The sequence below is a fragment of the Haemorhous mexicanus genome, chromosome Z (assembly GCF_027477595.1).
Source record: "Haemorhous mexicanus isolate bHaeMex1 chromosome Z, bHaeMex1.pri, whole genome shotgun sequence".
NCBI classification, from domain to species: Eukaryota; Metazoa; Chordata; class Aves; order Passeriformes; family Fringillidae; genus Haemorhous; species Haemorhous mexicanus.
Genome location: NC_082381.1, coordinates 20569204 through 20830383, shown reverse-complemented (window position 1 = coordinate 20830383; position 261180 = coordinate 20569204). Strand labels below are relative to the sequence as shown.

Here is a 261180-nt window from a genome sequence, read left to right as displayed (position 1 = left end):
TTCTCCTGGACCGGTTGGGGGAGGGGTGGTAGAATCCGATTTCCTGGGGGGGTTCTCTCCCAAATTTGCCCTGAACCAGGACACCTGTCCAGTTTTTGTTAGGATGTTGCTCCTCACTGAGGGGTGAGGAAGGAACTCCAAAGGCTCAAGACATGGACTGTCAGGAGGAGGCACAACAATGGCTTGATCTCCTCAGAAATTCCCCGTTGTCCCAGTCTTTGTGAAGCTGACATACGCCTGCCCCTTGGGCTCCACTACAGTGTCTCCCCCATCTCCTCTAAGGATTTCTGGCAGAGAGAGGGATGCATCCAGACAGGTTCTTGTCTTTTGGTCCTTGTCTGCTTGGCCTGCAGGTACACTTGGCTTTTCCAAACACAGGTCAAGAAAGCAAAAGCATGTGCAGCCACGCGGCTTCTTGGAATGCAAGAACTCATAAAGCAAAACTCACCCAAGCCCTTCCCCAGTTGTCTTCTTGAAGTTGAAATTTCCGGTATCCCAGCTCCAAGGCTATGACAACTGTCCACCCCTCCTCATATCAGTGGATGTGTCTGGGGGTACTGGTGGTTCCTCCAGATCGCCCTTCTCCTCCCTGATTATCCAATTTTCCCATCATAAACTCCACCAGTACCTTCACCTGTGCAGAGAAAAGCCTTGCTCTCAGCCCAGGCACTGACAGTGTGCCAAGCAGCCTTTGCCATCTCTCCCGAGCCTTGTCCTCTGCACAGAAGGCTTTGGGTGTGGGCAGTTCTTGCACACTTTTGCTGGAGAGAGGGGGCTGCCAGGCACAGGCACCTCTAGGCAGCCAAGTTGGCCAGCAAGGCTACAGCTGGCTGCCAAAGATGCATTACCTCGTCCTTCAGCATGGCCTGGAGCTCCAACTGCTCCTCCTGGGGTGGGCTCAGCAGGTTTGGCCCAGACAGATGGCCGGGTTGCTGCAGGTCATTCTGCTGGTGGCCCTGTGCTGGCTGATGTGCTGCCACAGTGTGAGCAGCTGCTTGAGGAGGTACAGGTTTGCTGTGGACAACTTCTAGGCTGTCCTGAGGGAACAGGAAGGCAATGTCCATCAGGCAGATGTTGCCCACAGCTGCCCCCAAAGCTGGCATGAGGCAGGGGGCAGCCAGCGGCCATGTTGCGCAGGTCTGCAGGTGCTCTCAGCCAGCATCCAGGCCCTGCACTCGAGGAAGGAAGCACATCCTGGCCATGGCACCACTGAGCTGCACACCCTGTCCTCAGAGCTGATCCTGTGTCCAGCACGGGTTGTGGTCATGATCCTGCCCTTGGGCCCAAGCCTAGTCCTGGGCTGATCCCAGTCAGGTCCCAGTCCAAATCCCAGCACAGAGCTCCTGCTCTTGTTCCTTTCCCCAAGGGTGGATACCCTGTGAGCCTGGAGGTAACTGATGGAGCTGGCAGGATGCTGTGGGGCCGGTGGCATCCAGTGGAGACAAAAGAGACCCTGTGGAGCTCAGGGTGGCCTTTATGGAGCTTGAGCTCATTTGAGATTGAGGAGGGAGGAAACATCAGGGGATCCAGGGCTGCGTGATGGGAGCATGGAGAATTCAGAGCTGGTGCATGTGTCAGGATGCTATGGAGCGCAGCAAAGTACGTGTGGAAACCCCACAGAGACACACTGGACCCTATGGGGCTAGGGGTGGCCATATGAGGCTTGAGAGTGCACATGGGAAGTGGGGGAGCTACATAGAGTAGGGGGTGCCATCTTGGGCTGGGGGGCTAGAGGGCACCAGAGTAGTCATTTAGAGCTAAGGTGAACCAGAGAGACAGCAGCAGTGACTTCTGGAACAGTTGTGTCCCAGTTGGAACAGCAACAGGCAGGACGTGTATCCTGAGCTGGCAGCACCTGCACAAGATATATTGCACTGCTTGACATCTCACTGTGACATCATGTGTCAGAGCAGCAGCCCAAGAAGTCCCTGCCTCAGCATCTGCTGAACTGAAAGTCTGTGCTCAACCCGAAAAATCTCCTTAGGAACAACCTAAACTGCAGTGGGCTTCCTCCTGCAAGAGTGTTTAGTTTTTTTCCCAATTCCATATTGTCTTCATAGCGTTCTAAATAAGTAAGTACTCTGAGCAATACACTTTCCCGGTGAGCACCCACTGCACAGTCTGCTTCAAGTAGATCCCATCCTGCCTGGAGTCATAAACCAGCTGTGATGCCTCCTGAAGTGGAATGTGCATCTGTGCAGAAGATGCTTTTGGTCTTTTTTTGGTAAGGAAAGAAAAAAAAAATTTTTTTGCCTTTTTTTTAAAAACCTTCAAACCCTGGATTTTTTCTTATTTCCGCCCATTTCAATTGACTTGAGGTTAAAGCACTGCCACCCGAGGTTACACACTGGCTGGTGTTTGTGTGCACAGAACAAAGGTGCTGCCGCCCCGTGTCCGTGTCCCGGCTGCCTGGTAATGTCCATTCAGACCGAGGGCGGAGAGGGGCGGCCCTGCCGGCTCCGCGCTGCTCCGGCCGGGGCTGGGCTGGCAGGGGCCACACGGCGCGCCCAGGAACTGCCTCAGGCCCGGCCGCCAGCTTGGGCGTGGGGGCAGCACAGGGCGCTGGGGCAGGACGCGCTTCCCCGGCAGCTGTTCCCGTCTCTTTCTTTCCCGGGCTGGGCTTTGGAAATGTCTCCTTGGTTACACTGCTTCATCTTTGTTATAAACGACTCAGACCCCGAGTGGGAATTAGTGGTAAAAGTTTTATTGAAACCAAATAAAAATACCCAACGCAGAAGGGGCGGCGGCGGGAGCGTGGTTGGGTTAGGGTTAGGGTTTGGGTTAGGGTTAGGGCAGAGGTTCAGAAGCAGAAAAAATCTTGGTTTAACGTAAGAATGACCACAAACACTGCTGACAGTGATCACACCCGTTTATACCAGACTTACAGTACAGTATGTTAAGGACTAAGAAAAAGCCAAATAAACCAAGACAGCTGTGGTGTGGAAGAAAAAGAAACAAGTTGAAAGAAAGCATGAAGACAATGTTAAATGATCAAGGAAATTGTACTGGTAATGATTTTTATTGTTTTTTAAAGAAATACAAATCTTCTAACTCTGCCTAAATTAGTGAACTACTGAAGTACCACTTGGCCACAGGCCTCTGAAAGACTGTTTCAGCTTCTCAAGGGTGTGAGTCACATCTTATAGGTGAAAAATAACTGAAACTTTAAGAAGTATCAGTGGGCACACCCAATCTCAAGTCTCATGCTCCTTCTTTTCTATTTAAATTAAATTAATTTAAAATAATTAAATTCAGTAATAAAAACAAATAAATACAAAGAAAACCAAAATAATATAAATTTAAACAATTTTTTTTTAAATTGCCTGTAAATAAATTAAAAATTAACATTTCCAGCTGCTTAGTTATTTGTATGAATATATTCTGCTCTCTTGCACTGTGGATGTGGAAGTACACTTAAGGAGCCTTTCAACATATTTGGAGTTTTTTTTTTTTTTACTGAACTGCAAGACTGATTAATTAACATTTACATTCTCATACCTTTTACTGGGTTGAGAAAGCTTCAACTGTAAACTGCATACTTAAACTGTCTGTTATGCTATTTTAAACCCACAGACAACTTACATGAGGTCCATTGTTTCAAACTTTGTTTTCAACTTATCTGTATTTATAAGTACCAACTGCACACTACTGTCAAAAAACCAACTCAGTCAAAAAACAGGCTGGCAAGTAAACACTGAAAACAACACAATTCCCTCTTATTTTTCCACTTCTAGCTGTCCAGCATGAGGAGGAATGTCAGGAGGCTACTGCGTCACCTTCTTCCTCATCTTTGTTGTAGATATGCTGCTGGTTCTTGTGGCTGATGTTTCAACAACCTAAACCAGCTGAAAAAAAAAAATCAAAATGAATAGAATATTTAGTACCAAGTGTACTTGTTCTTCCACAAGCTATAAAGGAAAGATAGGACTGTGATGATACACTCTATGTGCATGGGTTTTCCTCTACCGCAAAACCAGCAAGCAATGCATGGAGAACTACCTCTGTAACATTACTTGGCATGCTCAGTCAGTTTTTTTCCTGCCAAAGGAATACGGTCCCAAAGCTGCAGCAACTGCTCTCCAACTTGTGGCTCCAGCTCCTAGAAATGATCAGGAAATCAGGAAATCAGGGAAGCTGCCTGCCTGCTACTACTGAGCACACAGAAACTATTTATTACTGAATTGTTAGATGAGGTTGCTGGTTATTGCTTTCAACCTTTCTAGAAGAGCTCATCTCTTTTGCTATTGGGACAAACATTAGAACTCCTAGCAAAGCAAGGTTTTCTTACTAGGGCTCAGCAGGAGATAAAAAACTTTCCTGGCCTACAGGCTGTTTGAGGTGTTTTCATGGACAGTGCAGTGTTTTCATGTCAGTTCTCACAAAGACAATTCCCACTGAACACCCTACCACCATACACAAGAAGAGATGCACCAGACACTTTGTACCTCCCACAGATCAGTCACTTACTAACTAGACATCTTTATTTTCCACATCTTTTAAGCTTAATTTCATCAAGTGGAATATACTTGGTGGAGAATATGGAAAGCGAGGTCACAGGAAATACAGTGGCCATCCTTTCCTTGTACTTCTCCTTTCCTCCAGTTTCTTACAGCTGGAGAGAGGATTTGAAGAAGAGAAAGTGATACAAAAACTTTAGCTCTTGAATCTTCAAGGAGATGTTCATGGAGGGGATGGGGAGAGGGCAGAAACTGCCACACAGAAATTTTGTACCAATTCTTTGGCTTTTTGTAGTTGTGTTTTTAGAGCTGTAAAAAGTACAACTGTCCTAAGCTTCACTCTGCCTTAAACCTCAGGATTCTCTTCAGGCTCTACAGAAAAAAACTACTAATTTTGACCAGTTATTTGGGTGTAACAGACTATCTAAGAGAACACATCTCAACCAAATAGGGAACAAACCTCCAGAACCAAATTACAAACTAAAAACCAAACCAAACAATTTCTTTTTGGAAACATCCACCTTTAAATAATTTTTTTCACATATAAGCAAAAAACTTTTGATTTTTTCAAAATAGCTCCATTACTTCAGCAGTAATTCTGCATTAGCTGAAGGTACAATACACTAATGAACTATGAATTCAGATTAGCAGATACACACACAAGTGGAGATAAATGTCAAGGCTGAACAAGTTAATAAAAAATACACCAAATACATTCTACTAAATAAAGAAAACTTCAGAAAAGAGTAGTATTACCTGGCCATCTCTACTTATCTGTACTTTCTTACTGTCATTCCACGGGTTGAGCAAATGGTGTGCAAACTGAAAAGGAATGCTTTCTTTTCGGATCCAGTCCACCTTAAATACACCTCCAAAACCAGCAGATCCCCAGTCTTGACTTTTCTCACACCCAATCGCTGAACCCATTCTAGCAAAACCCTGGGACAAAAATTGAAATATGAAAGAACAGACATAATGAGACCTTATCTGTCTATGGTGGAATGAGATAAATAACCAAACTTCCTATGAAACTTTCAAAGTCATTTCAAAGTGATTCACATGCTCTCCACCACGAAGCTTGAGCTTCCACAATGTTTACATCTATAAAGTCAGAAGAATCACTTATTTTTCCACTTCAAATATGTCTTGTAGGGTTTGACCATAAGGAATATCTCTCAATGACAAAATTGCACTAAAGGTTTTTTGAGCTTTGTAACAGATTAAAAAGCTGTTGCATAACCACCTGAAGAAGAAGGAAGTTGAGGTGAATATTCTACTACAGTATAGTCTATTAGATATTCATCTTCCTTGTCACTTTTAGGTAATTTTGGCAGAAATCTGTGGTAGGATAGGGACAGGCAGTCGGAAGATTACGTGCTGTACGGAAAGATAGGATCCCCCTTTCTACAGTTTGTTACTCAAGCAGACAGAAATTATGTAACTTGAGGCTATATATTGCTGTGCAACTCAAAAATAAACGCCATTTTACCATCCACCACATTGATGTCTGCGAGTAATTGGCCCGAGCAGCCTGAGGTGGCTGCTGTGCCATTCCCAAACCAGGTCGTCACGCCTCAGCAGGGGCAACAAGTGGTGCCGAAACCCGGGAACTCCGGAGATGGGACTCGCCTGGACGGGTGAATGGCAGCTGGAGCGGTGGGACCAGCCTGGCAGGGAGTATGCTCCTGGACCAGCGAGAAGAATGGAAGCCCTCGCGAAGGTCGCTATCACAACTACATAAGCAATGGGGAATTAACTGTAGGCCTAAAGAATTTGTTTCTGCTGTTAGTAGACTTTTGCAAATAGGCGTTATTGACCGCCTGGTGGATATACTCCACTCGGACGTGTGGGACAGGTGCACTAAAGCCTTGGCAGAGGACACCATGTCCTCTGGTAGTGGGAAATATCTCAAATCAGGGGCAAGGTCGTGCAGGCTTTGCGAACTTCTTTACAAGAGCAGGAAACTTGGAAGGCCACCCAGGACTGCTTGCTAGCCACCCCCAAACTGGGGGTCGGCGTAACGATGCAGACCTCGGTTGCGGACCTTCTATCCGAGCCTAGCAGCTCACAAGGGTGGGGCGACCTCCTATCACCTCCATGCCCGTCCAGTCTTATCCCCGAGTCCTCACCCGTGGAGCAGCAAAAATCTTTGTGGGATGACTTGCTTGATGAGGTCAGGACAGTTGCTGATAACCTGGAACTGGGGGAGACGTGGGACAGACCCCCACGGTATGTCCCACAAAATGGCACCAGGCAGTGGGCCAAAGGGCAGGGCCCAGATGCTACGGATGGGCAGAAAAGGGGGGCAACGGGAGTGGTCACGAAGGGGTGGAGATTGTGAATAAAGGCGATAAGCCCAATCAGGACACGCACAGTAAGGCGTGCCTTTATATGGCCAAGCGTTCCGAAAGTAGGGGGCGGAGTGGTCGTAGGGAGAGGGAACGGCCTACTCTTCGTAAGAAGGAGCGAGGGCGGAGCTCCACAAAAAGGTACCGAAACCAGGAACTATCTAGTCAGTCGCTTTCCACCTCTGAGTCAGACACCAGCTGGGATGAGTGGTCGGACAGCCGGTCCGCCACCGATTCAGAGTCAGAATACAAGAGAGTTACTGCAAGTAAAACCAGAAGTGATAAACTCTCCTGCACCAACAAGAAGGGGGCAAGCGAGGGACATTCCACTCATGGACTGGAAAAAGATACAAACCGCTTGTGCCGATTGGGCCTTGCCTGCCACCTTGGCTTTCTGGGTTCGTGTCACAGATGGAGGGCAAAGGGCCTATACCCCCGTGAATCCCAAAGATGTGCAGGTGATCGTCAAAGCGATTGCAGATAAAGGAATCAACTCCGCCATGGTCTCCACTCTTGTGGACAGTGTGTTTGGAAATGACAATGTGCTCCCGTTTGATATAAAACAAACGTGCAGAATGATTTTCGATGGAGCGGGAATGATCATCTTCAAACAGGAGTGGGAGGACGGCTGTACGAAGCAGCTAGCCCAGGTAACCGGCACAGACCACCCATTACATGGCTCCAGTCTGTAGCGACTAATGGGTACCAACCCAGCGATGATTACACTTCAGGCGCAAGCTCAGCACCTACGGGCCCCTGAAGTTGCGGTGACCACCCGCGCAGCCAAAGAAGCCATCCGCATAGCCTGCAGAATAGTCGCCAAACCAGCACCGTGGTCTACCATAAATCAAGCCGAAAGCGAAAGTTTCACCCAATTCGTGGATCACCTTCAGGCAGTGATTGACTCCTCGGCTCTACCCGCAGAAGCGAAAGGTCCAGTCGTACAGGAGTGCCTGCATCAACAATGCAATTCAGCTACCAAAGAAATTTTGCACTCTCTGCCGGTCGGAGCAAGCTTTGCGACCATGATCAAACACGTTGCGAAAGAGGAACACCTGATCCCAATTCAGGCAGCTGTCTGTACAGTGATAGCCAATGTGATGGCATGCTTTAAATGCGGCCAGCCGGGCCACGTTGCATCGAACTGCCCCCAGGCAGGTGACCTGCAATTTTCGATCCCCTCATTACTCTCGAGTCAAAATCGATCCAGGGGACTGTGTTGGGCCTGCGGGAAAAAGGGGCACTTTGCAAAGGATTGCAGATCTAAGGTGCAGGGAAATGGGGGGGGAAGGGGGGGGGGAGGCGGGTAGGCTGTATGCAGCCCCCTCCCACTTGGAATGTGAAGCGGCCCAGCTATGTCTACCCCGGATGGAATGGAGGGCTACCGAATCTGCCACCCTCCCAAATAACAACTGGTTCTGCCACCTACCCGACGACTCAGTCAAATTCAGGAACAACTCCGAATCAACAAGTACCAACCCCAGGGAACTAAACCCCTGGGTGGCCCTGGCCGTAGAATGCAATAATCCTCCCATAGTGTGGGGAAGCTGCTGCCTTTACGATGCTCCCCTCTACATGTTCCCCCAGAATTCCCTTTCAGACAACATCATCATCCAATATCCCTTTCCTGATCGACACTGGAGCAGACATTACGGTTATCCCAGAAACAAAACTGGCCTTCACGTTGGAAGCTGGAAGAAGCTCCCCCGGTAGGCGGAGTCAGAGGATCGTCCCGAGCCTGAAAGAGTGCCCAACTAATAGCCATAACGCTCCATTCGGGAAGGGACCTGAAAAAACCATCACTCTCTTTCCATATGTCATGTCAGGAGTTCCACCTTTGCTGGGAAGAAATGCTCTAGCTCAAATAAAAGTCAGGGTGACAAATTTAGCCTGAGGGCCACTGCCGCACACCCACCCTTTCCTATTAAGCTGACGTGGAAGTCTCATGACCCAGTGTGGGTTGAGCAGTGGCCCTTGCCAGAGCCTCGAATGACTGCCCTCCTTGAGTTACTTGACTGCCAGTTACGACAAGGCCACATAGAGCCCTCCACTTGTTCCTGGAACACCCCAGTTTTCGTGATTCCCAAAAGAAGCGGAGAAGGCTATTGGCTCCTCTGATATGATCTGCGCGAAGTAAACAAGAAAATTCAACCAATGGGCCCTGTCCAAACGCTGCTACCCGCAAACTCCATGATACCAGAAGGACAGCCTTGTGCAGTGCTTGACATTAAAGACTGTTTTTTCTCAATACCGCTGCACGAGGACGACAAAGAGTGGTTTGCCTTATCCATCATGTTCCCGAATGGCCAGCGTCCCAACCTGCGCTTTCAGTGGACAGTGTTACCCCAAGGCATGGTCAACTCCCCTACTATCTGCCAAATCACAGTAGATCGAGCATTGACATCAGTCCGAGGTGAAGACCCCACCACTACCATCATCCAGTATATGGATGACATCTTGATCGCCGCGCCATCAGCAGGTCAAGTAAACCGATTAGTGTCCTCGGTTTCGCAAACCTTGCAAGCAAATGGGTTTGAAATTGCAGACGCCAAAATAAAAAAGGGGCCCTGCGTGACCTTTAAAGGAGTGCAAATCATGGGCTCCTATGTGACTCCTCCGCAAATAAAAATCCGTAGGAACATAAAGACGCTCCATGATGCACAACAGCTGGTGGGATCTCTACAATGGCTCCGCAACATTGTCTTAATTCCTCCCGAAATTATGTCCCCGCTATATCTTCTTTTGCAAGGGAAGCAGCCATGGGAATAAAAGCCTCTAACCCCAGAGGCAATGAGCTCGCTTGATTTCATCGAACGCCAAATATCCTCGAGCTCGCTCTCGGGATGGAATCCTGGCATACCACTCGACCTGTACGTCCACTTCATGGAAGGAGGGGGGGTAGGAGCGCTGGCTCAAGGAACTCCCAATGAGGCTAGGCCCATACAGTGGGTAGTCTTGGGAAAGCCGCTACGCACATTCTCCCCGGGGGTCGAGTGTCTTGGCAACCTCATCATGAAAGGTAGAAAACTCGCCCTGAGTCACTTAGGTGTTGAGCCTGCCACAGTACATCTACCCTTTCGCAAGCAGATTCTCACTCTATCAACAGCAATGTCAGAGCACCTGGCCTTAGCTCTCTTTGGGTTTGCTGGTGAGCTCCGATACGCTGCGAAACCTCCGTGGACCAAGCTGCTGTAAGTCATAGACATCGACCTCCCACAATAAGTGATGGACTGACCTTTGCCGGGACCGACCGTTTTCATTGACGCATCCTCAGCGACTTTGACAGCAGCAGTGGTATGGCAAGCTGAGGAACAGTGGCGCTGCATTAAAATGACCGACCATGCACTCTCAGCCCAGCAGCTAGGGGTGGTGGCCCTAGTACTGGCGTGCGGGCCGTTCACAAGAGAGCATCTTAACGTGGTGACTGACTCGATGTTCATTGCCAAGCTCAGCCTATACCACGTCTAGGCCCAGCGTGTCAACATCTGCCATAGCGGCGAAAACTGAAGAGGCGCTCTACTCCCGAGAAGGCACCATATCAGTTATCCATATCAACAGCCATGACCCGATTAAGGGGTTTTTTCAAATCGGCAATGATAAAGCGGACGCTGCGGCAAAGGGGCTATGGACACAGTTACACAAAACACTTCACATCGGGGCCAAAGCGCTGGCAAAGAAGTGCGGAATCCCTATCGCTGACACGAAACATGTTGTAGCCACATGTCCACATTGTCAGAAGACCCCACTATGGTCCTGTGGAGTCAATCCTAGGGGCCTTAAAGCCTCCGAGGTGTGGCAGACAGATTTCACCCTTTGTCAACTGTTGAAGCCTCGAGCCTGGTTGGCAGTAACTGTAGATACATACAGTGGAGTGATCATAGCCACACAACACTATAAAACCAATTCCAAGGCAACTATTCAGCATTGATTAACTGCTATGGCACGGCTCGGTGTCCCAAACCAAATTAAAACAGACAATGGCCCAAACTTTGTTTCTAAACCCGTCCAAGCATTTGCTTCCAAGTGGAACATCACTTTGGTACATGGCATTCCGTACAACAGCACAGGGCAGACCATAGTTGAGCGAGCGAATCAGACCTTTAAAAATGAGTTAGAGGTACTAGCTAAAGCGGAGGGCTTTACCAATGCTATTCCCCCAGGAGACCAGGCGCGCCTGCTAGCCACAGCAATGCTAGCATTGAACCAGTTCTCTAGAGATGATGAGACAAAAAGCCCAATCCAGAAACATTGGGCCACTCAAGCTTTGGAAGAAGGTCCACCAGTTGTTATTAGGAACGAGCTCGGAGAGTGGGAACAAGGGTGGAAGATAGTCCTAATGGGGCAGGGGTATGCCGCAGTTAAAAAAGACAATAGAATTAAGTGGTGTCTGCTTAAGTCCATTAAGCCAGAGCTGTGGAATCGAGCTAATGAAAGCTTGGAGTTTCTTTTTGCAGGACTGGATCTTGGGTCGTCCTCGTAATTCATATGTTCACGCGCCGGACGAAGATGAGATGCCCCGGCAGCACCCAGGACCCCTAGAGCCAAGGAACAACGACCAGGCTCTGGACGGCCCAACCGCACCCGAGGGCCCCGTGTGGGCAAAGGGGAAATGGCAACGGTATCTTTGTATTATTCTGTCGTTAGGGTTCGTTGGCACAGCTGAGTCTGAGCATTACCCTCATCAGCCATTCAGGTGGGTTCTGCGTCACCTTTCAGGCGATGAAGCAATCAAAGAAATTGTAGTGCCAGGAAGCCCATCCTTTGAATTCAAGCTAAGGGACATATTCCCTTCTCAGGTGGGATTTCCCAATTTTGGGGAAAAATCATTATATCAGACCTATTGGTGCCCTGCCTCTAATCCAGGCAAAAGCTATTGTAACTACACAGGGTACGGCTACTGTGGATACTAGGGGTGCAAAACCATTGTAACAAGCGACAGGTGGCAGCCACAGGATGCCGACGACTTTCTGCGAGTTAACTATGCTCCTAGCGGCTGCAGTGAACCTAATTTCGCAAGAGACGGGCTAATATACGCACCCCGAGATGGGAGAAAACACACCTGCAAAAGCTATACCATGACCATCCAGCAACCAGCGCACAAAAGTTGGGCTACTGGTAAAGTTTGAGCAGTGTTCGTCCGCGTCTTTCAGGACCATTGGGTGAACATCCAAATCATTAGACTCCCACAGGTGACGCCCATCTCTTTGGGACCTAACCCTATCCTTGCAGAAAACAGAGCCAGAAAAAGAGCCACAGTTACCATTAAACCCACAAATGGGACACACGCACCTGATTCCACCTCTACACCACTCATCCTTTCAATGCCCGAATCAGCTTTTTATGATCCATTTTTTAACATGCTTAATGCTACCTTTTTATCCCTGAACCAATCAAATCCGGATCTCACAGAGTCATGCTGGCTGTGTTACGATTCAAAACCTCCCTTTTATGAGGGCATTGCCTTGAATGTCTCCTTCAAGTACTCAACATTACAGAACCCACCCCAGTGTAGATGGGATACCCCCCAAAGAGGGATCACTTTGAGTCAGATTACAGGTCGAGGCAAGTGTTTAGGTAACGCGACCATACCTAGACAAAAGGGTATCGTTTGTGATGAGTTTACACAGCCCCAAAGTTCGGACAAATGGGCGATCCCATCTCGGCCAGGGATGTGGGTATGCCAGCAATCTGGAGTTAGTCCCTGTGTGTACCTTATTCATTTTGATTCTTCTGCTGACTTTTGTGTCCAAGTTCTTATTGTTCCTAGGGTCCTATATCATTGAGAGGAAGAAATGTACCTCCTGTCTGATGAGCCTTGCCGGCTCCACAAAAGGGAAGTGATAACAGGTATCACCTTTGCAGTGCTCCTCGGTTTGGGAGCTGCCGGCACAGGTGCAGGCGTGTCGGCCCTTATAACCCAACGTCAAGGGCTTTCCCAGCTGCAGGCAACCGTTGACGAGGACTTGCAAAGAACTGAGGAATCCATCTCCCTTTTAGAAAAATCCCTCTCTTCTCTTTCAGAGGTCGTCTTGCAGAATAGACGAGGCTTGGATCTCTTACTTATGCAACAGGGAGGCTTGTGTGTGGCCCTGAGAGAGGAATGATGCTTTTACGCAGATCATACAGGAGTCGTATGGGACTCAATGGCTGAACTAAGAGAAAGATGGCCTCAAGGAAGAAAGAGAGGGAAAGCCAGCAGGGATGGTTTGAGTCATGGTTCAACCAATCCCTGTGGCTAACCACCCTTATCTCTACTCTCATAGGCCCTTGTATTATGATACTTTTGGTGTTAATCTTTGGACCCTGTATTTTAAACAAGTTAGTGTCGTTTGTTAGAAATCACTTGGACTTAATTAACATTATGCTAGTTGAACGCTGACAACTCTTTAAGCAAGGCTTTTTGAACAGTAATATTAACGTTTGATGGGTTAAGTTTTGGTACTAACTTATAGTTTAATAACGCTGAATTAACAGTGGTTGTTTTATAGAGGTTGTTTGATTAAGCATTAGGAAAGGGGGTAAGTGTGGTAGGATAGGGACAGGCGGTTGGAAGATTACGTGCTGTACGGAAAGATAGGATCCCCCTTTCTACAGTTTGTTACACAAGCAGACAGAAATTATGTAACTTGAGGCTATATATTGCTGTGCAACTCAAAAATAAACGCCATTTTACCATCCACCACATTAGTGTCTGCGAGTAATTGGCCTGAGCAGCCTGAGGTGGCTGCCGTGCCGTTCCCGAACCAAGTCATCACGCCTCAGCGGAGGCAACAGAAATCCATTTGTTCCCTTTCATATTCCCTCTATGTTAACAAACTTTTACACAGAATTAGGAGAGTGTAGCTGTTCTTCAAAAGAAGAAGTTAAAGTTGCTTTTATTTCCTGCTTCAGTGAAGCTGGACAAAATTCCAATACAAGTATTCAAAAAGAAAATGAATGAAATCCCCAACCTGAGACAGCATCTAACTTACTTAAGGACACCCTGGTTAACCCACACACCAAACAAACTCAAAGTAAACCCAACCCCATATATAACACATCAATACACCATTCAGGTGTATTTATGCCATTTAGGACTTTGCAGTCCAAAAGATGCAGTTCAGTAAATTACCAGCACACACCACTGTTTTAAGACAAGCAGTCCTAGATAGCTCAAGCCAGACTTAAATGAAAATTAATAAAAGGAACAGAAGAAAAATTAAACGTAGAATAGAAAGAGACGGTTGGGACAAGATAAGATTAATAGGGAAGTTAATCTCACATTCCCATAAGGGTGCAGTGCAATGTCAAAACTGGAAGGGTAGGACAAGGTCAACCACCTACACTCCGGGCTTGAGGGTGTCTTCCCTTCCCCGCTTTCTAGTCTGAGAGGACCAGTGCAACAGCTCATTTTCAGTGTCTACTGACTTGCTGAAAATTACTTTCCAGTATCTGCATTTGCCAAACCATCATATGTAATATGTCACTGCAGTCCTTCAGTGGTATTGCTGAGACAGCTGTGTTTTGGTTCACTAGATTTTAAGTTCAGCTGACTTTTATAACTAACTTATCTATGAAGAAGTAAGTTGAAATTTCTTTACCTGGAACAACTGAATTTAGCTGGCTCACAGCTAACCTGCAACTTTGCGTTACCAGGTCAAGTTTTTACTTCAAACCCACCACAGATTTGACCAACAAACTGTTGAAAAATATCTCACTGAATATGAAGTCAAGACAGAGCTTGAATCATGGCCAGCTTCATAACTGGAAGCAAACAAAACCAGTTTTAATCAAAATTGTAATAAATAAATGTATGAGTTTCTTGGCTTTAGAAAGCTGTGTCTTGACTGTGTCTTGCTCACAATACACATTTTGGCATGCAAACAGGAGCAATCCCCTACTTTGTTAGGATTTTTTTTTCTGGTGGTTGTTTTAGAGGATTGATGTAGGGTACAAACATTTTTCTTACTCATGATGTTTGGAGAAAATTCCATCTCAGCTTTTGAGGGACAAGCATATGTCAGAGAATGAAATACTCTTTCTTCAGCAAGCACAGACATTTGCACATTGCTCTGCTTCTCAGAAAATCAGAAGCCTTAAGCAAAGCTGTCTACATTACACACAGTCATTTGCTGCATCCTCCTAAACCATCAAGCACTGCTAATAGTTAGCTTAAGATTAAGACTCACCTGAAAGCATCCAGACCCTTGAACAGAAAATATTAAGTAAACCATGCTGCTCTCCCAAAAGGCTCCATTCAGTTTCCGTTCATTACTTGGTGTAGTGGACCATATTCCCTTTTGTTGAGAAATATCAATGTTTTGCAAGTTGCTACTTTTCATTATAAAGTACCGAACTGGCATATTTTGTCTTGGTGAAGGAGATTTGCAACCCTGGAAGAAATAAATTAAATTTATAAATACAAAACACCAGGCTCTATTTCTGAAGTTTCACACACATGAGGACAGAAATCCCTCGACTGTGCTCCTCCCTTCCTCCTCCAAGTTTTAGAAGAAACATAAAATCTATCAGCTGGTCCTGTCTGAAATGGCTTTGAAATGTATTTCACATCTATTTTACATTTTTAAAGCCCTTTTCAAAATAGTAATTCATCCATGAGGGGCGGAAAACAAGTAGAGCAGAATAGGATTAAAAAGTCTAGTGATTATTTATAATTGGTTTAAGTCTGACACACCTTGAGATGACACCAAAATTAATCATCCAAGAGTGCAGCCTACAGCACACCACTCACATTTCTACATTCAGGAAACATGTTTTCTTCCTTTTACACTGTCTTAATTTAAAAGCTGATTCAAGAGGAATTACTAAATCCTCTGATGAGTCCATGAAGTTTCCTCTCAATGATCTCTTTAGTGTTATTGCAGTCTACTATTCAAATACATAGGGACAAATATGACAATAATCTCATTACAAATGTGTGCTTTGTTAAAATAACCATCACAAAAACCCCAAGCAGTCATAGTAAGGCAGATAACACAGAATCAGTATCAATGTATGCTATTACAGAAACAGAGAAAGGCAGAATCCAAAAACTTCAGAAGTGTGTGTATAATATACTAATTTACTTGGAAAAAAAAAATACACATTTAATAGAACAAGGTGTTTTTTTAAAATATCATTTTTTCTGCTTTGGATAGCTTTACCTCAGCAGTCCACAAATAATTTTTACTGTATTAAACTACTGAAACAGGATATTTAGTCTAGATTTTAAGTTCCAGAAGGAAGTATTATGCAGCTGTTATAAATGAAAAGTTAAGTTACGTTCCTAATTTATCAGTAAAATAACTGCAGAATGATATCAGCAAGAAATTTTATTACTTTTGAAGAGCAGGGTGAAATGTTAGAGAACTCTACCTTTCCAGACACTGGAGAAGAAGGACTAGCACAGGGGCTGGAATAGCTACTGCTGTCAGCAGTCTTCACTGAGGACTGAGCTGATCTGTCATCTGAGGATCGTTTGGAGAGCAAAATGTCTTTTTCTTTGTACTTCTTTGGCTGTTGGAGTGCAGGAGATGTAGATTTCACTGAAGCCCTAAAAAGACATACCTTGAGTTTTACAAGCAGTCACTGAACAATTTACATCAATCTGTCAGCCTACTGCATGACCACATGTATTACAGCAACTACAAAATCTATTAAACCCTAACTAAAAAATCCATCATGCACTGCTTTTTAATGTTACTATTAAACCTCTTCTGCTACTTCTCAAAGAGCACAATACGTGGACAGTATTCCTGACTGCTCTCTCAAACAGCAGGCCCAGGTATGAAATACTTCTTTATGGGATTACAATGCAGCATACAACAATACAACAGTATAACCTTCCAACTGTATTTCCAGTGTTTCCACCTCCTTATTACTAGCAGAAATTTAAGTGACGAATGTATACATAATTTGCAACCTACAGTGAGCAGAAGACCTCAACATCTTACTTTTCAGCACTAGAGGAGTCAGACAATTCAGTTTCTGTTGAGCTTTTTCTGCTGTTGGTTGACTTCCATGTAGATGCCAAAGGAAGTTCTTCACACGTCACAGGTCTTGGTCTCTGGCCGATTCCTGAAGGCTGCTGCAGACCTGCAGACTGCTCTTCAGCACTCAGAACAGCTGTAATTGCTCTTACAGTTGTTTCATCAACCTGAGACCACGGTTTAGAAGGAGCTCGCATACGACGCAGGAACAAACTGTGCCACTTCTGCCTGAGTTGCAACAGCATACCAGCAGCCTGTAATGAATTCCATTTCTGTTAAATGCTGATGAAAATTACATTAGACAGGTAAGAGGACCCTATCTTTTTCCTATCAGGCAGCACCTGGCATTCTAATATAAACAGGGCCCAAAATGCAAGGCATGACCAAGGTCTTGGGGAAGGGAAATAATCCATATTTAAACTAAGACATTAATTTACTTTCTTTTTCTTGGGTGCAAGGTAATTGTTGAAACATTTTATTTAGCTCTGTACTAAACTTAGCTTTGTACTGTAAATCCACACTTTTTTTTCACATTTTATCTTTCAAGACAACTCAATCCTTTCATGCTTTATGCCCTTCCTCTCAAATCAATCTCTACTCACACACTCTTCAGTCATACTCAAGGGAAAAGAGCTCTAAGTGATATTTTTCTTACACAGACATCTGCTCAAATGTGATGACTAAATTCAGAAGACTATAGTCTAAATCCCAGGTTATGAGAAATGCTCCCATTAAAATAAATTTTAGAAAATCACTCTTTTGGACATGTCTAGGAGAAACAGCACTATTATTAGAGCTGGTAAAGTTGTGTGCTTCATGACCCATAAACTACCTCCTACCATAGCCACAGCCCCGCAATGACATAAAGACTTCAATTTCCAAGAGGTTTACATTTATCCTTCCAAAATCTGACAGCAACTTTCTTTCAGCAATTCCAGCTTCAAGTGCTCCTTTTTTGATCCGATTTTGGTTATGCTCACACAGAAAGAAGAACACAATATGCCAATGTGACTGTTCTCTCAGCTCCTGTTCAGATTCTGGCTATCCCAGCTCCTGCTAAGGCCTGATGGAGCACCATGCAGGCAGGACAGGAGGCCAGAAGGAGCAGAAGGGCCCTTATGCAGCCACTGTCACCTGCAGCTTGCAGTCTGGCAGTCTCTTCAGAATCTGCTGACTTGCGAAAAGGGACAAAACTGCCAAGCTCAGACATATTAAACATCATACTGCAGAGAAAGTTTTTGAAGGAGATCCAACAGCATCTGCACTACTGAGGCTTTCCTGCTCCCTCGTGTGATAGACAGGACACCCACATCAAGATGGAGGAAGAGGGATGAGCTCTCTCACTGTTGACTTAAGTGACTAATTATTTTCTTTCTTTTTGCTCACAGGTAAAAGAATTCAAAGGTATGGGTAATAGGTTAGGAAACACTGCAACTTGGATGTTGAATACACAAATTCACAGAACAGACAACTCTGTGCCAAAGGGGATTGAAGCCCTTTAATTCTTGATGAGCTCATGAAGTAAAAGTTTAATCACTGAGTACACAGTTTGAGAAACCCAAATGGACCATGACATTCTTAAGAGAAAATTCTTGGCTACTCAAAAACCTTTTCAAATCTTTTTATAATTCTTCTACATGAATCAAACGTAGGAGTGATTTCTTACTTACTTCAGGGTCCAGTTTGAGGTGGAGCCATTCGTCCAGCTTCAGTAGTGCCAGATTAGCAGTTGTTTTGTCCTCCATCTCACTGTCACTGCTATCATTAGATACCCCTCCCCCTGAATTAAAGACAAATGGTGGATTAGCATTTCTATATTATTTCTACTTATATACAAAAAAACAAACACTACCGTATTACCAGCAATAATATTTTTCCTTCTAAAATTGACTTTAAAATGTAAACATTTGTAAAACTACCTCTTCTTTTCTGCAAATACACTGAAAAGTCTTTGCTCCAGATAGCAGCAATCAAGTAGCCAGATCTGCTGAAGGTCCTACTATGTAAAAACCTGTACTGATACAATCTGACTCAACTTATGTACCTTCACCAGTATTCACAAGCCACTATCCAACTTTTGCCTAAAGCTGTTTGCAAAAGCACACATGGCTCTATTTCTTAGTAAAACAGCAGATTTAAAGACACAGTAAGAAAAATATACATATAATACATATGGCTATTGATTAGGAATCCTTATTTTTCTAAAGAACAATTAAATCAGCATGAACACTACTCTAAGGTTAACAGTTTAAAAGCAAGACAGGAAAGCTTCAGATATAAGCTGGACTTTTAGTTTGATTCCAACTATGAGAACTAGCAGCAGTTATTTTGGCTTCCAATCCAACAGGACTCAATTTAAATATGAAAAAAAAAAGGAAATTTCTATATATTCTCTATTACTTACAATTAATGGTACAGTTAATTGACATAAAAAATTATCAGTAGAACATATCTTGAAAATGAGTGTGCTTCAGCTAGAAGCAACATGACTTGTTTGTCATTTCGATTATTTCTAAATTATTCAGTTTGAATAATCGGGTTCAATGTGTCAAATAAAGTAGTCTGTAGAAAAAGAACATACATACTACACATCTCAATATCCTTATTATCATTGGACATTGTGGCTGCATTCTTTCCTTACAATCTATACTGTAATTTCTGAGACCCCCAGAACTGTGTAATTTATGGACTTGAATATGTAAGGAATTCCAAAACTGAGAGATTTGTTACAGAACTTACAAACTTTTCCTGAATAGCTACAGGAATTATACCACTGTTGTTTACAGAATCAGCCAATATACGTTTTAAATATTACTGAAAAATAAGCTTTCCATGTCACACACTAATGTATACCAGTGGAAACCCTCCAAATCCAGACTCCAGTGTACCTCGAAAGGATGAAGATGCCTGCAAGGTGTTACTTGGCAGCCTGGCTGGTCCACAGAAGAGGGACACGGTGACAGGTGTCACAACAGAGCAGCACCTGATGTTTGCTGTCTTGTGAGCTCTCGTCATTTCATCATATATCAGCCAGTCTGTAGGGAGGGCCTGGATGGCTGCAGCTTGTCCATTTGCTGGGGCAATCTGTGCAAGAGCAAATAAGACTAGGCTATTATACCCTCCACCTGTAATTAATGTAAATTTTAGCATATTTCTCATTTTATCCAGAGACATAGTGGATGCCTCAACCTGGCAGTGTTCAAGGCCAGGCTGGGTGGGGCTCTGAGCAACCTGGACTAGTGGAAGGCATCCCTGCCTGTGGCAGCGGGTTGGAGTGACCTAAGCTTTAAGGTCCCTTCCAACGCAAACCATTCCATCATTCTATCTTTTAAGAAATAAATACATGTATAATTATATACATTTAAAAATATACATGCAAATAAAAAAGCGTGAGAGAATTCAACCAGATTCACAAATTATCCTACCATGATAAAATAAAATATTTTGCTTTAAAAAGAAATGTTTAAAAAAAGTTTCAGAGAAGAACTTCTTGCTTTTAAGAGTAGGGATCATTCTTTCTTTAAAACAATCTTCTACCTGGGACAGGTTTTTTGCCAATTTGCCTTGTTCAATTTAGAGAAAGGACTAACTGAAACACTGGAAAAATGAATCAACTCCAATTCTATCAGTTGGGTAGAACAGAATTTTCCAAAGCTGTAGTGTTAAATGCCCATACTGCTTTTAAAGCACTGACAACTAGGAAAAGACAATTCTAAAACACATAATAGATTTTAGCGCTCTTTTTCTTAACTATGAATTCAAAGTGATTTTACCTTTTTATACTGAGATTGACCAAGAACAGAGGTAGGATGAAATCTAACTTTCTTCTCCTTTGGTTCAGTCAACACCAGGCTTTCTCTGTCTACATGCACAAGATTGGGATACATGCCAGCCACTAAGGCAGCTTTAATTACAGCCCAGTTCTCAGAGTTAGTATTAACATCTCTAATATCAGCTCCTCCTCTGGCTCTCACAAAACCTGACAAAAAAACAAGACAAAACAGTGCCATGTTAGCTTGTGTTTGGTTCGCAAAAGGAGTTAGAAACTAAAGGTGAAATAAACAACGTATTGGTTGCATTTTTCAACCTGTTGCACTGCCAACCTTAAGAGCACCAAGAAGAAACCACTACACTGAAATCCTTCCTGATAAGGGGTTTCATACTAACACAGAATATCACTGTTTTCTACAAGACAAAGACATTTCCTATGGGAATAATTTATTAAAACATGAAATGCAGTGGCATGTGGAGATGAAGGTTTTTCAGTTAGATGAGCACACTTCCTCATCTACACCATACCCTGCATGAATGTGTACATGAAGGTTTATTTCAAATTAAGTACGGAAAATTACACCAGTGAACATGATTTTTGTTACAATTTCTATATGCTTGACTTTAAAACAACATTTAAACTTTAAACAGTTAATTAAAAATTTTCCAAGTCCTTTACCTGAGGCTCTAAGCTGACCAAGCACCTGTGTTCTCATTCCTACAATGATTTCCATTGTAGCTTGGGACAGGAAGTTCTTATCACAGAAGGCTCTCTCCCAGCCATCACTGCGTGCCTTCTGCCATGCCTGAAAACATTTTTACATTTGCCTACTAATTTGATAGTCTAAAAGTAAAAACTGCATTTTTAAAAAAGATTACAATTATGTCAATAAAATAAACGCAAAACCCACTCTAAAAGTTAATGTATCAAACCAGATTATTTTTTCTGTTCAAGAATTAGGTTGTCTTTACGTGTTCACTGCAATGATGATTATGTCAAGTTAAATCAATAAAGATCATTACATTAAGATCATGATTTGAAGTTCAGTAGGATGCAAAGTTAGTAGGATGTAAAGAGGCACATTGTTGGAACATTCAGAGTTTTGTAAGGTTTGAAAATATCAACAAAACATACTACAAAAAGTGTTCCCTCACAAATTTATGAGTCCAATACACAGCAAAGGCACTAAGCAAAAATAAAGTCTTCTCCAAGGACTTAATCTCAGTCCATCACTCTACATCCAAGTAGACTGCTACAGTATTTGCCCTCATTAGGAGATCTACTGTGATTTGTACTCTCTGAAATGAAGTACTACCTGGAAAGCCCTGAGCAGGGCCATGTGGTCACTGAACGTCCCGGCAGCAAAACGCTTCCTGCACAGCATGGCTGCGCGCTTTTGGGAGGCCAGCGTGGGCAGCACAAAAGGGTCTTGGCAGGCAAGAGCACAGGCAATGGTCAGAACAGGATCCAGGCACTTCAGAACTACAGCATACAACACCATTTTACCAAGGTGTGGCTCTACAGGTAATTCAGTGAGGTGATAACCAAGCTCAGTGAGATCTTCCCAAGGGTCCATGGCATCTATGGTCTGTTTATAAACAAACAAACAAACAGAGAGGGGGACAGGTACAGTGAACAAAATCAATTTACAGTGAAAACAGAAAAGATGTGAATAGTGGACATTAACTAGACTTGTTTCCAACACTAAAAAAGCAAGTCAAACTATTAAGAGAGACAAGACTTTGAAGCACTTTTTTTCCTTGACATGGAAAACAACATCCCCACACACAAAATGAAAACAGACAATCAACAAAAATTCAAAACATCTTTAAGTAATTAAAAACAGCTTCAGTACAAACTGAAGTCAGTAAGATAGACTGCTACACCACAAATTTGGGATCAAACACAATTACTGTCTAAAACTATTCCTTTTCTGACCTTAAGCATGTGCACAGCATTTCTCACAGTTACAGCAGGCGGAGGATCAGGAGCTTTCATGAGAAAGTCTACAACTGGACAATTAATTGGAGCCAGAAGTTTTGTGTACAAACAAATCTCCTGCAAGTTAAAAGGCAGAACAAAAAAGATTACCAAGATTTGGAAACAACCTCAAACACATATTGCAATTAATAGTATGGTTTGATGACATTCTATTTTTTAAAGTTATAATTTCTAAATGAACATGCACCTGAAGTGGCATTCTTAGAAGTTCTGGAGACTGAAATTCCAACATATTCTGAAATCGAAGCCTGCTGAAGAGACGAAAACAGACTCCAGGCTGACAGCGCCCAGCCCTTGAAAATAAAATACAGGAAATTGTGAAAATTAGGATTTCTTTCTAAAAACAAAACCAAAAGCCAACAAACAGACACAGAAACTCAGAGTTTCTGGAAAAGTAGAAGCAGTTCTATAAGAAAGTGTTGTAAGTCACAAGCAAAGTGAGAGTTTTCCAATCATGGATTATTTTTGAGTGTGTAGCAATTTTTTACTGAAATTTTAACCCAACACTGAGAAATCTGGAGGAAGAAAAACAAGGTTTATCTAATGTAAAGTGCTGTGGGTTTTTTGCTAACGTAAGACTAGTCCAAATCTCAATCATCCTTCGTTGTAAGGAATCAGTTGCAAACTTCATTTCTTCTCCTCGCATCCCCCAAACAGAAGGGACCCTTGGAGTAAAAGGTAGACTAAAGATTAAATAACTTGTGAGTGAACGAGAGACAGCAAATTCTCTCATTCATATGCATATATGTGTATACGTGCAGCTTAATGCCAATGTGATTGACTGATTGATTAAACAGGCATTTGTTCCTACATAAACTTCTGGGCCCCCATCCACAGTGTTGGGAAGAATATAATGATGGCCTGTTAAGTCATGGATAGCTTGGAGAAAGTGATATAGGCAGTTCTCTGCCCACAGAGAAGACGTGGGCACTGTGACTGCTGGTGCTACATGGGAGAAAGAGGAAGGAGAACAAATTAATAGGGGGAAAACAACCTAGACCTTTGGGAAATGCCTGAGCATCACTTTTACAACTTGGGAAACAATTCCAAGTAAATACATACTGATCCCTACTCGTCTGCAGCGAATGAGTGTTGGCCATTATCCAACACTCGACACTGGACTAGGCTAGAAACAGTTACTATGTGGGGTGCTATATTCTAAACATAAAGGACTGTGGTATCTGCAAAATGGAAACCAGTATGAGGCTTTCATTACCTGCCTTTTCTCTGGATAGCACTGGCTTTTGAAATCCATCCCATTTTTAGCATTGTAACACGATTCAGTGCATCAAAAAACTTCTAGAAAAACAAAGAAAGGAATATAAACTGAAAACTCAATAGGGTACATGAAATAAAAGTTACGAGTTACTTAGATTACCAACAGAAGGTTTCCAAAAAATATGAAATAGTAATATACACAGCAGCTTCTGGCACAAAGATATCTTCTCAGTTTCAAATGAATTTATGATGGTATCACCTTTGTAGTATCTTAGTGCTACACAGTTTTTGAAATTAAACATTTTCTAGTCAATAGGTAATTGCAAGTCAGTAAAAGGAATGTCAGATCTGTGTTCTGAGATATCACAAAGCAAGCAAAAATATATTATTATACCAAATAAAGTTTTCCTTTTTATATCACTCGGAAATTACCTATTTTCTTAGATTGATGTAAAATTACAAAAGAAGTTTGTTTCATGAGAACTTCAGAAATTTGTTGTGCATGTTGTCTATGAAATCCAATTTAATTTTCAAAGCCATACACCAGGTCTTAAATTGCCTCATTATGCAATCTCACTTTTCTTGAACAAGTAATTAGGAATGGAAACTGAACACACCAAAAAACTGCTTAAAAATTTAAGGGATTATTTTTGGACTTGATACAATAGCAGGACAAAAAGAATTCCCAGTGCTCTCTAAGTCTCAGAAAGGTGGTGGTCTAAACTGAGGACTTGTTTTAAAAATCCAACAGAAATACTAAATGGCAAAAGAGAAAGATACATTAATACATCAACCTATATTAGCTTTTACAAAGTTTTTTAGACAGCTAGCTATTTATAGTATTTGTCTTAAAACAAATGATGTCGAAACTTTTCAGTGAGGACTGTTGCCTGACAGGCACTAGCTTTCAGCTAGTAAAAGCTTTTTTTCACTTTACTGCAAAGTAAAAAAAAAAAAAATTTCTCCAAAACTTATGCACTGTGTTTTATAATCGCACTAGGAAAACTTAAGGCAGTCATACCTCTTTCACCTTGCCTGAGTCAATGACAAACACCACATCATTGACTGTTATGCTGGTTTCTGCAATATTAGTAGAAAGAATCTGCAAAGAAAAAAAACCAAAACCACCAAAACTATAGTAACTGTAAAAGCAACAGCAAAACAGATCATTGTAGCATCTGACAAAGTCCTCTAATACTTACAATTTTGCGGATGCCAGAAGGTGGAGTTTCAAGCACTTTCTTCTGATCCAAAGTCTGTACACTTGAATGAAGCATGAAAACTTGGTATCTAATGCAAGTCAAAAGAACATTTTAAGGATCCGTAACAGAAGCAATGAAAAGCCATAGTGACTAAAGGTTTTACCTGTGAGCATTATCAGCAAATCTCTTGTCATCAAAAAGAATGCGGTCCCTCAGGCTCACTATCTCATCATACCCAGGAAGAAATATTAAAACTGCTCCTAAAAAAGGAAGTGGTTTTGCAAAGTTAAACAGAAAATTCAAATACATGTCAATGCCATGCAGACTAGCACTCAGAAGGTTTTAACTTTCGAGGATTGCTAAAAAAAGAGCATGATTCATCAGAAGCTGAATCCACAACAACTGGTTAGGTATTTACCTACCTGCATCACAACTATGACAGATGCTGTGAAGTAAGTGCATTATCAGATCCAGATCCACTTTTTCATCATCAAAACTATGATGATAAGTTGTCAGTAGTTCTCTGTCCTCTGCACTAAGGTCACTACCACTTTTCTGGACCAGGGAACTTTCATCCAGATTTCCAAATCCAAATGAAGCACTGCAATAGAAAAATACACCAGAGTCAAGGCTGTCCCTTTGGGTTTGCATTCAGCAATCAACTCAAACTTAGATCAAGACCAACACGACTATTGGTCTTGAATTTTAATTTTTAAGTGTAGCAGAAGAAAATCACCATACTGTCACCGTTCACTGATTTAAATGTCAACCCAACAAAGGATTCCACTTCATTTATTAGTGTTAACTTTCATTTTCTTAAACGTCATTGAAACATAACCATAAGCAAATGAAAGTATAAAGATACTTCCTGTTTATCTGTTCAAGGAAAAATATTTAAAAGATATATATTCACCAAAAATTTCCCACTAGCAGAAACAGTGCTAAGAGAAATTATAATAAATATAATCTTTACAAAACACTACCTCAACTATGATAAGTGTAAGTTAATAAAAAAATAATTCTTGAATGGCCTAGTGTACACATTACTTCTGTAAAGTTTAATTTTTCTATTGCGTATAAAAATATACAGATAAAAACACATGACAGATTTGTTTCCAAAGTAAGCATGTGAAAATAAAATGGTACATAGTACAGAATTAGCAAATTGTGCAAACATAGACAATATGATACTGAGTACAAACTTTTTTGTTGTTTGTTTTTGAAATATTCCTATTCTTAAAAAAATAAAGGTATTGCTATTCAGTCCAGATTTTACAGCATGAAAAGGTAATACCTGTTCTGATTAAAAGAACACAAACCTCAAATTTCCCTTCACTATGCTATGCAACTCCTTCTGCAAAACAGTTACAGCTTACCTGTAGGATTCCAACAGATCAACAACTTCTGTCTGTCCAAAGTGCCTAGCCCAGTCCACAGCCATCCTGAAAGAGTTGCACAAATATTTTTATTCAATTCTTCATTCAAAAAATTAATACGAATAGCACATCAGGCGAGGCAATTGCGTACTGTTATCAGTACTGTTATTGCTGGGTCTGCCACTTCCCACTTGAAAGTGCTTGAATAGGTGTAAACAGCTATCTGAGTTTTAGGTAACTACACTTCTTTACCACAAAGGAATGTCAGTTTTACACAGGAGTACCTGCAAACATGCATAAGGAAATGAGGAAGAAGAACGTGCCATTCCCTTAAAGAGCTCACAACAAAGTGCAGAGATCAGACCTGCCTGTTTGCAGTAGCCTTTAAGTCATCTCAAAAAGTCACACCCCAGGCATTTTGCATAAAAACGCGGGAAAACATTCGGTTATTTAATCTCTTTCAGAAGCTGTCCTCCTCACAGTGCATGCAGTCCACCATTTTACCTTTACACTGCATTCCTTCCCAAGTTTTTCAAATGTTAGCACCAATTATCAGACCCCTGGAATTCTAATTGTTGTCATTCCATACTACAATTATTTACTGTACTTCCATATTTACATGGCGACATATTTAATAACCACAAAACTTGAGTTTTTACAGATTCACAAATATTTTTACATGCTCCAACAGATTTAGAAACATCACAGAAAGATCTTCTGATATAGGTAACTCCATGAAAATAAGAATCGCCAAACATTTTGGTCCAATTCAGTAGACTACAGGTGTTCTGCTAACCAGTGTCTTCAACAGATCTACTAAAACAAAGTTTATAGTTCATAATCAAGACCACGTAATTAAGAATTCAATTTAGAATTTACAGAAAACATGTGATTAACAGGAGTTAGAAACTGTTTAGGCTGTCAAAATCTATAGTTCTTACAGCAGAGTGATAAGTTAGCAAATTAATTTAGATGTTAAAGAATTTTTTTCTCTGTCCTATATTGACAAATAAATCTATCTTTTGGTTTCTCTGTTTGTTTTTACCAGCCATTAGATGACTTGCAGTGGATACTTGCTCCCATACTGATCAACTGTTCTACTTGACTCAAAAAGCCTCTCCCTGAAGAAATCATCAGAGCAGTCGCACCAGTTTCACTGTGCCTATAATCAACTAAGAAGTAAAAAAAATTTAAAAAATCAGCAAACCCAACAGAAATGTTATTTCTTCATCTAAACATAGTATAAATATTGCTTTCAAATTCCAGCCCAAAGAGAATTTGTTTCCTCAGTTTATCTCTGCAGTCATTTCATGTGAATTCCACACTGTTTTAGAAACACACTTCTGCCCATTCTTCAAAACAACAACAACTAACTAAACAATTCATTAATTCTTTTAGCCCTGTCGATTTTTTCAGTAGGCATCAGAATGCAAAGGTAACAACATTTGAAACTGGAGATAAAAGTAGCCATAAAAATCTAAGTAAGTTTCAGGTTGCTTTTTTCTTATGCAGTAACACAAGAAACTTACCACTGACATTTTCAGTTAAAATAAGATTTAACACCTGAGCAAATGAATCAATGTCTTTATGCAACCAGATGTCAGAAAGACAGGAATCCATTTCTTTTACTATCCACGGTTCAAGGCAATTCACATCTTTTTCAGTCTGAAGATAAAAAACAGTATTAAATGATTAATCTCTTCCAAGAGTTGTCTTTATTCTCATACATGACTGACAAAGAATTTGAATGGTTCTTTTTCCCAGCAGCAACCAGAAATCCAGCACTCAGGTATCAGTTAATGCATTGATTGTGTCATATGCAAGTACAAACACAAAGGCAGTTGAGGCATTTGATCTGAGGAAAAGCTGTGTACAACCACCACAACTGAAGAGCACACAAGCGCTCAGCTAGAGCAGCTAATCCTAATAAGGTAATCTTTAACATACATTAATATCCAGAAAGACTCTACAGAACTATCTTTAGAAAACAGATTTTAAATGGCTAGTAATACAACACAAATATAAACATTTTTCAACAAAAGAAAAAAATTACCAGTTGATTAAACACTGTGTCACCACCCTCATCCAACCATTTGTACTCTTCATTTGTCCTTGGAACTGATTTTTGTCTCCGAGATGTCAGTCTGTTAGTGTTTTCTTGAGCTGAACACCACTCAGCAAGAGTGCTCTTCTGCTTCTCTTCTAGAATGCAAAGTATTCCCCAAGAAAGTTTTAGAGTCATCTTTATTATCCATTGTTTTCTACTAAAAAAAGATAGTTACAACAGTTCACAATTTTAGCTATTCAACCTCTTTTATTTAATCTAGAATTCTACTGCCAGTCCAACATAAATGACATGTTTAAGGGTACCCAAAGAGCACCCCTGCAAACAAGGGCTACAGGAACAAGGCAAAACCTACCATTTTGGTGTTTAACCCCCCAAGCCTCCATTATTCCAAACTACTGCATTCAACAATCTTCCTTAAGTAATCACATTCCACACAAAATCAGCCCAGATCTTTTTCCAGAAATTGAATGCTGAAGTGATACAGTCCCTGCATGTAACAACTTATTTTTCACACATGAAACAGTAGAAAACACCTGCGTCTTAATGGAACTTTTCTGTCCCCAGTGATCAGACCAGAGCACTTTGATAAACATCCAGTTAGGACTGTATATATACAGCTTTGGGGTTTGCATTTTTTTTTTTAATTTTTCTTTAAATAATCACTGGGATCATTACTTTCAGATGCCAGGAAAATTTCTGAAGCAGTATCTACTTAATAAACTGAAAACCAATTATGTTTAGCTCAAGAGTGTTAACACTTACAAAAAACACATCCCTGCCCAAAGAAAGCAGTGAAAAATGTTACTAAAGGGAACAACTTGTACAGTTTGTACAAGATGTACAAAATCTTGCTTGCTTTAATAGCTGCACTTTAATTTACACCCAAAGGTACAGAGCATCCTATGCTTCTTGAGTATTCATGTGGTCAGAGCCCTCAGTTACATGTAACTCTACACCATAATAAAAAATAGAAAAAATATGACACTTGTCAACTGAAAACAAACATAATGGAACCACTGAATCAGTGTGATTTCTTTTTTTCTTTCATTGCATAAACTATTTCAATAATCTAAATACTGAGAGCTTAAAGATATTTGCTGTCATCTAATCACATCTCATTTAATCTCCTGACTTTGGAATTTTAACAGAAAATAATCCTCTCAATTGTTTGTTCAATCAATGAATGATTCTCATTGCTAACCCTTACAATGAGGAAGTCCACCAACCTTGCTGCTTCTCTTTTTTGTATTTCACCATCTCTTTGTTTGTATACCCAGTACTTCGTAAAATATCCTCCAGAAACATCTCTTTAACTTCAAAAGGTCTCCCTTGGACTAAAAGTATAAAAAAATCCATAAAATATTATATATTCACTAGCTTCACTTACAGCATTTATTTTACTTAAGAATGATCTTCACTGGAGTTTATTTTTCTCACAATTATACAAAACAAAATGTTTCCAGTGTAAAATGCCACTTTGTTTCTCATCAACCTCTTCAATTTTATCAAGTGTTATAGCAAGAGATGTTCATAATATTGACAGTTATTACTGATAAATTTTTTTAAATGAGAAAAAGAAAACAGCCATTTTTGTTTAGGGTTACAAACAAGAACTCACCATGTAAGCCTGCCACCTGGATTAAAAATGCAATTAATTAATAAGCAATTAATACAGCTTTTTGCAAGGTTCCACATGGAGACAGTGCATCTTTGTACTCAACTACTTTCTCTTCATGAGAAATATTTGAGAAGATAGACTGATCTCCATGTCCTCAACTAAGCAAAGCTGAGCTTTCTTTACTGAGCACTTCTTGACAGATGAGACAACCCAGTGGCCTTTACCTTCTAATAATTTATCTTGATTTCTTTTTCAACATGACTATTTTCTAGACCTTATCTGTGGACATTAAAGGATGCTTTTTGCATGAAGAATTAAAATCTCTACATTTTGATTTCTTGTCCCTTAAGCTGACTTTAGATCCCTCAGGATTTTCCTTCAGAAAGAATAATCCACAATTCACATCCTTTTAGAAGCTGTCACAGAGGAAGTCTTCCAACACTGATCACAAACTCTGTGTACTACAGCAATCCACAACTACAAAATGCTGGTTTCTGTGGTCAGGATTTTGTCAGCCATATTTATGAAGGAGAATCAAACCTTTTTCACTACATTAACAGAAACAGACACCTCTTTTAATTCTTAAATTCTCAAAAAAAAAAAAAAAAAAGAAAAAAAAAATTTGTATTTTCAATTGCTATTGGCCTATTACATAACCAGCACAAGCACTGTGGTAAACTGGAGAGATTGCCATCAGAATTTCCAACACAAATATACCAATCTGAAAGGACAGGAAGCTGCAAAAAGATTAAACTGGAAAGCCACACAACAATCACAACTGAGGCAAAAAATATTCAGAGAACACGAAATCATGTGTAATTTCCAGATTCCTGTCTCCAACAAGTTGTAAGCCTTATTTTACTAGGCAGAAATTCAAAACTGGGAACTAGAAATAAACACTTTCATCTGCAAAAAAAAGGGAAAAAGAGGTTTCCTTCTCACAAACATTTGCTAAAATAAACCAGTAAGCAATCCCACAATTTCCTAAAACTGCTGAGATTTTTTTAAAAAAGGCTGACACACAGAGAGTCTACCTGACTGTCAAATAAAGTTTTTCTCTGAAAAATTCCTTTTCAAAATACATTAAACTTGGACATTATTGTTGAAAAATTAAGAGAAGTGCAAGGTGCCAGAGGAGGTTGTCCATGCAGAAAACCTGCAAGCAAGGAGGGTGGGGAAAAAAACCCCAAACCCACAAAAACCCTCCATCTCCTATGCATTTCTATTTTGCCTCTACTAAAGATCAGTCAAATGAAACTAAAACAGCAATAATGGTAACTTTTCTTTGCATCTGAATGTAATCTAAATGCAGGTAACTGAGTCAACACAAACTAAGAGAAACTGGATGAATGGCTACTAATTTTCTTTAAATCAAAGAATCATGTGATTCAAGCAGGGAAACCCAAGCTGCTTAAGCCTGTATTTCTGAACTGAACAAGTACAGTTATCTGTGTTTTATCCAGTAACCAGTAACAACCCTCATGAGGTCTGAAGAATAAGAATCTACAGGAGTGTATTAATATATGTCACACTCGTGTAGCTCCTAAGTCCTGTATCAGCATGAAGACAACACTTCAACAATCTTTTCCTACTTCTTCAACAGTGGAAGAGGGAAGGACACAAATGCATTTATAGAACTCCCAGTGATTAAAACACTTCATTCTGAATTAGGAAAACAGTTAAGAAACAAGAAACCTGACTACACAAAGAACAAGGATTCCTGTAACTCTCAATGTACTCACCACTGCCTTTACTCAAAACAGTTTGCTCCAGTTTAATAAGATCTCTGAGTCTCAGGGCAGGTATAGTCAGATTTAAGAATTAAGATAAATACTCACTATGTATTACTGGGCAGCTTCCAAAATACCTAATAAAGAGATTTGCATCTAGAGCAGCACTAGAAATAATTAGTTTTAAATTATTGTGGTTTTGCAGCACATCTCTCAGTTTTATTAGCAAAAAGTCGCTGAACCTATCCCTCTCATGTACTTCATCCTGTAACAAAAGAAAAAAGGAGAGATAAAAAAAACCTCACAGATTCAAGATCACAACTTCTGACAAAAGCAAACTTTAAAAAAAAATTATTTGATGGGATATTACAGAGGCCTTAAAATGTGTATGTCTAGTTTAAGTAATAGGATTTTTTTAAAAGAGATTTTTTAATGCTATCCATAAGCAAAAAAAAAAACTTCAAAAAGTTTTTATGAGAACTGAGTGCATTGCAATGCTGAAGCTCTACACACCTTAATTTCAGAGGCCAAAGTGAATATCTGAAACACCTCTAAAATTGTATTTTAAGCCAAATTTCAAGGAAACTTCACAAACCACAAATCTTAACCTTAATAAATTCTCACTTCACCACTAATGAGCACTTAAAGAAATGTATGACACCACAAAAAACAGAAAAATTGCTTCGACAAGTCATACACAAAGCCTATAAATTAAGGCACATAACTGATTAATCACCTTTGTCATTCTTCTGTTTTGTATTATGGATGAATGAAACAAGGGCTCAAATATAAGGTTTGTAGGCTGACATCAAAAATGTATAGATCATTCCCATGCTTTTTTTATGCTTTGATAAACAGGCAGGAACCTAAACTTGCCATGATTTCTTTTAATCTTCAGTACTTAAATCTTGTCATAAGCATTCTAGTTCCCCTTATTAAATTCCACAATAGGAATACTAACATAATCATAAATGAACACACTTGAATAATTTGCTAGCAATTGGCCTCCACATTATCTTGAAAACTCTGGGCAAACAAATGAACTAAAAAGCTGGTACTGCTAAAACAAATACATGATAATAGAAATTCTGACACAACCACATTGAACCACATCAATGTAAGCCTCCCTAAGGATTTTCTGAAGAACAGGAGAAGTTCAGAAAAATTTACACTTCTGTCCTCCTCAACTCCTCCTGATTCCACAACTAATCACTGGCATGAAAATAAAATATTTTTAGAGGACAAAACCACAAACACACAGGAAAGACACCAAAATCTACAAAACATGCACGCTACTCTAAGGACTCAGGAAGTCTTTAAAGTTTATTCAGATTCTACCAAACAAAAACACCTAAAGGGCTCAGCAAATTTAAATTTAAAAAAAATGAGGACCTCATTTTCTAAAGCAATACATATTGCTCCACCCCACATGAAAGACCACAGGATGCTCACCACAATAACATGGGTCACAGTGGAGAGGGTGCTGTCTCCTGCCATCAGTGTGCGAAGGAGCATGTCATTAGTGCAGAATGTTACCAGAGTCTTTGGAGAAACCCTATGGAACACATCACAGAGACAACTTAGGGGGTTTGCACCATTTGAAGGCAGCTAGCTTTCCATGGATCAAAAATTAAAGCAGCTGCTGACAGGAAGAGGAATTACAGTTCCCTCCCCAAAAGACTCATGCACACCACTTGTTTTTAAACTGTTTTTCCCAGACATTTCCAAACAATCTGTAGTGCTTGTGCCCCAAAACCCTGGACAACAAATTAACTGAAAAAATAAGATTCAAATTTTAATAAATAAGGAAGTAGAAGAGAACTATGAAGAAACTCTGCATGTCATTTAATTTACTAGAAAATTGCATGTGGAAAACCAGGTCTCAGTTCCTCAGCATATGCTTGGATATAGCCTTTGCATTTGACTACATGTGGTGGGATAAGCCCGGCTGGATGCCAAGTGCCTACCCAAGCTACTCCGTCTTCTCCATGGGTAGGGGAGAGGAAACAAAACAAAATACAGGGTCAAGGAGAACATGGGTCTCTCTCATGGACAGTCCTCCATGAGCTTCTCCAATATGAGTCCTTCCCATGGGCTGCAGTCCCTTTCCACAGAGCTCAATGCTTCAGAAACAGCTTGCTCCAGTGTGGGACTCCCCACAGGGTCAGAATCCTGATAGCAAACCTGCTTCTGTGTGGGCTTTCTCCACGGAGCCACAGGTTCTGCCAGGAGCCTGCTTCAGCACAGACTTCCCAGAGGATCACAGCCTCCTTCAAGCATCCACCTGCCCCAACACATGAGTTCTGCACAGGGGGATCCCTGCTGCACCATGGACCTCCATGGGCTGCAGGGGCACAGCTGCCTCACCATCGCTGCACCTGACACCTGGAGAACCTCCTCCCGTCCTGCACTGACCTTCCTGTCTGCAGAGCTGCTTGTCTCACATGATCTCACTGCTCTTCTTGAACTGCTGCCTCTGTTGTGTAGGTTTTCCTCCCCCCATTCCCCACTGTCCCAGAAGCACTACCACCATCACAGACAGGCTCAGCCTCAGCCAGAGGCAGGTCTATCTTGGCTGGCACTGATTCTGTCAGACACAGGAGAGGCTTCTGGAACCTTCTCACAGAAGCCACCCCACAGCTCCCAAAGCCTTGCCTTGAAGACACAATACATTACAGCTGACTAAATCACAAAGTAATCTGCTGATCCTCTCGTTTTTCAGGTGGTCAGAATACTGAAATGTTACAATCCTATACCTGGGGCAGAGTTAGCTGTCCCAATAAAACCAGCAATTGTCACTACTTCCTCTGGTACTGCCATCCTAAAGGAGCTGAAAAGTTCCTTTGTACTGTACTCTACAGCTCTTCTCAGGAAGGCAGTTAAGAAAACTTTAAAAATTATACTACTGTGCTACTATAAACCTCTAAACATTTCCACTCCAGATTTTTTTTTGTCCACAGCTCAAAATATTATCTCCCCCTTTTAATGTTCCTCTGGAGTAAATGTATTGATTCCTCTCAAGACAGATTTTCTGCACTGTTTCCAGTAATTCTTCCATTTTGATCTGACTTTGCTCTTCTTCTGCCAGCACAGTACTTCCATATACTAATCATCCAGCTTATTTGTGATACATCTTCACCAGCTCTTCTAATCTCTTAATAGCCTTGAGAGCTTTCATACACACATTTGAATTCTTACTGTGACTTTGTTGTTCAAGTGCATTCATCTTCATCAGCAATGTGTTATCTTTGTTCACTCAAGCAATACAACCTTTTGCCATCTTCTGGTCACTCATATCCCAACTGCTGGCCCTTCCCTGAAATGCACTGCCTATGCAGTACAAAGATATAAAAACCTCACACAATCCATTCATGCTCTGCTTTACAGACAAATTCATCAAGTGACATTGAAATCTCTACTTTTACATTACTTCATGTTTTAAACAAAAAAGCTGAAGCAGAGTAAATATAGCCCACACTAGACTGATAAATAATGCTCACCTTCATCAGTCACTTTTCCAAATTTGTTGTTTTCCCATTCATGACTCCTGTCAACTCACACAACATAACATCTGTCACAGCATGCTGGTCTTCACACCTACCTTAAAAGCTTGCAGAACTTTTGGATCCACACATGTTAAAAGTAGGGGGGGGGGGGAACAGAAAGAGTAGACTTGATCTGAAAATCAGGCAAGGATTTTACATGCATATACTCCGCAGAAAAAATCAATAGCACTTGAAATTCAGTTCTATAAGACAACCTACTGCATGAAACTGCAGAACACAGGAAGAAAGCCATCCTTTTCACTCTTAAAAGTGAAATTATTTACTCTTAATAATCTTAAAAGTATTCCTTACCTGCAATAACATATCCCACCTATAATTTGTGGGGCTGCATCCCAAACATACTGCAGTTTAAATGCACGCAAGATTCACAATACCAACACAAGATCAACTGACACTTAGAAATACCATTAGTACCTGCTTTCTAAACGGATCTGGTAACCAATTGTCTGGCCAATCTTCTCTCTTCGTTCTGCTGCCACTCTTTCAGCCACAGCAACAGCTGCTAAACGTCTTGGCTGAGTACAAAACACACGACAAGGAGTTCCATTCTTGTAGCAGTCATCAAGGATAAATTGAGGGATCTGTAAAGAAGTGGTTCAAATTTACTCTTTGAGAAAGCCACAGTTTTGTTATCACAGGGAAACAATTTAACTGCATCTCAGTATTACACATTGCAAAAGACTTTTCATTAGGATTATCACTGCAGGCATACCTGAATCTGTGGAAAATAAATTTCTAAGTATAATCAATTTAGGTTTTTTCTAAAGAAAAAACTTGCAGTGTCTCTCTCCTGCTTCAGAGAAATCTCCAAAAGAAGCCCTGTAGATAATCTCTCATTTTAACACAAAAAATATATTACTGTGAGTTCTAAGAACAGAACTAGCCTTAGAAGAAAGAGGGCTATACAAACATCACAGTTACTTTCCCTTCAATATTTTGCATTATTTTAATGAAAAAATTGTATCTACGAGAAAATTGTGAGGAAAAATTTATGCTTTTAGTACCTATCTACTGTCTTAGTGTTTCAAAAGCAAGAAAGTGAATTGGAACACAAGATTTTCAATCGTACAGGAAACAAAAAGCCTTAAAATAGCATAAAAATATCCCATATCACAAATGTTACACAATTGGCATTGTTTTAGTATAAATACTGTTATCTTTTTTATTTCATTGAAGAAACATACTTGCGTAGTTTTTCCTGATCCAGTCTCTCCTATAATCAAAACAATCTTATTGTCCTTTATTATTTGGACAATTTCTTCCTGTTTTTCAAGAACTGGTAGTGACTGCCTGAAGGAATCAAACTCTGATTCCCCTCTTTTCACTGGGACCTGGGGGATACCGTCATTAAGTCGACCACTTGTCTTATTTACTTCTTTGTTTTCTGTAAAGAGAAGTTAAAAATTTATTTATACAGATACGGAGGAAGGTCACTAAAACACTGCTCAAAAATTGTACTTCAAAATTAAGTTTCTGACTTTTTATGCACCCCTGTGGGTAAAGTGACAAACCCATCACAATTTAGAAGTCATATTCATAGCAACATGTCCCCCTGTGGTGCTTGAAATAGATATTTTTCAAAACAGTTATTACTTTTATAGGTATTTTGAACAAAACCAGACTCTTCCAGAGCATTGATCCAAGTCAAAAAAGCCTACAAAGAGCAAAAGGAGAAAGAGAAACTAAACCAGAGAAAACCAGCCTGGTGTATTTTGGTGGCCTTTGTATCTGCACCCACATTTCACACCTGCAGCTCTCCCTAGAAATACACACTTACAGAGTTAAATCTTTAAGGTATTCCATGAATTTGCCTGAAATCAGACTAATGCAAGCATGCTGCATCAAGAGTCCTGGACCCCACACAGCAGTGTGATGTGTAAGAAAGCAGTGCATAAGTAGCCAAAAATGTGCACACCTTCAGAGGGAGATGCTTCAAATCCATCACTGCAAGTGCTACTCTGTAATTCCCTGATAATTATTTTCCAGAAGAATGAAAATGTTTCTGTAGACTCAATTATACACATGATAACTGTGATTAATAGATTCACATACTAAATTTCAAGCCCTGCTGCCCTGCTGTACCAAGACAAACACAGACTAAGAGATCAGGAGAACTAAAAATACATTCTTGAGAAGCAGATAAAGACAAATATTAGACTGTTCATTAACTTATGCCTTACATTACTAAGACATTGCATTTCAGTACTTCTATTATAGCTCCCCTCTGTTCATTAACCAATCCAATCAAACAAATTAAACAATTGGAAAAAAAAAGCAAAGGAAGTACTAAAAGAACAGATATCATATATCAGAAACACGCAATTAAGCAAGTGTTTTCTGTTCACTACAACCATCTCTGCACACAGAAACACAGTGTAACTCTAAAGCAAGAATCTAGAAAAGCAAGAATCTAGAAGAAACTCTTGCTTTAAAAAAAAAAAAAAAAAAAAACAACCAATTTTATCAGAAGTTCGTCTTTCAGTGAACTCTTCTGTATTCAAGAAATCAAGAAGTCTGGAAAATAGTCTCTTAAGGACCAAATCTATTTTGTGGAGATGAAAAAATAAAAAGTAAACTTCTTGATATATCAAGGACATTAATTTCTATAGGCAGAACAGATAACCTCATTTTCTTATAAGGGTGTTCTTATGGCATTGTGGTAACTCTTCAATCCCACCTCAGAGTACTTGTATGAAGCCACATTTCACCAAGGTGCTGCCAAAAAGATTTGGCTGGAACTGGCTCAAAGATTCTAAATTAACACAGCACAAGGTAGATATCACAATGTGCATGATATGACTTCCCAAGTTCCTCACAACACCACTTATAAAACACCTTAGAAGGAAAATTCATGCATTCATTTAAAGGTGTCTGTTAGGACACGAGGGGACAGAACAGAAAGGTTTGTTTTGTCATTGGGTTGCAGGTGGGTTTTTCAGGTGGTGCTGATGGACAAGTCCAAATCAGAAGACACGCAGAACATACCAGATTCAACAGCACAGGCATGTCCTCTCCCTGTCCTTGGCAGGAGTTCTGTGCGTTCCTTATTTGTGACAGGAAAGCTCTGAATTAGACTCCGAATGGCGTGCTTTGTACGGAGAGCCAAGTCACAAGTCATGGCTGCATGTGCCTCTGATACATCCTTCTTCCTTACAGTCAGGTATCGATTGGCTCCTTTTCTGGGAGGGGGGAGAAGAAAACATATTTTAGGAATAAGGAACCTACTCTGGGTTAACTTTTATCTGTCAAGGTATGAGACTCTATGCAAAATCTTTGAAAAAAACCCTTTGAAAAAAACCAGACCTCAAGGTGAAGCTTTTTTAATGGAGCCATTAAACCCACAAAGTGGATTAAGTGGAAGTGAAAAAACAAGCTGTCCCAAGTTTTTCCAAGCATGCATACAGCAATGAACAAAGACACTTATTTTTGTGTCTACTTTTACACTTTTTTCTCTAATACTATTCCTTGCAACACAGTAGGGTATGTTGAAAACATCAATCAGGTTATCATTAGTCATGAAATTCCACTGGTCTGCACCTAAAAACCAAAAATTGTACCCCAACTCACCCTTTGCTTTTAGATACCAGTCCAAGAGACTGACACAGCCGGTGAACAAATGCTCTTTCACTACTAGTGAAACTAGAAGGAAATTCCATCTCTAGAATGATAAATAATGAAAAATTCAGTAACAATTCAACAGACAGTAATCTTGACGTATTATCTCAATGTTACAGAACCGCAGAATTGGTAGGACTGGAAGGGAGACCACCCAGTGCAAACCCCCTGCCAAGACAGTCACCTGGAGCAGGTGACAGAGAGGGAAACTCCCTGGGCAGCAGTTCCAGTGCTCTGCCACCCTCAACGGAAAGAAGTTCTCCCTCGTGTTGAGGTGGAACTTCTTGTGTTTTATGGCCATTGCTCCTTGTCAAAAAGTCTGCACTGCCTTCCTGGGACTCATCTTGAAGAGATTTATATGCATTAAATCAGTCTCCTCTAGGCCAAACACCTCTCCTGGTAAGAGATGGTCCAGCCATCTCATCTCATCTCATCTCATCTCATCTCATCTCATCTCATCTCATCTCATCTCATCTCATCTCATCTCATCTCATCTCATCTCATCTCATCTCATCTCATCTCATCTCATCTCATCTGTCTCTGCTGGACCCCCTCCAGTAGCTCCCTGTCTCTGTTCTGAGACGCCCAGAGCGGGACACAGCAGCCCAGCTGTGCCTCTCCAGGGCCAGGCAGAGGGGCAGGATCCCCGCCCTGACCCGCTGCCAGCGCCCTCACAACACCCGCAGGCTGCCCCCGAGCCGGGCTGTGCCGCGCACCCGTCTCGTCGCCGCTCCGGAACCGCTCCAGGGCGAGCTGCACCGCCATTTCCACCTCCTCGTCCACGGCGACCTCCCTGAGGGCCTCGGCCCGGGCGCGCACCGCGGCGGCGGCAACCGAGCCCCCCGTGGCCCCGCCGGGCTGCCGCCGCGGGACCCGCCTGTGTCGCGACATGGCCCCGTGTCACGGCCCCCACACGTCCCCGACACCGACAGGGCTCGGGGGCCGCAGCTCCTCGGCCCGGGGGGCGACGCTGGCGGCAGGGCGGGGCTTGCGTGGAGTCACCACAGGCGGAATGGCCCCGAGCGGAAGGACAGTGGCTCTTTTCCCGCCGTTGTGGGGAATCCTGCCTGTGTGCCGAGGTGTGTGCACGGCCGTGACCAAAAAGGGGCACTGGTACCCTGTCTGGTCATAAATGACGTGATTTAATTGCATGGTATTAAACGTGGTGAGGGTCATCTCGGCCCTCAGCTTCCTCACTCAGTAAAGTGTTACTTGCCCTTGATTTTGGGTCGTCTTTTCCTGCTGTCCTTTGACTGCACGCTGAGGACACGAGGTAGAAACTAGACCCAACATGACACAGGGCTCGGTATTGAAGGCTGCTGCTTTTGACCATCAATAGGTCAAAAGGAGAGTACTTGGAAGAAGAACAAAACTACTCCTCAGTTGTGAACTGAAGTGGGAAATTAAATAAATATAAAATAAATACTGTCTGATGTAGCTGAAAAAATAATGGCGGTGCAGCTCTTAAGCCACTTCTACCAAAGTATTTACAAGGCTCACTTCAGTATAATTTTGCATGGAGAGGTCACACTGGAGCAGAACAACTGATCTGTTCTAAGGTTTTAAAATTTTTTCAGTTCAGGTATCTGCCTATGTATCTTCAACCAAAGTATATAATGCTAGTTCCCCATTGCTGATCCTGTGACATTCAGTACTGCCACCTTAGAGCACATCACAGTTATGGAAAATCCAACACTTCAACTGAATAAAATGAGCATTCCTCTTATCACCCTTGGTATCAACAGTAAAAAATGAGAGCTTATAACTAATTTGAAAGAGTCACATCAGAAATCTTATTTATGAAAACAGATCTCTTAAGAGTTTCTGCCTCTTAACAGCAGCATCTTGCCTTCCAACAGACAAAAATCCCCAAGATTCCTAAAAACGATTCCTCAGGCTCAATTCTGCTCTCAGGTTGCAATCCTGTAAATAGAGCAGCACACAGAGATAACTAACTCTTGGGTTAGGTCTCATCTATATGGCTAAGAGTGGCGTGAAGCCTGAGTGCATCCTGCGTAACAAATTCCTTAAGACATGTCTTTCTTCTTTCATGGCTTTTTTGACTCTCCAATGCTATTAGAAGGGTGAAAAAATAGGAGAGTGTAGTCAGGCATGCACTGCCTGCTGCAGCCCTGCTAAATACTGAGATGCAGTCTGCACTCAGCATATGAATGAGAAAAGAATTGTGCTTACCCAAGCTCTTAGACATGGAGGTTTTATTCTTTATATGTAGTCTCTTAATAAAAATGACTAGCTGTGGACTTTCATATTAGAAATAACAACCTGTAGTATTTAAAAATTCTGTTTCATTATTGGCCTCAGAAATACCTTCTGGCTAATGTTTACTCAAAACAAATAACCCCTGGAATAAGAATTATTTCCTTCTATTAACATATGTCCAAACGCCCACATATTTTTTATAAGAATTAAGAGGCAGCACATTTTTATGCAAAAATACATCTGCATGTTTCAATACAATTAGGTATTCTTATTTAACACTCCCTAGAGGCACTTTTGCTGACTTCTTTTCAGTTTGCAGAACATTTTCTCTCTTGCAAACACTCTTATGTTCCACAAAAGATGCCAGTTCTAAGAGAAAAAGAACTGCAAAGGTATTTGGTGAAACAGTATTATCTATTGTGTACTGTGTTAGATTGTGTCAGATTTTGCTGCAAAATAGTTAGTTTTTCTAACTAGGGTTTTTTTTTTTTTTTTGTTTGGGATTTTTAAATGATTTTAAGTGTTATAAGACTTATTAGCTGTTGAAATATGATGCAAGGTCCACTGGTGAGCCAATTCTTCAAGACCAAGTTAATGAAAGAACACAAGATTTATTTCTTTTTCAGTTCCTTGATTACAAAAAAAAAGGGGTGGGAAAAAAAAAGGGGTGGGAAAAAAAAAGGGAATTCCAGTGTGTAGGGGTATTTTAGGCATCATAGTAAATTTGTAACCAGACAGCTGTTGGCTGCTGTGATCATTAATGATCCCATGAAGTAAGTTAGGGAAGTAAGTTTAGGGAAGTAAGACTAGCGTCAAATGCTATTGAGAGATACTAGTTTAATAAGATAACTGCAGTAAAAATGGGTATTTCTTGCTTTACTGCCCTCTACTGTATACACTGATACATTGACAGTTCCCCAGACCTTTGGCTGCTGATCCAGGTGATTGCCTCTGCCCCATTTCTGTAATCTCTCCTAGAATCTATTGACACATAATTTCTTATTTATCTGTCTTTTCCACTTCCCTTACCCACTTCAGGTTTTATTTATTTTTGAGTCATCAAGGAAAAAGCCTTTCGATCAGTTCTGTCCTTGTGAAACAACCTTTCTCAGGTCCTCATTTGCCACAGTCCAGAGCTTGGGCTTTGTCTCTACAAATCCATTTCCCACATCGCTGTTGAACTTCCAGGAGAAAACTGCAACCCTTCAGTGGACCTCAAGGCATCCGTAGAGCTTAGCAATGAATCCAGAATGAAGGCTGGGAAGAGCATGATTCCCTCAGGGTCAGATATTCCCCAGTTCTTCCCACAGCTTTCTCCACTACTCCTCACTCCTAAACTGAGAAACTCTAGTTTCCAGGGTGAGCAAATGACAGAGGACAGGAGGGAGAGTGGGGTGATCCTGTGCTAACAGATCTTTCCGTGTCTACAACGTGTTATAAAGGCAGCATGAAAACTGCAGGGATCCCATGTCTTGGGAGCTTAGGAGTAGACTGAAGGCAAAAGGATTTCATATCTGTGATTCATGTGCTTGTGTCTTTGCTGAAACCGGAACTGAGTGGAACTGATGTGCTCCCTATGGAGATTAATTTATCAATGAAATATTTTGATGAAAATAATACCCATGTTGCAGAAATTTTCTGGAGCACAGAACACATTTAACTATCGCAGTCATCACTACCCTGCAGAAAAAAGGTTTGAGGTTACCTCATAGTCACAGCCTACAAAAGGACCATTTATCTTTACGTGTGCCCTCACTTTTTTTGACCAAAGTAGTATTTTGTTAACAGAAATATAGCTTTAGATAACATACTTTGACAAAAAATAGTGTGAATATTCAGTATCTTTGTTTACATGTATATATACAAGAAATGAGGAAATGAACTTCTAACTTTCTGTATCCAAAATGTGGATCTTTATGTAAGATCCAGGAGTAGTAAACTGCTCTCCTGTTTGAGTAGGAGAGCAGTTTAGGACATTTTTGGGAAAAGGGGCAAACCTGTTCTAATTTCTATTCATCATCATCACAAAAAAGTACACTTTTCAGAACAGTTTTACAAGGTGATTGAGCATTTATAAAGGTAAAAAATGAGTAGGAAGCTTTTCAAAAGAGGCATGAATATTCTATCTAAAAATTAATATTCTTTCCAAAGTATTTTTAATCCTAGATGAAAGATCTCAGTTTTGCAGATCACTCTTGGGAGCAGGAGGAGAAAAATCAGAAAAATCAGACTCACCAAAAAAAAAAAAAAAAAAAAATTTTCTTTTGAATATACTGTTTTAAGAGCTTTCAAACAGCTCAGCTTGCTAAGAGTTCCACAGTAAAGGCTGCACAGGAGTTGTATTTCTAGATGGAGTTTGAAATCATAGGTTTGTGATGAGAAATGGATCTAAACAAAGTAATGTGAAGAAGGTAATGCAGTGACTTCAGACACAAGATTTTGATGAGAATTTAACTAGCAATTTCCTAGCTAAACCATTGTTCTGTTAGCAGCAGATGCAGTTTGCTGTACACAATGATGTTTTAAATAACATTAATTTGAACTCACATTATATGTCAGTTACGTGAAACAAAGATGGTCTTTATCTGAAGCCAACTGAAACACAGGATAATCTCTCCTTTGACACCAGGAGCAAGCAGGCATTGCTTTTGATCATAGTATACATCAAAACCTTCAGCCTGAATATCTAAGCAGAGGCAGCAATTAGAATAGCTAACTCTCCCATCTATTTTACAGCAACATCAAAAATATGCATTTTGTAAGTTACATCATAGAAAATAAAGTATTTTTTAAATTTCACTCTTCTAATTAAAAAAAAAAGTAAGTTTAGATAGGAAATAACTTCTACTTAGCCCTTTTACTACCTGGGCATAGGCTAGGTACAGATTTAGATCTAAGCATACCCACATTTAGTGGCTTAGTATACATGTGCAAAGTCTTGTTATGTGAGTGCCTGGTGCCCAAGCCAGCTCCACCCTGGTCCCATGTCCCAGCCTGGCCTTTGTTGTCCCCAGGGAGGTGTCTGATACCCTGGGCTGACCTGGCTGCAATGGCTGGGTGATCGTGGCTACCAGGCCCTGCTGTGCCTTCCCAGGCAGTCCCTGCAACCTCTGGCTCCCCAGCCCCTTGAGATTTTGACTGTAATATTGATACAACAAGCCATGGATTGGGATCTGACCTGAGCTGCAGAGGATCCAGGTGATTAGTAATTATAAGTTAAATTGTATTATAAATTCCCCACCATGCTAGTTTGAAATTGTACTATGTTGAGTCTGCTTTTAGAAACCCTGTGCCATTCTAATAATGAATTCTCTTCTATATCAATCATAACATCCTGTTAAGAAAACAATGTTTTAATTGTACCTGTGGTTCAGTGCCATCCTCACTCTGCCAATATCCCCAAGAGAACTCATCTGTATTGAGTGACAGTGTCACTCAGATAACACTGACATGTCTATTAACCAAGAACCTCATGGAGCAGCAGGGAGCTATTTAGGAAATTGAAAGGGATGGTATTCTGGGCAGTTGGACTCTGGATGCTGAGAAAGTTCTGCATTGCACACCCGGCCTACCTTGCTCAAAGGAATATTACAAAATTAAAACTTCCTGCTTGCAAATTAAGTTACTGTTTGTTTTGTTGGTGGGTTTTGAAAGAGGTTAATTGAAAAATGCTGTGGCTGAATGTTATCTAGAAGGAAGTTTTTCTCTTTTTTTTGGTCATTTGATTATGGTCATTTGGCAGCTTTTTATGCATTGGCATAAGCTGTTTTCTATTGCAAAACCATTTATAGTTAAATTTGGACAGGTTTACAGTGCTTTTCTTTTTCTATTGTTCAACATCTAATTTGAGGTAAACTTGACTTTCAGAGATCACATGAACCTAAGTGTTCTGTTGATTTGGTGAAAACTATGAAAACTCCAGCATGTCTGGAAATCAGGTGTCTCCTGCCCATCTTCCAGAGGTGTCAGATTTTGGGTATATAAATGTTGGAGTTTAAGTGCAGCTAGTAGTGCTACAGCATTGTTATTAACGTTTGCATTGACTGTCTGGTATATGTGCTTATTTGAATTACAAAATCAGGGCATTATGGTAAATTTATATTGTACAATATAAATTATATTGAAAAACTAAAGATTCATTTAACTTACATAAGAAGACAAACAAATACCCAGCGGATTGACAGTTAAAACCCACAGTCATAAACAGAAAACATACAAACTTTTAAAATACTTCTTTTGAGAAATATCAAGCCTATTTTGCTACTCACAGCAGTACAGATCTCTCACTCCTTGCCCTCCTTCCTTGTTCTCTCTTCAAAAATTTCTAGGCACCACATATACCTGACACCAGGGACACTTCAGGCAGAATTGTACTTTCTGCTGCACAGCATATTTGTGTTTTAAATGTTGGGGGTTTGCCATCTGAAGTTGGCTGTAGGACTCAACTGCCACATAATTCACAGCAGGCACAGGAATGTGGTGAACTGCAGCTTAGGGATTGCTTTCCAGATGATGTGATGCATCTTTTAAAAAAATTATATGGGCATCATGATACAAACCAGAAAGCACAGCTGGATTTACAGTCTTGCATGGCATACCACAGTTAGGATATCAGCTGATCCTATCAGGAAGGAGGAACTGGTATGGGTGATTTGTTATCAGGGAAAGTCAGAAACCACTGCAGCAGGTTTTTTTGGGACTGGTGCAAATGCAAAAAAAGTTAACTATAGATGATCCCCATAAGGAGAAGATAGATAGGAGGAAAAATTCAATTCAACCAACTCAAAAATTGTTCACAATGAGCAGGGAGAAGATAAGGAATGGGTGAATTTCTGATGCACAAAGAAAGCTATTGTGTGAAGTGTGCATCTAAGAGGAGAACAAATGATAAAGATTAGAAGTGGGAGATTAGTTTAAAAATGGTGAGAACTGCCAAAGTGTGAGGCTAGGCAGATAGCATCAGGATGGAAGAGATTGTTCTTGGAGATTCTCATTGCTGTATTTTGAATCCAGTCTTCCTCTATTGATACTGGTAGCGTTGTCAGGAAACAGTTTTAGGACTCTGCAAAGAATCACAGAATTGAAGAATATCACAAGAAGAAAGGGATGCATACAAATACATCGAGTCCAACTCCCTGTGGTTAAGAATTTTCATTCTTAGTAAGAAGCAGGGCATACTATATTTGCAGAATGTGTGCAAGGATCCTTGTGTGTGGTATTGAACAGCTTGTCTATGGGATCTGGCTGAAGAACATGGTTTTGTGACTTCACATCTCAGTCCTCAGTGTAAACAAACAGCTGCGGTAATCAGCTGGTATTAGACACGAACAACAAACATCCTGCTTTGGACTGAAAAAGTGTATGCTAAGACTAAGAGTCAGACCACCGTAGGTCAGGAGATGGAACATCTGAAAAAATAGCTCCAATATACTCTGGTTTAAGGGCTTTGAAAGGGTATGAAGTTTGTCCTGGTTTAAGGCAAATTTTGGAGAAAACCTCCAAAAGGGGCCCCTCCAGAAAGCAAACCCACACAGCCCCTCCCCCCAACCAGTTTGGGAAGGATTCCTCAGAGGGAAGTGGAAAGAACCTGTTTATTTAACAGGCCAAGCACGCCCCAGCACACAAAATTAGCAATACCGGATGACAAAACTCATTTGCTGCTCTGAAGAGATGACAAATTCAAAAGTCTCTCCGGTGGGTGGTCGCTCTGTTATCAGTCCTTCTGGCGTTGGGAAAGGCTGCAGAGTATGATGTTTCCTTGGTGTTTCCCAGGGTCCTGGTCTGGAGCAGGTTCGAACGTTTCCAAGAAAAGGGAAAGAAAAACAGTCCAGGGAAAACTTGGGCTGCCTCAGCTACCTAATCTAACTTACTAACTAAAAAGCAAAAGGAGTGTGGTGTTCTTCCCCATCCATGCCCAGACAACAACAGTGTTCCAGCAGACTGTGGAGGAGTGGGTCTAGTTCTGGACAACAAAACTCCGCCCTTCTTCTTCTCCCCACCTTCGCTCTTGAAGGCACAGAACATCCAGCATGAACAGAACAGACAACTGGGGATACAAGCATCATAACATCACCCTAGGACAGCTCCATACTACAGTGCCCTGGTTATCCAGCAAGAACTAATGTGACCAACGTAATTTGGAAATCTGCAGAGACTGAGACAATATGAGAGTGAGTGTATGCATGCTTACACTTGCAAGTAGTTTTAGTTAATAAAATGCCAGAGGAACTCTTTACCTTTTAATGACTTACGTAATCAAGATACGATAAATATTAACAATTAGAACTGTTGCCATCAGTTAATGTATTTTAAAGGCACTGTGCAACAACTGTGATAACTTTACTGGATTTATATATTCATTAATCCCTGTCAGCAACAAGGAAGATCAAGATGTTTTGCGGCATGAACTGGATATCTTCAGACTTAATTAATAGGAAAAGAATAATACCTGGTGCTATGAGGGCAACGTCTGTCCTTAATAACAAGGTCTTTTTTTTTTTTTAAACACAGAAATAGGTCAGGAAAATATTAGTTCGGCCAAATTAATCAAGTGACATGATGGAGTAAGAAACATATTGCGGTATGTAAACTGAAATGCTGTTCTAGACTGTTTCAGAATACCCGTTTCTAGGTAGAGGTAAAACAGATTGGTGTTGGTGCTGTATCACTTATTTTCACAGGAATAAGAATTAAAAACACTGAATAAAACTTAATTAGATACTGAGAAGGGTGGCAAAGATACTAAAGGCACGATTTTGTTTTTTTCATCAGGCCACATGATGACTGCAAAAAAACCTACTTTTCTTTAAATGAAAAGGAGACCAACAGACAGGGAAGGGTCACAAACATGTTCAGGAACAGAACAACGAATTGTTGACTTCAGTGTAAGGGAACTGGATGAGTCCAGAGGGGGTGGTGCTCTGCACCTCAGAATGCTTTTACGTGACCAGTACCCCATCAAACAGTCTGGAGTGCAAACGCAGGGCTACAGAAAACGCTGGGTTTTTTTGGCTTCCACAGACCGGCCAAAGCCGCAGCCAAAGCAGCATCCCCGGAGCAGGGAGCCGGCCCGGCCCAGCCCAAGGAGAACAAGCCGCCCCCGCACTCGGGGCAGAGAGGGCAGCCGGCCCCGGGCTGGCGACTCCGGTCGCTCGCTCCCGGTGGGTCCCACCGTGATCCCGGCGCCGGACGATGCCGTGTGCCGGCCGGAGCTCTGAGCCTCAGCCGCCCTGTCCCCGCTCCGAGCCCCAGCGGGGGCCCGGCCCCGGGGGTCCCTCGGCGGGCGGTGGGTGCGGGGCCGGCAGGGCCCCCGCCCCGGCTTTGTGCTGGCGCTCGCACTTTGCAGGCGCGGCGGGACTGGGAATCCCGGGCGCCTGAGGCAGCCTCGCCTCCTCCTCCTTACCCACCTCCTCCTCCTCCTCCGGAGCGGGGCGCATGATGGCGGCAGCTGCTGTAGCGGAGGTGAACAGCACCGGCAGCTCCAGCACCGATACCTCCAGCACAGGCGAGGAGGAGAGGATGAGGCGCCTCTTCCAGACCTGCGACGGCGATGGCGATGGCTTTATCAGCAGGTAGCGACAGCGGGAGGCGGCTCTTTGCTGATACGGAGCCGTCCCGTCCTTCCCCTCGCAGCGCGTTTCCCGGCGCTCAACTTGTGGGCGAGTTGGAGCAGTGGTGGGAGCTCCGCGGCCGCCGGCACCGGAGCCGGGGGCTCCAGCGGGGCCTCGGCACCGAGAGCTTCCCGGGATAGCGGGCCAACACTGCCCGCAGCACTTCCACGTCCGCCTGGGCTGAAAGGTGTGAGACCTCCGATCCAGGCTTTTATCACCTCGTGCCCTGGGCAGGTGGTTTTTGCAAGTAAACACACAAAAAGCCGTCTTGGGTAATCTAGGAGAAAACTCACATTGTTCTCCCGGATCCTATGATTTTGTTTTGTCAGTACGGCTTAATCAATATTCTTGTTACACAGTTTAGTTTAAATTCCTCTGCTGGTCGTCAGAAAGTTTGAGGAGTGTCACGCAGGCTGATGGGCTGTGGTGGGGAAGGGTGAGCTTGTACGTTTGCAGTAGATACTTGGAAATAAGCCATAGTGGAATGTTTATGTGTCTGGAAGCACTGGCAGTGTGTTTTGGTCAGGAGTTGGTTTTGTGGCAATGGTATTTCTGAGTTCTCACGCATTAATTTAAAAAATACTGAACTTCAAAAAGCAGGATTTGCCAGAGGTTGTGGAAACTTGCATTTTCATAATGAAACTTATGCTATTGCCTGCAATTAGTACGTGCCTCTAGAGGACTGGGACAGTGAGGGAATTTCTTAAATCTGCCATTTAACCTGTAACCTAAGAATATGACCCCAAAGAAAGGCTAAGTAAACTTAGATCCCCACTGCCATCTCTTTGGAGCCAGAAAGTTGTTGAAAATCTGTAACAACTGGCAGTCACTTTAAAAATAAAGTTCAAGGGTCGTGATATTTTTTTATCTAAACAGCTCTTTGAACACTGTGTTTTCCCCCTCAGTGTAATGATTATTTTGACAGTTGAGGTTTTGAAATATAAACTTTGAAAATGTGTACTTTCCAACCAGTGCGCTAAGACTGCTTCTCTTTCCATTTGTTTATGGTCTTCATGGAATTTATTCTGATGTCTGAAAATTTGCTATGTTCACGAAAATTGTGCACTGTCTCTTCAGAGCACACTTGTTCTTCTGTACTGTCATGTTTTTCTGCAGTGTGAACTCTGTGTGTTTATAATTTAAAGACCTTACTGGGGGAATGTTAAAAATGTTTTAGTGTTTTCATACAGACCGTTGAGAGATGTTACCATGACACAAACTACTAATTTCTGATCAGCTAATCCACATTCACTAAGTTTTGTCCCAGATTTGTATTCTGTGTTCTTCAAAGTAGGTGTTTCAGAGTGTTGCTTGAACTACAGTGTTGAAAACGCCAGGATATGTCTGAGTAGAGACATTGGATTTCATGACGAAATGGCTTTAAAGCCCAGGGCCTGGGTGGTGGTTGAAAATCCTTCAGGAGATGGTGGGTTTATTGTTGAAGGTCGCTAATACCTTGCTTCAGAGAGGAGTTGTGCATTCAAGGCAGAACTGGTGTGGCCTTTATCAGAGATCATGGTGTTATAAATTAGACTTCCTTTACGTCTCTGACAAAGTAGTGGAGGAATATTTAAGGAATTATCTTTGACGTGACTTTACTTCATTAGGTAGCCTGGGTGATGAGTTGTACAAATGGAATGCCTTTCTTGCTCTCTGTAGTTACTCAGTTTTGCTTATACTCTGTTTTATAGCAGTGGCTTATGCAGGAGGCGACTTGTCCAGTTGCTTTTGGATGCCTTTGTAGTATGTACCACCATAGTATTATAGACAACTATGTCAGGTTTATGGACTCACAGTATGCCTGTTGAAAGTATAGCAGATGGGGGTTTGTTGTTGCTTAGAGCCCTAGTGTTTAGGTTATTGTATCCTTTTTAATGTAATAAATTAAAGTCGAAAAAGCTACGGCTGCTTTTATACGAAATTTCATCTTGCCATATTCTGCATACTGTTTGTCTGGCTTCTGTGTTTGTTTCTTTCTAGGTTTTTTTTTGTTGGTTTTTTTTTCATATGGGCCTGTTGCTTGGTTTTCCTGCTCTTCTTGCCCTGCTTCTTTGGAGTTCTCTGCTCATTCTTTTGGCCAACAATTTTTTTGCCTTTCTTGCAGCCCCAGTGGTGATTGGAGGCTGACTTCTGCACGTCATGATGTCTATCACAGCAGGTTAAACATGAAAATAAATACCCAGGCATCTTTATAAAGAGCTGAAAACACAGAAGCTAGCACTTTAAAATCATCTCCTCCTTTGTGTATTATTACTATACTTGGCTATGATCTATAACCTGTTACTAGCATAAGCTTATTTTTAAACACTAGCTTATTTTGAATGCAATGGGGATGAAATTTGCTGTTTTGCAGGTGCTACTGAGTCTAAATTTTATATTTAAAAATTAGTATCCCTTCTATTTGAAGGCCAGAAGCTTGGTCAGTCATTTCTTTGCCTGGCACTTGCAGCAGTTTGTTTATAAGGTTTCTTTTTTCCAGCTCCAGAGTTGTTAAGGAAAAGAAGATCTTTATACTTGCAGCAAAGGCAGGCATTTTGTGTGTGTTTATTTAGTTCATATTGCATGGGGGGAAAAGAAATGTTTGCATTCCTAATGAAATAACATGGTGTCTCAGCTGTGGAAAAGCTTTGTTGTGCATCAAACTAATAAACCTCTTTAAATAGTAGCAGGGAAATACAGGCGCAGATGGAGAGGAGGAGCATGTCCTGGGATACTGAATAATTTTTGGGCTCTCACCTGAGATACTGATTAAATTCCAGGCTCTAAATAGGATGATATCAAAGCAATAAAGCATAATTAAGCATGTGCCATTGGTGGTTATAATCCAGTAGACACTGACCTATGGGATATTAAATGCTAAACCAGTGTCTCTGAGCATTGCATTGACATGCATATTGAAATTTTGCAGCATCCAGCTAGAGAAAAGTACTAAGAAAACAACAGAGTTTCAACTTGTTAGCTTGTACTGAAATGGCTTTTGATTCTTTTGCGGGTTAATGTTTGTTACTTAATTATTTTAACATTTTGCAAATGTTTGGCATTCTTCTCATACTTCTGCAACAAGAGGCAATTTCACAAAAATGAACCAACCAAGCAAGCAACCAACCAAACAGTACCATCCCCCACTTTGCAACTCAGTTGCAAAGCAGTCCACAATTAAGGCTGGATTCTGAATGCTTGAGATCAGCTGGATAAGCGTTGCTGAGAGCAGAAGGCACCCTTAAACACTGTTTACAGCAGAACTTTAGTTTTGCAGCTGTAGCTGGATTGTGTTGTTATTAACAAAAAGTTGTTAACTGAAAAAACAGTAATTGCTTTCCTTTGTTTTACTCTGTTTGCTTTGTAAAGTTTCAGAATCTGATGTTACGGTTATAAACATTTTCAGTTTCAGAGGATTGGTGAATTGTTCAGGACACGTGTGCGTTTTTTTCTTTTTTTCTTTTTGATGCTGTTTGCACATTTAATCTTGAATGCTGGGTTTTTATTGGTGATAGGCTAGATTAATGTCTTCTTCAGAAATTTAATTGCCTTGTAGCTTTATTATGTGTGGATTGTATTGAAATTCCATTTAGCACACAATGAATTTCATCTTCACTGCAGAAGTTACTAAATGGGTTTTGGATTACTCTGTAGTAGCACTGTAAAATGTAAAGGTAACTTTGAATCTGCAGGAAATACTTTTGCTTTAAAAAAATGAAGGTATGAGCTGTGGAAATAATAGGTGAAGAAAAAATTAATTTTATTTTTAAGCTACAAATATGGTAGCTTTCCAATTTTAACTTTTAAGCATGGATAAATAATTTTAGGGTTGTGAAGAAAAAAGGTAAAGCTAGTGTTTAGTTCAGTTAGAACTTTGTCATTATATTAACAATAATGGAATTAAGTTTAGTTTGTAGAGTTTGTTTGAAAACTGTGTTGTCTGTGTACACAATTTTTTTTTTTCACTGGTCAATATCTTACAGAAAGTCTTGGAAAAGTAGAGTACCACTAGACAGAGTAAGATGTTAAAAACCCAATAAACCTACTTAACTTTGTAAAGAGCTTATACAGCCCGTTGAAAGGCCATGCGGAATGTGCCTTCTCTAGCCCTGCACAGAAAGAGTTAAAAGGAACTAATTGGATTTGATTTGTTACCTGAGTGGTGTCAGTGGGACGTGGCTTTGGGAGCTCAAAACCTTTGCAAGTACGGGCTGGTCCTTCCCTTTTTAATGGCTTGTCACAGTAGCAGGACATTCACAGCTTTCTTGCTGAGTGTATTTTGGCACCCCTCCCTCCCTCCCCCCCCCAGTGTTTCTGCATCTGATTCTGCATCTAGTGGCTGCGTGCTGTTAGAGGAGAAAACCCAGTGTTTTCAAGAAGACAAAATATTAATCTGTTCATTGTCTTTTTAAAGGAGGAGATTTATTCTTCTATGATCTCTGTTACTCTCCACAGCAGAAGTTACCACTTCATTTAACCTTTTTTTCAAGTGTTTGATTTTGCTAATGTGATTCAACTTCTGTGTTTAACATTTCAAGAGGTACTATTGGTGCTTAAGGACAGCTAAAATGAAGCAGCAAAATCAGTGTGGCTTGTCTGTGACCAGTCAAGTTACCACTGTTGGTAAAACACTATTTAATCCATAAGATGACCATTTATGAAGTCATGTGAACATGTTCAGTCAGGATCTCTGAAAACTTACTTTGGGCATGAGGTAATATTCTGCATCTAGTCTCTGCAGAGTATTCTGTGCTGGTTGAAAGCAGTATCAGGATCAAGGTGTTTTGTGAGTGCTCAAATGTCAGCAGGCTAGGCAGTGATAAAGCTATTTATCCTACAAGCAAAAGGTTTCTAAAAGGTCAGCTCTAACAGAACAGGTGGAAATGCAAAACTGCCTTTGAAGTCTTGTGAGAGAACTAATATTTATTCTGCTAGTTTTGCAGCTACTGGGATTTCAGATTTCAAAAGAAGTTTGATCCCAGTACTGTACAGTCCTAAGTCTGGCCTCAATCAGCTGTCTGACAAGGAGACATCATTTAGAAGCAGTCTGCAAAATGTCAGCAAGACTGGGACAAAACTTTGCTTAGTCGTTGCCTTCAGTCTGGCTCTTCATATAGCTGGGCTGTTCTTACCATCAAGCTAAAAGAGTTAAGGCCTCAATAGAGGATTTTATTCTCACCTGAGGTCTGGACTATTTGCTTTGTGTCTTCTTTAAACCAGCTCAGTTTTCAAAATTCCAGGGGGGGAAAATCCCAAATCTTCAAAACTCCCAAGCCACCCCCCCCCCCCAAACCTTGGTAAAATGTACTTTGTTCTTGCACTGCTGATTTAGTTTGTCTTGAAAACAGTGTCAGCTCCCAGATTCTGTTCCTATGCTTAATGTTAGTCTTCATCCATCCCCATTAAGAGGCTGTTACAGGGTTTGTGATGGATGTAACTGAAGGATTGCTCTTATATGGATACAGCACAATACTTACTGTATGCTGAGTAGCGTGGAATCACTGTGCTGTTTCTCACATGATTGCAGTCTGTTTTTTCTGTTTCTCCTGGGACTTGCCTTAGTCAATGATTCCACAGTTGTGTAGAATTTTGTGGGGTTTTTAGTCCAACTTTGTCTTCCATGGGTCCTCTCAGAGCATCATAACCAAAAAGGAATAAGTTACCGGGAAAGCCTGAAGGGTGAACATATATGAGAAGTCTTAGAGACACAGTTAGTTTAGGATGAAGAAAAAGGTATCCACTTTGTTAAATATTGTGTCTAGAAAATACACCAAGAATCAACATTCATTAGGGGATTATGTATTTCAAATTCTGTATTTCTTACAGCTGGTACACAGTCAAACTTGAGTTGTCTGAACATATATTTTTTAATTGGTTACAACTCCAGTTCTTATGTAGATATCAGACACCTGAAGGGTGTTTTATCTGGAGCTGTTAACGTTTTAAAGTTACTTGGTGTGTTTTATATATGACTTTTATCTTTCCTCATTGGCACTATTAGTCTGGTAAAAGGGACTAAAGTATTTATCTCAGGCTTATTGTTACTTGGTATTACTGTATTTTCTTTCTTAGGACCTTGTTGTCCAGATAGGTTGTACTGTGGAAAAAGTGACCAAACAGTAATTCACTTAAAAATACAAATGTCAAATTTTTTAATCCCTTTGAAAGTTACCATCCAGCTGGTTGCTAAGCAGTGAAGTTATTTGTTATATTTATTAGTTTTGTTGTTGATTTTTTTATTTATTTTTTTGACTGAGATTGTTGCAAATACCATGCTAGTTGGATTATTACTGTAAGAGAAGTTAATCACTCTTTAAAGTCAGTAATTTCCTTTTTGTGATGAAAAAAAAGTAATTGTTAAACTGGGATTTTTTTTTGCCTTGTGTTTTTTTGGGTTTCTTGGTGGCAATTCTGAAAGATCAACTTCACAAATATACTCTGTTTTTTTCTTCCCAAGGGTGATAGGGAGCTCGGGCCCTCATAAGATGCTTTGGTGCTTGGTCTTTCTAACAACTCCATGGCCCTGGGTTTATAACATAGGAACCATTGGTGGCTGTTCTAGCAGGATGACTGGGATGGTAAATACTTGGTTTTGTTTAGCTCATGTGTGATTGCATCTCTGCTTACAGCCGACAAGGCAGTTGACATTCTCCTTAATCATTGTTGGTTAGCTCATGATCCTAGGGAGCAACTTTCTGTATGTTTCTAGAATTAATTTGCCAAAATCTATCATTTGAAATTCATGGATGGGTTGACTGAGTTGGGAGGCACTTGAATGAGAGAAGACTTCTTCCTGTTAACTCCTTGTATTTATTTGTATTTATTTGTTTGAGGGTGCCACGTGCTGGTAGTTGTGGATGGATTCTAAGATTATTTTAAAATTCTCTTTGTCTCTGTTGGGGTAGGCTGGAGATTACCTGACATTGATTGAAGCAGCAGGTCATACATGTTTTGATTGGGAGTAAGGAACCTCACAAAATACTTGGGCACCTGGCCTTTCTTGCAAATATATACCCCTAATCTGTGCACCTGCACTCTTTACACAATGAATTGTGAATAGCTAGCAGAGGGTTTCATGATTTTTTTAAGTCAGCCTGTTCTGCCAGGTGATGATCTGCTGTGCATGGTCCTGAAATTTCTCGCCGTCTGCACTAGAATTTGTTCAAAGAATTGCCTTAGCTGTACACTAGTTCAGTAAGAAATATTTCTTTGCAGCATGGCCAATTTATAGTTGTAGCTTTATCTGGCTGTGTTACTTTTAATGTTGGCACAAGACAGGAGGGGGATAAGAAACAAGACTGGAGCTTAGTTGTGATCCCTCTGGTGATGTCCTCTTGATTTTTAAACATGCTTCACTCCAAATGATCTGGGCTAAGAAATCTCACTAGGAGTTAATTCATTTTCAGAAGTGTAAAAGGGCAAGAGAGATTTTATTGAGAGTCTGATATCTCATGTGATAGATGAAAGGCATTAACAAGACTTACGTTGTGCCTAATTGAGTGTTGTCCAAAGGATGGGCTTTAAATGGCATCTAAAGGAAAAGTTATGCTGTGGATACATAGTTTTTCAAATCTGCTATTTTTACTGTGAATGTTCACATGCATCTTTTAGAATAAATAGTACATGCGTGGAATTCATACTAGTGCAGTGAGTTTTGCATTAATTGACCTGTGTTAATTAATGTCACCATAATGCTAAATTGTAATAAACACATTCAATGTCTCATTTCTTCTAAAAGTTTTTCTGCAGCAGTACTTTTTATATTTGATAGAAAAGAACAATATTAATGTAGTATTAGTGGTTATTTGATTAAATCCTTTATGTAATTTTTGAGGGTAAGCCAGGTCGCAGAGACCAGACCATCTCTGAATGAAAACTATGCTCCTGATAGTTGCTAACCACGTGGAAGAGTCTGGAGGTTTAATTGTGTATTAGCAGTATATTTGAAACCAAAGAAAAGAAGCACAAAAGAAATCGTAGAATGGCAGAGATTGTATTGACAAACTCTGCTTCTCCTTTGACAGATGGACTTTTGTTTGTCTGCAGCAGTTCAGTCTCCAGAGATGAGACCCTTCCCCAAACAGGGGACACCCTGTCCTCACAGGCTGAGAGATGCAGTTTGTGCTATCACTACTGAGTAGGTGATCAGAGCACAAAGTTTAAGCTATTTCTAGTGAGTAGAATATGTATTTGTTGTGTCATCTGTAAAATATGTTTCTGCTCTGAGAGGTACCTACTGCAGGCTGGCTGTCTTGTCCATATTTAGAGTGTAGTGGGGGAGAGACACACACAGACATGCTGAGGTGGGCAGGGAACTGTCCCCTGCTTCCCCTGAGGAAGGGGCGGTGGTGTAGGCTGCATGCTTGCAATAGTATTGTGAGAGGCAGCCAAGGCAGGACAGAGCTGGGAAGCAGGAGCTCAGATGGTTGACTTATGAATAAAGGGTTTACTTATGAATACAGGGTTTTGGGGCTGGCTGAATGTTAAATTTGTCTTTTTCCTGATGATGATTAGTGTTGTGGATCTGGATCAAGCTGCATGTTAGTTGTGAACAGGCGCTGGAATATGCAGAAGTTGAAACTAGCAGGGAATTTCAAGTGTAAAATTGTTCCACAATATAGAAGCAATTTTGAAAAAGTTACAGAAAAAATAGAGAAAGAGTACCCAAGAGAGGGAGTCAGTAAACTGCTGATGATGCTAAGATGTGTGAGATTTTTGTTTTGTTTTCTTTTGCTTTCTACATTGAAAATAATGCATGTAGTGAGATTGTTCCTGCAAATAGGACTGGTAACAAATACCTTGGATGGAGAGGGAAGAAAGAAGTTGAAGAGTGCTTGGATTTGTTTTAATTAGTTGTACTTGGAGATTTTGATATAATAATCCTAAGGACAACCTCAGAATTATTTTCATTCTTTTTCCCTGAGCTCTTCTAAAAGACAGAAGAACAGAAAATGGGGAAAGATAAAATATGTTGCTTTTCTTTAAAAATGTGTTGAGGTCGTGGTCAGTCAACAGACATCTTGTTGATTTGTTAAGAAAAAGTTAGGTTGAACTCATCTAATCTAGATCTACTGTCAGCCATTTGTGGTGGGAGTGAAACAAGAGATGCCCTTGGTCTTGTCTATTTTAAGGCTTTTGATGTTGTTTTATGACCTTTGTAGGCAAGCCAAGGAACTAGACTGAGACTTCAGTTTGTTCAGTTTGGTTTTTTTTGAGCTATACTTGGAGCTCATTAGACACCTGTGCTTTGTCTGACAAACAAAATACTGTATCAAATTGAAATCAGAAGGATGGCCTGGATCAAATCAGTATTATTAAGGATTAATGATCTGGATGACATGATAATGGGTAAACTTTCTTAAATCTGAGGTGACATCAAGCTAAGGAAAATTGGAAACTTGCTGTGGGGTAAGAGTCACAATTGGTGCTGACAGATGAAGCTACTGCTTGAAAAAAAGTCAAGCGACATAAAGTAGGGATAAGCAGACATTAGCACATTTGATGGTACACATACAGGATGTGTACTAGATGAAAACCTTAATGAGATTTATAGTGGTTCTCAAGTTAAACTTGAGCTATCAGAATTGTTCTGTTGCAGAACAGGACTTCTGCTTTCACCTTCTAGTCTCTTTTCAGTGTATGCTTTAAGCTGGTGTCCAGTTCTGTGTGCTGTCATCCATTCAGTTGTTGGATCATTTAGAGAAAGACAAGAGCAGTTTATGATGATTGAAGATACAAAAAATGAGGTTCTTTACTCAAAAGAAGGTGGAACATCTGATTACGGGCTTTAAATATGTAAAGACTGTTTTTCTTACCCACTAATGGCAGAAAACAGTATGTTAACTTCCTTTTTGAAGAAGCAATCCAAATTGTATCTGGGAAAATTGAAATAAGGAGACTTGCAGGAGAGAACACTGAAGTGCTAGGACAGAGTGCACGTGGAGGTTGTGGCATTCTTAAAAAGCGGCTTAGACACCTTTCCATGAGTGATGATACTTTTTTGAGTCTGGTATGTTTTCTGCACTGGTAGGTCTTACTTGCCTGTTTTCCTCTGTTTAGGAGTTTGTCTGCTGAGTTACACAATTTGTCTCTTGTGCTTGTAATCAGGCAAATGTGCAAGATCCCATATAGTGCCATGTAAACTTCCATTATTCAGAACTCAGTGGTTACAGAGTAAATATCCCCTTGTGGGATAGCAGTCTGGTCTAGTGACCTACCCCCCTGCAATTTCTTTCAACTTTGTGTTTACACTTTGCTTTAATTCCATCATAAATGGGCACAAATATAAAAAAAAAGTCCTATAAAACTATGAAATGTCAGTCAATGCTCTTAGGAAAAGTTTTCATGTAGCGTGAAAAAATCCATCTGCATGAATTCCGTTCCTGATCACAATGAGATGTTAAAACTGAAGCTTCAGTGTGAGTTTTCAGATCCCAGTATCAGCAGTATTACTGCTCAGCATTTTAACAAGCGTGTCCAGGTGATGTGCCTGTTCTCCATCCCATCCTGCCTCACATTATTCATGCCTTGCCAAACTCATCAGCTTCACTGAAATGGCTCATTTACAACTATTGCCCAGTTCTGACAACATATTTGATACACAGAAAATAGGGAGCATTGGGACAGCCATTAGGAAATGGAGCTTTACATTAAAAGTGAACACAATGAGTGTTACTGTGTATCTTATACTTTCATTTTAAAAAGGGTTGATTAATACTAACTGCTACATAGTCTAGCACTAGGAAGTAAACCCAAAGAAAATACTCCTGAAACAAAATGCATTTTGTTTATCAATGCAGACAGTATTCCAAATATACATATAAAAATTGTTTACACATCAATTTATCAGTTGTTTCATGTATGAATAGCAGTGATGGTCATGAATGCAGTTTATTAAGCTGAGGTGGGACCTTCAGGCCTTTTTTCCTAAGAATAACTTTCAGGCAGATGTATTGTTGCGGGAAACTTGTGTTTCTTCATCCTCTGCCCTTTTGTAAGGACATCCAGTTTGCAGCAGATGAAAAATTCCAGCAATTCTGAAGCTGTCCTCATTATTCCTTCAGAAGTTGCAACTTCAGTCTTGCCCTACCACTTCCTTTAAAAGATAATATGGAAATGCTGATTTAGTCTTATCAGGATGATCTGTGCCTGATAAAGTAATAGCTTCTGTATTGTTAAACCATCAAAATTGGTAATAATTGAGGAAATTTGAGAGCAAAAAATAACCTCTTAAAGTATTTCTATATGAAAAGGTCGGTGGAGATGTAATTGTTTAGATAATGACAAAGGTAATGAACTCTGTTTCTGAGGCCAAATGCATTAGACAACAGAAATTTCTTTTTGTGGTTGTTGCTGGTTCTGGAAATTATTTCTTCAAGAAAACATACAAAGTAAGAACTGCTGTGGGTCTTTGTCCTCTTTCCTAGTCTACCTGCTACCTATTTCCATCTGCTAGTGAACTTCTTGAACAGTTTTCTTCCCTTCTGGAAAGTCAAGATGTGTCAGGCCTTGGGTGGACCACAAAACTACATAAATTCTCCATCCAACATGCCCTGTAGGTGAGGACATTGTTTTTATTAGTGTTTTTCAGACAGCAGTGAACATTGTCTTTTAGTCTGGTAACCTTCCAAAGTGCTCTCTGTAGCTGGGTGCTAACCTCGAGATGTTTTTTTTGCCAAAGATTACAGTGTCATAGAGGGCTTGTGTGATACACACTCACTGTGGTTTCTGCTTTCTTGGCATTTCAGATGAGGGTGGATTTATTGTGCTTTACTTCTGCTCATCCAGATTAAGAAATAAGCATTTTGATGCAGCCTGCCTCGTGATGCTTGGAGCCTCTTACCTAATAATTTCTCTACCCATCTAAAACTCTGTTAGAATTTTATTCAGAACAGAAGGTGTCTTTCTGTGAGCTTTTCTGACTGCAGACGAGCAGAGTTCTGGGATTGCTGCCAGGATTGTTTGCCTGCAGTTGCTCATAGAAAAGTCAAAGCTGCAGAGCTGATGTGATTCTGTGGTTTAAGTTGTGAGGGCTTGACTTGTGTGAAAATCAGAGCCAATTGCGCAGTGGGTCCAGGATGCTCTGGAGATTGGTGGCTGCACCAGGGACCTAAATTAAGCAGCCTCCTACCAAGAAGAGAAGTGATCTGGAGAAAGTTTTGTACATCTTTTAGATCAGCAACTTCTTATTGCCTCTGAGTGCTCTGGTCATCAGTCATTTTTAGATTAGTCATTTCAAAATTAATGTTTCAAATGGATTGCTATTTATCTACAGTATTGGCCTAGAAGTGACTCATGACACCACTGCATGGAACAGGTTTTCCTACACTGTCTGTTTATTTACTCTATTTGCCTCTAGGGAGCTTGGCTGCATTTATAATTTTGGCTTCCCTCTTCAAAGGTGTTTCTGCACCTAGTCTGCAACTTGTATTAGCAAAGATTAAATGCTTCCTGGCAAAATGATGGTACCTTTTTACTAGCTGAAGTTTTAAATAGTTTTAAGAAGATACATGTTTTCTCCTTGGTATTATGTAGTGGAACAATCCTTGAGAGATTTCGTTTATAAATCAGTTTGCATTTGTGTAACACCTTTAGAATGTAGGGAACCAGAACTGGGTTTGGACATGTCCCTGTGGGCTGTAGTGAAATAGAAGCTTTACAATTGTCATGAGCAGGTCTGTGTAAGGTGTGCTGCCAGTGCCACAGCCTCCTCCTACCCCAGTATAGGAGATTAATTCTTCTGGAGCCAGGGCAACAGACCTATGTCCTGGAATCCCCTGGCAAAATCACCCTGTACTGCTTCTCCTGGTACTTGTTTCAAAATTAGCACACCTCTGCAGAGTCCCTCAATCTGAGGCTATGTCTGCTCTGTTCCAAGACATAGCTGAATTGTATCTGTCATTCCCCCAGGTAAAAATTTGAATGTGCTCTCATCCTTATTTTTCTTTGCAACATCCTAGTGAGATTGTATTTCTGTTGGTTTAATTTTTAAAAATAAGAAACTGAGCCATGGAGCTTATTTATTAATTGATCAGATTCAAATCTAAGAGCAAAACTCTGAGCAAAATCTGAACTGCAAGTAATAATTGCTTATGTTTGGCCTATGTGATTAATTCTTCTGTAATAAAGTTATTTCTTGTCATAAGTAGAGATTAGTTTGCTTTCTGTTATTTTTCTTGGGGTTTTATTTGTTTTTAAACTACATGGTCATATTGTTATCATTATTATTATTATAATCATATTGTCATTATTATCATCATTCTCATCGTCACTGCTGTTAATATTGTTACTATGATCAGTATTATCCAATTTTATTGTAAACATCTCTGACACGAATTCTGTTTCTGCAGCTCTGGAATTTCTTCATAGAAGAGACTTAAGACCTCCACCCAATGTACAACTTCTTTCTGTAGAATAAAATGGGCTTGATTTTCATAATAAATTACTTTATTGAAGCTCTTCATGTGAGAACTTTGAGTATTTCAATGTATCATGTTTTCACAGAAACCTTCTGAATGATACCCTGATACTAGGAATGAAATAATAATAATACTATTAAATCTGCTAATAATTCATATAATAGTAATATTACACATTTCCTTTGCCTTCCTTCTACTGAAAGATTTTGTTCAACACACAAATAAGCTATATGCTTTTATGCTGCTTTAAAAAAGCCATAACATAGAAACACACTCATGCTATTTTTGATATAAATTGGTATGGTAGTGCTGTGCAGTCCAGTCTAAAAAGTGTTTAAGAAAAGGATGGCAGGAAAGAAGCAGTGAAATGTGAGAGTAGCAAAGTAGTGGTAATTTAAAAAAAAATAAAAATTCTAATCAGAGAGAATGGACGCCCAGAAGATTTGGTAGCATAGAGCAGCTGTTACTTCAGATCTAGTTGAATTGGTTTGCCCACATTTTATTGAGAATGTTATTATTTGTCATTTGATAAATATGCATCATTCAGATGCTGGAGAAATTGTTTCGAGATTTTGTTTCCATCAGTAGTTGGCTTATTGGTTTTAAATGCCTGTGCATTAATGTGTATCCTGATTAGACAGGGTTAGTATTCCTTTTGTTCAAAACTAAGTTGTTGTTTTTTTGTTTTCTCTATTCCCACTTTTCCAATCTTCCCCCACCCCCCATTTTCCCCTCCAAAAATATCTTTAGGAATGACTTGCTGATGGTGTGCCGCCAGCTGAATATGGAGGCATCTGTTGCAGAGATCATGCACCAGCTGGGAGCAGATGAAAATGGAAAAATTTCCTTCCAGGATTTTAGTCAGTGCCGCATGGAACTGGTACAGGAAATCAAGAAGGAGGAAGTGGAGCTTTCTGTGAAATCGGATGACTCTTGTAAAAAGAAAAAGTTAAGGGATAGAGTAGCTTCCTGGCCAACTAGCAGCAATAACAGTTTAGGTAGGTATGACTTTTAAATGTCCTGTGGGTGTAATTTAACAAAAGGTAAACTGTGGGGTGTTTGTTACTGATTTCACTGGCATTAGGGTTGCCCCTACAGGGCTTTGTGGATCTGCCTTTGCATAATTTCATCATATACTAGAGTGCTGTTGTAATGGATGTAGACTTGTCATCAGAATATAAACTAGAATGTGTGCAGAGCATCCTCTTGTAAAAATGCAAATTGCACAAGAGAATTGCACAGATTTCCTTGGAAGGGTAAGGGTTGGTAACTGAAGATCCAGGGAGTTCTCTTCTCTGTTCTCTGTAAAGCTCAGGCAGGTATGTAGATAAAACTGGAAAATGAGGGAAGACTTAATCTTGGTTCCAGTCATAATACAGTGTAGGAATTAGTGTTTCTTGGATGCTTTAAAAATCGTTCCACTGAGTGGGAGATCTGAATGCTGGAAGAACCCTACGATTTAGAGAATACAAAAATACTTCTCCATCTGGTTGAAAACCAAACAAAATCAAAAACCAGAACCAACCAAACCAAAAGAAACCAATAAAAACAAACCCCACCCCCCAAAAAAAACCTCAAACCAACAAACAAAAAAAAAGTGCTATTCCATCCACAGGAAAATGGGCTGTAGGAAGGGATTATCAGTGTCATTGAGCCCAGTCCTTGATAGCACTGTGACCAGTCAGCATTAGGTCAGAAATGTTAATACTTGCAGAATGCTTCCTTTCACCCTGTAAAAAAATGGAAGAGACTAAAGGACACAGATTCTGGGATCAAAAATGGCAGAGTGTGGTGTTTTGTGGAAAAAGCTGATGATGCTGTCCATTTCCCAACTCCCTACATCAGGTGCATGCTGGCTATGAACAACTGCTGGCTGATGACCATGGAACTGACCTGCGTCCATTCTTCACAAAAATGGCATCAACTTCTGGTGGTGTTTAGTTGGAGCTATGTCTCCTCAGCTTTTTCTTTGGGCTATGTGGGCATACATGTTTTAAAACACTTTTTAAACTGGAAATTAGTCTTCCCAATAATTTTTCTTTGAAGTGTCTTAAATTATTTTGACGATATTTTTGTATTGTCAGATGTGCTTCATACATCTTCTGGAGAGTTGTGTTATTCCAGCTTCTCATGTTAGGTCAGGGTTATCTCAAGGTCATGTTCTTGACTTGTTGGCCGGTATAATGTTGAACATCAGATTTATTTATTTATTTGAAGGTAGTTGATGGTACATGGGATTTCTGTTTTAGCAGCATGGATGCAAAGCATACTGAAAGCAATACAGGCACAAGTCACACATAACAGAGGAGAGCAATTGCAGGGCACAGCTCAATCACAATACCAGTGAGGCTGAGCCGTGTATACAAGTACTCCACACTGGCATGGCTAACTCAGGGAGACATTCACACTCTTACTGAACTCAGGGAGAAATACAGCACCAGTTGATTCTCTCAGGTGTTTATTGTTTATTTGAAGCAAAACCCACCCTCAGGTCCTCCTGGTGTTGAGATCAAGCCCGCTTTTTTGCAGCAGCTGTGATCAGTCCCAGCCCATATCCTTCCTTGAGCTTTGTGGGCACATCACCCTGGCCCATCCCTACTCCTGCTCCTGTAGTAGGGCTTTACTGATCAGTCACACCTGTCTTTATCTTGTCAGTAGTCAGCTTCATAGAAAGTAAAACTGGGCATGTGTTGATTTTGGTGCTTTGGTCTATCTATTCATTTACTTATTTATTAGCTTTGTAGGTATGGGATTTGCATGTTCTGTCTTACGTCACTTTGCACATGTTTTTAGCTAGCCATCTCAGAAATTCAAATTTTCCTTGTTTACTTTGTATCCTTGGTGAACTCCTTATCTTTTTGCTTTTTAGATGAACTATACTACTCCCTTATCATCCTATCGCCTCATGCTCCTTGGCTTTTCATTTTGGCTTCTCAGCACAGCAAATCTGTTTCATAGCTCTGTTTATCTTCCATCTCATATTTTATAGCTTCATAGTCATATTTTGTTATAGAGGTAGTTTGTTGTTAGCATTTCTTCTGTTTATGTTTTTTTCATATATATTGTTGGATTGCAAAACTCTGTAGTTTCTATGCCCATTTCTCCCATCACTTTCTGTATTGAAATTTTCGTAAGCCTTGTGCTCAATTGATTTCCAGCTTGTGAATCTCTTTCTGGAGCTGTCAGACAATATTTCAAAGCCAAGATTGTGCATTTTTTTTTGCTTTAATGATGTTGTGTGTTCCCTTTGCTCATACAGTTATCTTAGGTTGCCTGTATTTTTGGTGCTGACACAGTTGTATTTTCCTGCAAATAGAGTTGTTGTTCTGCTCTGAGATGGCTATACAAAGTTTCCCTGTTTGCTGACCAGATTTCTGGGGTTTAAAATCTTCTTTCTTAGACAAACCAGCCAAGTAATTATGATTTGTAATAATCAGGGGTGAAAGACAGCTCCTAAACTTGATAAGAAAAAGGCCAACATAATAGGAGACATAATAGTCTCAAAATTTATCCCACAAAGAATCTTACTAATTGCTGCCAAAAAGTATTCATAGATGGACTTTCAAATTTATTAGTGTATAGAATTCAATCCCAACTAATTTTTCCCCAATTCCCCAGCTGCTGTTATTTTTACAAGAATAATTTAATTAATTTTTGAAGTTGGTGAGTGAACCCATTTTTCTTTTCCTCTTTTTTCCCCAAAAGTTAAGATCAGAAGATGTGTGAGTTTCTTGCCTTGATATATTTTGCTCTGCTGATGAAGTGTGACTATCTTACTCCACTGTACTTCTAGTGCTAATGGGGAAATTACTGGATTTGTCCTTGTCCTGCCTTGCCTCTTGCAAGTATTCTTAGAAAACATACAGAGATGCTCCCCCCCCCCAAAAAAAAAAAAAAAAAAAAAAAGGATGGGAGGAAATACCAAAGATGACCATTTAGGATGCAACTGTTTTTTATTTGGTTGTAAATGAAGACCATTGTGGCAGGACTGTTCAAAATGTTCTACATAGCTTTCTTTTCAAAGAGTCAAGGAAACAGCGATGCAATACATTTCTATAATATAAGCCCAGCCTGTGGTATGAACATAATGACAGCTGAGGAATTACACTTGCAGTCAAGCTTTAGTTATGACCTATGCCTTTCTGTGCCTTCCTGATGTTTCTGTGCCTTTCATTTCTTTGAGGACTCATTTATATACTCAAGAGTGATCAAAGAATTGATTATGTTGTTATTGAGTCTTTGCTGTTGCTTTCTAAGCATTGCTTGAGACAAGAGACATCATGTACAAATTCTAACAGGAGCTTGGTGGATGTTATTTTTTTGTATTACCATTTTTTTTCTGGTCAAAACACTTTTAATTGAACTTTATTTTCAAAGATAGTATACAGGTGTTTTTTTCAAGACTAATTTCTACATAGGGTGTGAGCTGCTGCTGATATTTAAAGCTGATATCATATATTGATGTGGGGCACATAAATGACAGCATTTCAAAACTCATTGGACTGGTATTGAGTAGCAGGTGTCCCGATGATCTGAAACAAAGGAATCCAGCCTCTGGCATGAATGTTTTTACACTGCAAGTTTGTGTGTAATTGTGCAGAGATTACTAGTCAGGCAGACTTTTCTTGGAACTGTTCCAAATTCCTAAGAAAAGAAATAAAACCTTTGCTGCCTATAAGTTTTGCTTTTCATTATGAAGAAAATAACTTCGAAAAAAAGTTGCAAGAAGTAATTGCATCTAATCTACTATTGAACTTCGTCTCATCCATCTGTTTTATCATTGATAAGGTTATTCAAATAATTTGGCCCAATTTTGCCCAACAATTTTCACGCCTGTGTTTCCAGGTGGAATGCAGAAGTGAGGAAATTGGTTGACTCTCTTAATGAAAGTGTAGGACTCAGATTTATTAATACTCACTTGTGTATGTCCTCAGTAAGCCAAGCCTGCATCCATATCTACCATCCTGATAAGCAAATGAGTGTATAGATTTAAAAGTTTCATGTTTTATTCAAGTGCACAAAAAAGGAAGTTTTCAAAGTTACTAGGATTAGGCTTTTTGATGTTTATTAATCAGCAATTCAAAGTTGTTGTAATGTGTTGCCATTTTTATCCTACACTATTAATGTCAGCAGGGGCTTTAACAATAATTTGCAAGTAATAACCACTTACTTTTCTATAAGTGAAATGGAATGTAAACTCTGTTGACATTCTTGCATTTTAAAACAGAATTTTAAGGAATTAATAAAATAACTTTTGAAAGTGTTGCTGGAGTCTTGCAGTCACCAAATATGACCTCTTTATTATATAGTTTCAGTAGGAAATGCAGGAAGAATGTCAGTTACTGATCAAATCTCTGGACTGATCTGTCCAGCTATGGAGAATGAAGGCTATGATAGGTACAGTAAATCTGTGTGAATAATGTAGTGAGTGATGGAGGTGGATTGCTTGGCACACAAAAACTTTATTGCAGCAGAACTAAATCTCTAATATTTAAAGCAGGGAGTTGCTAAACAGTTGTGGCTTCTGTTAGCTTTTCAGTGTTGTATAGCTTTGTATGTCTTTTATAAAAGCTAGCATTAGAATTATTTATGTTATGCATTTGTATAGATTTGTCTAGCTCTTTACGAGGAGCAAATTGCCATTTTTTCTCCTTGATAAAAAATTGCCGATTTCTAGCACCAATTGACTTGGCGGATGGACAAGAAATGGCACTATTTATTAGTACAGTCTTGGTTTCCTTTAACTGCATGTATTTGTTGATCTGATTTCATATTCTAGAGAAACAGTCACAAATACTAGAATCCTTTACCAATTTTTGGCTGTAGGTTAGTACTTAGTAATTAATTCATAGCTAATTCCCCTTTCTTTACTGAAAATAAGTCCCCTGAAAATTTGCTATGATAATTTATTTGCATAGTGGATCAAGCATGAGAAATAATCAAAGGAATGGTAGGAATTCAGCCTTAAATTAAGCTTATGGGTAAATAGGAGAGGCAGACCAGTGGGGCTGAAAAATCATTATTTTTGTTGTACATTAATTCCATGTTTGATCTTACTGCAAATAAATTGCTCTTGAGAAACTGATGCAGTGATTACATTTATTTATGCTGTATTTAATTAAAAACTACAGAGCACATATGGATTCAAAGGCATGCTGCAGATTTTCTTGAAATTTATGAGCAAAGTTTCACCCTTAGAAATGTTTAACTAGAAAAGCTTTGAATTTCTGCTAGGCCAAATTTAATTACAGACAAACTCCTGTTAACTGTAAGTGGTTTAGTTTATTACGTTTAAATAATCTTTTGATACCACTGTCTTTGTGCAGAGCAGCAGAATATAGGTAACTTTTCTTTTCTTTAATAAACATAGAATTTAAGTTCCGTGAGCATCCTTACAAATGAAACTGAATTTCAGGAGGTTTATAATTGATAGCTGATGAATCTTACTGAAATCATAATATATAGTATGCATTAAACACCAGTGAATGTATACAGGATTAAATTGATCCCTGCAGGGATTTCCGGTGTCTGATAGAAAAAGAGACTTGGTTGAAGCTTTCTTCTGGTTTGAATATTTGTAAAATATAAGAACAGCTAATCTGTATTAGACCAGACTTTATTGGTAAATGGTAATTCCGTCCCCTAGCATGGTGAGAGGAAGATAATTAGAGAAGATTGTAGGGTCTGAGTGATCATGTAACAATGCTTGCATATTAAATTTCAGCTCAGGGACTTCAGATTAGAGATAGTTGCACTTGCTTATACAAACTTGGCTTCCCTCCCTCTAACCCTGTCTTGCAGGACTGAGCTTCTGAACATATGCAAGTATTTGGTGTTCACCATGGCCTGCCACCAGGAGTAGCACATCTTGCCCTTCCATTGTATGAGGAACAAACTCTTCTTGCTTTCCTGAAGTTTCCTTCCTCACACGTATTTTCAGGGTTTTTTCCTCTCTTCCCACCTCCCCCTCCCTCCCCAGAGTGTATCTAGTCAAGGTTGAGCATTGCATTGTGCTGTGTTACCTTCCTCAGTAGAAGCACTAACAGAGTCAGTCACCTCTATGCCTTCCATAAAACTTACAGGAATTCAGTGTATTTGACACTTTGACACCAAATGCCCTTGAAATTACCAAGCACCTCAACATTTTGAGAGGAAAGGGAAGGACAGGCAGCTGAGTAGGTAGAACTGGGGGAAACAGAAAGCTGCTGTTCCTGAGAGCTGCTGCTGCCCAGAGCACCACAGGTCAGGCTTGTTTCAGAGTACTGCTGTCTGTGCCTCCTGGTCAGCTCCAGTGGTAACGCATGGAGCTGTGGTTTGTGTTTGCCATATGGTTTGGAACTGGATTACAATATCACTTCCTCAGTTTTGTCCCAGTTTATGCTTTCCATGCAAACTGTGATCAGCTTGAGAAACTGAAAGGCTGCTGGGGTTTTCATAAAAGGCATGCTTCATTTGGCACAAGATGAGCACTGTCACACATCCTACACTCCAGGTTTTGTAAATCAAGGGCTGCCTCCTGCCTGCTTCTAATGTGGCTCTGACATACTAAGGTTCGTGAAATAGGAGCAAAATGAAACTGACAGACAACAAAATCTGGATTTGTTTGCTTGGATACATGTTTATTCAAGTCAGATCTAAAGTGAGGTTGTCTTGAGTGGAAGGTAGTCAGGGAGGAAGCTGATTATTCACCTATAAATTTCCATGTAAGGAAAGCCAACTTTTTTTAGAAGTGCAGTGCATACGGTACAAATACTGTACCTGAAAGGTATGTTGGAACTTCCCCCAGCTTCTATATGACTTCAGGGTTTTTGTACCCTTTTTCCTATATACTGTATACTCCCCTCTTTACTAGAGATCATTCATTTTCAGGGGAAAAAAATGATTGTTTTCTGCCTTAATAGAAACTTCAAATTAAATTCTAGATTGAGTTCCTGAATACGATGCAGTTGCTAGCCAGCAGAGTTCTGGCAAAATTTAGGTAAGGTGCTTAAACAATACTGGGTATTAGAAGACCTTGGTTTCTAGAAGTCATCCCCTTGTTGACAAGTCATCCCCATCCTCTGTTTCTTATGTCTGAATAGAGGAAATGATTATCTGGTCTCAGGGATAGTCTTGAATAATCTCAGAGTCAAAGACAGGTGTATGAAGGTGTTATGGATAGTGTGCTTTTATTTTGTTTTCTATGTAACTGTTTCCTATATGGTCAATGCCAGTATGCTGGAAAGTACTGAAACCATGATAGTTTACATAGATGCATTTCTCCAGCAACTGAAATAAATTTAAAGAAGGCAAATTAATGGAAATTCCACAAACATTTATTAATATGTATGGTTTGGACTACTGATTTAACAAACTCAGCTTCTTCATCCAAAAGACCTGTTGAGTGACTGGGAAATTATAATGAGAGAAATTTCATCTTTAACTAGATATGTCTCTATGTGTTTTACTTTCTCAAGGCTTTATGAATTATCTTGCCTACTTTATGGTTTTGCTCTTGGCAAGCTGATTCACTTATCTATCCTAATTTTCATGTAGCTGTTTGATTTATTTTTCTTAAGACTTGACGTAGTTTTTGTAAGTGATAAAAATCTGCTTAGAAAAATATGTCATGGAATGTAAAAAATTAAAATCCAAAAGCCTAAAAAAAAAGAGATAGTATTACTCTGGTAAGTAAGAGTGCTGGTTATGTTGCAGACTGTTCCAATTTCTTTAATGTGCATTTAAGTGTTTCTGAAATTTATGCTTTAATGATACCCTCTAGTGAATCGGGCAGGCAGCACAAAATTGGAGAATTCTCAAATTCTGAATGTACCAGTGGTGGGGGTGCTTCACTGAACCTGAAATACAGTTCAGGTTTTGTGATGATTTTTGCAAAATATACCAGTAGACAGTGCAAATATGTGAACTTGTAGTTCAGGGACAAAAGGATGATGACGTGTGAGCTGGCAGCAGTCTTTTAGAGCAGAAATTATCAGTGTGGTTCAATTTTCCTCTTAGGCTTAATTTCATAAAAGAGATTTCTCCCATGAGTAAGTTATGTTAGTTAGTCAGTGTGGGGTGTAGCTGTGGTTTCCTTCCCTTGGAGCTTGTTATCCTCACTCCCAAGAAATGAGAAAAGGACTGAAATAACACAACCTAACATTGTATGTTGTGTGCAGTGCTCATCAAACCAGAAAAAAAGTATGCTGGGAGGAAAAAATTTAGACAGTGATCCCACAAACCCTTACCTTGAGATTCTCCATTTCCCATAACTGCTTTGTCCACATCAGTTATTTCCTTTGCTGTCACTGGACAAGTGTTGCAAAAAATTCTAATGTGAAGTGTCTCTAGGACTGAAGGCAGAGTTGAGAATACATTCCTTCCCCCCTGAATTCTCCTAGAACTTGTGATGGATGTACAGATAGCTTTCTGTGTTTAATAAAATCTCTCACCCAGCTGTGCATGTGAGGATCAGTTATTATCATCATCAGTCTTCTGCTGTGCCATTCATAGGTGTCATTCATATTGTTTTATCATCTGATGCAAAATAATAAATAACTTTTAAAGAGTGATTCCGGTTAAATAGGAAACAGTTACCTTAGTTGTCAGGCTGTCAGCTGAAGCCAGAACCTTTGGCCTTTGATCCCTGTATGGAAGTGTTTTGTAGAAAACAGTGAAAATAATTGTGATAAGTTCCAAATATGACTATTATTTTCACTTTCCTAATCAGGTTGGATTAGTATAAAGTTGATGCCTCTATGAGAACATAGCTTCTTTTCAGTTGTTTTGATTTACTGTACTTGGTATGTTGCTTGATCAATTGGAGCCTATGTAGTTCCTAAATTTTCTTTAAAGTTAATTTGGGTTTTATTATGTTTGCATCAGCTTGGGCAACTTGAATTGTTTAAATGTCCAAAGACTTACTCTTGTTCTTCTTGGTTTCCTGAACAGCCTGCATTTTTTATAGCTAGACCTACTCCTAGAGGCTCTGACTTGACTAGCAAGTGCAAAATGACTGTTCTTTGTTAATTTTGTACATTTCCCCCTTCATTCAGTGAGCTTACCTCCAGAGCTATTATAACTGAAGTTGTCAGGGAGCTCTGAAATGGCTAGTGCTTTTCACTAATCTCCCTGTTGCCTTCACTGAATAATAATAATTCAATTTTCCAACTCTTTGTGATAGGTTATCACAATTTAACTGTTGAATGAAAGATGAGCAAAAAAACCCCCGCTGAAAAATAGCCATTCTTCTGGTAATATAATGCATAAAAGTTTAAGTAGCTAAATGTCATGGCTACCTCATGGAAAACAGTGATCAGACTCTTCACTGTGTGAGGTGAATCAGTGTGACCAGGGAGCTGGTTGAGAGCCCACGTTGTCAGCTGTCTTCATGTTCTCCCTTCACAAGTCAGACTCACTTCAGAACTTGATGCAGGGCTAAGTTTACAGTGCCTCACTTTTCCTGATACCCCAGATCCTCTCAGAAAAAAATACATCTTCAGTGTCCTACCATCCTGATGGTTTATCTTTTCTACCCTGTGAGCAATGAAGAAATCACATAATGCTTGGTTCACCAGCATAGCCTGGTAAAGTTATCCTTTACCAAATCAGAAATCCTGGCTTGTATTTTTGGCAGATGTGTTTCTTTGTTGCAGAATATAAGAAGGTTAACTGCTGGAACATAAGATGAAATGCCATTTTCTGTCAGATCAGAGTGGCAGGGTGGCACCAGAACACAGACCAGAGAGCTTTGCAGTCATAAAGGAAGATTTAGATAGTAGGAATTCTCAGTGCAGGTAGGCAGGGTACACTATTCAGAGTGGTGTTTGTGAATCAACCTGACTGTTTTAAACAGCTTTGGTACAATTCACAAACTGAAATTTTATGTTACTATGGAATCTTTCATGTGCCATCAAATGAAACTGTCCTTTGTTATTCTTTAATACACTATGTATTCATTCACTCCATTTCTTACTCTGGAATTAAAGTGTTACTTATGTAATTTGAAAACAATTATGTGCTCTTGTATTACTTATCCAATACAAATATTGTGCAATAAATTTATTTATTTATGCTTTCTTTCTGTCTAATCTTTGTAGTAATACCAACTTCCCAGCATGCTTATTACGTGGGAATTTTCATGATAATTTTTTTTCACTTAATACAGAAATTTCATGCTTCTTGTTATTCTAAGTGTAGCTGAACAGGGAAAGGCTACAGTGGGATCTATGTTGTTCTGCAAAGACTAATCTTGAACACAGATTTATTACCTATAGGTTTCTAGTTACTAGGTCAGCTATCAACCATCATACCTAACGTTTCCTTATTTTTGATTAGTATTGTAAGAGGAGGAATTGTATGTTAATTACAGCAAGATACAAGAGTTGTCTGTTAATTCCTGGTTGAATTTTCAGTTACAAGTGAAATCTCAGTTTTGACTCCAGAATTTCCCTGCAAAGCTGAGATTTGAATGGTGCATGATCCAGGACAGCATTTTAACAGCCAGAGTTCTGGAATCTGTTGGGAAAACAGTGGGCAAATTCAGGGATTAGGGTTAAGCCCAAAATAAAATACTGGAAATGCCTTCCAGTCATCTCCCCTTCCATTTTTAGTATGTATGTTTTAAATTAGGAGTATTGACATGAACTTTTAAGAAAACTTGGGTTAAAGATACAGTCATAAATATAGTAATAAAACCCCAGTGTTTCTTGATGAGTCTGTAATTGACAGGTGACTTCTGTGCCAGCTGAATGTTCAGTCTGATAGCAGATGGTGCAATCTATGAAGGCCACTTGGGTCTTTCAACAGAACTGCTGTTCTTAATTGCATGAACATAGAAGCTCTTTTGCAGAGCAATGACTTTTGAGTAATAGAAATGTAGTGCATCTTCTCTGTAGAAACATGTGCCGTATTTATCTCTGTGGAAAGAGATTAATCCATGTGATACAGCCAGCTCTCTTAATTCTGTGGCTCTGCTTGCCCAGAGAGTGCTGTTTCACCTGCTCTTGGCAGGCTTGGGAAGTGGCAGAACCCATCCTCTGCTGCCCTTGGACACCTGAGACATTTCAAGGACTTCAGGTCCGTGAGCTGCTGATTTTTTTTCTCTGTGGTGCTCTGTAGCCACACGAGGGCAGAGACACACAATGTTGTGCACAGCCACAGTGCCCTGCCTGTGGTATAAAATATTGCTGGTACCAGTATCTCAGTGCAAGTCTGTTGGAAAGCTTGCAGCATGTAGCTAGATGAAGTACAGTGGTGAATGCTGTTGGTGTGAAAGTCATTGAATTAATCTTTAATTAATCTCCTTCTACCAATGATAAGGAACCATGGTAATTATATTGGTATAAAATGTAATTGTTATGTGTTATTTTCTACTTCTATGTTTCAAGACTAGAATATTTGCATTGCAGAAAGACAGTGAAACCAACTCCAGGTTTCCTAAGTCTGCTTTTCATCCATAACAGCGTTACAGGGTCTTAGAGTGTTGACTTGAAACAACAGATCAGTTGCTGCCTTGCAGCCCTTCTGGCTGGTTTTCCACTTGTACTTTTGCATCTCAGACTTTTCTGGCAAGGGGGAGACATTCTCCTAGTAGTCCATTATGTAGTTTATTGGTTTTGCCTCGTAATGCACTGAGTAAGTAATAACCACTGATTAGTAAACACTTCCTTAGAATGCTGGTTAATGCTTGAGAGAGAAAACTAGCTCAAAAAAAGGAAAAGCTTTTAAAATAATAGGATGGCCTTACAGGTAACTACTTCTGGTTTGATGGCTGCATGTTTGATATAGAGTTTTGATCTAGTCTGTAGCTCTGGATTCTGTTCTGACTTTTCTATTAACCAGAGTGTATGCTTGGGATAGTCACTTATTTGTTTTTAATCTTCATTATACTATAGATGAAATTTTACAGTACTGCCCAGGGTTAGTAAATAATCTAGTGCCTACTCTGGATTGTTTTGCCATAGGAAATGGTTGAATCTAAAACATAAAAAAATTTTAATAGGAGTGGGACATTTGTAAGGGAATCAGAAGCAGCTGGGGGTGAAACAGTTACAAGAGTGAAACAGTACAAGAGTACTTTTCTTCTACTTGTTTTATGGTTTAACCCCAGCTCTGTGCATAGGGAATTGGAAGGATTGTTCATGAAGAAACAGGAACCCTACAGCTTCATGATCCAGAAACTTTCTCAAAGCATTCATTGTTTGTCACTTGCCACCAGATCATATCCTTGCATTGATTTGTAATGAAACATCTTGTGATAGATACATCTAGCACTTGAATTGAAACAAGTAATCCTGAGATAATAAATAAGGCAGTGGTAACATAAAAAGCTATAATTATACAGCTAAAAGATACACTTATTTGTTGGCATTCAGTGAACAAAAAGTTAAAGTTGTTTTTCCTCTTTTGCTCTTTTATCTCTGCTGCTTTTCAATCTGATGTAAGTTACTGGTACTCATTTCTCAGTCCTTAGCCATTCTGAAAAACACTGGTTTTGCAATGTACTAAATAACATATGCAAATGCTTTTAGTTTTCCTTCTGAATCTTGTAATTTAGTAATTCACCTATGCACTGGAAATTTTACTGCTTTTTTTCCCTGATATTATCAGTGCACAGAAGATGGGCAGTAATGGCTGTGGAGGTTTTGTTTTTTTTTCTTTTTTCAATGATGGTCAGGGTTATTCCTATGTCAGCAGAGTGCCCTGGCAGCCAAAGGTGCTGTGTCCTGGGGTGTATCAGCATCATTAGACAGTCAAAAAAGGTGGTGGTCCTAATCTGCACTGTGTTGTTGCTGCCTCACTTTGACTACTGTGTGCATTTTTGGGTATTTTCGCAGTACGTGAAAGGCATCAAACTATGGGAGTGTGTCCACAGGAGGGAGATCAAGATTGTTAAAGATCTCAAGGAGCAGCTGAGGTCACTGGGTTTGCTCAGCTTGGAGAAGAGAAGGCTGAGGGGTGACCCCAGAGGTGCTGATTTCCTCCCTCTGGTGAACAGTGACAGGACATGAGGAAAGGGAATGAAGCTGCATCAGGGAAAGTTCAGACTGGATGTTAGGGCAAGGAATGATTGATAGCCATTCATTCTGGAATGATGGTTGGTCACTGGAACAGGCTCCTCAGGGAGGTGGTCACAGCACTGAGCCTGGCAGAATTCAAGGACCAGGTGGATGATGCTCTTAGTCATGTGGTTTAGGTTTAGGCAGTCCTGTGAGGACCAGAGAGTTAAACTCAGTGATCCTCATGGCTGCCTTCCAACTTGACAGATTCTGTATTTTCTTAATACACAGACATTCCATACTAGAATGTTTCTTCCATTTCTGTATTTTAGGTGCTGTATCAGGAGCCAGAGAAAGCTGGGAGTATGATTCAGGAGCGAGAGACCTTCAGAGTCCAGACCTCCACAGTCATTTTATGCTACAAAAGGTGTTGGAGTATGGTAGAAGCAATGTGACTCAACAGGCTGCTCTGCAAAGACTTCTAGCTCAGGCCTCGAATTTTAGCAACTCTGTTGGAGGAAGCTACTTAGAACTTGCCAACACTGTAAGTGCATTTTATGTTTAAGTCTGCTTTTAAGTTTTGTAGGAGGACTTCTTGTGGTTTGATTTGCTTTGTTTTTGTTTTTGAAGAAGCATATTTATTCCACTCTTAGAGCCCATATTGAAGTAATTTTTACTTTATTTTTCAGAAAATTGATGTGATTTTAGCAATAATGTAGTGTATAGTGTTTCCAAAGCTTCATAACCAAGTTGTGTCAAAAAAGGTATGAATCTGTGAATGGTCAAACTGAAGTTACTAACTGATACAATTTAACAGAAGATTTGTTTATAAAAATGTCCTCCCAATTAATTTTAAGTGTGTCAGATTGCTCAAAAGTGTTGGGCAGCAGAATTCTTCGCATAGTATTTCATTACTACCCACTAAATTATGTGGTACTTTCTTTAAGCCCTTGGTGTGCTTTTTTATTTCTACAGGCAAATGCTATTCTCCATTTAAAAAAGCCCACATTAACTATCTGTGCTGGTTTTGACTGGAGAAAGGCAAATTTTCTTCACAGTGACCAATGTGGAACTGTGATTTGGGCAACACTTTTGGAGGAGTAAGACATTATTTTTAGCTTGTTCCACATTTGTATTGAGACCATGTTTGTATTTTAATTTTAACCCAGGCATCTTATAAAAGACCACCTATTTTGTAGCATGTTTCTGGTTTATGTTGCACAAAAGCTTAGGTGGAGAAGTAAAAGATGCTAAAACAAAAGTGAAAAATTTCTAATTAAAAAACATTACTCTCCACTGGCATGCTTGATTTTGATGAAATAGACTCCTTGTTCATGATACCATAAGATAATTTAAGCTGTAAGGGAAACCTCAGGAAGTTGTCTGGTCCAACACCATAGTCAAAATGGAAGTGATTGCTGACAATAGAGGAAAGTCAATGTCTTCAAGCCACATTATTTAAAAAGAAAAATATGAAAAGTATCTTGACAATGCTCACAAAAGCTTTCTTGTTTTGTCCAAGTTCCTAAACATGAGCTAATACAGGACCTGTTTTCATATGCAGAGTAAAAAAAATGTAGATATTAAAAATTCCTTAAGAGGGAAAAGAATTTAAGGAAATTTGTATTTTCTTAAAGGAATTGTGTTGTCATTTTTCCTATGGAAGATAATAAGAGATCAGCTGTGGTTCAAACTTGAGCTCACCCAGAAGCATATGGGAGCAGAAAACAAGCAGGCACGCATGTATTATAAAGAGAATAATACAGGGGAATCGAGAGATTATAGGCTGTTTAGCAGCTTTGTTTGTATGTTCCATTTCTTGTGGGGAAATAAGAACAATTTGAAGTGAGGAGCAGAGGACATGTAGATTTGTAAAAGAATAATCAAGTCCATCCAATATAATACCTCCTTTAAGAGGAGGTGGAAGACAAACAGTACACATCGTGTGTCTCCAGTAAAACATCTGACCCTGCCTTGAGTGATGTTCTCATCATCAAGGCAAGAAACATAACTTAAGTGTAGCTACCAGTGGTTGTACAGCGATGATTCAGGGGTTTTGTGCTGTCACACATTTACAGAGATACGATACAAAGCTACAGTGCGCAGTGTTACTCAAGAAGGCACAGTGTGATGGCTCCTGCATTGCTATTTTACGTAAAAATCTAAAAAAAAAAAAAAAAAATGCAGGAAGCTTATAAAAAATACAGATTCCCAGGTTTCATGGCTTTCTGAGTCAGGGGAGGACATCAGGAAAAGTTTTTTTTACCCCCAGCATGGGTAAGCACTGGAAAGGCTTCCCTGAGCAGTGGTCGCAGCACCAGCCTGGCAGAGTTCAAGAAGTGTTTGGACAATGTTCTTAGGCATGTGCTGTGACTCTTGGAGGGTTTTGTGCAGGGCCAGAAATTGGACTCAGTGATTCTGGCTGGGTCCCTACCAACTCAAGATATTCTGTGATTTGGTGATCTCTATATTCCTTCTATGCTTGCTGTCATGAAAGATGCCTGCTCTTTGTTTTAATCTGTTACACTTCTGCTTTAGAATATTTCTTCTATGCTTTTCAAAACCACAGTAGAGTCATCAGTCTCTCATTTATATGTAGATGAATACAATAACATCTTCATTTGACTCCTGCTGAGCACTGGTGTCATGGGTCATATGTAAATTTTTGCTTCGGCTTTATTAAAATGGAGAGAGAATGGAGCAAGAGAAAATTGAGAGAATTATTTACTTTGGGTTTCAATATTTATTCATCTTTCCACAAAATTTAATACTTTGGGGCATGCTTACTGCAGTCTAAATTTAGGCTCTTCAAAGAGATAAACATAGCCTTCACAGAGCTGAGATTTAATATAGGTTCTTCCTTCTCTGTCTCTTCCTCAGATCTTTCACTGAGCTGCATTTGCCACAATGACAAACTAGCTGTTCCCTAGCATTCATTCTCAGCTTTCCCATTCTTAAAAGTTGAATTCAGTTAATTAATCAAGTGTCAATTCTTGTTATTAATGTCCTAGTTTGCCCTCTAGCAGGCTTTTTTTAGCCTCATTTTGACTTTAAACTCTGCAGTCAGTCTAAAGACATCCCTTGTGGTGATAATGTACTCCAACCGCGTAGATTATACCCCTCAGTCAAGACAGAGGGTCTCCATGCTGCCCTTAACATTTAGGTTTTCCATTTGCAAAAACTAAATGAACATCAGTCCACTGTGCCTAGGAAAAAAAAGATTTATAAGGGAATTTTTTTTTATTGCATTTTTGTAATTTTGGAAACATGCAGCTCTACAGCATTTATCTCTACAGCATTTTATCAAAACATAATGCCTGCTCTGAAGCATTATTCTTCATCACAGGAGTGATGCAATTTTTTAAACAGTGCTATTTGAAATTTAGCCACTTATTGCATATGTCTCTATTCTCTGCTCATTTTGCATCATTTTGCTATAATTTGATTTATTAAACCATGTTCAGATTCAGCTTTTGTTTTAGCTGAATAATTTATTCTGTAGTCTTTATAGGGTGTTAATCTCTTTCAGCGTTTTCCAGATTTGCATTATTAAACTTAAATATTAAGAGCTTGTTCCTCTTCATAACTCTTCCCCTTGGTACCAACATTTATGACTAAAATGTTAACCTTTCACATGACTTGACACCACTTACTGATGATGTACCTATTTGTACCAATAGGAGTCCTTATGTGTGTGTGTGTTTGGGAGTTGTAAATAATTTAAATCTTCATGGACAGAGAAGAATGCAAGCATTTTGAAGGATTTGTTGGTGCATGTAGATGTTTGGAAGCAGCTATGGGATCTCAGTTTGCACCCTACAGTGCCACAAGGAGAGATAGAATTCTGATCCAGGAAATGCAGTACTGCTGTTCTATGGAAACCTCACACAGGCAATATCTCAATATCATAGGCATATTTCACATTAAAATTCCACTGAAGTTTAATAAGCAGAAGCAGTAAGATTTGCTTTAATTCCCTTTTCTTATTGTCCTTGCATGTGATTAGAATACACTTGATTTTTTTTTTTTTAGTAGAATATGTGGATATAAATGGTAATGCATGTATTTGTGCCTAATGCTGGTTTCTGTTGCCTAGAAGAAGTGGGAAGATGAATGTATTTATTGTCAGAAGTAACTTCATTTACATAAATAAAAACCCATTGGATCTGTTTCATTTGCCACAATGATAAGATCTCTGTTATTTTAGTTGGAAAAACCTCTGGTCTGCTGAGAAAAGTCTTTAAAATGTGACCCCAATTATGTTGATACGTGGTGGTTTTTTAACTACCCTGGTCTGGTGAGATCCAGAACACTTGGATTTTTCCATCCAAAGATACTCCTGCTATTCTAAAACCTCTTTAACTACACCTTCCTTGCCAGAGCTTTTTTACTTGGAAAAGATTTGGTGACAATATGGTTGACTTACAGAGGGGAAGGGTACAGCTGTATTTTTGAGAAAAGTGTGGTAGAATTTCGTTATGACCATGGTTTAGTAGGCTGTGTTGCTATTTCCTCCTCAATGCAGCCATGCCACATGGCTACATTGAGGTTATTCTTAGTCAGAGAGAAGAGCTTATTTACAGAGTTGCCAGAATTACTTCCTGCAGCATCTCACTCTTCTGGCCAACCACTAAGTGTGCATAATCCTGCTTTTTGTCTTTATCTTGACTGTCAATGCAAGATGGATGTGTCTAGGTGGGAGGGTGTTGGTGCAGACTACTCCACCTGCAAAATCTGCACTTCTCATCTCAAGAGCAGCTAGTTTTTGGAATGTCTCCTCAAGGACAAACAGCAAACTAGTACAAAAATTTTCTTACTGGTATATGCTCTTTCTTATCTCCCCCCGTCTGATTTGCATGTGTCTGAACCTCATCTGGAGATATTAAAGACATCACTGGGCTTGAGAATAGGCTGTTAATTTGCATGTGCGTGACAAAGTATGCTTTATGTACAGCAGAATTAAAGCAACTAAACTGGATTTAGTTCTAGCTGTGGACTCTCTGTCAAATGCAGATACCACCTCTAGTGTGTACACAGCCCAAAAGTTTGTAAAGTACAAAGTTAAACTGAAAATACGTGTAACAAATCAACATATAGTTGTGTTAGCATTAGTTTCTCAGCATGATCACTAGCAGATGAGAACTCAGTGTCTTTGTTTTAGGAAGTGTCATGTTATCTGACAATAGATGTTCTTACTGCAATACCTCTTTATTAGACTCAGTGAATGTCTACCTTGCTAATTGTTCTTCCTGGAAAGCATTGAACTGCAAGTTATGACAGACAGAACCACTATTTTGAGAAGGCTATTCTTTTTAGTTGACATAGTTTATACTGAGCAATAGTATTCTGAAAGTCACTGTTGCATTTTTCAGGAACACATGACTTTTCCTTTCCTACCTGGATCTGCTCCTTAATCAGGCAAACCTAATTTGCTGTGGTCTACTTATATTAATAGCTTTATGTATAAAAGAGCACATTATCATTTTGTTTACATTTATGTCAGGCTGTAGTGCTGTTTGTTCTGGATAATTGCTTCAAACAGTATCAATGCTCTGCTTCATCCTGAGTCACAATAAGCATTTATGTGCTCTGAGGTACATGTAAGTGTAAATTAAGTGATTTACATGTAATTTCCATACTGCTGTCATGTTATTGAGCATATAATAATTTCTTGTAATTCCTTAATATTATAAAATGTACTTTAGTAGGAGAATATCTCAGAGGTGCTTGGTATATGGCATATGGTCACATGTGATATTCTGTGATGAAATTCAAAACACTGAATTTAATCTCTTTGTCTGGTATTTTCTCCAGCACATCAGACAATTTGACAATACATCAAGTGTTCTTACTTCTTACCTTACCTCCTACCTTGTCTGTTGGATAGCCAGCTGATATTTCTACTGTCCTTTGCTGTGTGACTATCAGGGCATGTGCCTACATAACCAACAATCTTTCATTACAAAGACTGAAATTTAGATTATCTGGTGATAAAAGATGTCTGCTTGTTCATCTTTTATGTATATAAGTTTTTATGTGGCTCAAGTCAGTGTAATGTTAATGTGTTAGAAACATGGTATCATTCACCCTCCCAAAAAGATGTACACCTTGTCTGTGTAGTGTGATTTTTTTTTTTTTTAAGACTACATTTTGGGCTCATTTTAACTAAGCAAGTAAATGTGAGTTTTAAAATTGACTCCTTAGAAACAGGAAGGATTGTCTGGTTACCTAAGAGAGCAAAGATACTTTTGCAGGGGATGAGGGAAAAAGGGATTCCTAGAGATTTGTGGTAGTCTAGGGATACTCTTGTATCTCTCCTAAATATGAACAATTTTCTCTTTTGCTAATTTATAGGCATTAGATGTAAAATAAATGGTAATCCTGTGGAAATTCTTTTGGGAAATGATCTTAAGGGAAAGCAGCAAGAAGTCTGAAAATGGAATTGTACTGTGAGAAAGGGAAGTCTGTGGTTGGTTTGAGGCTACTATTGTTTGGTGTTGCTGTTAATGAGAATCTACTTCAAAATTTCTCATTTAATTTCTCTTTTATGGTTTTGGCGCTCATTAATATTGGTATGTCCTTTTCTGGCAAAGTTTGCCCCTTTTATCCCAACCCTCCTCTCCAAATCTGCTCTGTTTTAAAATAATTTTTGCCTTAGTGTGGGAAGCTCTGCACCTTTAGCTTTCCCACCCCTTCCCTTACAGTCAGGGAAATGTGCCCCAAAGCATCAGATATCCCGTGCTCTCAAGGCAGTTCTTTTTGAATGGGGCTGGGGACTCTGTCCCATGTTTGGCAACCTGTACATACAATAAACCACTGGAGCTGGATCTCTTCCTCTTTTCCCCTTGCAGCCATGCTTTCCCCATATTCTGTATGCAACTTCCACTACAATTTCTTTTTCATGCCAATAAAAATCATTGCTATAAAAATGTAGCCTAATCATGCCTTCAGTTAGAACTGAAATAGAAAGGCCTGAAATTGAAGATTCTAGTGGTGCGGACAGTTGAGCCTACTACAAAAGCCCTGTGCCCAGGATAACCTTGCCTTCTGTGCGTGTGCTTCCAAACCAAGCATCGTTTCCTTTCTGCCAGGCTAAAAATAGAATCCAAGAATTCCATTAAAGCAAGAACTGATTATTGGCATATTGATTCTGGAGGGTTGGCTTGTCCAAAAGCAGGCACAAAGGCAGTTTCTTTCTGACGGACTTTATGTTTAGGGGTGTGGGAAGCTGTTAGCTCTTTGATCTCAAGCCAGCATTGTAATGGACCTTGTTTGTCTCAAGCAGGCATCAGCTGTAATGGGATTATGTTTTTTGTTTATAGAGGCCTGGCTTCTGTAGCCCTCTAAAATCATTGTCAATTATTAGTTTTTCTCTTAAAATGGACATTCTGGATTACGTCTGCCAGGACTCATCTATTTTATATGAAATGTAGTTTTGCTGTCTTTTGGATTTCCAACATTATAACATAATTATAACATATTATAATTATAATATGGCAAATTATATGTATATTTTTTTGTTCTGTTACTGTTTCCATCTGGAGACAATCATAGCACAGTGTGATGGGTGTCAGCACAGGTCCCATTTGTTCAGGCAGACTATTAATAGATCTTTTTGACTGAGGCTTTTAATTGGATCTTTTGCATGACAGTCAAACAGTCTCTCTTACAAGCATATGATAAAGTTGAAGTGCAGAGGGTGATGGGTTTTGACCTAGTTTGGTTGATGTGAAATGGCATGTGGCAATCAGGCACTATAGAAAAGAGGGTCTTAGCAAGGGTGTTTAAGTAGGTGTTTGGAAAGTTTCAAAACTTCTAATTTAACTTAATTGCAAGGACTTTGTATTTTTTCCCCCTCATTGCTCAGAAAATGCCCTTGTGCATCCAGTATTCTTTGCTGTACTCAAGGAAGCTCTGGCTCTAGTGCAGGTGTTCCGATCCTTTTGCTTTTCCAAATTTATTTTTCCCCTCCAGTTGTCTGAGATGAAGAGCAATTCACCTGTTAAAATGGGCAGCATCTTTGCACACAGCTGTATAGAATATAATGTTAACATTATTATTATTAGTAGTAGCAGTAGTGCCAAGCTGAGTCTGAGGGCCAGGGGTAGTCTGGTGGAGCAAGATTACCCTCCTGGGTTCTGGTGTGCCAGAAGGATTGCCACCTACCTCTTGTCACAGAGTTTTCTTTTTCACCAGATTTTCTGCCTGCTCTCTTGAGTGTGAGCTGGTGACTTGAGTTTAAGTTGGCAGTGCCAAGCTTCTGTGAATCCTCATTTTTTAAAAAGGTGGGGAGATGACTTATTGCTCTTTTTCTTTTACAAGCACTACACCCTTGTGTTCTGGTTACATGTAGTACAGGATTTTGGTAATAAACTGAAAATCTTCATTGCAGTCCACAGTTGAAAATGGACTCTCTTAAGTGCTTTTGCAATTCAGTGCTAGTTTAGTTATAATGGAGTAATCAGCTGTTATCCTGCCAGCCCAGAGGGGCAAAGCAGAGTTCCCATAGAAACCTGTCAGTGGAACAGTAAAATTCATCAAGATGCTCCTGTCCCTTGGAATTATTTCTCTGCCACTGTCAGGCCTGGGACACTGACCTGAGGCAGAGCAAGATGCTGCCACTGTTAGAACTCCCCACTCCTCGTGTTGTGATGTTTTTTAAATTACTGTGTGGTTGTCGGCATCGCTGTTTTAGGGAGCTGTTAAAATGGGAGGGGAGTGCTTATACACATGTGCTCTCTTGTGCTTACTGTTCTTACTTTTTGTTAAAAACTGTTTCAGCATGATTGCTCCATTTTGGGCTAGAAATCCACGTTATCACTTCTCATCTGGGAGGCAGTTTATGATTGTAGTTGTGTTGCAGTGAATTAGTAAACTCCACCTTTCTTCCTGGTAGGAAGCAACCAAAGTAAACTTTGTTTTTTCACGAAGGGCATTGTCTGTTCTGTGAAGAGTTCATAGTGAAATAAGTTCACCCCACTGAAATACTCAAGTGAGGTTCATGCCTTTAAGCCAAATAGCCATCTGTAATTTCCTGAACTCAGTTTTGTATTTATTTATCTGCTTGAAACTATAATTTTAGGAACATGACTGGAAAAAAAGACATTGAATCTTTCTATTCTCTGAATTTTTTAAGTGATTATAAATGCATATTATTGTTTGAATCTAATTTTTACATAGATACAGATTTTCTGATATACATTATAGAAAAGGAGAGAAAAGTCTTTGTTTCTATAGCACCTACATGAGTGGTAGGTGTTTTACATAATAGTGAATTATCTTGTGCCAGGATTTTGAATTGTGAAGGCAGAACAAACAAGATTTTTTTTTATACAAGACATGGGGTTGTTTATTTTACTTGGTTTAGTTGGTTGATAGAGCCTTATCTGAAAGTAAACACTAGAAACAGTAAGCAAATAATTTCTTAAACTAAGGGACTATCCAGATGAGGCCTCAAAATGAAGATTTTAGTTCTCTAATCATCTGAAGTAAGTGTAAGTGGCTTGAGAAAAATGTCTTGGGATGTCGAATCAAATAAAACCGTACAAGAAGAGAGCTCATAAATGCTGAAGCAGTGTCGTTTGCTGTCCCTCAACATGTAAAATGGAGCTGACAGGTCTGAAGGCTGAAGTAGACTTGAGTGAGGCAGAGGTAAGATAGCCTTGAAGGTTATGATGAGAAACTTGAGTGTAGGAAGATGTATAGGAAAAATGTCACTGGGGAGATTTAAATTGTATATGGGAAAGCAGTTAGAAAGAAAAAATGAATTTTCTTGACCAGATCTATATGTCAGGTTAGAACAGAGAGTTTGGATTTTATGTTTAGCTGTCCACAGAGAGAAAAAAACCCATAAATGCCAGATCTTTAGAAAAAAAAAATTCTAGTATTTATCGGATAGTAGAGAGTTGAGAAGTGATCTGTAGACCGACTTGCTGACCTTCATAAGCAGCTACTAAACTATGCAGTCACAAAATATATTGAATTAATGAATGTAGATGAGGACTGCAGGAATTCAGTTACAACAATCATAGAATAGATCTGGTTGAAAACTTGGGGGTTTGATTCACATTTTTCTATATGTTACTTTGGCTCATGTCATTGTTAATGTAAGTTTAGTCATAATTTCTGCCAAAAGAAAGCACACCAAACCTTTAAGTGGTCAGAGAAGTTGATATTCTTGTAATTTAAGTGCTCATGCCAGCTAAAGTCTTGCAGAGCTTCAAGCAGGGATCTTTCAGATGTTTGCTTTACATTTGTCAGAATTGTTGGACTGGAGATATTTCAAGTGGAATATTTCACTGGATCCAAATATACATAGGTAGGTAGGTAGGCAGGCAGGCAGATAGATAGATAGATAGACAGATAGATAGATAGATAGATGAATGGATGGATAGATATAGCTAAATGTATGTACACACCTGTATGAGAGATGTATGTGTGCACACTTGTTTGTGAAAGTATGTACAGGATATTTACCAAGGTCACACACTGTACATACACAAATGGGTGAAATAGATGTACATAAGTATGTGTGTATACACACATATGGTCAGAAACTATCCAGCAGTTCATCTGTTAAACATTCAGAGATCTTGTCCACAGATGGTGAAGTGGAATGCTTGGCTAGGTGGGGATGAAGTGCCAAAGCACAGCTCTGATGTAATCCAGGGGCCAGGACCTATCCCCTTTCTTTGTGGGAACTCACATCATCATTGATCCATGGTTCAGAACACTCTGAGTAAGGGAGTTGAGTGTTCAATGTGCCAGTGGTAATGAAAGTCAGAGTGGAGAGAAATCTTGGAGTTAGGAAAAATAATTACATGCAGATGTCTTGGTATAGTTCAAGGGCTGCTGAACATTTGCAGAGGCACGAGTATAACTGTGGAATGGGGCCTGGAGCTGGAAATGAGAGCCTGTGAAAGACAAGATACAAAACAAAAGAGAGGTAAGGAGGGAATAGAGGTAACCTCACTATTAGAGATTGGGAAAAATAGGAGAGACTTAGCAGGCGAGTCTTTCTGGATTCTATAAAAGTGAGAAATTTTGGAAGATGTTGAGTTCACAATTGATAAACAAGAGGAAATACAAGTTGGCTACCAAGATAGTAGGGACTTGAAATGAAATGAATTAATTTCCTTGTGGTTAAGAACTGGAGGAATTATGGATATGAAGGGACGCTAAGCAGAAGTATGATGGCAGGAATTGTAGTTTACAGAATGGCCTTTTTGGTGTTTCTAAGCAAGGAGCAAATAAAGTGATGGTAATTAGGTGGCTCTGACGTAGAAATGGCTATTGTCTCTCCTTGTCCTCACAGACAAGTCACCAACATAAAAAACAGGCAAATTGACTCCTAGTTCTTTTCCTGTCCTGACCTGATGCTGAGGTTTTGTGGGGTCAGCGGGAATACAAATGAATGTGATAGATTTGGATGAAATGACAGGAAATGAGAGTGTTTGTTTGACAGGTTGGTGAGTGGCTTCATGGCGTGAAATACTGGAGGATGGAAAGAGGGATCAAGTGTGAACTCCCAAGGAGACTGGTCAGGTCAAGGATGTGACTTTTTAAGTGGATTGAGTAGCTGAGGAAGGGTGAACAGGTGACAGTAGCTGATTGAAGTGCTGTTTTGTAATTATATTGTTCTGGACATATTATCTGTTTCAGACTAATCGAGATGGTTTGATTCAAGGAAAGAAAAAATATTTACTCGTGTTTTTTTCAGAGACAGTGCTTCATTTTCCAGTGTAAGGTTAATTCCAATTGTTTCAAATGGGTTGGATTTTTTTTTCTCTCAGCTTATATGCATGTGCTTTACTGTCACTAATGAGAACAGTTTGCATCATGAACCTACCATCCCTTTCAGCCTCTCCCTCTTAAATCATGGTGCATTAGTGCTATTGAATAAAGAATTTTCTGGAAATATTATCAAACTTGTATATTGTATTGAATTTGTGCTTCTAAGTTTAGCTTTCATTCTGATCTGAGTGCTATTTTCTAATGGAAATTTGGACTTTGGCACTCTGCCAGTGTGTTTCCTGCAAGAATGAAAAGGAAAAAAAATTGTACTCCAATTGTTTGTACTAGACTTGCAATACTTACAGGTGTGATTTGTGTGTTGGATTGTGCAGAGCGCTGCTCTAACTGTAGGGATGATATTGAAACAAACAAACAGGAGCTAAATGCTCAGTCGACTTCAATTGGTTGCATTTCAATTACAGAGCTAATTAACCAGAACCAACCAAGGAGGCCTTATTTCATACATCCTAGAATCCTAGATCAGCTAATGGTGCATGTTGCATGCAGAGTGAAACTCTGAAAGTGGTACACACTACGCTGAAGAATATGTGACATGCACATATTTAGTAGATAATTACTTTTACACTGTAGTTTTTACTCTACAGCTGTTGAAACAAGGAAGGAATATTCATGTATGCCAAGTTTGACAACGGCTCCAGTAACTGTAAGCTAATAGACTATTGTAATTACTGAGACATATTGTGAGGGAGAGGTCTTATAAAATAATGAGAATGCTAGTGTTTTGCATATTTTGTGGCACTTTCAGAAGCAGAGACGAGGTGATGGAATTGTCACTTGTCCCAAAAGAATCCTTTCACACCATGTGATATAGCAAATCTTATTAAATGCTTATTCAGATGCAATCAATAAACTAGAAATCCTCAGTGAATCTCAGACATATGTCAGTGATTCTTTTTCTACACCTGAATGAGATTAAACAAATGGAATAGGGTGGCCATAGGATTATTAGTTCAACGATCAGCAAACTGGCCACTCTAATGGTTGTTGCTGCATAATTCTGAAATTATCTTGGGAAGAATGTGTCAGTGCAAATGCACTTACCACAAGCAGTGTGTGCATCATGAGTGTTTTAGAGGTACATAAGGCAGTAATGGATCAGAAATGCCCTGCAACTGAGTGGAAGGCCAGGCCAGCGTGTCTGTCTCAGACAGAAAGTGTGCAGTGAATGTTGTTTCTGAAGTCTCTCTGCTAGTCAGGTTTGTCCATCTTCTTGTTACCTACTTCCACACCGAGGCATCCACTGACAATGTGTCATCTTGGGCTAAGAAAGATCTGATTCTTCTTCCCACTCCCAGTCCAACCCCCTCCTTGCCTGTAGAGGCTAAAAAAAGAGGCAGGAGCAAGGCTGAGGGCAAGGGAGCATCGCTGTTCTAGGCAGGGAACTGAGTCACCAAGACAGAGAATGAACAGTCGGCTGCCAAACAACAGAGAGGGACTGAGTCCAACAGGCCCCTCTCTCCCTGAGTCACAGGGTGCTCTGTTCATTTCCTGGCAAAGCAAAATTGGCACACTTGAGGTTTTCTTTTGTTTGCTTTGAAGCCTGCCTTTGGCACAAGCCAGTGGGAAAATACACTTTGGCTTAAACAAAGTTCTTTGTACCCTGCTATTGTATTAAGTCACTCACGTGTATCTGGAAGTGGTGAAACAGCCTGCGGACAGCTGGGCAGGTCTATCAGGGAATTTGATTTTATGATGTAACATCTACATTTGGTTAGTTAATGGACTTGGAGAAATGCAAGACAATAATGACATTTTACACAGGAACAAGTTCTCCATCTTCAGATGTTTGGGATATGTTCTTGATGCTCCTGTTTTAAAAATGTGATATAATAATAACTGTTTTAGAAGAAATATTACTCTTAGTCTTTGCTAGCCCTCCACAGTAAAGAAATGCCTGCACAGTTTATAAGGATGTTGAAACAAGTGTTGTCAGTTTTTATGGGTTAGTTAACACTTGATGCTTTCCAATTGAGAAATGTCTAATCCCGTACCACGCAGTGCAAGTATGCAGAGGTTGCAATGGGAGTCATCTGGGGTTAAAGTAAAATAATTTCTCATCAGAGTTTGGTTTAACCATTTCATTCATCTGCACACATGAGTTATAATTAATTTTTAAATGTTAAACAAACTTTGTTCTGAAAGTACCTGCGTGTATCTCCCAGGTTCTTAGGCACAATTGAAGCTGTGCCTAATTTTGTGTGTGAATTCTGATGTTTTTCAGTCAGTCTCTGTCTCTTTCAACCATGTTACTGCATAGAGTAGGAAAAAGGCAGAAAAAAATCCTGTGTAGCATAGGTGTAGAATGCAGAGTGGATCTAGTTCAGATCCTGAAGGGTCCTGCTTGGGTTGTAGTATCATGTGCTCTGGTCTATCTGATGCCTGGTCTGCCAGAAATGGACAAACAATGGTGAGTTTTGAAGAAAATAAATCAGAACTCCTAATTTCTGAATGCCTGTTCACAGTCAGCAGGGAAGTATTTGGCAGTATAGGGATAGAACATGGGAAGTGCAGTGTATTGAATCCATAATTAATATGAGTTCCTTTAGAAAAGGAAAAACCTCAGAACTTTATTCTTAGTATTAATACTGAGGCTCAACCTTGTGCTGGTAAACCTGTGATAGATGTGATAAAACTGGATGAAGATAGGATCAGAGCCGATTATAAACAGGAAAATAAAGGTAGTATGGGTAGTGATACAAAATCCAAAAGACTGCCATTTTTTTCAAGGCATAGTTTTGAAAAGATTAAACATTTTTAAATGTACTGGTGCAGGAATGTGTCAGCTGCAGAAAGTTTTGAATGGAAGTTGTTGGGTTTTGACTTACCTATGAAAAATGTGCTGAGTCACTATACAGCACCTTTGTTTCTGGGTACAGATCCCCGTTAATCACATTTTAATGTACAGGAGATCAGTGTACAACACTGCTGTGGATATACTGTTTCCGTGCTCCAGTCTGGAGAAGCCTGCACTCCCCTGCCTCCCTGCCCACTGCAGGGGACAGCACGGTCTGTCCCAGCGTCGCCCTGTGCCGTGAGACACCGTCCCTCTGCCAGCAGAGAGCAGTGCAGCCCTTCGCCGGGATTTCAGGGGCCATAACTGGAAACATATGTGGGAAACAAAGCAGATGAGTGAGGAGGAATATATGCAGAAGCACTGAACACAGAGGCAGACCTGAATGGAAGGTGGGACAGGGAGGATGCACTCAGTGGGGAAAACAGTGGAGAGTGGAGGTGATGAAAAGTGGGAATGAAAAGAGGACAGGAAACCCCAAAATACAGACTGTGCTAAAGCAAGCTGGAGACCTGAAGGATAAAAGTAAAACATCTTGGAACGAGACTGTGGCATTCCTGTTACCCTATGAGCCACAGGAGTGTTACAGCTCCTGGTGCTGGGTATGGAGGAAGGACAGGGACCCAGGATGTGCGACAAGTTTGTAGCACCATAGAGCAATATAGGTATGCTTTTCTGGATTCTGGATCTTAATGTGCTTCTTGTGGTGAATTATCCCTATGTCCACATGCTGATACTAATCTGTGACTAACAGAGGAGAAAGAAAAACTCACATGATTATTTTCAAAATCTTGCTCTTGGAGTACATTGTTTTCCGTGCAAATGAGTACAAGGATAGAGGCACAGCTTGTATAGCATTTATTCCTGACTCTTACATTTGGGTTTTTTTTCTGAACTAATTTGGTACTTCAGTAATATATTATATTCAGATGGTCAGATAAATTTCAGCCACAGAGGATTGTGTTTCCTACATCTGACTCAAAAAGTATATCAGAATCCAATCAGAAAGTGTGTGGGGCTGTGTTATAGGGAACAGAGGAAATGGGAAAAGGAGTCGTCGTTTCTTGTAATGGGTACAGCATGTGCACAAATCCAATTTATTAAGGATTTTCCTCTATTTCTAGAGGAATGTTGAAAGCAAATGCTTTTTTCTCCGCTTCTTCTAGTAGCATCTCCTGAACTCTTTGTAAAATGTCAGTCTGTTATGTAAAATCTGCAGCCTTCTAATGGTGCTTTCAGACTTTGACCTTTTGAAATCATTACAATCCCCCATCCCCTACAGCTCCCCATTTTTCCTTGCTTAATTGCACACAGGAACAGGGAAATAGGAATCCAATTTATTGTTATCCAGGTGGCGTTTTCCTGTTACTTAGCTTTATAGTTTTCTGTATAGTAATTAGTATGCAGAAAGCTGGAGAGATGCCTGTAGTTCCAGAATGAACTCTCTGTAGCTCTCTCCCTCCCTCCCTCCCACTTGCGCTCTCCCTTTGGCACCGCCCCTTCCATGCACCCTTTAGCCAGCAGCAAGACAGCTGTGTTTGATCATAAACCACTTAAACTCCAGGCTCACTGGCAGGGGAAACTTTAGCGTGAAGTGCAGCGTTGGTTTCTCTCGGGGAAGGGAGCTTTCTTCTCTTTTCCTTTCTGCCTCTCCAAATACTGAGGACTATAGCAGCACTCTGCTTTTAATTTCTCTGTGAACTTGTGTGAAGCTCGTCAAATTTTTCAGAGTATGTTCAGCGGCATTGAGAGATGCCTTTTAACAGAGTTGTGGAAAAGGGCAGCATAAAGCAGACAGCAGAGATGAAGCACGCCTTGTAGATGGACTAAGACAGCCCTTGGATCCTGGTAAGCACTTCATTCCCTGCATTCTCTGAGCACTTCACATTATTAACAAGTCTCTAAGCAATGGATTGTCTGTGAAGTCAAAACCAGTTTGGCTCTTCCAGAAGATCTTGCATCATTAACTTAAACTCTCAATGTGGAGTAAAAATGGCTGTCTAGAGCAAAATGTATAAGAGAGAAAAATTTTGGAGAAGAAAGTATTGAATCAGTTGAACAGAGCTTTGAAGCATTACAATCTGCAGAAATCGTCAAGCCCTGAGAAGTCTAATCATGAATTCTGGAGTTGCTATGAAATATGGAAATGAGTCCCCTGCAGAGCTGAGCGAGGTAAGCAGTTTCAGTGCCCTTCTTTACGCTTTAAAAAGAAACATTCCCCATTCGGGCTTTCAGTCCGCGAGCAATGCAATTAAAAATTAATAGAATGTGTGTCTTGCTATAACTTGCTGTGCCAGTCAGGAAATGACCTGAACTTTTTTGCTGCTTTGCTCTGAGTGAGTGGTGAAAGGCTAACGATTGCAACCATGTAGAGACATTTTTCCTGTTACCCTGCAGCAGTGATTGCCTTCTCTCCGAGAGCTGTGTTTATACCCAACATTCATCTTTGCAGTAGGTGAAATATGGAGATCTCAGTTGAGATTAAACAGATGGTGATTAATTTAGGAGGGAAGTGGGGTGAGTAGAAAATGACAAAAATTTATTGGTAGGACAACAACATTGGCAGAAGTTGTTTTACTTGTATTTAGCCAAGGTGATACTGTTTGTTTAGGTTAGATGAATTAGGTTACTTTCCTTCCTTGCCTAAAAGAAAACAAGTAATGAGAAACTTTCTCCTTTTTCACTGGAAACCATAGTCAAGCTGTTATTTCTTATAATTGTGGATATGTTTTAGTGTAACATGATTGTGTGTGTTTTTAATAAATTTGAAATTAAAGCCATATCAGATGTTATGCAAATTCTTAATAAATACTTTAGAAGTGGCATACTTTGTCAGTTACTGAAATGTCTTAGATGTGTAATCCTTGTGGACTTTACTGAGAGCTGATAATTTAGTTATGCTATGAAATCCCAATCATTTGATTAAGGTCATTTTGTAGGAAATTGAATCTGCAGACTGTCTTGTCCCAGTTTAACTGAAGTGCTTCTCTGTTCCTTTTGCCCATTTCTTTGATACACCATTTACTGTGACATATCCTTTATATGCTTGGGTTTTTGAGCATAGGATATGCCTGACAGAATAAGAGAGTTAACAGTTTCTGGATTTAATTGTATAGAGAAAGGAGACCCTGAGGTGTAGAATGGAATAATGATATAAGGGGAATAAATCAGTAGGCTAGTGAGGGAGACAACAATGTAGAGGGAAGCACAGTAAATACGTGAGAGTTAAGCAAGTGCTGTACCCTGCCATACTAGAAGACAGTAGGTTTGTGACTGGGAGGTTCTGACAAAAGAAATGTCATAGGTACTTATAGTTCTCCTTAAAGTAAAAATAGTTAAATTTCATTATATCTGTGTCACTTTTTTCAAAGTATTGCTTAGAAATTCTGTATTGGCATTTCAGCATAAGTGGGGTTCATAGATTCAGCATATAGTTAGTTTTGGTCAGAGTTTCTGGCTGTGGTTGTATTGATGGTGATTACTGCTTTCTATCCCCTCAACATTTAATTTTCAAGACTTTGCAAGACAATAGATCATGGAGCGTCTCAAAGAATTGATATTGGAGTCATTATTTGAAGCAGGTAGTATTTACATTGCTATCTTAAATTACTTATTCATGTTTCCTTGGTGCATCGACTGAGTAAGACTTTTGTTGTGAGAAATACCTTTTCTTTCTGATGTTTTAACATGGGAGATATTGAAAGGAGTCTGTGATCGTGCAACATTGTCATTGTTTAGGTGGGGTTTTTTTCCCAACAAGCTTTCTTTAGCCCTTAGTTCACCTTTGTACTCGGTGCTACAGGTGGGTTAGAAATAGGCCCCTTTTTGACTGCAGACATGGCAGAGAAGATCATAAAACTCCTAACCTTCCCCAGCTGCTTATCATCATTTGCTTGCTGTTCATCTTCATCTTTGCAGTTTGAGCTGCTTGTGTTAGTGAGCCTTAGCCAGTGACCAAGAAGGGGGGGTCAGCTTCAGCAGTGATCTAGGGTAAAACACTGGGTTTTCAGTGAAACACGGAAGTCTCATATTCCACCTCTCTAGGGAAGAAGATGCGTAAGTACTCTGAGATGTAGTAGATAGCTGCTCACCACTAATTGCTAATTTCTCAAACAGCTCTCTCTAGTATCTATGAGATATTCTATTAGACCTTTCCCTCTTGGTGACTGGTACTGGCTGTCATGGAAGGTAAAATGTCCTGGGTAAAGGTTGTACCTATGGTTTATGTTTGTGTATTTTCCCCATCTTTGTTGTGCTCTTCTCCTTCCTTTCTGGCTCTGTCTTCTTACACCATGTTTATTTTTGGTCAATGAAGGACAGTAGCCTTGTGTTCATTTAAATGATGGAAAAATGGCTACAACAGGAATTTGAATAAATGGCTGATGTCTTAGTTTGTGTTCACCTGCACCTCTATCTCTACAGACAGCTCATATGCTGATATTACAGTGGGCTGCTACTGCTGTACATACCTGAATGGCAAATATTATAACAGACCAAGAAATACTATGATTCACCTGATGCACAGTGGGTTTTCGTGTAGGTGCCTTGATCTCTTTATCTTAGTACATGGAGCTCTAGGCATGAAACTACTGTTATTAAAATAAACAGGAAAGCTGCAAAGCCCTGAAGATATAATAAATGCATTCTTGACTGGATACATTAGACAAAACAGAAAATAAATATATTGCAATTCATTCCATTTGTATTAGAACTTTCTACCTGAGATTTACATCTCTCTGGCAAGAATTAAAGGATATATTTCTTGTCCAAGACACAGTGTGATTGTAGAAACTTGTGTATAGTTGATGTTTGCTATTCCTAAACTCTTGTCCGGGTAAACAGGGATCTTGCTAGTCTTTATTTACTCACCTGCCCCATCCAAAGGTCATGCGGAAAGCAGACAAAAAAACCCCAAAATCTGATTTCTGTTATTAGTCTTTCAGACCACCAAAAAACTTATGCTCTGTGGTTCCCTAGCTTCAGAGTTCAAGCTGTTTTGTTACTGAAACGTGTCTGTTCATGTTACCCCATTTCTTCTGCTCTTCTTTGCCTTCAAGTTTCAAGTCCAAAGAAAGAAAGATTATCCAGTTTGCTGTTTGCATAGTGCATTTGTCGTGTTCTACCTGTCTAGAGAATTAGAAGAAACCTTGTTCTTACATAGCGAGGTAGTGCTAGGCTTGGTGGTTTGTTTGGTTCGGGGTTTCTTTGATATATATATATATATATATAAAAAAGATACAGTAAGAGGGGCAATGCAGTTGTGTAGTCTGTGAGGATCTACAGCTGCCTGTGGTATGTTTGTAAATAGGTAACAGTAGTCAAAAAAGCTCTGTTCTACTACTCTGAAATGGGCCTTCTAACATGATTTGCAGAGATTGCCTTTAGGGCTTGAATCAAGGAAGGATGTGATTTTTATGCATAACTTAATGCCCAAATTATGAAAGCTCTCGTTGGATCCCTTCAACTTCTTTCTCATACAATTCTGAAAGCCTTTGTTGTAAACACAAGGCATATTTTTACAGCCAAGATAATGAATTTTACTAAAAAACATATACAGGTTAACTGTGGGGTGCCCATAATTACAGACGGTTTTTTACATCATTAAACATGAAACTTTATATCAGAATTTAAATGCTTTGTACCTATTGTCTATTCTGCAGAAAGAGGTGTTCATCTAGAAAGAGCTAGATTGTCTAATCTGTATTTTCTTCCAAATTAAAAGGCACTACCTGGCTTTAAACCCCTGTATTCTGAGGAGTTATCCCATACTAACACTGACCTTACCTGCTCCCCTGGGCATTCACTGTGGAGATGTTGTGCTGAAATAGAGAGAGCTGTTGTCTGACCTGGTACACCTATTAGACTGAATGTGGCCAGCAGTTATGCCTGTACCTAATGCTGGGACAGTTAAAATTATTAGTGCAGGAATGTGAAGGAGATGTTAAGTGCTGAGCTTAATGATATTTTTCTCACTTGCATACTAAAGAGATAAATTTTATCCTTGAATTAAAAGCCAAGCTATGTTCTTTGGTATGATTTTCATTAAGTGAGCCTTGTGAATTTGCTGGTAGTAAGACTGTGCCAAAGAGATTTTGTAATGATGTAAGGGCTGGTATTATAGTAAAGCAATCCGTTCAGCATTGCAGCTGATTTGTATTATGTCACTGTTTATTGTGTTCTTCTAGCACTTGCTGCATAAGTTGATGGTGTATAACATCTGAAAAGTTTATTTTATTATTTTCTGCATGGCAAAATTAGGAGATAGCATGCTGCTTTAGGTGGACACTTTATGCCTCCTGCTTCTTGATGTTTGGAGGTCAAGTGTTTAGGATACAGATGTTGTATGTGACAGCATTAGCTACAGCTTCATATTCTTTAACCCTCCAACATGGATGGGAATAAACAGGCTGTTTGTCTTGGAAAAATTACTATTTTTTTTTTGTTTGTTTCAACAACAAGGTGTTTAAAATTTATGGGGGAAGAAGGAAGGATAGGCTTCAGAGCTGGTGTTTGTAGGAAGCAGAAGAATGAGTTCATACAAAGGATTTCATCAAAATACTACATGTGAAGAAAGCACCGAGTAGATTTGTGTTCCACTGCTGCTGTACTTATAAACTAGACTCTGATGAATAACATTGCAGAAGGAGAATTGCAAAACTAAGAGGGGCTGCATGGCTTGAGCTTGTGTACACAAATCCAGTGAGTGTGAGGGAGCTGTGGGGTGAGGTGGGTAATCAGCATAGGAGCAGGACATCACTCAAAGCCTCTCTGGCAGAGGAAGAGTTCAGAAGGGACCATCCCCACCCTGAGGTACTTTCCCATGTATACCTTTGTTCCTGTAGAACAAGTGCCAGCTTGTGCTGTCACCATACCTAGGTGTGGGGAAAGAGCACTGATAGAATGGGGAAGAGGTTTTATATGTGTTCCACGGTAGGATTAAATCCCAAACACTTGTTTTATCTTCCTGAGCTTGGTAGTCTTCCAAGAAAATCAGTGAGCAAATATCACCCCAATACTTGATCTGGTTCCTGAATGGTCTCTGGTCATGCAATAAATGTGCCAGGGTGACAGGGTATTTCCAGTACCTCTCATTAGCAGGTAAACACCATGTTCTACTGCAATTCCATCTCTGCTACAGGATATAGCCTTGGCTGTCAGTGCCAAAGCTGTGCAGGTTGTAACACAGAAGGGTGTACTGTGCCTTGCTAACAGAGGTGGTGTCTTTTCCCCAGTCAGAGGATGTTTTGAGAAATGTGATAAATTATTAATCCTTTAAAATATTGCAGCCTTACAATAGAACAGAATTTAATGTGGTTATCAAACAGCAAACGTGGCATATTTTAGAGTTATTTTAACCTTGATAAAGTTGCATAACTGATTTTTTCCTAACAGTAGGCAAACCAAAAAGGTGAACAGTGTGAACTGCTAAACTCTTAGAAAAGTGAGCACTGCAACCCATTATGCTTAAATCTAAGTACCTTAAGGGAAAACTTTCTTAAATGGTTTCTAGTGGAGAGCTGGGTAAAACTTCCATCTGGAGGCAGCAACACCTGTAGCCTTACAATAATATTCCCAGCTTTAGTGCTTCAGAGATGCTGAGGTAAATTTGCAAATCTTTGGGTGAACTCTCTCCTCTTTCCTGGTTCACATGGGCTTTGAGAAGCACTAGTCAAGCTTACAAACCTGACATTTCCCCGTGCTGTTGTCATGAGGAGTGTGGAGACATTAGATGTGATATACAATCACAGATTTTAAAGACTTCCAGTGTGTTTCTGTTGCACTGACGAATCTAAAATAACTTAAAGAAAATGCTTCAGTGGTAATCTTGAATGGGCATGCTCCTGGACAGTGACTATCAGTCTGAATGCAACCTTTAGATTGGGTCCATAGTCAAGCTGGAAGGTGTTCTGGCATGATCAATATATGAAATTCACAGCTTGCATGGTATTTCCAGTGTTAAAAACCATTGTGACTTCAAAGAAAATGTTTTTTCCTGGATTTGTTTGAGCTGCTTATCAGGCACAGAGTGTGTTCCAGGCTTGGCTATTATTAAATTGAAGCACTATAAAAAGATTAGTCAAAATGCCCAGACACTGTCAGCACTGATAATGCTCTTCTGCAGCCTCCTAATGAAAAAAAGACAAAGATTATGTAACTTATCTGCCTGATAATTTATTTTAATATCCCTTGCTCCTAAAAAAGCCCATGTTTGAAAAACGCCTTATATGCTGTGAAATCTGTTATTACAAATAAATGTTGTGAAAGTACCATTAACAATGTATTGGATTGTCTAATTGCTTTTAGAGACTTGATGTTTTTATTCATAGATAAAAAACCAGAGTTCATTCCTGGAAGATTTTTTGAGATAGGGATTGTAATCTTTTCCCTCCTCCTCTTTCAACTTGGGAAAGAAGAAAGTGTTATTGCCTTTTATTGGACTTGGACATACCAGGACATGGCTCTATGTGGGAACAATTACAAGGTTCTTCTTTCAGAAGGAATTTTTATATATTCCTCTACAGCCTCTGGATTTGTAGTTTGTAGAGGGACACACACAAGGTCCTGAAAGAAGAATCCAAGATTGCTAGGTTAAGGTTTGAAAAGGCAGAAGTTTCTGTGCTGTATATGTGAGAAGAGAGGGCATGAAGAGAGGCTGTGACATTGGTTTGGTCACCTACAGTCGAGTGTCATTACCTTCATCTGCTGGGGCTTTGACTAGTTTATGTACAGTTGAAAAGGAAATATATTCATGTCACTTCTGGGTATTTTCCTTATGTTTAGGTTTTACTGTCTTTGTGACACTGCATGGTACGTCTAGCTGCAGGTTTTACTTGTGATTAGAATTTCTGCTTCTCAGGTAGCATGGAAAAGTTTAATTGGACTCTTCCGTAGTCCAATTATTACATGTTATTACAATTATTATAAGTTCATATTATTACATGTAGTAATCATATACCAATTTATGTACTCTGTGATGGTCTTTCAGTTCAAAGATTCTGAGAGATGGGGGTTTGGTGTGGGGATCTGATGCTGGTAAAGAAGGCTTTTGACACTGGTGACAAACTGCTTTAGGCAGTCCCATGTCAGAATTTCCCATATAAATTAACTGTCTGTATGAATGATGTATATTTTCAATTGATTTAGATTTCAGCTATCTCTAATGAATAGAAATATTCATTAAGACTCTGGAAATTGGCTTTCATGTTGTCACTCTGTTGTAATTGTATATGAAAATTTGTCATTAAAATCAAAGTATTGACAGAAATCTTTTCAGCCCTCCCAAACGTTAAGAAAATAAGTATTCTTTCAGTATGCTTAGCTACACCCCTTATGGCTGTTTGTAATATTATTGGTTGCATGCCAAATTTTATAAATCACCCTCAGTAACCTTTGCAGAATTTTTGAAATACTTCAGAAGGTGATTGCTGGATTTTATTGCAGATTATTGGGATATCACTAAAATGTAGTGGCATCCCAGAATAAAAATTTACATCAGGATTGTGGCCATCTAACTGAAATAAGATACTGTTTTAAAAACAGGCCATTTATGCATTTTAAAATGTGAGGCTGTTTCAGTGTTTGATAGGTTCACAACAGCACCTCTGGCTTCTGATCTGCCAGAACAACTTTTTGAAACATTGCCAAAAAAAGTAAATTGTTTTATTGCAGTGATGGAATTATGATTGTCAACACAGAGCTGTGATTCACCGTTGTAGTGACAGAGAAATACAAGTTTGTTACTATGCTATGTGGAAAGTCCAAAACTATTCCAGTGACAACTCAGCTGTCTTTCTGAAATGCGTCCACAGAGGTTTGGCTGAAGCTGGTGCTCCCACAAAGCAGCACGGGTGACTATCCTGAAAAGTCTTCCCTTTGCAGACTGTAAACCCAAAAGTATCATTTGCTTGCAAAGACATGTTATCTGGCCTTCATCTACAAGAAGCTGTGATAATCCTATCCCAAACCTGTGCTGGTTTGCTTCCTATCCTTTGGGGGACCAAATACCTCTAGTTTGATAATCTTTTGAACTTTGCATCCTATCTAAATTGCACAGTTTGTTTACTGTTAAGCTGTTGCCAGGTAGGAGGTAGTAGAATCTAGCTAGCTGTTAACTGTACTTAGGACTGCCCCTCCTCAAGAGGCACGTCAGCTGAACCTTGCTTTGCCTGGGGATTCATGTACTTTTGCAGCCATGTACAGAAACCAAAGTGGATATTTGTCATCTGCAGAAAAGACCAGGTACCCTCTTTAGAATGGTGTACTGAGAACTGTCCTTTGCCATGTTACATATTTGACTTTTTTTTCCTTTTTACGTTACATATAAAATGTTTTCTCTTAATTAGTTCCTTTTTCCATCTCTTAATCTATTTTTTCCTTTTTTTTTTTTTTTGCACATCATTGTACAGCCTAATTTTTTCCAAGCTACTGATGCTGCTCTTGTCTAATTTACTGATTTAGGTGTTTCTTTTTATTTTTTTAATTTTTTTTTAATTTAAACTGATTTCCCAGTGTACTGGGATTATTTTATTTAGAAAACTCATGGTGGTTGGCCAGTTCATCAGCTGGTTCTTTTTGTGTGTTGTGATCTCACTCCTGTAGGAAGAAATTATTCTCTCTTGATGCTTGGTATACACAGGTCAATGGTCTGCCAGGTAGTACTCACCTGGTGGAAGGTCTGGCCCATGCTAACTAAGAATGCAGTTAATTTCAGTGAAATACATAAGTAAATCTTTGAGAGAAAAATTTTTGTCTGTCTGAAGCAAATAGGCCATATGTGAAGAATAAAAATTGTTAACAGTATTTCCAGTTATACTTTTCTGTCTTATGAGATGTAGGATTAAAAAATGGACAGAATCTCTTTATTTCTCCTCTTCCACTAATGGATATCTTCCCTTTGGAGCAAAGTAGGAAAAAAATGTATTGATTCATAGCTGTCAAATCATAATTGCATGGAGATCTGTATTAATTTAGTTACTTGGTGAGAGAGATCTGCAAAATGCAGAACTTTTTTTTCCGTGCTTTTTAAAACTTACAGATTCTCTTTCACATTCTGCAGGGTTGAATACCTATGAATACCCATAATTATCTTTCTTTGTGAAACTCCATGTGGTTGAATTTCAATACCTACCCCTTCTGGAATGGAAATAAATGTGCTAATTGATTTTCATGAAGGTAGAGTTTCTCCTTTCCTGTGAGAATTTCTTTTAACTTCCTATATTTCTGTATTGTGTGTTAGGCTGAATTTCTTTTTATAGCATATTTAAGCACTTTTAAATATAATGATTGATGCCAATGAGTTATAGGCAAGTGTCATATCTCATTCAAAATGTTACATAATCATATTTTTCAGTAAGGAGATGTCATTTCCCTTTATAGAATCACAGAATGGTTGAGGGACCGCTGGTGAGCACCTGGTCTAAGCCCCTGGTCAGGTGGGATCAACTCAGAGCTGAGTGTCCAAGACTGTGAAGAGCTTTTGGATATCTCCAAGGATGGAGACTCCACCACTCTCTGAGTTACCCTCACAGGGTAACACTGTGGTCACCCTCACAGGGAAAAGTGTTCAGAGGGAACCTCCTGTGTTTCAGTGTGTGCCCATCACCCCTGGTGCTGTCACTGGGCACCCCTGGAAAGAGCCTGCATCCATCCTCCTTGCAGCCTCCCTGCAGGAGTTTATGTGCATTGGTAAGATCCCCTGAGCCTTTTCTTCTCCAGGATGAACAGTCACAGCTTTCTCAGCCTCTCCCCATAGGAGAGGTGCTGGCGTCCATCCATCATCTTGGCGTCCCTTTCCTGACAGTATGTCCATGTCTGTTTTGTGCTGGGGAGCCCAGAGCTGCACCCAGCACTCCACCTGTGGCCTCACCAGAGCTGAGAACAAGAAAAGTCTCACATCTCTTGATCTGTTGTCAGTCCTTTGCCTAATCCAGCCCAGAATCCACCCATCTTCTTTGCAGCAAAAGCATGTTGCTGGCTCACATTCAGTTTGATGTCCACCAGCCTCCACAGGCCTCTTTCCCTTCAGAACCTTTTCCCACTGGACTTTTCCAAGGAGAGGTCTGAGTGAAATATATAGCTGTGATCTTGATTTTTTTACCACCTCTATGATCCTCTCTGGATCATAAACTCCACTGCCTTGCAGTTATGAAAATGGTCAAACAATGTTTCTGTAAGTGCATGAACTCGTGTGCCTTTGGAAATTATAGGAGCACAGTATATATTATAATCACAAAGAAAAAAAAAATTAGAAACACCAAGAGAACTTTTTGTGAATAAAAAAAATATTCACTTGCAGACCATTTATTGAATTGATTCTGTCGGAAACTTTTCTGTCTTGGAGTTGCAAGAGGGGATAGTATCCTAGCATGAATAATTCCTTAAAAGGAATTAGTAAGCTTCAGAAATTGTCAGTTTATTTAAGCATTTAATTTCATTCAGTTGAATGGTATGATTAGATTTTAGTAGATTTTTTAATTGTTCTGATTTAAAGGAAAAAAGGCAAAGTGCTACAAAGGATGACCTACAGTGATAAAAAGAGGAAAAAATAGAAGGAGAAAACTTTTCCACTGTTTGTCTTTGTGCCTTTGCTGCTAATTTTTAGAGCAAATTACAGTGGCTTTTCATGGAAGATGTTTTCCTTCCAAGAGAACAAAAGAAGAATTTTGCAGTCTTAGTTCTTACCAGATGTTGACGTTATGTATGTTCTGTCTCATATAATGCTGCCTTCATAAGGATCTGAAAAAGCAGTACTACAGAAATAAATCACAGTAGGGAAGTTTAAATTTAGATTTTGTTTTTTAAATACAGTAATGTGGGAGTTTCTTGTGATAATGAGTTTTCTGTTAATCCAGAATCCAGCTCAGTTTGTTCACTTAAATCAGCTTTGAAGTTAAACTTAGATTTCAAAGACACATTCATAGTAAATTCAGTCTAAAAAGAATCTGAATAATTCCTGATGTGGATATAGATGTCCTGGATGTTTCGGAATGCATTATACCAAATCCCTCAGGATGACAGATTTATCTGGTAAATCTGTGTGTTACTGTCAGGCACTAATAGGACACCATTTCTGAGAAGCAGGAAATTCTACAGCGATTAAAATCCACACACAGTCTGGCTCATTCACAATGTATAAACACAGTTCCCAATGGGTCAAAACAAAGTTAAAAATTATTCCCTTTCCCATGAAAGGACCTTTTCTTAGCACCACTGTTCTGTCATGGTCGTGCGAACACTGGTGCTTGGCACAGTCATGTGCCAAGGATGGAAGCACTCTAAAGTATAGGAAAAGCTGAGGACAGGAATCAACATCCATTGGGAAAGGGGGAGGAGAGAAATAGAAAGATGTCAAGAGGAAATACACCTCAAACTTAAGATAAGAAGTTATGTGAGTTTCTTGTGAACTTTTGCCATTGCTGATTCTTGACTTCAAAGGGTTTCAGGGCATAATTCTGACAATTTAGTCAGCATTCATTTTTTAAATCTAACAGCAGAGATTTTTTTTACTGAGAAATAAAAATGATGGATTTATGTGGTCTTCTGAAGTCAATGAAGTAATTCACAGTCCAGTTATAGCTCAGGTTTTTTGGTGTTTTCTAGATTTTTTTCCCCCATCAAACTGGGCTGTGTCTAAAGCTGTGCTATTTATTTGTCTGAATGGGAATTGTGAACAGTTGGTAGCCTTACATCGTATATCTGTCTTATCCTGGAATAGTTAAAGAACCATGCTGCCAAGATTTAGTGATTATTATTTATTTAGACCAAGTGTAAAACCCCATCTTTTGTACAGAAAATATAAATAGAACAACTGATAGAGTAAGCTTTGTGTTAGATTTGAAATCCAGTAATATGCAGTACCATTGCCATTACAGTGATGCTTTGTCCCTTATAGTGCATTTCATTTAAGGAGCTGAAATCTGCACACCATTATTGATGCAATTCTGTCATTGTAATGTATAAGAACTTACTTTCCAATTTATTAATTTCACTATGTTACCATGATTTATCAAAAATCTTATTAATCAAACTAGTATTTCGATTGCAGTTGCTTGGCTTGGTCTTGCAAAGAGGAATGTATCTAGTTGGAGCATGGTTGTTAAATTATACTTGAAACAGTTTTTTAGCAAAACAAAGATTTTTAGAGCATTTTACTGATAAGCTCAATTGGTACAGGCTTACTTTTTTAAAGAATGACAGTGTTGTAGCTTTAATGTGGCTTTTGTGGTATTGCTTAAAGAGACAATGTGATCTAGTGAAAATAGATTGAGAAAATAGATTTTCGAAAAAGGTGACCATGACACAGAAGATTTCTAGACCATGAGGTCTTCTGATTTATATATTTTAAGATAAATTGTTAGCATCATTTTTCTCCTGCTTAGAATAGTTGTATTTAGAGTCTGGAAGCTCAATCAGCAGATATTAATTGGATTTTGTAGTTTGCCTCTGAGTAGGCTTTTCTGCTTTGTTTTCTGTGCCCGCAGTTCATTCTCTTCTGTCCTCAGAGCTTCACTAAATGCACTGTGTGTTCTCAGCTTTCATTAGCCTTTTCTTTTAGCTCCCTTGCACTTGCTTATTTATTGTTCCTGCCCTTGATCCCTTTGCCTTTCGCATGTGCAAGTCTACCTCTTCCCTGTCTCTGTCCTTTTATTTATGTTGCACTCCAAGACTATGCAGGGTCCTCCAGGGTTCTCACTGATATTCTTCAGTCAAGGAAGAAGGAATCCCTCCTCTGGCAGGACTGACTCTGTGAGGCTGCAAGTGCGTGGAGAAAGGGCTTGGTTCTTTCTTGGCACATAGGCAAGCTTCTGCCCTGTGATTAATTAGCATGATGTTGCAGCAAATGAACTGTTGCAATTAAACCAGTACAGTACTGGAACACAATGAGCAACAGTGCTGAAGGCTGGCACAGGCTAGGGGAGGCTGATCCCAAGTGGTGTTGGTCCAGCCAAACCATTTTGAAAAAAACCCACTCCTATTGTTTACCCATAGGTACAGAGTTCCTGAAGATTAGACAGTATTTAAAAGTGTAATGATGAAAGTCAGGTTTATGGACAACTTATGGTTTGAGTTTTTAACCTTAGGAGTTGTACTTTTTTGTTGTCAAATACTTTGCACAAAGTCAAGCTTCCTTGACAAACTGACATTGTGAGAGGGGTTTTCCTGGAGAACTCAAAATTATGATGGCCAGGCTGAGTTTTACTGACGTTCCTGTGAGTCACATTATTAATTTGCAAATAGCTGTCTCCTCAGAGTTTAGCAATAATAGATCTTATGAGGGTACATTTACCTTTTCCCTGAGAGCCCTCATGCAATCTCCTGAAATATCCTCCTCTTCAGTAGCTTTTTTTCTGCGATGGCATTTGTAAGCTGTCTGAATGTAGTTAGTTCTGGTTGTTCTGAGCTGTAGTAATAGTAATTTGCAAATGTCATATGCCTAGAAGTTCCACAGTGCCACTACTGTTTCTTTTTCTTCTTCTTGCCTAAAGCCAGAGTCTTACAGCAGCTTTAAAGGGAAAACAAAATGTTTAAGCAGAGAAGAAAACATCACTGAGTGCTTTGATGCTCTTCTTTCCCTAAAAGAGAATAAACGGCTTTGAAGTTTAACTTAGTTCTGTTCCATCTGCTGGTTTACTAACTTGTCTGCAGCATTTTAACAGAAATTGTGAAAAACAATTGATCTAGATAAACTGAGACCTTTGTGACCAGAGGGAAGGCGTGGACCATTGCTACAGTGTCTCATGATAGTAACCCACATTTTGCTGTCAGTGCTGCTGCATTTCCTCTATAAAATTTTACATGCAGAAAGATAAAGACCTGGCAACATCCTAATAAGTGGTATGCAATTCATAGTTATATGTCAAGTACATTGATTATAATTATGAACTCATAGCACTTTAATAATTTTTCTATATAAATTTAAATACTTTTTTATTTTTTTAAGCCCTACAAAAACATTGCTTCTCATTGTGTTGAAGTAAAATGAACGCTGAAGTAAAAAGATACTGCTAAGGACAGAGAGTGCAGGTCCTTACTAGGTCATGTTCCCAGAAATATTTTTTGGAAGCCTGACAGTATTTCCAAATTACAATTGAAACGTACCTATTTAAAAAACTGTGGACACAAAACTAATACCATTTTTTGTTCACTTTTTTTTTGGCGACTCTTGTTTTTTGTCAAACTGATTTTGAAAAGAGTGCTGTCCTAAACTACCTGGAAGTTGCAGTTTTATAGCACTGCTGAGAAGGATCTGTTTAGTTTTAGTAAAATACTTCTATCTAAGACTGGGTGACATGAAAAAAAGTAACTCATTGATGTTGTTGCTTGATAAATAGTTGTTGCCAAAAATATTGATTGTCTAAGCAGTATACTAATGAAGGTCCTATTATTTTGTGTTAGTTGGACGAACTAACACTTGAGGATTTAACTAATCTTGCAAATGATAAATGTTTACTGATGTAGACGTATCTGTGTTCTTAGTGAGTTTTTATATGAAAGCTGAAGTTACCAGTGTGAAATTGATTTCTACTTTTATTAAAAAGCTCAGTTCAGATTTAAGGATAGCATTTTCTAAGTGTTTTGTGGCTGAATGAGAGCTGGTGTCTTGTGATTCTGTGGAACATTTTTTGTATGTGTTGGGACACAATGTAAAAGGTATTTTTAACTGTTCCAGAAAATACATGTTTATAATGTGAAAAAATAAATAAATCAAAAGCAGTTTGATTTCCCACTTCATTAAAGCTCGCGAACTGATTGGTGATTGGTAGATTCCATACACAGGATAAAAAAATAATTAAATTCCTTTAGGAAAAGGAAAATCAGTATGCTGAACCGAACACAAGTAGAAATGCTTTCCTATTGGGTCACAAATGGCAGTGTAGATGATCTATTACAGAACTTTCTGTTGGGGTAGCTGCAGACCATGAGCAAAACCATGTGGGAATTTAGTATCCTGGAGCCTTCTAAAGCTGTAATATAGTCAGTTGTTGTTTGTAGCATGCAGCTTTTGAGAATTACACCAGGATTACTCGGACCTTTTTTAGCATGCAAGATTCTTGGCATTAATTCCAGCTGAGATGAGGCAGAAAACCATTAGAGACAGCAGAGATTCCAAATGGCTAATTGTTTTAAAAGGAAGAGTAGTAAGTGAGTGTAGTGTATTTGTCCCAGGGCAAGAAGAAACTCGGTGATCCCTCCCTTCCCATGCTTAATTTAAGAAGAGTAAAGATATTACTCTTATTTGTGTCTATTTATTTACTTACAGAGTTGTTCTGAAAACACAAAATGCTGTGTATCTGTTATATATTACACACCCCTTTAAAACATCAGTGATACTAGGAAAAAGACAGCTGTTTATCATTTAAGTTAGAAGAAGATAATCCTTAGGCAAAGTATTTGCTGGTGGAAAGAAACAGACATTGTTTGAAACTTTTTATCTTAAGCTAAATTATTTGCAGAATCATGTTTTGGAAATGAGGCTGGCCCATTCTGCTCTATAAGGATCTGGATTTAATTTTTTTCCTTCTTTGCACACTTGATTGGAATCTCTAAAATATGTCCATTAGTTTCTTACAAACACTTGGTCAGTAATAGTTTAGCTTTTTCCTCCCCCTGTTGAAGTCTAAAAGAACTGCTGTACTATCATTTTTGGCTCTTGGAATGTTCTATTTTAGAGCTTTATCAGTCTCTAAAATACTTCTCCCTCCTCTCTTTCCACCTGGCTCCAGTTTTGAATATATGAGAAACAGAGATGTTTTGATCAATGACATGCAGGTTTTTTGATGCTGTTGTGCCAATATATTTTTCTTTACTAACAGTGTGACATTAAATACTTTTTTTCCCATGTTTTTCTTCATGTTTTCCTATTCCTGGAAGCCTTGCTTTCTCTGGACATGTTCCAGAAAAAAGGATTACTTGAATTGTATATATAATGTAAAACCTGACAATCTCAAGGTCTGTTTCTTTATATCAAAAAGCTGATTTTAGTCTAAGCGTGCTAGAGAACATATCTGAGAGTTTTAGAGCCACCATGAAAACAGACATGGTGAGAGGTTTCTCTTTGCTTTATAATCATCCTGATTAGATCTCAGTCCTAACTGAAGATTGACCACTTGACCTATTAAATTCATATGCTGTTTTATTGTGATAGAAATAATAATCTAAAATTACTACCTGCGCAGCTGTCTGATTTTGAAAACCTTTTCTTCTCTGATTCATGGAACTGATTTAGCTGTGGCTTAATATCTAGACTGCCCAGTGTCCGAAATAGTGTTCTATCTGGCATCTCCTGAACAGAGCATAGGTACCAACTGCCCAAGAGGAATGGCAATAATTACATCTTATCTTTGCCATGATATGTAGCTAACAACACAGGATATGGAAGTTAATAGACACCTATGAATGCATGCATTTATTTGTCATGTCTTTAAGGCGAGTGGCAGTACAGGAGAGCTTTCACTCTTACCATAGATTTTAGCAGATTTTCAATTTTTCCATTGAAAGGATTAGCTCTTCCATAAACCCCATGTTTCCATGTTTCTCTCTGATTTAAAATACATTGTTTGAAAATAATGTACTTTCATAGCTTCAGCTGAGGTTCTTGGGATGACAGTTTTTAACTCCAGGATACATGATCTTATACATGATCTTACATCTCTCCTTGGCACTTGGTTGTCTCAAAAAGTCTGTTTTATTAATCTCTGTTTAATCTCAAATCAATTAAGAATTTATTTTGCATTGAATTTTGTCCAGGTTTTATATGTGCCTCATGGTTGCATCATGCTTTCTTGACTACAGCAAGTTCACTATCTTAATAAAGCAAAGATTTAAGAGAGCTACTCTGTCTGATGACTCATCTGCAAAGAATAACAAAAAGGCTTGACATAACAATAAATTATTCTTTAACAGACAGTGATTGGTCTTGATGGAGATGAAAACTGTGGATGAAATAAAACAAGCATGTCGTGCTCATTTCATAAAAACTACCCTGGTATAATCAGAATGGCTTTCAAGGGGTCAGAGGTCTGTGCAAGTCATGAGGAATCATAATTTGCACAAACCACATCTTTTTGGTCTTATTGACTGTCTCTCTTAAGAGCCACTATTATGCAATGCAATTAATCATCAAGGGAGTTTGGGTTTATGGTACATATTTGAAGTAAACTTTTTTTTTTAATTGCTGGAGCTTTATGTTGGGGACTTTGACTAAGTGCATTAGTAAATGCTTAATTTAAAGAGATTCTGTCCCCCTGAAATATAATCCTTTTAAAATTTTTTCTATTATTATTTGAGAGGAGGCCGTCTAAAGAGTCTATCTAAGAGTCAATTCCCTTGCCAGCAGTGTGATTTCACGGCCACTCTACTTTGTGCTTTCTTCAGGGTGTTCTTCTTTCCAGCAGTCAGTAAGAAAATTAATTGGTGTAAAATAAGCTTTCTAAAATATTCAAAATGTAAAAAACATTGAGTTAATTAAGCATTTTTCCCAAGCAATAATTAATCTTGATAGATATGGTGTTGTTGCCTTGTTGTTGTTGTTATTTTAAAATCTAAGGAATTTCAGAACCTTCTCAGCATTCTTACTGTCAATTCTCTGATTATAACCTACTTCATTCACTAGTTAGCCGAAACTTCAGTTTCACATGTACTCAGTAAAGGATTTTGACAGGACAGCTCCTGCCTGTCTTGCTGCAGCTGTCTGAGAGGCTGCTGTCTGACAGCTGTCTGCCCCACCTCTGTGGGCTGCTGCTGTTCCAGCAGGTGCCTCTGCTTTCACGCTGTCTGAAGCCCAGTTCCTTTCATTTTAAATCTCTCTTCACGAGAGCTACTGTCCTCCCTTTTAGTGCGCTGAGGACAATCCAGGCAGGATATCTGGCTGAAATGCAGCCTGGCTGGTCTGCCATAAATGCCCAACTGAACCTGATCCTCAGGTTCTCTTTCCTCTGTGCTCTTCCTTCTTACAGCCTGGCAGAGTTTTTACAATTCCTAATTCTGCTCTCTGCTTTCTGCTCCTCTTCCCAGAACAATTTGTATCCTTCAATACCTGTGTTCAGCTTACTGTTACCCTGTATTTTTTTTAATTACAGAGACAGTCTTTCGATTTTTTTCAAGAAATAGATTTTGAATATTTACATGGGTTTCTGTATTTCTAAGTATATTTGTAAATACTTTATATAAGACATTAAGCAGTACAGTGTTATGTCTTGTTTTGATTTTGAGTATTTCTAATAAAAGTGTATTGTATTGGTATTGCTTGCTGTGAATTTGTGACCGGAGAAGTGTCCATTTCTTGCCTCTTCTAAGTGCCTATTTGTTCAGCTGTTTTAACAATGATTTTCCCATTGTCAGTGGTATGACAATGATTTAGTCTTGACAGAGATACAGCAACTAAACTTCCTCTAAAATCAGAGCAGTTATCCCATACAGTGTTTTGTTGGTCACAGTTGATGACTTTGAGGCTCCCCAAGCTGTTCCACAGACTTTTATGCTGACACACAAATAAAATACTTCATTCTCTGAGGTTTTGAAAATCTTTGTGAGGCAAAATGCTATAAATTTATTGAACATACTTAAGGTTGTAATAGGTAAAGTGAAGTTGTCGTATTTATACATCACATTTATTTCACTAGTAGACTATTCTGAGATCTGTAAGGATGTGGTATTTTTGGGCAATTATTCTATGACATTTTGCCAGTTCAACTACAGTGATGACCAGGTTGGTGGTTGCAGTTAGGATAGCTAAAAACATGCCTTCTCTTTACTGTTGGCTAAGGTAGATATGCTACTAAAACTCCCAAAGTGTAGACCTGGTGGGGAAATCCTGTTTTTTAGAGAAAATCCCGTTTTTTTGAGAAATTTTCTTTACCTGAATGAAGACGGCAAAGTGCTCCAACTGTAGTTTACTTGACAGTGCAGAAAACCACGTTTATACCATATCAAAACCCCCTTCAAAGCAGCATAAATCAGTTTCTTCAACAAGATCCCTCCCTCCCCATCACCTTCCCCTGCCCTTTTCTTTTCTGTCTAAAGTGTGCTAGCTTTTCTGGAAATATTGTCAGAGAGATTGTGTATTCTGTGAAAGCTTAGGCTGTGCCAAATGCAAATCTCCTTTGCTTTTTGAAGTTTTAGGTTTACAGTGCCTTTGGTCACCTGGTCAAGGATGTGGTGGAAGCTTGATAATATATTTGAGGAAAACAATCACAAGCAGACTGCTAAAGTAGCAAATAACTAGGAGCTTTTTACCCATCTTTTTATACATATCGGCATGTGCAGCAGGATAGGGACATGAGGACAGAAAACCTTCCTTAAGTGAAGAGTGAAATAGGTGCCTCAGGGAGTGTTATGCAAAATGTCTTAACAACACGAACTGGTGTGCTTACTGTGAAGTGATACCATAGGGACCAGCATGGCTTCTGTAACTCTTGGCATTTCCAAACTGGCTACTTTTTACACGTAACTTTTTGTCACATGTTTTAGAATCCATCTCATATCATCTGGAATGTATTTTTTTATCACAGTTTCCTCAAATCAGAATAGAAATGTCTGGCATTGGCTTGCACTGTTATTTTTTTCCAGTCAGCCTCTTCCTGGTAGCAGAAGAAAGAGCAGTAGAGTATTCCCAGTGCTTTTATTATTTTATAACCCCCTTCATGCCACCCCCTTGCAATACCTAGCATAGGGTCTGTGAATGAGATTGCACATCAGGCCGGTTAGTGCTCTGGAAAGTACAACCCTCTTCACATCTTTCTGTGAAGAATTAAGTGTACTTAGTACTTCAATGCAAGAAAGCCACATTGCAGATGAAAGCCCTCAAACTCATCTGCTGGGTGTCTCAACTGGGTGGATTTTTGCCTTTGTGTTAGCTTACAGCTATTTTCTTATGTCAGTCTACTCTTGCCACCAAAAATGTCTCAGATCCATTAAAATAAACAAAAAGAAGCATTGTTAGGTAAAATATAGATAGTAGAACGTGCAAAATTATCATAGAGAAATAATGTATAAAATGTATGAAATAGTCTGGTTTAAATAAATGTAACTTTATTACAAGAACATTTAATAAATAATTATATTGGTTGGTTGGTTTTAAATACAACAATGGATTCAGTTATGTACATTTTATTCCAGTAAAAAATGTTGAGTCTGTAACTTCTATTTACTTAGTTTTTGCAGTCCAGACATTCCCTGTGCAAGTATGCAGCATTTCTGAAAATAGTTTCTTCTAGACTGTGGTGGACTTCTTTCAGACTGCTCTGATGTGGCTAGAACATCCCCCAGTCAGAAGCAGGGTGCTTATAGCAGTGATCCCTGGCTACTGCAGAATCCTGAGGTTTAGAAGTTAATGACATGAATAACTTAACTCTTTTCAGAGTTATTCCAACTTGCCTTATTCTGTCATTCTGTAATATTTTGTCTTTCTGAAGGTAGCTGGAAGGTTAGTAGCCCATTGCATGGATACATACTTTGAGAATGTCTTCTGAGTAACAGTCAACCTGCTCTATTAATATTATTCCATGGCTTGCATTTTTGCCAAAAAAAAGAAAAAAATACAAGCAACCCAAACCACAAACCAAAAACCAGATGTGGAAAAAAAAAAATATTGCAGCCACCATTTTTCCATTATGTGTTTTGCCACAAGCTCATCATGAAGATTGTGAAATCATGAGAAGGTGTCCATTTGCCTTGGAAGTGTCCTCACAGGAATTTCTGTGCTTGTACAGTTGGAGTATCCTGTCCAGTAAAAAATATCCTAAGGTCATATAGTTTTGGATGCTTCTGTGGGATATTTCTTCATTAAATTAACTTCTCAGCATTTCCATTTACTATGAAGTAATACTGAACAATTTCCAGCTGTCCTGTTTACTGAAATACACATTTAATTTAAAAGATCACTAAAGGAGTGTAGACTTCAAGAGTTGACACCCTGAGTTGATACTAAGCTCTGGAATTGTCCAATGCCGCACACACAAGGCCCACATCTTAATTTCCCTCTGTCAATGAGTTAACATAGCAAGAAAACCAAAACTGCAGCAGAGCCACATTATAACAATAGTTCTGTTAACTGATCCATCTGGCTTTTTAATTTTACAACAAATATTAGGAACTGTTGTGTGGCTTGGGAGGTAGTTAAAGTAGTACATTTATATCCCTAAAATGACTTGGTAAGGCTAAGAATGAAACTATTTTATCAAAGTAAATATAATATTGTATAGTTCATTCATCATAAAATCTGTTTTTACAACTATGAATACATTTCACTCTCAAGTAAACCCTGAGGAATTGCTCATTTTGCAAATAGTGAAACTTTAGCTATAACGTGTCAATTACGAAGTTATTCCTGCTCTACTAATTTTTGCTGCTCTGAGGTTAGACACTGCTGCCAGTGAGATTCCATGGTCTAGTTCTCACCACAGCATTACCATTGGTTCTCTAAATAGCTTTAATTGAATTGTTTAATTTCTGTTTCTGAATTCCCTATTTTTAATGGACACAGTAGTTTTTACAGTTGGTATTTTCTGAAAATACTTACTTTTTATGCTTATGTTTATGTGAAGCATCCAGATGTGATTTTGGGGTTTTTTTTTAGACAAACTTAATTTTAAAAAGTAAGGGAGGACTGCAGGTTAAAAGCAGTAGTGTTGATTGAAAATTAAAACTACTCATTGCATTAAAGTGCAGGGTGTCCTCTGGGGTTTTTTATTTGTTGTGTTTGTATTTTTCCTGCCAGTAATATGCCACAGAATATGCAAAGTAGATACATGGGAAAACACCATGAACTCCTGTCTGTGAAGAAAGCTCACTGATTTCTGGGCTTTAAAATCCATTGCTTAAGTAAGCAAGCACCAGATAAGGTTCAATCAAAAACAAGGGGAATAAAGGACGAGCAGGACAGATGGAAAGGAAATGTAGTCCGAGCCCAAGGTTATGCAGAATTTGTAGAGCTGAATTTCAGATACTTTATCTTCCACCTCAAGCTTAGATTCGTATAGTCAGATGTGTCTGACCTTCAGCCAAGGCCCTGCAAACCAAATCAATGTGATCCCAACCTGCACCTGCAGGTAACGAGGTTACTTGTGTTATCTATGGCTGTGATTTGATATCCACCAAGGGCAGCAGTAAGAGCTATAGCACTTCTAAGGTAAAATAATTTGTAATTGGAGGTAGGAGAGAAAGACGTGAGACTGCAGCATAGATGAACACACTGTCATGGTCTAAATGGGTTTAATTGTTAATACTGTGCTTGAGCCTGCAGCTGATGGAGCAGCAAAAGAGTGGGAGAGACATATACCATTTTATTTATCCTTGTACAGTTCATTCTCTTCAGTTCGTAGCCTAACTAGGAGTCCAGCACAGTGGTGAATGAGAATATACTTCATGTTTAGGGAACAGAAGCGTAGAAAAAGTGGGGAAAAGGCATCCCCATTAGAAGTGTGCCTACAAAAGGACATGTGCCAACAAAACTATAGTGCCTTATCTACAGATTATATAGTTCTATTGACTGTTTTTATACATGACCCTCTATTTAGTCTTGAACATGAGTTATACGTATTTACTATGCATAGTTCTCCTGCCCTATCCTTGAGGATTTCTGTTAAAAATTATGCACCCACACACCCTGATTATGGCTCATATCCTGCTCCTCACTGAAGAATACCCAAGCCTCACATCAGTGAGCTGATTTGCTACTGTGACTTTTGGGTACTTAGTCTGTGAAAGAAATTAGATATCCTTTAAGCACCTGTACCTCAAGTGTGCTTCAAATGCCAAGAAGCATTAAGAGGGTCTCTTCCAGACAGAAGTCTCTAGATGCTATAGTACTGCCTATTGTAATTTGAAATAAGGGTGGTATTCCTTACAGAAAGGTTTTTTGAGAGGAAAATCGTTAGACTCTTTGAAAACTCCAAATTGTATTTCAAGAGGCAGATTCCAGGAGGTGTCTCTCCAAATCTCTGCAAGACTGTAATCCTGTCTGAAGTGAGCTTTCTTCACCTTTTCTTTGCAGCTTAGAAAAATCCCCAAAGTTTTCTTGTGACATTTCAGAAAGGTACTAGTAGAGTCCAATGTTAACTTCCACATAAAAACAAACAGGGAAGCTGTTGGTATATGCTCTTTCTCCATGTAGCAGTTAATAGCTACCAAATTATAAGTAGCCAGGTTTGCTAATTTGGTGGTCTGAAATACTTGAAGTTAAAGGGCTAAATACACTTTTAATCTATATGTCTAATAAAATAGTGAAAAACCAGTAAATTAAGTCAGCTTCTCTCCTTGTTTTGATGTATTTCTTCAGAAAACAGCCTATCTTAACACTTAGCAGAAGAGATAGTCCTCTCAATTCTTTCAGGCTTCCCTTGGTCCTCCCAAATCTGTTTTCTTTGCTTGTCTACAGGAAAGGTATTTTAACTATTTGAGCCATAGATGGTTCAAAATGATACCATTTCACATTTGAGGTGGACATCCTTATTCTGGTCTAAGTTTCTTCATAGTTTTAAACATAGATTCCTTTGATACCATGCTTCAGATTGCAAGCAAAGAGGTAAAGTAATACAGTATGTCTTTGCTGTCTTTAATTCTTTAACTGTATATTTTTGAAGCTTATGTCAAGTGTATTTACTTCAGAGCTTTGCTGGCCGTGGCCTGCTCATTTAAAGAATAACTACAGCAGTCTTGTTTTTCCATAGTCTCCTGTGTGTGTGGTGTGTTAATTAGTTACTGGTTACTGGTTACCCAATGTGTGCCAGCCTGACTTCAGTGAGCCTGTGGTGTCTGAAGCTGGGAATGTTCCAGTTTCAGCAGCAGCCACAGCAGCAATTTCAGTTCTGGTTAGTGCCAAATCACACATCCTTGCAGATGACCTGGGAGAGCAACAGTATTTCCACACAAGACACATCAGCCTTAGCTAGGGCTACCAATCTACTAATCTGGGGCTGCTACAGGAATTTTGTGGGGGTAGAAGCTGAAGAAAGCAGTGCTATCTGGGGAAAAAAAAAAAAAGAAAAAAAAGGTGTGTTTGATTATCTAGAGTACTGTAATTACTAAACACCTTTGTGATTAAAGAAAATGGAGTTATTCCCATATTACATGTGAGAAAACAGTGAGGGCTTGTCTGCACAGGGATGTTATGCAGTTGTGTTGTTAGCCAGTATACTGCTGTATTTAAACAGCTGTAATTATGCTGGTAGAATTGCCTGGGTGAGACTCTCCTCTGAGTTGAAACATACCCTTTTCTGGTTGTGAGGTGTAGTGCTTTGGAAGAAATTTCAAGTGACCTAAAACAGGAAAAACAACCCAAATGTCTGGACAAATACAAACTAAGACCAAATAAGTTATACTCAGTAACTTTAGTCTTTAAAACATTTCTCTCATGGTATATAGCTTTCCTGGCTAGACAAGCCATGAAGAGGATACTAATGGGTTTGTTCACTGTTTTTTCTGCTTGCTAATACTGTGTTACTATTTCCTTGTGTCTGCTGTCTTCTCCCAATATCACTGTAGATTTTTTGTTTGTCTTAGAGGGCTTCTTTTGCAAAAGAATTCAGATGTACAACAGCAGTGCCACAGTCACTAGAAGTTATTTTAAAAAAAAGGAAACTCAAGTATACAGAATATATAGCAAAAGATGAGATATCCTATGGCCTATACAATTTTGTGTGGAACAATTTTCCCACTGTGAAATTGCACTGGCTGTAATTCAAGAGTTAAGTGTTCTTCATAAAAAAGACTTCTGATTTAACACCTTTTCTCATCTTCTTACTGCAAGACTGCTATTAAAGCCCTCTCCAACAACATCCAGATGTAAAGATGTACACAGCTACAAATAAATAGAGAAAAAAAAAGAGCGCTTGCCTTGTGAAAGAGAACTCTGTGTAAGAGTTGAAAGAAATAATTTCAACTTTTGTGCCTTCACTGTGAGGAGAAAAGGCCACCTTTGTCCTTTTCCTATGAGTTAGGGGTTTATACCAATTAATTAATGATATTGTAAAGATGAACCAACAGGCTGATGAAGAAAAACAGGACCATGAGCATTTATGAAAAGTGGAAAATCTCACTGAAATACAAAAACAAAAAAAGAGCGACAAAGGTTACTGCAATCCATAGTACTTGGTTTCCCACTCATTTACTATTTATAAGGTACTAGGTACAGGAACCTGTCTGAATAACCATATAACTGAAGCATATTAGTGGTAAAAATGAAATCAGCAAAACCAGTAAGAGGTCTAGAAATTAATGTTTGTCCAGCAGAACTATATAGCAGCTGAATTTTCACCAAAATTCAGGAGACTTATATAGTGACCTCCCATGGGAAGTGCTAAAGATTCCATTGCTTGGGAAGCGTACATCTACTGATAGTTTGCATTTTCATCAGCATTTCTGTAATCTTTCCATTTGGTGAAAGTGCAAAAGCCTTAATTTTTAATTCATTGCTGGTTAATGTTGATTTGAAGAGCTGTTTGTTTAAGGGGTAGAACAGTGAATGATAACTGAGGCATTACTTTTGTGAGTCAAAGCGATGTATCCTTCATTTTGTTGAGGCCACAGGCTGAAAACCAATTTTTACATGTTTTCATTGTTTTAAGGAGCAATTAGTCCTAGGACTTCTTGAATTAACAAATACAATTGTACAAGTTTTCCCATTTTAGCATTTGAATACTTTGCTTTGTATTATAAAACAAGTTTTGAAGAGAGGAAGAATGTTTGAAGTTAAAATTAGATTTTGCCATAATCTTATGATCATTTGTGCATGTCATTGATTTCATAGAATCATTTAGGCTGGAAACAGACCTTTGAGAACTGAGTCCAGCCATTAATCCAGTAGTGCCATTAACCCAGCAGCGCAAAGTCCACCATTAAACCATGTCCCCATGTCATCTACCCATCTTTTAAATATCTGCAGAGATGGTGACTCTGCCACTTCTCTGGGCAACTTGTTCCAATGCTTGACAACCATTTTGGTGAAGAAAGTTTTCCTAATTTTCAACCTAAACCTCCCAATGAGACCATTTCCTGTCATCCTGTGCCTTGTTCCCTGGGAGTAGAGCCTGACCTCCACCTGCCTGCACCCTTCTCAGGTGGAGTGAGTCACGAGTTGTGGAATGTGAGAAGGGCCCCCTGAGCCTCCTTTTCTCCAGGCTGAGCCCATTTCCCCATTCCCTCAGCTTCTTCTCAGTGCACTTGTGCTCCAGCCTTTTCTCCAGCTCCATTCCCTCCTCTGGGCACCCTGCAGCCCCTCAGTGTCCTTCCTGAATTGAGGGGCCCACAGCTGCACACAGCACAGGGCGAGGCTCACTGCCCTGCTCCTGCTGCCCCACTGCTGCTGACACAGGCCACCATGCCCTTGGCCTCCTTGGCCACCTGGCCACACGCTGCCTCATCTTCAGCTGCTCTTGACCAGCTCCCCCAGGTCCTTTTCTACCAGGAGCTTTCCAGACACTTTCCCCCAGCCTGTAGAGCTGAAGGGGTTGTAACCCACGGGCAGAACGCAGCACTTGGCCTTGTTAAACCTCAGACTGTTGTCCTTGTCCCATGGATCCAGCCTATTTTGATCCCTCTGTAGAGCCTTCCTGCCCTCCAGCAGATCAACATTCCCCCCAACTCTGTGGCACCTGCCTTATCAACAGGACTGGTCCTAACACTGGACCCTGGGGAAGTCCCAGCCACCAGCTGGATGTAACTCCATTACATCCACTCCCAGGGTCCAGGTGTCCAGACAGTTTTTCACCCAGACACCATAGCTGTTCAAGTCACGAGCAGACAGATTCTCCCGGAGAATGCCAGGGGACACAGTGCCAAAGGCTTTACTAGAGTCAAGGCAGATAATATTCACAGCATTTCCCTGATCCATTCAGCGGATCACCTTGTTGTAGAATAAGATCAGGATAGTCAAGTAGGACCTGCCCTTCATTAACCTATGCTTGTTTATCTTCATAGATGCTAATTCCATGTTTCAAAAGTAAGCATGTTTATTTATTTTTGTTCTGTGGTCCAAGCTGTGATCTGTTATAGGATATTTGACCTTTCATTATTATTACTGAAAATTACAAACATGTGTGCAAAAACCAGAGTGTAATTCTAGTCTTTATTCTGCTTACAACTGCTTAAAAAAACACCACCAAAACTGGTAGAGAAGCCTAACACTGAAACTTAAGAAATTGTCACCCGGAGGAAAGCTTTCTGGACCAAAGTAATAGAAACAACTGCTGCTGCACATGGGGAAACTGGCTGTGTTTAAGGAAATAAAAATTCATGTATTTCTTGTTTATTTTTGTATCATTTTTCAAGTGCAAAATCCTGGAGTGATAAAGAATATCATGTTATCTATATATTGATGAGGTTTTTTTGTTTTGGTGGTGGTGGTGGGTTTTTTGTTTGTTTTTTTGTATCTCACTGCTCAGTGTGCTTACACATATATATTACCTTAACTCATGGTAACTCCATGCAATGATTTTCAGCAGATTTTTTATTTCTTGATAATGGATTTGATAGGTTTTATTTCTTTTGATAATAATTTACCCTTTATCCCTGATGATAGTCAACCAGAAGAACAGGAAATACTGAAAGAAACTTTTATTTTCCCAGCTCTTGTGAGTTTGCTGCTGTTGCTCAAGGGTGTAATTCAAATATAGAGTGCAGAACAAGTGCAATAAGATTTCCATTCAATTTAACAATCTAAGAATTTTTCAGGTTTTTCTTTATTTCCCCTTAGGACAAATGTGTCACATGCTACCTTTTTTCCCCTGCTTGTCTATTCATCTTTTCTTTAGCTATTCTAAATCAGGATACTAGATAAGAAAGTGGAGAGGTCAGTTAGAGAAATGGTTTTCTCAAATTACATACTGCTCCTATGTGGCTGCGTTTGTATTGATATTATAGCGGTTTTGTCTCAATGACAGGTCTCCTTCTAGATTGTTTTATTCAGCCTCTTATCTCCTGTTTTGAGATCATAGTCTTTAGTATAATAACCCTAATCCAGTCATATATATAGGCCTTAAAATCAGTTTATGTTCCTTTCCAGTAATCCAGTGATCTAAAACCATTTCTCTCTGGGAAGTATTCTGTTCTTTCCTCTCCTTTTGTTCTGGCTTTCCTGAGTAGAAGCTGGCTCTTTCTGTAAGAAAAAAAAAAAAATTAAATAATTTTTACTCATTTTACAAGTAGTGCACAGTGAGACTAGTAAATAACTATTGGGAGATGTCTAATAAAATCCATTTATGCAAATACAACTATCAAAAATGTTTCTCATGTTCAGTTCAGCATTCATGATGATAAAATACATTGTGTTCTGCAGAAGAAGCTGATGTGAATCCAGGCTGAGGTGAGGCTGGAAGTGGCTTCTGCTTATCCTATACTTCCAAACAAAACAGAAGACGACAGCAAACAATTCTCTTTTTCAACCCTTCAGTGCCATTCAGGGTCTTAATACTTACTTAAACAATGAAGAGATGAGTAGTTATAGACACAGGGTAGTTTTTAATGCTGTTTTAATACCAAGTCAATGATAGCTGGAGGCTTGACTGAATTCTGCCAGGTTCTGTTTCATGGAGCATCTGTTGGCAACCCCATCTGTTGCTTGGCTGTCCTCGGAGGGAAAAGGTTGTTCCACACATCTGGCTGGAACTTCCTCTGTTTTGAGTTTTGTTCTCTCGTGTCCTCCATGCATCTCAGCAGGGAGCATGGCTGCATCTTCATGCTAACCTCTTCATGGCTACTGGCAGGCTGCATGAAGTTCTCTAAAGCTGCATCTGAACAAGTAATCACAGCCTTTCCTCAAGTGCTCAGCACCCTGTTTATCTAGTTGGCCCTTGGAGAAGCTTGTTTAGGTTCCTTGATGACAGGACAAGGGGGAATGGCCTTAACATGAAGTATGGTAGGTTTAGATTATATATTGGGATGAAATTCTTCACTATGAAGGTGGTGAGCCACTGGCACAGATTGCTCAGAGAGGTTGTGGACTCCCTGTCCCTGGAGGTGTTCAAGACCAGGCTGGATGGGTCTCAAAGTAATAGGGTCTAGTGCAAGGTTTCCTGCCCATGGCAGGGGGTTTGGAGCTAAAAGATTGTTAAAGTCCTTTCCAAACCAAACCATTCTATGACTGTGTGACTCCAGACAGTATGATTTGAATGTTGTTCTGGTGCTGTGAGGCCCAAAACTGAACATACACTTCCAGTGGGTGGTCTAAAGAGCTCAGGTAAGTGGGAGTATTTGCCTGTCAGCCTCTCTCCTGAACTGGATTCAGGATACCATTAGTCCGTATTGCTGCCATTGTGCACTGTGGGCACCTGTTTAGCCTTTTTTTCTTTTTACCAGACCCTTTTCAGCAAAGGTTTACAAATCAGTCAGTCCCTAGCATGGCCTATTGCGAGTTTAGTTCATCTTATCTGCCAGAGATTGCATTTGTCCTTGTTGAATTTAATGGAATTACTGCTGGCCCAGTCCTTCAGCCTGTTTATTTGTCTCTCAATGGCAGTGCTGCCCTTGAGTGTATCACTGAAATGGAGGTTGATTGAGATCATTAATAATGACAACCAATGATGAATCAGAAAAAGAACAAAACATACCATAATCTTTGTATGATACCATCTCCATTAAAAATAATCACCATTTTCAGCCACAGTCCCACAATTCAGCGAGCAGCTGGGGATGGTAAATTGGAGCAAAGTGAATGTGCCCCTTTTTCTTCTCCTAAGAATAAACGTGTGTTTATATTGAGATATGTAGATACTTATCCATTGTATCTATTTAGCTTCTGTTCTAGCATTGAACACACTTTGCTGTTGGCTGCTGTCACTAAATGTTTTATTTTCAACCATCAGTTCTTAGATGTAAAGTAATCTGCTATGTAGGAGAAATTGAGTGTGAGTCCCTACATTACGCTTAATGGAGTGGGCTGGAAGATAAGCCTTGTTTTTAACTCCAAATGTACTATGTACTTATGTGTGTGTCATCAAAGCTTTTTTTAATGTCTGCCTTCCCTGTCTGAAATAGGATATCACAAAATATAATGAGAAAATTAGAAAAGTAGAAAGAATGAAAAAGAATTTCCAATGGACTATATAAAGCTTCCAGAGAAATGTTGCATGTTGGTAGTAAATAAGAAACTATGCTGTCAAAAATACAGAGCTTAGTTACAGATTACTCAAAGTGTATTTTCAGGAGACTTGTGTGCAAGAAATTATCTAATAAACTTTTATAGATAATGGGAAATATTTCTGAGGATAGCTCTCCGAAAGGAACTAAGTCAACCTAAGACTGAAAAAAAAAGAGTATCATTTAAGAAGAAGCTTTCTTTAATGCATGTAGGCTGGGTGTTTATAGTGTTTATAAATGTTTCTGAGAAGTAAAGGTGTACTCTGAAATAAATTAAAACTTTGTTAAGGGTGGAGTGTTGAAAGTATGTCTCAAGTATCATTTAAAGTAATGCTGAAAATAAGAAGTGTCAGGAACATCAGTTAATAGTCTTCCTGAGGGTCTGAGTTATTTCCAAGTTACTGATACCTATGGGTAAAAGTGTTTAGGAGGCTTTTGTTGTTGCTGTTAGTTCCTTTGGAAGAGCTTCTAAAAATCTTTCATTATACAGATTTTTTTTCATAAATCTCTTGCCTCCTCTCATATGGTCTGTATTCCTTCTCTAATTTCCCTATGTCATATTTGATCCTTTTTGTGATACCTTCTGTGAAATCACAGGAATTGAGTTTTCTTGCACAAGGAATGAGTTGCTGAGTAGAGGAATCTGTTTGGTGTAGGATCTGGAGATATGTTGTTCTGCGACCTCCTGTAATGAACCACTTTCTTTACTGATTAAGTTTCAGTAAAACTTTTTATTTCATTCTAAGTCCTCATTTTGGCATCTTAGTGTACCATTACTTGGTTTTTCTGGCATGCTGCCTTGGTTAATTAGCTATGAAATGGCTTTCTTACCTCTCATTGTAGTTTGCCCACTAATAGAAATATGACTGTAGAAATGAGCAGTTAATGTCCCAGTGTTAGGCACTGTATAAGCTGTAAATGTTGATTATTATTAACGAGCAATGAGGAACATTGTATTCATATAGGAAGGGAATTGACTATTTCAGGAATTTCCAGAGTAACAAAAAACTGCTCAAAAGAAGGAGAAATTTTTGCTTTTGCTTTTGGATCTTCGGTGGGCACTCAAGATTGTTCTTGGTAGAGCAGATATTTTCCGTGTATTGTTTTCACATTTGATTAGAAGATGCAGTGTCCAGACATTATATTCAAAAAAACAGTACGTGATATACCTTTTGCAGAATACATTAGGTTTGGTCAATTATATTTAAGTATCATTTCAGGTTTAATATGGTAACAATTTTGCCAAAGTAGATAATGCTGGATCTTCTATGACTTGATTGTTTTTCATGAAAACATAGTGAACAATTAAATTTTAAAAATCAGGTGATGACAGAAGTTCGATACATAAATCAAGTATAATCTCTATTTTTTTGAAGTACATGAAAAAATACTGTAGTTGAACCTCACTGAAAAGAGAGTCTATCTGAGTGTCATTTGAAATTGTGTGATTGGATGCTTTATTGCTATTGCAGTTCTAGACATGCTAACTATATATGAGACTAGGGACAAATTTTAAAACTAATTTCAAATTTGCCAGATTAATTGAAGAACTAGGTACAGTACTAGGTACATGAAGGAGAATATGGCAGAATACTAAAGACTATGACTTTTTATGCCTGGATAACTTTTTTCATTCTGTCAATTTGACAGGGTGTCATTAGCTTTTCTTGTGTGATTGATGTGGCAGAAGAAGTGAAAGTGGTTATTTTGTTTTCTGAAGAATGAAAGATGCTGACAATGAAAATAAAATACCAAGAACAACTAGCACTTATTAAACCACTTAAAATGAATTATGAGTTTGCCTTTTAAAACTTCAGAATTGAACGGGCTTTGCAAAACCTAGTGCCAATTAGAGAGTTGTTTGTCATAGAAGAAACTGGACGTTATTGCAAATAGAGCTGACATGTAGTGTAGTCAGAGATGGCTTTGGCATTCAGACCTGCTGACCAGGTTAAATAATCACAAAGCAAATTTAGACCAGAACATGTATTGAAACTTTCCTGATTACTGATTTAACTCCACTTCTGAATCACAGTGTCTCAAGCTGTTCCTTTCAAAGTTACCATCAAGTCAGCAAGGATAGACTGTGCTACACTATTTAAAGTTTCACAGCTGTCAAGAAAATTTGCCAGGATTTGAGCAGGATTTCCTTCTGGAAATCAGAGTAACAAGGAAGTAGCAAAAGTGGTTGAATGATGTTCCATAACGGACTTGGCTGCACAGACAAAATGTAACAAGTAGAAGGTCATGTCCTGTAAACGCTCTCATTTCTCACTTTCCAGTAGTTAATGATTTGTAACCAGATACAGCATGCAGTGGGGTTGAATGGAGAATTTTAAGAGGAGATTTTAGTAGATTTTGAATGTTTCTGTGTAAGAGTTGGTAGAAAATGATCTTCTTTGGGTTGTTTTGAGATGTGTTCCATTGCTTTATTTTGGGAAGACACTGGGCAGAGAGAAATGGATAAATAAATAAATGGAAAGAAAGGTATTCACACTTCCGTTGGCCATTGATTAAACAATCCTTCTGCTTCTGGTCTCACTTGAGTGAGTTAATCAGTGTTAGTGGATCATGGCTGCTGTCACAGGGTAGAAACTCCCTTAATGACACGGTGTTCATGTGGTGTTTAAAATTCTGCGGATCTGCTGCTACACATAAGAAGAAAATGAGACTTTCATATTTTTGGTAATTTGTCTAGGTCTTTATGTTTACTAAAGATTTATCTTTCAATTAACCCACTTTGGGCTGAATTTTGACTGGGGTATAAGCAGCATTGATTTCAAAGCTGTTACATCGCTTACTCCTCCATCTTAATCAGGTCTCAGTTCAACAACAATCCTTTCTTCCAGGAGTATTTCTAACAATACCACTCTCATCAGGGCACTCTCATCAACAACCGAAATGTTGCTGATAGCAGGAGCAGTAGTCCTGAGGGCCTGGTTTATTGACTGTGACAAACTATCCACTTTGTCAATAGTTTTCATATCTGTGTTTGTGCTGCTGAGCTACTTTGGAGAGTGACCCATGCAGATTTTTTTCCTTTACCTCTTTGGATTAGATTCCCTTTCACAGCCTTGGTTTGGTTATGGAAAGAAACAGTACCATTCTTGGCATACCAGTGAACATTTTTCTTCTGCGGCACTAACCTCCCTCTCCTGTATATGTTTAAAGTGCTCTCCTTGCCAATTGATCACTGACATCATAACCTGCTTTTTCTGCTGTACTGTGTTAGATTTGCACTGCTAGTCCTCAGCTTCATTTTTTTAAATAACTTCTCTCCATTTTCCTCCCCTTTTCCCTTTACTCTGTGCCTTTCAGATTCTTTCTCTTTCCAACCAGTATTTCCCTAGAGTTTGTTGTTGTTTGTGAAAACAAGTAGTACTGAATATGAGAAGTGAGGTAACAGAAATTATTCTTGCCTGCTCAGACAGCAGCCAAACAATTGGTATGCGTGCCAAAGGATTTGGCCTGGGTGAAGTGGTGGAATGCTCTGGGCAGAAAGCAGGGGTAGGACTGGCACTCTCCTGTCCTAGAGCACAGTTTCTGTTTTACTAGTGGCTGCCCCGCCTCTGGAAGCTTTTGCTCTTCTGCCTTCAAGGCACTTTGTCCTATTTGGGCTGAACCAATTGGCTCCACATTCGATGGTGGTCTGAGAAGACACTTGTAAGAGCAGGATGTGAGAGTTCTGTGTTGAAATGGAATGTCTTAAACAAGGAAAATGAGCTTGGAGGAGTTGCAAAATATAAACTGATAAATGCATAGGTAATTTCTTAAGCTGCAAGTAAGACTTTAACCTATAGGATATCAGATGAGAAGACAAACTACTGCATGGTCTCTGTTTCAGACAGTGGCTGAGAATAGATGCTTTCTTCTAAAGTAAGGCAGTGAGGTATTGCTGTGCCCCGCCTAATTTCAGCAGAGAAATTTCCGAGCTAGAGCTCAGAAATTTGGGAATAGGCCATTCTGCTTAATGACTTTTGAAGGATTTTTCTTGCCTTAATGAAAGAGTTCCTTGAATCCACGTAAACTGGTGAATATCACCTGTGTGGTGGGGCGATGGTCCCAAAGGCTGGTGGCATACTGTGTGAAAGTCCTTTTTTGATTGTATTGAACCTGACATCTAATTGTTTTCAGTGTCACAGCTTCATTTATGTATTATGAGAAAATAAAGAGTCATTCCTTGATTTTTTTTTTCTTAACAGTCAACTCTTCATTGTAGTCTAATTACTTTATTTGATCTAGCCTTTTTTTGTCCTTGCCATTCATCTTTGTTTTATTTGTGCTCACTAGTGTCTTTGTATACTTGATTTAGTTGTCACTCAATAGCCTTACCCTCAGAACAGCACACTGGGTTTTGTGTTTGTTCAGTCATTTTCCCCCAGACATCTTTAAAACATATTTTCATTACATTTCCTCCTTGTTTTATTTTACAGTTGAAGGTATTTTTTCTTATCTTAGTACATAATGTTATCACATTATTTTTTCATTCTTGAACTGGACCTGGGTGGGAGGGAGGTATAGCACATCGTATTGAGGTGTCTTTTAGATCTTTAGTCAAAACAATGCAGTTAACACACTAATGTTTTGGCTGTTGATGAACAGTGCTTTCTCAGGGTCACAGTTTTTCCTGTTTCTTATTCTTCCCTTCCCCAGTCAATAGATTAGGTTGAGTACAGATCAGAATTGTTTAGTAAGTGGAAGAAGAAAGAAGGAAAACAAAAGTAAAAAAGCAATGTAAAGGCATTTGCTCACCACCTCCCACAAGCAGACTAATGCTCAGTCGCTATAAAGACTTAAAAAAGGTGATGCATATTGGGTGCATATTAACCTGAGGAGTTGCTGCTTTTACCATCAGTAATGATTTTACCAGATGCTCCTGGGAATGTTGTAAATGAGAACTGCATAGCAATAAAAGGAAAGAACAATAGAGGTTAATTTTGGCAAAGAGCTTTAGAAAACCTTTTGTTTTCCAAACTCAAGATGTAATGTTGTTCAGGTGAAGGATAGTAGTAGGAGACCAGCATGATTCTGTAAATGTTTATTAAAATGTTCTGAAGTAAGGTTAATATGACTGCTATTGAAGTAAATGTGCTCAGGAGCTAGGGTATGTCTAAATTTTTAAGGGATGTGCAGACAAATCTATTTTACATGCATGAAAGTACTGAGAGAATTCCGTGAAAAGCTTTGACACAATATAAGAAGAAAATCATTGGGGAGATTTCTCTGTAACAGTAATTGTACTCATGCAAAAGCATAAAAGGGAATCGTTTGGTGACACCTGTGAGAAATTGGCTCTAAAGTGGGGCTATCTGTAATGGGAAAATCTTTTTGCCATAATAGTTTTGGGTGACAAATGACTGTCTTCAATTTAGGTTTAAATTTAGCCTAGAATCCATTTCCTCTGTGATACTTGTACAGTGGAAAGTGATCTTAAAAACGTACAGAAGCTCTTGGGATCCTACTTTCCAGTAAATGCAGTAAATAAGGAGTGTAAGAGTCACATATGATACTGAAAAATGCAAATGCAAAATTTATTTAATTATTTTATTATCTCACACCCAAGCAGACCATGTAATTGCTGTGATACATATATGCATACATATTTATGCACGTGTATACACATGTATGAATATATATAGCAGCAATATATCTGCACATAGACCATGTGAATCTCTTAAGGGAAAGGCAAAAGCATTTTTAAAAGATATTATTTTGAGCTCACAGTCATGCTTTCAGACAGTGAGCTTTTATGGCTGAGACTGTCCAGCTGCTGCTGCTGCTGCCTTTGTGAGGCTGCTGTTGGCTGTAAGGGGTCTGGCTCAGCTGGACATCCATTGAGCTTCTCAGCCTTTTGCATTGTTGCACGGGGATGCAGCCGGGAGCCAGGAGTGACTCATGCCGATGGCTGTGAGCTGCAGTGGCTCAGGAAGAGCTTTGTACTCTGGAGGTAATAGGAGAAGTCGGCTGGGGGAAGGACTGCCTGAGCTGCACCGCCTCACTTTCTGGGAATGTGAGTCAGAGCCACTGGCCGTGCCTCCTGCCCTCCTTTCACAGCTCAGAACGGATGCAGGTTTTGTTACAAGGAGAGTTTCTGTATTTCAGTAAAAAGATTCCTAAAGGACAGGAGACAAGGCTGTTTTCACAACAGCTGAGCTAAACCCCTACAATCATCCACTGTGATCCACATCACCTGATTTATCCTGTGATAAATAAAAACTTCAGTGAGAGAATTGTTATACGCCAAGTTTTCTGAACACCAAAATACTTCCTTTTTGTGGTTAAGGTGGAGATACTGACATCCACACAAGCTTGCTTTTTCAACCATTTATCTTTTTGAAACTTTTTCCCCATCTGAAATGTGGAAGCCACTGTGAGGTCATGGATTTATGAAGTTAATACAACTTCAAAGTACTTAAAAATGAGAAGCTAGAAGAATACTTGGATGACTTTTTACAGCTAGATTAGTGACCTATGATTAGAAAATTTTGATGGAAACTTCTCTATCAAGCCTTATTGCCTGTTGGCCCATAAAACCAATTTTCTGTTTGCTTAAGGATTACATGCTTTTGTATGCTCTGTATTTTTACATAAAAATTAAAATTATGAAGACAGTATTCCTGCACAAAAACAACAACAACAAAATGCTACCAGTGTTTTCCCCAAAGCATTAATGTGCTTGGAAAAAAAACAAATACAGTTGTCTTTAGTTTATAACCTCTTAAGTATTACACATATATGAGTTGAGTAAATGCTGAAAACATTCTTCAAAAAGTTATGATGGACTGAATTTGATGTTGAACAGGAATTAAGCAGAAATATCCCCAGAACACAAAGAAATGAAATACTGTGTCCCTCAGTGTGATGGTTGTCAGGTTGGAAGCTGCAGAAAAACCCCATACATACACATCAATAACATAAGAAAAGCCCTTGTGTTTTGTTAAGGGTTTTGTGTTTGCCATTTTGTATCACTATTAAACATCTAGACCATATGTGTAACTCAAAAAGAAAACCCATGGTGTAAAAGGCAGTTGATAGCTTCATTCCGTCTTGCGGAATGGTTTTAGAACTTGGCTGGTGGTTTCATTTGTGATAAATGAGGCAGAATTGAATACAGTAGATAACTTACAAGTCATATAGGGGGAAAAGGAGGGGAAAAAGAGAGAAAACCAGTGTGGCTGTTGTTACCTGAGAAGGCGGAAGGAGAAGGTTCAGTGTTGAAAGGTGCAGTTACAGCACTGTGGGTTTTCTAAGGCTGATTGTGCTTCAGAAGTTCTGCCTGCACATTCCAAGAAATTTGTAGTGCTGCAGGTTCTTCCAAACAGTTTTTACTCTGTGCAGTGACAGGGAAGATAGGCACAGCATACAAAAACTTTCTGTGTTATGCTTGATCTGCTGATTATTACTGCAAGGGCAGGAGGGAGAAGTAACTTGAACACAGATTTCTAAAGTAGACCATTTTGGTTATTTTCTTTTGCTGTGACTTGTGATAAATACTGAAGGAGTGAATCCTGAGCAGAGAACATATGTAGGTTGCAGTCAGAAGTTAATATTTGTCTGGAGTTTTCTCATTTGAATGTCCATGAATGGGTATTAGAAACACACTAAATTTAAAAAAAAAAATCATGTAGGTTTATAAAATATAACAGTTAATTTATTGGAAAATCCTGTTCCAAAGAAAACAAGCATTTCAAAACAATTTAAAAGTTTTTGTGTCTGTGGGCCCAGGGTGTCAAACAAATTGGTTGAAATAATTATACAGAAGTTGAAGTATGTACAAACCCAAATTTAAGGAAGAATATGAAAACTCAAAATAATATTATCTTGTCAATCTAACTGGTTTCGTCTCTGAAACAAAAAATGTCTTTCTACTTACAAAACATGCCAACAACATAAAACTTATTATAATATTTGCATTGAAAAGATAGGTGTCTACTAGTTAATCTGAATAATTTACCTGACAGTGACAAATCCAATTAGAAATTGAATAAATGTTTTGCATGGGTTGTTTCATTTAGGTGGTACCACTTTGTGACACCTTGCTCTTACCTGGCTTGTGGAAGCAGGGAAGTCATGCCAGGAACTACCCCTGGTCACCCCCAGGGGTTTGTTCTGAGGCAGGGTGCAAGTCCCTGAGCTGAATCAGGGGTCTGGGCACTCTGTGCTGCCTGGAGTGCTGCTGAATTGGTGTTTGTGTTTGAGAGCACCAGTGGGTGCCCTCCATGAGGCTCTGGACAGACGATGACTCTGCTGGACAGTGAATTATCCCAGTTGCTTTGTGCAAGCAGGGACTGCCCTGTAAGCACAGAATGGGGTGGCAAAGTGAGCCAGTAATCTCTGGATCCAGAAAAGCACATCCCCTGACTTCTGGGAAGTGTGTTTGGGAGATGCAGGACCTGCCTGATGCAGCATGCGTCAAATTAGCATTGTAGGTGACTGTTTCAAAACAGATCTAGCAAAACCAGTGTTGATGAGTTACCATATCAAACTTGTCACAGAGGCAGGTAATTGCTAGGTGGGGTGATACAGCCTGTGTGTTATGCAGGAGGTCAGATTAGATCATCACTGTTTCTTCTGGTTTTGAATTCTGCGACTCTGCTGCAACCAGTTGTTCCATGCAATCACTGTCCATACTTGTTTATCACCGACACACCCAAATCGTCTTGCACCCATATGTGGCTGACAGTGTAATAGAGCTGCCTGTTTTCCAGGGCATGAAGAGCTTTCCAATAGGCCAATGTGGTAAGGAAAATGGGACTTTATATAAAAATTATTGCATGACATGGAATCGAATTGGTGGGAGGGGGAAGGGGTATAGAAAATATAGAATTTTTTATTAGAAATTCAAGTATTCCTGATTAACATACGCTAAATCGACAGAACCTGTTTTAAACTGAGGTAGCACGCCAGTCAGGTTTGGAAGTAGGAACAATAAAAACACAGTGCAAAATGGTGTGTTGTGCAGAATTATGTTGTTGTTATTATGTATTGTGTATGCCGTGTATTACATGTATTACAACTTGTAGCCTGGTGTTACTATTATATATTATTGTATTCTTAATACAGAATTAAGGACAAAGTAGGTGGGTCACGTTTAAGTAAGCTGCAGCTGCTTGAAAGCCTTTTCTGTGATGCTGGCTGTGTTAGTCTGTTTCCGTCACCGAGAGGATAGGATTGGCTTAAAGACTGGTTCAATCAGATGTATTTAGTGTTCTTGAAAAGAACACCTTTTTGCAGTTCAGCAGTGTGTAAGTAGTCCTATATTTCTTTTGGTAAACCTTCATGCTCCCTTTATTTTTGCAAGGCTGGTTGCAGGCATAAATTTACCTATGCATGAAACTTTGGGCCAAATCTGGAGGCCTGAGTAACAGAAGTTTAACCTGTTTGCAAAACAATTACTTAAAGAGAGATAAAAGACTTAAATTCTCTGACAGTTTGTATACACAAAATATGTAAAACCTCTTACATAATTCCAGAGATATAAAAATTAAAAAAAAAAAACCTTAATTGTTGAGAATTTTTTTTTTTTAAGCTTGCATGAATATGAGTTAAGTTTTGGTTCTGCAGATTAAAATCTGGTCATATTGAACTGGTTAACATTACTGCAGTGCTGTATGCCATGTTTGTGAGAGAGAAAGCTCCCCCCTGCCTGTGTTTGTGGCCTCCCAAAAATAACTGATTTGCCAGACACATTTCTTTTCAAGAAGGAAGACATTATTTTCAAAGAAGGACAAGATCGACATGGATGCATTTTAGAGCACTGTTACCGTTGTAATAAGGTTTCAGTCAGCATCACTCTATGCACTTACTGCCCTGCTTCAATTTATCTGTCTCTTAGAATGCCTAATTTTATTTGGAAAATTTCAAATGGTAGAGTAGCTGTGGATAGAGTGATTGTCATGCAATATTAATTAGTAACTGGTAGATTTTCTTCTTTTTTGCAGTGTCCGGGGTAAAATGATTAGTCTGTCAAGTGTTTTCCTTATTCAAATACTACATTTCAGATGGTATATAAACTTTCTTCAACAAAGCTTATTAAAAAATTACTACAAAGGCTTTTTCTTAATAGCAATAATTAAAAAGCTGTGTACTCACTGTTACCTTTTATATACTTCAAACATTTTTTAAATGTCTTTCTGACAGATGGTCTGCATAGCTCTTCTCTTGAATCAGCTATGCCCATTAAAAGATGGAACATAAATAGGTCAGATTAAGCTGCTAACTGTTCTAATGTAGTTCAGGAGCACTGGGCATAACACAGCTTTTTGGTACAGCAGCACATCTTTCCAGTTATTGTCTGAGGAATATATTGCAATCCATACAAGAAAATTTGTGTATAGAGCTATTGGTTTTATTTTCTTTTTCCCTAACACCCTTTGCTGCTTATGTCTGTATGGTTTAATGGAATATTTGGGGTGGCTTGGATGGATATTAATTTAGTTTCTCTGAAACAAAAATATAGTTTTAAAAAATAATTATTTAAAAATATGTTTGAGATACAGTTTGCACTTAGAAGAATAGGAAGAAGGTTTAAAAGCTGAAAGTAAAAATGAAAATTTGCTACAGAGGCTATTTCTGAGTTTATCCCTTTTGCAAGGTGCCTGAGGATTACTGTGGTATTACAGTTTTACTTACTTGTTAGCTATAAACACATACACATTTTGGGTAAGTGGTGAAGTGGTTATAGCTACTTATGGCTTTTAGGGTTATCATAACTGGTTGGCAGGATGCCTTACTGGGTCACATGTCAAGTGTTTTCCAAATCTGAGTGCTCTGCAGGCTGCTTTTCCCTAGCCTGCACGCTCATGCGCTCATTGGCTTTGGCTCTTTCATTGTACTGTCAGTGTGCAGTTTAAACAATTTCTCTTCAGAAGTTCCTAGTAGGAGAGAATCGGTTGTTCCTGGTGATGTGAACCAGAAGCTTCAATTTTAGTTTTTTCAAAATACCTTTGTTAAAGTGGTTTCATGATGTCAGCATACTGGTCAGAACCTTGTTTCTTTGAGGATACCACAGGATATCAGGGAATGGTTTTCACTTTAGGTATTGGGAAGCAGTTTAAGCACTTTTATTCAGCTGTTTTGTTTATTACTTATTAATAGCACAAATGGTGGGGAAAAAATCAGGAGGAAGCTTTTGAGCATGCAAGTGTCTGAAGCAAGTAAATCCTTAGAAGTTGCATATGATCTAAACCACCTTTTAAAATACCACCATTTGATGACGGAACTAGAAGAGATCTTCAGGATTACAGAGGAATGCTGCTTTCAGTTAAGAAGAAGGGAATTGGATATGCATTTTGGCATGCATCACAAAAGCACAGCTCAGTCGGGGTATAGCACGTGGGGCAGGGGCAGGGTAAGGTTTGAGACAGAGCAGTTACAGAGGAGGAGAGGTTAGAATGGGAACCAGTGCCATTCACCTGGTGGTAAGGTTATGAGATCTAAAACCAGTCTGTCCAAGAAGGCTCTGCATCTCTCAAGAAAGTCAGCAGCTATTATTTATGGAAGTATAGTCAAATAACTGAATTTTGTTTAAATATGTTGCTTACCTTGAACTAATGAACAAAAGTCTTTTTTTATGGTGTTCAATCAAATTTCCAAATTACTCTTGTAACAGGAACATGTATCTGTACAAAAGTATCCACGTGCTCCAGCATTTAACCCCGTATTTGCAAGTGTATGTATTTAGGGAATTCAGTCTTCAGTAAAATAGGTCAGACTGAACTGAATTTCTGGACTGAAATTTGTCTTTCATATTCAAATGTGTGGTGAAATTTATCATCCAGCCACACAGTGCCAATTCATGCAGATTTCTTGCAATGATTTGAACACAAGATGGATATTCTCATGCAAATTCTTGACTCCTTTGGAGGGGCTTCCTTCCATAGGAAAGAACTTTGTAATGGTTTTGTACTAACTCATAGTGAAAGAGACAAAACCAGTGCTTGCCTTACTAGACAAAGGCTTGCAGAACAGTCAAAAATAATATGCATTTTCAAATATAAAGAATCATACACAAGTTGTCTGTGTTATTAGGACTCAGAACTGTGTTTAGAATGGATTTTAATATGGTGACATTCGTAAGGTGACTAATGACAATTATATATGTTCATTTAACTGATCTTCTGTTGCTAAGTTTTAGGAACCTCCTAAAGTTTTAGGAACTTCATGGTTTCTTATTTTTGCATTAACAATGATGACAACTGTAGATTTAGGGTGAAAATTTTCACAGAAAAGGAGAACATCTTCTTGTGGGCATTGACACCTCATAATATATTCTGGATGTCCCCTTGAAATGGAAGAATCCTGTGGCTTAATTTGTTTTATTAAATAATGTAGTACTGTTTTGTCAAAGCGATACTTAGCACTGGAAAAACAGGTTAATATGCATGGTTTTAGATTTAGAAATAATAGTTTCCCTTTCTCCTCTGTTTCTAACCTGTGACTTCTAACCTTATGCTGAACTGTAGAATGTTTTGTTCTCTGTTGTTGCATATGCCTGTTTATTATTGTAGGTTTGTTGGAAATTTACTGCAAATGTGAGCACCTGAAAATAAATCTTTTGCTAATCTGGAAATGTGATACGCAATGGGAACACTCTCCAGCCTCCAGAAAAGGTCTGCAAAGTACCACTGAGACGTAAAGTAATCTGTGGATTGGGTCATTCTGAAAGCTCTTATTGATATGAGATGAGTCTCGATGGAGAAGTCCTGCTGTCACATGTTCATGTACTGATTGAGCAGGGGGACAGACTCAGAGAGGAGGCTAAAGCTGAGATATTTTCTATGCTGCAGAGATTGAGGGTGTGAAAGAGTCTAATGCTTCATTAAGCTTCACTGATTAAAAAATGGCAGATCTTGTTAGACATAAGATGCTCTGTTCGCTGCTAATGGGACAAGTGAGCACTGTATTAAGGTAAGGGCACTGTTCTTCAGCAGCAGATATGAAAAGCTTTGTTTAGTATCGGGGGTGGGGGGGAAGGAGTGTTAAAGTGCAGTTTGCTGCTTTGCTTTTGAAAAAAAATTGGCTGCTGTGTCACACATAGCCTTGTCAGAGAAACAACTGGAATGCAGAAATGCCTTTGAACTCAGGATGGATTTGTTTTTGCTTCCCAGGCAGTCAGCATCAGTGTTTTTAACAAAAAGGAGGAGGCTGATTACCACAAGGTTTCCTGTTCATGGGGATAAGGAGCTTTCATAAAGAAACAGGAAAACAGTTCTCACAAATAATCAGCATTCTGCTGCATTTTGTGGCATTCTTTACAAATTTTAAGTGAAGGAGAAATAGATGTCTGGAGAAAACAGAGGCTGTGCACAAGGTACTGAGAAAACAATGTCCAAAAAGAAGCAGGTTTATGCAAAATGCCTCTCCAGTACTGGACTTAGGTGCTTGCAGACACTTGATGAGAGTGTGTTGATGGGTGTTCTTGCTGGGCCCTGCAGGGAGTGCGAGGTAGCCTGAGGTTTGTAGATGAAGGAGGGGATGTAGTGCCAGGTTTTCCTCCTGTTTGAAGAAGGCAGATCTTTGGGGAGCATGGCACTTACTTAGGCTGCACTTGATGGTGCAGTTGTTGGGTCGGCCACTCCTCTCTTCCTGGGGCATGTAGCTCTTGCCCCTTCCTCTTCCAGGTATGTACATGCACATTCCTAAACAAGAAAAGCTTTCTAGAAAGGAAGGGCTTTCAGAGTTACTGAAACAACAACTGGCTGTATGTAGGATTTTGGCAGGAGAGGATTTTAGTAGGGAAGAGCTTTGCAGGGCTGGCAGGATTGAAAGCGGGCTCCTGCGGGCAGGGCGTCTGTCGCCCACCCATCTCCTCTTCCCGCTGAGGACAGCCGAACACCCGCAGACAGACATACACCTCGGGCTTAAAGAAGGGTTGCTCTAGGTGAGTTTTTCGCCCGAAGGTGGGATGGGGCAGCCGTTGTGTCCCACGGTGAGGACAGAACGCGAAAGCATCTTTGCTCCCGCCAGCCTGCGGTTCCCTCCTCCGCCTCCCACAACTTTATCTGGCTCGGGCGCCGCGTTCCAGGCGACATCGCTCCCTTCCTGACCCGCGGCTCTCCCTTTGTGGCCGTGGGGAGCCGCGCCGGGCCGGGGGAAGGGCGAGGCGGGGCAGGAGGCGGGCAGGGGAAGTTGGCGGGGCGAGCCGCGGGCGGCCGGCGGCCGGAGGCGAGCGGGCGCGGCGGCCCCGGGTCGGCGGCCCCGGAGCGTCCTCGCAGCCGGGCGAGGATGAGAGACCCAGGTAAGGCACCAGGAGAGCACACGGATGGTGGCCGTGTGCGGCTTTTGTGCCCCCGCCATTTTCTGCGACTAAAGATTTTTTTTTCCCTTTCGACCAGGACAAGTACGTAGGGGGACTCAGACAGGTGCCAGGTGCGAACAAAACATAACTTTTTTTTAAACTTGTGTTACAGCGTAAGAGCGTTGGGCTTCGGATAATAAGTGATCCCATCTTGCATGGTTAACCTCTGCATGATCTTAAATGGGAGGAGCAACAACTTAAAACATGAGTCCGTATTTCTTTTTTTCCTGCGCTGTAAATACCTTTATGTTGGTATGAACATGGGAGTGCATAATTAGGTGGCTGATTTTCTGTGAGCAGGGTTATAAACCATAAACCTTCTGTCTCAGCTGTGTGCTGGGATTACCATCCTGTGTGTCAGAGGTAGATGAAGGTAACATGGCAGGAAGTGCTGCTGATGCTGGGTCATAATTTAGCAGCCTCCATACAAATATTTCAGACATGTCAGATCTTGGGAGTGGGAGGTTCGGCCAAAAGAGCAGTGAGATCACATACTGGAGGTACAGGTGAGATTAATTACATGTCTGAGCTGACCACTGGAACTTTTAAAATGAGAAATAATTTAACTTATTATGAATAATAAATCAGTGAAGGATCTGGAGAGGTGCAGGGAAACTTTGTGGTCTTAAAAAATAAACCAAACAAAACCCGATGTCATAGTAAATCTGTTCTTTCCTTTGATCTGAAAGTTTCTCCATAGCTTTTAGTTGCCTCCATCCCCACAATTAATACAAGAGAAGCAATAGCAAGCTTATTTCATTGCAATTGTTCAGAATATTTTTACAGCAGTTATGTAGTAGAAATAAATAGAGCATCTTGAACTCCTTAATTTAAAAGGTCTTATTTGTAAAGTAATTATTTACCAGATAATTATTGTCATTTTTGTTAAAGTACCAGTTGCAGCAAATAGGATGTGAACAATCTTTCAAAAAGTCTTTTTACCAAATTTTGCTGAGTACAAAGAAATTACACCATTGTATTTTGATCTGCATTATAATTTCATTGCCAGCTGGCAACATGGCAGAGGTCAGTTGCAAGAATGGACTTGCTTTCAATTATCAGTCCTTTTAATTCACATCAATACATTATTTGTAATGCCAAATACAGGTAGGTTGTAAATGGTGTTTTGATGTGAACGTACCTGACAGTACAGAAGAGCTAGAGACAAATAAACAATATGAGATAATACTTTATCACAATAACCATTAGCATTTAGACCACACATCTGAATACACTTTATTTGAGAGAAACAGTTTCTGCATATTCTAATCTAGAAAATAAACTCTTTTGGCCCAGAGTACATAGGTGGTTTCTGTATGTGGCAGGGCCTGTGCAGAATGTTCTGTCATCACAGATAACAGTAATAAAGGTCTCTGGTAAAAAAATGTTTTTAGGTTTTTTGTTTCAATGAACATTTCCTCTTTAATCTCAATCATTGCATAACAGCTGTTGTTGCAGCCTTAACATTCTTCTGCATCTTTGCATATATTAGATTCTTTTACTAGAAAACAAAGCAAACCTCACCAGTCTGCCCTTGTGCATGTTAGTACAGGTCAGCCCCAGCAGCCTCTAATGCATTTGGTTTATTTCCATCTTAGAAGAAGCAGTACAAAGGGCAATGGTGAAAAATTCTGGAACTCTTTCTTGGTGCTGCTGTGACAGATTGTGTACAGTCTGCTCAAACAGGTGAAGGTTTTGCTATCAAGTCCTCAATCAAGCAGGTGGAAATGGGCAGTGCATTTCACTCTCACATTTCATCTGTATGGTGGGTGTAAGGGATGTGCCCATGCTACATCCAGTGTGGCTTCTGAACCTTAGTTTCAGAGGTCCAGCCTTTGAGCTGGCAAGTGCTTCTGAAGAATGTTGCAAACACTACCTCTGTTTTGTGAAATAGTTGTTACTTGCTTTGGGAGGCTGAGACAGGGCCAAAAAAGACTTACAGTTCAGTATCTTCTTCCTCTTCTTCCCTGTGGCTTAACTACTTTCCTGTTATTGAGGAAGTTGGGAGGGAGCTGTGTTCTAAAACATGCTCTTGGGAAATCAGAATAATCTTTTCTTTTCAAAGATATCTCTATTTTAAAAACTAAAACAAACAAACAAACAAAAAAACACCAAAAAAACACCAAACCAACTCTGGTCTTGTTCTTATGTTTGAAGGCTTTTTCGTAGTTACAATAAAAGAAAGATGTACTGCAGTCTCGCCTTCATTGTGCATTTCCTTGACATTATGTAAGTAACATTACAAACACCTCTTGCTTTGTTTTATATGTTGCTTGCTGTTCTATTGTTGCAGGCCTTTCACAGTGTTTGAACTTGTTTGTTTGAGGTTTTCTTCATGCTTCCTTTTGGAAGTGTGTGGGCTGGTTTACATTAGGACTGTATCCATCCTATATGAATCAGTATAAACTAAAACTTCACACCTAGAGAAAAAGCCACCACCTGTCCTGTTTCCTCCTGCTGAAGGAGGGTCTTTCCAGGCTTCAAATAAGTGTGGGAGGTGTGATGGGTGCAGTGCTCTTTGCCACTCTGGACCTGGAGAAGTCACACTCACCATTTACCACTCAGGATGTTATTAAGTAAGTTCTCCACTTTACAGCAGCAGTGACAGAAGTTCAAAAGCATTATTCACTTCCTTCATTGCTATCACAAGGGCAGCTGTAGCACAGATGGGACAGAGGTGTTCTTATTTTTATCAGTACATTGTCTAATCCTGGTCTATACTAGATTGTGTGGTACAGGTTACCTCAGCCCAATTACAGCCAGGACTAAGTTTTAGTCTTCCATTCAGAGTATTTAATTGACCATATAAATTTTATTGTCCTTCCTCTCAAGTGCAGGGTTTTCATCAACACTAAATGCCTCAGATAGGTTGCTTTGCTGTTCCAGTGTGGTAAATTCTCTATTTCCAGCCAAAGTATACACATTATTGTTGCTCTTAGAGACCTCCCTTTCCGTCCCTTTGTCATTGTGTAATTCTATAGCTGAGTGAACAATGAGAGCTACTATGTGCTGTCTAAAGGTCCTCCGTGTCCACAGGCCTTCCCTTGTGCATTCTTCCTCTTTCTTGTGTGAACTCATTGCATGTGTTACAGCTGTCACTGGGACACTGTGCCTGGAAAGGCTGGCATGCACATATCTTGGCACTCTAGCCTGCTCACATGCTCCAAATGCTCCCTCTGTCTTATTAATACCCCCGACCTGGTTATTCATGCAGTCTGTGACTCGGGATAAATTTCACATCCCTATGGATGGGATACTCTGGGAAACATAAGCAATCATCTGGAGGCCAAGAGTGAGAGATCACTAGGATCCACCTTCCGCTTTTCAGATTTTGGGTACACTGAGTTTTTTGCAGTGTTAATTTTCAGATTGAATTTTGAGGAAATTACAGTGTTACAGCCCTCCCCATGTGACCACTTTTTTCCTTCCTCAAGGGGATGGCTTCAGTAGTTCAAAAAACAGGCAAAGCCGAATCCTTCCGTGGGAACTTCATACCTGAATAAAACATCTGTGAAAACAGTATCAAAATATTCACCACAGAGGTAGTGGAGATGTTCTGAAAGTTGGTGCTGGTAGGGTGTGAAGACAGCAGCATTTTTCTATACTCTTAGGTATCCTGGGGGAATTAGGGGAACAGTCTAGATTACAAAAGTACAAAGCAGGTATTTAACACTAAGAAAAGGCACTGGAGAGAAACTTCAGGAAGAATCTTGCTGTGAAGCAAGCAGAGTGAGATCTTCTGTCTTGCTGACAAGTTCTGCCAAAAGAATGGTGTTAGCTTTCCCACTCCAGGGGAGATAGAGTTCAGGCAGAGAGGAGATCATGGGTGTATTCCTGGTGAGTGACATTGGCACAAGTAGGCAGTTCTCTGTGTGACTTAGTCCAAACACAGTGCAGGTGGGAAGTAGCAGCAGGGAAATGTGAGATGTGGATGAGATGGTGATAACAAGGAGGTCAGCCTAAATTGTGGCCCTCTGAGTTTCCAGGGGACTCATGAAGTACAGTCATGAGGACTGACAAAATAGGTGTTTCTGTGAAGGTATATCAGCTGAGACAGTCCCATACTGGAAAAGCCTTTCAGAACAGGAAAGATGGTGTCATTCTGTGACAGTGGTGACAGTGTTCCCCCCTTGATCTTTGGGGATGTTTTACACTGATTCAGGACAGTTCGGGCTTGATCAGGAACCAGGGTTTGTGCTCAAATAGTCTGCAGAGCTTACTTCCAAGGTGGACTTTGCGTGGTTTCCTCTGTGGTTTGACGTTTAGCTCTGATTTTGTTTTTGCCCTTCATTAGTGTTTTTTCTTCTTTAGAGCTCCCATAAAAACCACCGTTTCAACTGTAAAGAATCTGGGAGAAATTTTGTCATTTTTCTCCATGATATAAAGAGTATTTGGGATAAGGTAAAACTGACTTCAGATGAGTTCTGAAAAGCTACGGTGTGACCTATGTGCTATGCTCATAAGCCATTTTGCCTTCTGGCCATTATAGAATAAAGGAACAGGCTGATATCTGATGCTTTTCCAATTTGCTTTTCTCTCTGAAATTAGTTGTGTGTTAGCCAGACCTGCAAAGACAAACCTCTTTCTTGCTCAGTTGGATTACAGCCAGCGTGAAAGCAGCAAAGTCACAATCACTCATTTGGAAGTGAACTCCCTCATTTTTTAAAACCTATTTTTAGATGATTGTTGAAGTTTCCTCCTCTGGCACAGAATGTTTTTTCTGTGTTTCACCGAGTTATATAACATCTCGCTTAGGTTTTGGAAAGTTCATTTTGACATGCTTGATTATCACATATTTTCAGTTTTTAAATTTAGATAGGTAAAAAAAAAAAAACAAACAAAAACAACTACTAGACTTTGTTGCTTCCTGCTCCTACTTACTCCTTTGTCCCTTTTGTTATTGTTGCTGTAATCACATACTGACATGAAATTAGTCTTTGGAGTGCATTTGAAAGAAGGGAGAGGGTCAGAGTGCTCCAAGTCATATGGATTCTCTCACCTGGGAATGTGCTGTTCTGCTCAGTGCTGTAGGGCACTGCTGTGGATTGACCCCTTTTGGCAGCCACTCCCCATCTGGTTGCTCACCTCCTTCCCCACAGCAGGGTGGGGACAGGACAGAAGGGTAGGCATTCAGAGGGTGTCTCCTGTGGTGAGCCAGAATAATGCCAACCTAAAGCAAGATTCTAAGCATGCCAATCAAAACTGTACTAGGCTATCCGATTAATGGATTTACAGGCTTTCCTGTGGTGTTGCTCATTTATGACGAGTGTGACTCTTCTAAAGAATTCAGGCACAATTCTTTTCTTCTTATCAGAGATACTTTTGAAGAGAAGCACCTAACTTATATATAAGAGGTAGTAATACAGTAACAAAGGTCTGTTGATACAAATCAAGTTGTGCTGAGAAGTTTTCTTTGTTCTAAATTCAAGTTGTATTTTTTTAAGGATTTTAGGGAAGGAGTACTTCCATACTTTGCTTTGTGTTGGGCTTTTTTTTTTTCTTTTTCTCTTTCTTCTATTTCAAGTATACCTTTATGTTCTAAAAACAAGAGATGAAGAGGACTAAATGCAAGAACAGGTTTAAGGTTTTCAAAGAACTGTAGTGGTGCTGAGATTATTTGCTTGGCTTACTGTTAGAGCAGGATGTTATTTCTCATTTCATGTTATTTCTCTCTATTTTGGTCCTCTCTTGGCTTGGTGTGCCTTATGTATATCTTTGTTTACTACTACTGTGTAGTATTTCAGAACCTTTTGCAACTCTTCAGCCTGTCTTAGATTATGGAAACTCAGAAATGTCTCTTAGGAGACTGTTGAACTGAACACAATCATATACTCAGAAAAAAATCATGATCTACTTTGCTTTCTTGCTCTCCTGTATTGAAGTTCTTGTTAATCAAAATGCATTTCTACACTGGGTTGACACCCTGGAAGTAGCTGCTCTTGCTCCTTGCCACTTACCCAGATAATTCATCTCAACTTCACATGCCTCACAAGTGTACAAATCTGTAGAGAGTAGGTAGATAGTCATGCAGAGCAGTCTGATCAGTGGTTTTGTTCTGCTGCTCATTGTTCTTTTCTGAATCCCTCAGTATCTCATTCTCTGCTTGAGAATTCCATGTTTTAGGACTGAGTAGATTGTTCCAGATGACTTCTTACCTGAGTTGCAGACAGGGCCTGTCATCTTATTGACTCCCAAACATGACTTCTTCCATAAATTCACAGTTCCTTCTCTTCCTGCTTCACTTTTTCCCTGTGCCTCCATCAGGGCCCTGCTGCACCGTAACTCAGTTTTGGTGTAATATCATCCCATCTTGTATTACCTGGCCTTCTACCAAAATCACTTCAATTTTCAAACTGTCTTTGTAAAACTTAGGTACTGTTTCTCATTCCTCACTGATCTTTCCAGCACCAGCCTGTTTAGTCTTAATTGCTGATGTCATTATTCCAATTTATTTCCCTTTTATAGATATTGAAGTTAGGTAAGGTGGGCGTCACAAGGTATTGCCTCTTCACAGCTTAGTGGCATTTTTGCTTACTTTATGGTGTCATTGTGTATGTCTGACTGTAAATTAATTAAATTTTAAATTGAGTATTCCTGAGACACTTGGAGCTTTTACTTAAATGGGATATATTTTGTAGTTAACACATCCAGTCTCCTTCCATGGAGGTTTTCAAGACCCAGCTGTGCAAAAAGTCCTAAGCAGCATTGACTGTACTGTGGGCACAAGACTGGGCTAGAGATCAGCCATCCAGCCTGAGTAATTTCATGTTTCTGGAGCATTCATCAGCCTTACACCATTTCACATCTTTCAGATTCACCACTCCTGATCCTTCATGTCTCTGGGTTTGCTTCCCTGGTTAGATAAGGTTAGGTACATTGGATTAGCTCTAGTTTTGTAGGTTTTTGAAATAAAGGTTGCATTTCCGAACATACCTCATGTACACTGACAGATGTATCTTTATTAGCTGATATGTTCTTTGTAAAGAACTGATTTGATCACCTTTGAAAACAAGGGTAAGAATTTAAGAATTCTATTTGTCAGCTGGGCTGGTATTTCCATGATGTCTGACAGCAGAGCATATTACTATGATTAATTTATAAAAGAAAACAGGGTGTTCCGAAACGACTGCAGGGCATGGCTTCCATGAAATGTGATCAAGTTGGAACTAAAATAAGCTATATCTAATATTTCAATTCCCATCTGAGGTCCTGCTTTCTTAACTATAAATGATGTACAACTCCCTTTTACATATAGTTGTGGAAACTAGTGCTTAGTGTAGGTTTTAGATATCTCTGTTCCTTTTTAGTTTACTTTCTCTTCTGCCTTATAGCTGCTGCATTAAAATACTTTAAGATGTGATGATCTGTGAAGCATTTTTTTTGTTGGTTTCTAGTGGAGGGGCTGCATAAGCTCTTCTGTGTTCAGTGAAGACAGATTGAAATATCTTGACTTTAATACCTACTACACATTTTCCAAAACAGTGTTACTAAATATTAATGTCTACAACGGGTAAAAAAATCGTTTCCATATTCATTGCAGTACAACAATAAAAGCTTTTCTTTCATTCCCTTTGTGGTTTTGCTTCACAGAGATAAAATCACTAGTGCATTTGTGGTTTTATGTGAATGAAATGTCTCTTCTCAATTACTATTTCAAAATAAGCTTTCTAATTCCTACTGTCCTAATCTAAAAAATGAATTATTTGTAACCAGAAAACTGGCAGTATCATCTCACTTTTGATTAAAAAAAATTTATTTCATAGTTTTATTAATTTCTGAAATTACTGGTTTTTAATGTAACTACTGTACTGTATAATTCATGCACATAGAATAGGATAGTAAGCAGAGTTAACCTTATGGTGTACCTACCAAAATATGTCCATAAAATTCACTGGGATCAGGATGGTTGAATGTTAGGACCACTGGTCTGAGAAATGAAACAACTGGCTTCCAGTGCCAGGTCTGCCATTTTCTGTCTGATACCTGAGGTGGGGGTGGGGGGGAAAAGCCATCTCATTTATTGTTTGTGGAAAGAAATACCATTATCCACTTCTGTAAAGTGTTTATGTGGTACCTTACTTTTCACTCCAAGATTTTTACAGTATTAGTAGTTTTACATTCTCACTCTGCCTGGGAAATCCTAGGGATCCTTAACCAGTAGCATGTGGTGTTTTCAATCTTACCTTCTCTATCCTAGAGGAATTTCTCAATGTTCTGCTATTAGTGGTGTTATTTGGACTCTAACAGTATGAAATAATTTGAGTTTTGTTTTTGTTTTGGAGGGCAGGGGGATTCTGTAGTTTGTTTTAGCCTAATTCTGAAAGTAACCTAATTCTGTTAAGCTATGATGTTATTTTGTTTTTAGCTGGGTGAGAGACTTCAGTAAAAAGTGAGTGAGGACTTTTTTTTTAAATCTCTGTCCATGTAATAGTTTTTTTAATTGTTTGAAATGGCATAGTATACTTGTGTTACACTAGGCACGGAAAAGTCTCATCTTCCGATTTTCTGTAGGGAGTGTGGAGGAGGAAGATGTAATAGTTTCAAAATGGATGATTCAGACTGGTGGGAGAAACAGCTCCATCCCATGTGTAAGGATTAGAAACTGAAAATCAGCTCGGATAAAATTAAGCTACAATGTGTAAGGCCTGTTGGGATTTTGAAGGGCTGGGGTGTTCCCATCTGCCTTCATTCTGCCCATAGCTGAAAAGTGGGTTGAGCAGACAGAATGGTTGATTCTCACAGTTTCCATCATTTTTGTTGGCAGTTCAAACTTGTCCATTGATAGTCACATAGCTGAGTATGTAAAACAAACCCCAATTTTCCCTTGGCTGATTGTGCTGCATTTGTGTCTCCTGCAGTGTGTAGTTCTGGGATATGGAATAGCACTGGAGCTGTTGAGTTGGTAACGCTGCAAAAATGTGCGTGAGTTGTGCAGAGAGATGTTTATGTTTAAGTGTAATGGTCTTGTCTAGAAACATCTGGTTTATACTGTCCTTGAATTCTTTTCCAGATCTATGTCCTATTTTCTGATTTTGTAATGTAATGGAACATTTGCTATTAATTAGAAAAGCCCTTAATGTCCTTACTTAAGAAAAGCAGCTAACTCAAATCTCAGGAAACTCAAGTATATTAGTTCAAAGCAGGGTTTTCTAATTCACAGCGCCATTTACTGACCAAGTCCCCACAGTCTGCATCACATCATTTGGGAAAAGTTGGGGGTGACTACAAGGGAAGCATATGTAAGCCCTACAGCTGCATGTGTCTCTAGGTACACTGACAGCCTAGTATCGTATGAAAAGGAAGGGAAGGCAGAATTGATGATTCCAGAGTATAGCTGGTGTGTAGCACTGAATTATACAACCAGCTCTGAGCTTCAGGTAGAAGTAATTGCAAGGAGGGCTGCAGAATGGGTGATACAAACATCTCACCACTGTTGGGTTTGGACTTTGGACCATTGTGGCTCAAAAACTTGGCTAGTCATGAGACATGAGCATCCCTGCTCTGTTTTCTAATAGCAGCCCAAACTGGAATTTATGCTCATCTTAATATGGATTGGGGGGGAGAGATTAGAAAGATAAGGGTGCCCTGTGGTATCCTTCATGTTGCAGTCTTGCAGACTTACTCTGAATCTCATGCTTTTGCTGGGCAGTGGAACTGACCTCAGCAAAATATCTTAACCAGGTTAATACAAATCCAGTTTTGACCCACAGTACTACCTGAAGAGATTGTGTAATATTCTGCTAGTGCAGTGGGGACTGTTTCAGTCTCATTATACATTTATAAATGGAACTTGAATGGAGGTTTTTGAGTGTGCATGAACTGTGCATGATCAGAGCTCAGAGAAGCAGATTATAAATTTCTCTGGTTCTCTGTTGAGACTGGGCAAATGGGAAATCTTGGTAACAGGATTAAAGAGGACTACAAATTACATTTACAGAAATACTCTACTGGAGTTATTTGAAAAGATAAATGTGAGAATCTCGTATAGCTGGTGCACACAATCTCAGGAAACATTTCTTCCCTTCCTGCCTCTCAAATCTTTTCCTTCAAGAAATACCTACATTTAAATTTGACTGCATGTGGATATAAGGTATGTTAGGACTATAAAAAAATTAAACTCAAATTTACATATCCCAGGTAGCTAAACCACATTATGCATGCAATTATATGTTTGTGACTACAATTTCATTGAAGTGGAAGGGAACAGTAGGACTGAGTCTTGTTTTGTCTCCACTGTGCTAGTTTCATGTAATGTGTTTTGTGTAAACTTTCTGTCCTCTGACCAGATTTAGTTCTTTCAAAGCATGTCCTGAGTGAGGCTGACACCTTTTTACTCTAAAATATACCGTGTATATCAGTTTGTGTGTTTTTATTCAGATCAGCACAGGTTTTCAGATGGTGAATTCTAGTGCTGGAATCTTAGAACAGGACAAGAAAATAAATTACATTCCCTCATTTTCTGGGTCAGGTCTGATTTTATTTTTTCCTCTTTGTTTTAGTGGACATTTGGATTCCTGCTGATGAGATTGCTTTTCAGTGATGTTAGCACAGTCAAATTGGCAGGAAGATATCCCATTGTGTGACTCAAGAAAGAGCAAATTCACCGTGGTGTCTGTAGTTCTTTTACCCTTCCAGTTGTTGAGACTGCAAGGAATATTTTGCAGAGTGCTTTGAGATAGCACTCAGTGGGTGACATTGAACTGTGTCTGGAGCAATAATTTCAGGTCATGAGGTAGGGAGGGATTCTTCCTTGAGAGGAAAACTGCTTGCTTGCTTTTAGTTTGTTCCCGAGCCCTTACCCCCTCAGAAATTTTAACATCTGCATGGCTATCAGGCTCATTTCTAGGCTCACTTAAGGAGTAAACTTTAGAATAAACAGTCAAAGATATGTTACAGAATCAGTTGTGTGGTGTCAAGGGTTTGTGCTGTGAGTCCCAGGTCCTGCAGTCAGATTTCCTCCAGCATGGAAGTAGTAGGGCCTCTGGTGAGTTTAGAGGGAGAGTAAACAAAATATAGTGATGGGGAAGGTCTGTTGCTAGGTCAGCAAGCCTTGTACCAAGCACAGAACACTCTTCCGTGGCTGTTCCCAGGAGTTTGGGGCAAGCAGGAAGAGGAATGTGTTTGTCTGATCAGGGTCAGGTTTGCAGGCATTGCTTCTTCTGCCCAAGTAGCCACTTCCAGCTTTGCTGCCTGTACTTAACTGCGTGCTGTGCAACTTCTTTCAAGCCTGGCTACTTTGTAGTAAGAGATTTGTGTAAATCGCAGTCTGGGTCCATCTGATGACAGATTTAACCTGAGACTTGGATGAGATGCCTGAGGCAAGCAGATCTTTGTGAAAGGAAGCCATCAATACCTTCTTGTGTAGGACAAAATCCTTGAAAATTGACTGACACAGCTGGGGACTATGGTTGGAAGGAGGAGGAACACTCACCTTCTTACTGCAGTGTAAAAATAGAAAACAACCAATGTAATTTTCTACAGCTACCACTTCTTATAAAAAGCTGTTTTATCTCAACAGGATTTTAAAAGTTTGGCACATGGAGCAGTTAGGTGTACTTCAGCAAAGAAATATCATAAAGAATTCTACTATTTTGAGAAGGTTAAAAAATCCCTCAAGAAATCAAACACAAAACCATAAAGAAATAACAGATTACTTTGTAAAATGGCTGCTTTTTTTCAAGCAATAACATGTATTAAAACTTGACCCTTGCTGTTGGAAATCTGATCCGTGTCACACAGTCTCTTTTAAAATATCTGTATACCGACCTTAATTTCTAGAGTCTTTGAGCTGTTATGTTCTAGGGCTTAGGTACCTGTGGCAGCTGAGTATGCTGCTGCATATTCAGCATTGCAGCTGAAAGAGGCAGGAATGGTGACTGCAAACAGAGACAGTACTAATTGCTCCCTGCACTTAGTTAAATAGCTGCAGCGATGCATAACAGCAGGAGGGAGAGGGTTAATGAGGGGCTAATTCCATCCTCAGAGGGACCCACAGGGCTGAATGGAAACAGCTGCTGTACTGCAGCCTCTAGGCTGCACAGGGAGTTGCTGGCAGCTTCGGTGAAGGGAGGGAACAGGAAAAGAATGGTATGTGGGGAAGGGAATAAACAATCCAGAAAAAAAAAACAACATGTAAAAGTATCTTATGTCGGGACCCCGGAGAGGGGAGAAATAACAACAGGTAGGAGTGGAGGAAAGGAGAGTTCAGGCTGGAATTGCAGACTGGTGCAGCCACCTGCGAGCCCTTGACCTCCCTCTGTGAACATCAAGGCTTACAACTAAGTCAGCATGGCACAGTGTAGGTGTAACTTGGATACTGAAACGGCATAGCTGTCTAAATACACGCTTAGCAGAGCTAGTGGGCTCTGGTGGAAGGTGTTGGGGATGTTGCTCGAGTTGGATGTATGTGGCAGTGCTTCACCAGAAGTGCATGTTTCTGGTGGTGTTTGTCAAAATATGAATTTGAAAGTAGGAGTTTCATTCACAGAAGTTAGCTGCTCAAGAGTCAAGTTACCCACAGCTCTGTTGAATACAAATAATTTGGGTAATTGCAATCTCTGACATCATGCCATGATGTTGTCACTTGTAAGTTGCCTTCCTTTGTATACCTGTCGTGTGCACAGACATGTCTTGTGTTGTTGCTTGCATATCAGCAGCTGTTACCAGCATTCATACACAGTAAATCCCCAGAAATGCTTTAGCTGAAGGCACAGCCTGCCCACTTCATGGAGAGGGAACTGTAATGACCTTACCACTGCTTTCTCCTGAAGACCTGCATTTTTCCTTGCAATTGATACAGTTATCTAAGGTAGGGGTGATGGGGAGGACAGACCAGACGACTTTGAAATTCTCAGCACAGAAAACCATGGAATATATCCAGGAAAAATACTTGAGAACATAAGGATTGCTTATGTGCAGGCTAGATTGTTACTGTAGTGGAAGTCAGTGATTTAATACATGCATAGATTGAGGTTGCTGACAGTAAAAAATCGCATGGCCAGCTGTACAGCCAGGCACTGTCCCACAGGGCTGTGCTGTGTCAAGCACCAGAACTGTAAAACCAAAGCAGTCCCAAGAAAGGCACTTGGGAGGATCAAAAGTGGAAGAGCTTGTCCTGTTAAATAGATTTGGGCATGTTAGCCTCAGATGATAAGGAAGAAAAAGACATATATGTTTTGAGGGACCATTATAAATTCATGAGTGGTGTGAAGGAGATCAAAAGGGACAAAAGTTATCCTTGAGGTGCAGAATGTGCAAAGCAATACCAGAGAAGCTTTACAAGTGTGTAAAGGTAGTTCTTACATGTTTTCTTCAACTTCTCTCTGATTTGCCACTTGCAGAGGATGCTGGACTGTCAGTCTGTGGTCTGGTCTGATACAGCACTTTAGTATGCTTTTTGACACAGGAATCTGCTTTAAGATGGAAAAAAATGATTTTTTTTTTTTCACTGATGTTTCTTCAGTTACATTTGAGTGATTACTGTTTCATTCTTAAAATTGCATTAATGATAATATTTCTTGATAGGTCAAGATTTTAGAGCCTGCAGAAACAATTGTTGAGAACGTAAATGAAATTGAATGAAAAAAAATGCACCAATGTAACTCTTCACCTAACTGTGAAGTATTCTGTTACACAAGATGGTGAAGCCATGAAAAATGAAAAAAGTAACTTCCACTTTCATTCTGCTAGATTATATGAGTAATATGCCACATGTTGTATAAATACTCAAACAGGAATGCTGTATGAATGAGGTACAATTTTAATGAAGAATTCTTACGGAATAGCTTTACATCTTTGGAATCAGCAAATTTTTTTGGCCTACGTGCTGTTCAGGGGTGAAAAATAAACCATGTGTTAGATGGAATAATGCACTGTTGATCCTTTTCTGTCAGGACAATTAACACGAGTAAAATATTTGCCCTACTTTAAACAGATAAGGAGGTGCTGCATTGTGTACCTCGTAAGATTTATGTTTCTATATTGGCAGCAAAGAGCACAAAATTTATTTGTAGAGCCTTATGTAAATTTACAGCTGTGCCAGTTACTGCTTGAAAGCTCTTTATATGTCAGGGTCGCATTGAGTCTTTTTGTACGGGTGAATGTTAGTGAAAGTGGTCATAAGAAGGATGCAGACATTTTGAAGTGTTAAGTGGAATGTGTAACACATACAATGCCTTTAAATTATAAATTTTGTCTTGTCATGACCCCTGATTTGGTTTTTTCATATGTCCATTTATAGGCATGCATTTGTGTGATATGAACATAAAAAATGTATTTTATCAAAATGCTGTGGAAGCAACTTTCTGTGCTGTCCTGACTTCCTTAGGGAATTAGTAATGTTTTTTATGTTATTATTTGATGATTTAAAGCAAAGAAAATTACACTCAAGGAGAGAACGACGGTCTCAGGGGATGTGCACTTTCCATGGAACCATGCTCTGGACTCATAAATATCTATGCAACTCCTGTTTATTTAATAGGATTGCATGGGTGAAATACAGGGTTGAATTTGGCATTCTGAGTCCAAGATAAGGAGTGAGTCTGCCTTGGGCTTGGTAGAGACAGATGCATAATATTGGGAATACTATGTAAATTAATCTCAACATGTTAGAGCAATTGCTGGTTTTCTGTGTGACTGAAACTTTCTAGTTTGGTAATAATAAGCATCTGTAATTTCAGTAAGTGCAATTAAATTTTGAGTGTGTTTATATGCAAGTGAAGATTAATTGTCTGGTAGACACATTTGAATCTGCAGGTTTATTCTTTTGCAGAAAAATTGTGGAGAAAAAATCATATAAAATGAGTAGTCTAAACCCAAATGAAATAGTGTGGTTAGAAAATGGCTTTTCATTTGCAGAAGTTTTTGACTTAAGAAAATTGTTGTACACTTCTTGATGAACAAGAATATAAAATATTTTATACCAGTTGAAAAAGAAAATAGGGACATCCTTACTTGAAGAAAAACTGAAGTTCATCTGTCAAGCCTCTGTCTCTGAACTTATAGTAAAAAAAGAAAGAAAATGAGGTCATTGTGGGAAGAGAGTTTAAGATAAAAATGTTTACTCTTGTACCAGGGTTCTCCAGACACCTGTGTGTTTCGCAGACAGAGTTTTGAACTGGGCTGAATTTCTAACCATTGCGTTCATGAACACTTCGGGTTCATAATTACTGCCTGTGCCTCCAAATTACTTTTGATCCCATCTTAACAAATTGCTGTTACCAGTTGACTCAAATGCTCTAGCTTGGTTTTGTCATGCTACAGACTCTTGATTCTCTGCAAATTTTACACCTACTTGTTTTTATACTGGGAGAAGCCTGTTAAATTGCTGAAAAGAATGAAGCAACTTAGAACAAGGTGCTGTGTCTGATGCTACAGACAGAGATACCATGTTGGGTTCTTAGTCCAGTGCATGGCAAAAAAAAATACTTCTCCTGAATGGAGTAATATATCCAGGTGTTACTGAAATCCTAAAAATTTATCTATGCAGATACTTATTCAGTAAGCAAGTTGAGGTCTGCCAGCTGTGCAGATTTATCTGTATTAGCACAATTGATAATAAACATTTATCAGTGTTTATTTTCACCTTCTTAGGTTGTGCACTAGAGGTTCTATTGCATTAAATGTAAGCTGTATGACTGGAAAAGAAAAATGTATTCATGCTATCAAGTTTTTTTGAACAGGCTCTGGTTCATGAGTGGTGTATCATCGTGCTGTTTGCTTCCTTTCAAAGGTAGTTGCTATCAGAAGGGAGTTTGAGGCATCATGCAGAAGTGTTGCTTAGGTTTTTCTGGTGGCCAGCACTAGATCTGAACATTCAAATAACTAAATAACTGGTATCTGGAGGATGAAAGGTGATGGAGGGCATTTTCAGTTTCTTGTTTCTCTGACACTGCTTTTATCTTGCAGGGGGGAAAAAAACCTTCAAGTGATTTTCAGTAATGCAAATTGTGTTTTTCCAGATAGACGAATAAGAGGTTTTAAGTAGAATTTTTCAGTAAGAGATTTATATCAAAAGAGTTATGGCATAGAGAGCAAGAACTTGAATAGGGCTATGGACTGTTTTTAGAAAGGGGCACGAGTTTGTTAGGATTGAGCATAGCAATTGTGCTTGAGTCTTTTCTTTCTTCAGCATACTTTCACTAAGAGTCTTTACAGAAATATAAAAAAATCTTACTGGTGTACTGAAATCCAGGTAAGCAGATGCTTTTTTTAGTGTTTTCTGTTGTAAACAAACTCCTCTACCAGTGTTGTAGTAACTGTTGACATACTCACTTCCTTATGACATACTCACTCTCAGAGATGATTCATCACAGAGCTGTATCGGGGCTGTATTTTGCAACAGTAATTGTTTTGTATCCAATTTGTTAAAATTATAAATTGAATAATAACATGCAGTGCAGTGGAAAACCTCAGCAGGAGGTAATGCTAACTGCTCCTGCAGTTTGCCATCCATTTGCAAAGCTTTCAGTAAAATTAGTTAGCTTTTCCCCGGTGCATTGACCAGGTAATAAGAAAGAGGAGGCAGTGAAAAATGCAAGACTTGTGATTGAAAATGCCAGAATGTACTGGGTATTTTTTAGTGAGAGAAATACTCAAAAGTAACTCACACAAAGGTTTATGGCATGGAGCTAGAAACTTCCTGCAGCAACTGAAGTTATAGTAGCATAAGTAATTTTCCTGCCTTGGATTTGTAGTAAGTCTGAAGAAATTATCTGTCCTTGGAGAAGGTGTGCATCCAGTTTTGGTTGGCTTGTGAAGATTACCGGGCAGAAGAACTGACTTCTGCCTAAAGCAGCAAGTTCTGATCTAGGAAGCAGTTGTTTGTGCTAAGAATTGACATGCTGTAGTGAGAGAGTGACCTGGGAATATAGCATGGACTAGTCTGAGATTTACAGCCAGGAGTGTAAAGGTGGTTAATACTTAAAACCCCATAACCCATATAACATGTTTTTTCCTAAAAGCATTTTAAGAACCACTGCTTCAAGCTGGGAGGTCACTGGAGACCTCAGCTTCTTTTCAGCTTTTTCACTCTAGAGAGGCTTTGACTGGTGGGTGTCTTTAGGGATGCTGGGCTTTCTGGAAGGAGTGGCCATCAGGAGATGGAAGAGGAGGAGAGCCATCAGGAGAGTGGCTGCTGGCTGGAGTTTAAAGGAGCAGGGAAGGGGAGATATGGAGGTCTCAGAGGTGCAGCTAACTTTGGGAAGGTGAAATAATTAAGAACTGTACTGAGTGTGTTTTGTTAAGCAAGTACATGTGCATCCAGAGAGTTTCACTGTTGCATCTGGGAGCTCCAGAGATGATTAGCTGCTTCTAAAAATCATTTTAGAGCTGTACTTTTGGAAGTTACATAATGGACATTCTAATGTAAAGCTCTTTTGGGCATAAGCTGACTATGGAAAGCTGGAGAGATGTTTTCTTTCTGAGAGTTTTAAACAATTGGACAAGTAGATCCCAGAGGATTTGGTGGGTTTTTTGTTTGTTTTCTGGGTTGAGTTGGTTTTTGGTTTATTTTTTTTTTTTTAATTGCTTATTGTAGAAACTAAGTGCTGATTGGACCTTGCAACACAGATCTTATTTCTCTAAATTTATGGTGAGAGCAGATCACATGGGTCATTCTGGAGACAGAGATCCTTTGTATCATTGTAAGTAGTTTATTGCTATTCCATAGTCCTATCTTTCAAAATCAAAAGTTATTTTGAGATCGTTTTTGGAAAGAACTCAAAAACTATGAGATACTTTAGTAAATTATGATTAAATTAGCATAACAAGTAATGTCTAATGTTTGAGTGGCTCTTGAATGGTGATCTCTGTTTTGAAAGATCTGTATTATTGTCAGTCAGGAAAAGCTGAGTCTGAGGGAGCAAGTTAAGTTGTTACAAAAAATGTCAGAACTCTTGGTAAACAATCCAATGTGGATGATCTTACACCCTGTCTGGAATGTTGCAGCCAGCACTGAACTGCACCATAATGCTAAATGCAAAGGATTGAGTGAGGTGCATTCTTAGGATTAGTTTTCCACTCATTTTGTTTCTGAGGGGAAAATAGTGTGCCTGTCACCTCAAGAAACTGGAAAGGAGTTTGGCATCCTGAGATTTCAAGGGAAAAGGACCTGCAATAAGCCTTGCTCTTTTTCTCCTCTGTTAATTTTCTCTGGGGATGTTGGGCAGAAGAGGAGATAGACAGATTATCTCCTTATCACTGCACCAGTGCAAAGAGGAACAGACTTATTTTTTCCTTACTTAAATTTTGTTGAGAGTAAGTGTAAGGCAAGTAAGAATGCTAAATGAGTTCACTGAAGGGGGATAAAATCCTTCTAAGACTGGATGGAGGACCTAGCTATGACCCCTCCTAGCTCATAATTTTGTAGTAATTTATTATTATTATTTTTAGTTAAAGAAAGGCTGTGATTGCAGATAGTATCTTGAAAAATGAAGACAGTATTTTGTTCTAAGCTTAGTCTCCCCACAAGCCCCTTTTCATGCCCTGCATTACTGTTGTTTTGCTCCCTCGCTGGGAGTGGAAATAGCTGCAGATTCCTCTTCTGGAAGGTAAAAGCAAGGCTGACCTTTCCTGCACAGTGTAGATGCCTGTTCTGAGGCCATTGGGTTGCACATGTGGCTGCCCTGTAGTGCTGCAGGGAAGGTTCTTAAGAATCCCAAACGAGTGAACTTGCCAACGTGTAGTTGTTTTCTGCAGTCCCCCGATTCAAGTGTTGGTCTCCTTTTGTTATTTTTAGGTCTCTGTGTTTGGATTTTCTTCTCATGGTATCTAAAATTTTCTTTTCAATGATATTGTAAACATCTGTTTTAATAGAAGTAGAGCCATTAGTCTAGGCCTTGGGCATACTCAGAAGTGCAATTAGCACCATGGTCCATTCATCAAGTGTGAATTGCCAGATTAATTTTTCAAGGGAAAATTTTCCATGATTGCATGCTTTGTTTTTTCCTTTAATACATTTTAAAACTGATCCTGCTCTCCAGAATAGCATTAGTTTACCTCTTCTGTGTACTTCTAAAACAATCTTTATTGTATTTTCTTTGTGGAACATTTTTTTTGCTTGATTTAGTTGGAATAGTTTTTTGGTTTGTTTTAAGAAATAGTTTGAAATATTCACAAGTGCCTGTAAATGTTAATTTTCAGTTAAAAAAACCCAAGCGACTTCAGTTGAAATTGTTTATAAATAATACAAACAGATTGAAAACATCTTCTGCAGATTTTTCAAATTAAAACTGTGTCTTAAAAAAATTTGGTCTTTGTTTTTCTTGAATTTGAATGGCTCCATCCTGGCAAGTGTTGGCACATTATTTGTTTAGTATTATTGCACAAGCATGTGAAGTAACTGTCTGATGTTTAATATGACAATAATTGCCTCAGAAGCACAGTCACAAAATGTCCATTTTGTGTGTCACTTTGAAAATATATGGGCTTTTTATTAGCACGTAGTTGTTTCGGACATAAAGTTTGGGCATATTTGTAGGCCTATCCTAAGCAATTCGGTGGTACAACTTCTTTGAGCATTTTGACTTTGCCTTGGGTAGTTACTTACCAGGGCTGTTGACTGTGGTATTTCGGGGCTGTGCTTTAGAGATCATACAGCTGAAAATGCCTGGGGACTATCCATCTACCATGTCACTGCTTCTGGGATATGGTTATTCTTTTATGTTTTTCCCTTCCATTCCCGTCAGTAAATTTGCAGAAACTTGGGTTTGATTACATTTATTTCATCATGTGGGCCATAAAAAATGAACCTTTTATGGGCCGTGGCTAGGAGAAGGTGGCATGAAAATTGTGTAGGACAGGGAAGAAAAATGTTTGAGGGTAGCTACACATTTATTTAGCAATCACTTTAAGTAAGTGTTGTTTGCAAGTAGTGCTGATCTGTGCTCCTGATAAAATGTAAACTTGACAATGCCTTGGGGTTTTATCTGTAACAAATGTCTGTAACATGAGTTTCATATCTTTTAACTTCTCTCTTAGAAAGATTTTTAAGCTTTGACTTGACTTTTGTTTCTTTTTATTTGGGTTTTTTTCCTGGTTATGTGATGCAATGCTGTGATTTCTTTCACACTTACTGTTCTGTGTAATTTTTTCCTCTGTACCTTGTTCACATGTCTTCAGTATATCTACCATGTCTTAGCATGAAAGTTTCTCATTCACCTCAGGAGGTAAGTGCCAGCCTTGTCTGTGCTTTCCCTGGACCAGTCCTGATACTGTTCTGTACTGCCATTTATGAAAGCTAGCAATCCACAGCACAACCACAGCCCTGAGATTGCTGAAGGTTTTATTGTTCTGTCTCCAGATGTGTTTTTCACTATGAACTTTTATCACCAACCTTTTCATTCCTTGACTGAAATCCCTCCTTTTCTTGAAGAAGAAAGGCGTCAGAAAATACAATGGATAGACGTTTGCTGTTTTGCCCTTTCTGCACTGTTAGCTGGAGTTCTAACTTGTATTTTCCATGTTGTTCTCTACACGTATCATCTCTCATGTTACAAAGCAGCTTGGGTTTTCAAAGCCAGCATGGTGTCCAGTGTAATTTGATAACAAAAGAATTGGAACGTTTTCAGAGAAGAGGCAACATTCTTAGTATTTAATCAGATGTTTTTATGTATAGTGTCATGAAACTAAGTAGTTGCAATACATGGAAAATGTCCATGTAGTGGATTATCTGCACTAAACTATGCAAAATGCCAGTGGGAATTAAAAAAGAGGAGAGAATGGCAGAGCCTAGTATTCTCTGACCAGGTTCTTTTAGACAGTCCACATGTGGAAGGTGTGATGTTTAATATCAGATTTATTTATTTGAAGATAGTTGATGGTACACAGGATTTTTGTTTCAGCATCATGTCACAAAACACAGTGAGAGCACAATAGAGATACAAGTCAACCACAGCAGAGGAGAGCAATTGCAGTGCATAGCTCAATCACAGAGCACCAGTGTGGTCTCTAATGTAAACACCCCTGCCACTCTGGGCATCCCTGGCTTTGCTAGGAGTAAATGTGTGACTTGAAACTAGCTCAAGCTCATCACTTGCTTTGAAATTCTGTCAGTTGATTATGTTTTTACAGTTTTTATTTTGGGCTGAGTCATGTATAACACCCCACTCTGGCCTGGCTAACACACTCTTAGACATTGACACTCTTAATGAGCTTGGGGAGAAATACACACCAGCTGATTTTTTCAGCTGTTGATAGTTGTTTATCAAAATCAAAACTGACCCTCAGGTCCTCTTGATGTTGAGATCAAGTCAGCTTTTTTTGCAACAGCTGTGGTCAGTCCCACCCAGCCACATTATTCCTGAGCTTCATGGACACATTCCCTGGCCTATCTCTGATCCTTCTCCCATGGCAGGGCTTTACTGATCAGCTCAGAGGACTCACAGAGAACAAATAGAATGGGCTTTTGGTGTTTGGCTGCGTTGTATTGGTGCATAGTTTGGTATGATTTTATGGCTCCCTGGTAAGTAAATCATGATTAAGTAAGCATGCCTGAGGTTACTTTTCTGAACATTGGTTCCCAAACTGGTGTGCAGCAGTACTGTAGCTAAGGAATACAGGAAGCAAAAGAAAAGGAAGAAGTTAAGATGAGTACTTCAATTTCACAAAGAATTACATGCATAGGTCCTTTTTTAATTTCTCTGTTGAAAATAGCAAACATGTGCAGTCAGTACAACTGGTTTTAGCAATATGGTTTAATTAGTCTGGTTCCAGGCTGAGGGAATGAAAAATGTGGATCAGATTTAGTGGTGAGGATCACATTTTACAATGGCTTAGAAAAATGCTGAGTGTAATAGTAATTTTCGTGCTTTTTAGGGCTTTAACCTTATCATTTTTTCAGCACCCTCATTCATTGCCCTTTGTGATTTTTCTCTTGTTTTTTTCTTGGCATCAGAACACTTTGTACAACAGTACAGTAGTCACCTGCTTCCTTGGCATTCAGTTCATCTTATTATCCTATCTAGTTCTGTATTTGTTTCCCACAAAATTCTTCAGAAATCTGACTGCCCACAAATGTTGTTCCTGATTCCTGCATAAAATATTTCACAGCGCCAAAACCAGTCTTCAAAGCACAGTGCAAAACAGGCATCACATATCATGTCTGCAGTATTGTATGAAATGCTTGTAGAAGTAGGTGGATAATGAGGAAGAAACTGCCTTCATAAAGGAGAATTGATCAGAGGTTAGGAAGTTGCATTTCCTAAGCTTGTTCTTATGTTTTTATAATTATAGTACCTTTCAGAGCTTAGCTGTACATTGGTTTGCATTTTAACAAAAGCGTATTGTGCAGTTTGTTACTTTATATTGGTAATATCTTAATAAATAATTTTTACTGTATATTTAATTTATTAAAACCTGACAGGATATACTGGGTATAGCATGTGGTGTGTATGTTTCAGTAAGCAACCTGCTGTTGTTACTGCAATAAAAGCTCAAGGAAATTGCAGCTTCTAAGCTAAAATAGGTAATGAATTTTTTATTTATCCTATGCATCTAATGTATTTTCTTCTTTTCTTGGATGATTGTGTAGAAGCAAATTGGTTGGCTAGTCTGACCCTTCTTATCTTGTTCTCACATGTTGACCCAGCTTGTCCTGTTGGAGAGTTTGGGTGCCTCAGCATCACAACAGTGGTTTTTTTCTTGATGGAATTCGAGTAGATGTGTTGGATCAATATAAAGTTTTTGAATAGCACAGGCTTTTTCAATTGACTGCTTTCTCTGTATGAAGTAGGTCTCTATGCAGTCCGTTGCTTAAAGGTTCAGACCAATATCTTGTATGGGCAGAAATCTTTGTGCTGTCTGTATTAATTTTATACACTGCTAAGTTTTTGATCTGTTTCAAAATCTTGTGTCATTAAGAGGCAGCCCACCTTGAACTATAAATGTATGGTATGGGTGTAAGTCATAGTGACTCTGCCTTATCTGTCATTGTTTGCTGAGGAAAGAAAAAAACTACTGTACTACTGTATGGCTACCTCAGTTCTCTCTTTCTCAGTTGTCACAATCTTGTAGCAGTTCAGTGCTGCAGAGTTACAGTTGTGGTTGACTTACTGGTTGAGATTTTTAAATTGAGTCATTACCACTTTAATAGTTTGGATTATGAAATTTGATTTCTAAACATGAACTTTATTTTTCCCCCACCCAGAATACTTCTGCATGGACTGTAGCTCTTTGCTCAGATGTTTCCTTTTCTGAGTTACACCAACATCCAAAGATCATGTTCCAGTTCCCACCTACCTACCTTTTGATAAACAAGCACACTGGGAAGCGTGGTCTGTGGGAGCTCTCCCACCTTAAGGGAAAGTGCCATGGTTCATAACCCCTTTTTTAATGAATTGGAGAGGAGAGCTTGACTCTACTATGAGCACGTAGTTACACTGGCTGTGTTAACCTTATGTATTCAGTAGTAGCTGGAGGCATCACTTGCACATCAAACTAGAGTATCACAAGCAGCCCTCCTCTATTATGATAGCTTCTTCTTACGTAGTCTGCCCTTTCACTGTGTTGTTTGGGGTTTTTTTGTTTTGGTTTTTTGGGGGTTTTTTTGGTTTGTTTTTGTTTTTATGGTTTTTTGTTTGGTTGGTTTGGTTTTTGTTGTTGTTTTTGTTTTTGTGGGTGTTTTTGTTTTTTTAAAAGTTTATTAGCACTTGGAAACTGAAACAGTCCAGTTAATGAAAGGGTAATTTTGAATGGTAAAAGATACAACAAGCTTTCCTTGTCCTTAATAAAGCCATCGTTTGGCTGCTTGGAGAAGAGAGATGCTATACTGAGCACAGAGAAGGATGTAACTCGCATATTGGATAGCCATGTTTGGCAGGGGCTGCTAGGCCAGGCAGCAGGGCTGCTGTAAAAGCAGGCACAGTTCATGTTGTTTCTTACCCAGCTCGCAGTGTGCATGGGGACATGAAGAACAGCTGAGCTGACTGCAGAGGGTGAAGAGGACAAAGACACATCCGTTGGAAGTCTGCCTCGTTAGTTCCACTGTTCAGAGAACAAGTTCCTTTTCATTGAGATTTTCAAATTGATGGTGTCCTTTTATATTACAAGGCCATGTGTATGGGCATTATTAGTCTTGAATTTAATTAAAGCAACAGCTGGTGATCATTTAATTACAGAGTATGAAAGGGAATGATACTTTATGTAGCATTGTTTTATTCAATTTGGAGAACTGTAGCCGTTTTTCATGTACTATTTAAAAGCTATAGTGAAGGATGTGCATTTTGATGAACAAAGTTGTGAGCTTCATTGCAACAATTCCACTCTCTTATGAGAATACAGTAAAGCAGTGGCTTAAAAATTCATCAGATTTCCTGAAAAGCTGAAGCAAGTTATGAACAGATTGGTACAATTGGTCTGGTTCTTTTTTCCCTGTGCTGTAAAATCAGTGCATAGTTTCCTTCTGCTGAAGGCCAAAAATACTTTAAGATATTCAGGATGTTTCTGGGTTTATTCAGAGTTTTCAGTGTACATACTTCATAGAAGCTGTGTAGGATATGCTCATAGCAAGCCTGAGCTCCTGAGTTTTTACATGAAAAATGAGGCTGCCTTGAGAATCTTAAATGTTCTGCAACATATAATTGTGCATGTGTACAGTTGTAGTGAAACAAATAACTGCAGGTTTGTAAGGTATTTTTGTAGCTGATGTAATAAAATCCTGTTGACTGAACTGATAGTGAGGATACACAAGGAATAACTAGTTACACAGCGCTTAAAAAGGCAGAATTCACATCCAAATACCTTTTTAAAATTATCTTTCTTGTCTTGAAGGCAGTTTTTTTCATTAACAATGGGAATACTGTATGTGAAGAGCCACTTGCCAGATGTTCTGGTCTCTCTGCTGTCAGGCAGCTGCTTTTACACATCAGTATGTGAAAACAGCTATGGTTTTGCTGGCTTCCAGTATTATAAAGGTAGAATTTGTATCAAAATAGGACTCACTAATTGACTCATTGTAAATGAAACAAGAAAAATTACTTTTAGGTGACCCGCCCTATAGAATATCAGATTGACGAACTCAAAGTGGGTGGAGGATTAGAAGCCGTTTGTATTTCAGCCTGAATCTTGGCAGCAGAGCAGTGTTTGCTGTGGTGTTTGGTCTGGTGTGAAAGGTCACTTCTGTTTTCATACACAGTATAACTTGAAGCTGTTTCTTTACAACTACAAAGAAAGACTTCAAGGCCAGTGGCTAATTCTCCTCCTGGACTTTCCAGTTGTAGTTGTCAATACTTACTGTTGAATTCTGGCTGATGAGTTTGGTGAAACAATGAGTGGGGTATTTAAGGACAAGAAAAGAGTGGGAACAATTAAAATTCTTTTAAGAACTGTTCTTGGTTTTTAAGTTGTGTAGCTAACCTAATTTCAATGTTGTGAGTTATCCTAGCCTGATATATATTTCTGCGTGCTATCAGCTAAGTGTAGAAAGTATCTTTCATCAAAAGGATCTGCTGCAGAAAGAAAAACAGTTTGGGTTCTTCATATGTGGGTTAGTAGATAAGAATCACTGAAACTCGCTGGCGTGGGACTGAGGAGAGCAACAACTGCAGAAGAGTAGCTTGCAGTGGAGTAAGCATTAGTTGCAAAATAAAAGCAAATCCTTTGGTGAAAGTGGATAGCTCATGCAAACTGATAACCTCTATATGTCTAAAGGCATCAAAACATGGTACACCTCATTCTATAATGCAAATCTTAGTCAACATTTAATGTAAGGTTTTATAGCGCAAGACTCAGGCTATGTCTTAATGAAGTAGTGTTAGAGCTAACCTACACATTCCTAGCTGAATTATTCCTCATTGTATTTACCCTTATAAAGGATATGGTGAAGGAATGTGTGTTCTGCCTGGAAAGAAAAAAACTAATAGTCTTTTTAACTAATAGTTAAAAAACTATTAGTTAAATTGTTAGTTGTATGTGGAATTTTTTTAGACTTTGTTCTACTTAAGTTCCTATTAACTGCTACAGAAATCCAGCATTACTATAGCTGCCATATAATACTGTCTCTTCTCTGGTGCTAAGTGGCTTGTGATTTGATTCATTTGTTTCTTTCCTTTCTGTCTTCCAGCTTCATTTAGCAGCCCTGGCTTCATTAAAGGGAGACATTGTGGAGCTTAATAAGCGTCTACAACAAACAGAAAAGGAGCGTGACCTATTGGAAAAGAAATTGGCAAAAGCACAGGTGAGCAATAGTAGTTCAAGATTCTGAAGATCCTTGGTTTTGTGCAGTCATTGTTCCTCGGAGAGAGGATAAAATACCAAGCAATGTCACAAGTCAAAAGAATTTAAGACTACAACACACATAGTTGCCATGGTTTATACCTTTTATGTGTTGAAGACATTCTTCTAAAAAAAACCTGTAAAAATTAATTAGATATATTTTGTTTTGAAGTCAATATAAGTAACAAGTGCTTTGAATTATTGTACAGTATAAGAATTACAGGTTGCTCTCAGTGGGTTAGGTAACTGGTTGCAGAACCTTGCACTTCTGGGTCACATTTAAACACAGCACAAATTAACACTGATCAAAAATTACTGCCAATTTTCAGTGCTTTGATGTTATGTGAGAAGTTACTTGTGATCTCAGTCTAGCTTCCAGTATGCCAGTTGGAATGGTGGAATTGTGGCAAACACAGCCAGTGGAAAGCCAAGGGGTTAAATAAGAATAAGGTTGGAACTCTGATGATTTCTCTTTGAAAAAAAAATCTTTGTTTATAGATACTGCCATTGTACCAAATGCCTTTTATAAATAGTTAACTTTTCAAAACTAATTCAAAATGCTTGGATAGAGACAAACAAAACATTTTGTCCTGTGCCACCTTATTTGTTGCTCGGAGATGTTGAAGAATCTCCAACTTTGGAAGTACTCAAGGCACCTGGACCTGGACTTGAGTTGGGTAAGGGACTGAGTAAATTGCAGTGGTCCCTTTAATCCTTAGCCTTTCTGTGACTTTACAGATTTAAAGTCTTCAGTATTTATTTCATTTTGATGAAGCCTGTCATCTGTGTTACTTAAATTCAAGCCAAAGCAGTCTCGATTTTCAGACTCTTTCTTCAGTCCTCCCTTATTTTGGCCTTTGCCTGCATTCTCTAATGTTTTTTTCAGCTGCTTTTAAGATTTATGGGCTTAAAAGTGATACCGTTATTGCAGACCATCAATGTAACATCCAGAAATAAAATCCCTTTCATGTTTTTATTCCCCTCAATATGTGATCCAGAGCCACGCTGGGAGTTAACATGGTTTATCAGCTATAATCCTGAGAGCCTTTTCTAATATCTGTGGCATTCTTGGGATAGAGTCCTCTTTCTGGCTTACAGTTTGATATGAGGCTGCATTTGACAATCATTAAACTCTCCAATGGATTCACTGTATCCAAATGATCCACATCATTCTGCATGATTGTACTGACTTTATTGTTGTTATTTATAACTCTGGAGGCTCTGATGCCAGCCATGGGTTTTTGTTAGTGTTTTATTTTTATTTCTGGGTCTTAATTTAAAAATAGAGATATTACCTCTCAGCCAGTGAAGAGTGCCTTGTAGGTGCTCCCATACAGTACCGAATACACACTGATGGCAGCTGGGATTAAGGATCAGTCCTTAATACCAATTAACATGTGCTCTGTTAGCTCAAGATTGTTTGGTGTTTTCTTTGATGGGTTACTAATTATGCATGCGTGCATAGTGCTTGGTTTTTAATGCTGGGGGTTTTACTTGATATTGAGTCATGCAAACACAAACATAGTGATCAGTGCTTCCTGACCTGTGAAGAGCACACAACTGAAATATCTGAAAGGCAGGCTCATATCTGGGTTTCGGATTAAAAAAAAGTCTTTTTAAGGAACAGTTTTATATAAAGGTTTAATGATTTATCTCTTTGCAGTTCATTTTTTTCTAAAGCCCTCAAGAGGATAGAATTTAGTATGTGTTAAATAAAATACAAATCTTTATTAAGGAATTTAAATCATTAAACAAACACAGCTCATATCTTGAATGTGTTGGCAGTGCTTAAGTACTGAGACATACACTGGTGAAACCACTGCACCTCGCCTTCTTTTTCTAACTGCATACCAAGTACTTGTGCCACTTAACATATTTTTTTTAACTTCCCACTCCACAGAGATTAGTTCATAATTCTTTCCTGTACAGCCTCTATCTAATGTGAATCAGAGGTTCAGAAGGCATAAATTAAATAGGGGGTGTTTGAGGTTCTGCATAACCATACTCAGATGCTAGTGGGTCAGTATTAAATCTCTGTTCTGCATCTGGACTGTAGTTACCAAGGCAGCACATGTTTCATTTTAGCTGGCATAGTAAATGCTCTCTGGAACAAATAGCTCTTAAAATGCATTTTTGGTAATACCTTTCCCATCATTTCATGAAGCATGTGAGGCATTTGGAAGAAAGGATTAGTGATTTGCAGAGTGGAGGTGATTTGGGAAACCACAACTCAAGTAATAGCTGACAAATGGTGAAGAAAGCTAGTTGGACAGGATGGGCTTAAGGTTTTGTGAAGTGATGTAATTGATTAGTGGCTGTTGTAGCATACTCCCTTCCAAATCTGCAGCCTATGGAGACCAGATAGAGCATTTCTCTACATGCTTCTATTATTTCAGTAACATAGCAGATCTCTTTGTCTCTGTGTTATCAGTGTACGATTCAGCCATAAAGTGATCTCTTGAATGAAATTTGCTGTGAAACACTGGCCAGCAACTACTAATGTCTTCCAAAAATCTTTCTGTGATTATGAGAATTGTTGTGCTTTCTACTGGCTCTGTGTGACACGGTATCCTGGCTTTGATAGTGATAAACAGTGGGAATCTGAAGGGACAGCATAAGAAATGCACATAGAGAACTTTTCATATCCCCCACCTTTCTGCCAACATCTGTGAGCAGGAGGCCATATCACATTTTATAGTCCTCTATAGTCCTCTCCTCCATTTATTTATATAATCTTCTTTCTAATCTGTCTACATTCTTGGCATTTCCAATATCCTGTGAACATTGAGTTCTGCAGTTCTGTGATTGAGCATGGGATTTAATAACATGCTGAATGTTTCAGCAAGTTCAACAAGAAGAGATAATTCACTTACTATATTTTTCTTATAATTTCATCTCTTTTCACAGGGTTGTTCCTGTTCTCTCATTCTTTGTGCTTAGTCATTGTTATTTTGGATTTTTATAATAGCTCTAGACAAAGAATGTGCTGTATTGTTCTGGATCCTGTGTCACAGCAGTACATCTCGTTACTGCAGTAATAGTTCTTTGCCATCCTCTAATTATTCAGACCATGGGGAGAAACAGCAGAATTTCAGTATAAGAATAAAACCAACACTCTGTAGACATATAAGAACAGGAGCAACATTCTCTGTAGACGTGTAAGAACATGTGAACTTCACAGGAAGGCTTCAGTTTCTCATTTAGTAGAGAAACTTGAAATCGGAATGCATGGTGTTCAGATGAACATTAAAATTCCTTGTTTTGTTGTGTGATGTCCTTATCTCATCATGGATTAATTCTGTGTGCTTGTATTCATCTTCCACATTAAGTATACACAGAACATACCACAGAACAATTAATTCTGACCATGCATGCTTTTGTGATTGAGGATTTAGCACTATATACTTAAATTTAGATTAATGGATTGCTACTTTTAAATCTGCCACTCCTCTCAAATTAAAACACTGTATTAGTTGAGCTAAGATTTTTAGCTTCTGTAATCCTGTTAGACAGGTTTATCACTGTGGCTTGTTCAGGTGATGACTTGTATTCTTGGTGAACAACACCACAGCCAGTGTTTGTCTCTGCAGGGCCTGGGGCACTGGGGCATCTCTTAATGAGCACTGCTGCTAATAGTTCTTTTTTTTTTTTTTGACCTCTGATTGAACACTGCAAATTTAATATAAAGATTAACAGAATTTAGCACATTGCTAGTGTTTCTTTCACTAAGAATTCATGTACATTAATAGGAAATAGAATCACTTGTTCAGACAATAAGCTTGAATTAAAATGTTTTCTCTTGTCATCCTTCTCCCTCATACATTTCTTGCTGTTGTTGTTTCCTAGCATCAAGAGATCATGGTGCTTCCAACCATTATTAATTTTTACTGTAAATTAAATAACCTTTTTAATCTGTACCAAATAACAACCAAGAGTTCTCAACTTATATTGAGAACTGTGCTGGAAACTTCTCTCCTGACTCCAACAATTAATTGCTCATCTTTTGCAACCTCTCAGTGGGTTATCCCTGTTCTCAAAACCTCTTAAGGGTTTTGAGACTGGAGCTCTTAAGTATGAGGCTGGAAGAAAGATGAGGAAAAGGGTATAAGGTATTTATTATTTATTTTTAAGGGTTTAGGTATTTATATTTATCTTGTATTGTGTGACTGACATGCAAATAAATTTTAAGAGCTGAATGTGAGCACCTTGGAAAGAAGTAGAGACTAGTGGCAGATTGCTGTTTTGAGACTCTAAGCAAAAAGAAACTAAGGAGGGTGGTGAACAGCCACAGTATCCCAGAGAAAAACTTTAGCAGTGGGTAGAATAATATGCATTTGTTTCTTTTCCTTTTTAAGTTTTCAGATGACTGTTCCACAATAAAGAGCAATTCTGAATAGCCAGAAGAGTTTTCCACTGGTGCATTTCGGGATTCACACTGAACCATGTTTCCATTGCTTGGATGCTTTTGCCATTTTTTCTTGATGGCTGACCAGAACTTAGGAGATGCAGTTCTGTTCCCTGCCTCAAAGACAGACCAGTCCTTAGCATCATGGCCTGTCTTTTACAGAGGTTTCTTTTCAGACTTTTCCAGTTGCTTTTACCTGAGATAATTCAGGAGCTCTTTTAAAAAGTCAAATGTGAAGCTATTGTATATTGCCAGATTGCTGGTTATTTACAAAGTACATCTGTCACTGAATGATATTATCCTGAAAAATGGTGACTGAGAAATGGCTGGAGAAAACAGAAATCAAGTTGTAATGTGGCTGAGACCCATTAGCAAAAGTCTATATATCTTCAGTCATTAGAAACAAATTCTGCTTTTCAGGCAAAGCTTAGAAAGACAAAAATTGCTGTGATTGGGGTTTTATTTATTGTCTGGAAACAATTATTATACACTCTATCTGAAACATCCCTTTGGTTTAAAAGCTAAAAAAATCACAGGTACGCATAATAGATTGCTCTTGATAATGCTGAGGTGGCATTTGTGGGCGTATATGTGTGTCAGAGGAAATTCAGGTTTGGAAAGGCTGAAGAAGCAACTTTGTATTGCCCCTAAATCTGCTTTGGAGCTTTTGTGAAACACTTTCTCTCTATTATTTCTGCACTTTGAAAGCCTAGTGCTTCAGAAAGATGCAATGTTAAGATGTGGAAATGTGAGAAATAAGCTGTAGAGTGATCCTACTGTAAAGAGTCATCATAATGTGCGTGTACAGCCTATCAGTTGCCAACATGAAGTTTCATAAGCCCAGTGAACATTATCAGTCTTCTGAAATGTGTTCCTTTCCTCTCCTTTGGAGTGTGGTGATATGATCTGTTTTTCTTAGTGTAGGTGAAAGTGATTTCTACCACAGCTGAAGGAAGAAACTATTTTGTTGTAGTCTGTGGAAGGGTGCTCTGATGTCTGTGCTACTTTTAAGTGTGCATATTCCTGGAAGTTAAAAACTGTGGAATAAATTAATTTAAAATTAGATATAAAAATGTTATTGAAGCTTATTGTAGATTTTAATTTTCAAGCAGTCTTTTATGTAGATGATGTTCTCAAGCTGTGAATGTAAGTTGCTAAAAAATATGGGAGCAAATTATGAAAATTCTGGCACATCTACGACTTCATTATTTTTTGTAGTCCAAAGGGTTTAGGGAGTTAGCTTGTATAGAGTGTTTACTTGATTTGAAAAAGAAAACCTGTTTGATTCAGCAATTTTGGAGGATCTCCAATATTACTATCAATTTTAGCCCTTAGAAATGCTAGTATTTTACATTGCTGCTCCTCAGTTAAGGAGTGTGGGTTTTATGCTGTTAAGTGGCTTGTGAGTTTTCTTTTTTTGACAGCATGGTACTCAGCATTGTGTGATTGCAAGGAAGCATGACTGAAGGGGGTCAGAAGCAAAATGTTAGAAATGAAAGCGAAGCTTTAATCAGCGTGCAGTACTGGCTTGTCATTGCAGTGGTTTGTAATGGTTTGTTGTAATTGAAATAGAGCGTGTGCTGGCCTGAAGAGTAAGCCACAGAGACTACACTTAAAATGCTGTGGGAAGGAAAAAGGAGGATTTTGTGATATGTATGAAAAACAAGCAGTCATGTAGCTCTTTAATTGTTCAAATCATGAGCATTTTATTGGAGATTACGAACATATTAAAAATATGCTGTTACCTATAAACATTAATAAAAACAAGTACTTACACCAGAGACGAAGTTATAACCTCAAAGTGTGATTGCTTTATAATAATGTGGTTTCTGCTGTAAGATTTGCTCTAATTTAGACCACATTGGGAAGATCCTAAGATTCAAAGATCATATATTTATAGCTATTTTGAGTTGAAAATAGTGGTTTTTTTACCAAGCAGAAATGGCAACTTCTCTTTAGGAAAAAAACAAGTAAGTACACTGCGTAGTCTGTCAGTTCCTCAAATATTGTAACTGCCTACCGGCGTATACTCGTCCTTTTCTCTTGCTAAGGCACTGTTGGTTTGATGAGTAGGAAAACCATAATGCAGTGCACTCCTGCCCTGTGCCCAATCTCCCTGCAGTTGTCCATAACACCCTTTCTGTTTCCTTGCTTCTGTGCTGCAGTGTGAGCAGTCCCACCTGATGAGAGAGCACGAGGATGTGCAGGAGCGAACAACGCTGCGCTACGAGGAGCGGATCACGGAGCTGCACAGCATCATTGCCGAGCTCAACAAGAAAATCGATCGGCTGCAGGGAGCAACCATAAGGTACTGCAGCTTCCTGGGAATTCTGGGCCAGGGCAAGACTGGTGCAAGATACGGTGTGAGTTATACTCTAATATGATGATGACTTTCAGGCTTGTCATGACGGGTACAGAATAGCTGCCCATAATTAAGGTGTGTGTTCTGCAGGGTATCATCCCAAGCACCCAGGAAGTGCTACCTTCTCTCTGGCAAAGCCACACTCTGCAAAATCTGACAAGCACTGCAAGACATGCACCGTGACATCTAAATATTCCTTTTTGTAATGTGCCAGTGTACCATGTAAGTGATACCAACAGTATGTTAAGGAAGATGAAGACCCCTGACTTGAACCTCTGCTTTTAACTTTATTTTGCAGCCTCCTGTTGATCACTAAAGCAAAATCATTTGTGGGAAAGATATGGTTCAAGTAGATATCAGTAGGTTTTGCCTCTTGTTGTGCTGGCTTTTTTGACAATAGTATAAATCATGCTGTTACCTGGTTCTGCAGCAGCAAAACTCGAGGTATTACACTAGGTTGTTACTGTGTTAAAATAAACATCACATTTGACTACATGGAAACATTTTTCCTCACTTGTTTTTACATATTATTTCCAATGTAGAGAAGTTGGACTAGAGTGCAGAAGGAGCTTCCTTAAGTTTTCCTAGTGAGGATGCAATGATATGCCAGAATCTGTGGATTTTCTAGAGAACATCAAGTTAGATTTGATGCATTTGTGGGTAATGTTGATGTGGTGCTCTGGCCATGTAGCAAATTTTCAGTTTTCCTTTACCTATTAGTTGTACATTTTTTTTTAATATTTGCTTCGTTTCTTCGTTGTAAATACTTCTGCTAGCACAAGACAATGTTGTTACAGCTACTCACTTAATCTTTTAATATATTAGAATGCAAAAAGAAAAATGTTTGGTGTACCATAAATGAGAGGAAATACAATCACATACATATTTACCACTGCTAAAGCGGTGTTAGAATCACATGTTTATGTTATTTAAGAACATAAGTACTGTTGCCTGTGAGGTGATCATAACTAGCAATGGTCATGGTGAGATTTTTCAGGTATTTCCTGCTGGTAGTAGTTCTCTGAAACAAATCCTCATAACTCCCTTATCTCTGCAAACAAACTTTTCATTTGTCTTTTGAAAAGACTAGTTGAAAAGCAAAATCTGAGCAAGCATGAGAGCTGCACTGATTTTTTTTTCTTCTTGAATGACAGACAAAGTCTATGACATTTAAGAAGAATATTACATAGAATTCATAAAAATGGTGTGTTTGGAATCCTTGTGGCAAAGTAAATGCCAGGTAGTATACAATTACAAACTATTGGAATCAGGTGGATACCTCTGAATGTTAACCATGTCCATAAATGAGTCAGCTGTGACATGCACAGGAACATGAGGTGTAAGAACCAAGCCTGATGGGATGTACATGCTGCTTCTCATGAAAAATGCAGTTTTTCTGTCCCCTTTGGGTAGTTCTGGCCTTTAAAGGCATCAGAACAATTCTGCTGCAACAGGTGCCACACCATTGTCATGCCGTTCCAGTTTAATTCAATCATATGAGAGTTTGTTTTGCTCAGACAGCTGGAAGCCTCATCTGGTTTTATTTGTTTTGGTTTCATTAGTAAGAGCAAAAAATGTTTGTTAAGTTAGTGCCTCTTTTTGTTTCCTTTAATGATGGAAATAGCTTATTTTCTTTGGCAGGCCAATAATTTGGTGTCTTGGGAACAGAGGAGAAATATTCCTTCTGAAAATGGAAACTGAAGGGATTCCACAGGGTTTGTAAAGCCAGCTGAAAGAAGGAAAACTGATACCTCCTGCTGTGGCTTTCTGTACATCCACTCTGGGATCCACATGTGTCAGTCTTGAGAAGCTGTCCATGCATCCCACAGAGCAAGGGTGGTGCAATTGCTGTCCTTGCTGGAACAGGTGTGACTCACAGAGCTCCACCCTTGGCTTTGGGGACTGTTGAGTCCAGGAGCTGGAACGGAACAGTCCTGAGTGAAGATGTTCTGGGACCACAGTGCTGCTGGAGCCTCAGCAGTTACACTTTCCTCTAAAACAGGAGGATTTTATTTTTGATTTGTCTCTTTGAAACCTGCAGTTGGTATTGAGGAGAGTTTTTGTTTGTGCTGCCACAAAATTTGGGCTGTCTTTCTGGAACCAGAGTTTACATTAATTGCAAAACAGATTAATGTTTCCCCAATGCTGACACGTGTGCATGCTGTGGGACAGGGAGAGAGAAACAGCAAGCGTTTCTCACAGAGGCTTGTGAGAAATTTTAGGGAGCTGGAAAGATGTGATAACCTGTTGACTATAAACAATTCGCAGGTGGTGTTTTTCTACTTTATTTTTCTGTTCTTCTCAAGGACAGTGCGTGAGAAAGATGTTTCTGTTAGTTAGCCAATAGAATAGAACCTATCGTACCACACTGTAAAAACCTTGTGGTTCTTTTGAATAAAGCTTTCTTTGCCTTTCTACAATCCTGCCTCTCACCTGTTCCTGCCCCGACCCCAGCGCACGAGTGACAGGCACAGTGACTCTTTTTTTCACATATCAATTTTAGATTGTAAAAATAAACTAACGTGTGGTTTCATGTACTTCTACTCTATGACATTCTTTATGGTTCCTGATCACAAAAATATTTTGGAAATAATTAGAAGGAAACAATGCTTCATGGAGGGTATTTGACTATCCTCTTTAAATTGTATTATATTTATTTGAATGTGAAGCAGTGCCCTCAGAATGTAGGACAGAAAATAAGGAGACGCTGTGTTTAAATCTGAACAAGGTGTCGCAACAGTTTGAGGAGGAGTGTTGGCAGTCTGTATGAGCTGGTTAATATTCTCCATTCTGAAAATTTTTGTCTCTGTTTTTTGGTGTGTGTTGGAAGTTTTTTGATTTTGCAGTGTCAGAGTTTAGAAGTGTAATGGCTTTTTTGCTCATGCGGTTTAGTAATGCCAGCTCTAGAATCACGAAGTGGTTTGGGTAGGAAGGGACTTGTAAGACCATCTAGTTCCGACCCCTGCCATGGGCAGGGACATCTTCCACAAGACCAGGTGGCTCAGGGCTCTATCTAGCTTGGCCTTGGATGCTTTCAGGAATGGGGCAGCCTCTCCTTTCCTGGGAAAGGAGAGAGCTTAAGTCGCATGTCAATGCATGTGCCTCTTCCCAGGTGTGTCTGATATGCTGATATCAGTAGTAGCAATCTTACAGAAATATTTTTAGAAGTTTACAGGATTTTTCTAGGTTTGCTAGCCCTTTCTTGGGTCCATGTGTGTGGCCTCATGAATTTAGCTGCAGATCTTGCTCTGCATTCTTCAGCACTCCTTGAGGAAAATGAGTTCACCCTGCTTGGGGGAGCAAGCCAGCATTCATCTGAAATTGTCTCATCTCCCTACTGCTGATGCTCTGGACAGCCTGGTTTGGCAATCCCCCCTCCAGAAAGAGGTATTAAGGTGAAAAAAGTGAGTTGCAGCACTCAAATACTCATGTGCAAGTAGATGAGCCTCTGTTACCAAAGGTCTCTGACCTTTGACTAGGTGCATGCAATTTTATCTCAGAGTGTATACAGCCTTGAAGATGGGAAAACCAGTCGAATGGATCCTCCCAGTTAAGAGTCATATTGTAAATATTTGGACATAAAGGACACACCCAGTAACTCTGAAGGACGAAAAGGATTTAGAAATTTTTCAGTAGAGTACTAAAATGTAATGGTGTCTACATTTAAGGTGAAAATTTCTGACTTCAGAAATTTTTCATATAGCCTTAGATTCATTCAAACTTGACTCTTTGTTAATAATTTCTTTGGCTGTCAAAATCAGCTGTAACTTCAGTGTATGACTGACAGTTTTTCTTAGATGTCAAATAGAGGTTCAAAAAAGGAAAAGAGAGATGTCTAATTGCTTTTCGTTCTAAACCAGTGGCTGTTTGGGTACATCTCTAACTCTAAAAATAGCGAGCAATTATAACAATACCAGACAGAAATATGCTCTGTTCAGTGTTGGTGCCTGATAAGAATTACTTGAAACAGTTGTCAAAAAACTTATAACCAATTACTGTAAAATAATTTGTTCAAACTTACAACTTTTATTCTGAGATACATTTAGAAAGTGTTGGAAATTAATGGAGAAGAGGGGTGGTGTGAGAAATGACTGCTCATTTTGAAAATTTAAAAAGGTTTATTAAACCTTGACAAAAATACAACAAAGGACTACATAAGGAAAAATTCACAGCACTGGGAACTGCCCTCATGCATACCACATGGTTGGTTCATCTTCAAGAAGGATGCTCAGTCTTTTTACCCCTGGGGGTTGCATCCGCCAGCCCTGGCCCCTCCCTAAGTCTGTCAGTCAGCTCTTCTTTGCCATTTAACCATGGAGACTGCGTTCTTGTAACTTGATTGGAGGTCAGGTGTTGTCATGCCTTGCCCCCTTAGCAACAATGTTTTTCCTTCCCAGCGCTCTCGTATATGGGGCTCAGGTGCATGCCTTCTTTTTACCTGTCCTAGACAACCCAGGCTGTCTGATGGTCACAGTACAGGGAGGGGAAGGGAGCAGAACTGTGGGGAGAACAGAGGACATCTAAACTACAATAACATAACTATACATGAGTAAGGCTTTTCTTTATAGTCACACAATAGTAATTTCTTAATTGCAAGAGCCAGTCATCTCATTATCCATCTATAACAGTAGCAAAGAAACTACAGCTTCACAAGAAATAACACACAGCACTTACAGTCACATTTACATAGTGACCTGGAGGACTAATTCTGGCTTCTAAATATGTGTTAGGTAGAACCTAGCACGTACTAGATTCATTTCAAAGGGCAATGTGGGTGTGATAATGTTGGCTTCAGTGCACAGTGCCCAGCTCCACCTGCCCTCGGTGATTAATTTCTGTGCTGTCTCAAGCGTGTCACTGTTCACAGTGAACTAGTTCAGAGGGACTAGTCAATCTTTGTGCTCGTGCACCTGTAGTGTTTTCTATCTGAGGGTCTTAGAGGGTTTTAAAAATAGTTTTTTTAAGTTGAATGATTGTTGAAAAACTGCTGGCACCTGTAGTACAGTTCTATAGACTGTTTGCAGCCATGAAGAAAACATGCACCCTGCCAGTGTTCTGTGGTGTGAAAGGATGCTGAAAAATGTGCAATTTTGCTCACTATTTGAACAAGTTTTTCTGAGTGTCTGTGCAGTACTCTGGTCCTTGGTTGCACCTGGTCGTGAAGAAAGCAATTGGTGCAGAAGTAACTGAAAACCACAGGCTTTTTTCATCAATCCTCCCATCCTCTGTGTTTAGAATGGCTTGATCTGGTCTTAATTGCCCCCAACTTACCATGACATTCCAGCAAGTGGGACCATCAGGCCCACAACAGAACAAATGCCCGCTTTTTGCAACCAAGCTGTTGCTGATGGCAACAATAGGGAAGGTGTAATGCCTCCACCTTCTGGGTGGTGTGGCTGGAGTCCAGTGGCTGGTCATTGTCAGCTGTCAAGCACTTTGCATTTCCAGTGCCACTGGAGGACTCTTTCCTCTGTTTTGGAGAAAGGAAAGTCTCAAATAGCATCTTTTGTTACTGCCAGCATCAGTTTTAATGGCAGAATTTATATTTGTGATGTATCACTGCCCTTGAATTCCCCCTTATTCTTGCCCTCAGTCTGTTTTCAGTCTGTTCTCTGGTGATGGAGCCTGATTGACCTTGCTGCCACATTATCAGAAATGGATTTCTGATCTTTCTGGTCAGCTTTTAAAACCATTAATTCATTTAGAAACTGACTTCTGGCTTGAGTCATCAAAAGGATGATAGTCCTACTGCGTGACGTACTTTTCACTGTCCCAAGATACTGAGGGGACTTAAACTGAAAAACTCAGTACTATTGCTAGCTAGATGAGGCTGTGTTGTATTTTAAACAGAAAAATCTGTGCAAGAAGACCCCAAAGAAGAGTGGTGAGAAATTATTATGTGTGCTGTTGATTTAAGGCCAGAACTTTTTATCCATTTGAGAGGTAATTTGGGTTTTAAAAATATAAGACTAATTGTTTCATAAATAAAAAAAATCAATTACCTTCAGAGGAAAAATTACAACTGTTTGAGTGCTTGGTAATTGTTTTGTCTAAAGCTAATTACTAGTGGCTTTTTTTGTGGCTAATAACAAACTTGTTCATGGAACATTAACTGACACTTATGTGTCTTCATTACACTGTTTTAACTCCTGCTATTCATGACTAGGTTCTGCCACTCTCTTTAACAAGAGAGTGGTAGAACCTAGTCATGAATAGCAGGTGTTAAAACATGAATATTTCGTGGTACTTCCAAGACCTTTCTTTGATGAAAATCTCAGTGTTTACAAGCTGACCTGCATTTTGTTTAGTAATAATATTCACTAAGTGCTTCTGCTAAAGTCACATTTTCTTTGCAGTGAAGCAAATGTAGGGGCTAGACGAGCATGGCAGAAATTGCCTCTCACTACCTTGGCAAGCAAGCTGGAAGTCCTTTTTTGGGTTTTATTGAGGTACATAAGTTCTCACCTCTGCAGCTCTGAGAGCAGACTTGACTTCTGTCATTGATGCCTGCATGTATGGGCCATCTTGTCTACTGTTTTGCCTGACAAATCGAGACACACCTCCAGGCTGAATCCTGCAAGAAACACTCATCACCATGTAGCACACACACAACAGACCTAACATTATAGGTACCCCTCCCAGATGCAGATCCCCAGATAGGTCTTTGCTGTTTCTCATTGTTTCCAAAGCCAGATAGTTCCATTCTCACACTTTTGTGCTGAATCTGCAGCAAAATTAATCTGTGCATGTGATTTAGTATGCAACAAAATGATGGGTGTTTGTTTTCTATCAGAGGGGGCCCTGCACCTGGATAAACTGGTGGTTTTCCAATTTTAAAATAGATACTTTAATGTAAAAACAGTTGCTATGAAAGTAAAAAAAAATAATAAATCTGAGTCAAATCAGCAAATGGATCAAAAGAAAAAATGTTTACACATGTTCTCAAGCAAAGCTATTATTCATTTACTTATCTTCTTTCCCAGTGCTTTGAACTCTTTGTGTGGAGATGGGAGAGAAAAGCCCTAATTTTTTAAGCTCATTAGCTTTAGCTAAAGTATTCTGTGTCCTCAATTATTTTAGTTGAACCAGCTTGACAAATAAACTAAAACCTAGGTAATTGAGGCTTTTCCTTTTCCACTAACTCCAGCAGTTCAGTTCAGTGCTCACTTATCTGTTCCTCTCTCTTTTGGGAAGAGAAAATAAAAAATCAACCTGTCTCCAAGAGTATTTTGGTTCACATATGCAGGTACATGCATGTGCATGATTACTTTGCACATGAGGTGGTGACATCCTTGAACTGAGAAAGAGACCAAAACCAGTTATATCTAATCCACTTTGGGATCAAAGCCACTTGTGCTGATTTGTGTAAATTATCAGCCGGGGAGTTAGCTTCAGAGCAGTCTGTGTCCTTGCACACATCCTTGCTAGCACTCAGTTCCACCCATTGCTTTTTTCTCCAGTGGCCAGGAGAAATAATAGAGTTAGGAATTAAGAAATGGAAGCCAGGCACCAACTGCTGCAAGTGGGTGTTAAAGGCATGACACAGTGGCTTTGCAGTGAAGAGTTTAAAGTCATCTCTACTGACTGGACAAAACATTTGTGTGAATTGGATCCTGTGGTTCAGTTACGGGTCTGAAATGAGTGTCACGAAGATGCACTTTTCCTCAGAGAATTTAATTTCTGCCTTTGCTCTCTCTGCCAGGGAGGAGGACGAGTACTCGGAGCTGCGGTCAGAGCTGAGCCAAAGCCAGCAGGAAGTTAATGAAGACTCACGCAGCATGGATCAGAACTCTGTCTCAGTGCCAGAGAACCAGTCCACCATGGTCACTGCAGATGTGGGTGAGTTGTGTTCTTAGCAGAAGTGATGACTTCCCACAGCAGAAAGGTATCATAGCTTTTGAAATGCAAATCCAAGCATTTGGTGAGGAAATGAATTAATGTAGGATGTGTTAATCACAATTGATGCTGAGCCTCTACAGGACTGTGAACTTAGATGTGAAGTAATCTTTGTGCCTTGATTGTAGAATCGTAGAATCATTAAGTTTGAAAAAAATCTGTGACATCATTGAGTCCAGCCATCAACCCTGCACCACCGCCATGTTCACCATTAAATTTGTTGTCCTCAAGTGCCATACCTACATAGTTTTTAAACACTTTCAGGCATGGTGACTCCACGCACCCCCTAGGCAGTCTGTTCCAATGCTTCACAACCTCGTCCATGAACATGTTTTTCCTGATATCCAGTCTAAACCTCCCCTGGTGCAGCTTGAGGCTGTTTGCTCTTGTCTGTTCACTTGTTACCTGGGAAAAGAGTCTGACCCTCACCTGACTGCAGCCTCTTCTCAGTTGTAGAGAGTAGTAAGGTCCCCCTGAGCCTCCGTTTCCCCAGAAGCAGACCTTCTAGCAGAATTCTGGTGTAATCCTCACTATGACAGATTTCCAGAATTCTCTGCAGTATTCTGTTCCTGTTTTCTATACTGTATTGTTTACGAGTGCAGGACCTGCAACAACACATTTGTATTTTCATATCTACAATTTCTACAAGCATTGGTACAACAGTATTAATAATAATGTGACTGTGAAGTGTCTGACCTAGGAATTCAAAATATTTAATAGAGGTTTTTAAAGTTATAAAAAAGCTAATGTATTGCTTTCAAAAGCTAGTGCTTACTGTTAAGTTCCTATTTAAACAGATTCTAATATGAGGGTTTTTTCATTCTTAATTTTCTTCTTACCAAGAAAAAACTAATTCACTTTTCAGGGTCTATTTTGTCTTCATGAAGTGAAGCTGAACCAGGCTTTGTGGATATAAACAAAGTGGCAGGTTCTGTAAGTTTGTTCTAAAAATGAAAAACATGGCAGTAGAATGACATACAATGCAGAGACCTAGAAGATAAGGGGGATAATGTTTCTTTTTCAAAACCCAGCAGACAGATAGCTCTGGAGCCATCCAAGAATTGTTGGTAATAACACACTCTGAGAAGGAACAGGATGTGGCTGGGGAGGAGAGCTGTGTGGAGGTACAGGCAGTACCTCCAGATAGCTCTTGTCTCTTTAGAGACAAGCGTCCTTCTTCAGCTCCGGGACATGAGCACAACACAGCACACAGCAAGCGCAGGGATGAAGCTGCAAAGGGGGCATGTGCTGTAGAAGGGAATCCAGGTCACCTAAGACCCCAGAAGCCCTCCCAGCCATTTCTAGAAAAATCTGAAAGAACAGATTGCCCTTGCATAGAAAGGGAGAAACTTATCTCCAGAGCAGGGAAAACTTACCTCTAAACAGGTCCACAAAGCCCAGGGTGCTTGCTTTACATGTGCAACTCAGCACCCTGAGCAGCTGAATCATGCCAGAGCCAGGACTGGTGATCTTCTCCTCCTCTCCTCTCCTCTCCTCTCCTCTCCTCTCCTCTCCTCTCCTCTCCTCTCCTCTCCTCTCCTCTCCTCTCCTCTCCTCTCCTCTCCTCTCCTCTCCTCTCCTCTCCTCTCCTCTCCTCTCCTCTCCTCTCCTCTCCTCTCCTCTCCTCTCCTCTCCTCTCCTCTCCTCTCCTCTCCTCTCCTCTCCTCTCCTCTCCTCTCCTCTCCTCTCCTCTCCTCTCCTCTCCTCTCCTCTCCTCTCCTCTCCTCTCCTCTCCTCTCCTCTCCTCTCCTCTCCTCTCCTCTCCTCTCCTCTCCTCTCCTCTCCTCTCCTCTCCTCTCCTCTCCTCTCCTCTCCTCTCCTCTCCTCTCCTCTCCTCTCCTCTCCTCGAGTCTCCTCTCCTCGAGTCTCCTCGAGTCTCCTCTCCTCGAGTCTCCTCTCCTCGAGTCTCCTCGAGTCTCCTCGAGTCTCCTCGAGTCTCCTCTCCTCGAGTCTCCTCTCCTCGAGTCTCCTCTCCTCTCCTCTCCTCGAGTCTCCTCTCCTCTCCTCTCCTCTCCTCGAGTCTCCTCTCCTCGAGTCTCCTCTCCTCGAGTCTCCTCTCCTCTCCTCGAGTCTCCTCTCCTCGAGTCTCCTCGAGTCTCCTCTCGAGTCTCCTCTCGTCTCTCTTCCCTTTCCCACTTGATCCAAAAACCACTGCCTTGTGCTTATATAGTAGGTCAGGGCCTAACCTGACCCAGTTTCCATTCCAGGTGTGTATTTGTGAGCTTTTGTGAACCCTCTGACTTTCATCATTCCTTTGACCACAAGCGTCTGCAAATCTTGGGTGCTCCCTTTCCCTGAAGGGTTGGCTCACAGATGACAATGGACAAAGTAAGAACATTATCTCTAGGGATTTCAGCATTTCTTCCATATTTTCCTTCTATCCATAGACTCTGTCCTCTTTGTATGTTGTTTCCATATTCCTGTGAAAATAAATTGCACACACACATATGGATACAGGAATATGTGTGATTTTAAATCCTTCTAGATATAGGTATATAAGGATAAAAAATCATGCTCTAATAACCCATGAGCATGCCCTGATAGAGTGACTGCCCCTAATCGGTGACTTAGTAAAACCAGTAATAGCTCACGTCACTCTGATGCATGTGGATCTGCTGCTCTGTTGCTGCAGGCAATAAAACACCTAGAGGTAGAACTGTATATGCTCTCCAGTCTGTCTTGCAGAGCTTGTGATTGAGCTGTGCTGGTTTTCTGTCAGAAAAAGGGTTCTCACACTGTAAGATACTTATTTTATGGGAGAAGTGTCACCATCAGAACAAATCCTGGCAGACAAGGTCGTGTGACGGTTGTTTAAATGTACAAGATGTTTATTACAGAAGGTGTTATGGAAAAAAGCAAATTCAAGCTAACAAAACACAAGGTTTTTACAAGTAAGCATCTTGCTTGCTATATCCTGCTTGTGACTGAGTGGTGGTATTATGAAGGGCTATTTTGGTATTAGTATAGCACATGGGTGGTTGCTAATTAGGAATTAGTGAAATGACTTCCCAGAAAAAACTTTTATATGTTGCGCATTCAAATTTTTCATGCAGTGCTGTAACATCATTCTAAACTCTTTTTTTTGGTCAGCAGTAGGTTTGTGTTTATGTCTGTTAGGCTATGGAGTTAGGTTAATGATAATGAGTCTGCAGGTTTTTTTACTTTCTGTTCCTCCTATTCCTACATCCAGCAGCTCTCAATCTTCCCTTGCACAGGGAGGTTTCAAGGCAGTCTGCAATAATCTAGTGACTAGTGTCTGTTAAAATTCCCACCCAGTTCAATGCCACACTGCTTTAGTGCCCTGCAAGATCCACAGCTGTGAGACTACCACAAAGTTCTAACCATGGTGAAGCGCTTGCAGCAGCAATACAGGAATCACAACCTCCACCAAGAGTGCCTGCAGCTGTTTTTAGTGGGATAGAGGAACTGCGGGTACGTTGCTGCCTCATAGTGCACCCCTTGTGTGCTGTGGGTAGCTACTGCAGACTCTGATCTAGCCAGTCAGAAATACTGACTTGGCACATCCAGGAGACAGCACAAAGGTGAATTCTGCCACAGGTCTGCCTTAGGACCTGCTGCTGTCCGTCACCAGAGGTGAACCTAAGAGAAACAGAAATAATTATGCGCTAGCAAGGTACAGAGACCCCCTTGTTTTCACAGAAGTGGAGGATGCTACAGCAGTGGGCACTAGAAGAGGTTTGCCTGAAGACAGGAAAGGAAGTCATTCTCTGTGATACTTTACAATTAAAATAGCATTGTTGTATAGGGTGGTAATAGGGTTGTATTGTGAAACATAAGCTCTGGTGTTAGACTCCCTGAATATTCTGCTGTTTTATTTGAAGGAGTAGCTGTTAAATAAAACACAGGCTCTAAGGTGGTTGGTAGGGATCATTTCTGTAAACACCAGGATTTTTTAAAATCAGGCAATACCTAAGTACAACCACAAAAATTCCTCTGAAGAACATCAAGTCATAACATCCCTGAATGTACCAGACAGAAGAATCTTGTATTTACAGAGACAAACGTATGATTTCAATAAAATTAGATTAATAGACCTTGAATGGCCAAAAGAAGAACATAAAAAAAGGTCACAGAATGTAAGCATGTAATATCTTGAAATGTTCTTCAGAAAAGAGGGAGTTTTGAAGAAAGAATGAACACTTCAGATAATCCATGGGGTGAAGCCGTGGGGCGTTGTTTATGAGATGAGAGGTAGCTCGTGATTCCAGTTGATGTGATTATGGTGTTTAAGCCTATCAGTTGTCGAGGAAAAAGTGGCAGAGTGCAAGGACATTCTCTGAACAGTATCAGTCCTGGCTGTTCTGCAGCAGACACTTCCTGGTTAAGAGTTTGTTTTTTCACTGAGTCATTAATTGTTGTGATGTTTGTTTTGTTTTGTCTTGCTTTCTTTTAGATAACTGTAGTGACTTGAATTCAGAACTGCAGAGAGTGCTGACAGGTCTGGAAAATGTTGTCTGTGGGAGGAAGAAAAGCAGCTGCAGTTTGTCGGTGGCAGAAGTGGACAGGCACATCGAACAACTCACTACTGCCAGCGAACATTGTGATTTAGCTATTAAGGTAATGGTAACATTAGGCTCTAAAATGCAGCGTGTTCATTGCCTGAGACACCTGAGCACTTCTCTAATAATCACACTTTGCTTCCAAAGATGTTAAAAGTACTTCACAGGAGTCAACTCGAGTTCACAGTGTGTGTTTGTAAGTAGTAACACACCTGTTCTACGCTTTCCAAGGTCCAGGAAGAGCTACTTTGGACCTCAAAACAGAAATGTATTTGTCCTATACTAATTTCAAAGATAACAGAAATGGGGATACTCAACAGTTAATTTACTTTCTTAAGCAATCTTGCTTATCCAGCAAACAAGCTCTCACCTGCCCAAGGTCCTACAGGTAATCATTGACCAGTGACTGAAAACACACTGTGTATGTTTGTGGTTGGCTAAGTTGTGATTGACTGCCTTAAAATATAAAGCTGTCCTGATTCCAGCTAATTTTTGCAGGAGCCAGGAGAAGGCATGGCCAAGTTATCCTATATCCCTCATTTTCCAGGAAAGGGGGGAAGGGATCCCTTCCTGGTGATGTATTCTTGGGGGTGAGAGTGCAAACTGCCCATTTCTTGTACAGTCCCTTATTAGTATTTTTGCTGTTACTGTTCATTTTCTTACCTCATTGCTGTTTCCAGTCAAATAGTTCTTATCTCAACCCCTGATCTTTGCTTTTTGTGCCTCTGATTTCCCTTTCTATCCCTCCACTGGAGACTGGGAAGTGAGTGAACAGGGGGGGTAGTTTGGAGTTGTTTCAGGGGGAGCACTAAATTGAGGAGCACCATTCCCCAGAGCACAGCAAAAGTTAATTTCACACTGAGCATTGATTGTGCATTAGTTCAAATGAGAAAGCAGTCTCAGGAACAAATAATTCAAGTGATATCTGTATGTTGTGAATGTAACTGAACAAGGAGATGGTTGTTTGCTGGCACATGTGACAAAAGGCACTGCAGTTCAGAACCTGAAAGCAAGAGAGCCACAGAGAATCTTCCTACATACAGGGGAAGACATGAACAAGCTTTTAGTGTCTGGTGGAAAGGTGTCAGTGACTCATTTATACAAGAAAAATTGTACTGACAGTTTGGTCTTGCAGTGAAGAGGTCTCTGACCATTCTAGATGGCTTTGACAGCCCTTCATCCTACTGCTGGGAAAAGTTCCTTCTCTCCCTGGTGGTGCCTGAGGAATGTAACAAAATATAAAGCAATTAATGTTGAGTAGTAATTTGAAGGATGTGTGTATGTTTGACTTCTGGTCTCTTGGGATCACTGTTAAAGCAGTTTATTTGAGTGTCTCAGAGGATTAGGATCAGTACTTTGAATGTTGCCATGTACTTTTTGGAGTTTTAGGGTTAACTGTTTTCAGAGGTCACTATTCACCAAAAGAGAAACTGTGGATTCTGAGAAATAGGTAGAGATCAGCCTGTGTGAGGCCCACAGAAGTATCTGAAGTTTTTAATGGAGCAAAACCCACCCATAAAGCCCCTCTCCACCATTGCGCCCCTTGCTGCAGGTCATTTCTGCTTTCATATTTCCTCAGAGTAAAAAATTGAGAGAATTTTGAAGTGGGTGGAATTGTGAATGGAAACCTGAAGTGTTCTGACTACCTTTTGCCTTGGCTATTGGCTTTTTTCTTCACCAACAGTCTAATGCATTTAAATGTTTTAAATCCTTTAGCTTTGGTGATTCAATTTCACTGGGTTCCTTTTATTGCAGTTGCTGCTGAATTACTTTTTGTTTTTTCTATATAAACTATGTCACCCTAGCTGTCTCAATTGTTTCTGCCCCACAGAAACTGAAAAGATTTTGAAAATAAATTTATCAGACTGTCTTACTAACTGAACAGTTACAAAAGCATACTTTAAGAAAAGGATTTAAGAAAATTTCCACGGAATAGTCTGGTTAATGCTTTGTTTATTTTGGAGATCACATCAGTAGCAGATACCTAACCACCAAAATTTTGCTGATTGAAAAAGCTGTAAATATTTCCAAGCATGAAACATTTAGAATGTGAGAACAGCTGTATTGGGTTGGACCAAAAGTCCATATGGACTGCCTAATGGCAGATGCTAATGGAAAGACAGCATCAAAAATAGCATGCATAGTAGGTTCTTCTCTTTCCTTCAGAGATGCTTCCAGCAAAGTGGGTCTGTAGGAACTTGAACCAATGATGATGTCTTTGTGTTTAATTGTAATGAGTGAAATTGTCTTCTTTCTTTCTATCTGCTGTGTTTTTGGACCTATCTAAATTTTTGGCCTCCGTAAATTCTGTTAGGAATTAATTCTGCCATTGAGTTACACCATGGGAAGAAGTACTGCTTTAGTGTCTTTTAAACCTGATACTTGCTGATTTAATCTGATATCTCATCTGTAACACAACACTTCTTGTAAAGAAAATAAGGCAGAGAGCACTGATGGCAGTGGCAGCAACAAGACTGGAATTACCATGATATGACATCCTGCTGCCCTGTGCTCAGAACAGGACATTGTAATTCAATCCCATACTCTGTGAAATTATACCTGAATTATCTGCTGTGCAGCAACACACCAGATAAAACTGCTCTTTGTAATGCTACTTTGAAGAAAACTAATCAGCATTATTTTACATAGCTGTATCTGTGTAGAGTGTTTATGTTTTATTTTCCGTGGAGGATGGTTGATAGCATATTGGACACCAGAGAATTGCTCTAGTGGTAGTTGCTCTGAGAAGCAGTGGTCTAGGAAGGGGAGGGGTTGGGAAAATAGCAACACTGGAGCATGGGGAATGGGGAGGAAGGAGTCAGCAGCAGAACTTTGCGTTGGAGGGGTGAGAAAACAGCAGGGAAAGTTCGAGGGTGGTGTGGGGGAAGAAGGGAGGGGACAAATCAGTAACAAAGAGGCACTGTTTAAAAAAAGCTGGCATCATCAAAAGAGGATGCTTCTGCCATTACAGAGCTTCTCTTTACATTGTGAGATTAACCACCCTGTGCTTATTCAGATCTTGAGCTCATCGTCATGCTATGTTGAAATAATTTACCTGGTCATAATTTGAGACCTGTGGGTCCAAGTGAAGCTAAAACAAGGGAGACCTGCAGCTTCTTTCACCTCACAGAGATGTTGCAAGCCTTTGCTTTTTCAGAATAGTAATTTCAATTTCCTGCCAAATCTGTAAGTAGAATTACAGTCTAGATTCTCTGATACTCTGTCAATAGAGTTTCATAATTGTGGCTCTAAAATGTATTGCAGTTTTATGTAAGAGAGACATGAAATACAATTCAAAAGAATAAACTGAACAAATAATAAAATTTCATTGATACCTCAAAGTCAGACAAGGCTGAAAACACTGATAAGATTTCTTGTAGGGAAAAAAAAAAAGTGTCTCCAGCTAGGCTTATTGTTTTCAGCTGTAGTCTAGTTGGTTCTTTTGGTCCCTCCCAGTTTAAAGAAGTAAACAAAGCAGTAAATATTCAGTAATATATAGAATCATAGATTCCTAGAATATGCTGAATTGCAATGGACGCATCAGGATATAAATGTTCTTTTGAATAAAACAACTAAATAGATCATTAAATAAATGTTCTTTTGAATAAAACAACTAAATAGATTATTATTAACCTTGGTGCATCTGTTCTCTTCCATATTAGATGTAAAAGTATAGGCTTTAGCTATAACTTGTTTTTGGATTAGTCAATGAAATGAAACTTTCTGCATTACCAGTGATGTCATATATTCTTTTATTTTCCATGTTTCTTCCCATCATTTCAATGCACACTGCTTTCAGGGAGATTAAAAAGCTTAAGGGCAACATTTGGAGTGGTTTTGCTTGTTGCAGATATCGTCCATAGTTAGACATGGAGCACAGGCACAGCATTCACGGGGTAGCAGATTCCAAACCGCAGGTGGCTCCCCAGCAGGCTGTTATGCTGTGCTTCAGCATGAAAGTGGCCAGCCTGACAGTTCAGGAATGGCAGTATTCCCTTGCTGGTGGTGGGTGCTTATAGTTCAGTTTTCCCCACTGTAAGTTTGTGAATGTCCCTTGAACTAGCAGTGTCTACACAGCTCTGAACGTAGAGGTGGGACAGGAAGCGCTGGATGCCATTGTGTCCCAGAGAAGCCCGGCCTTTTTTTAGGTACTAGAAAGGCTGTAACATCCCTGTAAGCCTAGTCAAGGCCAGAGTTCTTTCTTTTATTTTGCTGTCACCTCAAGGAAAGAACATACTCAGGGATATGGGAAAGAGGAACCCTCTTTTAATCCTCTCCCACTCTTTTAATTGCCCTTTTGTGGCATTAGTCTAGCAATAAATAAGGCCCTATGCCATGCACATTCACTGACTGCTCATTTCTGCCTGTTACTCAGCAGGCAAACAATAAGTACAGTGCTTGCCCAAGACAAGGACTAAAGTATTCTGAGGTTAAACTACCAGGATTGCTGTCATTCACAGGTGACATGTCTGCTTTGGTGTTTGTCAGTATGAAATATTTTAATGAAATGGTCAAACTGTCAAAGAAAATAAGTAATAATTTGGTTTGATATTACTTAGCACACAAGAGGAGCAAACTAATGGTGTTGAGAGGCTGGAAGTGTATATATGAGTATGTAGAGTTGCCTGTTAACACACAGTTCTGTTCCATCTACCAGTTAATCCTGCTCAGTTGTCTTTGACCCTTTCTGTTTGTTGATGACTGTGTTTTTTGCAGACTGTGGAGGAGATTGAGGGAGTGCTGGGACGTGACCTTTATCCAAACCTTTCTGAGGAGAGGTCTCGGTGGGAGAAGGAGCTGGCTGGCCTGCGGGAAGAAAATGAGAGCCTCACAGCCATGTTGTGCAGCAAAGAGGAGGAGCTCAACAGGACCAAGGCCACCATGAATGCTGTCCATGAGGAGAGGGACAGGCTGCGTAGAAGGGTAAGGCTGCTGTACAGATGATGCCTTCTTCTTCCTCCAACCTGTGTGGTTTTGTCACCAGAACAGGCTTATCTTTAATCTCTCTTCCTGTGCTGGCTGTAGGGCTTTTTGCTTTCAAAGCTGGGCTGTACAAATGTCAAAACTAGGACAGAACTGAACATAATTGAAAAAGAATGTGTGAAAAACAGCCAGCGTGCACAACAACCTGATTTCAGAAATCAGAAAAACTGATATTCATCTTAGAGGAAGCATACGTAACTTGGATATAGAGAAAGCAGATGTTCATCTAGTAAATTTTCCTGTGAGGCTATTTTTTCCTGTAAACAACAAATATTTCTTTGTTTTTGGTGGGAATTCAATTTGTGATTAGGAGAAAGATAAAGAGCAGGACTCCTGTCAGTGGGCAGTAATTCTCATACTGAACAAGGAGTAGTTCCAGCCATGTCCTGCTTCCTCTCTACATTCTATGATGCTTTAAGGTCAGATAAAGGCTTTGTGCTTTGTATGGAGTCCAAAGTGAGAAAAAACCAGGGGGAAGATTTCTTCACAAAAAAGATTAAAGATCCAAGAGAATGTGACCTCAATCTCAGTTACTTTTAAAATTTGTTAACTTTTTACCCGGTAAATTTGCAGAGTTTTGTCTAAATAGGAAGTTTTTTTATTTTTAAAACTGGCAGTTTCAAGTTTGTGTTCAGTCTAAATGACAATTCAGACCACCATATCATGGTAAACTATTGCAAGTAGTACTCTACCCGTTGGCAGCAGATTAGCTTTTTTTGCTGTTCTAAACTAAGATTGTTCTGCAGTGACTGTGCCATTATAGCGTGAGCCTACATCATGTGAGATTCGCAATCTTCAGGTATGAAGAGCCAAATTACCTTTTCAAAACTGCCTGTCTTCTCCTAACACTAAGAAGGCATGTCTGATGAGGCAAGAATAGTAATCTTGTATCATATAAAGCAAGATCACTTCAACTTTTCCTTTGTAAATTTTTCTTTTATTATATACCATAGGTTGTTTTCAGTCCTGACATTTTTGGACTGATGGTGACAGTTTTTTGTAGTGGAGGCAATACTACCCCTTGAGCTACAGAAGTAGCATTTATGGACTGGCTGGGTTGTTGCCAAACTGGGGGAGTGGACATCAACACAAGAAGGCAGAGAGTTGAAGTCTGTGCTTGAGAAATTTGCTTAGACCAATGCAGTTATTGACACTCCGGGTGACACAGATGAATACTGAGCTATCAAACAAGAGAAAGATAGGTGGCCTTGATTATACAAAAGGATTCCTGTTTTGAGAAGTAGGGCATTCAAGTTAAGGGGCTTAAAAGAATGGTAACGGGAATTTATGCTGACATCCAGGAGCTTCTCAGTTGAGAAACAAAAAAGGGGAAGGAATTGGTGTTGTACCCTCAGCAATTAACATGGCTGAGCCATAGTAGTAAATTCAGTCCTGTGAGGTACCAGAGAAGTTATTTTCAGAAGGGCTTGGAAAAACTCTGTAAGAGTGGTGAGATCTGACCTGGAATGTTATATGTCATTTTTATCTCTTAAAGGTGCAGTCTAAATTGGCAAAAAATGATGTAGACAATGGTCAGAGAAATGGTCGTTGTCTGTACAGTAGAGACTTGTCCTGTTCAGCATGGCAAAGCAAATTCTTAATTTGTTTTCTCTTTACAAATGCTAAGAGAAAGAAAACAAAAATTGGAGTGATGACTCTCTAAACTCAGGGGAAAAACTGGAGCAAGAACAGGATAACACAAACCACTTGTGGCTGTATGAGGCCAGAAGTTGGACTGTGAGGTTTCCAAGATACAGGAAGATTATGGTTCTGAAGAAACACTAAGGAGTACTACTTTCTAAATGGAGCTTTAAAATATTAAAGTTATGTTTGTACAATGAAATACATGACTGTGCAAGGATACCAGTAAAATCCAGGATCATTACATTAGGATTGTATCCAAAGGAAAGCAGAAAAAGCCAAGTTAACACAGCTGCATTAATTCTAGAACCAGCCTTAGCATCTTTTCACAATTCTGCTATGTTTTGTCTGGCTGCCAGCAGTTCCAGTTCTCTGTTATGGAGGTATCTCTGATGGAAGCAGAATTAAGGTCATCAGCTTGTTTCAGGTCTTTGTAACTACAGAGAACTTTACTGAAATCTGGTAATTAATATCATCCTTATCATGCAGAACAACTGATTTATTACCCCCACCAGAGAAGTTAGTTTGTGACATATGACCCTCTCTGCACACTATGTAATTGTTGCACTGGAGACCATATTTGCATTTTTAATGTAGCTTCATGTCCGTAGTGGCAACAAAATAAATGTTTTCTTTGACCTATGAAATATTTTCTATATGCCATCTGAACTCAAAAGTCACTTCAGATTATTTCCCTGGAGAGTGGGAAAGGAGATCCAACTAAAATTTAGTTATTGTCCTTCTCAAATTAAATTGGGTGAAGTGAACAAGCTTGAAGTTGACCAGATCAATACATCTGTTCCTTCAGACCAATGCATGCAATCAAGCAGAGTGCTTTCAATACATTTTTCTCAGGCTTGTTGGAGATTTAATTTAATTAGGTATTTACTGCACTCAGTTAACAGATTGAACTGCTCTCTGGAACAGTAGCTAAGAAACAACATACATTCAGAGTTTGTTTCTCACAGGTCATTAGCAAGTGAAGTAATTGCTTACTTCAGTAGGTTGTCTGCAGTGTAACAGCTAATTTCATAATGCAGAGGTTTAAAAATAACCTTGCTGCATTAAAAATAAAATCTATTTAGATCCGGGCCAGTCAGTGCCCTAGAAACTGCTTACACAGCTGACCATAATCCTGAAACCAGTAATACAGATAAGATGGTGGGGAACTTCTGTACCAGTCTGTGGGATGATTATTATTACATGAGAATAAGGCTGTAATCAGGTCAGCACTATTTACAACTGCTATACAGAGTAACAGGCTTAAGTAGTACAAGAAAAAGTAATACTTCTGTTCTTACACAAAAGCCCTTGTATTCAGCAGGATATTCAGATGAGCACCAGTGAAACAGCATATAAACTCCATCCTGAGGGTAAAGTAAAAATCGTGAGTTTTTAATTACTGCCCATAAAAGTTGTCAGATGAATGGTACCTCAGCACAGTCTTAAAGAGTTGTTTGACCTAAAAGACAGTGGGTGTGGGCAGCATTCAGGCTTCCCTGAGGGTGTTCTGAGGAACTAAGTCTGAAATGAAAAGGCAGTTCCAGCTCTGGAAGTCTGTTAAGTCTGTTCTGCATGAGCCATAGGTCTGCTTGTTCAGTTAATCCCATGTTTCTGGTTGTGAAGGTTTTTCTGTACCTTCTCTAAACTCAGCCGAAATCACCAAACTGACCAGAACAAAAACACTTCATTAGCTGTCTTAACTAAGACCCTAATGGAAACAGTCTGTGGAGTAGTAGAAAATTAGCATTTTATGTGTGATGCCATCAGTTGCCCACATGCCACTTTGATTTGAGCAGAGGGCTCTTCTAAAATATGTGGTTCTTGTGAACAGTTGAAACCTACCCATGCAACAGCAGGACTCAGATCCTTGGCCTTGCAGGTGTTCTTGGGCCCACACTGTTCTCAGCTGGCAGGGTCTGCTGGACTCTGTTTTTTAGTCATTCCTCTTGGGATCAGAAGGTATTGTTCCAGATTGCTGGAGAACGCTGATACATTATGGGCCCTTAGAGATTATTATCTGCTTGCATAGCTTAAGGTGACCCTGGAGCTGTTGTGTCTCCTTTGTCTCTTGGAGAGCACCAGAAACCTCAGGTAGCAGCCCAAAGCTTTTTCCATTCTCTGTATCCTTCACTTGCATGGTATTTGCTTATGCAGCAATATCTCCTCTTGGGTGTCAACAAAGTAGAGTTTTATTTCTGATTCCAAACTTACATGCAAATGCTCAGTGTTTAATTGACCTTATAGATACTGGGAAAGATTTCTTTACCATACTCAGTTGATCACAAAAGACAATACATAGGAACTCAGCAAACTTTGTTTGCTCTGGTGGTCATGATATAGGAGAGGCAGAGAGTTATCTGGCTGAAAATGATCAACACTAGGACTAAATGAAAGGTAAGGCTTTTTTTTGGCTGGGAAATACAAGACCCTCACCACTCAGAGCAGCTCACATTGTTACACTGGTGTTTGATTTGGCATCTTCTCCTCCACAAATGTGCAGTATGCATGAATAAATGCATAAGTGGGAGAAGTTCACTCCCTGTGGAAGTACTTTGTACTTTGTCTTCTTCCTCTGTATAATAGGGGAAAGGAAATGAAGCAGCATTAAAATGCTGAGGGGGAAAAGTGCTGCTACTTAAAGGGTTCAAAGGTACTGTATGATGAAACAGGTCACAAGTTGGGTAGAATGAAAAGAATCACAGGCATGTCCCTCATTTGAAACTGGATTAGAAACAAAAGCAGCAGGTGTCATTTGAATGTGGAAATCAGTGACAGAAAGAGGCAGTTCGTAGCTGTGGTGTTTTATTTAGCATATGTTAATGAATCATGTAGTTGTCACTATGCATGTGCAAAATAAAAAGACTGAAAACATACTTCTCAGAGTCTTGGTTACAAATAGTGAGAATATTCCACTGAAATATTTTTCTGTAGCCCGTGATGCATTTGAACAAACATGTCTGTGATGCCTATTAATAGCTTATTAATTCTTTCATAAATTGAACATTGCTATAGTGTGTCAGCCCTTTTCTCTTCTACTCTTGCTTTCTTTTTATTTCGTTCTTAAGGTGATAAGAAATTACCTTTAATTTTTTCATTATTTCCTACTCCAATTCTCAGCATTCAAAGGAAAAAAACCCAGAAATTAAGCTCAACAGTTGGTTCACTTGCAAAACATCAAATACTAATAAGTGACATTTCAAGTTACTTTTGTTCATGTTAATAACTTGAGAACATCTGTTTGCACCTGACCTTTCTTTTGTATCTAGGCTGTCCATTGCTCTGAAACCTAATGGTTCTGTTACCTTGTGTCATACTTAACGCACCTGCTCCTGCTCTTTCCAGGGTTCCAGCACTTCTTTGCTTCTGTAATTTCTTGGACTTCCTTCAATCATTTGGAAGATCTTTCCCTATATTTTTTTCTGGATTTCACAGACACTTCCTTGGATTTATCCTTTTTCCCTTCATTGTCAACTCCTTCTTTTTTTTTTTTTTTTTTTTCTGACAACAAAACAAGATCTGCTTGCCAGACAGTTTCCACCTCATTTTAGTGCTTCAGGAGTTTATGGCAATTTTTATACCCTTCTGCATATTTCTGTTTTTATACTAGTGTGATGCAAGGACTCAAGAAATTTTTCTTTAAATCCTTCATGTTTATTCCTCCTCCCAAACTCAGAAATCCACACTCTTCCTGTCTTAAAGTGTGACTTTTTTGGGTTTGTTTCTATACTTGTCTTTACCCATTGCATTTTGCCAATTTTGTCATTGATTTTGTGTAAGATAGTCCCTTCCTCTCCCTCCCGTTTCCAAGTGTTTGTATCTCATATGCAGTACTGCAGTTTACCTTCATCCTATGAATTAATCTTCAGAATAATTTGTATTACATTGGTAGTGGTGCCAAAGGCTTGACACAGGGAGTGAGACATTTTTTAATCCTGCCTTTAAAACCAGTCTTTTCATAACCTGTGCATTCCCCAAACCAGAAAATAAAATGGCTCTTCTGAGCTCTGATTTGGGTTTGGGGTATTTTTTTCCCTTCTTTGGTCATTCTTTATTTTTTCTATAGAATAGCTACCAGTGTAAGAGATGTTTTCTGACGAGATGCTGCTGGAGGTTTTGGTGACCAGAAATAGTTACCTAATGTGTCTCTGGGCAGTGTGGTAGATGGGCAGCCCGGCCGTGAGATGCTTGGTGGATGTGTGAATTGTGAGATGCATGATTTTGCCGGTCAGACAAACTTACCCTGTTATCCAGCTCAGAATTAGCATCCAGTACTCAGTGTTGCTAAAATTAGTGCAGTTATTTATAGCAGTCAGTTCAGCATGTAATTTCATAAATGAAGGCCTGACTTAGTAAATACACCAAGAAAGACAGATAAGCAGGCAGCTTCTTTTCGTGGTTGCTTGTATGATACAATATTAAGGCAGTAAGTTACACAGATTAATAACTGTGCTGTGCTCTCAGTTTTCTTCTAGAAGTGCTTTCCTGAGCAAAGCTTTACCTTACTGCCCTCTTAGCTGGGTTAATTTCTCTTTCTGTTGCCAGTGTTGTTTTACAGATTTTTATGAATAATTAGTTTTGTAATCCTGACCGAAAGTCATTCACAGTAAGAAAACACAGAATAAAGGAAACCTATCTGCATTAAAGGTTTGTGTGACACAGTCTTCTCATAAGGTAGTTCTAAACTTCAGAGTCTACCAACACTTGGCATTTAAGCAATTTTACTACTCTCTTTCCTGGTTGCATGTAAATTTGAACTGTTATTTGCTTTTGATCTGCAATCTTCCAGGACTGTCTTCTGAGAATAGGTGAATATTTTGGGAATTTTTAAGCTGGACATGGAGGCCAGGGGTTTTTTTTTATAAAGAATATATCCAAACAGTCTTCCTATTTGTTTGCTTTTCAACAGTGCTGTAAATTCAGCACGTGGAGAATTTAATTTGGAACAACCTGGGCTGAAAGAAACAGTAACAAAATGTCAATAACGTAATGAAGTTTTGGGGTTGCTTTTTTTTTTTTTTTCTCAGTGTCAATGCCACAGTACAAATCCTGTCTGCACTGACATTCCACGTCTGCAAACAAAAATATACATGCATGGTTTATTTCAGGTTAATGCATATCAACAGGCTGAAAATATTGGTTTGTATCAATAGAGCACTTTTGTCCTTAAGATTTGCATTAGTACAGCTGTACCATGTTGAAGCTAAGTACGTTTGTATGATCAAAGGAGGCCTCAGCTGCAAATATAGAAGATACATACTATGGATGATCACTTCATACACTCTGCTCTGTTAACTGCATGAGATAACTGTATTTATGATTCATAATTCTGGGTCAAGCACCCATATCCATTTTTCAGCAAGTTACTTTTAATATTGGGGGATTTGATTTGAAGTTTTGTGTACTTTAGTTGTTTGGAATAATTTTGTTCAAGGTGTAGAGCTCCTCCACTCCTGAACAGGGAACTCAGAAGTCCAGTGTGACTTCATGTGTTTTTATTATTGCCATCTATGGCTTTTTAAAAATACCATGTTGTGTGTGTTATGTAAAACACACAGACCGTTTTTACTTTTTTTGTAATTTGTAACTACCAAAAACTTCTTTTGACACTAAGAGTGCAGGCAGTCTGTCCTTCAGTTTGTATACAACAGAGGGGGGAGAAGCAGGGATACTCTTCAGGAAATAGGAGCAGGCTGTAGAGGATTGTAAGAGGCATAAAATACTGCCTTGGTGACTGGAGAGCGTTCCAACTTGAATTCTTTCCTCTCTACAGTAGGTTGAAGCATCTGTTGTACAGAGAACACGACTGCTGCTGCTGCTTCAAGCAGAGATTGATAAACACTGTCCACATGCACCTACACCTAAGAAAGTCTAAGCTTTGATGCAGCTTTAATCCTGGGCGTTTTTGACTAAGGGACTTCAGCTTGCTTGGTACAAATGTATTTAGTATAAAATCCCACCTTTCTTTAGACAATATGAATCACAGTTGCATTTCATGCTACATACAAGGAGAGATGTCAGATGGGCTGAACTTTACTTGACTGGACTTCTGATAAAATTTCACAAGTTCAGTTTTGTGGAGAAGCTGTTCCAACAAAATCGCATAGAAACCTGTGTATTTAAGGACAACTGTGTTCAGGGGAATTCCCTCTTTATATGGTTTCCTTTACCTTCTCCATCTCACACTGTTCGAGATCTGTGAGAAAAATGAGCTCTGTCACTTTACCTTGTGTCATAAAACTGTTGTGTTAAGTAGACCATTTATTCCTTGTCTGTTAACAATTATTCCAAGGTAAACACTATAATCTTTAGCACAGCTATAGTTTGACTCTTGCAGACCTTTCCTTCTTTTTTTAACCTTTAAACTGGAAATCTTTTAACATCAGTTCTACAAGTATCTGATGTGTTATGAGGACCATGCAGTGTTTGCAGGGTATGTTTACAGAGAGCTTTTGCAGACTGTTGGTTGAGTACTTTGGTGGGTTTTTTTTTTTTGTCTGTACATTACTCACTAAATGGTAGTTTTAGTTGACTGTAGTTTCAAAGCCTGATTAATTTTTTAATTTCTTTAACCTTTAAATATGACCAAGTCATCATGTGATTTATTTATGTCAAGAGTTTTTTTCAGCACTGGAATTTTCCTTTAACAGGAGGATTATCATTTGATTTCTTTAGCCATCATCATCTTAGGCTGGAGCTTTAGCTTTACCCCAAAGAGAATAATTTCTATACCTATAGTATAGAAACTTTGCTGGAACTGCTGAGTACTTATTCTACAGTATTCTTCATATTTCCACATTGCACACATTTTAAAAAACTGATAGCAGTGGGATTTAAAAATAACCTCCACTCATCTGCTCCCCATGTGATAACTTCGCAGCCACCACAGTACAAAAACGTAACTTCTGTGCTGAAGCCAGAAGCAATTAGACTTGGCTAGACAATGAGAAAATCTCCAGACTGTTTGAACCATAAAAGTGAAAAAATCAGAATGTTATGTTTTATTGCAGGTTCGGGAGCTGCAGACTCGTTTGCAGAGTGTGCAGGCCACGGGCCCGTCCAGCCCGAGCCGCCTTACTCCTGCCAACCGCCCCGTCAACCCCAGCACAGGAGAGCTGAGCACCAGCAGCAGCAGCAACGACATTCCCATCGCCAAGGTGGGGTTTGTGTCTTTGTAACCCTTCTCCTGACCTGGGAAAAGCAGGCTTCGTTTTGTGCTGTGCAAGCATGGGATTAACTGGGAGATCTTTAGGGGAGTCCTGAGCAGGTCCATGAACTTGAGCTGTGGAAGGGAATTAAACATTATTGATTGTAGTTCTCTCAGTTACAACGCAGGGATCAGTTCTCTAGTAGTTTGCCTCAGCTTTGCAAGTATAACTAGAGAACAGATGGGGTTTGTGTGATCTTTATGGGGTGTGGGCTGCTGTGTAACCTGTACAGCATTCTGACTTGCAGATTGCTGAAAGAGTGAAGTTGTCAAAGACAAGATCAGAGTCTTCATCATCTGATAGACCTGTCTTAGGATCAGAAATCAGCAGCATAGGGGTAAGGACTAAGAACTGTGTGCTTGCATGATCCATGTTCAAATAAAAGCATTGTTTTCTTAATAAAATTAATAATGTGGACTATTTGAAAATACTTTCAAAGCTAGTTTGAGCAAAATACATCAACAAAGAATATTTCACCCAGAATTAAGATCTCATTTTCTCAAAACCAGTGGCTAGAAGTCATTCTCATGAGTGACTTTAAGAGGGAAATTTTGGAGTCAGTTCCACCAAAATATTCTTCAGGAAGACTCTTCAGTTTCATTTCACAACCTTCCATCAACAGTGAACTGGATTCTGGTTTTGAAATTCCAGTGTAAATCAATAACACTGTTGTTACTGTGTGTTAATATTTCTTTTACTGAAGATCTTGGCTCTAACCCTTTGTTAAGCTCTCAAGAACATAAATAACTTGCATAGTAGGCTTTTTAAATGTATAATGAAATGGTGGACTTCACCCTTGGTTAGTAGAATTTTAGAACAAAATGGCTTTTAAAAGTGGAATCTTGTAAATGTTCTATTCAATGTAAAATTCATAACAAAAACTGAATAATGAATGCATTGAAGTGAGTGCATGCAAGCTAATGCAGTTCTTAATGCTGAAGGTATCTGGGAGAAGTCCAGTGGGTATCTCTTCACAATGATCTATTAACTGCCCTGTACAGGTCTCTAGTACCGTGGCTGAACATTTGGCACATTCCCTCCAAGACTGCTCAAACATCCAGGAAATCTTCCAGACTCTCTATTCACATGGATCTGCCATCTCTGAAAGCAAAATCCGAGAGTTTGAAGTGGAAACAGAGAGATTAAATAGGTGAGCTAGAAATTTAGATGTGCTCACGCGTGTTGTCTTCTGTTAGCGTCATTAGAGTTGACTCTTTCTTTTACCCTTTTTGATAATTTCTTAGTTCACTTCCAGCTCAGCTGTGGCAGCTATAGATAAACATGGAATGTGCTTGCTGAAGAGGAGACTGAATCATGTGCTAAGGATTCTTCCCATGACTATGGGTTTGTTGATACATTATTAGATTAGCACAGCACCCTCCCCTGTCTGCACTGTGGAGTGTCCCTCTGTGTGGCTGACCAAGTAGTCATGGCATCTTTTTTTCATAAGACACATTACTCCTTGAAATAAGGACTCCCATAACTTAGTCTGCATCATTCGGAAATTAGCTTGCTTTGTTTTGTCCTGAAGAAACAGAATAATTGCAGTTAACTGTCTCAATAAATGTGCTGATGCGTGGTGGTGTGGCATATATACCAGCAAATAGGTTTCTGTCTGCAGAAGAGAGATTGCAGCTTTCTGGTTGCAGTTAAAATACTGCTGGTGTTATCCTTTAGCAAGTTCTATCAAAACCAGTGTTTCATGTCTTTTTTTGGCACATAAAATCAAAACTGTGGATCAGGAGTATAAGAATCATGTCTCAGCATGTCTCTATACAAATTCTGTCTTCCCTACAGCTAACTGAAATTTAGTCTGATCAGTACAATATCTCTTCTTATTTATAGCTCATGGTTTTGGAGTGCTGCAAAACGTGATTCTTATTTTCTCTTTTTTTTTTTTTTCTTTTTTTCTGTACCCTGCACAATTATGCTTTGACAACATGTATCATTGTAGAAGATGTCAAGATATGGGAAGTGACAGTTCTAGCATCTGGAAAAGTCAGGGCTTTATTCTGACAAACATATATACTAGCCCTTCTCAGTCTTCTTTGTTAAGAAGTCGGTGATTTTAGAGTTCTGGATGGCATGGATTTCTTCATTGTCTACCTGTGCAAGGTTTCAGATTGTTTGTCTCTCTCTGGTTTTGACATATATCCAATTTTTACAGTTAGGTGTAGTATATTGATGTGTGGTTCAGTTGTCAGCGGAGAGAATAAACAGTAATACTGATACTCTAAATCTTCATTTTCATCTTCAGGGTTAACCTCATTGATGAGGGTATTACAGTTAAGCTTCTGTTTGACTTTTGCCAGAACATTTGGAGGTTACATTGCCCCAGTGAAACCTCATTCATAGTTTGGAAGTTGCCTCTCTAATCACAACCCAAATATGACTTCAGGTGGAATGGTTACTCTGGATTTTCAGAAGAAAGGAGGCATTTATGCAACTGCATGATTCCTGCACACACCCACAGTCACGCTAATGAATATGCCTTTTAAACCAAGTTGCAAATGTGGCAGCAGAAAGTGAGGAATGAAGGCAGAAAAATTGACCAGAAGGTTAATATGAAACTGTCCTATGCTGTCTTGTGACTGCAAAACAAGGGTACAGCTTTCTGCTTGCTGCTGCTGCATGGGGTTATGACTGCATTTTATGAGGAGGAGAGGAGGATGACCTAAGAGAAATTTCTGTCCTCTTGGCTTTTGATAAGATATACAGAACTGATGGATTTTGCCATCTTCATTAAAAACCACTTGTGTAGACTATGAAATGTTTGTTGTTTCAAAGTATGATTGTCCTAGAATTTTCAGAGCAGTTACTGCAAGTCAAGCTTGAAGGCTGAAAATTACTTGTTTTTTTGCAGCCGTATTGAACACCTGAAATCCCAGAACGACTTGCTGACAATAACACTGGAGGAATGCAAGAGCAATGCAGAGAGGATGAGCATGCTTGTGGGCAAATACGAGTCCAATGCCACAGCCCTCAGGCTGGCACTGCAGTACAGGTATGTACCTACACAAGGGGCTCAGCCAGGAAGAGGGAGCTGGGGGAGACTTGATGGAAGTGTTTAAGACTGAAGTTGATGGTGTGCCATAGTAAAACTGTTTATTTTTTATTTCCTCCCTGAAAAAGCACCCCTTTGGTTAAACTATCTGACAAACTACCCAACTGAAATTATTCCTACAGTGTATTTCAACTGTAGTTGACCAACATCTAACAGGAATGTGGAGGTTTATCTCTTCATTCTTAAATACTGAAATAATGTTTGAATTAGGGGTTGTGTGTAGGCTGAGACTGTGTTGCTGAATCCAGCCTTAAGATACAGGTTCTCTGTACCTGTCCCACTGGAGCAGAGAGTGTTTTACTCCACATAACTCAGAATGACTTTGTATTGCATTAGTTGGAATTGTGGATTAATGGCTTGTATTTGGTAGTAAGTATCTAAATTTGCATCAAACTGGTCACAAAAATACGGTGTGACTTAACACCTTCAACTGCAACTAATTTGGGACTGGCAGGTTTGGTCTTGGAACAAATTGTGTGCCTTCTTTTACTATCAGCCTTGAGCAAATTTCAGTGAAGTGTAAATTTCTAATAATATATTAGTATGTATTTTTAAAAACATTAAAATGCAACAGGGATTGTATGACTCATAAATATAATTGGAAACTGTTCTGTTGTGAGGGGGAACATCTTACAGCCAGGACAGAGCAGGAAGTATTTTTCTTGCATGTTTTCCACTTACAACACTTTGTCTAGTATAGAATACTGTATGTTGTATAGTAAGAAGGTCTGGGAAAAGTTTCTTAAAGGGATCTTGACCACCTGTTTAACACATGCTTCTGGAGCTTCCTTTATTTAAGGTCACTCTCTTATCTTTTGGCTTGTTACATTACTTGAGGCCAGCCTGGAACTGTTATAAGAATGGGGAGACTGCTGAATGCTTGTGATAGAAGCCGTGTGTGTAATGCTCTTTAATATTTCTGCTGCTACACAAGTAGTAGAGAATCATGCAGTTAATCAGATAGCTCTTTTTTGTAGTTGCTATTGCAGGTATTGTTCTTCTTTAAATTGCAGTTAACATTTTGTTTGGTTTTTGTTTTCCCTTTCAGTGAACAGTGCATAGAAGCATATGAGCTGCTGTTGGCATTGGCAGAAAGTGAGCAGAGTCTCATTCTTGGACAATTCAGAGCTGCAGGTGTTGGTTCTGTTGGTAAGATGTCAAGGAATCACTTAATTTACGTGGGGTTTTTTGGCATGTCAGTTAGCATTAGAATTGGTTGTAATGGTGAATCATGTCATCGCCAATTACATCAGAATGCTCCCCAGTTATTTCTTGTTTTTAACTATTTAAATTATTTTATACCCCCCAAAAATAGGGGTAAAATACAAGAGGGCAATTTAAATTCATCTGTGTCAGTTTCACAAGGAGATGCCTCTTCTGGCAGGGGTGAGATTGTTGTAGGCATGCAATCATACAAAATGGAATAATTGAACAATACTTGTGAGCACAGGTGACTTAGGGCCATACAGCAGCTGTGGTAGTTGCAAATCCAGAGATTCACTAAGATTGACTCCCCAGAAACAGTCTAATCTGTGAAAAACTGGGATTAAAATAGTACAAAGATAGCATTGAGTAGTTAGAAATAAAAAAAAAAAATTAAAGGTGTAATTTTTCACCCTGTTTTACCTTCACTCTGGAATTTTAAAACATTCTCTCTTCTGTTTAGCCTGTATGTTCTGGATTTTTTTTATTTTGTGGTTAGTTAATCCTGTGGCTAGGTGTTGTTTTTTAATATACTGCTTGCTAAATAATGGAATAAGCCATTATCGTAGGTACAGTACAGTTCAGAAATTTGGAGCTTGGCATTGCTGCTAGCTCCATTCTTCTGATAGAAAGAGGTGATTGCACAATGAAATTCCAGTGTTAGTAGTTCCATTCCTTTAATTGACAGGAGAAGGCAGTCATAGTAATCTTCAAGTAGAAAGAAGCATTCAGAGAGAGAATAACTCTTCATACTGGGCTGATGCATAGCAAGTGCCTGCTGTGTTAGGAGCACTGGCTTCTCAGTAGAGGGGATGTCTGAGATTTTCTTCCACCTTTCTTCAAACTCTGTTCATTCCTTTCCACCATGTGCAAGGGAACTTTTCCCAGCTGGCAGAGATCAGTGAGTAGCAAAAGTGAATTTAGCCTTGGATTTTCTATTCTTGTAGGTGGTAGAAAGAAATTTTACAAGGGAGAAATACTTTGGGTTTGAGTAGGATTTCATCTGACATGCATTTTGTGGAAGAGACTGTAGTTAAATTTTTATGTAGGTATGTGTCTACAGCTGTTAATTATGGTATTATCAGTTACAGCCATAAGATAGAAATAGTGCAAATTTCCCATCACACAGCACAGCATGGAGGAAGTTGTGTATGGTTTATGTACCTTTACTTCATTATGAAATTTGATTAACACACCTAGATAAAATAACAGATTTTTGGTTTGAAGATCAGTCAAGCTTTATATCAACATCTGTGAGTGGAAAATGCATGGGATTTACATCACTTAAAGCTAAGCATATCCAGCTTTTCTTACCAGAACATTCACCCTTCCATTCTTCCTCATTAATGTTACTTCTAGTGCATGCGCTTCACTCAGCAAGTGTGCAGTGCAGGTAATTGACTTGAACAAGGATTAGATGAAAATCCAACACAGAGCAAGCTGTTGGGCTTTGCTGAAGTATAAATATATTATAGCTTAATCTACAAATACATTTGTAGATTTTCTTGTAGCCAGTAACATGTCTTAATTTAATGATTTGACTGCAGTGCAGCTGGAAGACTGTAGGAGTAGTGACAGTGGTGGTTTCAGTCCTACTTCTCCTGAAGCTTACCACCTACACAGGTGCTGTATAACCACTAAAAGTTACAGTAATTTAACTAGGGCTCCTTTTCTTTTGGCTTAGTATGCATGACTGTAAAATGTGAGAGGCTGCTTCTGAGCAGCAGGGCAGTTCTTCAGTCTGGCCATCTAGCCTGTAAGAAGGTGTTCTGGCAAACTGTCAGGCTTGAGATCAAGGTGCCTGTGAGGAGAAGTTCTGGAGATCACTACACTGTGAAACCACACTGTACTGACTGGAGTAAGAGTTGTAATTGAGGCTGAGGCTTTTCCAGTGTGTTCGTAATTTGAGCGTCCAAACCTAATGTTAATGCAGAATGCACACCCATTATAAACAGACAGGCTAAAATTCTGCATCACTTAAGACATGTTTCCTGGAGCCACAAGTAGCTGGATCTTGTCACTGGAAGCAGGGTGCCTTCAGGCCAGTATCCCAGTTACCACTGATGCTGACAAGGAAGTGAAGTAGCTTTTAGTTGACAGATTGGTAATTTATTGTCATTGTCTTGGTATAAACTGAGAGCGAGTAGAAGGATCTCTAGCCTTAATTCCTGTCTGAAACATTGTTTTCTTGAAAACTAGGGGACCAGACAGGAGATGAAAATGTCACGCAGATGCTTAAGAGGGCTCATGACTGCAGGAAGACAGCTGAGAATGCAGCAAAAGCCTTGCTGATGAAGCTGGATGGGAGCTGTGGAGGAGCCTATGCAGTCACAGGCTGTAGTGTGCAGCCCTGGGAAAGCCTGTCCTCCAACAGCCACACCAGGTAACTGCAACTCTTCTGCTCTCCTAATCTCCTAATCTTTGATTCCAGACAAAAAATTATGTTCTATTGTATTTGCTGAGCTACCTCCCCTCACCTCAGTCCTTCGGCTTCTGTGCTTTTGATTTGTAAGTCACCATGCCTCAGTGGTCTAATTGTCTTTGGACTTTGAGCGACTCCGGCCAAGAAGAGTTCCTTATAAATTTGTTGCAAATGGGTGACTCAGAACTTTGATCTTCCTCATAAAGGGCAAAACTGTTACATTTGTTTTACTGCAGTGACTTTCTTACTGTTTTGTTGGAACTCAAATCATGTTCTTGTTACTCACATCTGTTGTATGCAGACAGCATGGACGTGCAGAGAACCAGAGATCTGAAACAGGCTTTCACTAGCATTTTGGAGTGCTCAAGAATTGTTTTCTAAATGTTGCAAATCTAACCATTTCCTCTGTTTTAAACTATTTCCTCTCCCTTCTCCTTCTTTACCCTTTGCACCCCTCCATATTAATCCTTCCTATGGAATAGATTGGATTCTTCCAGGAAAGACTGGATACTGCAGTTTTTCTGAAGACCTATAAAATAATAAAACATAGATGAGCAATTATTGCAGAAGTGTTCCAGTTTAAATATATCTGCCAGCAGCTTCATTTTGAGTTTTTGCCTGCCTGTGGTGTAATTGTACTCTGCAGTAAATATGTGTGCTTGTATATGGATACAAATTTGGCAAGTGTCCTGGATAAATATAGATGAACATTTTTCTCTTTAAATGTTATTTTTGTTTCTCAGATTTGCTGTAAAACTTCATTTTAATTCAGTTTTCTAGCCAGTTCTTTATTCAAATGCTGTCTTTTTTTTTTTTTTTTGACACTTCAGTAGTTTATTTTAGTACTGTATCATTTCCTCTTCTTGCTGATGCCTCCTCCAAAGGATCTTATTTCCTGCCATATGACTGGCATGGAATAGCTAAAAAGGGAGCAAAAAGGTAATCTGAGGGAACAGGGTCCTAATGTGAGGTGAATTTTAATGTTATTTTATTCAGAGAAGTTTTCTGGTGCACTCTCAGTGTGAGAAAGCTGTGTCTTTACATAGAAATGATTGTGGCAGCATCTATGCTAGTAGCACACTGATCACACTTTCTACCAAAAGCATTTAAACGAGGCTTGGACAGAAATTGCATGAAGCTTCAAGCACTTGGCTTGCTGTGTCTTAGGCCATATCTACACCTCTATGTAAACATGTTTTCTGTGTTTACATGTAGTAACACCTCTACCTAAGCCAAGCTCGTTTCCCATTCTATTGTTTGAAAGGGTCATTTTCAGGTTTTCAGAACTACCTCAGTGTTTTTGTTCCTTGTGAGATATGTGGCATGTAGTCAAGGCATAGTAATTTTTTTTTTCTTGGAAACAGTTCAGGCAGTTTCCAGTACTGACAGGGAAGAACTGGGGGGTGGGGGATTGTTCTTGTTTCAGTGTTTGCTTTCCGAGACTTGCACTGAAAGTGTTTGGTAGGAACGTAATCTCTATAGCTCTTGCTTGTGTTAGCAGAATTTTCGGGAGGATGTCTGTGTTTGTGTCTGTGTTCATTGGTGTCAGCTGGACCTCTGTGTGTGTGTCCATGTAAGGTGTTGGCTCAGTAGATAAAGTTTCAGCAGAGTATATTTAAAGTGGCATAGGATTTAAAATTCCATCAGGATAAGCTATGTCATGAATGTGAAAATGCAAATTTAGTGGTTTTATATGAAATAAGTGTTTTAGCTTGAGCCATTGTTACCATTGTAGTATTTTTTTCTAGTGTGGAGCAACATATTTTGCTGAATGAGGTAACTTGTACAATTTCTTTTTATATATATGGAACATAGGAGATAAAAGCTGTTGTCACTCACTCAGAGGGCGCACAGCAAGTCAGGAATTTGTGGCACCCTGATCTGATTGTTACTTACAGATTGTTGTCCCTCCCCCCTCCCCCATGCCCAAAGTAGTTTATCTTTGCCTAAGCATACATATCAGTGAAAACATTTTTGAAACTTCATCTTCTCCAAAAAATAATAATCTTCTCTTCTTTCCTTCTGTTGCATTCAAGTGACATGTGGGTGGAGGTGTTTTCAGATTTTTTCTACCCTGTCTCAAAATAAAGGAGTCACCTCTTCAGCTTACAGACACAGACATTGTGCTACCCCATTGATGGAAAAATCTGTCTTGGTTCAAAAGGCACACACTTTTCTATGTTTGTATCACAGAACCATAGAAATCAAATTTGGAAGATACCTTCAAGGTCATCCAGTCCAACCATCACCCCAGCACCACCATAACCACCCCTAAACCTTATTCCCAAGTGCCACATCCAGATACCTCTAGAACACTTCCAGGGACGGTGACTCCACTGCCTCTCTGGGCAATTTATTCCATGCCTTACGATTCTGTCAGTGAAAATTTTGTTTTAGTATCTAATCTGAACCTCCTCTGGCACAATTTAAGGTCATCTCCTCTCACTTCTAGTGAGTTCTATGTGAACCACCCCCCACCTGGGGACCACTGTGAAAATATTTTTACAGTATTCAATTGAAACATGCTTTGAATCTGCGAACAGATTTTTCTTGCCTTCGATATTTCAGTGTTGTAGGCTTTTAGTTGCAGATACATATTGCTGCTTTTTCCCTCTGAAACTAAATTAATAAAGTGGTAGTAGGATGATGAAAACTATCCTTTGTTGAGACTTGTGACAAATGACTAATTCTCCCTGTTGTTTGAAATCCTGTAGAATATGGATTTACAGTGGAATTGTTGACCCATTTTGGGCTTTGAAATTTCAGATGAGATTCTGAATCAAATCACTGAACATGTTACTGAGAGTAAGTGCTTGGTGAGCCCCTAGTGACAAGTGGTTAAACACCATAAAAGGGAACAACTGAAATGAAAATAAATGAAAGGCAGTGAGAGAGCATCTAAATTCATTTGACTGGCAGCAGCACCACAGTAATGTTGCCAATTCAGTTTTTGAAAATAGAAATCGGTTTGCAATGTAGTTGGAAGTCATAATTATTTTAAATGGACAGAAGCTAAGTATAGAACATACACTGCCAACAAGGTTTGACTGATTGCACCTTTGGAAGGCAACAAAAGGGAAGAAGCCCAGTTGTAACACTGTCTGAAAATGGTGTATTTTATTCCCTGCTGTGCTGGTAAGCCCACCCTTACATCTGGGTTCATGGGAGGAGAGATTGGGTCCCTTATATGCAAAGGCAATTCTTTTCAGTATTACGTAGTGTCACAGAATATCTGAGCTCTGTCAACAGTAGGAATATATCTGTCGTCAGAACCATCTCAGGTTTTGGATAAGTTGGTGACAGACAAGACTATCTTGGCTGAGGGGTGCAAATAAGTTATTTGGAAATGTCTAAATAGATATCTCAGTGTTATCTGCATAACACTTTGTTGTTGGACTGAAACAGTCTCAGAAGGAAGCAGGGCAGTTTACCAAAGGTTCTGGTATTAGCTGTTGTTTGTCCTTTGCCTGATTGGGGTATTTTTTAGCTTCTCAGGAAGAGAAACTGGCATTGTGCTGTCCCAGATCTCAAGCCACAATGTTCAGCTGGAAAGAAGGTGTTTGGGCTATGTGCACTGTGGATCAACTGCATTCTTTAAAGTATTAGGTTGTGAAGCAGGTATTGAAGCAATTTTGTGTATTCAGTTCCGACAGTGTTAATCTCAGTTCTACCAACTGTATTATCCACACCATTGCTTAATTGCGATTATATTAATTTATTGACTTGATTTTTAACAGATAAAATGACGCTCATGTAAGGTTTTATGGATAAATTTTTGTAGTGTGCAAAAACTACTCACAGAGAAGCACTGCTGAAAGCTTCTTTTAGGTCCACCCACCGCATGTTATACACATACACTCATGCTAACAAATAAGACTGACATTACACTGTACCAGCCCATATATTTTCCAAAAACTGTGTGTGAAAATTAATTTGACATCACTCAGGCATGACATCATCATAAAAGACTCAAAGAATGAAACAAGTGTGAAGAATATTTCTTGTTCTCATACAGCATCCATGAGAATGGGCAGATTGATGTTGTATTCCCTCCAGCTGTGATAAAACTGTGATCCTTTCTCTATGCTTACCTAAACGCTTGAGAAATAAGAAACTGCACATCTTTTGCAAGAGTTTCCTGTGGTTTTTGGATAGATGCATTATACTATAAATGTTTTCCTTTGTCCTGATTGCTGTTCAGAAGGGAGGGCAATATAAGAAATTCTGGATGAAGTGCTCAACAGCTGTCATCCCTTGAAGGGAGCAGTAGCGGACCAGCGCTGTGGCTGTGGAGAGCTGTTCAGTGGGCTTTTTGGGGAAGCACACTCTGGCAGAGTTGCTGGGGAGATGAGAAACACTGCAGTGCTGTTTCTGTCCCTTCCACCCCAGCTGCTTCCTGTCTTTTGGGTGGGGATGTGCTCCTAAATGCAGGGGGAGGCTGAAGGTTCTTGTCCTCTTATGTGCTGGCTGAGACACAAGTTCCTTGCTGAGCTCCCTCCAACTTCTGGAAAAAGAAAAAAAACAAACCACTCTAGAAGAAGAAGAGCAGCTTGCTAGCAGTTCACCAGAGGAGCCAGCTCAGCTGCAGACAGGCAGGCAGGCAGCCAGGACTGAAGTAAAAGCAGCCTGAGTATCACTGGCAACAACCCAGACTGCCTTCCTGAGTTTGGACTCCATTCCCCTAACATATATGTGCATAGCTGTGGGTCTTCAAGGGCCAAAATCTGTGAATATGCATGGAGTATGAGGTCCAGCTCAACATAACAATAATTAACTTTCAGAATTTTTTTGCTCAGGTTTCATTTGTAGCAGGAGGGCTGGGTTTTCTTTCCTTTTCAAGCAAAAACTGAGATGAGGCCTTTGAGCCCCAAGACTTTTAAAGCTATCCTTCCTCCAACAACAGCTGTTTTACATTTAATCCAGAAAAGCTCTGCAATTGCAGTCTTTGGGTGCTGAGGAAGAAACTCACAACATGACTTCAGTACAGAATAAAGTACTTTTCACATTGTCTATCCTCTTTTTTTTTTTAATAGAAATATGTAATTCATCAAGATGCCTTTAAGCTCAGTAAAGCAGGATTTAGTAAGTGTTTCATAATTTTCTAATCAAGGAATAGTATGAATAAAAATTTGTTTCAGCCTGAAAGGGTTTCTGTGTATATGGGTACTGGGTTCTTAAGCCCCACTGCAGAAGGAAATGGATGAAAACAAAAGCAAAGGGCAATCTACAGTTGTTTTGACTGTGGCAGGCACCCTCAGAAAAGGAGGGAAATAATGTGAAATTAACATAGAACTGTAGTAAAGAGCTGTAATACAATATATCATGACGGGGAAGGATTTTGAGAAATCTTGGTAGACCTGCCGATTTGCTATCTTCTCCAAGGCTGTGCTTGGAATCTATGGGAAGATGGGCAATTATTTGAAGCACTTTAAAATCGATGTAGCTTTAGCTGAAGTAGAACCAAAGAAAAGAGAAATCAAGCCTATCTTGATGGGCTTCCCCTTTGCACATGCGTAATATTTCAGGACATCATCCTGGCTCTCACACCATCTAGCGGGTAGGACTTTTTTTCTTAGTACAAAAATGTTGAACAGCAGTGCAATTTGATACAGAAAGTGATTTATTCCCCTGCTGATAACTGAGATCATCTAGCATTCCAGACAGGCACAGTTAATGGATGACTTATCCCTCCCCCGGCAGCTGATTACAGGACCTCAGGAGACAGCAGGGAGCTTTGAGTGAGGCTATAGAAACAACATGGCATTTTATTTTCCTTTTAGTGTTATTGCAACTATATTCAGCCCTGGAATGCTACAGCTGTGTCAGTCTGGGCCCCCTGCAGCACTGGCATGCATGGAGGTGGGTCAGCAGCACTCAGCCCCGATTGCACTAATGACATTATTACCCCTTTTTGCAATCGCTGTGTAAACACTTATGGGGCAGAGTAATGGGCCCTCATTTGTTCAGAAGATACACCAAGTCTTGCATGATGACTTTGTATTGGACTTCTTGCTACTCCGTTGGTTAGTTTTAAATCACTCTAGCCCTGAAGGAATGCTGAGGAGCGCACCTCACCTTCGCATGAGCTGAAGGTTCTCCTGGCATCTAATGGATACTTTTAGGAATCAACCTAATTTTTCATTAGGTTGATTCCTAAAAGTATCCATTAGTATACTTTAGGAATCAACAGCAAAATCTGAGGTGATAACTGGTATGGTCATCAGCAGAGATAGATCAAGTCTGGGTTCTTTCTTTTTTTTAGCAGATGCTTCTTCTCAAAGAAGATGAAGACTCAGTGTCTGAGCAGCTTGCTGTGATGGTATTGCTAAGAAGTCTTAAATAGCTTTTTTTTTTCCTTTTTGAACTAAAAAAAAAATCACCACTTTTTTTGGTTAGACCTCAGTAAATATCTGGCTTTGCAGAGAAATTGTCACATGATTCAATTTTCTTGTGCAGCTTAGGGAATTAATTTCTTTTCTGAATTTGTCACATCTCACATTGCAGTGTCCAGTGTCCATGCTACATCTGTGTCCTTTCTATGAGCTTTTAAGTAAGACTCAGATGCGTTGATGAAGTATTGGGAGTGTGTTTGATGTAAAAATTAAGATTTTGTTTCAAATGTATTTTTTTTCTAATACCATTCTTTCTCTTTCCAGTACTACCAGCTCAACCGCCAGCAGTTGTGACACGGAGTTTACAAAGGAAGATGAGCAGCGGCTGAAGGATTATATCCAGCAGCTGAAAAATGACAGGGCAGCAGTGAAACTGACAATGCTGGAGCTGGAAAGCATCCACATTGATCCCCTTAGTTATGATGTTAAGCCACGTGGAGACAACCAGAGACTGGACCTGGAAAATGCAGTCTTGATGCAGGAACTCATGGCAATGAAGGTATTTTATTCATAACCAAGAGGGGAGCTGCTCTGCTGGCAATGCCTCTGTGTCACATACCATGCTCAGTCACACACGTAGGAGGCTTTGATAGTGGTCACTGGGTGATAAAGGGTAACTTTGTTGAAACACATAATCTGGACAGTAAAAATCCAGTAGTCAGAAAGCGACAGAAGGCAGTGCAATAACAGTGATGAACTATGTGTGTTCTCAATTAGGGGGACTTCATCTGTGTCTCTAAACTTGCAGTGCTCTTCCTGACAAACCAGATGCTCTCGTTCTGAGAGATATGGCAGCTGAATTGCTCAAGGATGACAAAAAAACATGATTCAGCACTTCCCAATAGATAGTTCATTACTTACGAGCTTGCAAATGTGCATCATGAATATTTCTGAACTGAAGCAAAACAAATTCAGCTGCTTTTAATATTGGTGTGGGAGGAGGAATGGTCTGTCAGATGTCATCCCTAATGCTCTCTGGCAGTTGGTCACAAGTCCTGAGCTCTTCTAGCAACTGTGTTGCAATCTGTAGCTCAGTCCAGAGACTGAGCAAAGGGTAGGGTGTGTAATGACTTGCATTGACCGAGAGTTTTGGAGAAAACCCCAGCTTATATGTCCAGCTCCTAAGATGTGATCTAGAAAAGCTGATCTTTACTGACCAGGTGTAGGGCTTACCTAATTTTAAGTCTGTCGTCTGTATTGATTTTGAGAGGTGAACTAAAACACTGGAACATATTTAAGGCAATACAAGTGTATGTCTGCATTCAGAATTTGTCTGGTTTTGATTCAGTTTAAGTTTAACTTCTGTATTTTAGCAAGTGCTAATTTAGCCAACTAATTACTGACATAGCAGGTAATGGTATTGAGTGGGACAGAAAATCCTAATAGTTTCATGAGTCATAGATTTTTGATCAAATGTGCTGGCTAAGTGGTAGCCTGGTGATGATAACTATGTTCTTAGTGGTGGTGCTTTTCCATGATGACAGACACAGTTTTACAATAATGCATTCATTATTCACAGTTCAGAAAAGATTGCTTCCTAGAGGTTGGGAGATGTAAAATTAAGTTGCTTTTTTGAATACATTGTGACCAACAGCAATATATTCCCCACAACTAAAGCATGCAAGATGTACTGTAAGATGTTGGTAGATAATCAGATGTGTATTTCAGATATCACACTTCCTTTTCCTTTTTTGCATCCAGGTCTCCCCTGAAATCTCTTGTTCACCATTCTTACCTCTATTTTTCAGTTTTAACTTACTCTATTTTCCTAATTTTATTTTAATTTAAAGGTAAGGCCAAACTGTGGAGCTGTATCCCTTGTGAGCTAGGGATACAGCTCCACAGCTAGGGGCCTTGCCTTCCCTGACTGTCAGGAACACCAGCATATCATAATTTCTGGTACACTTTTGTGTGCTGGTAATTCTTTTGTTCACAAAGCAGTCACCTAACTTGTTTTTGACACACAGCATCCATTTGGCTGTACCTGGCACATTGGGTCTTCATTGCAGGAATTGCCTCTGAAAAAATGCTTTCTTCTTGATCAGTTTGTGTGGAATGCATACAGAATACACGTTTTACATAGGTGTGTGAACTTTTACCTTCAGCCCTTTGCAGTGCAGAGTACAAACTGACTGTCCTGTTATTCATTGTAATTTCTTGTACTTTGCTGAAATTCACAACTGCAGGAAAACCTTATGTTTCTAAAAGAGACATCGTGAAAATTCAATTGTGAAAACTTGTGATTTGTCAAATGTGTTACCTATCAGCTTCCATGGTTGTTGCTCAGGTCTGCATTATTCCTCCTCATCTGTTTGTCAGGCTAGAACAGAGTTGAACCTAAGGTCAGGGCTTATTTTGGCTTTCTGAGTATATTTTTTGTATCAATTATTTGAAACATGTATCTTAAACAGACCAGCATGTACATCTGCCTCCTTCTGAGACAAACAGAATTTAGGTTTCCTTACAGTATTTTATTTAACTTGAAGCAGATGGACTGCTTCAATGGGAGACTTCATTGTTTAGCATTTTTAATTTCTACTCTCTCTCCTACATTCTTAGCAAGGGTGATACAGCTGGACCAAGCTACTCGATGATTTTCCAGCGTTGCTGGGTTTTAGAATCTCCTACTGTCTTCCCAAAACTTGGTTCTGTGTTGGAATCTCTGCCACATCTTTTGGCACCTTCCATTTCTGATTTCCAATAAAAACTGATCACCTCATCAGTTTGAAATACGTTTACAACAGTAATTCTTCATTATTAATTAAAAGGCCGGTTGAGGGTTTTTTCTCTGCTGTCCTGTTTATTTTTATTTTTTTACTGATCCAAAGCGTAAGACGTAGTTGTCTGCCAGTACTCCTATAAAATTCAATTCTTTGCTTCAAGCAATAATTAACCATGTTTCAAATACATTCTCGTCCGCGGTTTGTCATCATTGAGTAGTCTTGCTTTGAGGTCAGTTGTTGTCATGCCCCAGTTAGCAAGGAGATTACTTCTGACGGGTGTAAATAGTTCTTGGTTTACAGCCTTTCTGCATTTCAAAGGACTTAATCTAGATAAGAAGTCTCAGCTTTGCAACACTGATAATTTTTCCTCTTTTGTGTACAGGTGTTGATAATGTTGCTCCTCATGTGCTTTCCACTACAGTCTTTGGTGGAAAATGTTAAGAATTCTATTGTCCACCTTTGTTACATCCTTTCATGCTCTTACAGATTTGTATAGTGAAATACAGTTAACTGGAGCATGACATTTATCTGCTGTGATGTTTGTTTTAATTCTGAAGGCTGGTACATCCCACCTTGTTTACTGTGGTTCTCCATGACTTTTTGTGACTTTCAAAACTTCTTGCCACATTAGAGTCCTACGTGACCAAATCAAATACGAATTTTGAGTATGAGAATTCTATTGTGTTTCTGATTGTTTTAAATCATAAGTTTTTAATTTTCATTGAAGTTTTTCCCCAAAACCAGGATTCTAGTATTACTGTAAGTACAAAATATTCCTCAATATTAAATTAATTAGTCCTAAATAACTGCTGGATTTGATACCTGAAGCTTGTGAATTTACATGGATTGTTTTAAGTCTTCTGCAATCCCCTAGAGCAGGGACACTTCCTACCTCCTCCTTTAGGGTTTCATTTAGTGAATGCCACTTGTGCTCACACTCTGAAGATGCAAGTGTGTTAAATTGCAAAAACACTGCACAGCAACCTGCAGCTGGAAGAAAAGGGAGGTAGTAAATAAATGAAGGTGGCATTGTCATTTCAATTAAATTTAAATGCAGTCTTTAGAAAGCATATTTTCATGGAAAAAATTGCTGCAAACTGATTCTCTAGGTAAACCTGAACTACTTGAATTTTCCCAGACTGGCTGCTGGCACTCTGCCTCACACATTGCATGGGTCCATACCACAATCCTCAACTGCAGTTCAAATTTTTAAACATCTTCAACCTTTCCATTCCCTCCTGTTCCTTCTCTGTGAGCCTCTTTAAGGCACTGGCTGACACAAGCTTTTTAACTTATCCCCTGCTTTGGTTTTGCTTCTTTACCTCCAAGTCACATTGTTTTGACATGAGAAAAGTAACATATGGGAGGTTCATGCTGTGTCTTCTGGGACAAGATGCAAACTGCTGAATTCATATGTGATGACGTAAGCTTACTGTCTTCATAAACAAAGGAGTTAAACATCGATCCTCAAATATATTTTGAGTTTGGATAAAATAAAAAATAATGAATATTTGTGAAAACAAAATAAGTTAAATCTTTTCATGATAAAAACCTGCTCCACAGATTCATTGTTGTGGTGGATAAATTCACCTTTTTATTTTAAGAAATAAATGTCCCTTATTTCTGGGCTGAATTTGCCTAGCTTCATCCTCTAGCCAGGAAAGTTCTTGTCATGACCATCCCATACAGACAGCTGAAAATATCTTTTATTCATACAAGTGTCAAAATACTCTGTTCAAATTACTTCTCAACCTCCACTAAGAAGGCTAAGTAGATTAATGGCTTTAGAAGTAAAGGCTTAAGAAGTTAAAATGCATACACTTGAGTATATCAGACCATCCAGTTCAACTTCTATAACAAAATTTCCCCATCATTTTTTATCAGTATTATTTACATTTTTTACTGTTGACAGAGGCAATTAATGGTAAGTTTGCTTAACAACTAAATTTGTGTAAACCACATGGAATGAAACTGATTGTGCTTCTAACCTTCAGTTCACAAACAAGCAGATGAATAAATCAGTGACTTTCAAGCTCATACAAACCTTTCCAAGCCCCTCAGGGTTTTTAAGACAGGGATTTTATTTTTGCATGATTCTGAATAAGCCAGTGGTTGTTGTAACTGTGATACACCTGCGTGCACTGCTTACTCTTAATCCAGACAGCAAATTTTTGGTAGGAATTTAGATGCCCTTCAACATAAAAAGTTGGTCTATATATGTGTAAAGATTTGGTTTTTTATAACCTTTGTTAATAATGGCTAAAATATGAACAGCATTATTTTTGCATAATAAAGCAAGATACTTCTGTTATTTTTGTGATTAGGGACTTTTTCAGTTGTTTTGTGAGGTTTTTTGTTTGTTTGTGTTTTTTTTTAACAAATAGTCACTTGTTCCTAGGCTGGCCACACAACAAGAAACTTCTGTCTTTCAGAGTTGTTTACACAGTGACCAAGAGAAATGTAATGCAGAAAATGTCTGCATGAACTTAGTATTCACCCATTAAGTGACCTAGAGCAAGGCAAGCTAAACAGTGAAAACATTACTCTGGGTTGGGTTTTGGGTTTTTTGGGTGTTTGTTTGTTTGTTTGTTTGTTTTGACAGCCTTTTGTTTGTTTAGCAGTGGTTTTAAGCACATAATGTAAATTATGTATTAGTACTATCTCTTTAAAGGTTTTGTGAATATTGGGTTTTTCTGGGTATAGAAAATAACCAGGCATTTTGTACAAGAAACATTTCTGAAGTGTTAAGCGCAGAGAGCCTTCTGGTTCAGGAATAACCCATCATTTGCTTTTCAGTGGAGTTTTGGAGCATGTCTTAAAGAAGGGTCATTGCCCTCACGCCCTGCCCTTAAACTTCTGCCCAGCCACTGTCAGACAGATGTTAAAACTGAGGTCTGTCCCCAGGCAGCAGACATTGTGTTACAATAGGTGACAGCCCTGTCAGAAGCAAGAAGGAGTTCTCAGAATTGAGCTTCTTTCTATCAAGTACCAGTGTCCATCCTCTGCGGATTGTATTTAGGGAGGAAAATGAATGAGTGCATTTTTCTGTCAAACTCAAGTTGTGTATACTTGGGATTCTGGTCACCTAGGGGAGGGAAATTATAAATGGACATCTGATGGTGTCATACTCAGTTGCTCTTTTTGAGCAATAACTCATTTTACCACAGAGGGTGGTATTACAAGGCAGGAATAGCTCCTGGTCTCTCAAACCCCTTCCACTGTAATGAGATTAATTCTTGCATATTAATTAGGAACTGAAATCTTGCTTTTAGGGAGATGTTTGAAAGTCATACACTTTTGCTTTTAAGACAATGGTCTCTGAAGGACAAAGTAGAACCAGAGAAATTTCAGCAGCTGTGGCAATTCTCTCAGATCTCTGAGAGTCTAATTCTAATTTTGCTTCTGAGCTTACTCCTGAAGATAATAAAGGGGTGGCACGGCTCATCATGTACAGACTGAAGATATACAGGTCTTTGACAAATATGCTCTGTGATTATAAAAAGTCATCTGGATGTTGATCACTTTCTCAGTGAAAAGAGCACTTATGTTATAAGAGTGGAAGAAAATCTTGTTTAACGTCATCTTTTGTTAGGTACCTAGTCCCATGAAGCAGCATGCAATAATACAATGTTTCTTCAACAGGAAGAGATGGCAGAGCTCAAGGCACAGCTTTACCTGCTGGAGAAGGAGAAGAAGGCTTTGGAATTGAAGCTGAGCACTCGAGAGGCCCAGGAGCAGGCCTACCTTGTCCATATTGAGCACTTGAAGTCTGAAGTGGAAGAACAAAAAGAGCAGAGAATGAGGTCTCTCAGCTCAACCAGCAGCGGAAGCAGAGACAAACTGGGCAAGGTCAGGAGTCAAGCTGCGTTTCCAAAGCTGTAAACAAGATTAATTAAACTTTTCCCATCCCTATTGCAGTCTTTAGCATGTTAATCGTGCTCTTATTTCGTGTATATGCAGATCTTTTCTCTTTTCCCCAGTTGTGAGGTAGTTCCTTCCATGCTGTGACTTGAGGACTTTGCAAAATTGGTGTTAGGCATGGGCTAAAATAAGGGTGTTTTGAGGACTACCACAAGGCCAGTCTTGCCAGACATACAAGTTGCTGTGGTTGAGCATGTGTTTTGCCTGTTGCCACTCACTGGAAACACTGGAAGGGAGTCTAAGCAAAATGCCATTCTCCCATAAACACAAAATATGACTACATTAGCACACTCTTCTATGCAGCATTTAGAGCATTGTAATGACAATCTCTTTCTCCAAGTCAGATTGTAATAATTTTAGAAGGAAGACACTTCTCCTCTTAATGCAGAATAATGCAGAATAAACAGATTTCTGCATTTGCAGTAATAATTTGCATTAAGAAATAAATAGCTTGGGAAACTTTGTCTTATTTTAGTGCTGTGTCCCCAGAAAATGTCAATAATGTGTTTAAAAACAAAAACCAAGACACAACATCTCACTTCCTTGTTCCTGGCAATACGTCATCTGAATTTCTTGATCCCAGTGCCTCTTTGTTTCATGTGTGGTGTCAAAAGAAATACAAGGCAGTGGCATTTTTGCACACAGTAGCAGAATTCTGCAAGTCGGTGAGCTGTGGTGGTTTAAAAAACATTTAGAGGCATTTGTGAAGTGTAAATCTGTTTAGTCCATTTCTTGGCAGGATGATACCCTGCCGTGTTGCTGTAGCATTGTGTTGTCTGTGTCACCTTCATTTTAAAAGTACCTGTGAGCTAAGAGGCTTTCATAGTTTTCCCATTTGGATGGTCAGGAATTTCTAATCAGGTGGCTTTTCCTCCTTTGTCAGGAATGTAGTGATGGCACCGCAACACCGCTAACACTTGCTGAGCTGAGACCGTTCAATGAGAGTGAACTGACTGCTGAGCTGACAAATGCACTGAGGAGGTAAGCACAGCTTCCCTCACCAGGGTCAGGACTTGTCCTGTAAGTCCAGGGAAAGGTTTATTTCTGAGCCTTCACTCTAACCCTCAAGTGGTTTGAAGAATGATCACAGATTTGTCCTGTGAGAAGGAGAACTATGAAAGTCCTTCTAATTTTCCCCTCTCTTCTGCTGTTCTTTAGCTGCTTTTGTGTGGTGCTCAACTCTATTCTCCTTGAGGTTCTCCTGAATTTAGTTGAATTTTAGAAATAAACCCTCAAAATGGCAGTAATGACCACTATCAAGCAATAGTATGAGACGTAAAAAAGTGACGTGCACATTTCTTGTGTGTGTAAAGAGAATGCTCAGTAAATACAGGATTTGAAGTGTGATCTTTGGTTAAGAAGGTTGGCTGCAGGTTAGAATTTGGGTAGGAGTTACAGGAGTGGGAATTGCAGGCATTCTGATGACTCAGATGCTCCATTTGCCTCCTGAGTATGTAAGTGGAGCCACAGTTCAATTACAATTGACATTGTGTGAGGCATTAGCTTTCCAATGGGAGAGAAAATTGATGTCTTGACAAACAGCTTTTATCAACAGCCAGGTTTTAAGCCTAAGCTTTCAGTACAGTTATACATTAGCTAGATATTTGTTTGTGCAGCAGTTTTTCCTTCACCAGTTATGTGGTAAGCTTAATGACAAAGAAGTTCATAGTTTCAATAATGGTTTCAATTCTTGTTTCCACCTTTACCAAGAAATGGCTCTCTGGTATCTAATTTGGTTCTTATATTTAGAACCTGTCCAAAATGCTGCTAAGAATTATGGCTGGGAAGAGTGTGTCTTGCTTTAGTGGTGTTTGCACCTTCTTTGATGCTGGAATGTCCTTTCAGACAGCTGTGGTATTTCATTCCTGAGGTGCTTTTTTTCATAGGTGCAACGTGTGCTGTGCCTAGGGACACTTAAGCCTGAAATGCATTATGTGAAAATGTAAGATCATTACCACTGCAGAATCAATACATCTAGTACCATTTGCTTAGTAGTCTGGCTGAGTACTTAGTTTGCATGATGCAGGGAACAAAATTCTGTGGGTAAAATAATCAAAACTGTCATTTGTGTGTGGGTGGATAAAACCCATCAGCAAAGTAATTCGCATAAACATTGCAGAGAGCCATTGGCCTCCCCTGTATCCCCCTCATTGCTCACTGGTGTGGGCTGCTCCACCAGCATTTTCTCCCTTCACTCAAGCTGCTGCTCTTCTGGCTCCTGTTATTTGCTCCTGGATTTTCAGAAGATGCCAATGACCTTAGTTAACAGAGGTTTGAGTATAGTCATGAAATGTGGTTTGCTGACAACACAGAGAAAACAACTTTGCTTTATCTACTAGGCCTTAAGTTGATTAGCATGGATTTCCAGCCAAGAGCATCACAGGTACAGTTTGTCAGGCAGAAATGGAGAAGAAAAATAATCCGATTAAACTGTACATAAATTGTGAAGGCTCTCTGTGTAATGGAAATACGGCTGTACTAAATGTGATTGCTGCTGCAAGTGGGGCTCAAGCACAGTTCCTTCAAGCTCTGTGGACAGGGTATTTTTCCCCCTAATCAGTGTGCCAGCCAGATCAGGCTGGATGCTTAGCCTTCCTTACCCTGAAGTCTTGTCTCTGCAAGTCAGTTGAAGGTCTGTCTAGCACATGGAGAAAGCTTACTGCAACCTGTTTAGCCACAGTTACGCTAAAAATACCAGAAGTCCCTAACTGCTATTCTGGACAAATGGGTCTTCAAATATCACAGTGATATTTAGTCTATCACAAACGCATGAAAGAATTCTAAAAATTGTCAAAGTCCTTTCTCCTCTGTGAGTGCATCCTCCTCGCCTCGCCAAGGAAGTAGGACCAGAATGCAGAATTTAAGGTAGGAATCCCCATAGCTGTTTGCTGAAGGGTGGAGGAAAATGTGAAACAAGTGCATAGCATGCTCTGTGGTCCAGAGGCAGTATTTAAATGCCAGCATTCAGGAGTGTTTTGGGACAGGTTACAATTGGTGCGTACCTCCAGCAATTGGTCCTCTCTTTTGTTTCTCCTGGCAGTAGACGCTGCTTCAGGGGACAACACTTGCAAGGATAGGGACAGAAATTCGTTGGGTTTCGAGTCTATCAGAGCATGTGATATCAATCAGCAGCCCTGCTTCCTGTCCCCTCCTTATCCCGTCATTACAGAGACTAAAGCTCCGGCTGCCCCCCCCTTGCCACTTTCCTATTCTGTCCTTCTGTTGCTGTTAAATTGTCAGGTTCTTCGCAGTTAATTGAAACAGACTGAAATCCAAATGAAACAGCAGGACATAGTTATGGTTTGGGTTTTGGTGTAGTTTGGAAGCATTTATTTGCTCATTGTCTGCAAATGGCCATGCAGCAGAGCAATCTCATCCACAGAGCCAGGCTGGCTTCTCTCTGCAGATGTGGATATTTTCATAAATCTGAAATCCAGTAGCATGTTGTGAAACTTTTGTTGGTGGTGCCCATCAGCAGAAATGCAAGGCAGAAGCAGTTCTTCATCTATTGTGTCATAACGTGTTTGTTCTGGAACAAGTCAGGATTTCCTAGTAGTGCTCAGCATTAAAACCCCTGTTACTGGCTTTTTACAGAATTCACTTGTCTTTTACATGGTCACTATGCTAACTGGGAGAAAAGTAAATTAACTTTAAGTCCTATGCTGTTAAAGCTACATCTATTACACCAATTTCTGGTGTTGCAGGCTAAGCTCACTAATTCATATGTATCCTGTTTCAGCCAAACATAAACGCTTTCTGACAGAGCCTTTAACAGTTTTGGTTTTCCCTCTCTCTTTTCTTAATGGAGTGATGAAGGGCTTTAATGGGCACAAAACCTCTTCTTTCTTGAGTCTGAAACATCCATAAACAAGCTTCTTGGCAGGAAATACCTTACTCTTGAGAGGGTAGAAATGTGTTCTCAGCAGCCTCATGGCCTGGTGCTGACACCTTGATGATTGTGCCAGAGGCCAGTTTTGTAATACAAGATCTGATTGAATACCCCAAAATCAGACACATGACGCAGTCTCTGAGGGAAAACCTTAAATGAGTTCTCTTTCTTTGCTGGTTTGTTCTCTTCTGCTGGGGCAGGGCAGGGAGCACTGTACGTGACTTGTATGAGTTTGTAACTCAGTAGACACAGCAGGTTATGCTTTAATGCAGGTAAATGCATTAGAGGTGGCAGGAGGGAGGCAGTAAGAATTCCATTCTGCTTTAGAAGGCTGGTGATAATGATGATAGAACTGGTATTTTCTTCTACTAAGAAAATATTTTCTTCTACTTTCATTCTGTGAAAAGTGGCCTAACTGGCAAGACTGAAACTTCTTCCTCTCTCTAAGCCTTGCTACAGATGTTTTGATTGTTGAGGTCCTGTGTGGTCTATGCTTGTATTTTCAGCTGCAGGTAGCTTTTCTGTTTGTATAGGGTTGTTTTTTATTCATACATTTAGAGAATCACTTATAAATCATTAAAATGCTTGGCCAGGAAGGATCTAGCAGTACTGGGCAAGAACCATGGCAGGCAAAACACTCTGTAAACCACACTGACTGTTCAGACTTCAGCTGCATCATCATTTGGCACTAAAGTATGATCCTTGATGGCTGTGCAGGATTACATGAATCGTGTCAGTCTAGACATGTTTCAGTAACTCCCTCACAAAAGAGTGACTTTCCATCTGGCAACTACATAGGAGCTTTATATTTACCATGCCTGATGACTTCTAAACTGAGATAGTGAGTGATGCTTCTAATTGCGAAGTCACCGTGGAGAGAGGAACTGAGTAGTTATCAGTAGAATGGCAAAGAGCTCTTCTTCTGTCAACAAAAGGTACATTTTGCACAGAGCTGTGGTCCCACCTCTCTGGAGTAGAAGCTGCAGGTATTTCTAGTAAGACATGAAATTATTGCCATAATTTCCTGGTGTCTCTTGAGACAGTAAAATGTTTGTTGCACTCTTATGTCCTTATGGCTGTCTGAAGACCACAACTGTGTTTTGTGCCAAACTTCTTTTCAAAGAGCAAACATTTCAATAGATAACTGGGCCAAGGCATGGCAGTGACTACTTCCTGACACCATGTCAGTGAGAGAGAAATCATGCCACCTTCCTTTATTTTAAATTTCCATAAACTCCGTGTGATGGCATGTTAACCTTGCATATTTTCAAGGGCTGACCTTAGTTTCATGATAGCAGCAGTCAGTAAATTTCATCATTGAAATTCAGGCCTATGCTGAGCACAGTACGGGTGTCTCAGAAATGGAAATAGAAATGCCTAAAACATATCATAACCATTCGTATTTAAAATTACTCTTACACTTTTCTTTGACCAAGGCACAGCACAAACACGTGGTGGGTCAAAGTAGGGGGAGAGAGACAGATGTTTGGGTTCTGGGCCTACTGATGCATCATGGCTGCTCTCTGTCAGTGTTTGCTTATTTCTGTTCTCCAGTTACCACATCAATTAAATGAGGAGATAAGCAGCTCTGAGGCATTTGAAAGTCAGACACTAGTATGGCTTGTGGTCATCACAAATTTCTGAGATGTCTCTTTTTTGTGACTGTGCAGTATCCTGCTGTGGTTTTCCCTTGGCTTCCGGGGGCTTTTCAGAAGGCATGGCCTGTCTCTGGAAATCCCTCTGGAGAGTCCCACTAAGAGAAACCTTCTCACAAGGAGGGAAGTGACTCATGGTGATATCAGGGACAGATTGCTTAGAAGCACCTTGACTAACTATTTTTACTATATGCCTCACAGGCAGCCATGATTTGTCTTTTTCTCCATTTTTGACATGGTAAGTAGTTCTTACCACCCTGTGGTTATCTGAACTGCTGAGCTGCTATGCACTTCGATATAATCATCACAGGGAGCTCCAAATAGCTCCAGGTCTGGAGACCTTCCAGGCTGGGCTGACAAAGCTGGGTGGGAGGTTTGAGTGCTGCTGCCTCCCTCCAGGGCTGTTCTCCCTTTTTGCTGCCAGTATGTTGCTTCAGGACCACACCTGGCCTGTCTCCCCACTGCAGGTGGTGTAACACGTGCCTGTAGTACTGTCTGTTTTTTGAGCTCTGCTCCGAGCATCTTGGCAATCAGCAAAAAAAGCAGTTCAGTATTTTACACCAGCAAGGTGGTTTTTGAAGCACCCTCTGTCACCTCTGCCATTGGGAAAGGCCTCCTGGGCACAGGTGGCTGGCAAGCACGGGTGGTGCTTCAGCAGGTGAACCAGGAAGACGTGGCATTTGAGGAGGGTGGCTGTCTTGGCTTTTGTGTAGTGTTGCTTTGTTGCTTCTTTAAAACATTTATTGTATTCTGGATGTTTCCCTCAGCAGGCCAAGGCAGACCAGTGAGGCAAGCGTGCATTCGGGTTAGCTGGGGGATTCTGCATGCCAGCCTGACTAAGATGTTAGTTTAGACTGCTGATGAAGAGAGAGCTTATCTGCATGCCTTTTAAATGTCCAGCTGTTATCTCCTGAGAGGAGAGGAGTCAAATGCCTAGGAAAAACTATCATGTGTCACCCTGTTCAACTGGAAGAGTCAGAGAGGGGAGTGAGGGATGGTGCTGGGTTCACTACAACAGGAGGATATCAGGGAAGGAGTAGGAGTGGAGTGGAGTGTGGAATGGGAGGTACCTTCCCTTCAAAGTAGAGGCTTCAAAGACAGCTATGGACCGTGCAGGAGGTGCCTTCCCTCCCTCCCCTTCCTCCCCACCCTTTGGCCTGGGGCTGCTCTTCCAGCATGGATAGCTCTGCCAGGAATTCTCTGTCCCCCTGGGCTGGCTGCTGCTGGTCCTGCTGCATCAGGGCTTTGTGCCTGCAGAGCTCAGGGGCAGGTGCTGGGCTGAACCTGGTCATCCCACTCCTCAGGAGGAGCCAGGATTTGAGGGGATCTGCCCACAGCAGATCTCCTTTGATGGGTAAGAAGATGTGCCCTAGGGATGGCAAGAGTTCTCTGCCTGGCTGTGGGAAAGTTTCTCACCTCTTCATTTGGAGAGAGCTCACTGTTCCTCTTTTTGCTTCAGATTTGGCAAGAGCTATGGTGCTCTTGACCCCAGGGCAGAGGGGTGGTAGCTTTTGCAAGAAGGGGAGCTAGCTGGGTGCACTCCAAGCCAGGGGCAGAAAAATCAACTTTCTGCGTGCCAGAGAAGAGCAGCTTCCTGTTAGCAGCACTGGGGAATTTTCAATGAAATCAGCAAGAGCAGGAAAATCTGGGAAGACTTCTAGCACGTGTCTGGGAAAGCCCAGACAGGAGGGAAAATGTAAGGTGCTCATGACCTTGCTTACATTACCGTGTAGGAAACATGGTGTCAGTGTGGGGAGGACAAATTGACAGAAACAGTTTCCTTTATGGCCCTGGCAGAATTCCCCACTCTCCAAAGTGGTAGCATTGAAAGCAGAGAACACCAGTTAGCCTCTTCCTATTCAGCCATCCTGAAACAAAAAAACCCTTGAAAACCACTATGTAGCTGCCCACTGAGTGTTGTTTTGATTGTGGAAAGACCAAACAAAAGCCTTTATTGCCAGCATATTAGGCATTTCACTGAAAATAGTGTTCTTAGCTGATGTTGTAGGCTGTAGGCCTTGAATACACTCATTCTGAGCTTTTCCCTGGAAAGGGAGCAGTCAGGGATTTCCCCAGCTGACTTCTCAGCAGCAGGGAGCCCTTGTGTTGGAAGCGAGCCATGCCCTCAGATCACAGGCTTGTTCCCTCTCCTGGGAATAGTTGCTCATTTTCTCTGTGTTCATGAAGTGTCGTGGCTGTGTTTCCTGTAGCCCCAGCTTGCCGTAGCCAGTTTGAGGAGGAGCTGTTGCAATAAGGAGCAGTCCAATAGAGTGGGAGTCAGAGGCTCACAGAATTTGTGCTCTCTGAAAAACACTTGCTTCTCCTTCCCTCTTCCCATCAAAATACACAGATAAGTGCTTTCTTGGGATACATAGAGGTCCATATTACCTCCCTGGGGCACAATAGCAGTGTGAGTTTGGTGTGTCTGCTTCCAAGGGAGTTTGGATCTGGAAGACTCCAGACACAGCAGGAGGCTGTGCCTACTTGAGTAGGATGTTCCATACTGATGTAGTACATCAAGTATGCTCCATCCCTGGCAACTTCAACATGTTCTTGTTGTAGAGACGTGGTTCATAGGCAACATTGAAAATATTCTGCCATATTAAGCCCTGTAGTGTCTGATTTTTTACATTCTGCAGTCAGGGAAGTGCTGTGGTGCTGGAAGTCCCCTTAGGACAACACCTCAGGATTCAGTATAGCTCCTGTTCACTGCCTAACTGCACAGTCAGTTTTGAAGAGAAGCAAGTGTGGACAATTCTTTCTGACCAAACTGAGGTGATCAGTGATAGGAACTGAGGGAAGCAGGGGGAGTAACCATTGTGAGGCACAGGGTTCTTGCAGCCTGTGACCTACAGCTCTGAGGTCTCTCATTTGCTGCTCAAACAGAAGATGCAGCACCCTGGGGAAAACCTTACATGCTTTAGTGTGTAATCGTCATTCACCCTGCATCTTCATTTCCCAGAGGAACCCAAGGTGCTTGCTCTGCATTTGCTGTTGCTGCTGTGTGTGGCTCCTCAGGTATGACTTGTTCTATGAAATGTCTCATGAAGTAAAGATATTTAGATAGGCAGTTTTAAAACTGTAAAAGGGTGTAAAAGTACATCCCTGTGTGTTGTTTTTTCCAGATTTTTGAAATATTTCAGCACATGCAATCAAACCACCAGTTGCTTTTCCGTGACATTAAGGTTGAGTAGGTATTATCTAGTGCTGTTTCAAGACATCATGAAAAGCCAAAAGAAATACATGTATTTTACTGGTGCCAGTGTAAATTTGGGTCATCTATAGATTTGAAGTTCTATCCACTGTTTCCTGGTTCAGAAAGTTCAGAACTGGCATCTTAAGTAGCTTGAACAGGGTGCTTACCATTCTGCTGGCTCTTTGTCTTTGACAATCATCACGACAAAGATGTTTTAGACCAAATATAAAGAAATATGTCTTGATGTTTAGCTGAGTTCGGGCTGAACAGGGCTGATTGAAAGGTGTGAGTGAAAAACAGACAAAAGGTGATATCATTGTTTTATCAGGTAACAGTCACCATAGCAACCAAACTTTACCATGCATGAAAAGTTCCTCAAAGTCTTTCTACTGCATTTCTTTTCCATGCAGCTCTTGTTACAGCAGGTGTGTGTGAGGGAGTTTAGCCGCAGTGAAATGTGGCTCTGCAGGGCTCTTTCACATGGGACTGTGTGCAGCGTTTCCACAGCGACACCTTTTCTTGGACATGATGTTAAATCAGCCTCACACAATTTTGAGATTTCTCTGCCCATCTAAACACTGTGCATGTTTATTCCACTGGACTTGCTATTCACACTAGGTCGTCATGCTGGAAATGGTGCTACTGAGCCTTCCCCAGAGCCTCTGGATGTTGCAACCTTTGGAGCAGAGAAGTGCCAAATTTACCCTACTCTGTTCTGTCACATCGGCAGTGCAATGCCACAAATGCATTAGGTCTGGCCTCTGCCACATCTGATCTCTTCTTGTTTGTGCCCTGGCTCTTTTTCTTCCTGTTTTCTTTGCAGAAAACAGACTTTGGCTGTAGACTGTGCTGAGCCTTTCTGACTGCTGAGATAGAATATAAAAATTAAAATTTACATTTGGGATGGATGGCAGTGAACTTCTAACTGTGGGGGAGAAAGATTGTGTTACTTGAAAGCAGAGGGCATGTTCCTTCAATGAAGGGACTTACAAAGAATACTGATGACTCTTCATCAACAAGGGCCCTCTTATGTCCTTTCTCATTTGGCTGGTAACCCAGCTCTGGAGTCTGTTGGGATAGACTGCTAACTTGGAATATTTCCCCGGCTGACTTTGTGAAAGCCCTTCTGTTGCTGCTGGAGCTGGGCGCTGTCCCTCTCTCCCGTGATAAAAGGCTGCCATACCCAGGCCTTCCTGGGAAGTGCAGGCTGCTGACCTGGGATTCCAGAGGATCCCTGTGGTCTCTGCAGAGCTGGGGAAGCTTGCACAAACTTCATGGTATTCATTCCCATTGGCCTTATATGGGAGCTGGCAGTTGTCTCGTTATTGAGGTTAAAACAAGTGTACTCATGTAGCAGCACTGCAACAAAGCAGGAGGGAGAGGTGGATCACTGCAGAGTGGTTGTAGGCAGCAAAGCACAGACTCCTTGTAAACACACAAAGTTCCCACATGTCAGATTTGATGCTGCAAAATCTGTGTCCCAGTTGAGCCCAGCTACATGTCATTCTTAAAACACCACTTCTTTAAATTTTTTTTGTTTTTTTACTCCCCTCTAAATCTTACTTTTTTTTCTCTGGGCTATCTGTGCAGAGTTAGGGTCACAGAGAAGAGCTCCTGGAACAGTCCCATGTGAGTGTAGGAGTGGGCTCAGCACGCATCAGCCATCAGCTCTAGAGCAGGGAGCTCCTCAGGAAGAAGCACCTGCCTCGTGCCGCATGCTTACCTGGGAAATGCTTTTTAAACCCAGCTTAATTCCCCAGCTGGAATACTTGCTGCTGCCCAGAACTTCTATGTTGTTCACTTTTTTTTTCCCTCATAGAGATACTTGTAATCTGAAAATGCTGTAAGATACCTGATTTCCATTTTGTCACACTTCATGTAATTGGCGTTTGGTTTGGAGTTGGTAAGTCAGTACAGATATTAGCTATTTATGTATCTTATTTCTTAGTGTGATTCAATGCACACAGCATCATGACCTACCAGGGAAGTTAGTTAGTTTAGTCTTTTGTCTGCTCTTTCTCTGATCCTGAATTCTTAAATGGTGAATGTTATAAATATCAATCTTTGGAAAAGTTTAATGTAAAAACTACCTCTTGTATTATCCTAGTAATAGTAAGGAAAATATTTGCAGCATGCCAACCCAGCAGAGGACAATTGTTGAAGTACTATTTTTGTTGTGAAAATAGTTTTCTACTTCTTTTTCTCCTGATCCAGGGAGAAGAAACTGAAAGCAAGAGTGCAGGAGTTAGTGAGTGCTTTGGAGAGACTCACAAAGAGCAGTGAAATCAGACATCAGCAGTCTGCAGAATTTGTTAATGACCTTAAAAGGGCAAACAGGTAAAGGATCTACCAGCAGATGGATGCACTACTGGCTTATTTTTGCTGTGTTCTTGCAAAACACTAATATTCCACTTAACTTAATGAGAAGTTTTGGGACCCTCACGTTCTATCCACATGTCAACACTCTAGGGTTATAGTTAGAGAAGGGGGAGGTATAAACCTCCCATGTAGGCCACTGACAACTACATAGTTAAGAAGAGAAAGCAGGGAAATAGGTTAATCTCAATTGAGTTACTTCTAGTGATTGCACAATTTAAAAAGCAAACAAAAAATATTTTTGAATCTGTTACTTTGTTTTTAAGTCCTCCCTTATCTTTGGCTCCAACCTCTTCATTAATAAATTGTCTTGAATAATCACACCTAAGTTCCATTGCTCACTCAGGTCATTTTTCTTGTACTGTATTTGGATGGCCTAGGAATATGGTGGGCTGCAGCTGTCCTTCCTGCAAGCAGCCTCTGACTCACAACGTGGTTTTCCTTAAATTGCATTTAAAAGCCTTTGTGGAGAGAAGCAGCACCCATCTCGAGCTTTCCAACCCAGTCAAGGTGGAGGCACAGAAGCTATTCAACAGCTAGCAAATAAGCACAAGATGCCATCCTCTGAATGTTCTTGCTTACTTCTTTAAAATGAAAAATGCAAAATCACTCGTTGACTTTCTAAGCAGATTCTGGCCATGTAATGTTTTTTTAAATTACCTCTGATGTTGTGGTATCTTGACACATAAACAGTGGTATAAGAGGTCATCAACAGCAACCTCCATCTGCCTCTTAGAACCATGTTTAGTTTTCTTTGCCAGTTCACTGGAAAAGGTGTGTGCTTCCCCCAGGAAAGACACAGACATTAGCATTGATCTGGGTTTGAATCAGAAAGGTTTGGATCTAATCCATTTTAAAGCGCTGGTAAATTTAGGGAAGGGGATCAGTACCCAGCCTTTGAAGTTTCATGAAGGGAGGACTTTGGGGGTAGACTTTTTGTAGCACTTACTCTGAAACAAGCCTGTTTGACTTACCCTTGTATGCCTTGTGTTTTTAACAGCAACTTGGTAGCAGCTTATGAAAAAGCAAAGAAAAAGCATCAAAATAAGCTGAAGAAACTGGAATCACAAATGATGGCCATGGTGGAGAGACATGAAACCCAAGTAAGAATGCTCAAACAAAGAATAGCTTTACTGGAAGAAGAGAACTCCAGACCACACACCAATGAAACTTCTCTTTAAGTGCATCTCTTTAAAGGATGCTTAGTGCCATTACAACTTTCTTTCTTTTGGAGGTTGACTTTTAGGTAGCTTCAAATGTTAAAAGCTCTGATTGTCAATGCTGACAAAACTTAAAAGCTCCTTCTCTGGGATCCCAGAGAGGTATCATGGGGATAATAAAAGTGTTAACCTTAAGGACTGTTTCATAATGTAAAGTGGCAGTGCCTGAATTATCATGCTATAATTGTGTACATTGTCTGTGTTGTTACGTCTGTATTCATACAGCTTCTCTTTCACAGTCACCCATGGGTGACGGTGTCACACAGCAGAACAATTCATGTTAAGAGGTTTTCATTTGGGTAGTTTGGAGATCATGTGGAAGTTTTCCCAATCCCTGAGCTCTCTGCACACAAGTCCGTACTGAACCTTCATGACTCACTGCTGTGGTTACACCACCAAACAGGCAGCTGCAGAGTGGGGATGACAGCCTGGCTGGCTTTTTTTTTTTGTACCCTGCTTGCAGTTCTGCTGCTCACAGTGCAGGTCAGGTAGGAAAACTCCTGTTGATTTGGGGAAAAAACAAAGAAAGCGTAGTTGCATCTCTGAGAATTATGAAAAAAGTGTAATTCTTACAGAGCATAAGAGGGCCAAAGGCTGTGGGTTTCACCATGCCACACAAACAGTCTGTGCCAAGGGTGAGTAAGAAATTACAGAAGACCTCCTGGTATTTATATTGCATGGTGTTTGCAACTACTTTGTAGAAAAAGTTGTTTTTTCTTGCTATATACTCTATATCCAAGGTTTTCTTTAAGAAGCTGGGCCATTTTTGTCACGTGTGTTGTGCTTATTGCAGCTTACTGTGATCAAGAGGTAGAATGTCTTCTTTTTATACTTTTTTTTTTTTTTGACCAAAAAAAGGTACTTAAGTAATGTACCTGTTTAATATTGAATACATAGGCACAAAATTATAGATGTTTAGATGTATGGATATCCAGCCACAAACAGAATGTGAATGTTGAAGTCTTACAGCTTTCTTAGGTTAGTTTTTGTTACTGCTAACATTCTCTTGTTTAAATCATGTATTACTGTATTATCAAACTGACTCAAGTGCAAATTTTGGCTTGTTAGGTTAATGAACATTAAGCAAATCATGGGGATCAGGTTGATTTCTGTAGGGGTCAAAATACAGGAGTCTGCCATAGCACCTGTTATATTCAAAATTTGAATTTGCTTCTTTTTTTCTTTTTTTTTTCTTTTTTTTTTTTTTTTTGACAAGAGTACATAAAAAAGGTTTATGTGTGTTTTAAAAAGCCACGCGATAGTCCCTTCACTGTGTTAGCCTGCTGCTGTGTTATGCCTCTGCTTTGCATTTTCCAGGCTGATTTTCAGTGAATCTGATTTCAGGAGATTTTTGTCGAGTTGCACCTCAAGTTTTTTACTAGTGTATCTAGAATTACGATAACTTTTCTCATTTATTCTTCCCATTACTAGTTTCCATTACTAAGGAAATATTTTAAAGGACTCTTTTTGCCTACTGCTGGTTAGGTCAGACAACATAGTTGTGGAAATTTGTGTTCAGAATGTGGCATTATTGCTACGTCTTGATTACATCTGGAAGTGTAGCAGTTAAGTTTTCCATCTCTTACTGCTGTAGCTGCTGTTGTCTTCTGTCCTTAGAGTAGTCATTCCTACTTCTCTAGAGTCTAGTATGTCAGCCACAAAGCCAGCATCACATGTAGATTGCAACAGCAAATTAAAACAATGCTGATTTCAAAATGTTTAGGTAGTGATGTTCTAGTTTTGATCAGTCTTCTTTCTCATAATAATTGCACTTCTTAATTTATAATGTGACTAGAAATTATTGCAAATGAGTCTCTTGAGGGAGGAGGAGGCACATTGATTTCTTCTGTCTCTGTGGTTCTGCTTAGCAGCTCTGTGTTTCCCCTTTTTTGGCCCCAGTTTTCTCACACCCAGGAGGGTGGGGGTTTGCCATCAGCTTCAGTGGTAGCTGAGCAGACTTGTTCTGAAGAATCACAAAGGAAAGTATCCATCATGTGCTGTGGCAAAAATGCAGTTACACTTTTGTCTTCCAGCATCTGAAGCACCTGTGTGAGTTGAGATCACCTCAGAATGTCCATGTGAAATACCTTTCACTGGAGAGGACAGGAACCATACTGCACTGAGCTGCCTCTTAGGCTCATTTTTTCTCCCTATTTAGATTAATGGAACTACAGAATGGTTTGGCTTGGAAAGGACCCTAAAAATCATCTTGTTACAATCCCTTTCTGTGGGCAGGGACATCTTCCACTGGACCAGGTTGCTCCGAGCCCCATCCTACCGGGCCTTGGACCGTCCAGGGATGGGGCAGCCACATCTCCTCTGGACAACCTGGGCCAGTGCCTCAGTGCCCTCACACAGAAGAGTTTCTTCCATAAAAAAATTCACATTCTCTTACACAGAAGCATAAAAAGCTGCACCCTCAGTGTTTTTTCCAGGCCTGACAATTTGCTGATTATTTCACTGCATTTAGCACAAATCCTCTGTGCCAGCTGTGCTCTAGAGGTGCATTGGAATTATAAACCATCAGTAAATGTAAGCCACTCCCATTTCTTTCCCCGTAAGGGTTGTAGATGAAGAAGCAGCACTGGTACCATCCAGCCTCAGCAGTAGCCATAGTTTGTCAGACCACCAGTTGAATTATTTGCCTCAGCAAGCAGCTACTGCATCATTTGTTAGCATACTGGAAAGGGTCATCTGGGAAGTGATCAGAGGTTTAATGTTACTGTGAAAACTGTTCATTAGTGATAATCAGCTTCAGCTCCAGTGTACCCCATTCAAATGGCACCAACCCTCAGAAAAAATGCCAGAAACAACCTTAAACTCCTTTTATGCAACTCTGAAGTATCAGCACACCAGAAATACCTGAGTGTGCAGTGCGCAGTGAGTTACAGCAACTTTACTCTCAAAGCTTGTGGCAGAAATAATAAATTTGCAAAGCAAGAAAAAAAAGTGATTCTTGCCAACCTAAGTCCATTCATGAATTAATGATTTGACTTTTTTTGATTTTCTTAAGTCACCAGAGTGCATGAAACTTTGTATTTCACAGAGTGCTCAGAAAGAATTCTTTTTTTTTTTCTAATTCTATGTATAAATCTTCACCAGCTTGAATGTACTGTTAGCTTTTGCAAAGCACATGTAAGTTTGCATTCATGTCATGTTCTGCTGGTTTTGTTAAGAGTTTTCTCCTCCTCCAGTATACTGCACCATGCATTGTAACTTTAAAAACTTTTCACCTCACTGAATTAGCTTTAAATGTATTGCTACCTTTTGTTTCAAAGCAGCTGTAAAATTGCTATGTTGTGTTCATTTGATATAGAATTGTAAAAACTGCATTTATTTATACAGAGGCATTTATAATACTTATTTTACAAATGTTCTTATATTCTGAATAAATTTCTAATGCTGTTTCTTTGCTTTGGGAGTTGTTTCATCATGGCTTGTCACTTTACTGTCGAATGGAACTGCCTAAAGACTTGGCACAAAGATACCTCATTTTGGCACAAAGATACCTCATCTCCATGCTAAGTTACTGAGAGAGATGGTTTGACATTGTCAGTAAAGTTCACTTAACAGAGCCATGAAAAGTTGTTAAGAACTCAGATCTGGCCACAGGTTTTAGTTGGGCTCAAGAACATTAAGTACCCTCTACATCTTCAGTGAACACTTTATGGAAATGGAAGGGCATGTGTGAAACTGTTACCACACGTCCAGTTCTTTTAATAACAAATTATGTGGACCAAAACAAAAAGGAAACAAAACACTATATTACATAAATATTCTAAAAGCACTGATTGAAGTTTACATACATCCTTGCTTCTGTTTGTCTAACGCATTTTATTTTTTTTTCCATTCTATTGAATGGCATCCACCTTTTACAGCTGATTCAAAAAATAACTTCCCCTCCTGGTGACACCTGGCTAGAGGAGATATAATCACTGCTGGCTTAAGGCAACATGTAAAACATTCTACAGTAAAGAATAACCTGTACAAGCACCAGAGGCATCACATTCCACAATGACCAGCAATCCTTATATTCATACTTCCATACGTTTATTTATAAAGTAATTTAATTTTACAGAGGAAAAAATAACAATATAGAAGAAAATGTTAACTTAGTCATAGTCTCCTAAATGGTGTGCTTCAGTTTTGAATCAATTTATAACAAACAAAATCACAATCATCAGTACAGTAGATGTTACAGGTAGTTACAGATTCTACTTAATACAATTGAAGAGCTGACTAATGCAAACTTTCTTCAAAAGAACATAAAGGAAGTTGTATAAAATCTGTAATGATTTTAACTCTTTAGCTGTACATACTTTCTACTTAATGAGCACCAATGTGCCACTTACACACAGAGGAAAACAATTGAGTTCTTGACCCTTAACAAACAGGAGGAAGACATAACCCTTCATGCCTGAGCTACACCACAAAGCACTGGCTCTGGTTTTCTGTGAGGCATGCAGTGCTGCCCTGAAAAGTGTCATCGTTTGGAAGCAATACCCAAGTCTGGGTCCTGGAACATGAACACCAATCGAGCATTCTGCCTGAATTAACAACCCCACACCCTATTTCGGGGGGGGTCTTTTTGCTTTTTAATGGCAAAAGTGCCTTGCAAACCCAGCTAAACTGCTCCTCAGGGATGAAGTTAAACTTCCACATAGTGCAGTGCCATGCAGACACAGTAAAGTTCTGTTGCAAGTATTGGCGTGAGAAGTATTTGCTGAGAGCTCTTACTCATGCAGTTTTCCATACATTTTCTGCACAACAAAATTATGTACCCAACCAGTAAGATACAAATTTTATCCCCACAGTTTAGTAATTTTGATCAAACATGCTTAAAAAATTTTGCAAAGTTCTTCTCACCACTGGAAATGTGTCATAGAGAACTGTGTTTGCAGGATGTTTTTTCTTAAAAAGCTATGAGTGCCTTATTTTAAAATGATTAATGCTCCATGAGCTGTAATCATTTTCTTAAAGGCACAGAACTGTAACCCATACTGGAAACAAGAAGCTAGTTCTTCTGATCAACAATATAAATGCTTAGAAATTACAAAATATTCTGTTTTCAGTAAAATCCATAGAGACCTTTCCAAATTTAAACATTCTGTACTCTGTGAAATGTTAACAATTACTTAAAAGGAAGCATTTCTTTTCCTGGAAGAATTGAAGGAGGACTCGAGGACACTTTTGACTTCCCAAAAGCAGCCAGAGCTGAGAACAATTTAAAGATGAGGGTTTCTGTAAAGCTGAATCTGTACAAAAAGTTAAGTCTTGCTAAACCTAACATTTTCAATGGAAATACAAACCCCAAGTATTTTGTTTTATTGTACTGCTACCAATCTAGAATAGTTCCTCTGGTACAATCTTGAATATGGCCAATGTCATTGTTGTTTAATGTTGACTTCCTTTTAAGTTCACAAGCTACATGAAAAAGTGAAATGCACACACAGCACAAAACCTACTGCATCTATCAGTGCTTACGTATGGGATTAAGAACAGTGCAAATACTAGCATTTAGCCTACTTCCATTCTTGACTACACTATTGCTATATATGCATATGAACAAAAACCTATTATGGAAGAGTTTCTAAGTCTAATTTACTGTAAAAGCACCTTCAGTTAGTTTGTATAAATTTACCATATCTTAAATCATTTTGGTTGTTTCAAAAGCTGAAATATTATAATAACAAAAACAATTTGAAATTATGAAGTTGTGTATAAGCACCAGATTATTTAACATTTACAGTGCAAGACTTAAAATAGGTTTATTTACAGAAATCAGTATCAACAAGAGAGACTATTCTACTAATTCCCAATAACTGTGAGCTTCCTAACACATTTAGAATATAACCTCCTAACTTCAAACATGAAGGCACCTGGCTTTACCTCTGGAAAAGAAACCTGTTGCTCAGAATTTGTAACAAAACCCCAAGTATCTGAGGATTAAGCAGCCCACTGACCCCACAACTGGGCAGCCAGTTACCCCCGGAGCAGCAGTGCTGTCCTGCACCACAGCATATTGGAGTTTGGATTCTTAATGTAGACTCTTTGCTCTTCACACCATAATGGCATGAGTGCAAAAGCAAATGACCACATTAAGTAAAGGTTGGAAGAACTGCGTTCTTATCTGAAATTGCAATCTGAGAGCAAGTATGTTAGAAGTAGCCAGACCCGAAGCCTGCCTGGTTTTAAAAGGAACTGTTACATCTGTAACTGCCTCAGGTAGGTGAAAGAAAATCACTTAAGTATTGTTCTCAAATCACCAAATTAGTTCAGGAACGTTGAAGCACAGCACAGAAGCCTGGAACAGTGATTAGGCCCAAAATTTCATTAGAAACCATTTATGCATGTTTGGTCTAAAGAATTTACATTGTGTTAAAAAATAATACTCTGATTGTGCAATAAATAAAGCTATTTCCCCCTCTCCTTCCCAGAACCACTGTTGCCAGACTTCAAACTATGCAAGACACAGTTACTTTCAAAAGCTGGATGATTGATGTACATCAAGGAGCTGAAGTCAGCAGCACTTCAGTCACTTAACTAACTGGGCAGGCCACTCTTCAGTCCAAGGTCAAAGTACAGAAGCATTTTGAGAAGACATGCTAAAAACCTCATGCTAAAGCAGGGAGTTGATGCAGTACTAAAAACTGCACACTACTACCAGACTCCTAGCACTACACAGCTGTAGGGTTTTTTGCTAAATATTTGCTTACTCTGCTGGTTGATTCCAAGAACACCGACTGACCGTTCATTATCTGAATAACCCCTGACATGGCAGCATTCTCAAACTGACAGTGTTTGTTTTTCAAGTATCTCAACACCAGCTCTCGAGTCGGACAAGCAGTTCCTATTTCCCCGTGTCTAGCTCCTGTAAAGTAAAAACTCACAGAACTGAAGCCCATATCTCACTTGCTATTTCTTCACTGTTTTATGGAAGATAATGTAAACAGTACTTCTAAACTTAGAAATACAATTATAAAGGGATGGTGAAATAAGAACATAAACAACAGTAAACAAAATGTTCACGGCGCAGGGCATGTTGGAGGCCACCAAGTGGATCACATGCCACCACATTTACATAGTTTTAGGATAAACCTTACTAAGAAAGCAGAAAGCAATGCTACTACAGGAAACTGTACCCTTATACAAAGAAGTAAGTTATTGCATATTTATCACATTTATTTGCAACTCACATTAAGGCTAGGTTTACTAAAATGAATGACACATGTATAAGCTTCACTATGGGTTGCTTAATGAAGCAACCAATGTCTCTTATACTAAACCAACCTTTCACTAAGAAGAAAAAATTACACAGTAAACAGAGGGCAGCCAGCATCTCCTATTCACAGGACATGCTTCCATTGTTCTAAAGACTTCCTCTTGCCTGGGACAGGACTTCCCAAACAGATGACAGATGCTCCAAGTTCACTGTTTCATCAACATCCCCATTATTTCACAGAGCACTATCTATAACTAATTTATCTGAAAAGTCAACTTATTTATAAAAAGATTTCCACAGCCCGTTATTTAATTATGCCTTAGGAGAATCCTATTAGCTCCACAGGCAGTAGCAGCCTCAGGATATGATACAAACTTCTGCCTCACCATGAGTAAAGGCACTTTTGCTGGGAAATCAACTAAAATAGCACAAAGAAGTAACTAAAGATTAGTTTTCACCTGAAGCTGAATAACGTAACCTCCTCCAGCATTATCCTACCCTCTCAATTACTCTTCTTTGTCATTGTATGGCCTTTGGATACGTTAAAGAAAAAACAAAAACAAAACAAAACAAGACAAAACAAAAAAAAAAAAAAAAAAAAGAAAAAAAAAAGTGAGTCAAAGCTAGATTGAGCTATTTCACAATTTGGTCTTGAAAAACAAGGCCCTCAGAACCCTTGTCCTCCAGAAGGAGGAAATGCTGTAGTCCATTTCTCCTGTTGACTGATACAGAAGTTGAACACTCCCATGGCCAAAATTATTACAGCATTAGAGTTCCAAATCACCTGATGCCAGGCAGGTGAATAAACCAGGAGAAAGTTCTAAAGCTATTTCTGAAGAAAACACTAGGTAGGGTACATGAAGTAGGGTGGTTGAAGGAAGACCAGGATTTTGGTTTTGGATGACATATATGAGTTGCATAAAAACTCAGTGCATGTAGATACACTACAAGGGTGTAGTTCATTCAACCTATCAAATTATCGACTACCTCTATTCTAGAGAAAAATTCATTTTTAAATCTGGGACATGCTTGCTATCACAAGCTGCTGTGACAAATTATTTCAGTGCATTTCTCTCCACTGCAACAGAGATGCTCAAAACCCACTGACCTGCAGGTGATGTAACAGCTCATCACCCCAGCTCTTACAGGTTTTTTTGTTCCTCCCCTCCATCCCCACCCCATCTTTCATGTTTTGCTAAGAAAGCACTGTAGCTGAAAATGACTGAGGCTAGATCATTTAAATGCTAACTGCAAGTGCAATTCAATACTACCGGATATATACACAGCAGATACACTACACAAGAGATCTGAGGACAACAGCACAGGATACAATACTGAACACCCTTGGAATAGTTATTGGAAGCCTGATTAAGCTGTTCAGTGTCACACAATGCCTCTATTACCCATGCACCTGCCTTCCTCCTCAGCAAGATCTACAGAGGCTTATTTACATTCAGTATAAATTCTACACAAGTTACCTCTCACAGACAAATTTAAGCTTCTCTTTTTTCACAAGCAGCTGCTTTGTAACTTCTTATGCAGCTGTGGGCAGTGCACAAGAGCTAAGTTAGACACTTTGAAGGGCTGAGTTTTACCCAGTTTGAGTGTCATGATCGAAGACCAGGGAAGAGTAAGTACAAAAAGTCAACATGCTATAGATGTGACTCAAGTACCAGTGATTGCCAGCCAACGAAAACTATCAGTGTGAAGGAGGGACGGTAATTGGGACAAACAATCAGTACAGAGAAAGGATGACAGGCTGAGACTAGGTTTGAAATGTGCAACTTGGTTTCAAAATCACTAGGACAGAGTTGTCCTCTGAGAATTAGTTTCATTGCCACTGCATAATATTGCAATGTTCTACAAAATAATGACAAACAAGTCCAATAATTTACATCAGAACAGTTAAAAGGTTAGCAAGCTGGTATACTCCAACAGTTAAAAAAAAGTCAATGACATTCTACAAAACACACAGCAAGTTACAATAAAAAAAAATTTTAAACCACAAAAAAAAAAAAAAAAACACAAGTAAAAAGAATGCCCTCTAATGCACAGCTAGGAACAAGTGAACTGAACATTGGAAAGGTACTTTTGTGGACAAAGGCTAGACTGCATTTAAAGTGCAACACTTGACTATGCCACTCCCATACTGCAAAGAGAACAAACCCTTCCAAACCAGCAGTCAGTCCCTGCATTGCATTTAGAAACAAACAAACAACAACAACCAAAAAAAAAAAAAAAAAAAACAAAAAAAAACACCAAACAAAAAAAAAACTCCTGAGAAAGAGTAAGGCTGGATAAGAAACCCCCTCAATTCCAACAGGCAATTCTCAATAAGTTTGCTGTCAGAGGTCAAAACTTTTCATTATGGCATCATGGTCAAACTTGAAACTCAAGAAAGCTCTTGATGAGAAAACAAATTTGTAATGGCCATTGCATGCCACAGAATGTCCATCTACATGTTCTGGCAGCGCGTCTTCGCTGGAGCAACACATCTCGTATGCTGCTTCTGCTTAAAAAGAAAAAAAAGTATGAAACAAATTTTGAATGAGCAGTTGCCAATAAAAGTATCTATAACAACACAAAGCCATACCTCAAAAATATATTAAATTAATATTTATAACAAAACCTGTGTGTTTGTTCATAAGCAGAAGAAGGTAACTCAAACCAGCCACATTTACAAGCTGTCTAGAGGCTAGAATAAATCTTGAAATTCACTACAATCTGGAAACACTTTCAATAGCCACATACATATACATATATTTTACACATATATTACTGTTTCATTTCTCAATAGCCATTTCGTAACAAGGAGAAAAAAAATGGCACTGTTTCCTGAGCAGTAAGTAAAAGCTGTGTGCACTGTGCTGCAGCTTATTACTAGCAGGACAGAAAGCTTTAAAACACACTCAATTACCAGCAATGTGTTGACTCAGATGCTATTTTCCTAAACTAGCTTTTAGTTACTTTTTCATTCAGCCACCTGGTCTATCAGTCAGTCTTAACAATTAAAGAGAAGAATTGCAAGACCAACATGAAACAGTATCTTTTTCATTTAAAAACAAACAAAACCTCAGAGTACCTTGGAAAAACATGGCTTTATAAGATTTGGAAGGCTGGCATGAGGAAAAGCCCTCAACCATCATTAATCAGGTGCCTTCAGCCTGTAGCACAGGACAGTGGATGAAAATTCTGACTGCACTTGCCTGTTTCAAAGTTATCTTGAAGTCTTCTTGGATTAAGCCTTTTTTCACATTTCTGGTGAAGAGAATGACCATACATTACACATTTTGATAAAGAAATGGCATTATATTTAAGTATCATCTAACAGGCGTGCTGGTTTGCTTTGACACACCTCACATCTGAATTATTTTACCTCTAACTCAGCATTAATTCTGTCACATTACTTGATGTAGCAAACATGCTTTAAATCCACAAGTCTTTCAGAATCATGCAACCTTTTAACAGTCACTAAAACATTTCTAAAATAAAGACTTTTGGGGGACAATTCTGAATATTTTCTAACTGTTTTAAGACATAAGGGTCTTGCATATGATGGTATGTAATAAACATTGTGCATGCATAAACCCACTCTTCAATGAGCTTGTCCCAAAAGATGCAAGAGGAATGTATTTGCAAACATGCTGCTACTGCCAATTAAATTAAGCTTTAAAGACACAAACTCAAAACTCTCCAGGGAGGAATTTTTTAGCCCCAGGTATTGCTCTGTAAGTACACAGGTACAAAAAAATATTGCTTTTTGCACTCTCTGCAAATTAGGAGTTTCCCGGCCTTTAAATTACATCAGAAAATTATCACTGGACACAAAATATTTAAACTTCAGAAGACTGACCATCATAAAAACACAAGTGAAACAGAAAAAGAGAAATATTTAGAAAAGCTTGTGAAAAGCCAGCAAAGTAACTGTGGAGCATTAACAGTTATCTCCATGATCTTACAGATTACCATTACAGTTTCCTCCTATCCATCTAAATTTCTGGGCAGTCAATTCACTCTTCTACACTCAGACTCAAACATAACTAATCATTTCTTGCTGCAGTGAGGATTTTAGGACAAGTTTATGGTTTCTGTATGTTTACACAAATAAGAGAAAGAAGGCAATAACCACAAGCCAGAATGGGAAGAATCTAGTTTAAAGCCTGTAAACAAGAAAAACTCAAGCCTAGACAAGCCAGCTGAGCTGCATGCAGAACTGGGGGCTCCCTGCTGCACAAGAGTCAACCAAGTATACTGAAGAGCCATAAAAAACAGGGAATCAAAAGCACACTCTACTATAAGAGAGAGTACAGCCCAGTAAGTCAAATCCCCCTGAGAACTGGACAAACACAATTAGTAACTGCAAGGGAAAGTAAAACACAAACAGTGTGATACTGAAATTTACTAATGGCTGTAACCAGCTCTACTGTATGATCGAAAAACTATATGAGATTCTGGCATCCAAGCCAAGTCTGTGTCTCAACATTTTTTGCTGGAGAGAAGGGAAATAATAAGTATTTACATCACCACTTTCTAAGTGTTGCATAACAAAACCATATGCTTACAGTAAGACCATCACACATGAATAAATAAGATGTGTACTACACTGAGTTATTACTAGACACCACAGAAGGCTTTCACATGACAGGAACCTGGAAAGCTGCAGGATCGTGTACTGAAACAGCTGACAAATTTTCGACAGCTAAAATTACTTCTAAAATGCAAAATTTGAAATTGAGTACGCTTGCTTATAGGTGTATATGCATACAAGGTAAGAAAGGTTATACATCTACAAGCTTGGATCAAATACTCTAACCAAACATAGTCTTGATAGATAGGCACTCTACTTTGTTTCAGCAGGACACTGTCCTGGACATTTGTTAAGCATTACTAGAACCTATTACTGACAGAGACACTGCATGTTTCTTACCAAGGTATGGTTTTGCTTAACTGGTTGACTGTGCAGTCCATTTGTTCGCTTCTTTTGGCTGGAAGTGTCTTGATTTTGCTTTCTGCCATTGCTCCTCAGGCTCTGACTCTGCTGCTAAGTCCAAAACAAGTAGAGGGAAGAGTTTAAATGGCAGAATTGGACATCATTGCATTGACATTTCCTACTTAGTAACTAAAACTTCCCTCCAAGTAACTTCAAAACATGTAAACAGGTTTTGTTTCTTTTTTTTCAGAAAAACTGAAGCCCACTGTAACTAACCAAGCATACACTCAAGCTACAGGGCCATCAACTGTTACTCATTCTCTCTTGCATTGAATATGACAGAATTATTACACAATTAATTCAGTTCAGTGAATATCCATGCACTGATGCAGATATACTAGAGATACCAGCAAAACGGCAAGTACTAATTACTATCTGTACATGAAACAACACAATTGCTACCTGATCCCACCACTTATAGTGTGAGATAAACCAAAAAATTCCCAAGAATTCCCCGCTCCCATGTTTCTATTTTTACATTCTCTGGAGATGAAATTCACTGGTTTTGTCCTAGAGAGGAAACCCGTATGAACAAAGACATCTGTTTTAAATAGTCCAGATGCATATGATTGCCTAACAAGCAACCTACCTTTACTTTCGAACCTTCAGACACCTCAGGATGATTATATGGCTTCTGTGGCTGCTTTGGCTTCACCAAGTGCTCTCCTGAAAAGCCATCTGTAAACACCTGTTGACTACAGCGAAGTTTGGATCTAGTACAGGAAAACAAAGACAGTTTACAACACAACTTCAAATCTACTGAGAGCAGAAGACAAATATGAAAAAAGTTTCTGCTTTCTGAGAACAATCTGGAAGACAATCTAAAGTAACCTAGTATGGAAACTCTAATAATGCCCACAGCCATTTGCATTCTCCACAGACAAGAGGCCAAGCCCACATTAACATTTGTCCTGTTCTCAGCATTGGTGTTGCCCTGGCTCAAATTACTGAAGACCTCTCATAGGGAGTACAGGTTTCAATATTTGCTCTACCACTTTTCACTCAGCTGAATCTAAAGCCAGCAGGACATGTTCCCCTACTGATTCCCACAGGTTTTATCTAGCACTTCTTAGACTACTTTACAGTCCTGCTTTGGAGAGTCCTACTTTTCCTGAGCAGAAGTGCCAAAAATATTGAACTTGAAGCACTGGAAGTTATCTACTTGCTTGAGCTTCTGGGGTTTTTTTTTTTATTTCCATAAACAAGACCGAAGAAATAATCTCAGTTCTGACACCTGTGTATCAACACATTAATTAACTTCTCACCTTACTTACAAGTCTATGATATACGTCTATGTTAATTTTTCTGTTATTTATCTGTTACTGGAACACAAATCCTTGGAGAAAGAGAAAAGGACAAGCAGTATTGTATATAATAGTCATTGTATAATAGTGTTATATTTGTACGACCAGTGTTTTGTAAGAAAGAATATAGAGATGTTAAACTGACCTGGTTCTTACCTAGCTTTTTCCAAGTTGGGCTTAGAGGGTGTGCTCCCTGCAGATGAAAAACCATTGTCACTGTCTGAGGAATCTCCATTCCTTCGGGAAATCCATTCCCTCAATGGCCTGTGAGCAAGGAGTAGTACAACAAGATCTACTTACCAAAACAAATCTAAAGAATTTAAAGTTGTCTGAAAGACCCTGGCCTAGCATTTGCCTCATCTCAAACATACCTGATGAAGGGAATTGCCATAAAAAATTTGTTAGGTGCCAAACCCAGCTTGGACTTTGGGGTCATGTCATTTCTGTGGCATGGTAATTTGTCGATGGAAAACCACTCAATATTCTAGAAAAACAAGAAATAAAATCAAAATACCCTCTATTGTAGCTGAAGCAGAATTTTACAAATGTGAATCAGCCACAATTATTTCCCCTAATTAAAAAATTACCATGGAAGACTTAAATTAACGGGCCATAACAGCGTTTTTCACAAAAGGTTAATTAACTCTTCCAACTGCCACTACAGTAGCAGATGGTACAGCACAAAAATGCATGACATCGTACCTAAAATATGAAAGGTATTAATCAGCAACTAAATTCTGAATAAGAGTTTCATAAACAAACCAACCAAACCACTGCACACAGAATGCCATACATAAATGTACAGGCTTTGAATAATTTTCAAAAACTTTTTACTTTAAGTGTGATCAGTACTGGACCACCAATACCCATTCAAAAGTAGGAAGGGTGTTTAGTTTGACAGTAAGCTTCAAGTTTCATTATAAAAAGAAAAAAAATGGCGATAGGATAGGATTTCTGTTATTGTTTATGTGTTATAGTTTTAATAGTTAAAACTGTATATTTAGCAGAATGGGGAACTGTCGCTATGGGACACGAAAGAACACAGGTGATCTCAGGAGCACACCGCTGCTCTCAAGGGGAAGAGCAAAAAGGGGAAGTTTATTTCCTGACTTAAACATTTATAGTTTTCCAAAAGTGACAGTGGATTGGAGGGTGACAGTGCCACCTCTCCAATGACACTGGACAAACCAACAGTCTATCAAATAAATGTGTTATTTACAGAAAGTGTGTGAGAAAGTTCTCTACAAGAATGTCCACATCAGAAGGCTTAGAAAATCTTAAAAAATCAGGGCGACATCGAACAAACTGAACAAGTCTTCCATATAGTTCTATATGGAGTAAAATACCAGCCTGCCTGGTGGCATTAGATCAGATGAAGACAAAGCTTCAAAACTGTCGTAGCAAGAACTCTTCAACATTCCCACACATATGGTTCTACAAAGTACCATATTTACTGCATATTTTTAAAAACCCTGAAATTTCATCTTATGTCATATTTTTAAAAACCAGGTCTCTAATGTAAGAAATTAAGTCCTGTCCAATCAAATATCTTCTTTATTTAGAAAGCAAGATGCCATGTTTAGTGACACAATCTGCATGGAAACATAGCTGTTTTGAACTGAACTGAACTGCCACAAAGGAAAAAAATATTCAAACTTCAAAGATTACAGATACCACTGACAAAGGTTCCAAGCTGCTACCTGAGCCTTTGTCTTTTGCTTTCACAATACCTTTTAAAAGCCTAATGGTACACAATACATTCAAAATAGTTCCCTTTTCTGTCCCCTTCCCAACTTCCTCCTTAAAATATACTATCTTTTAAATCTGAAAATATTAGACATGAAAGAAAGAAAACAATCCTTAGTTTGTTCTTTTGATATGTAGGCTTTTGTAAGTGCCCAACTAATAATTACAACTTGAGAATATATAGCTACATTTGCATCTGTAACTAGGAATAATATGAAATTATTAATATATACACCACCTATGAGAAGAGGAGAACTGTATTTTAGCAGCATGCTTGTCTTTTCATGATGAATGGAGATGTCAGACAGATGGTCAAGTATCAGACTTGCAGGTAAGCTGCAAGAAGTCAACACAGAACCCTACAGTGCAGAGATGCCACAGGTACCTAGCATTTAAGGTGTTCATTGTGCTTAGTGGGTTTATTATTTTACACACTTCTGGCTTTAAAAAGCAACTTCTGCAATATTCCTATAGATTCAGACAAGGTAGTACATACCCGAATTTCCCTTCTAGTTTTGGGGTTGAATTTCGTGTTCTTGGGAACTCCAGGAATGATGTACAGCCGTGCTAAGTGATCATTGATTCGCAGCTCAATGTAGTCCTCTTTGCAGATATAATCTTTTATGTCAAACCCAGTTTCTTCAAACACCTGAGAAGTATTTAGATGAAATTAGTGTGTGAGTGTGTGTGTATTCAGAGTTATCCTTTCACTATCTATTACCACAAGTAAGGTGGACTATGAATGGAATGACTATTTTTCAGATATATCCATGAAAGGTGCTGGGAAAAACACATAGGAGGTTTGCTCAGAAACAAAAAAAATTATCTACATGCTTTAAATTTCTCTGAAACTGCAAACCTGTTATGCAAGTTGAAACAATTTCTATTACACCTTCACATAGCAATTTATTAATATGGATGGGGTTAGTCCTCATCAACTTCTGAGGTACTACTGAACTCTGCAGGCACTGCCAAGTGAAGACCTCTTCAATTAGATTTTACACAGATGAATCTTATGGTTTCAGTGAAAGAAGCTAGAAGATTTATTTCAGATATAAAATAAATTGTCAGTCTATCCACAATGATAATCTAACCAATCGGAATAAAGATGGTAACAATAGTACTGTTCACTAGTGAAATTTAAATAGATTTTTCAAATTAACACCGTTGAATGATTTTTTTTTCCCAATGCAACTGTGCCCCCTTTAATGCAATTGCTGGCATAACTTCAAGTAAAGAGGAAGATACACTTCATGCATCTCCTTCTTGAAGTAGCTATCTAGTTTATCCTTGATAGGTCTACTTAAAACAAGCAAACCAAAAAAATTCCAAAACCCTGTGATTTCTTAGATACTGATTCAGTCCAATTGAAGAACACTAAATTTATCATACTACCTTCCCTCATCTTCATTTTCTCCCTCAAAAACTCCAGATGTATTATGTTGAATGAACAGTGAATTTGTACCAGTAATATTCTTTTACAGGCCATTTTGAATATGCAGCTTCACTACATATCTAAGTCTCCAGGAGCAATAAAAACAGATTATTTTATTTTTCAGATTTTACTTGCAATATATATTGATTCTTGTTCCTGAAAATAACTGAAAAATAGCATAATTGAAAAATAGAAAAGTAAAGTTCTTCACAATTTTTTACATGAAATTCTACCACCTCCAACTCAGCTCTTTAACCTCTTTACACAGACCAGTGTACATAAGCTAAATTCCCATTTCTTTACATTTTTACAGTTATGGTGACCCTTGAAATTAATACACCAAAAGTCATAAATTACATAAGATCTCCCAAGCACCACAAGTAATACTTAAATGTAAATTCACAGTTCAGCAGAGAACTTTAAAAATAGTACTCGCTTCATTTAGCACATTAGTGCAAAAGAATGTGAAACAAACTTTTTTTTTGTTTTATTTTAATATATAACCTCAACCTTGCTTACCATTTTGGAACTCAGAAAGGCACCAGAAGATGACTGTAAGAAGAAACTATTTATTCACATGATTTCAGTAACAGGATTACCTAAGTAAAGTGCCTTTTCACCCAAAACACACACTCTGATTTCAGCAAAATTTCACTTCTTTATCTTAAAGGAGTTTATATAACTTACCTCTCTAGCAGCACAGTCATGAGGTGCCTCTTCTTTATTTACTTTCCCTTTTGGAAATCCCCAACCAGATTTTGCTAAATAGCCCTGAACCAAAAGAACCTACAAAATACAAGGGAATGCAACTGTCAAACATGCAGGTGTTCTAACCAATTTCATTAAATGTCTTCCCTCCAACATCCCCTTGTTCTCCAAAAGAATATGTTAGCCTCAAGGAAGGAAACCATTAGGTTTTCTGTGTTCTAGCAAGAATGGTGAAATATTTTACAGAATCATGTAACTCAGAATAAAAAAACAAAATCTCTGAAGGAAAGTATGCAGCAGTGTGTTTACTGATTCACATATTATATTTCTGTACACAGCCACCAATATCAAATAACTGTCAGATCTCTGCGAATTTGACAGTGAATGTAAATTTCTTCAGAAGAAAAATGTAAACAACAAAGAATTACTTCTTGCCAGCATACTCCATCCCTCCCTCTAGACAGTCCTTCACAACTATTTCCATACTTACATTTTCAAGTGTCTCATCAAGGATAATTGCACCATAGGTTGGAACACCCATTTTGTATTCTTTCCACTCATCTAAAACCTTTTGTACATCTTCACCTTGAGGCAGTAAAAAGGGGCAGTGATTGAAGAGTATAGCAGCATTTTAAGGAAGACAAACTTAAGCAGCCAGTTCCAAAGTACATACCAAATACAAAAGATATTCACTCCAAATTTAGAGTAAACACTCCCTCCCCTAAGTCCTTTCAAGGTAAGATTCTCTTGGAAGTAAAAAAATATTACAAATAATCCACTACCAAACACTGAAAGTCAGAGTGCATCAAGTAATTCAGCAATTCCTATACAAAGCAATCTAAATAAATGGAAAAAAAAAAACCAAAAAACAAAAACCCCAAACCAACCAACCACGGCTGATTGTTTGAAGGAAGGTAATTTTGAAAAAAAGCAACCCCATAACAGTTATTTTGAAAATGTATTATTTGCAAACACATTTTCTTAATTTTGAAGTGAGCAAGACAAAAAAAAAATTCCGTTTCTAGGGCTTGAAATAAATGGGAATACATTTTTGCCACAATAATTTGCTAAGATTATGGCACAGAATCCTATCTTCAGTACTTATTATGCAAAAAAAAAAATTTATGATATATAGTTACAGAAATCTAAATTCTAATACACATTCTCAAAACTCACCACGCAGAGAAAATACAACCTCTATAACTCTAAAATTTTGAGAGAAAATCTGCAAGTCCTTAATCAAAGTATTAATATTATAAATTACACATATTATACTACCAATAAAAAATACTTCACAGCAAAATACTTAAATATACAGTGCAGCAGAACTAATATTTGTGGCAAATATGGGCTAGAAAGGGAAATATTAATAACATATATTACACTGCATTTCTTCTGCACTGCCTACAATTACTAGGAGAATTTTGTTGGTCTGAAAATACATTTATAATTAAAAACTTATATAAAATAACAGCAAAACATCAACCAACAGGATATGACCATATATTTACAGTTTACTGTTAAAAGTTGTAGTATTTCAAAGTAAATATATATTAGGAAACTAACAGATAAGCATGTTGCATAGTGAAAGCAACATGGATAATATTATATGGATAATATTATCATATGGATAATATTATCCTCAAAGCTAGAAGCAATATTTCAATCTTAGATCAAGAACATATGGGATAAGGCTAAAACTAAAATGCTTGCTGGATGAAAGCCACAAAGTTTTCTCTAGTAAGAACTAGATAGTACACATTCCAGCAGCCCTTGCAAGCAACAACAAAAAAAAAACAGAGGCCAACCATTTGAACTCAGCAAAAATGCAGTTTCTACTCTACAGAAACTTCCAACAAATACATACCACTGCCCATGGCAGAACACATACCACCTTCAACTACTTTAATATTTATGTCACTAGTTACTTGAAAATTAATAAACTGTGAATTTCAGTTTGAAGAGCACCAACAACTCACCCTTGAAACCAAACTAGCATGCAAAGTGCAACCATGAGAAAAAATCCTCAAACATCAGAAATGGACCATTTTCCATAGTTCTTTAGCAGTCCAAGAAACATCTCTTTTGTGGGTGCCACAAAATTATGGAAGCAGTGAACTCAGTAACATCACATACCTAGCAATACTAACTTTTAATCATTAACACATGAACTGACATTATCATACTATGAATTATAGTTAACAATATTTAGTTTGCACTTTACCACCAGACAGAAAACAATCAGAGTAATAAAAAGGATATCAGCTTTAGCAAAGTCTCTTATCCCACACTGAGGTAATCCTGGTGTGTTTTGCATGTAGAAATCCAAATAAAACCAATGGGCAAGTTCAATCTGAAAACACACTCTGATTGCATTGTCTCTCTCTTCACTTGGAATGTGCAAAATAAATCGGCTGCCAGGAAAGAAAAAGAGTAAGATTAGCCAAATCTACTGACTTAAATACAGCTAACAATAAAACATTGCAACAGTACAATTCTTGATCCATTAGCACATACCAACAGACCTCCAGATCCTCCTCATGTTCCAAAAGGACAGTAAAAAGTTTTCGCAAAGTTAAATACAGCTTTTAAAGTTAAGAAGGAAAATGGATTATTATGATCTTTCAGAAATATCAATTACAATACACTAAGTAAATTTACTGTTGTGAAAACAGGGAGTGTGAAGACAACCTATTTAAATGGCTGTGTTGCAAAAATGAAAGCATTTTTACAAGTCCATTAAAGAACATCTGCAAACTCTGATATGATATTTCAGTGCTATTTTTTTCAGGACACGACTTGAACATGGATATATATTTTCACTTAAAACCACAGTAAACTAATAATTTACATAGATTTTAAAATTCAGTATGATCCTACAAATTTCCTCAGTCTGAAACAGAACACGGACAATCGGGTTTAGCCCAGATACTGGCACACAGACAGAGTCACTGAGATAAAAGTTTAAGCAGCACTGTGTGATAGCTCTTTATAGTTAAGCAGAAGAAGCTTTATTTATTTATGTATTTGTATCAAAAGCAGAACTTCCTTTTTAGAGATTTAAGGTCATACACCCCACTGAATTTAAATCATTTGATGGAGATCTTGGACATTCATCAACTAGCTAAATTTGAAAAGTGCATAATATCACTGCTCAAAGCAGAAATACTGTATCTTTACTTAAAATCTGACAAGTATGAATTGTCACAGGATCTCAGAATTGCTTGCCTCTCTAAGGCAGTCTGGCCAAGGACAGAGGCAGAAGGTCACTGCTGCAGGCACACACCTGACACTCCCCAGGCTTCCAGGCACATTCACAGGTCCCCCAAGTAGTAGCATAGGTCTCCTTTTCCATCCCATAGCCCTGCCCAGATCCCAGACCCTCACACCCCTCACATGGATCCCTGCCGCACCAGATGGTCCAGTTTGAAGTTTGCTAGTGAGAACACGTGCACAACAGACCTGGGGAAGGCACCTGTCCCCCTCCCACCCAGCACAGGGCGGTGACTCACAGTCCTGCTGCAGCTGCCTGTGCCCTGCCCCTCACTGCCCTCACTCACACCACTTCCCCCACAGAAGCTGGCTTCCAGGACACTCATCATTGCCACCCCAGACACTGGAAGCTGCGACCCCCTCCTGGGAGTGGATGGCACTGAGATCTGCTCCCTCACTCCAGCAGCTGACACCTTGCCCAATCTCACACACAGCTCCCATCAGCAGCTGTCACTTCATCCTTGGAGCACACATATACAGGGACGGGGTAGAGAGTGGAATTATCCAGACAAAAATAAATATTTACTAATATGTAAGATAGGACAGTCTGTGACACTTGGGCAGAAGGGTCAGAGAGAGAAGTGTACTAATTTGCCCAGTTTTACAGCCAGGCTCTTTTATACCCCTTTCTGCCTATCCTTCCTTCATCCCTCCCTGCTTCTCTTCTTCTGTTGCACTCCTCTCAACCCAGAGTGTGGGATCCCCCCAGGTCTAAAGCCCAATCAGACACAAAGGCCAGGCTGATATTCCTGAGAGCAATGCCTGTGGTTTCTTGGCAGTTGGTCAATTACTGCAATTAACAGGTTTGTTTCTTGTCATTGTGTCTACTTCTGATTTCTTAGGTCTGTGTCTAAATATTTTTTCATTCTGATTCCTCCACTTTTTTTCTGTTTTCCAGGAGTAGGTACATACTCAGATAAACTTGCTGGAATGAACATTCCTATACCCCCTCATCAAGAAGCAGCCAGGTTTGGTTTTCACTATCACCTTCCTTATCATTCCTCTGTTTGGTTTGTAGCCTTGTATGCTTTATTTATGGATTTCTCATCTTCTTATAATTCTTCTGCTGGGTTTGCAGCCTTGCATGCCTTATTTATCTAGTATGTTTTTATTTCACATCCTCCTATCCAATTTTCACACGGAAAAAGGGCCTTGGTCAGATACCCTTAAAGACCTTGGCAGGCCTGAGAGGGAGTCCGTGTGAACCTTGTGAATTTCAACACAGCCAGGTGCAAGGCACTGTCCCTGGGTTGGGACAATCCCAAGCACAATGTAAACACAGTCAGATCAGAGAATGGATGGAGAGCAGCTCTGGGGAGGAGATTTGGGGTGTTGGTGGATGAGAATCTTGACATGAGCTGACACTGTGAGCTCCCAGCCCATTCTTTTGATGGAACACAGTGTGCACAGCTGACTGAGGGAGGTGATTCTCATAGTTTATTCTGTTCTGGTGAGACTTCACCTGAAGTGTTGTGTCCAGCTGTTGGAACCCCAATATAAGAGGAGGGGGACCTGCTGGAGCAAGTCTTCTCTGAGGCCTTCCAGGACCTCAGGGAGTCTACAAGAGAGCTGGAGAGGGGCTTTTTACTATATCACAGTGACAGGACAAGGAGGAATGGCTTTAAAGAGAAAACGGGAAGGTTTAGATAATAGGAAAAAAATTCTTCACTGCGAGGGTCGTGAGGCACTGGCACACACTGCCCAGAGAAGTTGTGGATGGCCTGTCCCTGGAAGTGTTCCGTAGCAACCTGGTCTAGAAAGTGTCCCTTCTTTTGGCAGAGGGGCTGGGATGAGATTATCTTCAAGGTCCCTTCAACCCAAAGCACTCTATGATTCTCCCTTGCATAAATAACCTTATTCACATCAACATTTTACCACTTCCCAATTTTCAGTTGGAACTACCACACCCAATTTCTTTTGAAGGCTCTATTCTGACTGCTGAAAAGATACCTTATCTATAAAGCTTCTATAACTAAAAGATAAAAACTTAAAAGCCTGCATTACATCTAGTTGATGATATTTTCTTGCCCCAGCACTGCAGGTGAACATAAATCTAAAGATAAAATATGCAGCAGTATCAAGGAGGAGTAAGAATATGCCAGGGATTAGGCTTAGAGAACAACAGCAAAGCCAAGTACAATGATACTTATTAATCAAAAAGTTAACTTTTAAGTTACTTGGAGTGACTGAAGTGCTAAAACAGGCACCTCTAGGTTGTTCAAGGTGCAGCTGCCAGGTGCTGGCAGTGATGGGCTAAAGCTGGACACACTGGGACACAGCTGGAGGCAGCAGCTGAGATAGTGGTGCCTGTGGGGAAGTGTATTATAAGGACAAAAATGCCCTACGGACAGAGGAAGTAAAAAAACCAGCATGAAACAGCAGTGCAAACACCAAAGTTGGAGAAGATAAAGGAAGAGGAGTTGTCCATCCTACAGCCTGTGAAGTATCACGCACTGGAGCAGATAGATATGTCCTGAAGGAGCCTTAGCCCGTGGGAGTGATCCCACACTGGAGTAGACGCAAAGCATAAGAGGGAAGGAGCCCCAGAGAGGATGTGTCACAGACTGACCACAACTCCCATCCCCTGAGCTGCTCCCAGGGGAGGAGGTAGAGGAGAATAGGGAATGAAAGGACGAGCCAAGTTTCCCTGGGAAAAACAAGGATGAAGAAAAAGCTCTTTTTCAAAGTTTTTTTTTTCTTTTTTTGGTGTGTGTGGCTGGGTGAGCATCTGGCCACTTGAGCAAGGTGAACTAACCACGGTCTGGAAGTCAAAAGATGGGGTAAAAGTACTTGTTTACAAGACAAAGGAAGTTTCAAGAAGCTGCTAAGCCCACATTATGTTTCTGCACATCCACTTTACTCAGTTAAGCAACTCCATAGCACAAGACAGCATGACAAAAACTGACATGGATACCTGTAACCTGTTATTTAACAATACCCAGCAACTGAGTAGGAAAAATCACCTGCCACTTTCAACCAAAATTCCCACTAATATCACATATAGATTGAAGAATGCAGGAAACTACAGCTATTTTTATAACACATTTATAACATCAACAGAATTACAATACAAAATGCCATTTTTAAGATAGAACATGACAGTATCTCAAAGAAACATAGTAAGACACTGGGACTGATCCTGTTGCAATGTAAGATCCAAATACCCATGTGGACTTCTATCAGTCACCCCGTGGAAGTGACACTAACAGGCTGTATCAGTTTTGTAAACACTGCAATTCCTCTCTGGATTTTCTGAAGAAGTCTTAAATCTTGTGTCATATGTGAACAGGGATCTGAAAGGCAAGTTCCTCTCTCTGCAGGGAGCCCAAAGGAGACACAATGGAAACACAAACATGCTTCAGAGACCAGATTTAGGGAATTGAAATTTTACATGCCTATCACAAACTCTGACTCTTGCATTAGACAAGTGCAAAACAATACTGAGCGGGACAGTTCTACCTTCCTGTGATATTCTCACTTCTAAACATTTTCACTCATTTGAAAACTGTAATTTGAAAACTGTAAAGGGTATCTTTCCTCTTCACTAACCTTCACTCTTTTACATAAATACTTCTTATCATAAGGAGTCCCTTGGAGGTGGTAAAATAGAAGGATTATTTCATGCCAAATATCACATGCAGTTTGTGTCATCACATTCTGGGGATGACAGACAAATTACAAAGTTTGAAGGGCTACACCACAGATGATCAGAAGTTGAGACCTTAGGCGGTAAAACGCAACTTGGTCCTTTTAGAGAACACAGAATCCACGCTTTATGAAAATTAAAACGCATAGCTCCTGGAACGAGATAAGCATTTTACTCCGAAGAACGGACAAGCAGGAGAGGGCAGCTTCACACCGAAGGGTGTCCCTGTGGCTCTTCCCTTTCCGCCCGCTGGCACGTTCCCTTCCAGCAGAGGTAACTCACCAGAAGGGACTCCCTGCCACCCCTTCCAAATGAAACCAGACCTCGGAGCACCGAGTACCACATCAGTGCTCGGTTACACGTCACGCCAGCCCCACGCTCCCAGCTCTTCTTTCACCTGCGCAAACACCGCCGACGCAGTTCTATCTTTTCCGGCCCAAACCCCGCAAGAAATCCCCACAAACAATGTTCTTCCACTTCCCCCGTGCGCTCGGCCCCCTGCCCGCCGCCGGAGCTGCCCCACACCGGGTCCAGAGGGTGCCGCGGGCAGCCTTCCCGCCCTTCCAGGACGGATTCCATGGGGAGGGCGGAGCCTCGGGCACGGGGGGAACCGGCCGAGCCTCGTCTTTCCGCTTCCCGGCCGCCGCTTCCCGGCCAAAGCCGCCCCTCGGCCCGGGTGGCCCCGCACCTCCTCAGCGTCTCGAGCATCTCGGGCCCCGCGCACCGGGCGCGGGCCGGGTCAGGCGCCCTTCCCGCCCTCCGGTAGCAGCGGCACCGCAGCCCCGGGGCCGCCCCCGCCCCACGGCCGTACCTGCATAGGTCGTCCAGGACGCTGCTGGGGATCTCGGCCCGTTTGGTCTCCATGGGGAAGCGCGGCTCATCCCGACGCGGCGGAGGCCGGGGCGCAGGGAAGCGGCGGAGGCGGGGCCGCGCTGCGGGGGGGCGGCGGAGCGGCGGCTCCCGGGGCCAATCGGCGCCCGCCGCTGGAGAAGCGGCGGCCAATGGGGCGGGGCGTAGGGTGGGACCGGTGTGCTCAGGTGATCGCGGGCGGCCAATGGGCGGCGCGGGGCAGGGTTGCCGAGAGCTCGCTGATCGCGCGGCGCGGCGGGTCACGGAAGGGGACAGCGGGACGGGACGGGACAGCGGGACCCGGACCCGGACCCAGACCCGGACACAGACACAGTGAGACACAGCTGGTGTGCTGTCTCCAGTTCTGGCTTCTCAGCACAGAGAGCCACAGGAGAGGGTCCAGGAGAGGCCATGAAGATGAGGATAGTGTGGGGCATCTCTGCCTTGTGAGGAAGGGCAGCGGGAGCTGGGTCTGTTTAGGCTGGAGGAGACAGAGGGGATCTCATCAATGCATGTAAATACCTCCCAGGCGGGTGCCAGGAGGGTGGTGCCCAGCGACAGGACGAGGAGCAATGGCCATAAACCAAAACACAGGAAGCTCCACCGCAATATGAAGAACTTTGTCGCGTTTGAGGGGTGGCAGAGCTCTGGAACCGCTGCCTGGGGAGGGCTGCCTCTGGAGACATTCAAACCCACCCGGACGCGTTCCTGTGTCACCTGCTCCAGGTGACCGTGCCTTGGTGGCGGGGCTCAGGAAGGGATGATCTCTGAAAGGGAATAATTCTGTGATTCTGCGAAACAAAACCGGCTCCGGTGGCATTCCCGGAGGAGCCTCCCTGCCGGCAGAGGGTATCGCTGCTCTCTCCGCGGCAGCTGCGGCTGGCATTGCAGCCTGTGATTTTAAGTTGCAGCGAGTATCTGACGCATTTCTCCTCTAGTTCTTCCCCTTCCTTTCCTCGCCAAACTGCCTGAGCTCCGTCTGGCTGCTCTTTCCCGCAGCGGGACTGGGGAAGTCTTAGTCTTAGTCTTTACCTCTCGTTGGTTGAGATAAAGACTAAATTGTCTAGTAAGTTATTGGTATTGCCTATTAAACTATAGGGAATGCAAAAGCTGCACACACAAGAAAGCAAAACAAGAAATTACTTCACTGCTTCCTGTGACCAGGCAGGTGTTCCGCCACCTCCAGAATGGGGATCCATCATGTGTAACAGTGACTTGGGGAGACAAATGCCATCACTCTGTATGGCCCCCATTTTGTTCTCCCCACAGCTTTATGTCCAGATTATGATGCTATATGGTATGGAATATAATCAACACTGTTTTCAGCACAAATCCAAAACAAGGCTCCATACTAGCTAATTAGTTCTGCCCTAGTCAAAACCAGCACACAGAAACATCAGCCCAGCATTACCCTGAAGACACAAAAAGTATGTACATTCACAGTTCAGTTACTGACAGGCACAAAAAGTGAGAGATGTATCCTTTGCCTCCTTTCCAGAAATATAACAAAGAACAGGAGACTCCATGATGGCTCCAGAAGTATAAGGAAAGGGCATTCAACAAGACATAGAAAGAACAATGCTGTAAGAAGACTTTGGAGTCCAGTCTGAGTAGGAGCTGAAGCAGTAGGATTTACATATATTGGTGTCTCACTCATGAGCAAACTACACTAAGTGCATTTGACAGTGAGTTTTGCTCCACTCCCGTTATTGCTGTGATGCTTGGAGGTGATGGGTACTTTGTTAGGGAAAGTAAAGTTCACTTACAGTACTATTGATATATCTAGACAGAGGAACGGCTGGAATGATCTGAGTTCAAACTGATCAATCCCGTTGCTCAGGAATCCAAAAAGCTCCGTTTTTACCAGAAGGAGTAGATGTAGGAGGTTCTTTAAAAATTGTATCATCTGGACTATTTCAGGTATCAGGATACTCTTGCTGCTACTGTTTTTCCCTGCTTTGCTACATTCACACTGTCCTGGTCCCCATCTCCCATGTGGATTTGGTACCACATGGGAGTACCACCTCCTTTTGTAGGAGCTCCTACAATTGATAAAGATGAAAAAAAGTGGCTTAGAAAATGCATTTTGACATCTCATGCCATCTATGGTACTTTTAGCCCTGTCATGGTTTCTGAAAAATACCCAACCTGATACAATGAAGAAGCAAACGTGTCAAATGTTACCTAAGTTACAAATCACTCTTGGCTATACAGATCCTTAACCTATGAGAAATCCTTAACCTATGAGAAATGTACTACCTCAAGAACATAATGGAAGTTTGTAGACAGTGCTCCAGGACGGGGGAGAGAGGACAGACACGTTTGAACATTTCTGCTTATTCCATTTTGAAGACATTGCTGGAAGACTAGATTAGCCAGAACATGAACAAAAGAAAAAAAAAGTTCATAATATTGGATAATAAGTAGGATTTGGAGTTGTGTATCATTGCAGTTTCTTATTCTTGCTTCGTGTTTTCTAATTTATTTGATAAACTAACATGCACTCCTTTTACCCATTAGCTCACATGAAGCAGGTTGAGTTAAAGCTGACACATTCAGGTTATATTTCCCCAAAGATAAATCCTCCAGGGAACTTGCATGCTTTGGTGGCAAAGTAGCTCTTGTCAAGCTTCAAGGGCAATTGAGTAGGAAGGCCAGGCATAACACAGAGAAGCTCTCTCAGAACCCACAACTCCTCACAGCTCAAAGCAATGTACAGAATTACCCAGTGATGTGGTCAAACTGGTTTGTAATCACTGCTTTTCAGTCACCCTTGGCAGCCCGGAAGGCAACAATAAGATATTTGGAAAATAATGTTGTTGTCTGTTTGCACTGAGCAAGGAGAGAAGGTGGCAGAAAATAAAACAGGGGCCAGCCATTTGCACATTCAGAAAGGGATCTCAGAAAAGGAGTTAGATTGCACAGGACAAGCAAGAGCTGAAAGTGGATAAAGTTTTGCTTGGAGAATCTCACCAAAGTAAGAGTTGCATTGATTAGGAAGACAATCTCAGATACCAAGCACCAGCCAAATCTAGAACTCAATAAACATTTATTTGCAATTTATGTGAATTAGAATAAAGACTGAGGCAGAACCTTGAGAGTCTGCAATCAAGAGATTGCAGACTTCAGCTTGCCTAGGTAATCAGAAAAAGGCATTAATTCCACTCAGCCCTTCAATAAACAGATTCTATACTAAAATCTCCAACAAAGGATGTAGGTGGGAGGTTAGTGGACTGAAAAGCAATACCTTCTGTAAGCAGTATGAGCTCAGCACCCACAGTTGCTACAAGCTGGTGTTTTGGGTCAAATTTGTATGCAAGGAGACAATGCAAGCACTACTCCCCTGCTTTGCTCCATGTGTTACATGGTAAAAGGTGAGTGAAGAGCTAGCATAGGCCTTCAGGAGGAAAGTGATATACTATAGAACCAGTCCCTTATAACCCATGTGGAGAAACATAAACACTTAAAATATGTTGAAGCAAGTTTTAGGTAAAGCAAATCGCCCACACAAAAATCAATGAAAATTTAGCCTTAAATCTGTGTTCTTCTCAGTTTCCTGACTGTAAAAGAAAAGGAACCATAAAGACTTGAAAATAATCTGGAAGGGTTTTTATTAAGTGAGAAGAACCATAGAAAGGACCACACTTGTGGTGATGTAGAAGACATTACAATAACTAATAAGATGCACTCATTAGCAGGCTTGGATGGTACCTTAACCTTGGAGAGGTTCTCTGAACCTTGCAGAGGAGATAGGAAACACACAGAAAAAGGTAAGCCAGCGATCATTTGGTTACTTTATGTATAGAGAGCTGTGGTGAGCCTGTTCAGAAGACTCTGTACTGGACTTTTCCTTTTGCAGTGCTTTCATAATCAGATCAAATAATTTATAATCTAAGACTTTGCAGGTAATCATTAGTTTAATGGCAATAACATGTGCATTGCTGTACATACATGACATGACACTACAGGTCAAGACAGGAAAGTTTGTTTAGGCAATGCTGATCTCAAACAGGCCCAGTCAGATGGCCCAGGTAACACACACTCCCCTTGGTATGTGATCACCCATTCTAACTCCAAGTAAGGCAGACTGTTGGAGGAAGTCCAGCTCTGGGACCCCCAGTATCAGCAGGACATGGACCTGCTGGAGTGAGTCCAGAGGACCACAAGGATGATCAGGGGGCTGGAGCATCTCTCCTGAAAAGACAGGCTGAGAGAGATGGGGTTGTTCAGCCTGGAGAAGAGGAGGCTCCAGGAAGAGCTTATAGCACCTTCTTGTACCTAAAGGGAGCCTACAAGAAAGATGGGGAAAAACTTTTTTGCAAAGGCCTGTAATGAGAGGACAAGGAGAAATTGTTTTAAACAAACACAGTGGGTTTATATTAGGTGTTGTGATAAAACTCTTAACTGTTAGAGTAGTGGGGCCCTGGCAGAGATTGCCCAGAGAAATTGTCGATGCCCTCTCCCTGGAAGTGTTCAAGGCCAGGTTGGGCAGGGCTCTGAACAACCTGGTCTAGTGGGAGGTGTCCCTGCCCATGGCAGGTGGGTCAGAATGAGATGAGCTTTAGGGTCCCTTCCAACCTAAACCTTTCTGTGAGTCCATGAAGTACACATCTGTGCTAAAGCCACAAGCTGACCTTTAACTCTGGCTTGATTGTAACAGTGGACCACTGCTTCAGCTCAGGGTGAAAAGACAGTTGAAGTGTGTTGAAGACACTTGAAGAAGTAAGAGAGATTATCTAGGGACTAGGCCAGTCTGATCCTAAAACCAGATTAAATAGCTTAAACCATCAAAGAGAAGAAGTAAAGACATGGATTTGTATTAACTGGAAAAATAAAGGTAGAGAAAAAATTAGGACACAAAAAGGGAAAATGAAGAATGTAGTATGATTAAAAGGACATAGCCCTGTAATACACTGTTTTCTATTAGTTTGTTTCATAGCACAGCCCTCTGCAGGCAGGATAGGCTGCCTACCATTGTAAGGGTACAATTAGTCTCCTAGCCCAGGTGGGTCCTGAAGCCTGTGACTTTAGATGTCAGCTCTGGTACTTCATGGTAACCTACAAATAGTGGCTGGGTAGCCTGAACAAATGGCTACTGCTGCATGTGCTTTGGTTCTGGTGTATGGGACACCACTACTTTCAAATCTTTATAGGCAGAAAGGCACTTATTCTCTTGGTCCTCCATGGGGTAGTTTTGCTTCATTTTTCTAGTTTTCTTCCTCTCCTGCAGAAGCTCCTTGAGCAGATCATGCAATACACCTTTAACCTTCCTCTCTAGATCTTTCAAGTTACAGTATTTCTTTCCCACTCATATTTTCAGGTTTTTGAGGGAACATGATGGACCACTGCCCAATACAGCATGTTCTCCATATTGAGCTGGAAGACTCTTGATAGTTTTTAGTATAGTACCCTACCTTTTTTTCTTTTTAACTTTCCCATTTCTTTCTTCTAAAAACTAATTTTTCTCTCACCTTGTAGCATTGGTATCTTAAACAAAACAGTTATGTACCTTACTGCTATAAAGAGTTTACACAGCACACCGTAGTGCACTGAAAACATTTGTCTAGTACAGATCAGCTGGGGGAGCTATTAATGCCATGCTTCATAGTTTAGTTTTTATTTAAAAGAAGAAAAAAGTAGACTGTGAGTTATTATGAAAACTCAGCAGAAATTTAGTTGGGTTTAACATTTTTATTAAATTCTCTTTTCTATAAGACACACTTTTGTGTCTTACCTGCTCTCCTCCTCAGTCCTTCAGTCTTACAGGTATGATGAAAAAATCCCAAATTTTTAGAGGGACCTTATTAAGTGCAAAGAGAGTGAGCATGGGAGAGAAACAAGCCCCGAAAGACCAAAATAAGTTTCCATGAGGCTTTTGCACTCCTGCAAATGATGATCTAAGTCTGCAAATCTTCAGTTTGAGAATTGTTTATTTAGAATTTAGCAGGTCCTGTACTTTCTCCACATTCCAGCATAATCATAAGTAAAATGAGAGTGACACTGCTTTCTGCAACCTTTGGTGATGCTTACCTTGTTTCACTTTTAACCCTTAGGCACATTAGAACATTACAGTGTCCTTAAAAGGCAGGGAGTTTCTACACAACAGTGTCTATATATTGGACAAAAAGGCAATCTCAGTTGAGCTGCAAGAATTTTTAATATTGTTGTATTTTACATTAAGGTGTAGAATTTTGCTCTGCTTGAAGCCAAGAATTAACTCTCTCACAGATCTAGTAAAGGACCATTTCCTAAGGCTATCTGGCACTGCTACCAATCTTTATTAATTTGAAAGCATCAGTATATCCCTTCATGCTATTTAATTCCAGTCCCAACAGTCCCCCACATTCTCTGTAAAGCCCAAGGCGTATCAGATGGATCCAGCAGACAAAGAAGGGAAAAGGAGGGGGCTGGAAGACATGGCATAGGAGGAGGGTCAAGGATCTGAGACTGTTGTGCTTCTTCTCAGAAGTGAAGGCTAAGCAAGGACATTGATTACTACCTTCAGCTCTCTGTTTGGAGGTTAAAGTGAACTGGACCCTCCTCAGAAGTATAAAAAAATCAGAGCAAAGGACAAGATGAAACAGTCTCATGTGACATCAAAGGACATCTCCATTTCAAATGTGAGGGAAAATATCTCTTTGGTTGCAATTAAGCTCAGTGTCCACTAATGGTGTTAAGCCATGACCAACAGGAGCACAGAACAGTGACTTGGACAAGCCTGTGATAAGTGAAATATACAGTTTTCAATTTTTATTGAACAGCATTTAGATAGCTGTTATCTGGCTATCCATTTGGGCACACTGCTCTCCTTTGGATTCAAACTAGGAATAAGTAACTGATGTGTGGAATGCCTGAATTTTTATCTCTTCAAGGACCACTGTGTAAGTGGTTTGGCCTGCCCAGAAAGAGTGCATTCTTTTTAAATACATGACAGGGTAATATTAAAGGATACCATAAGCTTCTTAACTAGATCCAATACTTTTATAATCCCCTAATCTAGATTAGAACTTTCTAGAATAAGATTTACCCGACTATTTCCAAGTCAAAGTGAAACACCCGAAATATAGAGCTCTTGAATGAAAAGAAGCATTGGGAGAGTGTGTGTGTGTGTGTGTGTGTGTGTGTGTGTGTGTGTGTGTGTGTGTGTCCATGTTTTAATTTTGTTACCTTGCTTGTTTCTTTTTTTTTAGTTTTTCTGAACAGATAACTTGGACAGTAAATATTGTAACACAAACAGCAAAAATTAAAAACCGCATGAAGAATTAGCAACAAATTGTCTTTCCTGATGGGCAGGAAGTTCCTTTATCCCCTTTTCAGGACAGGTGCCTGCCTGACACATTTCTAGTAATGTATCTATCAACTAATTTCGGTGCCATTTGAGCAATTAAATTTAAATTATTTCCAAGATGCCTTCCCCCCCAGCTGACAGCTACAAAGCACAATGTGATGTTTACATTTAAAAGCTTTTTAGGTGAAGATAAGACATATGCAAAAGAAGCCTGATTAGTATTTTCTGGCACGCTCAGAAGCAACACAGATTTGAGGAGGGCATAAAGCGTCCCAGTACTGGTTGTAATGCTGAATCAGACGCAGAGGAGTTGCTC

At 39.7% G+C, this 261180-nt stretch overlaps 3 protein-coding genes across 8 annotated transcripts; 1 reads left to right on the top strand and 2 right to left on the bottom strand.

Moving 5' to 3' along the window:
- Positions 1-2682: 2682 nt before the first annotated feature.
- On the bottom strand, positions 2683-39898 carry LOC132341931 (3'-5' RNA helicase YTHDC2-like). Of its 2 annotated transcripts, XM_059874078.1 has the most exons (30): positions 39656-39898; positions 38892-38982; positions 38310-38503; positions 36509-36708; positions 35739-35905; positions 33211-33313; positions 31867-32023; positions 29637-29744; positions 28396-28544; positions 27872-28007; positions 27388-27514; positions 26343-26408; positions 25389-25567; positions 25130-25226; positions 24967-25054; positions 24786-24866; positions 23763-23845; positions 22734-22839; positions 22484-22603; positions 21861-22133; positions 21224-21350; positions 20547-20752; positions 19662-19857; positions 18444-18553; positions 16738-17027; positions 16160-16337; positions 14974-15177; positions 5214-5396; positions 4000-4099; positions 2683-3845 (listed from the first exon to the last, which is right to left on the bottom strand). In XM_059874078.1, exons 1-29 carry the CDS (start codon positions 39828-39830, stop codon positions 4010-4012), a joined length of 4284 nt encoding a protein of 1427 aa, XP_059730061.1. In that variant the 5' UTR covers positions 39831-39898; the 3' UTR covers positions 2683-3845; positions 4000-4009. The 2 variants fall into 2 exon arrangements, with proteins under 2 accessions (XP_059730061.1, XP_059730062.1); XM_059874079.1 differs by lacking the exons at positions 35739-35905; positions 36509-36708; positions 38310-38503; positions 38892-38982; positions 39656-39898 and adding an exon at positions 33779-35356.
- An 8682-nt stretch (positions 39899-48580) lies between these two features.
- MCC (MCC regulator of WNT signaling pathway) lies at positions 48581-231810 on the top strand. 4 transcript variants are annotated; one of them, XM_059873449.1, is made up of 18 exons: positions 48581-48730; positions 62917-63164; positions 76478-76689; positions 163176-163289; positions 169898-170040; positions 177797-177933; positions 182405-182568; positions 187227-187433; positions 196145-196291; positions 197344-197492; positions 199206-199346; positions 200455-200555; positions 202809-202992; positions 209688-209922; positions 215789-215995; positions 216951-217048; positions 227022-227144; positions 228184-231810. In XM_059873449.1, the coding sequence occupies exons 1-18, from the start codon at positions 48594-48596 to the stop codon at positions 228362-228364; spliced, it is 2928 nt and encodes a 975-aa protein (XP_059729432.1). In that variant the 5' UTR covers positions 48581-48593; the 3' UTR covers positions 228365-231810. The 4 variants fall into 4 exon arrangements, with proteins under 4 accessions (XP_059729432.1, XP_059729433.1, XP_059729434.1 ...); XM_059873450.1 differs by lacking the exon at positions 62917-63164 and adding an exon at positions 196590-196679 and having other exon boundaries at positions 48694-48730; XM_059873451.1 differs by lacking the exons at positions 48581-48730; positions 62917-63164; positions 76478-76689 and adding exons at positions 92289-92922; positions 196590-196679.
- Positions 231811-232431: 621 nt separating this feature from the next.
- On the bottom strand, positions 232432-253661 carry DCP2 (decapping mRNA 2). Of its 2 annotated transcripts, none has more exons than XM_059873748.1 (11): positions 253539-253661; positions 248071-248222; positions 246299-246426; positions 245788-245886; positions 244162-244314; positions 242291-242403; positions 242076-242183; positions 241205-241328; positions 240553-240666; positions 238832-238883; positions 232432-238134 (listed from the first exon to the last, which is right to left on the bottom strand). In XM_059873748.1, exons 1-11 carry the CDS (start codon positions 253589-253591, stop codon positions 237971-237973), a joined length of 1260 nt encoding a protein of 419 aa, XP_059729731.1. In that variant the 5' UTR covers positions 253592-253661; the 3' UTR covers positions 232432-237970. The 2 variants fall into 2 exon arrangements, with proteins under 2 accessions (XP_059729731.1, XP_059729732.1); XM_059873749.1 differs by having other exon boundaries at positions 240553-240663.
- Positions 253662-261180: the final 7519 nt, after the last annotated feature.

Coding starts and splice junctions, on each gene's coding strand:
- LOC132341931 (XM_059874078.1), bottom strand. CDS start 39,830: ATGTCGCGACACAGGCGGGTCCCGCGGCGGCAGCCCGGCGGGGCCACG. Junction 16,338..16,737: donor GACTCCTCTAGTGCTGAAAA/GTAAGATGTTGA, acceptor ATGTCTTTTTAG/GGCTTCAGTGAAATCTACAT. Junction 15,178..16,159: donor CTTCTCCAGTGTCTGGAAAG/GTAGAGTTCTCT, acceptor TATTTCTTCCAG/GGTTGCAAATCTCCTTCACC.
- MCC (XM_059873449.1), top strand. CDS start 48,594: ATGATGGCGGCAGCTGCTGTAGCGGAGGTGAACAGCACCGGCAGCTCC. Junction 177,934..182,404: donor CATGGTCACTGCAGATGTGG/GTGAGTTGTGTT, acceptor GCTTTCTTTTAG/ATAACTGTAGTGACTTGAAT. Junction 200,556..202,808: donor TGCAGGTGTTGGTTCTGTTG/GTAAGATGTCAA, acceptor CTTGAAAACTAG/GGGACCAGACAGGAGATGAA.
- DCP2 (XM_059873748.1), bottom strand. CDS start 253,591: ATGGAGACCAAACGGGCCGAGATCCCCAGCAGCGTCCTGGACGACCTA. Junction 245,887..246,298: donor TTGATGAGACACTTGAAAAT/GTAAGTATGGAA, acceptor TGTATTTTGTAG/GTTCTTTTGGTTCAGGGCTA. Junction 242,184..242,290: donor ATGGCAATTCCCTTCATCAG/GTATGTTTGAGA, acceptor CCTTGCTCACAG/GCCATTGAGGGAATGGATTT.